The following is a 288358-nucleotide window of genomic DNA, read 5'->3' on the forward strand; positions in this document are numbered from 1 at the left end:
TCTATGCATTTGGACTCCCCCACCACTTACCATCATGTAGAGTCATTGCATACCCGAAACAAAAAAAAACTATCTGTTAAAAAAAATCATATTAAACAATAATTTTAAAGTCCTCAGGGACATACAAGACATACATATATATGCATACCATTTAAAAGTCAAGACCTAATCCTCTAGAATATGCCTATAATACCCTTCAAAGTACCTAGACCTACTTACATTAAAAGTTATGTTAATCCGAACAACTCCATAATATATGCCGTACACCACAAAATGGCCGATAAATATTGTAAAAGACAAGCTCGCTAATTGCCTACTACATAAATGTTTCAAAATAAAGCGTAAGGGCGCTTACACACGAGCTGACGAAAAGTCTGCCGACACACAAATGCGAATACATTTGCCACTTGATTCATTATTGAATTGGTGAAAAATTTGGTCACCATTATCTACATATGTATATAAAAAATGTAACCCATATAGTACAAGAATGCGCCACCAATCATGATAATTAATGTTATCCTTTGAGCTTATAGTTACACTAGCTCACTTACTTAGTGGTAAGACTCATGCAAACTTGGTTATGTACCACCCACTTACCATTTATTTTTCGACCAAGCAGCAACACTTCGTTCGTCAAAAGATACTATCATGTGACCCATTGGCTCATACACCACCACACAACCTATACCAAAAAAAAAAACTTACCATACAGACTGAATCAGAATAATACGTAGTGTTGCTCTATCACGGTAGATTGTGTCATAAGTATACTCACTGTATTACACACCCAGACAGGCTTACACGGAGCCCTAAACCACTAAGTGCTTAACCAATTCGATTAAATAGTACTAAACATATTGCTATCTCATTTGCGGTAATACGTTAAAAAGAGAAGCATATATTCTATTTCTGTTAAATGAGTTTTATTTATAGTATTACATATTTAAATTCATAATTCAATTAAACTGTTTCTTATAATTAGTTGTTAAATTACTTAAAAGTTATTTATTTTGAAATGATATTTATCAGTATCTTTAAGTTTTATTGACATCATTAAAACGCAGATTCAAATTTGTTACAAATAAGCGTTGAATAAATTATTGTAGATAAAATTATTATTTGAAAAGTCTATTTAAGTACTTATACCTTCTACCTTTTTGCCGGTATTTCTCAAGTCAGCATGTTCTTTTCCGAAGTTGAGTTAGTGTAACATCTATGTTGATTAGAAGATTTCGAAGTGATTATATATTTTACAAAATACTTACTGGGTAACTTCTTACTGTCAACTCCAAGTAGATTTCTAACAATTACATCGGTCAATTGTATATTTCATATTCGGATTTAATAGTGAGGTATGAATCTACATACATTAATTTGAGGATATATTTATAAATTGAGAAATCGTATCAGAAAGATCGAATAACTAATAACTAATGAGACACAAAGCTTATTCGATAAAGGTACACTTGGTGGTAGGGCTTTGTGCAAACCCGTCTGGGTAGGTACCACCCTCTCACCAGTTATTCTACCGCCAAATAACAGTACTCAGTATTGTTGTGTTCCGGTTTGAGGAGTGAGTGAGCCAGTGTAACTACAGACACAAGGGATCTAACATCTTAGTTCCCAAGGTTGGTGGCACATTGACGATGTAAGGAATAGTTAATATTTCTTACAGAGGTGCCCACTTACCATCAGGTGGCCTATACGATCGTCCGCCAACCTATACCATAAAAAAGGTATTATGTAAGAAAAAAAGAATGACTATAATAGTTATAAAATTAACGCGTAATAAAATGGCGTAACACTTTAATTCAATGATGAATTAAAAAAAAACGTTCGAAACTCAAAAAACTCTCCTAACCAAATAAGCTATAGGCAATTAATATATTGATGATATAATTCAGTCTACAATCTTGTCACTAAGTATGTAAGGAGCCTTAAGTATCTCTTTGAAGCCAATACATTTGAGTCAACGCAAATCATTCGAATAAACTACTGAATATTGTTATTTAACACCTGTAGTTATAGTTCAAAAGAGTTTGCAAATGATAACAAATTTTACACTCTATCACAAGGGTATAGATATCAAAATTGAACGTTACATTTATAACAAGGAGCTATTTTAAATTTAAATCACGTGAATGTAAAATATGAAAAGGATTCTTTTGTAAACTAGTCTGAAGTTTTGAAATCGACGATTATGCTTTGTGTTGCTTTTTAATAATACTTTAACTTTCTTTCGTAAGGTAAAGGAATTTTAAATAATATGCTTTTACTAACAATTCTGAGTCGTAATGGCTCGTTAGAATACTTTACCGAAGAATACAGGTTCAAAAATGTACTGCTGTGTTTTCATGGGTTTCATTTGTTTTTTTTGTTAAATTGTTGTTCGATGATGAAGAAAACATTTGTGAAAGTATTTGCAAGTTTTAGACGAAATTTTGCCACACTTATTCACCCCCATGGGACCCACTTTTCAACTAGTTGAGCTAGTAACCGTTATTAAGTGGCAGTTGAATCAATTTTATATTTTGGAAAGATATTAGTACTGTACGGATAAGCTATTAATTTATTAATCATATAGCCAAAGCATTGATAGCCATGAGATCTAAGTTGCTGATGCCTGTAACATGTAATTGACGTCAGTATATTGATTTTTAGTGGTAGAACAGGAGGCAGTCAACCTCACAGGAACTCGCCTGAAACCGTATCAGTAATGTTTAATCACAATCTACATCACGATTTTCTATGGCAATAATATCGATCTGCAGCTTTTGCATCAAGTTCCTACAATTCCAGTACCAGAATATATTATAATGGAGACGAATTCAAGTACCTGATATATGTGTGTGATAAGGAGTCGTGATGAGTTATGTGATATTGATCTCAATCGATGATTCTGAGTTCAAATCAAGTTGCAAATATCCAAGGGCGGTGGTAATCACTTTCCATCAGGTGAGCCTTCTGCTCGTTTGCCCGCATAACATAAAAAATGTCCCTTGTGTCTATAGTTACACTGGCTCACTCACCCTTCAAACTGGAACACAACAGTTCTGAGTACTACTGTTCTGCTGCAGACGAGCTAGCACAAAGCTGGACCATTAAGTAAATATAACTCTATTTTTTTTTTTAAATCTTATGAACATTACATAAATACCATTTCCCTTCGATTTTGTTCTAAGGGAAATCGTAAAATGTGTCATATTATCGATACGCACATCACTATCACACTTAAATTATCGTTGAACGGCAACAATTAGATAATTCCGTACCCTCAATTCACAGACAATTGACACAATTTCGTGGATGACAGGCAATCATTCTGTCAAACGATTTATAAATTGAAGTGCCTCTTTCGTGACTACCTATATGTACATGCTTTTATATTTATACGATCTGATTATCACGATTTCGCCCACCTGTGTATATTTGCGAGGCCCCATGTCTCTATATACTGACAATATGTATGAAAATTCATCAGTTTCGTTGTTAAAATGTGACAACACACAACACAAACAACACAACTCATTACGCGTTTATGATATTTATTATAATTAGGTATAATATTATAAGGCGGTCATTTAGGTAATCTTCGGAATTTATGATGATCAAGTATTCTCACTGGTACAGTAAACGCCAAACACAATATACACAACGCAGTACAAAATATATTTATTATATACTATAAATAAAATTTTACTTGTGCAAAACCAGGAAGAGCTGAGATGGACCAGTGGTTAGAACGCGTGTATCTTAACCGATGATTGCGGGTTCAAAACCCAAACAAGCACCACTATATATATACATATATGCTTAATTTGTATTTATAATTCATCTCGTGCTCGGCGATGTAGGAAAACATCGTGAGGAAACCTGTACACGTCTAATTTCATGGAAATTCTGCCACATGTGCATTCCACTAATCCGCTTCGGAACAGCGTGGTTGAATATGTTCCAAACCCTCTCCTTAATGGAAGAGGAGGCCTTATCCCAGCAGTGGGAAATCTACAGGCTGTTACTTTACTTTACTTTACAAAACCAGGATCACCGGTAACATATAAAGTATAACAAACATTGTTATTAAAAACTAAATATCTTAACATTGATTACTTAAATAAGTATACATTAAAAGGGATTACAATAGATACTGTACAAATCAAAGAACGCGTGGAATGGTGGCAAGAATGCTAGCAGCATTTTCCCGTTCAATCGCAATTTCGATTCTTTAGACTAAAAATGAAACAGCCAATGGAGGTAACACGGCGTTATTTTAAGTTTATGAATTTAACGGATTATTGTTTATCTATATTATACTGATATTATAAATGTGAAAGTACCACCGTCTGTCTGTGTGTCTGACGCTCTTTCACGACCAAACCGCTGAACCGAATTTGATTAAATTTGGTATGAAGCAAATTTGAACTCGAAGAAAGGACATAGGCTTCTAGGACATATTTTTTGCCTAAAACTTGATAACTAGCCCCTAAAATGTGAGCGAATCCGCGAACAACAACTAGTTTAGTACATATGCAAACAATAGGTTTGTGACATGACATTTTTTGTCAATCTATTTCCGCCCAGTGGTGGTCGAAAGCCTGCCACATAGAACACCAACCATCATATCAAGCCCAAATCAATATCACTACTGTTTTTGAAATCGTCAAATACCATAACATGATTATTAAAAAAAGGCTTAAAACTTGTCATGATAACGTTCATTTTCACTAGGAAACCATCGTGAAATTTATTATATTTCATGAAATCAATAATGTAATTTTATATATATTTTTCATAACGTCAATTGTAAAGGCTTGAAACCGGATATTTTATTCTAATTGGAATCTGATATTAATTTCATAAGCGATTTAATAAAGTCATTAATACAGCATGTCGATTGACTAGGAATAAAAATATACCGTGTAATTCCTTAGACGTTTCATAAACAAATGCACTCTTAATCTGTAACCTGTGCAGACAAAACCCTTATCCTGGCTGCAGCCGTCTCCCACCCTACCTGCGCAACCATCTCATTTCCCCGTAAGCCATACATCATCCGTCTCATTCGCACCTCAAAATTACATTCGGCCATTTTCGCTTATGCTCGAATGCAATAGCCGGTGTGTCCCGCAACTAAACATAATTTTCAGTCAGTCGCTACCCGGCCGTCAGAGGGACCGTGTCGCTGCCGGCCGCCTCTCCCGCGCTCGAAACATCGTAACTGCATCCGCCTGTTTATATAGGGATGTTTGTTCCTAGATAGTGCGCCCTAAAAACCCTGACTCGACGGATTGCTATCAGTGTTGTGAGATAACTCGAGTGCATTGAACTTAGGTATAAAGTCATCACCTCGGTTTGATGGTCTTCGGTGATGAAACAAGTGGTTTCGATAAAAACGGATGTGGTCGAAATTTGTTTGATTCTATCAAAGGTAAATACTGACATACATTAGGCGAATGGTTATATTGGAGCGTTGCCGACTTTGTAGATGTCTGACAACGTTTAATGGAGGGAACTTGGGTGTAACGTTAGAACGGAAACATGAAATGATTTAATTTCAACCTAGTATTATGGCTTTCTGAAACGAGGGAAGTTAGTGAAATCGGAATACGATATTCTCTGGAATATTGCGAACGACTTACGTGTATTCGTGTTTGAAAATAGACATCACGATAAATATTATATAGAAATAAAACGTCAAATAAAATTTGAAATGTGGGAAGAACAAAAGATTAATGAATAAAATAGTTCGAGCTTTTAATAAAACGAACGACAATGGGGCATTGTTTGTAATAGAGGTATATATTTCTATAGTTAACGAATTATGTACGTTGTTAAAAACAATAAGCTTACCAGAAATCAATTAATGACAAAACGTAGAACAATTACGATTGAAATTTCGACACGGTTATTGTTTAATGACCCGTTGCGGTCAATTCATTAGTTTCTTGACTTATCATCAATTTAAAAAAAATACCCACAGGGAGTCAGATTACAGCAACAATTCGATGTATCTCATTAAGCCCACGCCAGACCATCGAACCGGCGGCAATGAAATTTTAATCTCACTTTCAACAGTTACAACATATACAAAAATTAAATGGACTCGTTGATACGAGAAATATTGTAAACTGTGATTAAGATTATGTGGAAAGTGATTAAGATCTGAACGCAAGAGAGAAACGTTTGAGATTATTAATACGCAAAGTAAGTTTTGGAGTTTTTTCACTTATTTCCGTTTATGTTAATTTCCGCTGTTTTGAAGATTGTTGAAAAGAAATTCGAAAAAGGAGGAATTGTCACGTTTTTTTTTTCCTTAAATTACTTCCTCAAATATTTCATTATTATATCTGCATTTTAATGATGCTATTAGCTTTTCTGTGTTTACTATCATGGTTGATTTATTGATATTCAAAGTAATATTTTTATAATTTATCGTTATGTAAAGATTTACAAGCTGAATTTATCGTGTTAGGAAATTAATTTTCATTTAGAACGCGACATTATTTTCCAATCGGATGTTGGGTGGAATTTGGAATACTTGTTACAATCCAGTTGGATTTATTGTACTAGATTTATTCAAGTAAAATAAATCCAAATGGTAGGCAGTCTGACAATAATGAGTTACCAATTTGTAAGTTTTTGAATACTTTTAATTAGACTATAATATGTATTGCAGTATCCAGACACTGTTTAAAATATTGGTGGAAATTCTTTGTTGACATAGACTTCAGATTTTCTCGTGGCTTTGCTCGCATTTAATTGTGGTGGTTGGCATGTGTCATACAAAAAGGTAGCGTATGGCCTTTCTTGGACTTCAAATTTGCTTCATACCAAATTTCATCAAATACGATTCAGCGGTTTGGTCGTGAAAGAGCCTTAGACAGACAGACAGGACCTTTACATTAATAAGATGAATGTACATAACAGTTTTCTTTGAATGATATAATTATAATCACACTATAAGTAAAACTATCACAGGTCATCGATGTCTTTACATTATAGATGTATACATTTAGTCATTATTATACCTCCGAAATAAAAAGAAGTACTCACCAAATGTTAGAGTACTAATAATTTTAGCTCCTATATTCGGTCGTATTACCTACGGTATTAATCTAACATTGCATTTTCAAACCAGTGGTAGTCAAGTGTTATCAAATTAATAATTAATTGAATAGCTTATTTCGAAACAAAATTGGAACTTCAATTGCAAATGTAATCAACAACAACAACAGCCTGTAAATATCCCACTGCTGGGCTAAGGCCTCCACATATTCCAACACGCTGTTCCAATGCTTGTTGGTGGAATACACATGTGGCAGTATTTCTATGGAATTAGACACACATGCAGGTTTCATCACGACGTTTTGCTTCATCGCCGAGCTCGTGATAAACACTAACTAAGCACATGAATATTATTAGTATTCAGTGGTACTTGCCTGGGCTTGAACCCGCAATCATCGGTTAAGATTCACGCGTTCTAACCACTGAGCAAATGTCATAAATTCGTATAATAAAAGAAATACACTGCTTCCTAAGTTACTAATTAGGTAACTTAACATACTTGATAAACATTTTTACCATACATGAAACCATATATCGTAATACGTTTTTTAGATAAAATTAATATAAGGCGTTGTTATAAAGGTTTCATCATTATAAACGCAACTTCTCCAAGAGCTTGCTAATGTTATATGGTCAACTATGTATATAAACTATAATAAATGCGAAAGTTGTCTTTCTGTATGTATGTTTATTGCTCTTTCAAACCAAAACACTGAAGCAAATTTGATGAAACTTGAACCCAATTTATAAGCTAGTTATGAGTAAAGTCATACCAACCTTAAACAAGCGAGAGAACTAGTATTATATATGAATAAATATCTATACAGTATCCACAATTCCTAATCAACGTTTAAATTGTTAACAACTACAATAATGCTAGGAAATATACGTGCATTAAAAATATAAATCCCGGAGTAGTCAATATTTTCCCGTATATAACATTAGCTTAACTTACAGCTTTGGTAACCTGTATATATATCATCCCTTATTTCCAAAATTACTCCCTGTAATGGTAAAAGAAGTATTGTTTGCTAGTCCTTGGGGGTAATGCTTTCTCATATCATACCAAACAATTTACTTGTTTGAAAGCGTAATAAATATATAATTAATATATAGTTAGCGTAATAATATATAGTTTTGCACTTATAATATTAATAAAGATTTCTAATACAAAAATGTAATGCGCCTAATTGTTGTTATTATTCGTGCAGTACGTATAGATTGTCCAATATTTGATTTTGAAAAATTGATTTGTTTTTTCAATATTCTAATTTAAATAACATATTCTGAATTGTTAATCAAAATATCTGATGGCTCTCATTTATCATTTAAACGCTATTTTTAGTAATAAAAAGCGCTAATTAAATCTGGGGAAATCACATTATTAAACGGTTTTATTTTTCGATACTAGCTTTAAGTACTAACTATTCCGCTTAGTGTTTGAAGAAATAATTTAATTCAGAGTCGGAAAATGCTATCGAGGAAATATTGAAGAATCTTAGCTAGATATAATTATAATTAAGTCTGTTAAATAAAAGAAAAAGTTTATTAGAAATAACACACATAACTGGCCAGATACACAGCTATTTAAAAAAAAATCCGAAGAATTTATTGAAAAAAAAAAAATGTTTTTAACCAGTCAGCTGTATATAATGAGACAGCTCTCTTAAAATGAAACATCACAAAGAAGATTTGAGCGGGAAAAAATGTGGCTGTATCGGCTTCTTTTCATTAAAGAACATTAGAGTTCGGAAGATGAAAAATGAAAAATAAATAAAAGCCTACACTGTAGGCTTCTGAGGGAACTTCGAGGGCAATGGTTTTTATTTTAGAAAATTTTTATGTGGACTTATTTCGAGCCTCTGTCAGGGTTGTGGCATGATTAATTTCGTTTGCGAGCTATGAATAAATTTTTAAAATTCAAAATAAAAATGCGACAAAAGAGTTTTTAAGCTTTTATTTTATAAATAGAAAATAATACTGCAGTTTATTTTTTTTAAATAATCACCTAGTTAGCTATTGTGTCTCGAGAGTTTGTTTGATAGTGATTAGTTGTATATATCACGGTACGATGAATGATAAAAGTAATTAAATATTTCTGGGTAATCAAATAATTTTTTTTCAAGTAAACTTTACAATTAAGCGTTTTTGAATCGTCGACAATTAAATACTACCACCGTTTCGGAAAGCAGCCTTTAGCGAGAAGAAACGGCAAGAAACTCGCATAGTTGCTGTTTTCATATAAACAAATTTACAATTCTGTTATTTACAGTAATAAGTGTCTTATCATGGAACCCGAGCCTGACTCCAGGGGTTTCTTTCCAAAAAGTACTCTTTTAATGAATAATACGATTTATGTGTTAATTTAGTCTTAATAATCTTATTTAAATTTAAAAAATGGTAAATTGATTATATTTCCCAGTATCTTATTATATATACGTATAGCATTGCCCAAGAAAGTTCTCTTCACCGTATGCAAACGGAAAGAAAAGAATGTTAATAAAATTTAAATTAAAGATTAAAATACCGTAAAAGGACTGAATGCTTTGCTTCCAAAACGTATACACAAACAATAACATTTATCTAGAAAGTTACTTTCTTAAGAGTAGATACAGTTATATTTTTATTTAAATTATAATATTTATATAGATAGTGTCGCAGAACAAAAGAACTAACACAAACGCCAACTATATTATCTCGGTATGGGTGACAGCTAGACTGGAAACGCACCAATCGTCTTATTACTTTTCTAGTGTGCGTATACTGTGGCCAGCTGTTTTTGTTAGTAATCAAAGTTTTGATTATTAAATAAAACAAATAAAATAAAATTTTACTAACCAAATAGATTAACTTATACACTCTTTTAGTGTAACTGATTCCAATAATAACTGATTAGGTATAATATATGTATTATATATTTCTTTTATTGTCTGTCATTTTGCAATCCTTAAGAACTTTCAAATTAAAAAATAAAAGGCAGATGGATTAATTTAGCACTAACAGTAATTTGTATAACCTTTAGATTTTGTTTTGCGACTAGCTGTGCCCGAGACGCATTTGAATTTAACAAAACATATATATATATATATATATATATATATATATATATATATATATTGTAGCCTAAGTTACTCCTTGTTATAACAGTTATCTGCCAGTAAAAGTCCTGTCAAAATCAGTTGAGCCGTTCCTGAGATTAGTCGCAACAAACAAACAGACAGACTAGAATTGTAAGAAATGTTATTTTAATATATGTACCGTGTATACATAAATATGCATTGAGTAAAAAAGGGCTATTTTCATATTACAAACAGACACTCCAATTTTATTATATGTATAGATGGTTCCTTCTCTTTAATGTAGCGCTTAATAGACGCTTCGACTTGTTAACATATCAATAATTAATAAAATTAAAGTGAAAGACGCGTTCTCTCGCACTAACAGGGAACTATTACTAGGTGTATTCTCTTTTGATTTTGTATTCGCTTTTGTTGCGTCAAATTAATGTTCCCACCGCTCCATCTGCCTTTTGTAAATCAAAAAGACATTGAAAAAGTAATTGTCCAGTCGTAAAAACACGTGAAGCTAAAACCTGTGATTGCAAGAATGTAAATCGAGCAGACTATTATTGATTCTACGTATATGAAGCTTTTATCGTATATATCTAATTTTAATTTAAAAAAACTCTTTATCGGTCCGATCTGATGTTTAATCCTAGAACCTTAGGCCTTTTATCAAGACAGTATACCAACGAGTCAATAATAATATAAATAAAATAAAAGTAAAATCTTAATTACATTTTGTCACATGAGGTTTCATCAATGAAAGCTTAGATTCCCATAAATTTATAAGCAAGCTTTTACTGTGAGACATTTACAGAAAATTCAATTTTTTTTATGTCCTTAAACATACTAACTTAATTACATTAATTAGTGTTAAAAGCTCTGATAAAATCAAGTCCTACAAAGCTCACCAAACAAGGATGCTTACTGTATAAAGCCTTCGCGATCACTGGCCAATAATAACTCACTTTCCCAATCTGATTTGGAATCCCTCTCTCTTCGAAGTAATCAGAATAATCTGACCAAGTTCGAAATAAGCGAGTTAAAGTTATTCAAATCGTGTCACCACATTTATGCTAAGTGAAAAATCAAGCACGACTTCGGAAACTAACTTAATATAAATAAAACTTGGAAATGGATAGAAGTTTTAACGTGTTAAATGCTAGTTTGCGAACAATATTTGTCCTTAATTTTTTCCATAAGTACGTTATCATGTCATTTATTAGTTTTGGACGTTTTATTACTAGGACATTTTAATCAAAATCAAAATAAATTTTTTTCAAGTGGGCTTTTACAAGCACTTTTGAATCGTCATTTAACAATTAAGTGAAGCCACCACCGGTTCGGAAAGTAGTTTCCGAGAAGAACCGGCAAGAAACTCAGTAGTTACTCTTTTTCGACATTTAAAAAATACATTCATATTAGTTAAATACAATATATGTATGTAATGTATCCTGATTGGAAGTCAACCGTTTAAATGTATGAGGACGGATAATAATATAGGTATTAAAATAAAAATCAAAATATACTTTATTCAAATAGGCTTTTACAGGCATTTTTGAATCGTCATTTAACAACATTTTTTTTATATTAAATAACGCAACCACTGGTTCGTATAGTAAGTTTTACCGACAAGAACCGGCAATTAACTTAGTAGTTACTCTCAGTTTATGTTGGTTTAATTGTTATCAGTTCATTGACCCTATATGGCATTTTCGAGTACAGGGTTGACTGTACCTTTCATATGCTTAAATAGTTCATTGTATTTTTATGCTGACGGTACATATTCGTTACGATATTACAAACGATTTTATGTCACCATTAACAGTATTTAAGTTACATTTTAATTTTTACGAATATAAATCAGTCTTAAGAAAATGGAGTCAAATTTAATTTTAATAACATGTAATAATATCCATTTTTATTTTAAAACAAATGCAATAATTTACAATAAATTTTACATATTTTAACCCCTAATTATCTCATCCTACAATTATTCCTTGAATGTATTGTTTAACTTGAGCTGACCACACATCGATTTATATTTCACAGCCCATTATCATCCCTATTTTTATAGTTTTAAGGACGTTATTTCATTGTATTTAAATTCTTATTTACTTGATAGAGGCGACATTTGCCATCGCCTGTTTGAATACATAATGCCTTGTCCGGAGATAATGATGCTAAGACGGTCAAGAACTATTCCCCTCATTAGGGAGATCTAACATAAATGGTTTTTCGAAAGAGTATCATACATTAAGTAGATTTCCTTGACACGGTATTTAAATTTAACTTTGTTACAGCAAAATTGACAAATATTGGTGACTATAAGAAACGCCAAACAATTATTAATTTTAAATCGTTATTAATTAAGGCATATTGTACGTAATATTATATAGATGACAAAGCTTGAAGTTATATAAGTTATATATGTATCGTTAATTTGATGGGTGTTAGTTAATATAAGTTTGGGAACTAATTGCTGGAGAATAGTAACTTCTTCTTTTTTGCTAGTTCTTCTCTTTAGAATCTGTGCATCGAAGCAGTGCTTATTTTAATATTAATGAATTTTTATCTGCTTTGCTTTCGTTTTAGGGTTCCATTGTCAAGATTTACGTATAAAACATAAAATTTTGTTCTGTATTATGACAGTAAAAGCCTAACAGACAGAATTACTTTTGCTTTTATTATTATTATATTAGTATTTACACTAATTAGTTTATATTTAAATTGATATCTTTACTATATGAGAAATATATGAATGCTGACTTTCTTAATGTTGTTGAAAATTGTTTAACATTATGCTTTGCAAATAAGTAGATAGTATGTAGGTACCTACCTAAGATTTGTTCGTCTGATGTATTTTTTTAAATTATTATCTTAAATATATATGTAGGCGTATTTTTAAAAATATGTAAAAGTTCGGTCTCAATTATTAAGAAAATACTCTTTTCGATATAAAGTGCCCAATTAAACAAATTATTTTGATATCATAATATAACGAAGAAAGATAAAATAAGTCTATCTCTCTGTTACGCTTTAACGCCCAAATCACTGGATCTAATTTGATGAAATTTTGGTATGCAGCACAGTTGAACCCGACATGTATTTTTTATACCAAAAATCTGACGATATACCAATGTGTTTAGCGAGCGAGCGTTAGCTTTTTTATATGATATCATTGTTATGTTTCTGTAATCAGTTATCATTTTAAACGTCAGTCATAAAGTCAAGTCAGTAATGTAATCAAAAATCAAAATAAACTCTATTCAAGTAGGCTTTTACAATCACTTTTCAATCGTCATTTTACAATTAAGTGAAGCTACCACCGGTTCGGAAAGTAGATTCTACCGAGACGAACCAGCAAGAAACTTAGTAGTTACTCTTTTTTAACATTTAAAAAAACAAAGTCATGTTAGTTAAATACTATTATTTAAATTAATTGGCATTATTGGAAGTCAACAGGTATTAATTCCACTCTTTTATCATCTATAAAATCTTGTATCGAATAATATGCTTTTTTTAGTAATGTATTTTTTTAAAAAGGTTTTGACTTTACGAAACGGCAAAGTTAAAAATGTCTCATCAATTTCATATGTTCCTATACCCTTCCTTTTAAGCTTATTACTTGTGTTAGGAGTGAATACGACAGTAGCCCAAGAGTTCAGGATTGATCCTTACTCATTACGACTCGTTACATTACTAGAGGGTCCGTAAACCATAGCGCGAATGACGCTTCAATATTTAATCCCGAGTTAATCAAATCGTTATATTTAATATTCATCTCTTCCTCCATAATCGGCGTATAGTTTGATCTCGATCGTATATCACAACACACATTTATAGTTCCTGCAATAAAAATCACTTTATTCACATTTTGTACAATACACCAAAAATCGATTATTACTTGAAAGTTTATTCTAAAATCGTTTGTAATGCTATTAATATAAAGTCGCTTATTGCTTGCATAGTTTTCGGTTTCACGTCTCCGTTGCTCGTTGTAGTGGTTCGTACTAATGTTTAGATGCTGGTTCAATTACTAAAACGTTTATTATGATCCGATGTTTAAGGTAAACTTGGGCTATTTTAAATTCTTTGATCTCTCCGTACGTTAACATAAAGGGTCATTGTCGGGAATATGGTGTATAATGTTTCCCTTTGATAGTCAATTTGAGTAATATTAATAGTAGAGTCAAGGCGACTCAGTGTTAGAGCATCTTTATAAAAGACTACTCGCCGCCCGCGTCTTCCCTCGCGTTTATGTGTCAGGCAAAAAATAGCCTATGTCCTTAATTGGAGTTCAAGTTACCTTCCAAATTTCATCAAATTCGGTTCATCGGTTTCGTTCTGAAGGACAGACCGACAGACACATTTTGCTTTCAAATTTATAATATTAGTATAGATTACCAGATCAAATCATGATGGTAAGAACACAACCAGTATCATGTATCACCTCAAATCATTCTTGACAAAAAGGTCGAAGAATGGTATAAATTGATTTTTGATATTTTTTACCCATACTTGATTATAAGGCTTTGTGCAAGCCTGCCAGTGGTTAGAACGCGTTCATCTTAACCGATGATTGCGGGTTTAAACCCAGGCGAGCACCGCTGATTTATGTGCTTAATTTGTCTTTATAATTCATCTCGTGCTCAGCGGTGAAGGAAAACATCGTGAGGAAACCTGCATGTGACAAATTTCATAGAAATTCCACCAACCCGCATTGAAACAGCGTGTGGAATATGTTCCAAACCTTCTCCTCAAAGGGAGAGGAGGCTTTTAGCCCAGCTGAAGATAGAAAATTTGAAGTTCATTGGTTTCGTCGTGAACGAGCGACAGACAGCTCAAATCATTCTTGACAAAAAGGTCGAAGAAAGATATAAATTGATTTTTAATACTTTTAACCCATACTTGATGACAACGCTTTGTGCAAGCCTGCCAAACAATACTTAGTATAGTTGTATTCCAGTTCGAAGAGTGAGTGAGCCAATGTACCTAAAGTCAGAAACTTCAGATCTTACCACGGTTGGTTGGTTGGCCAGTATAATTTGAGCTTAGCGTTTGTAATAAAAACAAACCATTAGTTAGTTATCGTTGATAAAGCCATTATTTTTCTACGTATAAACATTACAATACATTTCTACTTTTTAATATAATTTAATAGCGACTTTAAAGTCATGTCATTTAAGATCGTAATTACTGGCGGTCTCATCAAAATCCTGCTCGAAACTTCTTTACGGCGGTCATAATTTAATCTGAATTGTAATATAATACGAGTAAATTAAAATAGACGTAACGTATAATAAAATATGCTTTACGACAAATAACATTTTAAATTTGCATCATAAATAACGCATGAACTGGTAAGGAAAACAGAAGTTTATACAATAATGCAGACGTTTTATGTACGAATGGATTTGAATAACTTTGTTGATAACTCTTAAAGTATTGTTAAGTGACACTTCCAAAACTGAAATGGTGCTTGGCAAATAATAAGTTGATGTTATTGGCCATCACACAAGAATATCTCTCGATATTGAAGATGAGATTAGGTTACATAAGTTTATTTTCGAGATTTATTTTACATGCAGCTTATTTTATCTAATAGGCAGGCAGATGAGCCAAATGTGGTGCCTGGTACCAGTTGATACTGTTCATAGACACTGGCTCTGTGAAAAAATTTGCCAGCAACCTTTTATGTAGATGTTATATTCCTTGTATATGTTACACTGGCTCACTCACCTACTGAAATGGTCCAGTAGTTACGTGTGCATCTTAACCAGTTACTGTGGGTTCAAGCAGGACCTTTGATTTATCATGAGTTTAATTTATATTAATTTCATATTCGATGGTGAAGAATGTTTCCTTCATCGTGAGGAATCTGCATGTATCTAATTTCAATGAAGTTTGACCCCATGAGTAGCCACTAACCTTCATTAGAGCAGCGTTATGAAATTAGCTTCTCTTCCAAGGGTCTAAAACTCCCTCAGATTCCAGAGCAGCAGAACAAGATTGTGACGTAATTATCCTTCAAAAGTAATTAAGAGTATGTTATGTTTGGGTGGTATCAAACCAGACAGGTGCACAACAACCGACCAAATGCCAGTCCATCATACAATTTCTCATACATTCAAACAAACATAATGGTTCAATTTAGTATTTATGACGTTAATTAAAATACAATTCCCTCTTTTATTTATTCATTTACAAAATATAATATAATTTTAAATTGTTACAGATAACATCAGTAAATTAACAATTAGTTCAATGTAATAAATGTACCTAAGAAGTCAGTCTTCGGCATCATAATAAACTCAAATTATGTATCAAACTTCGGAGCCGTAAAAAATTCTTGGTGTCATTACGAAGAGTTCCTAAGAATTTAAGAATTGAATAGAACTGATATTTCTTCAATGCAAACGTAATTTAATTACTATGAAAAGTCACGCTTGACCAAATGTATTTGTGCTGGTGATCTAAGGATATAAACCTCGTTAAGTAAGTTATATTATATTATATTATAAGTAAGTTATATATATATATATATAACTTACGAACCTTCAAGGAGCCAACTCATTTCATAAAAGTCGATGACGAACTAGCTCGGAAATGACCACGGGTAGTAGTAGTTACTTTTTATCAGGTGATCTACCCTTTTGCCAAAAATTATATATTTAATTTTTAATTAAAAAAAATTCCAATCCACGATGATTGTTTACCGAAGGTTACATTTACTTGATGGTAGGATTTTGTGCAAGCCCACCTGGGTAGGTACCACCCACTCATCAGATATTCTACCGCTAAATAACAGTACGCAATTTCTTACAGCGTCACTGTCTATGGGTGATGGTGACCACTTACCATCAGGTGACCCATATGCTTGTCCATCAACCTAATCCATAAAAAAAGCCCTGGGAAAGCATCACTACATTTTCACGGGCTTAATTGTCTTTATAATTAATGTCAATGTCTTAGCGGTAAACGGAAATATCACAGGAAGTTCTGAATGTGTCGGATGAAAATCTGACCCATTAAACCTGTATTGAATAAGTATATTATATCTTTCTCCTTTAGAAAAAAGGCCAGAAGCTCAGCAGTACATTTTTTATTCATTAACACTATAGCACTTCTGAGCGAAGGTTTTTTCTTAGTCCATCGTATCTCGAGTACATATTTTATTAAAAAAGTTCAAAAATTTCGTCACCACAGCTAAAAGTTTCGCTAATGTCAGTATATATTAAATATTTTCGTAATTAAATTCTTAAAGTCGTTTCGTTTTAATAATAAAAAAGTCAAATTAATTTATTTACACGTAAATATAAATACTATATTTTGAACTTGTATATTATAGTATATTAATATTTTTTTTTTATTTCAAAGAAGAAGCATGTATTAGTTTGTAGTCACTTACAACCTCAATTGAAAACTATTTCATCAGGACCATGCCCGCTTGGAAGAAAAGAGAAAGGTGCAAATATTGGAGATAAAAGTAATCTTCAGCCGTTCTGATGTGATTACTCAAAGGTACTTACATCCAAATTTTCACATCATTACATTGTACAAAACAAAATCGCTTACGGCGGTCTGTTCTTATGTATGCTTAGATCTTTCAAATTACGTAACGTATTTTGATGCGGTTTTTTTAACTATATAGAACGATTCAAGAAGAAGGTTTTTGTATATAATACATGGACAATACAGTAAAGAAAAAAATAGCTGTAGTTTTGTTATTGCACCCGTGTGAATCCAGGGCGGGGTTTAGTTTATAACATTAGTAAGGGCTATTGTTATGTATGTTGTTGGACTTCGATCACGACTTAAGTGTGTACAGTTGGTATATAGCTATTCTCTTAATCTCAAAATCCGATGGGTCGACAGGATCAAAGGCTTAACGCACTTTCTCAGGCTCGGGAGTGTTAATACTATCAATTCCCAAACTTCAGGTTGCAATTGAGTCTGAATTACTCTTATCAGTTCCTGACCTGGAGTTTGAAACCAGGTTGGAGTGATCAGAATTTTAAGGTAGCAATAATAAAAAAAAATCAAAATAAAAATAAACTTTATTCAAGTAGGCTTTTACAAGCACTTTTGAATCGTCATTTTACAATTAAGTGAAACTAACACCGGTTCGGAAAGTAGATTCTACCGAGAAGAACCGGCAAGAAACTCAGTAGTAACTCTTTTTCAACATTTAAAAATGTTGTAATGTTATTAATACTAATGTTCTGCTGACTAAAAGTTTCAAGATATCTGAATGATTAATTATTACACAAGAATGGTTGAGTCAAAAGTATACGCAAAAGCCAGTGTATTCTTAACACAGATTAAACACAGGAACAACAGCAGTACATATTTTCTTAAACCAACTACTATTAATATCCGAAAGGGACTATCGACCAGGACTTTAAGTTCTATCTCATAAGATAACCACAAAACAAATAATGAATATTATTAGAAGCATCTTAATATTAAAGACATGTTGAATATAAGTTATAAATTCGATGTAAGAATTTGGGACAGAACCACTGTCTATGGGCGTTTGTGACCACTTAGTATCGGGTACTTTTGATGTATTATATTATTTTAATCAAGGTACACTTTGTTGAAGAACCAAAGAAAATAAATAACCTATAAAATAACCTTAAACACATTCATCGCCTGGAGTTGAATTTTAAAGAGTTTATCGCGAATACAGACACACACACACAGAATACAGACAAACGCAGCCGGGGAACTTTTTTGTAATATGTAGTGATTTAAATTTTTTATTAATATTATAAATGTGAAATTAACTCAGTCTGTCTGTGAAACCGCTGAACCGAATTTGGTACGAAGCAAATTTGAACTCTTAGATAGGACGTAGGCTACTTTTTTGCTTGACACATGACAATCAACACTTTAAAACTTGAACGAAGCCGCAGGCGACTACTAGTTATCTATAAATATTTACATGATAAGATTTATAGGTAAGCTTGGATAGTTTAATGGTTGAGCACAAATCTCGGGTACGAACAGTTCGATTTGAATAATTCTTTTTGCGTTAGATCGGCCGTTTATTGAGGAAGGTTATTGGCTATATAATTTTACGCCACGACCCTAAGGAGCAGTAACCATAAACGTCAACCATTACGGCTAACAGTTTGAAGCAGGTACGTACGATCCAAATTTAAGGCGGATATAACCACGGGGCAGAGCTTGTTATTTATCAACTATGGTTCATATGTTGCCCATTAACAGCCGAGATGGCCCAGTGGTTAGAACGCATGCATCTTAACAGATGATTGCGCGTTCAAACACATTTCTGTTTATAATTCATCTCGTGCTCGGTGGTCCAGGAATACATCGCGAAGAAACCTGCAAGTGTCTAATATCATAGAATTTTGCCACATGTGTATTCCACCAACTCGCATTGGAGGGGGTTGGTGGAATATGCTCCAATCCTTCTCCTCATCTGGAAAATCTACAAGCTGGTGATGTCATCTGTTTGCCTGTTATATTATTGCGAATAAATTACTGAACGCATGGTATTAGAATTTCAAGAAGTCTAGAACCTAAAGGTAAAATAGATATGTTAATTAATATGATGAAGTCATGAAGATCAACTGTTTCATTCATACTCATATTATAAATGCAAAATTAAGTCATTCTGTCCATTACGTTTTCGCTGTTAAGACAAACGTTCAACACAGATTAAGCTGTAACTGTAAAAAAGTTGAATTATTAGATAATTCACTCCTTAAGGGAGTAAAAATATAGGATGCAGATATGAGGAAAATTTTTGCAAATTAAAAGTTGTAATTCAATAAAAGAGTCAGTTTAGGCAAAATACATACGAGTGAAGTTACGACATCAGCAAGTATTTAATTTAAAAAAAAAAAAAAAAAACATATTATTCATTTGGCGGAAGAGCTTTATACAAGCCTATGGTAGGTGCCATGCACTCCTCACTGAAATACCAAGAATCCGTAAGAACAATCTCAGTGGCGTGCAATTGGAGAGGCCTATGTCCAGCAGTGGACGGAAATGAGCTGATGGATTGGATCCGTCTGTCTACTTTAAAATAAGAAAGCTCAAAATCAGGCCACGATAATCATTGAGCGTGATGCAACAGAATAAATTGCAAGCGAAACGGTCTGACCATAAAATCCAGGTGACATAAAAACAATAAACAATTGAACAACGAAACGACAAAGCAAATCGAACAAGAACTGGGCCGAGCACTTTATCCCAAGTACCGTGTTTCATTTCGCTATTGTCTGATAGAAATGTTAATATCACTTAGCACTTCCATTCACGCGAAACAGTTTTAGGGGAAACGTGTCTCTGTTAATATACGAGATGGGCCAGTGATCAGAAGGGCTAAATTTTAACTGATGATTGCGGGTTCAAACCCAGGCAAGCACCGCTGAATATTCATGTGCTTAATTTGTGTTTATAATTCATTTCGTTCTCGGCGGTGTAGGAAAACATCGTGAGGAAACCGGCATGTGTCGAATTTCATAAAAATTCTGCCAGATGTGTATTGGAACAGCGTGGTGGAATATGTTGCAAACCTTCTCCTCAAAGGGAGAGTTTAGTCCAGCAGTGGGAAATTAACAGGCTGTTGTTTGTTTTGTTTTATTTGTGTCTCTGTTTCGTCCATTCCATTCATAAGTTTATGAGTTTCGTACAATCTCGCTAATGAGGACGTGTTAATAATAACTTCCTTGATACAAATTTGAAGTTCAAACTTCATGTTATTCAATTTGTTTACACGATTTTTAGATACGCTGTACTAATTTAATTGTTTTGAACCGTTGTTAACAAAACAATGGGCGCACAGGAAGTTTGTAAACATAATTCGACGACCTCCTTGGTCGAGTAGTGTACCGGTACGTCACGCTACTCCGAGCTCCCGGGTTCTATACCTGGAGGAGTCGATGTAGAAAAAGATCATTAGTTTTCTATATAGTCTTGGGCCTGGGTGTTTGTGGTACCGTCGTTACTTCTGTTTTTCAATAACAAACTGGCAAAACTTGGGTGATTGTCTTGATTTATTAAAATAATGATACCTAACAGTCATCATCGTCATGATCAGCCTGTATCACTGCTAGACGTAGGCCTCCAACAAGGTGCGCCAATGAGCCCGAGCTAGCCCCCACCTTCCATACATCTTTGTAACCCCATAGTAAGTCTAAGTAACCTGAATAACTCATGAATTTATTTTGTGTAATGACAATATTACAATTAACATCTTATAATTTAACTAAAGCTGGAATAAGACTAAGAACTACTATTTGTTTTATGTTTTAAGGCATAATTTATATTTTTAAAGGCTATCCTATTCAGTAATTAAGATATTTATTAATAAAGGCAATTAAATCAACTTCGCCAACGCAACTGCCTCGTATTTTAATTATGGAAGTATATTCAACCGTAGCAAAATGTTTTGCCGCGAGCTGACATGGCCCAATGTTTAACCTGGATTTTAAGCGAATATTGTAGGTTCAAATTCGTCCATGCGTCTTAATATTCCCGTGTTAGTGTTAAGAATTCATTTCATGATCGGCGTCGGCGATCGGCGATTTGTTACTTGACTAGGTGGTAGGGTTTTGTGCAACCCCTCTGGGTAGGTACCACCCACTCATCAGTTATTCTACCGAGAAATAACAGTACTCAGTATTGTTGTGTTCCGGTTTGAAGGGAGAGTGAACCAGTGTAACTACAGGCACAAGGGACTTGACATCTCAGTTCCCAAGGTTGGTAGCACATTGACGATGTAAGAGGAATTGTAATATTTCTTACAGCGTCATTGTCTATGGGTGATGGTGACCACTTACCATTATGCTCGTCCGCCAAACTATAATATAAAAAATATACATATCCACCAACTGGCATGACTAAGACTGAGACTGAGACTTAGAGGCTGTTTTATTTTTCTTTTTTCAATTACTTTACATTTATTTGATTTCTTTGTATAAAATAGTATCATCGCGAATAAGGCTCTTAATTATAAGATCTTAAAGTCGCATTTAAATGCAGTAATAGCTATCAAATCGAATTGTCCGCTTTTAAATTCAAAGAATTTATTACAAATAATTTTGAAATATAGCCAATCAGATGTAAATTCGTTTTATGTGTCAATAAAACCCTTGGAAATGCTATTTATCGTTAAAAATTTACGAACGGTATTTTTCATTTGAAATTTGTGACGCTTGAGTTTTTGAGTTAATTAGTTTCCTGGACGATCTTGTCAAACGTTAAATTATTATCAAAATAAGTTTAACAGTATAATGTAATAGGCTATTTAAAATCTAAAACGTAACTACCGTCTAATGAAGAAGGAAACAAATAAAAGTAGTAATCATTTAAATTTGAGCAAAATTCGTCACCAAAAGCAAATTTGTTAGTTTGTTAGTTATTAATTCTTATTCATAAAGTTTTATTTAAACTTATTTTTGTCGTTGTCTTTGAATAATTTTATTTTCATCTTTTTACTATTCTCAAATTTCTGTTCTGTTTTATTTGTTCTGTTAATTTATTTTATTGTGTCTGCCATTAAATACATATAATATCAGCAAAACCGTTTCAACTGGTTGTTCCGCTCTTTTTTAAAATATATTTTGTTATTCAAAAATTCAAACTTACATAATACCGAAATTCATCAAATTCGAATTAATTAATTACCATGAAATAGAAATAAGTAGATCGACAAGCGACTGAGTGAGTTACATTAACAATTATAATATAAGAATAGATGAGGCATATTTTTTCTATATATTCAAACGGTAAAAATAAACTAAATAATTCTAAAAGTCCTTTCAAATATACAACATACATACAGTTAGTTAGATAGTATATGTACAACGAGCTAAATACAAGACCTTAAGAGTTATTAATGCGTATGGAAATTATCGATATCATTGTATTAATCGAGTCGTCAGCTTATTGCGAATAAAATCGATACTTCAATAACTCGATTACATAACTTATGCAGTGAGAATTAAAATTAGGAATCGAATGATACATTGGCAATACTTGGGCTCTTATGCAAATCGGTACTAGTCAATGCTATTTATCTTGAGAACTTGTTCATTACACCAGATAGGGCTTCATGAGATATCGAGTCGGTTATTTATTATCGATTAGGTTGGTTGGTTGAATTAGTTCTGTGGTAAAAAAATTCCCTACCTGTTTTAAATCGTAAGTAAAAAATATCGTAAGTAAAGAACTTTCATTTTACATGGGTAATTTTAATATTGTAAATAACTTTAATTTCATAAAATGAAGATTTTAAAATGAAGAATTGCGACCACCGTTACATCCTCTAAATTTCCCAACTTCTGGGCCAAGGCTTCTCTCTATGATGATAAGATTTGAGCTTATTCCACCACTAATCCAGCTTCTGAAAGATCCTTAAAAAAGTATATTTTAAACCAAAATTAATTAATATAACCCAGCCAGACGTGCACAAAGCACCACCTAGAATATTTTTCTTCATAACCCTTACTTTTTAATTCTTCTTATTAGAATCTTGTATCCCGGCTAATAAACTAGCAATTATCGTCAGCTTCATCTGCATTAACCGACTTCAGCTTCCACAGAAACTTCTCTATGAATTGTTAAGAACTCGTTAATGTTTTTATAAGTGTTTTATTAACATTTTAATTAAACGTGTACCTTTCGACATGAAGAGCTGAGATGGCTCAGAAGAGCTGAGATGGCACGAGTTAGAACGCGTGCATCTTATCCGATGATTGCAGGTTCAAGTCCAGGCAAGCACCACTATATATATGGAACAGCGTGGTGGAATACGTTCCAAATCCGCTCCTTAATGGAAGAGGAGGTCTTATCCTAGCAGTGAAAATTTACAGGCTGTTACTTTACTTTCGGCATTATATGGTTTTTCATGCAGAAAATGTGTTGTCATAATGACTATTACCAAAATTTGTGGCTCTAGGAAATATTCCCCATTTTTTATGCAATCTATCAACCTTGAAAAATAAGTTGCCACTTGCTTTCAGTTACTTTAAATAAGTACCAACCCAAGACAGGCAAAGCTCTTCTTCCACCATATACATCAATTTTATTAAACCAACTGTGCTTTAGATTTTTAATTTGAAGCGAAATTAATGAAGGTAAAAATCTAAATAATTTTGTATATAGAAATTATTAACTTAATATTCTGAAACAAATTATAACCTGACCCGTGAAATAGGGCATGAAATATTAAATAAAACCTTACAATTAGTACAAAATTAGATTACACAAGTATTTTACGGTTATAATGAAAAAGTATTTCATTAAACATGCTTATATTATTTCATTAACTATTATTGATATACTTTGGTGTAGTGATTTCACAAATTATTCATAGATATTTTTACTCCAATAGAGAGTAAATATAGATACAAACTTTAAAATCAACTTAATATTTCAAGCATCCAACAGCTACCTTATTGAAAATCTATGTAGAACAAGCAAGCAAGCAACAAGTGAAGTAATCGGAAATAGGGCTAACTAGCAAGTAATATTTTCAAAATTATTAATGAAATGTAATTATTTAGATATAAAATGGAATTATAATTTTCGTTATCCCACTAAAACGCCAGCAACGATCTTATCATTTCTTGGTACCATTTAATTTCATCAAATTCTGTTTAGTGCTGTAGTCGCTAAAACGTATTAGATAAATGGACAAGCAGACATCGGAACGGGTACTTTATTGGTTTCTGTGTTATTTGATGAAGAAGTTCTTAGTTTATTTATTCAAGATATGCTGAACTCATAAGATCATAACGCTCGCAAATAACATATATATATAAAAATTTTCTAAAATTTAAAATGCTGGCAAAAAATTTGTACTGCTTCTATTAAATAGTTACTTAAGCCCTAAGACGTCACTACTGGGGCAAATTAAAACCACTCATTACCACATCAATACGTTGAAAAACATGGGAATTAAGTGGAGAAATTAAAAAAATGACGAGGTTTTTCCCAAACGCTTTGGCTTTTAAGGACTATCGCTATTACAATCTGCGACCAGCTGTACAAAAAGAGACGTAATTTTCTCATTTACATATATATTCGTAGGTAGGTTTCGAATAAACTCTCACAGCGATTCCTTTATAAGATTATTTACTTTGGAAATTCACCTAGAATTTATTATACGCTGAGTTCGTAACAGATAACGTAATTGTATAAGGCCCTGTTCATATTGGAACGTAATAAGAAATTATGGTACGTACATGATTTTATTATTTGAAAGTATATGAAAAATTTTAAGTGCATTACAATCAACGATAGATGGCGCTTATTAATAAATACCCATTTCTGAATCGCACTGACCAAATTTTCTCTATTGAGTATATATTGTTCAGTTCGAATATTTAAAATTTGTGAATGGTTTAAAACTCTTCTACGGTTTCATGAATAAGTAGCAATATATTTTATTAATTGTTCGACGTGCTGATACTATTTTATGATTATTGAAATTCGAATTCGAATACGAATATATCATGCCATTACATAATCGATATTTAGAATCGAGTCGTACATCGAATACTGAAACGGGAATCGTTACCATTAAACGTCGTATTGAAAATTCATAACCTATCTAGTAAACCATTGGGGGAATACGTACAATAGATAAGGATGCGTGCAATTTACTTTATATCTACTCTAAAGGAAATTCCGATAGGGCTGAGGAAACAGAAACGATTCCAACAAAGGTTTATCGATGTAATATCGATACGTTTAGCTTCGTTTACTTTTTCACAACATTATGAATTTGATTTCTTCTTTTCTTATACGAATTAGGGTCGAAAATCGATTCGATACTTTTTTATCGACAATTCTGACATCGAAATTAAAACTTCAAAAAGGGGTCGTTAATTTTTTAATAATAAATGAATATTGGACAACATCACATACATTACTCTTATACCAATGTAAAGCACTTCAGCAGTTTGTTATGAAAATCAGAAGTAACGACGGTACCACATACACCCAGACCCAAGAAAACAGAAAATTAATGAACTTTTTTTCATCGACTCGACTGGGAATCGAACCTCGGAGTACTATACCCATGAAAACCGATGTACACACTACTCGACCACGGAGGTCGTCACTATTTATTATGAGCCTTATATGCATCCCATTTCCTTATCCCATATATTTCCTAATTCATTCTTCTTGTAACTTGATATTCACATCTCATTACTCTCTTGATAATAATCGTCAAGTTTTGGTTTTTCAACATTAACCAATTAAAAACATCCAAACAAATCTTAACATAAAAAATTTAAACCATAAATAAAACACGATTTTGTTGAATTTTAATAATTCTCAACTATCGAGTTTCAATTAATGTTGGGAAGATTATACCGATAAACGTATCTCGTTACCATTTTAGGATGATCCGAGTTTAGTCTTTTACGTGTTTAAGTGGTTGAGTTAACTTTTGGAGTTCGGTGAACTAGGATAGTTCAAGAATAATTGGTCGGTCGTTTATAACTCAACGTTTCTAAGTTAATAAGAATACAGTTTTTCTATAATTGTGTCAGTTTGAAAATATAGTTATTTCAATGTGTTCTTTTAACACTTTAATTATATTTCAAGAATTTGATGAATAATAAAAGAGTGCCTGTGTGTGATAATATATTATTTTATTCGCAGTTTGGTCCGTAATGTTGTGTAAGTATTTGTTACTCTTCCTGTACTGAGCAGCAAAGCTAATGTGCTTTATATCTACTATATAACACACACACACACACACACACACACACACACACACACACACACACACACGCGCAAAGAAAAAAGAGAAAAGACAAGCAAGTCTAAGTTTGATAGGTAAAATTGCAAACAATTTGACCTTGAAATTTAACGCGCTTCTGTTTGTATGCTTGAATGTGTATGTGTGTGTGACTGTTATATACAAATAAATATAAACCGATCGAATGTAAATGTTCTATATATTATGCAAAGCATATTAATTTTAAAACAGTTACATTATCAGTTTGCAAATTGTCTTTTTTATTGGTTTTCGTGATATTACACTGTAGTCGTAGTTGCTTTATACAGGAGTTCAGAAAGTAATAAAGTGGGTCATTAATCTGAACCGTTGGTTATTGCGACTCTCATAGCTTTATGAATGTCTTGATGAGACATCCTGTATTTTATTTTCCGTTTTATATAAGTAATATTTATATATATGAAATATGTAGGGAATATATTACTATGTGTATCGGACTAGCCCGTCCTGGCTTCACACGGATGGACAAAATGTTTTTTTATATTTTTAATTATAATATCTATTTCGTTTGTTGTATGTGTAACAATTGTCGTTCTATCAACTTATTGACATAAAAACCTTAATTCTTTCTCATTCATCTCTCTGTCTATTAGTGACAACCGTATGAAAATCCGTTCAGTAGTTTTGGAGTTTAACGTACAGATTATCAGTCAGACAGATTATATTTTGGTAAGCCGATTGACCTATCTTCGGCATTTGAAGATATTAACTTATAGCAATTAATGAAAAAAAAAACAAACACCGTGATATATTTTTATCCGACACAGAGCCTTTTTCATATTAGATTAAAAATACAAATTAAGAAAATAAAACTACAATGCTTGCTTGGCTTTGAATCCGCATCCTCCTCTTACAATTCACACGTTCCAACCACTGGAACATCTCGGTCTGACGTACTAAACATGTCACATCCAGTCGAGGCTATGTGAGTGGCGAATGTCACCACGACACATGCCAGCGTCATTTCTGACAGGGTTTATGAAATAATTCACGTCGCTAGACCGTGTATGCGTCGTGAACGAACTTTAGATACGCTGTAACAATTTTGATGTGATTTCCAATTGAATGTCACCGATGTTAGTTTTAGATGTTCTAGAGTATAAAATTACTAGTAGTTGCCTGCGGTTTCGCTCGCATTTTTAGGGAGGTTGTCATGTGTCAGGCAAAAAAGCCTATGTCCTTTCTTGGAGTTTCATACCAAATTGTATCAAATTCGGTTCAGCGGTTTGGTCGTGAAAGAGCGACAGACAGACAGAGTTACTTTCACATTTATAATATTACTATAGATTTTCATTAATATTATATCTTCCTACACAAACGTCCACATTTAATTAAGATTGAATTATTTCCTTGATTCACTATATTTGCTGCGAATTAAATAACTTCAAACATAATCTATATTCAATGATTATATATTATTTTCATTGGAATCGTTTTAGTAATTCGATTTATTGATGTAACTGCATATTCCGATTTCCTAGAATCAATATCGGTACGAAACGCTATTGTCATTTTGTGTCAATTCCGAAGAATAACTACAGATATTATGTTATATGTGTATATGAAATCTTTCATTAATATATCATCAAAATAAATAAATAAATTTCAGGCGACAAGTCCGTATAATCCACTTGTATAACTAAACATCGGCATTATTCTGGTTTAAATAAATTATGCTTTAGTTATCTAAATGTTTCTAAGATGCTCGTTTAGAAATCTTGTTTTTTTACTCTGTGGCACATAACATCAGGTGAATTATTCTTTGACGACAATTTGGGTGTTTCAATTTTAAAATAAAAAATAATTAACAGTTTATGTAATATAAATATCATATAGCGTAGTGTATTGTGTTTTATTTTTGGTGTTGTTGTGTTATGTTTTGTTGTAATATATTGTTGTGAAACTGAAGAAATGAACTTTTCTTGCATAAATAACTGTCTTTGGATAAATACCATATTATGAATAGTCTTTTTGTCGACCTCCTTGGTCGAATAGTATGTACGCCGGGTTAGTTTCCCTAGTTAAGTTAATGTAGAAAAAAGTTCATTATTTTTCTATATTGTCTTGCGTCTGTGTTGTGGTACTGTTACTTTTGATTTACCATAACACAAGTGCTTTAGCTACTCACATTGAAATCAGAGTAATGTATGTGATATTGTACAATATTTATTTATTTATTATTATTAAATAGTGATAGCACAAAAACTGTAGATAAAAGCTCAAAAAGCTCTTTACGAAACAATATGAAACGACTCCCACACCACCTGTTTTTGTTAAAGATAATACATTTAGATACTTAACCAAGTGTCAACAACAACTACAGAGTTTTAAATCAAAGAGAATTCCAGAGGCGATTTAAAAAACATTAATTATATTTTTTAATTTAATACATTAAAGGCAAGGTCTGGATAGTAAGTGGAATAACCCTGACATTAGAACTATAAAAAATAAAAACATCTTGAATTAAGCTTTAAGCAATCTGTCTAAATGTATATTAATATTATAAACGTGAAAGTAACTCTGTCTGTTGCTGTTTCACAACCGCTGAAGCGAATTTGATGATATTTGGTGTGAAGCTAAATTTAACTTCAAGAGACATAGGCTACTATTTTTGTCTAAGATATGACAACCAATCTAAAACGCGAGCGAATCCTCGGGCGACTATTTTTTTTTATGGTATAGGTTGGCGGACGAGCATATGGGCCACCTGATGGTAAGTGGTCACCATCACCCATAGACAATGACTCTGTAAGAAATATTAACTATAATATACCTTACATCGTCAATGCGCCACCAACCGTGGGAACTAAGATGTTATGTTCCTAGTGCCTATAGTTACATTGGCTCACTCACCCTTCAAACCGGAACACAACAATACTGCGTACTGTTATTTGGTGGTAGAATATCTGATGAGTGGGTGGTACCTACCCAGGCGGGCCCGCGCAAAGCCCTACCACCAAGTACTACTAGTGTTGGATATAATTAAATGGTTTTTGATTTGGTATTTAGTGTTCGAACCCAGGTGATCACCGCTGAATTTTGAAATATAGCCAAAAATCTGCCAAGCAAAATTTGATAACCCATCAATCAGAATAAGAGCGCTTTGAACAAACTTCAAACCAGCTGATGAAGAGCAGTAGAATGTCTGATGAGTGGGTAACAAGGCAGGCTTGCTTACTTCCTTTAATTGATGGTAAGTATTTAAGACTTACCACCAATTTCCTTAAAAGGCTGTTTACAAGCTTCACAAATATTTTTAACAGTTTTATTTATACACGATTATTTTCGGTATAATTCTTAAAAATAGTTTCTTACAATAGTAATTCCGTAGCATTTCTAGGAGTTCAAGCATGTACGTGCCACTGGCTAATGAAAAATCCGTTGCTATTTATTTCCATTCTTTCACTCGCTTTATGTAAAGCGAGTTGTGTATTTATTTTTTCGCAAATTATACAAAAACATAAACGTATACAGCCGAAGTACGCCAATATCTAGAACACGTGAATCTTAAATTAACATTGCAGGTTCAAACCCGGGAAAGCTAGTGTTGTAATTAAGATATATACGCGATATGTGAATCTACCTAAGGTAAGCTAAGGTAGTATTTATTATTGATGATTAAAATTAAATAAATATATATGAGACAACATCACATACATTACTCTGATCCCAATGTAAGTAGTTAAAGCACTTGTGTATTGGAAAATCAAAAGTAAATACGGTACCACGAACAACCAGACCCAAGACAACATAGATAACTAATAATAATCTACATTGACTTGGCCGGGAATCGAACCCAGGACCTCGGAGTGACGTACCCATGAAAACCGGTGTACACACTGCTCGAATACGGAGGTCGTCAAATAACACTTCATTGTGAAGTTTACTTGAATAAAATTGATTTGATTTGATTGCCAAAATCAGATTGGAGAAGCGTGATGGAGTGAGCAATATGCCTTTTTAAATAAGGATGCCTTATGCCCATCGGTGGGACTTTGCTTTATTGGACTATTTAAGAGCCCTATTCCAGTTAATTCATATCAAACGTGAATTAATCAGTAAAGTGAGTTTTATGAGCGATGAAAATGAATAGTATATTTTTCTTGGTAAAATGCCAAGTCATACAAATTTATATACTGTAGCCATTTGCATATGTATTTTTTTTATTTTTGGAGCAAACTGTTACAATAGATATATATGGTAATAACAGTTGATGGAATCGGTTGAATGGTTGAGCGCTTGATGTAACAGAATCTAGTATCTACTATCGATTTATAACATATTGAATAGGATAACAATATTTTTAGTCAAGTTTCTTTTTATTAAACAATACGTATTCTTCTTGCCAGAAGTTTGAATTTCCAAAGAAATCTAATTGCCAAACACTGTAAAATCATTTATAAACAAATACAGCTCTATTCCACTATATGCTTTTTAAGCGTTGTTACATATCATTGTGTATTTATATTTAAAACAGCAGACTAGACGCAAATTTATATAGTATTATTATTTACATAATACTTTCTAGATCTATTCGAAAAAGAGGCGTGATTCATGCATTAGTATGAGTGACGCTCGTTCCAAAACGTGTTAGTGTGAGTGAGATGACTAATGCAAGAATAGAGACAGCAAAAAAAATACAAATTAGGTTATACTTGTAAAGAACATATTCCCCCTGCTAACAATTAACATGGATTTACGTGCTTTAGTTAGTTAACAGGTTTATACTATATACCAAGAAACTTTATACAAAGTCACTTGTATATATATGTAAACAAGTATATGCCTAGTACAATGATTGTTTTGTCTATAGAAGTTCTTATTGGTAAGTAAGTCAATTCCCAGTATTGCAACAAAATCAAGAACAAAATAAATTATATTTTATAAAACGGATCCATTAACTTTTTAATTTCATACAAAAAAATGCTTAATATTGGTACAATGAGACCGATTGATTTTTTAAACTCAAAATTTTCATTACTAGAATTTCTCACGTAACGTAGCTCGGGCCGTCCGATTCGTTTCCCGAATACTAATAAGTTAATCTTTTATATCACGTTCTCGTGAAACAAAGAGATGAGGCCAAGTATAAGATAAAACGACCAGTCTAACAAGAACCCTTTGTTACATACACGCCATCACATATGCCATACATAATTGTGTACACAATGACGTCAGAGAGTTCATCCTAAAAACTTTTCGAATCGGCGGTCGTGTATGAGCCTGTATTAAGTAGTGGAATTATGAAAGGATATGTTCTTTGAATACTAAACGACCATTTTCTGTAGCCCGTTGTAACGTTACGCGGCGCTTTCAAAGCTAGGACTTTTTTCATAGCACAGATTATTCATGTGATAACCGAAGTGTTAATATTGTCTTTAGCTAGACGTGAGAGGCAGGGATTATTACTCTAGGGGTAAAAAAAAACTGAGATGCATTCGAGTTTTTGCAAAATTATTTGAACATTTTTTTTTTTTTCAAACTTTCAAGCGTGTTGCTTACGTATTATAAAACATAGTTCTCTGTGTTTGTTTGTGTGTTTAAACGCGACAAACTCAAAAACGAACAAATTAGTTTTCATACATTTATCACCAATGTACTGAGTGATTTACGAGGGAGATCTAAGCGTATAATTATTACAGAAATCGTTTAAATTGCCTAAAAAAGACGACACAAGTGAAGACGGAAAAAAATCATATCAAATTATTTTAATATATTCTTCTACGCACGCGAACCAGATCGGACTAGTTTAAACATAAAGTAATTAATAAACGCTAAATTAATTTTTTGCTGATTTTCACCTAATTCGTATGCACTACGTCTTATTTTAAGCGTCTGTTCTGTTTTGAATAAATCTTCGTCTTAATAGTAACTTAATATAAACGTTTTACATAACAATAAAACGATTATTATGTGCCGAAAGAAAACACAGCATCGCATTATGAAGAAGCAGTGCCTACTCACCTTTATATTTTACTTACGCTTGTGTGTTTTAAGCCGAATAATATTCGTCCTTTGCCTTATTTGTTTGCTCTGTCACCGCAAGGCGGGAACCGGTCTGTCAAAGTCATTGGAGTATTCACCAGGAAGAACCTTCCTGCGATGCTGTGTTTTCTTTCGGCACATAATAATCGTTTTATTGTTATGTAAAACGTTTATATTATGTGCCTTGTGGAAAACACAGCATCGCATTATGAAGACGACGTGTTTGATATCTGCTGGTGACAAACAAACACACGCAATGTTGAATTAGACCTAGAATAATAAATGCCTTAAAGGTTATATGTTTCGAACATAAGAGCAAAAAATAACTAATGAAACCTTAAATCAGTCTTAGTATTTTTATTACTTAAGAAAATTAACTCTTACAAATTAGCATTTGCTATCCTCATGCAAATAATTTAACTTATTCAACTTTAATACCTTCTGCATACATCATTAGGAACAAAAAACCAAATTCAGTCAATTTCTATTAACCTGCATCTGCAAGATTACTTAAAACAAACAAATAGAATTAGAATAGTCTAATATTAATAAATTATATAAATCAATTAAAAATAAGAAACAAACAATAAAATTTGACATACTGGCCCCTGGGGCAGAGTTCAACTATATATATTATAGCACAAGGCTTAATAAACCTACTTGAGATCATATTAATCACAATAGAGTCATCACACTAAATAGCTTTAAAATTATCAAATAAATTATAATCACGCTCGCGTCCCTGTGTATCAATCTCTCGGCAATAATGATTTCTTAGAGTATTCATAGATTTCCAGTTACCTCTTTCTAGAATTTCTTCTACAGGTCTATTCTCTAGCCAAGCCAAAGAGGCTACTGCTGATCGACATGAACCAGGTGCGGCATCAATTCCTGCATCCTTTAATACAGACCGCACCCATCCTCCTATTAAAGTCTTAGAAGCTGGCTTTGGTGTACCTCTGATTGTTATGAAAAGATGCTTTATATCTTCTGTCCGCCTACTTTCAGACACTTGGATCAAAAGACGAATCCATCGAACTGGACATACATTACTGTCTTCATTTGGTAGAAGCCTCCAACCAGGTTGGCGCCTAGATCCGTTATCAGTCTTAGATCCAAATACTGGCCAAAAACAAATGTCTTGACCGTCATCAGCAAAATGTTCTTTTGATATTCTTAATAAGGTTAAATCGTGTAGCCTACGTCCTGATGTTAAAAGTAAAATTGTTGCAGTCCTTCTTGCTATTTCGAATAACGAGCTATCCTTGGGGTTTTCTCTTAGCCACTCTATTACTCGTCTAGCATCCCAAATCGGTGGTTTAAATGATGGTGGTTTAGAATTGTTGATAGCTCTTAAAACCTGCTTTACCATAAAATTAGAGGATATCTCACTATTTTGTCCACAGAATGTGGCCACTGCCGATTTATGAACCAACATCGTGCCATAAGATAAGCCTTCTTTTAGGAAAGTGTCAGCAAGAAATTGAGCTACCTCTTCTGGCCTGGGCGATTTCGGATCTGACCCTCTAACGCTACACCAAGTTATCCATCGCTTAATGGCTGGTTCATATGTCTCAAGAGTGGAACGTCGCCAACTCTTCTTGAGAAGGTCTTTTTCGGCCTGCGACCATGTGGCTATCTTGTCCGACCACCCCCAATTTTCCAAACCTTTAGAGTTAGCTGGTCTATCTGCGGAGGTGGACGTCCTGTTGTCAGGTCCACTAGCACTCTGTGCAAGTTGGGCACTATCATGGGCTCGTCCAGGGCTCGAAGCTGGAGATCTGCTTTCCAAAAGGGTTGACTCCAATCTGGAGCCACGAGTAGGTATGTGCCTCTCGCCCTGTTCAGATGACAAAGAACTCTTGGTATTAGATTTGGTGGAGGAAATATCCACCCCAACCGGTAATTCCAGTCTCTTGAAAACGCGTCTACGAATATTGCGGAACAGTCTCGTGAATCGAGGGTTACGTAGTCTGGTACAACTGCCGATCTTCTTGATGCAAAAATGTCTATGTCTGGCCTGCCCCAACGCCTGAAGATCTCCTGGGTAGCTAGAGGTAGTAGGTGCCACTCGGGTACTGGGCGTTTCCTTGACAGCCTGTCTGCTATGCTGTTGTACCTGCCTGGGAGATACTGTGCCGACAGAATAATGTTCCATTTGTCTAGAAGTGTCAAGAGCTGAAATGTCAGAGACAGTAGTCCTATCGAGTGAGTGCCTCCCTCTTTGCGAATGTACGCAATTATTGTTCTGTTGTCCGTCTGTAGCAACACGTGAGAGTTTCTGAGACTCCTCGTCTGAGCTCTTACTGCAGACAATACTGCGAACATCTCTTTTTTGTTGCAATGCCATAATTTCTGCTGAGGTGCCCAAGATCCTGACATTGTTATCTTGTCCAACACTGCACCCCAACCGATGTCTGAAGCGTCGGTGGTCAGAAAATGAGATACTCCTATCGGGTGGATAGGGGTTGTTAGGCTCACGGCTCCGTGCCACCAGCGTAGATCTAACAATACCCTCCGCGGGATGATCATCTTTACTTTTGGCAGATTGCGAGGAAACTGTCGTAAGAAAATCTGGAGGTACCGACAGTGGAGTCGGCCTCTTGGTATCACGAAACATGCAAAATTCAACTGCCCTAGGAGGCACTGTAGTTCTCGAAGATTGCAACATTGCTTGGTTAACATACTTGTTATGGCAGTAGAAATTGACATCTTTTTCTTGGCTGGAAGTGACATGATATTTTGTTCTGTATCCCAATTGATCCCTAGAAAGTCTAGCGACCTCACTGGAGTTAGAGCTGATTTTGAGTAATTGATTTTCCATCCTAGGGACTCCAAAAGCTCCACAGCCTCCGCGGCCTGTGATGCCAATTTGGAGGGATTCTGGTGTACCACGAGAAAATCGTCGAGGTAAACCAGAATCCGCATCCCTCTCTTGCGTAGAGTCTCCGCGACCCAGCAAGTGACTGCTGAAAAAAGCCTTGGAGCTGATGAGAGACCGAAAGGCAGCGAGGTCATCTGAAGGATTTCCTGCTTGTAAAATAGGCGCAGAAATGGTCTGTGGGAGGCAGTTATAGGTAGATGGAAGTAAGCCTGGGATATGTCTGCTTTTATCAACCAGTCGCCTGGTTGAAGAAATTCTGGTACGGTTGCGTGGCTGATAAGTTGAAAATGTTTTGTTTTCACAAACTTGTTCAGCTCGCGAAGGTCGAAAATGGGTCTGAAGCCACCATCGCTCTTCTTTACTAGAAATATCCGGGAGAAGAAACCGGGAGTCAAAGAAGCTGGTTTTTCTAATATTCCCAGGCTCTTCAACTCCTCGATTTGCAAGGTCATCTGCGCAGATGGTCTTGTAGCATAATTCCTTGCTACTGCTGGTGAGGGGAACAACAGTGGGGGTCTTTGAACAAAGGGTATCCGAGACCCTGATATAACTTTCAGGATAAAAGGTGTTGCTCCGAGCTCCTCCCACCTTTCCCTGAAATTTTTTAACTGGCCCCCTCTGAACCCCTGTTTGGCGTCACTGTCTTGACTGGTCAAAGGTACGAAAGGAAGATTTTTTACCTCTCCCTTTACCCTTGCCTCTGGCTTTAAAGTCACTACCTTGAAAATTTGAGTTCCTCCGAGGAGCCTCATATTTGGGTTTCTTTGGGGCTGAGCTAGGAAATGTGTTTGGGGCTGAGTTAGAAGGAAATTTCCTTTTATATGTGGTTACTGAATTTTTTTCTGTTAATGTAAGTGAACTTAACCAATGCTGTGGACCACCAAAATTTTGAATTAAAGTATTTAATTTAATTTGATCAAATAAATAGGATTCTGAAGGGGGAATATTTCTAAGTGCCAACTGTATGCACTTGTTAGGAATTTCCTTAATTAATCTCTCCCTTCTAGTCTCAATAGACTCAGCCCGCTTACCACAAACAACTTGTAAAATGTTTTCTGAATTCTTAAAAAATGAGGTGCCTTGACCTACTGCTGAGGTAATCTTTTCAAGGAGGGTTGACGCTTTTAACTCCTCCGGAGAGCTAAAAGCCCAGTCAACTACAGACTGTAAACCACTCCGAAGTAACTCATTACTTTCAAAAATCGCATTTGACAATGCAGCCATAACATTCTCCGTACCGGCTAGGTAGTCTTTTGATTTACTGAGGTGGCACAACTCGTCGTTTATTGCTAGGTCAGTGAAGCCCGGAGTGGCAGCAAATGATTGCAACGTTTTAGAGTACCTAACGTTACGCCAGGTAGGTAAACCAAAATGTTGGAGCGACTTTATTTTAACAACCCTCTCCGGAAGAGCTGGCTTTACTAATTTAGATGCATCTATATCAACTGCAATCTGGCCTAAATTAAGGAGTGTCTCCTTCTCTTGAGGAAGAACTAAAAAGGGATCGTTTACAATCTGATTATCTAAACTCTTTGAAATAACAGGTTGATTATTTTGCGAGCCGCCGAGACTTTGCATATAAATATTGGATAAGAATCCTACCTGGTTAATGAGAGCCTCTAAGCGAGGGTCTTCTTTTGCACTTCTCCTTTTAAATGACGGTCTTTCACTCTCCGTTACAGAAGATTCTGATGATGAATCAGAGTCAGAAGCGTCTTCGTTAGATATTAATACGTCCGGATTGTTTTCCTTATCGTTTGGAACGAAATTCTCGTTAGTATTCATTTTAATTCTTATTAAAACTATTATAATTAAAAAACACAAACAATTAGGCGGCGAGTAACACACGCAATGACTTTGACAGACCGGTTCCCGCCTTGCGGTGACAGAGCAAACAAATAAGGCAAAGGACGAATATTATTCGGCTTAAAACACACAAGCGTAAGTAAAATATAAAGGTGAGTAGGCACTGCTTCTTCATAATGCGATGCTGTGTTTTCCACAAGGCACATAATAAGAGTACCTCGTTTGACTTATGCAAAGATAACTTTTATTGAAAATAAAACCTTTTTGCTACAACCTTTTTTTTTAGCTGATATGTTTCCTGTTGGCCAATGCCAACTTTTATGGCACTACTGTAAATATTAACAATCCTTTTTCAGTGTAGTCCCAACAATGTACCACCAATCTTGCGAACTATATCCCATGAGCCTGTAGTTCGACTGGCTTACTCACTCTTTAAAGTGAAATACATTTGTACTTACTACCGCTGTTTGGTGGTACAATAAACAATGGGAGTGGTACCTAAAAATACGAGCAACTACGACCCTACTATCAAGTAAACTTATATTTAAATATGTAATACAATATTTATTAATAATATTTAAATAAATAGCATGGAAGTTTTTACAGTCGATTTTTGAAAAATAAGAACATTTTAATACAATATAATAAAACAATAGTGTACTATAAAAAACCTAACATAACCTACCCAAATAGACTTTCACAAAGTCCAACCAAGTAGTAATCTTAAGAATTAATAACATTAAATGCAATAATTAATTGCTAATAAAATGCTGCTAGCATTTTTGCCACCATTCCAGGAGTCAAGATTTCTACAGTAACCAGTTTTAGTTCATATTTGTATATAGTTATAATCTTAGATACATATTTGATCTGGCAATATAACTGTAGTTAGCAATAACAACACAGAGCAAATCTTTTAAATTGATTGATCCTATTGTTCGTCAGTTTCGAAGAAAAATGTCGACCAAATGACAGCGAGGTTGATCCAATTAAGAAGCGTTAGTCAGTTAAGGCTACATTTTGTCAGCCATATTTATACCATACTAAGAAAACCTGATACGTATTTTCTCTTTAAATCGGAAATTCTATTTTTCAGTAACAACTAGTGTCACAGATAGCTTTTAAAATATCAATTTCAGCGGTGAGTCAAACTGGTTTGCATTAAAATCTTCTCCATGAAAAAGTATTGTATACGAGTGTTAAGAGGTAATATTTACGAGCTTGTATGGAGAGGTAATCTCCGTAACTAATGTAAGTTAAACCCCAAAAAAGAAAAAAAAATTCGAACATCAATTATTTAAAAATAATCAACGTGCAACAAATAAAGTCAGTGATTATTTATCGAAGCAAATTTGATCGTCGATCGTATGATTGATCAATCTTTCAATCTTTGATCGCACAATATACCTGAATTCTTATCCAATTTCTATACAATTTGGTGGTAAAATTCGTGATTGATTTGAAATTCACTTAGTTCTGAGTCACTAAAGCATAACGTAATATGTCAAAGCGAAATAGTGGTAAATTCGCACATTACCGCCATTGTGGACGGAGCTAAAAAAATACCACACACATTAGTAAAACCACAGACGTAATCATTATCATTACAAGACAATGTAACCGCTGAATCATTGAATACAATTACAACTAATGAATTGCCTAATTTCTAGAATTGTGACCTCAGTGGATGCTGTTGTGTTATTATTCTTATTTAACGAAACAGTAAATTTACCACTACCGGGATAAGGGCTACTATCCGTTTATGGAGGATTTCATCTAACTCGATTATACCAATAAAATTCTTATAGTCTTTAGAAATTTATATAATGTGTTTTGTCCATGTTAAATATTTCTTTGAAAACGTTATTGGTGTGATATGCGATTTGTGTAACTTTTTGTTGTACAGTTAAATAAACTACTTATAGCGTAGATCTTACCGCCCTTTCCAGTTTTGAACTCTGAGGGACAATAGTTGTTTGCTTTATTATTAAGTAGAGTATGCCAAGCATACTTTCAAATGATATATTATTTTCTTATATGCTATTCCCTCTTTCCATATTATGCCTTGATGATAGTGGGACAGAAATTCCCACGCTAGTTCCATCAGTCGTCGTCATCCAATAAGATCAACGTAAACACTACATCAATAAGAACAAAAAATAATATTCATTTCATGACTGGATTTTCGTCTTCCAAATACTTCTTGGAATTAACTCTTAGGTTTTCAAATACAATTATGTCAATCAACGCCCTAAAATGCAAGCGATGCCACGGGCGACTACTAGTAATATTATAATTCACATGTTTTAAATAACATCTCAATTTACTGAACTTTGTAATGTTACTAAATTAGTCAAGTGTTATGAAATTCCGTAAGGCTATGTAACATAGATATATGTCAATAAAATATTTTACAAGTGTACAATTAAGGTCGGTTATAGGCCAATATATTGTTAAATTATTGACGTTGTAAAATTTATTTTACTTCCAAGAAATTGCGTAAATAAATAGCATACAATTTCTAGTAGGTATATCATAAGCATATTATTCGTAATTACAGCTCGGTGTAATGAAGACGTAGCTGTCTCGGGTAATAATGATTTACTTGCGTGCCAGCTGTTTGCAAATTAACGTTTTTTTTTTATTGTGAGATAAGCATAGGCTGCTTGCTTTTTGTATAATATATGCTTCGAACACATTAATTATAAACGTACTAAATTTATGATGCTTTAAACTTATAAACTAGTATAATTTTTTTGGGTTACCTTGGTAAAGATGTTGTTCTATAATCCATCAAACTGATCTATTGTGTTGGCATGTATCCATAGATTGTATTCTTTCAACACATGTAGGTTACCTCACAATGTTGGTTCTGCCAAATTGAGATGAATTGCTAACACAATTTCAGCACTTAGAGAACATTGCTTACCGGATTGTAAACCCTGACCTTCGTTTAACATCACATACTCGGTGTTAGAGCTTTCAGTATTATTGTGATAATCCACCAGCCAGTATAACAATACGTTCAGGTTGGTGGCGCGTTGGCCGTGTTTGCTAATTCGATTTATTACAAACCCAACTTCTGTGAACGTTGGTGAAGACTTATATTTAAAAAAATGTATATGTACAATCAAAATGATATGATCGACACAAGAAAGGATATCTATGTATTGAACAAGATATAAAACAAAAATCGACACTTGCTTAATTATTGGTATAAGGTGGATACCACTTACCATCGTGTAACAATATGCATATGTTTATTTGTTGATTAACCAAAATAAACTGTAAACTGAATATATACAATGTTACTTTATAACAATAGAATGTAACAAGATTGTAACGATGTATTAGTGAAATTTGTGTCAGTAATTTCATTAGGGTTCCCTATCCATACAGAACCCTATTGCAAAGTCTAGCCGTCAGTCTGTCTGTCATCCATTCATTCTATCTTTAGAAGCGGAATTGTTAGCCTATGTGTAACAATGGTGTTACAATATATATAACTATTTACATATAACACAGGTTTATATCTATACATATAATAAAATTGGAATGTATTTTTGTACTATTATTATAACCGCTTTTTGTACAAAATGTACATATACCGACATTACATTATTTACAATTTCCATCTGTCTGTTTGTTTCGGTTAATCTTTGAAACATTTGGACGGTTTTTGAAGGGAGTTTCACTAGCAGATAGCTAACAAAGATAGCTAATTTCATAAAGAGTAACTTAGGCGACTTTTATTCTTTAATTATATTTTATATATAAAATATAAATAAAGTCAAGCTACAATGTCCAAATAAATTGAAACGCGTAGTAAGTCCCGGGCAGAGATAGTTACTTATGATATTTAATTTATCATTAGATACAACCGAAGTTACATTACAATTCCACAATATAAAGAAAATAAGATATTTTTTAAATAACAATAATAGTAGCTTTAATTAATATTAAGCGAAAGAATCATTTAAAATCTTTTCTTTTAAAGCTTTCAGTATAGGTCCCTTTAAGAGTTTTAGTTTAATCATTTCCTTTTAGTCCTCATTTAAATTATGATAACTTGGCACTAGGGTTGCGTGCAAACCCTGCACCTTTGCTGTGTTCGGGTTTGCAAGGTGATTGAGCTGAACTATAGGTACAAGGGACATAGCTTGTCAGTGCTTACAGTTGATAGCTTATTTATGGTATAAGAACGTTGAATATTTCGTACATGGTTAATGGGTATAAATTGTAGTGACCACTACCGGTCAAATTAAATAAAAGTCGCCCCAGCTTCGCACGGATGCAATGTTGATACTAAATATTATACAACAGATTTTTTTCATATTTCTTTACTATATTGTTCATGTATTATATACAAAAACCCTTCTCTCGAATAACATTATATATTAAAAAAAATCATAATCCGTTGCGTAATTTAGAAGATCTAAGCATACATCACAGTCAGTGGTACGCGACTTTGTTTTATACTATGTAATGCTAATGATGTACGCCATATCACATAAATAATATTATAAAGGCATTAAATACATCTAGATGATTTACACGAGTAAAATACGAAGCGTACTAGACGGATTTTCCAAAAAGTTCGAAATTTTCGTAACCCACGCATGATATCGTAAATTTATCACTTTCGGGTCCTATTCGACTGGATACCACATCCCTACCCGCTTATTAGAATTCGTAACAAAGTTTAAGGTCTATAGGTTGTGATTCGTATCAGTATGTATCGGGTACGTGCTGAGAAAATCTGATATACCTGAGCCAATCCCAAAACCAAGGATATCTTGCTCTGATATGGGTATTACAGTCGAAATGTTTGATATGCTATTAGTTATTGTTGAAATATTGATATCTATACTTAGATATGTAGCAAGTAGTGTTTGAATGTGAGTTATTTTGGTATAAACTTTATTGGAGTTATTTGATTATCAAAATTTTCTTTTTGATGTATATATTGCAAGTAATCAAGATTCGGATATTAGTGTAATTATAGATTAAAGTTTTTTCAATAAATTTTGAAATTGAAATATTTAAAAGATCTTAAAGAAATACAATTTAGAAAGTTTTGAATACGCACTGGAAATATAAATAAAAGAAATATTGGTTTGGGTTTTGAAATATAAAAAAAAGACATGTCTTCGTAAATTGGAATAAAAATAAAAAGATGTGGCATTTTATACTAAACCCTCGAACGTGAACAAGAAATAAATATCAACTTGAAACGTCGTGTGTTCAAAAACTATGTCATATGAGACAAAAGAATAATCAAAGACTGACTGACAAGGGGGTTTTATGTGGGCACTCGAAAACTTTTCTGCGTAACAATAATGAACTAAGAGCACTACTTTCAAATCGATTCATAGAATAATACGCCTTATTGCAAAACAATACTGTACTAATAAACGTCAAAGTACGATGAACATATAAGAGTTAGAAGACTCTTTATGGACACAGTACTACATACCAAATTAACAGACAACGATGACAAGTTACAAGTGTACTTGACAAAGATAACTTCACAGGTGATTATTTTTATTTATGCTTTTGTTGTCTTTATTACTAAAGAATAGAGTATAGAATCGCATGGCAAGTTAAGTTTCGAATGAAAATAAGTTGTGTAAGGCTTGTAGGGCCATTGAGGCTTTTGTGAACGTTGTTTCGAAGACAATACGAAGACAAAGCGGTCTCAGCGAGCGGTCAACATTTCAACTTGTGTAGTGTGCCGTATTTACACCGTTAGTCTATAAACGTTTTAAAGGGCGCTGTTACACCGTAATGTCTAACATTTTATTATTATTTTTAATTGGTAACTTTTAGAAAAATACTTTGCAAGCTGTCATTAGTTAAAGAACCTTGAAATACAAAATTAAAAGGACAAAATATTATGAGTATTTGTGAGGTTTTAGTACGTTTTTATTAATTTGTTGGTTAGTACAATTTCTTAATAAAGAAAATGATATAATATAAATAAAATATATGTCATGTAGCACTCTGACATAATGTAGAATTCTATCTACCAGTGATTTTTAGATACAATTTACGAAGATATATACTTTTTTAAATAATATATTTAAATCTAAACCTAAGATTTCATTAATTTATATAACAAGTGCATACTCAGAAATGTTTAAAATTAGTCAATTTTATGGACTAATTACATAAGTATTCCAATCTTGACAACTTGTATTAAATTTATAAATTATTTCAAACAACAAAATTATACATTTTAAAACATTATTATAAATACATTTTATAACAGAGATTTAAGATATTTTAAATATAAACACTATATTTAACTAACAATTGATAGTTTTCCAATTGGAAAATTATTATATTACGAAGACATCTTGTTTTTATATAAGAATTTGAATGCAGGGCCACAGCGGAGTAGAATCACTCTATGAATCTATGGGAAAGAGCTATTCATATTATACACTGTCAAAAATCTCACTTGAAACTTTTTTCTTGGTGGCAGGGCTTTGAGCGAGGTAGTCTGGGTAGGTACCATCACTCAGGTCTACCGCCAAACTACGACAACTACTGTCGTGATGTCGTAAGTAAAAAATTTAAGCGACTATTATCTGCTGATTATAGCATTAGTAAGAGTATGTAAATTTCTATTTTTTTGGTTCTAAAGCGTTTGGATTATGACGACCTCCGTGGTCGAGTGGTGTGTACACCGGTTTTCATGGGTACGCCACTCCGAGGTCCTGGGTTCGATTCCCGGCTAAGTCGATGTAGATTACCATTAGCTTTCTATGTTGGCTTGGGTCTAGTTGTTTTTGGTACCGTCGTTACTTCTGATATTCCATAACACAAGTGCGTTAGGTACTTACATTGGGATCAGAGTAATGTATGTGATGTTGTCCAATATTTATTTGGATTTGGATTTTGAGTGGAATCTAATGCGAAATCGAGGATACATATGCAAGAGATCATGCACACCACCAGAAAAAGTATAAACACGAACGAACCAAATCTAAATTCAGTGATGCTCATCTGAATTTAGACCAGCAATTTTAAGTTATTATTCACTTTTTCTAGCTACTGACAATCGCGTCTCAAGAACATAAAAAATTAATGACGTATTTCTTTAGGGAGTATATAAGAAATATTGTTACGTATTAGAATTTAAGAGCCAATGAAAAGATTTAAAAAAATAGCCAACGTGAAAAATAGATCGGAGCATCAGTTAAGCCGTTAGTCTCTCGCATCCACTATACGAATCTGCTAAAACATAACAAACGATTTACCCCCTTGGCATAGTCCAGGCACTGATTGAGATAAATCGTGCCATATTTGCACCATTAATAAATATTAACTCACTATTTGAACTGATTTATATTGGATATCTTGTTAATAAATAACAATCGTGACTTCAGCTATACGTCTGTGAGGGTGGAATCGTGATGCGATGGATTTTGTTCAGCACGACGGGATCATGTTACATGACAGATGTACCTCTCTTTTGGTTGCTATGATTTAGAAAGGGATGTTCGATCTGATGGCTTCTATTGATTCATTGATCATCGTAGTGTAATTAATCGTAAGCTCTTTTACTACGGATCATATTATATCGTGAATAAGTAACTCGCAACTCAATAACAGCTACATTCATTATTTACATATTTATTTCGATAAATTTGAAAATCGAATTCCATTTCGAAATTTCGAAAATTTTTTACTCATAGTATATGAACGGATTGCCCGGTAGAAAAGGTGAAAACACATATGTCAGGTTGTCTTCTAAAAGATATTTGTTAGGATACCCAATAGAAGAATTCGAGTTATTACGTGCAGGATATGAAATCGAACATGTAGGTTTTCTTACGATTTCTTCCATTATCGCCATAAACATGTCTCCAGTAGTGATCATTTGATCTCGTAATATTTTCCCTAAGACCGTATTTGATTGAGCTTACGGCTATGGCTGACTAAAATAATTTAACAAATCGTATGATATAATAATAATATGATAATATAATAATATGATAAAAATAAAAGAGTTGTTTTATTTGTTTGGTTGAACTTGATAATCTCAGGAACTACTGGTCCGATTTTAAAAATCCTTTCAATGGTAGATAGCTCATTAATCGAGAAAGGCTATATGTTTTATACAATCACGATATATCTAATAGAAGCGGATTATCAATTGACTATGTAGCAAGAAATCATGTACCTATGACATATGTACTACTAAAAGTCGACAAAAAAAAATCCAATTTCAAAAAATCTTGTGCTTAATTTGAGGCATAAAAAAACATTAACTTTGAATACGATAGTCTGATGTCCTTTCAACCAAACCATTTAAAATACAGAACTACATAAAAAAAGTTAAAAAAAGCGTTGAATCGCGAACCAATTTAGCGTAAAAGTACATTACCCCTTAAAGGGTATGTCGAGTGTAAAATACCTAAGACGGGTATTATGCAATAATGATGAACATTAAAAAATACACACAGTTCGCTTATTCTACATTGAAGGTTCCGTATAGAAAATGTTTCTGCTATTCGACAAAATGCTTTTTAAATTAATTTCAATTAAACTTTTCAAATAATATCTTAAAATATAATAAATGCATAATAGTAATATGTTAAATAATAACCCTTGAGGGCGTAAACTGGGAATGACGGCTTTTATTTATGAAGTTCGTGTGGGTAAAGCTGTACTTTTAGTTAGTTGTTTATAAATTACAAAATACTAGTTGTCGCCTGCGACTTCACTCGCGTTTTAAGGGGTTGCCAAGTAAAATAAGAAGCCTATGTCTTTCTTTGGAGTTCAAGCTGGCTTCACAACAATAACAACAATTTCATCAATTTGATTCATTGGTTTGGTGAAAGAGCAACACAGACAGACAGTATAGAAGTGTAGATGACTTTCATCAAATAATTCTGATAACCTCCAATTCTTTATTCAATAAGTTAATAACGTCACAAAATGAATCGAAATGAAATGAATGGTAGTTTTAAGGGTTATTCTGCGGCCGGCTCTTGGCTTAGGTCGTTATTGGGAGGGTGACTGGATCGAGTGCGCCATCACACTTGTCTAGGTGTGTGTAATGAATTCTGGGCCCCGTCTCCATTGGGACGGTGTCTGTTATAGTGATCGAGTATTACCTAACAAGGGTAAGTTGTCAGTAATTTTGTCGTCAAAATCGTTAAGATCAAGGGGAACCTACATATCCTTTATGTGTATGTACGTACCTCTATTGTATTGGAAATTAATTGGTAATGCTTAGAGATTCAGAGGTACTAGAGGACTATTTGAACATGAGTGTATTGATTTGATAAGATTAAACATAGTAAGTCGTAAACACGTCAAAAAATCCATTTTCAATATGTTTATTTTGGTCAAATAAAACACGAACGCCATCTATCGGCGCCAAATTATAATTTACATACTTTAAGTTTGAGGATTTTGAAGTAACAACGAACTTTTGACTTTATAATAATTTATTAAGACCATTATTTAATTTTACTAATACAAGACGGCCATGCGATTTTAAAAAATACACGTAAAACAGATAATTGATTCGAAATTCAAATGAGACATGAAATAAAGTTATACATACTTTAAAATGAAAGTCAAAAGAATTTAAAAAAAGAACTTAACATTTTAATAAATAATTAAAGTATTAAAATAAAAGTTTAATAAACATTTACGATTATACATTGCGTAGGGAACCCTAAAAATAAACAAAAAAAAAGTTCCTTTTTAACACTGATGTTTCTATTTTAGTAACTTGATGCGTTTTATTCGTTGAACGTATTCAAGTATATCGGATTGTGAAAGATTAATTTTTTTTTACGGATTAGGTTTTTTATAACGTCACGTTCAGTGAAATGTGAAGGAATTATCGTTTTAATTCGTATTATTATTAAATGCAGCTGTTGCTGTGTTATGATATTATTCATATGCAGCACTAGAAATATTTACACAGTTTTATAAAAATACTTTCAGTCGGTTTTGCATATTATATGTAACGTAGGCAAATAGCTCGTGGATTTCTGACCATGCCTGTCATAGCATACATCGTGAGCTTGCTGATTTTTATTTCAAATTAAATAGGCAAGCAGGCAGGTGAATAGTTTGCCAATAGACATATGTAAATACTTAAACAAATATAAATCATTCCTTGCCGAAGCTTAGATCAAAGATGATATCTTTATCCCTTATGTCTGCTATATATACTGATTCACTGGTTTAGTGAGCCAGTGTAATACAAACCGGAACTCAACCATTTACTAAGTATTGACGATAGAATATTGGATCGTGGGTGGTACCACACGAGCCGGCTATTCTACAACGTCAACTACATTAGCTATTAGTAGTTGCGCGTGGCTTCGCTCGTTGGAGTGTTTGTTGTCATGTTTTAGGCAAAAAAAGTAGCCTTTGTCTATTTTTTAGAGATCAAGTTTCCTTCATACCAAATTCCATCAAATTCGTTTCAGCGGTCTGATCGTGAAAGAGCTAGAAACAGACAGACAGATTTTACATTTATAATATTAATAAAGATATATGTAATATATAAAACAAATACTACATCAGCTACTTGTATACAAAACAAACGAGATAATACAAGATAAAACCACTCATAAAGTACACGCGAAATTATCCAAAGCCGTAGAGGACAGCTTTGTTTACAAATATTCTCTTTATTTAACAAAAATATGAAAGCGAATAAACGGCACTTTCTCCTTCTGTGAATATTTAAAAATGTGTACAACCCACGCAGAGATTATCGTGTTAGGCCCTCGCATGAGTAAACGCTGCTTTACAAAGATGTTTACTGAAAAAAAATACCTGATATTATAGGCTTATAAGAATAAAAGATTTATAGCAATTACTTTTACTTTTAAAATTTGGACTGTAAATTTGTTTTAAGGCTCAGGACAAAATGACAAAAAAATTTATTACTAAGGCATGTCATTCACAGAAGATCATATAAAATTTAAAAAAAGTGTGAACTTTGTACCTTTTGATTTACGTACAATAAATTTGTGTGATTGGAATCATGGAAAAGAGTAACTACTGAGTTTATTATCGTTTCTCTTAACTAGTCTTTCCGAACCTATGGTAGCTTTGAGTTAATTCAATACTGTTTTGAGACGAATCAAAAGTGCTTTTATGAGCCTACTTGAATAAAATATTTTTTGATTTGATTTGATTTGAATAATAAACTCACATTACAAGGCTAAAAGATATTTTTATATATGAGCTTGCCTTTGTATCACGATTTTTGTGTATGTATTTGTAAGAAGATTATCGCTACGTGGCTCTTTTTATATTATATAAATTATGTAACAAAGAGCTTATATTTTTAGAATCAATAGTTTTATTTGAATATCCATTTTTATGTTAGGTAAAATCTTTAATGAAGAAAGTAAGGAAGTATTGCAGGACCATCTTAGCCCAGGACACAAAAAGGACTGGGGCTTCACTGATGATGATAAATAATAATAAATAAATAAATAAATATGAGACAACATCACATACATTACTCTGATCCCAATGTAAGTAGCACTTGTGTTATGGAAAATCAGAAGTAACGACGGTACCACAAATACTCAGACCCAAAACAATATAGAAAACTAATGATAATCTAGATTGACTCGGCCGGGAATCGAACCCGGGACCTCGGAGTGGCGTACCCATGAAAACCGGTGTACACACCACTCGACCATGGAGGTCGTCAAATGATCTTATTTTCATTACATTGAAGTCCATACAATATTACTTCTTAAAGATATGGGCCGTATTCAGAAATCGGGAGACTTAAGCAGACTCTCTATAAAGACCGGTATCCCGATTAGTATAGAACTCCCTCAAACTTGATGGTCACGTTCTTTGAGTTGTGATCAGCAAAACTGCTATCCTATTCGTGTGCTTAAAAAAAGAGTATTTAAGAAAATATTTTATTTTTTATTTTATGGTATAGGTTGGCAGACGAGCGTATGGGCCACGTGATGGTAAGTGGTCACCATAACCCATAGACAATGACGCTGTAAGAAATATTAACTATTCCTTACATCGTCAATGTGCCACCAACCTTGGGAACTAAGATGTTATGTCCCTTGTGCCTGTAGTTACACTGGCTCACTCACCCTTCAAACCGGAACACAACAATACTAAGTACTGTTATTTGGCGGTAGAATAACTGATGAGTGGGTGGTACATACCCAGACGGGCTTGCACAAAGCCCTACCACCAAACTTTATAATATTACCCTAAAATGTAGAATGACGCCATTGAACGTCAACCAATACGGCATTTCGTGAAAAGTCAAGTGTATTCCCAATAAGGTGTCAGTGAAGATTTGAGACAAAGCTGCCATCAAAACATGCTCTTATTCATTTGAAAAGAAAGTTGATATCAAAGACTTAATATTATATTCATAAATAAACGCATACAAATGAATATGAATATAACTCAGACGCCATTAACTCACTAAAATAAATATATAAAACGATGTCACTGACAAACATTGAAATGCAAAGCATTTTGCATTATGAATAGCTCAAAGAAAACTATCATGCGACAAAAATAAAAATATTCCATTCATATCGTATACAGAGATTCTCAAAAGAATTCTTATGTCATATCCTCGATATTTTTTAGTCGCCACCGGTTCTGAGACCATTGTGAGACTATAAAGGGTATTGAAGATGTAAATAAATACACATGGGGGTACAACAGTCGACACATGTAACATGAGTCCACGATCACGTTTATTTACTATCAGGGTAACGCTATCTATTGTATTCGTTACTATATTATCAGCAGATTCTCAAATGCAAATTACTGTACGTATTCTGTAGGGCAAAACCTTTGGGACTTTATAAATTATGGCGGAATATGTGTTTTCATTGCTGTCGCGGATGAGATGAATTATAAACACAAATTTAACACTTGAAATGTTGGAACTTGAACTCAATCTTCGACTTACTTTAAATCACTATTTTCATCACAATGTTTTATCTCAAATTTACAATCTTGAGATTCGTATTTAAGTGCTACTAAATATAGTAATGACAAATTTTCATTACAAAACATTCAAAGTTACGACGTTGTTGATCTCAAAGCTATATCAAATAGATTTATAAATATTTGAAAATTTACTCGAATAATAATTATTTGTTAAGAAATATGAGTCTACGATGTTTTTGCGATCTCTGCGAACCCTCGCTTAAATATGATACCCTCGGAGTGGATTGCTAACAAAAGGCCATTCTGATTTTGTTTTGACTAAAATTGAACTGAAAGAGATCTTGTTTCAGTAAACTCGTTTGTTATGATACACAATATTTTTTATTGACCTCCTTAATTCTCTTCGGTGAAGATTTTTGCACTTCGATTAAAACCTTTTTGTTAACCGAGCCTGAATAAACATACATTTGTTAGTCGTTTATGCGCCCTACACTACTTACTACTACGAATACTAACAATTATAAATATTAAGTTACCAAAAATTATATGTATGTATTTCAATGATTTTAAATTCTATATTTATCAACACTAAGACTGCCTACATTATTAATAAATTTGCAGTGGATATGAAAAATGAAAAAAAAAATATTCTAAATTCAAATTGTGTAAATTTAGTAATAAAGTACGGTCCACAAAAAAATTGAAATAATTGCAACAAAAAGAGTGATACAACGGACGGAACTAAGCCGGTGCATCTCTGTCACAGATGAAATATATCGAACAAGCCTAAGTTCTGTTTGTGGTTTGCTTTACATACTATGCCCCAGTATATCTATTGTTATCTCATAATACTCCGGAAGTCCGAGTTCCTTTGGATGGTTCGCATAAAAATATAAATGACAGCAAATAGGCTTTGTGTCCCCGAACATTTTATTGACAATCCGACAATGAAAAAAAAAACTACACTAGAATTGAGTTCCGAACGAAATGTTACTGATTCTATTCTTTTGTGAGTTATAGATTTGAAAAGAATATTTCCTTTACTATCTCACATTGTTAGATGAGTTACATAATATCGTCCCAAGTTTGTTTGATAGATTAATGTCAGGATATACGGTGTTTTTATGGGTTCTCTGTGTTAGATGTTTAATTTCTTACAATAGTTTTCTTTAGGTATGTCGCTAAAATACAACCTGAATTGCGTTCTACTCTTGCATATGAACCCATTACTTACCATTAGGTAACTTTAGGTATTATTTAGTATTTTGGTCTGGTACAAAATTCAGTAAGATATTGGACTTTGTACCGTCGTTTTATGAGGAAAGTTTAACTCTGTATCACAATCAGTTCGAAATATAGATACTTATGAAAATGAACGACAAGGAAACTTGGTAGTTGCTCTTTTTTTATCGATCATAAACAATTCACTTTCACATTCTATGGATACAAAAACTTAAATACCATTTCCAAATTTTTTATCATCTACGAGTTCAATAACGTACATGATAACATTTCTATACGAATCATTTTTGTCTTTCGTACTTCTTGTGTTTATCGTTATAATATAATTGTTTTTTATTTTGTTATTTGTAATACAAAACAAACTTCATAACCATACCAAAATTATGATGAAATTAATACTGGAAAAAAATCTTGAGACAATTTTAGGTGTCTTGTATTTAAAAAACTGATTACTTATTAATAATTAATTATAACAAGACCAGCTGAGTAATAAATAAATAAAGATATCCCAGCACCTGCAGCACTTGAGACAGCTAGTACCTTTTTAAGCATGATTTATTGGTCCACATTACTTTATATTTCAAGTGCTTGTTCAAATATCTTTAATGGCCTCTCAAATAGACCCTCTGAAACATGGGAAGTAACAGTGTTATGCCTATTTCCAATATTGATTCAATCACGACAAATCCAATGTTGGTTTCTAAATTAAGTTTGACGTATTTAATAACAATGACACCCTCAGTGGAACTTGTAAAGAGCTCGTGAATCTCATCTGAATGAAGGAAAGGATTCAGACGCGGTTATCCGTCAAGCACGGCGGAATTTTTATATCCTTTTGTTAAATACTCTGCAAATTGTGATACGTGAAAATCTTCCAGGAGCGACGTTGTGGATCTCTTATTTGCTTAAATAAAATACATTTGGTAAAGATCGTGTAGTTATTGTTCATAAAGTTTCATGTAGGATTAAGAGTAATGTAATTATCATTTCTGTATTTATTGCCTTTATGACATAGGTAGGTGGACGAACAAATGTTCCACCTTCCTTGGGAATCGAGATCAATGACTCCCTCCAGATACAGCAATACTAATTATTGATGCCTATTGCTAGGCTAAATGATAAGTTGGTGATACTTAGCTACACCAAGTAAGGCAGTGATGAGAAAGGGTAACTACTGAGTGTCTTGTTAAGTCTTTAAATCGTGTGTAATTAAATCTATATCTGGTAATTTTGGTGGCTTTACATTCGATTAATATTTTAAAACGACGTTATAAAATAACTTAGTTATTTTAATTTTAATTGGATTTAGTACGAAAAATAATCTTTAATTATCTTCATTTCAAGTTTTGTAACGTATTATCAATCATTTGTACGCATCAAATTCCTTTAATATTGTGTTGACTTCAAGCAAATGTCGGAAATTTATTATGCCCGATCGATTATCTTTGTCAGCCGTAACGCAGAGCAAATTGTCAAGGCGACTTTGGTTTGTAATTTTTTTTTTCTATCCCAACTCACTGTTGACATTTTGACATGATCTATTTTGAGTAACGAACAGTGAGCTAAAATCACATCCAAACATTTTAACCCGTAACGCCGTATAAATAAAGTTCAAAATAAAACGAGATGAATACATATATTATTTTGATCAGCTAGAAATTTGTGGTATAGAGTTTGTTCTGTAATAGGTTTTAGTGTACCAAATTTTCATTAATTCTCTAGTAATAAAAATATAGTAATATTGTTTTCATTTTGCAAAAATCAGATACAACTAAAAATATTTATCTAAGGAATATTTCTAACGGTGCCAATGGCGGCGGCGACCATATTCCATACGGTGGCTTATTTGCTAGTTAGACTACCTATGTGATATAATTAGTAAATACCACAGAGTCAAAACATAAATTCAATAAAAAACACCAATAATTTCATTAATTACTTTTCAATAGTCATACAAAATTAAATGTATGAATCATGTATGAATATCGTCGAGTATTACATATATTTTATGATAGATAGCGTAAATACGCTGACGTCATATTACAACATGTAATATATTTGGCAGAAAAAGCGTTCCATATCCTTAACATTATCATGAATAGAGGAACGGTCGGAATCGAATAAATAAATGCTAAATATAAGTCAATCCAAGGGGATATATAGGTAAATTAAATTCAACGTTACACGACGAAGATATTGAAACAAAATGTCTCCTCCATAAAACAAGGGCCAGAATGCTTTTAAGAGCTACGTGAGCAATTTTCAAGTAATTTTCAATACTAAAAGCGCTTGGCTTTCTTCTAGCATTCGTTTTATATTTCATAACCTTATTGTCACGTTCAAATGCATTTGTCTACTTCGAAACGATTTAATTTTATTTAATGATATATCTATGAGTACAATGATTTATTGGTAATTGTTAAATTGTACGGTAGTACCGTATGGTCATCTACCATGGTCGTTGGTATCTGTTGCCACATTCCTTCATCTTTCTGGTTGACAACCAGCAATAATTTGAATGGCTGTTTTTGTGAGTGAAAATATTAAGAGCCTAGGTGTTATAGCCTGCTGGAATAAAGCCTCCTCTTTCTCTTTGAGGAGAAGGTTACGAGTTTATTCCAACAGGCTGCTCTGATGAAGGTTGATGGATTCACATATGGTAGTATTTCGTTGGAATGAGACTCCACAATCATCGGTTAAGATGTACGCGTTCTAACCAGTAGGCCATCACGGCTTTTGGCTTAGCTCATGGACGGTCCACTGATATAAGGAGTGCCTTACAATATCATTGGCTATGGGGAAATGTTGCCAATAAATATAATTCATATTTCAAATTAAACTTAGCAGTTTATTTGTTGTGGACACTATTTTTCGAACCCTTTAATGCGATCACTGAAAATCCTCGTTGAACTCTGGGGTCATCGTTAGCGCCCCCAAGTTTCAACATAAGCTAAGCAATCTTCTCATTTACATAGTATCTTATTATTATGATATAGTGTTTGTTTCTTTCTGAGGTAGTGTGTATCACGAATAAAAAATATTTAATTTAAAATTCGAACGTGCCATTTGCCCCTTTGCCCCTCTTCATAAAATTAATTTTAAAAGCTACAACTAATGCTTAAAAGAAAATTTATACAATTATTTTAAGATGGAATAATTTTAAATATTAAACGCAATATTTTGAGATAATCCGAGATCTTTTCGTCCATAACCATAGCGTCTATAATGCTAATGTAACGGTATTTTCAACCCACGGCCATTTACGCGTTCTTTCACAAATAACTTTTCTTCTAATTACTTACCAGACGCCCTTAGGATTCTATTAATATAAAATTATTGCTAGAAACGAAAATCTATTTTATATTGTAAAAGTGTTTTTTTCTTTCACAGTAAATTAATGGTAACTAATATATTTAGTATTGCTTTGTGTACTTGATATATAATAATGCTAGTAATGGATGATATTTGAAGCTTGGTGGTAGGGCTTTATGCAAGCCCGTCTAGGTAGGTATCACATACATATTACCGCTAAGAAACTTTTGTCTTTTGTGTTGTGGTGACAGTGGTAGTAGTCGGTGGCGACCACTTACCATCACTTACTGTCCATTTTGCTCGTCTATCAATTTTTTTATGTTTTTTTAGTTATCTAAATTATATTTATCTTAACAATAATTTTCTAAATTAGTATTAACTTTTTGCATACTGTTTTCGCATTTTTTTATATCTGATACTATACTAAAGTGTTCATAAAATAAAAAAATGGGAGAAATGCTCGAATAATTAGAACGGCCTTAGGAGATCCAAATGTGCCTCAATTATGGGGATCTTCTGCGCCAACGATATAAATATGTCAAGTCTTTACACTTAATTTATTAAGAAAGACGGTTAAAGCATCAGAAAGCAAAAACGAACCAACTTTATTATATAATTTCAACTAACGATATACCAGGGCTCCATGCCAAGTTAGGAGGTACTATTAAAAACCCTTCTCATAAAACTACGTGACATAAAAAAGTCCATTCGATCCAACATCTATGTGATAAAATAATAAAGACAAAAAACACACAATCGTTAAGAAATATAGCCTTAAAGGAAGTCAAAGAGAGACCTTTTATAAATTACAAGAATGAGAATGGAGTACAAACAATGAAAAAGTACATTAACCGTAAATTCAATAGCAATTGACTTTATACGATGTGGACCATTATTTACGTCATAGACGCATTTTTTTTTATTCAACAACAGGATCGTGTATATGACGTTCTAATAAAGTTGTTAAGTACAAAATGGGGTTTATTTTTAATAATAATCTGTCAACAGTAATTATGTAAAAAGTCCTATACCAAATTTATGTATGTTTGCATTTTATAGTGATGTATGAAATATGGTACCCACAATAGGGCAAAATAATGTAAAAAATTATCGATTTTATAGTTTTAACTTGTTCGGGCCGTGGTTTCGCCTTTGCCTGAGTTAGCGACAGGTGTTTATTAACCTGTGTTCTTTATAGGACCTTTGAATCTCGTCGTCTCTTTAAAAAATAATTATATTCAATTGAGCGGCTAAGACGTGTAATATTTGCATTTATAATATTACATTAACAGCCAATAAATTACCCACTGCTAGGTTTAGGCATTCTCTACCTTGGAGGAGAAGATTAGGTGCATATCTACTACAGTGTTCCAATGTGGGTTGGATACACATGTGGCAGAATTTCGTTGAATTAGTCACATTCAGGTTAGGTTAGGACAATATACATTGCGCTTAATTTTTATAACAACGTATGATACGAAAGAAGTATTTCCTTTCCAGCAATTAATTAATTTTATAATATAATTTCATAATTATGTTTTTACAAATTCTGATGAGATTGCCGAAGATTTGGCAACTGCAAAATTTCCCATTACTGACAGTCCTAACAGCGTCAAAAATATAACCAAAACTGATTACTATATTTTCAGTTCCATCGATATATTTGCGAGCACTAAATCAGGATAATTAATTCCTTTTATCTTCGTTCGGCGCCAATTCTGTAGTCTCGTTTTCTAGTTATTTTGGACTCTAAAATTTCTAGACCACAATTAACGGTACAATCCGATAGCCGTTAAATAACACCAATGACAATTTAATTTGTAATTACATTTCGGTATATTCTCGTTGAATTTCTATTTGTTAACTAAGTACAATTGCGAAGTACAATCAATAATAATTGTATTTTGTTTTTATTGGTTGCCTGTAATTGTTTGTGTTTGGAATTTGTTTTAAGATGTTTCTGAATTATTTGGACGTTATATTGGAATTAATGTAAGTTTGTTAGAAAAATATAAATATTTTTCTGTTTATTTTTTGTGATGTATGAGTATGAGCATGAATGAGCTAATGGGGCAGTTGATGGTAGGTGGTCATCGCCACTCGTATAAATGACGCTGTAAGAAATATGGCCATTCCTTATCAACAATGCGGAATCGATCTTAGGAACTAAGATTTTATGAATATGAGTCAATGTAACTACAGGCACTAACCCTAATCCTTCAAGCCGGAACACAATAATTACTGCTGTGTAGCGGTATTATATAAATAAAATAATATTTATTTATATTCATGATTCTTTATATTTATCTATACTCATATTAAAAATTCGGAAGTTAATTTGTTTATCGAATAAGTTTTAATCAATGATAAAATTTACTATGAACAGTCTTGAATATTAAAGAATATAAGCTAGTTCTGTATCTAATACCTGATGACAATCCCCTAAAATGCAAGCGAAGTCGCGAGCGACAGCTAGTTCGCAATATTGGTAAAAATTTGATCGTTATCTCAACCAGCTTTCAATCATCGAAACGTTATTAGTGACACGTATAACATTGTTCTGCAGTAAAAAATAACAGTACAGAAATCAAATATTTGCACCCAAAAAAATCTGCAGCCGTGGAAAATTATCGTCACCGCTCCAGTTCTTGATATCAATGTAATGAATTGACTAAGTGGCCCTTAAAATAACTTTAGCTGTAATTATTGCAAGGAACGAGTATTTCTAGATTCATGCGACTGAATGAAGATACCTAGCTCCCAGCCACTTAATTACTTAAAACGAAATATATATCTTCGTACGGACGACGCTTTTGATATATCTCTGTTAATCGTTTAAGCGATTCTGCATCTAATGTTTTGTTAGTTTCGGTTTAATTTTCTATATTTGTATTTGAATTTTGAACTTCACTTCGTGTTGTTAGTTGTTGCTACTTACCAGTAATTATCGCTGCGCTGCCATTAAATTCTCACTAAAGACAGGTTCATGGGTTTGTCTATTAGATTAAATTGTCATTTGAATTTATATAGCCTCCGGTATAGATTGCGTGCGATTGACTTCGAACTATTTCTTTGGTCATGTCTCCTTCTTGGGTAATTAGTTTTATAATCGTTACTAATATTTCTGTGTTCGCTTCTATTTTGTTTCTATGTAGTATTTTCATTTTATTTCAATACTGTTCTGTTATTATTGCTCTATTATTAAGTTTGTTATTTATGGCTTTGATCGAAGCCGTAATGCTTAAGTTGCCAATCTATAAAATTTATTATATCAACGCTCGAAGCTATAAATTAGTTTAAAATGTAAATATACTGTGTTGACTTAAACTAATGACTATGGAACAGGTTCAGTTATATGATCTCATGTTTTATTCAATTCGTCTCTGTGATTAAGAAAATCAATTTGACAAAATTATTGTTAAACTAAATTTATTTAAAAAATAAGAAAGTTTGATTTATTTAAAAAAAAAATGTTTGTATGCATCAAAATAATATGACGTTAAGCGATGTTCCCATGTAAGTTTCTGGTATAACAACATTGAGAATACCCTGATCAACGTATCAGTAATACGATAAAAGTTATCCATACATACATCTCTTTCTATCTCATTTAATTGCATATACAGGAGCGAGACAAATGTATCCTTGTCAAACATGCCCTCTTATCATGGATGTGTCACCGCGGTAGCTGTTACCTGGTTTATCATATATTTATCAATTTGTAAATAACGTTCGACGGATGGATTTTATTAACTGGAAAGTTGTAATGGATTAGGATACACTTGGACACGTGGGTTCTGATAAGGTATGATCGATCGTCACTTTATCAATTCTTGGTCTGTTGGGGAAAAGGGATGTACGCACTGTTTTGACGCCCGTAACTTTATGTGTGTTAACAGACGCTTCTCCGATAAAAAAATAGTTTTTTATAATCACTCTATTTGTCAAACTCGAACGTAATGGAATGTTACTTCAATACAAACATTTTTCTATGATAGTATGTCATATGTGTGGCCTCTGCTTTAAGATTTTCTCTTAAGAAATGTGACACGAGTAGAAATAAATTTAGTGTACAACAGATAAATAATATAAGGAGATGAAGTTACAATATCGCGTTGATACGACATTTGATAAGAATAAAACAAAAGCTATATATTTCCACGATATCTTATAGTCTCTCCGGGAGATAGTGAAAGCAGAGCCACAGGAGTTCAGCGGGTAGGTAGACACTGTAATACCTAAATCATTTGGAAATCTAAAATCTTCAAATGATAGTAGATGTAAATTTAAAAATAAACATGACACAAAAGAAGTCGATCCGAGATGGGACAGTGGTTAGAACACGCGCATCTTAACCGATGATTGCGGGTTCAAACCCAGAGAAGCACCATTGAATATTCATATACTTAATTTCTGTTTATATTTCATCTCGAGCTCGGCATTGACGGAACACAAGGTGCGGAATCCTGCATGTGTCTAATTCCATATTAATTCTGCCATATGTGTATTCCACCAACCCGCATTGTAACACAGTGGAATATGATCCAAACGATCTCCTCAAAGGAAGAGGAGGCCTTAGCCCAGCTTTGGGAAATTTACAGGCTGTTGTTGCTGTTGTTCTAAAATAAGTCGTATTAATAAACAAAGAGAAAGGAAGTGTTGATGAAGAAACGGAAAAAATGATTTTAATTAATGACACATAAAGCGTAACAGGAAATTTTAAGGTGTAAACGAATGTTCAAAATATTCAAACGAAATGACAAAACAAAATGTATAATGGTCGAGGGTTTACAATTTCCTTTTTAATATCGTGAGTTGTTGAGATTAAAATTTGAATAATGCCATCGGAAAGCTGTGAATGAAATAAAGGACCCGTGAATGAATCTTGGATATTTTCTATTCTTGCAACACTATGTAAATTCATTTGAAAAGATCATAAAAAAAATGTTAAGTATTTTACACACTAATTAAGCTATCAAATAATTGTTTTTATCTATCAAAACTTAAATATGTAATAGCGAGTTTATTTTATAATTGATGAACAGAGTAATTGTCAATATATCTGATGGTTTATTTATTTTTGAGAGGGGGTCACCCGAATGGACTTGTGAGTGTCATGGCAACGCGAACCGTTATTATGTGACAAGCGCCTCGAATGCGATGGTGATGCAAACCCATTATGCTCACATAGTCTTCCAAATGTCAGATCAACCACTAAAACCCACCTGTTCGGAATCCTTCTCGACATTATACATACATATATACATTATAATTAGGTATGTAGGTATTGATATATTTCAAAATGACGATAAATGAACAATAAACTTAGTAACCCTGTTTTAAATTCATATCTAAGAATATTCAATGGCATTATAATTAAGTTAATATTAGGAATAATGATGGACTGTAACTCCGAGCTCTGTCTAATGTTGTTTTTAATTCGTCAGTATTTTTTAACAATAAGGAAGAACATATTTGTAATACATATTATATAATATTTTTAAATATATAACTACACCTCATCAAATTCAAATTAAGACACACTTTTAAGGAATCAACATAACACTTTTTTCCAATATTAAGGATTTATTTTAAATTCAAGTGAATTAAAATAAGTCAGAAATAATAAACATTCTGAAGTACCTAGTTTTAAAAGAACGTTGGTGCTTTTAATTACTTTTAATAAATACTTGATGTTCCGATGAGCTAAGTCAAGATATTTCAAATATCAATTACAGATTCCCCGGAATCACTCTAAGTTACAGGTAAGTTACTTCAGCATTAGCCGGATTGCTTCCCCCAAGCAGCTTAAATCCTGAAAGCTTTAAATCATGAGCAATCTATCTGAACACCGCGTACTATAAAAATAATAATTCATCTTAGTCAAGTATTTTGTTTATTACATAAACGACCAGCGTTTAACTTACAACTCAATCTTAAATTATTTTCTATGGTTAAATAAAAATCATAATCATTATAATCAGAATCTTTTAATGTCACATTTTTATTTAGAATTTTCTTGTTTTATAAATATATTTGGAATTGCAATAAGGACGTTTTTAATTTCTGCGTTCTTATTATCATTACATAGTACAAAACAAAGTTGCTTTCTCTGTCCCTATATCCCTTTGTATGCTTAAATCTTTAAAACTACGCAACGGATTTTGATGCGTTTTTTTTAATAGATATAGTGATTCGAGAAAAAGGTTTTTACATATAATACGTGGACAAATTCGTAAAAAACACTCATCATTTTAGAAGTTTCTACTTATGGTATGTCATACCATTTCACCCAGGCGAAACCGGGCCCGGTCGGTAGTATTTCACTAAAATTGCATAGTTTATTAATACTTACATAAGATAGAATATATATGAAGCACAATATAATATATACAGTATTTACTAAACTGCTCCCAAATGAACATAATTTTGATCTTTAAAGATAGAAAACTTTAAATAAAACGAAACGCAATCTCCTTTCCCTTGGGACGCGGCGTAAAACGCGTTCGTGATCCTTGGACTAACCGGGTGGCGTGCCCTAATATCCCTCAAAGAGCCCCGCTTGGTTTTCATAAAACAGAATTTTATACAGAGTAGCTATATCGGTAGAATGAGCGTCTAAGTGGAATTTATCCTTTCTTGTTGTTAATGTTAATCTTATTCTTGCTAAAACAATACTCAGTGAACCTTAAATAGAAAAATTAAATATAGATAACAATTAAAAAACAAATAAACATATAAAGGTACACCAAGACACAAACGAGACTTAGACTAATAATAAAAAAGATTAACAACTATATCAAATACTATGTTTAAATATGCTATGTATATATATGAAAAACTTAACTTACCTACACTTATAATAAAATTGGAGTGTCTGTTTGTAATATTAAAATAGTCCCATTTTTTCTCAATGCATATGTACAACACGGTACATATACCAAAATAACATTTTTTACAATTTTTATTTGTCTTTGTTCCAACTAATCTCTGGAACGGCTGGACCGATTTTGACGCGACTTTCACTGGCAGATAACTGATATAATAAGGAGTAACTTAGGCTACATTTTTTTTTTATTAAATTCAAACGTCGTTACGTATTGATGATATTGCACATTAAAAATTTAATACTATTATTTTAAATCAAAAAATCATACTTATCTAAAAGTAAAAATAACTTGTTATCAGTTAGTAATACACTTTAAGAATCATGCGAAGTTCCATCAAAAACAATCGTTGTAATTTCAAAGCGCCCGCTGACCTCAGAAGAGGCAACCGGTTCTTGACGAGCTGCGATTAAGTGATCTCGCCGTTGTTACACCGATTTCGAGTTAATTTCTTCATTTTGTTGCGCCTCAGCCTCACATTCTTTTTACTTTTTCTCGAACATCTCTGAGCATTCCCTCGAAAACTTGAACAGCAATTTTTCTAATGGACTTTCCGAAAGCTACCTTGTGTCGCAATCAAAATGCTTTCTTAGTAATGATGGTCGCCTTTAAGACCACTTGGACGTTTTGAGAATTCCCAGCGAATGCCATAAGTCTGTGTGTTCTCATCCTGGAAGTGGTTGTTGCCTCATTGGATTTTTTGTAACGAATTCTCAATTTGTCCCCCATTTTCGGTGATACCTATTTCAATCTAAAATTTCAATCATAACGACATATTATAATATAAGTAGATGATAAAAAAGCGTGGAGTTAATACCTGTTGACTTCCAAGCAACATTACATACATATATAATTGTATTTAACTAACATGACTATATTTTACTTGGTGGTAGGGCTTTGTGCAAGCCCGTCTGGGTAGGTACCACCCACTCATCAGTTATTCTACCGCCAAACAACAGTACTCGGTATTGTTGTGTTCCGGTTTGAAGGGTGAGTGAGCCAGTGTAACTACAGGCACAAGGGACATAATATCTTAGTTCCCAAGGTTGGTGGCGCATTGACGATTTAAGGAATTCTTAATATTTCTTACAGCGTCATTGTCTATGGGTAATGGTGACCACTTACCATCAGGTGGCCCATATGCTCGTCCGTCAACCTATACCATAAAAAAAAATATATATATTTTTTAAATGTTGAAAAAGTTCTACTCAATTTCTTGCCGGTTCTTCTCGGGAGAATCTACTTTCCGAACAGCTTGATTTAATTGTTAAATGACGATTCAAAAGTGCTTGTAAAAGCCTATTGGAATAAATTTTATTTTTATTTTTGATATTATTTTTGTAACAAAGAAATATAATTTAAAGTTGATCCGCTTAAAAAGGTGTCAAGAGTTAATTTACCAGATGTCGTCCGCGGGCTTCAGATTGAAGGGAATATAATTGAATACTTTGGTGTGTGAACGAAAATCCGGTATTATATCAAATAATATATATGTAACATATAAGAAAATGAGGTTAGAAAAGCTATTTCGAAACTATTACCCAACTCGGAATCAGAAAATAGTTTCCCATTGAGTAATATTTACGAGAAAAATGTATCACTGGTAAATTAAATATCAGGTATAATTACGGGAAATGTAACATTACAAACTATTAATTAATGATAAAATAGGAACTCATGATTTGACGACCATTATGGTCGAGAGTGTACACCGGTTTTCATGGGTACTCTGAGGTCCCAGGTTCAATTCCCGGCTTAGTCGATGTAGAAAAAGTTCCTTAGTTTTCTGTTGTCTTGGGTCTGGATGTTCGTGGTACCATCGTTACTTCTGATTTCCCATAACATAAGTGCTTTTGCTACTTTTTTTGGGATCAGAGTAATGTATGTGCTGTTGTCCAGTATTAAATGTAATGATTTTTTTTATTTATCAAAATATTTTCGAAAATATGATAATAAAATTTAACTTTGGATGAAATCGTTTTGATTTCATCCAAAGTTAAATTTCTGAAAACGTTGTGTCAATTTGCAAAAATCCTTTTCAAATAAAGGGATACCAAGAGTAATACGACTATATTTAATTGAAGGTTTCTATTTACTTCCCAAAAAGACGTATTTTGTGCATATCTCTTTGTAAAATCACAATGTATTCATCCTGACATCGACCTTGTCAGTATGGGTTCATCTTCGTCATGACATCACGGAATCCGAGTCGTGTTCTAGTCGTGATCGAGATGTCAATTTGACGTTTTTATCTACCTCTAAGTCTTTTTATTTTTGATAGCTCGTTTATTTGCTTGGTTCTTTTAAAATGTTATTTGAAAGTAAGATTTTTGGAACCATTTTTAATAAATCATTTCATTACATAAAGATCATCATTAACAGCCTGTAAATTTCCCATTGCTGGACTAAAGGGCCTTCTCTCCCTTTGAGGATAAGGTTTGGAACATATTCCACCACGCTATTTTAATGCGGGTTGGTGGAATACACATGTGGCAGAATTGCTATGAAATTAGACACATGCAGGATTCCTCACGATGTTTTCCTTCACCACCGAGCACGAGATGAATTATAAACACTCAACACTCAGTGGTGCTTGCCCGGGTTCGAGCCCGTAATCATTTGTTAATATACACGCGTTCTAACCACTGGGCCATCTCGACTTGACATAATATTATATAATTATTTTTAATGAGATACAGTTAAAAATGAGTCAAGATCAGTCTTAAATTATAGTGCAATTAACGGTAACGTTAACGTAAGAAATGTTTTCCTTTTGATATAAAATAACAGAAGTAAGAACAAAATATTAAATATACTAAATCCAGAAACATCGTTGAGGCCACGGAGTCAGATTTCACATTACGATGATTCTTGACATTTCAAAATATCATATTTAAAATGTAAACATTATTGAAATTAGAGTCTTAAAAATATTGTACTGAACGTTTAAAATCCCTTGAAACGTCATCAATTTTCTATGTTTAATGTATGAAACATCGAATCGTAGGTTCAACTTTTAACGAACACTATGCATGCTGACTATTCATTTAAAATATCTTTAACAACCATAGAATGAATTCTATTGAAACGTAATCCTATGAATAATATAACATTGTAATTAGTCACTGTTTGAACGTATCATTACCTTTCTTATGTAAAATTATAATCAATACTTTTATGGTGGTTTATTTGTATGACAATTACATTGAGCTGAGATGGCCCAGTGGTTAGATCGCGTGCATCTTAATCGATGATTTCGGGTTCAAATTCAGGCAAGCGCCACTATATATATGTGCTTAATTTGTAGTTATAACTCATCTCATGTGCTTACTTTGTATTTATAATTCATTCAGCTGAAGGAAAACTTCATCGAAATTCTGCCTCATGTGCATTCCACCAAACCGCATTGGAACAGCATGGTGGAGTATGTTCCAAACCATCTCCTTGATGGGAGAGGAGGCCTTAGCCCAGCAGTGGGAAATTTACAGACTGTTACTTTACAATGACATTATAGATAAATCTGATTCAACAACAATTCTTCTTAAAATCAATAAATGCAGTCATACATATAATGTATAGGATATACAGCATAAAAGGGAATATATTTACGATCGACCAGTCTTTACTTGGTTGGAATATAAACTCGAATCGATTCCAGCAATATAAATCATAATAAATTAATTCTATACCCTTTATATCTTATCGAAATTTATTTACACAAAATATAAACGAGATCACCATTGGAATTTGTTATAAAACGTTAAATTTAAGATTAACGTACTCATAAATTATATTATAAAAACATAAACGCTTAAGTCATTCGTACAATTGTTCGGATTGAAATATTTGACGTCGTAAATAAATCTAAATCGTGCTATAAGTCGATAACGAAAGAACATTTTAATGATATGCCCCAATACGTTTTATATTGGCCCGAATCGTAAACGTTACGAACAATAATGTCGAGTGCGGTTCGATTTGTTAATACAGTACCCTTACTTTTGTTTCGTCTCGACACACTACGTAATAAACGAGGTGGCAGATCGTAAAAGTCGGCTTTATCGGCATTTGTCCGGCTTTGTTTATAGCTTACAGGATTACCGACGGTGATTGATTCAACTTCCTCCAAATAAATTTCGTTCGAAAACTTTTTTTTTTTTCAGTTCGTTTGTTTTACACCGATCTATTAAAATTTCGAAAATTCATCCAGATATTTATGGTGTGATTACAGATAAAGGAGTTGGACTTATTATAAATAAAATTTTTAACTAAAAGAACCGACTTCAAACAAAATACTAGTTTAAAACTAATAAATATGCACTAAAAGTAATAAAACATTCAACATATTTTTTAGAGTCCTCCTAAGTAAAATGAAATGAAAAATATTAGACTACTTAAAAGTCGATTTACGATTATACAACGTAGTTATAGTTATTGTTATATTTGGAGCCGTTCCAGGAGTATCATATTTCTACCTAAAAAATAAAATCATCAAAATCGGTTCATAAATGGCGAAGTAATCGGCGAACAAACATAAAAAATGGAAGAGATCGCTGTTTTAGCGATAAGGCCGCCTATTGTACATTTTTCTTTTCTTTGTTTTTGTTTTACTCCTATTATTTTTGGTGTGCAATAAAGAGTATATAAATAAATAAAATAAATAAATAAATAAAAAATATATACGGTCGAATTGAGAACACTCCTCCTTTTTTGAAGTCGGTCAAAAACGAAATTTACTCAGCTCTCCATTCCGAGGATTTAAGGGCGACATTAAATTAGTCTGAAGAGGCACGGTTAGAGGTCGGTTACTTTTTCCTTCACACATCACGTTGGTTTATTAAAAAATGTTTCCCTCGGAATCAGCACACAGCTAATGGATATTGGTTGCCGACAAAACATATGTAAAGAATCCGCTACCAATGAACCAAACGATGTATCGTTAATAACTCCATCTATCTTTGCTATTAGCATAATTGCATTAAATTTATAACTTTAAATATATGTGTATAGAGTTGCTTTTGAATTGAAAACGAAATGCACGTTTCGATTAAAAGTATCAGCTCGGGGTCTCATAGTAAAAGTCGCCTCTCGCTTGGTTAATTAAGACATGGATTATCAAACGTTTTGGAGCAGTAAATAAAATTGTAATCTTTCAACGTTGGAGTATAGGCGTCTCCATAACACGCTCTTATCTCTACATGGTAAACCGTAACGCATAATGTTTCTTTGATCCCCACCTACACGCATTTACAGTATAATATCCTTCCTATGATACTAATGCACTGTCAATTTTTAATGTTTTTTTAAGATAAGGAACAAGAAAGACTAAATATCTAGCATTAAGTGATTCTCTAAATGTAGATGTCTGATGGAACTATGACACTGATACCTTTTGTAATTGTTACAGGTATAACCGTGATTTGGATCTCGTGTGTCTGTTTGCTGTAAGTGATTTGTTTTCTATTAGCATCTTAATTTATTTACATAACAGGAAATATACCTGGTGATGGTTTTCTAATAATAACAAAATTAAATTTTTTTCTCAAATTAAAATTATTAGTACAGTACGACACAAGTTAACATCGGCAATATTCGTAAAACCGATCACATCCGAATTAATAACGCTACCCAATTATAAATATTCTTAAGTGAATATGATCTTTGCATAAACGTAATATCATATGACCTACTATATTCGTTAATTTGACACGTCGAGTTAAACTTTCTTGAGAATCTATAGCGACGAATAGCGTCGAAAGGCGCGATAGACAGCTTTTTCTATTGGTTGTGTAAATCGGCAGTAATAGGTTATATTGAATTTGCCGATGCTATATCAAAGTTGTATCGTACTATACGTACCCAGTAAAACCTAACTCTGTTTGATATTCGAAAAATATTAACAAACTCCAATTTAGATTAGAGTTCTCATCAGACGTAAATCACTCGCAAGCAAATTTACAAAGTTAGACAAGATTTTTTCTGGATCACCCCAACACAATAATTTGTTTTCCTCGTAACTAAACACTCTTTGCGCTTCTAATTTAACCCAAAGTCCAAGATATAAGTCACGTCAAAACTTTTTGCTATACAAAGCAAGGAACAGAACTCTAGGACAGACTGATTAAATGCTTTAATCTTTATTTACTGAGACATCTGTAGGTACGATTTCGTTTTAGGATTTATCGTGCAACTTTAAATGAGCGAAATGAAGTTGGGGAAGTGTAATTAGTGTCGTTTATTTATGACTATTAGATGAGTCAGGATTATGTCCTGATGCTGTGTGTATTTGCTTGTAATTAATATTTAGTTTTGATGTTAATCAGCGTAGTTGTTGGGATTTAAGTGTATTGTGATGAATTTATACGTCAGTTTAGATGACGTTTAGTAGCAGCTAGTAACTAGTATTTATAGTATATTACCCAATGTTTTCGGTCTATATAAGTAACAAGTAACAAATTTAAATTGTTTTTTTTTTTGATTATTTTGTCCATTTGTCTATTTTTGTTTGAATTATACAGCAACTTATGTATTAAAATATAATATAATTAAATTGTAAATAATTTATGTGTATAATTTCACCCTCTTAGGTGATACGATTTAAAAAATGCCGTGAAGTTCTTTTGCTGATAACCTTAACATTGATTTCCCTAAAAACTATTATTAACAGAAGTGACGTATTTTCATCACTCAGAGGAAGAATATGGACAAATTCTTTCTTAGTGCTCATCTAGCCTACCTTCTCAAAAATGACAAAAGAAGACGAATTTTAGACTTACAAGATGTAATTATGTGATTTAAAATTGTGTCAACTTTTTTTGAAAAAATTGATAATTTTATAAGATTATTAAATTTCATTGGAAATGTTCAAAATTCCAATTCAAGGAAGACTTAAAAAAAAATAGTCAAAAGCCTTAAGCTCGTGACTACAGATGTACAAGTAAGTTTAAGAGATATTTACAACAAAAACACAGTCCTACCTCTGCAGCCTTTAACGTTGGTTTTACGTAAAGCGAAGTCACTTCAGTGTCGTCGATGCGTTTCCAAATATTGACCGCTTCGACCATTATCTAAGGAAGCGGCGTATCTTTGATAACGATGTACGTCGCCACCCTAAAATGTCTGCTTTTAATACTTTTAGGGCAACTATCGACTGAGAGCGTTAATCGAGCTATAATGTTTTCATAACTTCTCATTTACTCCATCCTTTATCTAATTGTAAATTGAGAAATATTTAATCTTCTCACTATTTTAGGAAAAAGTCATGATTTAGATAAATTGGTACAATTTAATATTTATTATTTAAGTTTGTGATTGAGAATATTGAAATTACAAAAAACAATATCTTTATTGAAAATATTGTTTGAATTAAGTCAATCAGAAAAAATATGTTTTAATAAATATATAAAAGAAGCCTTTTACCTAACTCGACAACTTCTTCCATTTCACTCTAAAATATGCTTAAAAGTACTTCTTTCCAAAAATTTGGACAGTCTTGTGTGTTATTAATTCTTCTCATCGGTTGTATCTGTTTTATTAATTATTTACACGTGAGCTTAAGAATAAATCTAAGAGTATTTTAGACTGAGTTATCATTTCTTAAGTATCAGATATAAACTTAACATAAATTATAGCCCATACGTAGTTCTATATCAAGGGCCAGCCTGACATCTGTTTGTTTTGTTCCTATTAATGTTAGCGGGTGTTTTGAGGCGCGGTTCTCTTTGTAATTAAGGAACGGGGATAATATTTCTGGTCAGTTCCGACTTTTACGAAGAGTCAATATTTGCGGGTGACCAGTAGAGCTGCAATATTTGCTACTCAATTTATTAAATGGTTGTTTACATTTGGGGTAATAAATGTTTAACTTTTGGAAGTCGTTATGACAGTATTACAAATAACAATATGGGATAACTTTTTTTTATTCTGAACTAAGACTAAAAAATTAATAACATTAAATGCTTAAATATAAACAAATATGAACTAAAACTAGTTACTGTATAAATGTTGACCGCGTGAAATGGTGGCAAGAATGCTAGCAGCATTTCCCCGTTGAATCGCAATTCTGATCCTCTGAGCAAAAAATGAATACATAAACTTTAACAATTGTTCCAAAATGGTAACTGAGACAATATAAGCCAAAAAATAATTTGGAAATATTAGATCGAAGAAAACACATTAAATTATTTACATACTCCACATGTTTTTGGATTTAAAAATATTGATTGCTTGGTGTATTGTCGTATTCTCTCATAATTCAAATTTAATGTGAATGAAATTTGAATGAAAATTTCATAAAAAAATTCACCGTGCTTTAATAAAGGTTGGTATTAATACTCCAAATGTTACCATCACATAATTAACTTATTTAACCTTATTAATGTATACGTTAAAATAGCAAAGCAAGTAAATCCACTGACATTGTCACAATCGTTAAATTTATTAAGTTTAGACAATTTTAGTTATATATACGATCAAAATTTATAAAAAAAAAAAGAAAAAACCCGCTGAGTTTCTTTCGCCGGTTCTTCTCAGGTCAGGGTATTTACTTTCCCGGTGGTACTGTTTCAATTGACCATTAATGAGAAAGTGTAATACTTCTATATCGAATAAAGCAATTTGAGTTTGAGTTTGTGTTTGAATAGTACCAAAATAGTAGCTCAGGATATTATTAAACGTTACCAATATGCAAAGAATAACTAAAAAATATAAGAGCATTGAAAATACATGAAAATATTTCACTCCACCCTTTCGTGAAAATAAGTACGTGTTCATAAAAATTTTAAAATCATATTTAAAATTTCATCTCCACCAGTATTCAAACTTACACCTTTCGTATTACAAATTTCGCTAGTTTCCGTTCAAGTAACTCGGTTAATTAGCAGTGCATCTTGAATGTGTCTGGTTGTAGATTTATGACCAATTTTAACGGATATGATTTCGTAATTCTTTTTTCAAAAATAACTACCAATCCATATGGAATAGTCATTTTAAAATCTTATTTTGCAATTTGGAAATGTATGAGGATTATTCCGAAATAATTCTTTAAAAATGGTTTAAAATTGATACGAAATTAAATAATCGATTTTCATAATCATCATCGATTATAAATGTGACAGTAACTCTGTTTGTCTGTCTTTCTATCGCTCTTTCACGATCAAACCGCTGAACAAAATTGGATGAAAGTGGGTATTAATCAAAATTGAAACCGTGCCTGACACATGACAACACCTTAAAATACGAGCGAATCCACGGGCGATTACTAGTAATAAATACATTCAAAGTCTATTTCATAATTCGCCGAATTATTAATATTTATATAATTCAATTAATTATCGATATCATCATTCCGTAACCATAAAATATGATACCAAAACATTTAACAATATATTAAATTAAGAAATAAACAATAATAACGCAATAAATCTGTAACCCGAAGCGCACATGTGTTGAGTGAGGGCGTTCTGGAGTTATTAATTACGATACAGACAGACATCCGACCCAAGGAAATATTCTCAGTGAGTATTTCAACGCTATAATTGGTAACAAATGTGGTAATATTCGTTTGAAATTTTATGATTGATTTTTTTTTTTGTTTTGACAAGAAGTATTCCTTGTTGGTGTCTGAGTTTAAATTAACTTTGAAATCTATACGGGATTGTACTTAAGGCGATAGTCGTTCCATCTAGTGATGTGAACATCTCATTATCGATATCGATCACTTGGACTATTATTGTATTCAATACTAATCTGATATCAATGGACTATTTGTCGTATCCACTGCTAATACATCACTAACGCTTTTTGGTGCTTTTAATGGAAATCGGTGGTAAAACATCTAAGTTTACCATCATATTATTCACTCACTGATAAGTTTTTAACCCATTTAATAAATATTGAAGTTGTAAAATATTTTAGGTCTACTGACAACGTCCCAAATAGATAGCAAAGTAAAGCCTGTGAATTTCGCACTGCTGAGATAAGACCTCCTCTTCCATTGAGGAGAGAGTTTGGAACCTTCACCGCCGAGCACGAGATGAATTATAAACACAAATTAAGCACATATACATAGTGGTGCTTGCCTGAGCTTGAACCGGAAATCATCGGTTAAGTGAAAAATGATTATACAGTTTAGCCAATTTTAGTTATTCGCAATCAAAATGACAATCATAACAATTTTATTTCATCAAATTAGTTGGTTGAATTTTTAACCGAAAATGTCGTCTTAAAAAGGCGTAATCTTTTCATAATTATTAAATTCATTGCCTTATTCGAGTAAATAAATTCGTCGGTTCTCATAACAGAAATTGCAGTAAGAATTACGGGACGGCTTTTTGCTTCGACCGGTCTCGTTTCTAAAACAACTACGCCGTCAGATTCAACTTCTACCGTTGGAAAACTTCGTCTAACTTCTAGCGTTTGCAAGTAATGGATTTCATGACGTTAATATTCAAAATTGGAATGTCATTCAACTTTGAAAAACGAACTAAAAAAATAAATAAATGTCTATTGACATCTTCAATTTGATTTTTTTTTATTTAAAACGTGTCAAAGGTATTCATTTATAAGGCATGCTTATTCCTATACATTTATTAGGTCTGTACATAATATGTATATATTAGCAAATATAGCGTAATCAGCTAAATTTAATTTCATAACATTTTTATTCAATTAGACGGTTATAAGAACTTTTGACCTGATAAGCGCTTTCAGCGATTTGAGATTTGAGAGAATATTCTAAACTCATAATTACAAGTAAAATTTAAGCAACGCTGCCAGATCGTATAATTCGATACATAAATTGTATAATTTAGTGATCTTGTTAGATAATCATTCGTATTTAGTTTGTCTTGTATAATTGGATCCAAAAATAAACTCAAATATAAACTTTGTGGGAATTAAAACAAAAGATATCCTGAGTTGCTAACAGTGGAAACCTTAAAAAAATATTTTGTATAACACTATTTGACTCCGTATCATAAATTATATAAAGATAGTTGTTGCCCTCGGCTTCGCTTGCGTTTTAGAGTGTTTGGTGTCATTTTGACGACCTCCGTGGTCGAGTGGTGTGTACACCGGTTTTCATGGGTACGCTCCGAGGTCCCGGGTTCGATTCTCGGCCGAGTCAATGTAGATTATCATTAGTTTTCTATGTTGTCTTGGGTCTGGGTGTTTGTAGTACCGTCGTTACTTCTGATGAAATGGGGTCAGAGTAATGTATTTGATGTTGTCTCATATTTATTTATTATTTATTATGTCTTAGTAGCCTATGTCCTTTCTTCGAGTTGAAGTTTGCGTCATACCAAATTTCATCAAAATCAAAATAAACTTTCTTCAAGTGAGCTATTACAAGCACTTTTGAATCGTCATATAACAATTAAGTGAAGCTACCACCGGTTCGGAAAGTAGATTCTACCGAGAAGCACCGGCAAGTAAATCAGTAAGCCTGAAAGTCAACAGGTACTAATTCTTAAGCTTTTTTATCATCTACAAAATATTGTATTGAATGATATACCTTTTTCCCAATTTATTTATTTTTTATAAACGATTTGAATTAACGAAACGGCAAAGTTAAAAATGTTTGCGGAATTTTATTATAGAAACGGATACCTTGCCCCAAGAAAGATTTATTGACTTTGCGGAGTCGGAAACTTGGCGTTATAAGCTTATCCTTACTTGTAGTGCATATACAATCATTATCACTGATTTTATCAAAGTGATCAATGTTACATACACGCTAGTGCTTATGAATATACATAAGCACTAGCGCGTACTGGTAACTTTTGTCACGGTGACTTTTTCGTCACTCTTGTCAAATCCGTGAATATGTACAGATGCAGACACAAATGTCACCCAATTGTCACGTCGTAAAGTGCGCGCACCTCCATACATATTCATGACAAGAGTGACGAAAAAGTCACCGTGACAAAAGTTACCATTGCGCGCTAGTTCTAATATTGTTGTAAATATATTGCGACGCAACAGTGAGTATTCCTACTCTGTAAAATTCGATTGTGCGGTTTGGTGGTGAAAGAGCGTCAGACGGACAGGGCTACTTTCACATTTATTATATTAATATAGATTACTCAGCTGTATTTGGAGTCCTGATAACAATGATGACTTAATTAAAATCTATGCAAGACAAATTTAAATGACAATTGTTGTTTAATTGTTTTTGAAGCTGATTAACATATAACGGCTATTGCAATTGTTAACAAGTAGCAACAACTGGTTCGGAAACAATCGTCTTTGGCACCAAGCCTTGTAATTTCCTCTTGTAATGCGACTGAAATAATGATAAGGCTGACATTTTGTTTTAAGCTATATACTTAGGATATATACACTAACATTGATTGCTTTTATAAATTTATTTTTTATGTTTTACTAGCCATTTACTTTTTGGATGGACATAGAGGTAGAGGACGACCAAGGAAACGATGGATGGATTGTGTGAAAGACGATATGGATAGTAAGAATGTTACTTGTGAGATGACGCCTGACAGAGAGGTATGGAAGGAGAAGACATGCTGCATGGGTGCAATACTGATATACTAAATATACTTCAGAATTTGTTCATGTATGTCATCACATTAGAAATTAATAAAATTATCAGTATTTCTTTACTATAGTGTCTATGTATTATATCCAAAAATCTTCCTCACAAATAACTCTAACTATTTAAAAAAAACCCCATCCAAATCCATTGCGTAATTTTATAGATAAAAACATACATAGGGTTTGTCCTTTGTTTTATACTATGTAATGATAATCTAGTCCAGTCAATTTAGACATTCGAAGTTACATAAATTCCCAACAAGCTGAAAATCGGTAAAATTGTTTAAAATGTCATTAAAAACAAAATTTGAAAGTTCCCCATCTTTCCCCTGTAAGGAAAAAAATTTATTCAAGGTCAAAGGTCAAAAAAATGAGTTTTTACCGATTCTCAGCTTGTTGGGAATTTATGTAACTTTACTCTTATTTTTTGGTCTAATTTGACCGGACTAATGATGATGTAACTTATTTAAATTTGTCTGCAAACTATTATCTTATACAACTTTCGACTAAAATACTAAACTTGCTGAAATGGATACTAAAACTCGTGGTAATCTATCAAACTTTATTTTAAATGTCGAAAAGAACAACTAATGTTACTCTTTCTGTAGTTTACTGACGGTTCTTCTCGAGTAGAATCTGAATTCGGAACCAGTGAAAGATTTACGTTTTAATGAAATTTTGTAAAATAACGATTCAAAAGTGATTGTAAAATAAATAAAGTATATCTTGTATTTCATTATTTCACTTGGTGGTAGGGCCCTGTGTAAGCCCGTCTGGGTAGTTACCGTCCACTAATCATTTATTCTACCGCCAAACAACGGTGCTCAGTATTGTTGTGTTGCGGTTTGAAGGGTTAGAGAGCCAGTGTGACTACAGGCACAAGGGACATAACATCTTAGTTCCCAAGGTCGATGGATTGACGATGTAAGGAATAGTTAATATTTCTTACAGCGTCATTGTCTATGGGTAATGGTGACCACGTACCATCATGTGGCCCATATGCTTGTCCGCCAACATATACCATAAAAAAACAATCATGATATGTTATTATTAAATAAAACCCTTTCGTTATATTGAGTCTGAAGTATTTCAACTTCGTTCATTAAATAATTTCTGAGAACACAAGTTAGATTAAGTTTATCCCTCGCTTTAATTTATATAATTATAAATAAGCTTACAACGTATTGGATCATAATGATGTAGGTAATTGTAAAACTTAAGTGATTTACACGAAAAAGTCGTTGATTGCAATTTTTTTGTTGAGTAATTATATTTAATTTATTGCATTAATGATCTTGTTAAGTTTGCATTGAATTGTCTTACAAGATTACCGTTTAATTCCATTGAATTAATAGTAATGTCTACAGCAGCTTCCATACTTATATGACATTAATTTTTTTGAAAATTCGGCGTCCAAAATAATCATCCCATGTCACCTAGGCTTGAAATATCAAATGTAAAATATTCTTTACTAGCTGTGCCCGCGAACTTGTTCGCGTTTGAATTTAACAAAAAAAATATTATTGTAGCCTAAGTTACTCCTTATTATATCTGTTATATGCTAGTGAAAGTCTCGTCAATATTTGTCTACCCGTTCCAGAGATTATCCGGAACAAAGAGAAAGACAAATAGACAAAAATTAAAAAAAATAATATTATTATGGTGTATCTACCGTGTATTAATTATATATTAATTTTAAAAATATAAATAAAATATTAATTTTATTCTACGTACAGATTTAAGTAGTTTCCTGAAATTTGAAAATATCCAAATAATACCAGTTCGGAATAAAGATTCTACCGAGAAGATCCAGAAAATAAGTAGCTACACTTGTTTACCAATTTACACGTGTATGTTAATTAAATACAGTTCAAGTATTATTTATCCTGCTTGAGTATTGAATAATATTGTTTTAAAACGCTTTGTTAGGCTGCTGTATTGCCATAACTTTTTGTTTGGTGGTCGATATGAAGCGTTATAAAACCTGTTGTAGACGTCTGTGCGTTTTTATGCATCGACGAAATGTATTATTACGTGCCATTTCGTTTTTTGTTATTTCTGTTATTTAAACCTGGCCATTGTTTATATTTTTTTTTTTTTATAGAATAGGTTGGCGGACGAGCATATGGGCCACCTGATGGTAAGTGGTCACCAATACCCATAGACAATGACGCTGTAAGAAATATTAACTATTCCTTAAATCGTCAATGCGCCACTAATGTTGGGAACTAAGATATTATGTCCCTTATACCTGTAGTTACACTGGCTCACTCACCCTTCATACCGGAACACATCAATACTGAGTACTGTTGTTTGGCGGTAGAATAACTGATGAGTGGGTGGTACCTACCCAGACGGGCTTACACAAAGCCCTACCACCAGTATGATCGATAATTTGTTCAGAAGATAACGCAAAGTAAGATTTGAAATAATTCACTGAATTGATCGTATATAATATTTTAAAGAGGAAATACTTTGTTTCTTTGTTTGTAATGAATAGACTCGAAAACTACTGGACCGATTTTAAAAATTCTTTCACCATACGAAAGCTACATTATCTACGAGTAACATAGGCTATATTTATTGCCAGAAAAGATATGGAATCCTTACTAAAACTTAAGTAACTTAACCCAAGGTTTTAAAAAAAACGTACGTCCGTGCGAAGCTGGGACAGGCCGCTAGTGTGTTAATAAGGAATCAGTTGGATGGCTAGTAAGCTTATCTAGCCATTTAATCGATACGATTTTCATTTGACAATTGCCTGGGTAGTGGATAAAGATCTATGTTTTTATCCAGTGACTAGTCTATCGCATATTATCAACATGAGTTAACCAATCCTAATTAAACTTAAAAATGGCAAGTTTGGACCATAATGAGAACATAAATATGTATACAGGATTCAAATCAAATCAAATTTTATTCAAGTAGGCTTTTACAAGCACTTTTGAATCGTCATTTTACAATTAAGTGAAGTTACCACCGGTTCGGAAAGTATATTCTACCGAGAAGAACCGGCAAGAAACTCAGTAGTTACTCTTTTTTAACATTTAAAAGATACAAAGTCATGTTGGTTAAATACAATTATTTAAATTAATATTAATATATTAACGGGATCTCCACAAAAAATAAGAATTAGATGACTCCCTAAGAATATAAAGTAATTATTTAAATGTGTAATCACATAAAATTTATCTAATATTTGACAATACTTTGTAATATTTAACTTGTTCATAAAATAACAAGTTCGTAAAATCCGAACATAAATTCATTCGTGGAACATTTATAGGATCATTAAAATAATAATTTACTAACTCCATTTAATATTTAATGTAAAACCCATTAAATAAGAACGAAACATTAATTAAATATTGATTTTGTATTTACCTTTTAAATTAATTATTGAATTTTATCAAATAAAAAGTGTTCATCATAATTATTATATGTATGTATTAATATTAAACATATTATATATAAACAAAGTCGCCTTCTCTGTTCCTATATCCCTATGTATGCTTAAATCTAGATTTTGATATCATTTTTTTAGATAGAGTGATTCGAGAGGAAGGTTTTTGTATATAATACATGGACAATATAGTAAAGAAATACTCATAATTTTAGAAGTTTCTAATGTTGTAAATAAACAAATTCTAGTAGCAGTAGTATATTTAGTATACGCGAAGCTGGATCGCTAGTTTGTTATAAACCAAATGCTGATTTTTTTTATTATTTATATTGAAAAATAAAGTTAATTGCAAAAAGCGCTGCATAAGACAATCAAGCGCTTTTACTCGTACCAATCTCACATTTAATACCAAAACAAAGCCTCCTGATTCTCATCAGCGCGTCCGTCTACAGCATTCTTAAGTATTGAACCGTCGAGAACAGGTTTTGAGCAAAAACATAGCATTCATATCAGTTTTTGTCACCTGCCGGCCGGTATCATAAACCGACCTATGTCATCGCATGCCTTTAATTCTTCATTTCAGTTCACAGAGACGACGGCGATATTTTTTTCGTCTTGAATGAGCGATATCTCATTCATATAATTAGAAAAGCTGTACCATTAGATGGTACCGTTATGATTTTTTCTCACGTTTCCCAGTATGGTTGAAAGTTATCGCAAATTTTTCCAACTACTAGTTTTGTAACGCGCTGATCGTTCAAAGATAAATCGTATCTACAGTTGAGAATGAAATTCAGTTGAAAGTTTTTACAATGTCTTGGGTATACCTTGGGAATGTATTGCATCTTTCTTACTTTGGCACGTGAATATATTATACAGTATTGTGTGTAAGAACTATTTCGATGTAGAGATTATGTTTTGACCCAGGCAAGCACCACTATATGTATATGTGCTTAATTTGTGTTTATTATTCATCTCGTACTCGGCGGTGAAGGGAAACATCGAAACCTGCATGTGACTAATTTCATCGAAATTCTGCCACAAGTGCATTCCACCAACCCGCATTGGAACAGCGTGGTGGAATATGTTCCAAACCCTATTCTTAATGGAAGAGGAGGCCTTAGCTCAGCAGTGGGTAATTTACAGGCTGTTACTTTACTTTACTTTTTTGTGAAAATGTTTGCATCTCTAAAGCAAAAATTCATTCAATGGTTCTTGCGTTTATTAATATTATTTCACGTATTAATATTATTTCACATATTAATATTATTTCACATATTAATAATATTTCACATATTAATATTATTTCACATAATTTAATATTTTTAACATTCAAATGGCCGTTATTTTATTAAAGCTACATATTGAAAACCACTATAAAAAAATAACTTCACCAAACACACGAAATGTAACAGTCACTCATAAACCATAAGAAGTTCAATAAACCGTATCTGAAAATGGAATCAACAATAAGTCAAATATTCCAAATCCTGAATTCGAAATCAACGTTTCCAACTTCAGAACCGCGCAGATTCGATTCCGATTAATCTTACATCTTCACCGCTATTCCGTATGCATTCAAGTTAGGCACTAGTTTTGGCATGCATTAGCGTCAGGAACTTGGTGTGATTTTGCATAAAATAATTACTGTACATTTAGAACCTCATATTACTCCACAGATGGCTGGAAGAAATCTCTTATATGAGTTAAGATTTCATAATTAACATAATATGAATGACAAATTGTTCTTAACAAAATTGATGGCGCATCTATTCAGATAATAAAATTGGAGGGTATGTTTGTAATATTAAAATAGCATTTTTTACAATTTTTGTCTGTCTGTCTGTTTGTTCCGGCTAATCTTTGGAACGGCTGGATCGATTTTGACGGGACTTTCACTGGCAGATAACTGATATAATAAGGAGTAACTTAGGTCACAATATTTTTTTTGTTAAATTCCAAAGGTCGCGGGCACAGTATATAATCAAATAAAATGGCATTGTCAAGAAAAAGATTATTATAAGATAATATGTACATAAGCACAACGTAATATGTCACTATTGGGTAAGGCTCTTTATTGTTAGGAAATTAGCGTTAAAAGAAAAATCTGCGATACTTTACGACTTTTTGGATTTACAATGGTATGTAAGAAATTATTTAAATACACAAATAAGAATCCAAAAAAAAAAACAAATAAATGTAATATCTCTATACATTATTGGCAATCGTTTGACTGTAGTAAAATAATTTATTAAAAAAATATACTTTTAAATAAAATAATAATTTAACAAATACGTTGCATCTATAAATCAAATTACTAATAGTCCTTACGAAGCTACAAAAAATCTCCGACAGATCGTAAAGATTTAACTAAAGGCTTAATTCCTTGACCTTTGCTCTAAAACGTCGTGCCTTTAATTATTTTTCACAACATCATAATCTTCCAATCGTGAATAATCACCGTGCGTTGGTATTAATTCTTGACGACCAGCGTAACTAAATACTCCAGAAACTCAACTGAATCATCGGATAATCAACGTAACATAGCTTTTATGCCCCAGTTCGAGCACACTAAGTGTCTTGTTAACGTGGTCGAACACAGTCTGATTATAACGTTAGTCCGCAAGATACTAGTTTACTTATTTGAGCCACCCGCTGAGCTTGATGTGAGGCGTCCGTACAACGAACCACCTGAGGATCATAATCAATTCTAAATATAACAGCACTATCGACCTTGTTGCCTCATGATAAGTATTTGTTTTAATTGTGTCATCGGCAACTTGTGTTGTTAATTGTACACCACAAGCTGTTCCATTACAATCCTTACATCGTTTATCATACTTTACATTGCCATAATTTATTCATAAATGTTCTCTTATTTTATTTCCACCGAGATTTCTTTACACGTTGTTCTCAGATTTCTCAGGACGTGACGCGATTCGTGTATAAAGTCGTCGCGGAGTCTTATTGTATTCTTATTATCGATAACAATATTTTACACGTCGCCAAGTGTGTCCGTGAAATGAAACGCAAGCTTTATTTATACTAGCTATTATAGGATTAAGGATCTTGTTTTTAACATGGTATTCATTTCGTCCATGTCCCAGCACTAAATTATTCACTTTGATATATTCATTTCTTAACCTTATTTCATATTGGAATTTAAAAATTATAGCATCTTTATTTCAAACTAGTAGCCCGGCTTCGCCCGAATGGACATAAGTTTTGGACTTGGATCTTTTATTTAAAAAAAAATGTGTTTTTTTTTCCGACATATTCAACAATTGACATTCTTATTCAACTTATTTACGCACAAACCATAATAAATTACATATCTAAACCTTTCTTATGAGTCTCTCTATTTATTAATGAAAACTGCGTTAAAATCCGTTCAGCAGTTTTGGAGTTTATGGCGAACATACAGACAGACTGACGCGGCCACACGACGGCGGACTCGTCTTTGTTTTATAATATGTAGTGATATAGCAGTTATTATATATATTTAATAAAATCATAACATATTCAATTTATAACGTGTTAAAATGATAAATTATAAGGTTTTAGTAAGATTAATTGGAAACTGCAATGTTCGGAAAAAATGTTTCAAAAGGAATTGCTATTCAACTATCTTTCTATCTGACGTATATACATTCGACGCGGACGAGATCGCAATCACAAAATCGTTAATGAATATCCAGTAAATATATCCTTTTGGGTTTTTCCGGTGAGCTGATATGGCCCAGTGGTTAGAACGCGTGCATCGTAATCGATGATTTCGGGTTCATAACCAAGCTCCACTATATGTGCTTAATTTCTGTTTATAATTCATCTCGTGTTCGGCTGCGAAGGAAAACAATTAATTTCATCAAAATTCTGTCACATGTGCATTCCACCAACCCGTATTGGAACAGCGTATAATATGTTTCAAATCTTCTCCTTAACTGAAGAGGAGGCCTTAGCCCAGCAGTGGGAAATTAACAGGCTGTTACTGCTCTGTTACAGACGAAATTTAATCAATGAACATAGAAAGTCAGTTTGTTTAATAAAGAGAAACAGTGAACCGCTAGCTATTCATATAAATTAGGTATTAAATGAAATGGAAAATGTAATCATCTTAATATAATCCCTGTCACACCTGAATTAACGGATCTTATGAATAATTGGTATTAATGTCGGCAGATCATAAGTTCTACCTAAGCATTAATGTCTTGTTGTATTATATTCAACATTAATATATAATAATGAAGCTGATGCGTTTCCTCGATTGCATGATTAAGTACGCAAATTATATACCTAATACTTGCAATACTTAGTATAGAAAAATATACTAAAATTGAATTTCATATATGGACGTGATAACTAACAAACTGTATGTACATTGACTTTTTTTGTTTAACGTGGAGGTAAATGCGTTTACGCATGCCGCCCGGTTGGGGGACGGGGACGGGTATGTGGGACTCAACCGGAGCCATAAGGGCCCCGTGCCAGGGCTGAAGGCCTGTCCTACCTACAAAAATCATCCTCGGGTTTCAACCATACCGCCGAGTGGTGAGGCAACGGAATCGTCCAGGGTAAGCAACCGCGACCCCACCACCGCCTGAATGACAAACGTGGAAAGCGCGCCTAGTGCGTGCCTTCCTTTTCATTCTCCATGTGCTCATGTGACGAACTCCCCCGAGACTGGAGGCTGGACGTCAACGAAGCTGACGCCCTGCGGCGGAATAGATGGTAGGCTCCGCCGCTGACCGCCGGTGTAAAACACCTGAGAGACTTGAGTAGTGAGCCCCCCCACTACGTTGGCCTCCTAACCAACGAGGCCACTCACATGGTCCGCCCTGACGCCAAGGAACGTACCAGGTGCAGCCCCACGGCGTACCTCTAGCCAGTCTTAGCCGTGGCCGACGAGCAAGCTCAAGCCGGCACCACGAGGAGGTGACTGACATGCACCCCGTATATACATTGAATGAGTGAAATTTGCCGAACTAAAGCGTTTTAATAAAATTTGAATTTAAATGACAATTTTTTTTTAATCGGGCAGGCATATGACTTCACTCCACCCCACTCCACTTGTTAATCGGAATTGGAATCGACCAGAAGACGACCAGTACAGTCAGTAAGGATGTGCTGCACTAGTCGCCCTCTCAATGACGGCCCGCAAGATGCACTTCACGCCTCATTTGATCCCCAGGCTGGTCGACATGTGTTCATTCGACATATTCAAGTTTAGTTCAGAAAAAAAATATTAGAAAAGTCAAAATTAGAAATGAAACTCTTGAAAACAACAGCAGTTCTCTGAAATCAACCCACAATCTTTGAGATAATATAATAACTGGTCCATCGCTGTTCTCTTAATATTATGTTATTCTGAGTAGCTTTAACACACGAGTGAATAGGCTTGACCAAAAAATTCATCTAAATTTTTGATCATTTTTTATGGTGATCAAGTCAGGATGAGTCAGTCAGTCTTAAGATCTAGTTTTTATTATTAACAATTATTAATAATAATGACGATGAGCCTTGTCATTGATAAAGATTTTAGTTTATTAGCATGAACAAAAAGTGGAATATCACTTATAATAAACGCTGTAGTAATAAAGATTGATCCAAATCGGATTTCACTTGAATGATACTGTTCTAATGTTTCCTACATTAGAAATATCAAGTGAATAAACTAAAGACCAAAAAAACACGAACGAGATTACCGTAATTCATGCGCAAACACGTTCATCCAATGAAATTAAAATCACAATTCAAAATAAGGGATTGGCCGAACGGAATATTTTGTAAGGCACTTCGGAACAGTATTTTGTTTCTCGTCATGTGTATATATCATTTATTTTAATACAAAAACGGGTCAGTTTATGGTTCGAATAAAATGTAAATGAACCGTGATATGTCCCAATTCTCTTTGGTCATAAGAATTTTAACGAAACCTACTGACGTAGAAAATTGTATCTTGTACTTTATTTTACCAAAATATTACACGTCCAAGGGTAAAGTATATTTAGTAATAATATACATATTCTAGGCTTACAGTGAATTGGATAACTCCATGTCTATGCATGAAATATTTTTTGTCATAATAAGTATAGCCGATAATGGATAGGCTATTGTATGTATAAAACAGATTCAAACTTAAGTGAGATTCTTAGGTGACTAATAAAACAATACCCATTTGTTTGTTTTCTGTGTTTTCAAATAAAGAATTACCATTAAAAAAGTCGGCATCTTGAAATCTAAGCCAATCAGATGCGCGCAAATAATACTTCTAAATTCAAACTTATCTATGTAGACTTTTTAGGTAGACTAGCATATGACTTCTGGATTATTAATGGTAATTTTGTCTAGATATTGACAATGTATTGTGAAATTTAAACCAGTTTTTATATGAAAAATATACTCAAAAGCACGGGTTCTAAGGTTCTATGTACTTCAAGATTGTAATTACACTGGCTCACTAATTTATTAAGTTCGATATCAGCGATACTCTGTTTTATCTCACACTAAAATAACTTTTAGCTTAATGGCTATTTTTAGAAGTATCTCCCGACATAAGTAGAAAAAATCGTAGTTGATTTTCGTAACATTAATCAAATGTTTTTATAACGGTGCTAAGTCTACATCTTAATTACCAATATATAACATATGTATATCATTAAGCAAGCTTATTAAGACATAAATCTTTTATATTTGTTGGCGCATTTTCATAAAATCACCATTAAATAATATATAATGTTCCACTAATAACGCCACGGATTTCTAAAGAGCCGAGTCGATTACTAAAACTAATTTCGTCTGTCACTTGTATCGATTTTCACCTTGATATATAGGACTTAATCGATATTATCTTCATATATATCGAGTTGGATCGTTTTATTATTTATTAGACTTTCATATTTGGATAAAATAATAAAGTCATTTTTATTTGAATTTATTATAGTGCAGTGTCAAATTGATACATTATTTGATCATTTTCGTTGTTTGGATTTCTGATTTCTCCAAGTAGATATATGTTCTAAGGCTTACTTTCATAACTTAGTATGTCTGTCTGAATATTACTCTTAATGGATCTAGTTAATAGCTAACTTATCGCAAGTAAAGCATGGCAGGGGTAAGACATTGCTCTTTACGAGTCTGGGTATTTTTTCGAACCGGTGTTTGTGTTAAATTTGACAATCAATAAGTAAGGATAGTGCTTGTGTATTGAATAAAATAATTTGAGTCTTTATATATATTATGTTGTGGACTCTAAACGTGTTGAGCTAGAATGTAATTTTTTTTGTAATTTCTTTATTACTTCATGCCTCAGCAATTTTGGGCCTGCACTCTTTCCATTCATATATAATAAGTAAAATGAGGGATTATAGAGTGCATTTCTATCTGCCCACATACATGTGCACTATGATGTCCCTTGAAAACAGCCGCCGTGGTTAAAGTCTGCTAGGCGTGAAGTTTTAAGTTGAGCTGACTCACCTTTGGTCTGAGGTATTAATTAATTTATTTATAAAAACAAGGCTGAAATTGGACCAAGATCTATAATATGATCTTACACGCATTTTAATCCTATCATTATTTGTGTTTTCACAAAGCTCCGAAAGAAATCCTTTAGGTATATTTTAAGTCAAGTTGGCAAGATTGAACTCAGAAGAATCTAATGCGTAGTTACTATTACCATTTGAAATAGATAATTCAATACAGTTACCAGTCAAAATTCATTTAGTGTGTCTACCCACATAAGCTTATGATAAGGGAGCAATCATACGAGTCCGATTTAATGCATTTTCTAATATCATAAACATAAATTAACCCTTGTCAAAGTGTCGCATTTAATACGGAATACATTTCTAAAGCATAAATTAGTGTTGCATTCAAACGAGTTTATTTTTTCTAATGCCTTACGATGTTTCAATTAATAAATTTATCAAAACCAGTGCGATGAATATTTTTTCTTAATGTTTATTTATGGCTTTATTAACATTTTTAAAAATGAATTCATTTGTTGTAAAAAGGTCGTATGTGTAAAATGTGACCATTTTTAAACTGCATTGTTTTTTGATATAACAGTTTTATTTTTGATTTTCAAGCTTTAAAGGTTTTAATTCGTAGTTAATAAAAAAAATACAAAAAATATATGCAGGTATGATATCACAAAAATACCTTTTAATTGTGGTATATATTTTTTTTTTTTTTATTTATTTATTTTTTTATTTCTTTTTATAATAAAACATACACATTAATATATTTTACAAGCCATTAAACCATTTTCTGGTTTGTATTGGCTAAGAAAAGAATTCGCATATACTATTTATTAAAACTAAACAATACAGGCTGTTCCCAAGTGTCTCATTTAATTATATATTTTTTTTTATTTATATACATACCATATACACATACACACATATACATATATATACACATATTTATACATATATATACATACATAGTATATTATAATTTTTGATATAATACTATCAGAGGCGACTTCGTTCGCTCTCTTTATTTCTATAAAAAAAAATTGGAGTAAATATATAGTTTTTCTTTTTTATTAATAATATACACGCAGTAAACATACCTTTAATATATTTAATAAAAACAGAGGAGAAAAAATAATTAAATAATATAAATATTACATTCAAAATAATATTCCTTTTTTCTACGATTATAATACAAACTTTAGCAATAATTAAATCGAGAAGAAGAACAACATTCAATTTGTTATTCTATATTAAGTTAAAAAGAAAAAATCTTTGAGGTTTAAAATTACCCATTTTTAGAATATCACTCATTTATTAGACGACGTATATTTTAAAATGTTGGTGGTCCTGCATAATCTCAGGGCAGGGTCAACGAACAAAATCATTACGGTCGGCGAATAAATCCGACAACAAAAAGCAGCGCTGACACTCAAATATCTCGTAATACTTGTGTGAAGTCGTTGTTCCTGCCTCCGAATTTTCATCGGTCATGTTAAATTTCAAGGTAACATGCACGTAGGTATTTGGTATATATCTCACTTCGCCTGCGTTGATGCTAGTCTTTGCGGTAAGCCGCATTAGCCAAAATTCGGTCTAGAGGACTTTACATTTCACTTTAGTATTGCATTAAATCCAGAAATTTTTACTACCGATATATGTATTTATTTTTTTCATAAAAGTCATAAAACATCCTGCAAAGACAACAACAACAACAGGCTGTAAATTTCCCACTGCTGGACTAAATCCTCTCCCTTTGAGAAGAAGGTTTGGAACATATTCCACCACGCTGTTCCAATGGGGGTTGGTGGAATGCACATGTGGTACAATTTATATGAAATTTGACACATAATAATAAAATAAATAAATAAATATGAGACAACATCACATACATTACTCTGATCCCAATGTAAGTAGCTAAAGCACTTGTGTTATGGAAAATCAGAAGTAACAACGGTACCACAAACACCCAGACCAAAGACAAGGTAGAAAAGTAATGATAATCTACATTGGGCGTACCCATGAAAACCGGTGTACACACCACTCGATCACGGATATCGTCAAACACATGCAGGTTTCCTTCACAGTCGAGCACGAAATAAATTATAAACACAAATTAAATACACACATATATATAGTAGTGCTTGCCTGGGTTTGAACCCGAAATCATCGGTTAAGATGCACATGCTAACATATCTCGCCATTTACAGCATCGAAGGAACATTCTATTAACTTACTCGAATGGTTACAGATTAATCCGTCACAACCCATCCCAACTCAAAACTATCCCATAACAAAAACCGCCAAAGTCCGAACTCTGACCACGTCCGATTGAAATGGAAACTAAAAATAGTCTTCGGACAAAGCCGACCGATGTCTTAATTCCACGAACCAAACGAATGGCTAACAATTTGTCGGTCCCGTTCGCTTGATATCTAAATTAGTATGGAGACGGGCCTATTCGTTGTTTTTTCACCCTCTTCCTTTGCAAACTCGACGTCTCAATTAATGGCGTGTAATTTGAAAGATCTGAATCGTTAACGCCTCATATACCAGCGAAATGGAGTCCACCTGACGGATTTAGATTTGCCTTTATTAATATTGTCGGTAGCTCATTTTTTCAATTCCTTTTGAGCAATTTGCTAAATCGTGTATAATTCGTTTTTTTTTTTATAATGTGTTTGAAATACCTATATCTTTATTAAGCCATTGTGCTGCGATATAAAGTCAAGGACGAATTATTCTCACGCGTGCTGACTTTTTGGAGCGTTTGATCTTTAAAGTATACCAATGGCTCCTAAATGTTTTACTACGGAACATAGGGATCCTATTATCGTACAGGGAAAATGTACTAATTTCGCCACTAATCTGTTACAATTAAAAGTTTGGAATACAAAATCATTAACTGATTTTGATTTGAATAACTGACTTGACTGCACTATAGACACTTTATTACACTACTACTTACAGATTATTCTGTGTAAACAATGTAATAAAAATTATGATTACATGGTATAAAACAAAGTCGCTCACCGCTGTCTGTCCCTATGTATGCTTAGATCTTTAAAATTGCGCGACGGATCTTGATGCGGTTTTTTAATTGATAGAATAATTCGAGAGAAAGGTTTTTGTATATAATACGTGGACAATATAGTAAAGAAACATTGAATACTGAAATACACGAGAGAAGTTCGGACATTCTCTATTATATTTATCGTTGCACTCGTGCGAAGCCAGATGGGGTTGCTAGTTAATAATAAAATGGTTCTAAGGTTTGGTCGACCGCGCACCAGCCTACCAAATGCTAATCATCTTACCGCACGCCCCACACCTTTTTTTCTGATGTTTTTTTTTAAACTTTTTTCGTTAACTCCAAAAAACTGGTTCAAATAACGAACTATGATATTTATTAAACTAGAAACGATTAAAATACTGCATAGAGTTATAACATTATAATTGGTATATACATCACTCCAGTGTACAAAACGCTTTTAGCAGTTGTAAAGATATTATACTTTTTAATAGAATTTAATGAAAGTGGTAGCAGCACTTTCACAGTCTGGGTAGATATCACCCAAGGAATAGATATTAGACAATAACATAAAACATTGGTCCCCAAGGTTGGTGGCACATTGGAACCAATGGCTATGGATAATAGAAACAACTTCCTATAAGCTGGCCCATTTGCCTGTCCATCTATTATAATATAAAAAACAAAATTGAATCAAGAAAATACATTTTCATATTTTTGATATTAGTAAGGCCAGTGTTAGGAGTTCGCTTTAGCGTTTATTCAAATTCAACAGTCGATATAAAACGTTAGTGCCAATTTCCAAGTAAAGCCTTTACTCAAGAGGACTTTGTCAAAAATAAATGCAAAATAATACAATTTCGTTAAGAGCTCCAGTCAGGGCGAATGTTTTGAACCCCTCTCTTAGCCATTAGGGCCGAATTTATTTATTTTAGTACCTAATTTAAATAAAATGAAACTAAGTTCTTTTGAGTCATTGTTAGTAGTATAAAAATTAGCTTTAACGCAAGACGAATTCACGGATGACATTCTGATATTTTCGAAGGCAACTAAAAGTATCTCTCTCGTTAGGAGGAAATCTTTTTCAAAAGCGGAGATTCAAGAGTGTATAGAAATTATTATGGTCCTAATGATGTAACTACGGTAAAGAGTCGTTCGTCTCCGGTAATTTAAGTTGATAATCCCTTGAAGCGTTTATTAAATGTACCCTCAAAAATGTAACAATTCATCATAATAGTGCCAAGCAATTACCGTTGGAAGCGTTAATGACTGGCGTCCATTATTAATCTATGGAGAACTTGTTTTGAACTTACAAGACTTATAGCGTTTTCGATAATAATCTTGTTTTAATAATTACCGGGCTATTTCTCTTCCCACAATCTTGATTAACTGTATTTATATGTTATTTTTCTCTCAACACGGCTTAATTTGGTGGCTTGACAAGTCTAAGGAATTCTCAATTTGTACATTTTTTTTTTTTTCTTTTTTCTAATCCTTATCTAAGGTACAGACCGATGTTCATTCTGAGAACTTGTATAACGTTTATTTTTTATTTCAATTTAATCTTTTGTATCTATAAATAATATTTCATTTGATTTTGTTTATTGGTAAATAAAACTAATATCAAATCTTTGTTCTATTTTCAGAATTACAATTCTTTAATTAAAATCATTAATGTTGCTAACCTTGAGAACTATTTCTTCATCAGCTTCGATAGAATTATTATCATCCTCATCTCGATCTACGAGATAAGATTCATACTTGATTACATTGTAATACCCATTGCTAGTGATAATGCAATTAAATACAACCAGTCTCTTTATAATACCTGTTATTTCATTCATAAGCTTGAGAAATTGTCTAAATAATTTCGTTTAAAAAATTAACATCCACCGGCGCTGTTACGCAAGTTCCTTTCGGCTACCGTTCTCAGTCAAGTAATAAATATTAATCACTTACTAAGTCATATTTAAATGTTACTCGCTACTGTTAGAAAATTACTAATGCCCAAACGAATTTTATTCATAAGATCTCATTATCATATAACAGGGCTGTCGCGTGTGGGTCGAAGACTCTCCTGTTACGATGAATGTATTGTTAACAAAATTATCTTGTGTTGGATTCAATTTTGCTTGTGTTTCGGATACTAGCTTATGTAATTACAGTCATAAAGAATGTTTAATTTCATTTGTTTGATTTTAAATATTATCATCATTACATAGTGTAAAACAAAGTCGCATACTGCTATCTGTCCTTATGTATGCTTAGATATTTTAAATTATGCAACGGATTTTGATGCAATTTTTTTTTATAGATAAAGTGATTCGAGGAGAAGGTTTTTGTATATAATGCATGGACTATATAGTAAAGAAACACTGATAATATTAGATATTTCTAATGTTATGTCGTAAATAAACAATTCTATAGTATATTTAGTGGCATTGTACCCGTGCGAATCCGGGGCGGATCACTATTTATTTTATAAAAATTAAAATCTCAGCCTGCTGAAGTGAGTTCGTTGTTTTTCGATTCGTTGCTTGTAAACAACTTCAAAACATATACGCTATTTGGTAACTTAGTTTTAAAACTATATGTAATTTAAACATGAATGATTATTTGTTGTTAGTACTATCTATTGTTTTGTATTTAATTATGTAAACTTCCTTCTCCACTGACCCTCATTCCCATACAATTCTGAAATACGACGTTTTAATTAAACGTATATCATTATTTTGTTTTAAATCAGATAGTTACGTTTCCATGATCACGTCAGCGAGTTAAGATTAAAAAAAACCATTATATCCACGGTTTGTATTAAGCTATCAAACTTACATGCACCTCGATGTATAAATAATATTAGCCGCCATTTTGTTAAAGCTCGTTACAGCTCGAAGCACGTCAGTGGCCCTCGTAATTATGATGTTAGGAGCTCAGCGTGTGTGCTATGCGAATAAAATCATCTCTGCGTGTGTGTGAGTCGGATGCATATAATAAAGTGGAGCTTGTGAGTGTGTCGGCTTTTTTGATTTCTCGCGTTTGTCTAACAGTAATTACTATATACCTTGCACCCGTAGGCAGCGTATCCGCCCCCCTTCCATCTGTTGCGTTGTTTTTTTTTTATCGGATATCTTAATCATAAAGTTGGATAGACGCGTTCGGCGCGCAGCCAGAAATTGTTTTCGGTCTGTTTAATGGTTAATCACGATTGTTATCGCTTTTCGATTATGCGCAGCGTGTATCTAACACTACATATCGGTCGGGGCCACGGGCGCGTGCATGTAATGTTTGCGTTGATATTAAATTACTTTGTAATTTTGCTAGCTTATAATCAGGTTATCGATGAAGATGATGATGAGAAATGATAATATTTAAGCGTTTCAGAGATAAAAATAAAATGTTAAATGTTTACAATTTGAATTCAACGAAAATAAAATAACAAAGGAACGCGCCCGTATCTTATACCAAACAAAACAAGCTAATGATCCTACAGATCATGAAAACCACAAAAGTTAACGACTTAATTCATGTTCCTTTGTAAATCCAATTCTTGAAGCTCAGAATGAGAGAAACGGACATTAAAATTCTTTATAACATCTACCAAAAGGTCATAAGTAACATTACGATTAGTGACTATTAGTAGTTAACTTTAGATCCCAATATATTATGTAAGTATATAAATGTAACTATTTATGTCGTTTTAGAAATAAATTTGAGCAAATTTTGACGAAAAAAATACAAATATCGAATCGAATTTAGTTTCAAGGATACTTTAAAACGTGTTTATTGAAACAGATCTTAGTTTTATCTTAATCAAAATAAACATTTCCTTTTGTGTCAACTCATATACTGAATAATTGTAGCTAATGATTATCATATTAGTAGTGGAGCATATATAAAGAAGTTTAAATATTGTCAGTTTCATTTGTAAAATTATAATATCTACTAATAAATACATGCTTACCAGAAATACAGCAAAGTCGCCGCAATATTGTCTTCGTACAATACTGATACTTTTTTCAAATTTCAACCAATTGAAAACAACATTTTTTTTAAGATGCTAAAATCGTGTCATTTAATATCTTGCCTACTTATCTTGTTACTAATAACTGGCACTATTAAAGAATTTAATTATCAAATTAGAATAGTAAAATAAACACATTTATATTAATAGTAATAGCACGAACTAAAAGCAAAACCAGTTTCTTTTAAATGAGACATTTTCTGATGACGCAATCACAACAGTGGAGAATAAAACTATTTTAAAACAAAATAAAAGAAGTACCAGATATACGCCAGATAAGGAGCGAAGTTGAAGACTCTGTTACAAGTGAAGTAACAGAGTAAAGTAAATGCACAGTAACGAAGGCAAACAATGAAATTGTTAAGCAACAAAAGATAAATACAAAGGGCATTTAGTTGGACGGTTCCTAAGAAGAGCCCCCACGACGTCACGACTTCTTCAATTCGAAAGTGTAGCTCCCTCACTTTTGATTTTAAGTTTGGAATTATTTGAATAGAGTATAATCATGGATGCAATATTACAAAACAATATTTATTTACTTTTTCCTTTTTAAATAAAGCATATTTCGCATAAATTGTCAAAGATTTAAAGTGTCTAGAAGATCGATTGCTCATGCAAATTACATTACAGGCGATGTCTAGACATTGATTTCATTAAGTCATATACCCAAAAACCTGTCAATACTTAGATTTATAGTTATTCTATTACTCATTGATAAACAGACAAAACTCAAAAAAGTTGATAAGCATTATACTAAATCCAAACAAACCGACCGAATCGAACCAGAATTCTAGTTGAATTTAAATTTCACAAAACGGTTCGACATTTTACGTAAATAAAAAAGCCGACCGTCGATCAGCTATTTGAATTAATTTTTTTTTTTCGGCGTGATAGTCATTGTCGTTTAGTAGCACGAGATGTCACGACGAAACCCGAACTACAATGTCGTATTTTATTTACCCTGTTTTTCATATTGTCGTTTTTTGTATTTGTTGGTTTATGGAGAATGTAAAGATATTGACGTCTCCATCGCGATTTGTCACGCTTTGCCGATGGGATGACGCTGCGATTTTCTCGAAGACGATAAATTTATTTTGACAGAGGAAATTCAGCCATTTGTATAGATCATAAGGTCTATTTTTTATTACGCTGATACTGCTGTCGTGAAGTTAAATATAGGCAACATAGACCCCGTGTAGAGCTAGTGATGACTTAATTTCGGTCATTTGCTATGGATATTGGTTTACATATCAGTGGCTTGCGTTTGTGAACCTTTTATAATGGCACTTGCTGTAATATTACTGTAGGCACTTGTTGCTTTTTATAACTCCGATGTTCATTAAAATGATATAGGTTACTTCGCTAGCTTGCAAAAAATACTTTAATTTTATCCGTCACTCATATTAAAGAGACCTCTTTTCGCAGTAATGACTTTCTGAGTATGCGATCGCAATTTAATAAGCGATATTAAAATAATATTTTAGTAACAAAAACGATACATTGTCTGGATACATATATTTTGAGTTGACATTCATAGTATGGGTTATTGTTTAATGAAATCGAGCAAATAATTGTAATCATTATCATGATCAACCAATCACTATCCATTGCTAAACCACTCCCAAAGAGGGTGAAAGCTCCTGGTTTTCTGGGTTTAGCACCCAGTCCTGTTGTCTTCAGATCTCCACTATATAGAACTCGTCTGCTCCAAGGTCTACTGCTTTTTAGATATTTTACCAGCCTACAGTCATTTTGGACTGCTAATCATGATAGCTATCTCGGTTCTGGTTCTTCTTTAGATAACCTCATGACATCGTTCAGAGCATAGGACAATCCTTAGCAAGTTCAACGACCTAAAATTTGTAGATTTACCCTGTAGTGAGTGTCTACGTTTTGGCGTTAGTCATATCAGGTAAGACGCATTAGTTGAAGGAATAATAAATAATAATTATTACTGAGTAATGATAATTTATTGTTGCTCTCTAGAATGAAACCGAGCTACATATGCTATGTCTGTGTGCCTTATTTGTAAAATCTTCAATAATTCGACGTGAAGTTTGAAATTTCATTTAAATTCGTAAAATAATGATTCAGTTCTTAAATAAATTGTATTTAAGTTTGATATTTAATGTTCAATTAAAAACATTTATAAACGATTATTGATAAAATTTTATTTATTAAATTAATATAAAAATGTATTATTCAACGTATCTGTTTTGACGACGGTACCAACAGTACAATAAATACAGGGAACAAGCCAAGAAACAACTGAAACATATCCTCAGGAGATATCCACAACAACGTGTAAAGGAACCCACTGTATCCCATGGAGATATAGGTTTATTCTCTGCTCGACGATTTACTTTACGAATATTAAACATGTATGCGGATTCTGAATGTTTAAATTTCTAACGTTTTACATTTTGGTAATAAATAAGATTAGAAAGTGTTTAAACACATTTATCTTTAGAATTATTGTGATTTTGTATGTGCTTAATCTGTTATACCCGTGTCTTGCTCAGTGATAAAAAAAACATTGTAAGGAAACACGCATATCGCATGAAAATTTGCTTCATGTGTCTATCATGGAATTTTTAGTTCAGCAGCAATTTGTTCGGATAATTTTGGATCAACTAGCTTCTCTGCTCCTATACCGTGGTTCTTAGTTTGGTGCTATACTATTTACAATAGATATCCAGTATTCCGCATTTATAGTGAACTTATCACACAATTTTCTGGTACCATGTCAATTTAAAATTGCTCAAAAAAAGTTTATTTGAAAATAGAATATTGAGATTTTAAAACGATTTTCTTAGAGCACGTTAATCTCAAGCCACTTGGCAAATGACAGCTAGGTCGTATATAAGTGTGTCACTTAGACCTTCATGATAAATTCACCATAAAAATAATCTGATTGCTTAATATTAAAATTAATAAGTATCATGCATTTACTATTAATTTATTCATTTTCGTTTAATTACTTTTGAGTTTATTTATCGCTGCCTGCTATATAACACAAAACATCAAACGTAGCGAAATTGACTATGTCATAAACTATGTGCTTGGTACATTATGTTAAAGTAAAAGTAGTAACAGCCTGTAAATTTCCCACTGCTGGGATAAGGCCTCCTCTTCCATTAAGAAGAGGGCTTGGAACGTATTCCACCACGCTGTTCCAATGCGTGTTGGTGAAATCCACTTGTGGCGGAATTTCGATGAAATTAGACACATGCAGGTTTCCTCACGATGTTTTCCTTCACCGCCGAGCACGAGATGATTTATAAACACAAATTAAGGTTTGAACCCGCAATCATCGGTTAAGATGCACGCGTTCTAACCACTGGGCCATCTCTGCTCACGCGTACATTATGTTACTCGCTTAAATTTTCTTATTATAAATATTGAATATAGCAAACATGTCGAGTGGGGAATATACCTCAACAAGACTATACTGTAAGATTACATCGAGTTTACGCACATAAATTACAAAGCATTGTGTTACGTTGTTTTGCAACTATTGTATTGTTAATTCTACGATGTATATTGATTATAGCCAATAGACAAAGTGGGAATAGCCGATGGGGACATTATTTATAATTTTGATTGTTATTGGAAATTGCAATTTAGATAAGTAATAAAGGTGCTATTGGTAATGATTTGCATATTTGAACGGATTGAATGGATGTTAGAAATGTTGGCGGAGGCTGAAAATTTAATCTGTTCTGCTATATAGCTGAAAGGTTTGTTTGATTAGATTTGGTTTGGTTTGATTTTGTTTGGTGGTAGCGCTTTGTGGTACTAGCTAGTCATCAGACATTCTACCACCGAACAGAAATTACTGTATTTGTAGGTAATAGGGACCTTAATATCTTAGTTCCAAGATTGGTACATCGGTGAAATAAATATGGTCAAGATTTCTCACAATACCAATCTTTATGAGCAGGTTACCACTTACCATCAAGTGATGAATTTGTTAGCCCGCCTGTCAATAAAACTTTAAAAAAGGCAACGGTTGATAAATGGACAATGCAAATTTATAGAATGACTTATATCTCTATAATTCTATCGACAGATGTTACTATTTATTATAAGGTTGTATGTACTCGTTTATCTTCGTAATACACATAAAAAAATAGATATACCGTTTTTTAAAGTCTGTAAATAGAAGTACATATATTTGTGGCGAGGTACATTTAATATGTTAAGTAAAATATACGCAACTATATATGTATTATTATTATTAAGAGCATACACGTCATCAAATAGTTCATCTACAAATCCACATTCGAATTTCGGTTGAACAAATATTATCGCGTTCCGCCATTAATTTGCATACAATTTCAGCTAAAAACATGTACTTTGCCGTAATTATAAAATCACTTGCAACAATTCGTATAGCTTTATAAACATAGCTCGTTCAGATATTATACAGCTCGGTTTTATTTGTTAAGCGATATATTGTTTAAAACTGTTTTACCTTAACACTTTAATTATTCAGAGATTACAACATACATTTTACGATAAACTTCAATAATATATTTACGATTACCAGATATTAATTTGTTTGCTTGTACACTTTGATCGTTAAATTTTAAATGTGCAATGTTAATTATAATAGTGTTGTGTATTTCATCTCTTTTAATGTTGTTTAATTAAAAATATTGTACGTGTTTTTATGCCTTAATTATAGATGTAAATTGTGTGTTTTTAAGTTTAAATTTATGTGTATTATTGATTATTTATTATTAGGCACCATTATTGTTTCTGTAACTGTGTAATAAGTAACAGGTTGTATATGTGCTTAGGCGTCCTTTTCTTTTCCAAGTTAAGATTCCACGAGCTGGTTATATGTGGGAGACTTTCATCCGCCTCATACTAGTTCCATCACTGAACATGACATGGATAATTACGAACACAAATTAAGCATTTGAAAATTCAGTGGTGCTCATTCGGACTTGAAATGCGTAAAATTAAATTTGATTTTAATAGCTAAAATTCATAATGAATAAATAAATAAATATGAGACAACATCACATACATTACTCTGATCCCAATGTAAGTAGCTGAAGCACTTGTGTTATGGAAATCAGAAGTAACGACGGTACCACAAACACCCAGACCCAAGGCAACATAGAAAACTAATGGTAATCTATATCGACTCGGCCGGGAATCGAACCCGGGACCTCAGAGTGGCGTACCCATGAAAACCGGTGTACTCACCACTCGACCATGGAGGTCGTCAAAAAAAAAAATGAATTGATTTATTTATACTGAACCAACATCATCGATCTATCCCATCCCTAATTTTCTAAATTAATATTTAAAACCGTAATTTAAAAAAACACCTATCAACAATAATTTTCGAAATTGGAATTTTATTACATACGACCTTTTCACAGTAGCAACTTCAGTCAGATTAATATACAAGCCAGCGTTATGACATATACTAATATATAATATGCTGTTATATCATGTGTAAATTATTGATGACGCCTATTGCACGCGCAATAATCCGTTATTATGACAATTTACATTCTAAACGTTGCTTTGGAGCTTCAATTTGTAATAATATGCTCAACTACGTTTCAACGTTTCTGAACCATAGAGAATATCATGGCTGAGTTACTGAACGAATAACTTCTTCAGCGAGACTGTGAATTAAGTAGTACACTATTACTAATACGAATTTATATGCTAAAAGGTTTTTATTTTTTAAATGTCGACTGTAACAGATTCGATTATCTTAATTTAAATAGAAGTTTACTTCAGGTTTTGTGTAAGCCTGGGTAGCTATAAATATGAGACGACATCACATACATTACTCTGATCCCAATGTAGTAAGCTAAAGCACTTGTGTTATGGTAAATCAGAGGAAATGGCGGTACCACAAAGACCCATACCCAAGACGACATAAAAAACTAATGGTAATCTCTCGACTCGGCCGGGGATTGAACCCGGGACGTGACGTATCCATGAAAACCGGTGAACACACCACTCGACTACGGAGGTCGTCGTAAGCCACGGAGGTAGCTATCAACCAGTCATCAGATAATCTGCAAAACAACAGTGATCTGTGTTGTTGTATCCTGGCCACATGGGACTAATAACATCTTAGTTCCTAAGGTTGATGCATTGACAATGTAAGAAATGCTTAATATTTTTTACAGAGCCATTTTGTCCACTAACCAGATTGGTATATCATAAAAAAAGGTTTTACTTTTTTAACACGTACTTTTTTAAAGTACACACAATTTAATGTTCTGTTTATTATAATAATAAAATTCCAATTATAAAATGTATTCAAAGAAGCGCGCCTTTTCAAACTATACCATTGTTATCAAAATTATCATAACATTATATATTTTACGATGCTTAAATATATGCGCCATTACATACCATGATAATAAATAACAATTAACTCTATGGTGTGACTTAATTTAATTAACACGAAGCAATGATATTAACATAACTGACACGCAGCCACGCACTTAGAACTTAATGCCGATATTATATCCATAACGCCATCTTGTAAATTTCACTGAATATAATTAGCGTCAGCAAAACAATTACATAATTATTTTTTATGTTTTTTGTTTTTATTGTAAGCATTGTTACAAAAAATCATTTAAAATGGAATATAAAACATGTCTCCCGAACTACTGAAGTATAATTAAAAAGTTCATGATACACCGCACGATATACACATATGTAGCAGATAAAAATTTGGTGGTAAGGTCTTGTCCAAGCCCGTCAGGGTACCACTCACTCATCATATATTCTACCGGTAAATCCTGTTTGAGTGACCCAGTGTTACTAGCGAATTTTATTTGATGTTTCTAGTCCGTACTGGTTCACATAATGTTGTCTTAAATTTTCACGGGTCTACCCGTGACCACGAACGCGGTAAAGTGCTCGAAACGTCGGGATGTCCAAAATAATTAATATACGCGATTGAAATCCGTAATAACTAGTTTTATTTAAATGTGTAATTATCGCGAAAATTTAAGACAAAATTATGTGAACCAGTACGGACTGGAAACATCAAATAAAATTCGCCAGTGTTACTGCTTTTACTTTCAGGTGTATTTATATTTGTTTTTCAATTGTAAGCTATTTGTGTCTTAAATAAACTTATATTTATTTTTAATGACTGATTTATTGACTGATTTGGCATATAATACTACGATCAGCCTAGAGAATAATACCACAAAGTAGTAGTCTAGGCTAAGTAGTCCTAAACCAGGTCCTCCATTTTAATTTGGAGATTTTGAGATCTTCGAACGCCAAAAACAACAATATATGTATTAATAGAAGCTCCTTAAGGTCTCTGAATACAGTTAACGAATAGTCTACTACAAAAATCTCTGAATAGCAGACATCGTTAAAGTCATTATAATTGAAAAGAATAACGTAACGCGGCAAAACTGCTCTCGCATATCAAATACCTTAACTGGGTCGCTGACTGAATCTATTTATAATTTATGTTACTTAAATATTAATCCTGTTCTATTAGCGACATGATTTCAAATCTACATATTCTACATTAGAAGTCTATTGGGAAGTCTTATTACAAAGGTGAACTACCTTTAGGAGCCATAGTATGGATGTACTTAAACTTCATAGTTACAAAGTAGTACTTTACTACAAAATAATTCATAACTTATATGCACGTAAAACAAAGGAGATAAGAATATAGTGTTGGAGGAATGCTGATTTAACAAATGACCAACCTGATGATAAGTGGTCACCAACGCCCTTAGACATTGGCGCCGTGACAAATATTAACCGTTCTTCACATCGCCAATACGCTACCAACGTTGGAAGCTAAAATTTGGTGTGTTTGTTACATTGGCATACTCACCATAACCCTTCAAAGTATTCCTAAATGTAGTGTAGAGTAAATGGTAACTGCCCATAAAATACTATATTGATTTTTTTTTAAATAATCAAAAATAATCATTTCATAAATTCGTTCAGATATTTAATATATACTAACAGACAAAATATACCTAATATATCAAATTAACTGCTAATATTTTCTGTAGTACAGTATTTCTATTTTAGTTATAATTCGCAATATTCTAATCTTGGATTGTATCTGATTATTCATAGATCACCGCATTAACTATTTAGATACTAACTTCACTTAGATACATAGAATGGAACCAATAAAGCAGTTACTAATACACCTTGCTCAGAATTTGCATCTCAAACGATTCCCCGCAGGATCGGTGTAGCAAATGCACAGAGAAATCTGAGGATTAAACCACTTTCAGTGCTAATAGAAGCTTCGTTTAAAATTGTATAGTTATTGAATATTTTGATTTTGCTCGTGCTAGAATTTTTTAATGAATAAAAATTTGAGTGATATACATTTACATATGACGATTTCTATGGTCACGTGTTTATGCCAGTTTTCATGAGCTCGCCACTCCGAGTTCCCGGGTTCGTTTTGCGACCGAGTCGATGTAGAAACAGCGCATTACCTTTCTATGTTGTCTTGGGTCTGGGTGTGTGTGGTACCGTCGTTACTTCTCATTTTCCATAACACAAGTGCACAAGTGCAACTACTTAAATTGGGATCAGAGTAATGTATGTGATGTTGTCCTATATTTATATTTATTGTACATTTTGTGCATTAATTACAGCAAGCGACTTTGTATTTAAATGATCGTTGATACGATGTTGACTGTTTTTGCAGTTATTGTAAGCATATATCACAAGCTCAAAGGTTTCAAGCTCAGAGGAAATGAGATGTTTATTAATCAATCAATAATAATGCAGGTTGAACTGTAAACTTTGATAATTTAATCACCATTTCTTGGTGGTAGGGCTTTGTGTAAGCCCGTCTGGGTAGGTACCACCCGCTCATCAGTTATTCTACCGCCAAATAAAAGTACTCAGTATTGTTGTGTTCCGGTTTGAAGGGTGAGTGAGCCAATGTAACTGGAGGCATGAAGGACATAACCGCTTAGTTCCCAAGGTTGGTGGCGCATTGGCGATGTAAGGAATAGTTAATATTTGTGCTATTGTCAAAAGGCGGTGGTGACTTACCATCAGGCTGCCCATATGCTCGCACGCTAAACTGTAGATTATAAAAATAGGTCACCAAGGTCAAAGGTTAGTGACCTTTCGTTAAAAACATTTTTACGCTAACGACCTTAATAACTCACTCAAACGAAAGATAATAATTTATGTAAATGTTTTTAAATGAGTTGTTTGCTTTGAAAAGTAATAAAAAAAAATACCTACGTAATAATTGATTACTTTAAAGCCTTCAAATTAGTCCAAATACACGACGCCATAGTGACTACGGTGTTCCAAGAACAGTATCGGATTGTTACAGAATTTTTGATTTGACTTCAAGTAGACCTTAAAATCGAAATATTTAATTGATTGCTTGATAATTCTGACTTTATTCCATAACGCGACTTAAAGAAAATTAAGTCTGCTGTAGCAATTTCGTTCATTTTACACGAAAATGATAACAATAAAGCATGTAAATTCTGACACTGGAATACAATTCCAATAGTAAAATATTGTTGAATATTGAAAATGACTAGCGTATAACGATTATGGAGCTCGAGTGCTGAATTAGAATTAGAATTCGATTGTATTTATTGTGACATATTTAGTACACTACTTTATCCACTCGATTTGGTGTAAATTAAAATATAATATATCATCTTTCTGATAAAGTTAATTTTAAAACCTTTTTTTTTTTGCTACTTTGGTGCAAACATAAAAAAACGTATGTACCCCGGTGGGCTTGCACAAAATCCCTACCACCAAGCAACAGTGCCATCAATCCAAAAGAACTTACACTTCATATATAGTCAATATTGAAAGATCATATACATTTCAATCGAGTCGTTTTAGGTTTAATCGATTCAGTAACGATTATGAACATAATTAATCATGGCGCGATAAGAATGTGTTTTGACAACACCGGATTGTGTTACAGAGATAACGTTACTGAGTTAACGTTACAAGTGACTTACTAAGTGAACTCATTAATATATTGTTACCAACCCAGACATGTATATTTCTATATGACTAGAACATTTATATATATTATATTAGCTGTGGCCGGCGACTTTGCTGGCGTAGATAATATGAATAATATTTACAAATTAAATTAAAATATTACGTTGATTCTTTGCATACGACGCTTTTCCAATTTAAAAGTAGCCTGTATCCTTGCTCAAGCTCTAGACTATTTTTTTACCAAATTTTATTAAAATCGGTCCAGTAGGTTTGGTGTGAAAGCGAGACCGATAGACAATTAAATATTAGTTTGGATTAGAACTCCTATGTATTATAAAGCTTCAATATTTTTTTGTTTTGAAATTTTCTTACAGGAAAAAAATATCCATACGATTGATTCAACCAAAGCAGCCGAAATGTTACGTCCCTCGTGTTCTAATTACACTGGCTCACTCACACTTTGAAACAAAACACAGTCAGAGTTTTACTATTTGCCGGCAGAATAAATGATGAAAGCGTTCTAACCAAAAGAGGCTTAAGTTCTGGCCTTTTTTGGGATTAATAATTCTATCAAACATCATTATTGTTTTATATAATATATGTTACATACATATAAGTAAACTGGTTTATACTAATTAAGCAGTTTTCTGTTAAATTAATTGAAGATTTAATTGACGCGTACAGTATTTTTAAATAAAATTAAAAAATACCGGTGTTTTTTCTCTGTTGTATAATAATTATAATTAAAATCACCAACTGACCGTTAACTCTTCAAACGAAAGCTTTCACAGAAAAACAATGTTCATTAAAACCTTTTTGAATCGGCCCTATTAACAATTACGCGCCGGAAACCTGGCTGGTTGGAAAGGCGATAATAATCTATGCTTTTTAATTATACCAATAGGCCCCGCCCGGTGTTGTAATTTATATGAAAACGTCCAATCATATTAACGTTCGCTGATATGGAGTGTCATTCCAGCACGAAGAATATTAATCACATCGTCGTTATGGTTTTAAAATTAGAATCCAACGGACACTGTTTCGTTTTTTTTTTGAACATTTAAATTTTCAAATATGATTCGATTTGACGTTCAATTGAACCGGTTCGAAATTATTACTATTTTTCGGATCGATGTTTTAATCGATTTTGTTTTCGAATAGATATAATCGAAATCGATACATTTCGAATATTCTTTCACTTGTATCGATGTTTGAGTTTACAAGAATACTCGAATGATATAATATTTGTGTTCTTATTTCATGTCTGTGATAAAAAGTCGTCGCAATTATTGCATTTAAAATTACAGCGGTTTTTAATATTTGCAGTTGAAAAAAAAGGTTTGATCTAAAATTAAATTCAAACCAAAAATGATAGATCAATAAACATTTTATTGCCATAGATATCCATTAGCTGAAGATTAGCGATAGTCGACTATTATTATACATTCGATTAGAAAACATTTACAAATGTAATAAATATATCTTAATGCATCCATAATGTTGTAACGCTTAAGAATTCCCCATACCAATATAATGCGATAGTTTTGTTTGTTTGATCGCTCTTATCTCAAAAACTATTAGGACGATTAAAAATATACCTTTTTGAAATAGCCCCTCTTATCAAAGTTCTTCACGCTACAAACTTAAAAGCGTTACAAAAACATAACCAAATTGGTAAACTATAGTTATACTTGGCTATGTGTATTTAAATGGCATATATCCATCATAAACGAAAGTAACTCAGTCTTCCTGGAACTCATTCAAAAACTTGACTTGAACCTTTAGACTTTACTTTTTATCCCTAATACCTAACGACTAAACCCTAAAATGCAAAAACAACGCATCAGGCCCATTTTTCCTACTATTTGTCAAATAATTTCCAACAATGTTTCCACTATGCAGACACTAGCAATAAAAAGACGTGAAACCACAGAATAAAACTAGTCTATACATAAAACGTAATTTACAACTGTTGAAGCGGATGCCTTCACACAAATTACAATTCAAAATAACATATTCTCTTACCGACACGACTGGCTATTGGGAGATACGAAATTAACTATAATTGCTTAATTCAGAGACCATGTTTGCTCAGTCCGTAAGGCTGTACGAGAGGGATGGCAATATAAATATCATAAAACACGATAGAGAGGGAACGTCTTAAGAAATTCGTGCGTCTGTCTTCCAGGTATAAGAAGTAACGTGTGAAGGGATTAAAATTGGAGTCATTATAGAACGAGGTTTAGATAGTAATGATGTTCTTGTAGAAAAAATGAATCCGTTGGATGGGCACTATACGTTTGGGAGGATAGTCATCTATGGGAAATTACATATGGGACTAAATCACTGCTAGTTACTAAGCTCTCAAAAGAATACCTTTTAAATAAATATTCCAGAGCTAGGCTCAGGTCTCGTATAGTTTTTGGCGAAGATTTAGAGGTTTCCATGCTGACTGGAAATTGTTTAGTACATGCACAAGCTGCAAAATTTCTCGACGACGATGACACATGGTTTCCTTGTGATATTTTTTGTCATAGCTGTCTACGATATTCAAGTGATAAGATATGGAAGGATTCCACGCTACTTAAATATTAAGCAGCGTGGAAGGATAACCTTCAAACCGATAAATACCAAAATGGGTGTCTATAACTAAAATATTTACAGGCGATAATTCACATTGATTAGTTCAAACAATTGTCTAAAGATTATTGAAGATTATGATATCATTAAAAATTTGACTGTACGTCAGGATTACATGATTATTGATGAAATTTTGTAGTCATTAGCAAAAATGTATTAAAAGAAATGTGTACGTAATGACGACATTTGTCTTGAATACTTTGTGATGTCTTTCAAGATGTTGGAACATTTTGCGATTTGAAATATTATGTTTGATATGAAATTGTAAAAAACAATCACAATCACAATGATGATTGAATTAAAAACAATCATACTTGTCAGATACACAAAGCAATGAACTTGACATAAATATTTTTATCTATAGTTCTTTTGTAACTGGTTCTAGCTAAAAGTTTGGACATGATTTGTCTATTTTTATGTCCTTAGATTGACCTGGTTGAAGGTATAGTACGACACAACTTAAATGTAGCATCGGCAAAATTCGTGAAACCGATCAAATCCGAATTAAGTACGCTATCTCAAATGATCAATATTTATTTCTTACGTGAATATGATCTTTACACAAACGTGATAACTTGTATATAATATCATATGATCTAATATATTCGTCAATGTAACACGTCGACATATAGCGACGAATAGCGTCGAATGGCGCGATAGGGAGCTGATTCTATGGGTTGTGTGAATCGGCAGTAATCGGTTTCATTGCATTTTCCGATGCTACATCTAAGTTGTGTCGTACTATACGGCAATCGAGTTCCTGGATTTATTTTACTCTCTTCTTTAGATGAACAGTTCTTCTCATATATGAGTGTATTTCTTGTTTAATATTTCAATTTACTGACCATCATTTGTTTTTTGCAGATATTGTTCAGACCCGTATGCAGACATTAAAGAGGTGAGTTACGAAATCACATTTACAGATTAACTTATATTGGCCATAAAGTTCCTCGCCACGTATACCTTTATAAATGTTTGTACAGTAGTGATATATCGAATCATGTACCAATTATGATTATTTAAAAGAAATGTATGCTACCACTTACTTGGTGGTAGGGCTTTATGCAAGCCCATCTGGGTAGGTACCACCCACTCATCAGTTATTCTACCGCCAAATAACAGTACTCAGTATTGTTTAGTTCCGGTTTTAAGGGTGAGTGAGCCAGTGTAGCTACAGGCACAAGGGACATAACATCTTAGTTCCGAAGGTTGGTGGCACATTGACGATGTAAGGAATAGTTAATATTTCTTACAGCTTCATTGTCTATGGGTGATGGTGACCACTTACCATCAGGTGGCCCATATGCTCGTCCGCCAACCTATACCATAAAAAAAATAATTCATTGCTCATTGTTTTTTTATTAAGTTGCGGTCAAAATTGTTGATACCTCACCTGCTATTTGATGTTAATAGTTCCATATATAACATCTCTCTTTCTATCATAACTTACTTGATATAAGAAAGAAAGAGAAAGAGCAACATTATCTAAAGGAATTTCACCTTTGGCTTCGCCCTCGTTTTAGGGTGTTGGTCATTTATTAGGCAAAAAACTGTCCTAACAAAATGTCCTTCCTTGGAGTTCGAGTTTGCGTCATACCAAATTTTATCAAAATCGGTTCAGCGGTTAGGTCGTGAATGAGCGACAGGCAGACAAACAGTTACTGTCAAATTTATATATTAATATAGATAATGCATTGTTGAAATATATTCGAAATTTTATGATGAAATAAAGAATTCGAAATCGTAAAAACACGACTTAATGTACTTTACTTGAGCGTGGCTCTATAAATTTTTAAAGTTATTGATGATATATCTGCAGAATTTATTGTGAAATTATTGATAGTAAAATTGACATAAACAGTCGAAGGGAAATAAACTGTTAATAGCTGTATATTTTTTAGTATTAAAAAGTTTGTTATAACATTTTTGATGTTACTTAAAAGTACTGATCTGATTTTAATGGAACTTTTCTGTTATAGTTTTGGAACTGACATAGTTTGAAACACCACAGACCAACAATATTTGATATTTTGCTTAATTCTTATTTATAATTCATTTCACTCGTGATGTATGATATCTTCATGAGGATATACACGAATTTTGGAAAGTGAGCAATGGTATAATATAGCCTTAGATAATCTTTATACATCTGCCTGAGAAAGTCCTATCAAAATCGGCCCAGCCGCTGCAGAGATTAAACGAAACAAACAGAAAAACAAACGAAAATTGAAAATAGAGGTACTTTTGGTATAAACGTGTATACTTACATATGCATTTAGTATAAAGTGGTTATATGAATATTACAAACATACAGTCCAATTTTATTATATGTATAGATCGTGCAATTATATGTGAGATTCGAAGTCGCATTACGATTATTTTCTCCGGACAGCTGAATGAGCGGAAGAAGTACAAAACGTTCTACTTCTTAATCAATGAGGTGTATCCGTTTCATAATATATTCTCATATGATTCTATAAACAAAGCCTATATTGACTTTGTATTTAAATTAAATCACTAACGAGAATCGAGATGGCCCAGTGGTTAGAACGCATCTTGACGTTGATTGCGGGTTCAAACCCAGGCAAGCACCGCTGATTCATGTGCTTAATTTGTCTTTATAATTCATCTCGTGCTCAACGGTGAAGGAAAATATCGTGAGGAAACCTGCATGTGACAAATTTCATAGAAATTCTGCCACATGTGTATTCCACCAACCCGCATTGGAACAGCGTGGTGGAATATGTTCCAAACCTTCTCCTCAAAGGGAGAGGAGGTCTTTAGCCCAGCAGTGGGAATTTACAGGCTGTTGTTGAAAGCACTAAATATACTTCTGATTTATTAATTTATTCGTAATGTATCATTAAGTGTTTATATTTTATTGATAAAATAATAATCGGACTATAAATATGGATGTGATTTTTTGTGGATGGATGCTTTTTACTCAACGCTGGAACGGTTCTACCGATCTACTTCTGGCTAGTCTAGAATGTCACAATTGTGCATTTTTATATAATATCTCTCCAATACTAGAATTCACATAAAGTTAAGAAAATAAAGAAGCGATAAATCGTATATTGATTATCATACAGGTATATATTTTGTAAATCTCAAAGTAAATTTGTTAATTGTCTGTCTGTTGTATTTACACGATTAAACTGCTGAACCGATTTTGATAAAGTTTTGTATAAAGCAAAGAAAAAAATTATTTTATACGCCTAATACAATACGACCAGAAACTAATAATATAAATGAGAAAGTAAATATTTCTATCTGTTATTTCAGAACTAAGTTATGACTTATGGTATTAAGCAAGCTTGAACCAAGCACGAATATAAGCCACTTTATTATACCTAAATTCTGATCAATCCCTAATACGCAAGCAAGGCCACGGATGACAGCTAGTTCAAATTAAAATAGACCAGTACTCATATTTATGGGTAAATTAAAAATTACAAATTGTTATGTGAAATATTAGATCGCAAACAAATATATGAATGAGTTAATATTAAATCTGTTATAATGTGATTTTATTACACGAATAAATAGTAAAATAATTATTCGTTTTCTTTTATAAACTGTTATAGTATTTTTTATTTCAATTCACGGCTTCGATCGCGTTTAAGTCATTGTCATGTGTAATTCAAAAAACGTAGCCTACGTCCTTTTTTGGAGTTGAAGTTTTGCTTCAAAACAAATTTCACCAAATTCATCATCATTCCAGTTCATCGGTTTAGTGAAAGAGCGTCAGACATACGGAGTTACTATCGCATTTAAAATATTAATATACATTTTTATTTTCACACACGATTATTTTAATAAATAGTAAAATACATATTTAAAAAATAGTGGAATTAACTGTTTTAAGGAATAACTAATTATCATATTCAGTAAATAATATTAAAATAATAATTAAAATATAATCAATATATTTAATGAAACACCATAATTATGTTATGCTTACTGAAAGTGTACTAAGTAGATTGATGAAAAGTCGTTTCTAAATCGTTTTTAATACAGTAAAACAAAAATAGAGTAATATTTAAGAATCAAAATTCAGTCTGAAACATTATGGCGTAAAGTGAACGCAATAATATTAATATTTCGAAACCGTGCGCGAAAACTAGTACTAAAGATACTGCTCTTACAAATTCTTATAAACTCTGTTACATTACAATGTAACTACACAGTAACTAATTAATGTTCTAGTTTAACTTTTTACGTTCAAAATGTTGTTACGGCCAATAAATATAAGAAATTCAGAGTCATCGCGAAACACGTTAATGAGTGTTGTAAACAAGGAAGAGTGATGAACGCCGGACCATCAATCTGGAGAAACGTTCATTCAATTACAGCCTTTATTATCATAGCGATAAGGACTCGAGTGGAAAGATGAAAGAGCGTTTGTTCAACGCAAACAAAGTTTCTTCTTTCTCTGATGTACAATCAAAGTTGTACAGCATATTTCTCTCAGTATTTCGGGCCAAAAGGAAATTGCTAGCCTCAGGCGACGACCATTATATTCTTTTATATTAACGTAATCTTGCTCGCTTAGATTTTTTAAATCGAGCCGCTCCTTATTGTGCTTGCATAGACAGCGTTGCAAAATTTTTTTTAAGTAGCAATCCTATTATTACGCCCGCTGAAATCTGCTCGAAAATATTACCTCAGAAAATATAGACGCTCCTAAAAAAAACATTAAAAGTAAAACAGGTTATAAAATGAAATTTAATCAGACATCTCGAATAAATCAAGACAATTAAGGTTAAACTTTTTGCATCGCATCCACTGATAATTTAAATCCCTCATAAATCCGACCGACGCTTGTCAACGCGAAATCTCTTTCCTCGAAAACAGTTCTAAATTCAAGTTTGTATATGGAACGTTTATTAACTGCCAGTCCGACATGTTAAAACAGATGTTCCGTCTTCGCTTGACGGATGGGTCAGGCGAGGTCGGCCGCCATCTTGCGAGATTCCCGCCAATCGGTGCGTCCCCGGGGTGCCTGTCAACGGGCAGGCGAAACAATTACCGGGATCGTGACTTTATGAAACAGAGTAACTTGTAATTAGAGATGGTTTTTAAAGCTTCCGTGTAATGTTATACTCACTAGCTCGTTCGAAATTAAAAAAAAAAAAACAACATTCGTTGAAAGTATTGGTTTTTACTTTCAGAACAAACAATTCGATTTAAAAAAAATCATCTTTAAAATGTTACAATTATAAAAAATTGTATTCAATTTCTTTGAAATAATAAAATAATTGGTTTATTTAAAAAACAATACATACTTATTAGGTTATTAATAAAATAATATTACGGTGTTCATTTAACTAGCGGTTTATTAACTGGCAACCTCCAATCAAAATGCACCTGTGCGGAGCGGCCTCACTCATTTTAATGAAGACATTTCGGTTCCTTCGCAGGTGTCCGTGATTCTCGTTCCCAAATCGACATCTCATTATGTTGTTTATTTCATTATGATCTTTGTTTTCTTCATCCGTTTTTTGTCCGCGAATAACTTTATTGTCTCCACAATAATTTATTATCGTACCTTACATTATAAATCGTGTCAGCCCACTTTAACATATGTACGTAATTAAATTGTTAAGTTTTTCAAAACGTTTACCAACGAAGGGAAGGTTGATTCGATATATGGCCGTTGTAAAGGTTTACGTACATACGAAAAAATTCATTTAATTTGCTCTAAACAATAGAAGCAAATGAGACAGGACGCGGTACGGTTTTTATATAAAAACGAAATCAACTACGCACGTAACAGAGTCGCATCGAGTCGATAAATCGTCTTTTTTTCATGCGGCAACTTTTTGAACAGCGATGCCATCGACAATTTGAGCAACATCGTTTTGCGTTTCGAATCTCGATTACGAACACTCATTGACGTTTCGAACATGCCTTACGGGTCTTACGGAAATAAGAATGTCTTTGAATAATATAACACTACCCTCGAAATTGAACTTTAATACAATCGAGATTGAGTTGCTATTCGCTTATCGCATACGTTCTACACATGACGTGCTAGAAATAGACGATGAAAAATCCTTTAAGATAAAACAAGAGATTCAACGAAGCCTACCAATCATGCCAATGTAATGTAATCCCTATTCTCATTGTCTCAGGGTTGATATCCGGTGAAATTAATCCTCTGAGAGGCTTTAAATAAAAGTTATTGAATGATCTCTGATTAGATGATTATCGAAGGAGTTGCTTTGGATCGTGGCTCAGTACATTTTATATGGTAATTGAAATGTAACATAGGCGAGGCGTTCATTATCGGGGTTTTATGTCGATATTGGTAACGTGAGTGAAGAGGATTCATTTAACGTCGTATCGATATTCGTATAATTATCGACATCTCGGTATCGATTACAACGATTTTAATGAGCAAATACGATACCCAAGGTCATTCTAAATAAATTATACAGCGTGTATACAAACCTGCATCTTTATAGCTACAGGCGTAAAAAAATCACAAAGGAACAGCAGATGCAACCGATGTCTGAACAATTAATTTTATATAAAAATAACGTCTCTATCCAGAGGAAACCATTTCTCTGAAGATTTGACGTGTTATAAATTTCCGTGAATGTTTTTTTTTTATCGTTTCGGTCGCCATATGCTGGAGATGTTTTATTCAACCGCCAGGTTTGTTTGTGCACTAGTTTTTATGGGTATTTGTTAGTGGCTAGTTCTATCGGATTGTCTGTTTAAATATTATATTATTATTAATAATATATTTGTTTTGATTATAATATGATTGGGTACCTGATGGCAAATGATTAACAACAACAACAGCCTATAAATTTCCCACTTCTGGGCTAAGGCTTCTCCCTTTGAGGAAAAGGTGTGGAACATATTCCTCCACGCTGTTCCAATGCGGGTTAGTGGAATATAGATGTGGCAGAATTTCTATAAAATTATACACATGCAGGTTTCCTCAAGATGTTTTCCTTCACAGCCGAGCACAAGATCAATTATAAACGCACATTAAGCACTTAATTGTACATTGTTGTTAAGATACTAAAATGGTTGAGTACGCTATGAATGATCCAATTCCAAAAAAGTTTTAACTGGTAGATACCAGCATTCTTTCAGAGTGTTATAGGGTACGATCGCGCAGTGTAAATTGTACCCGTGCGAAGACCGGCGTCTCACTATAGTACGAAAGTAGAAGTTGTCAGTTTCTTAACTGCTGAACTAATTGTGATAAGTTTTGTCATTGATTTAGTCTTGGATCAAGTTAAAAACCTAGCCATATAAAGTAACGCACAGCTGAAATGGCGTGTAATTTGTAGTTCAAGCAAAAATAATATATTATTTGATTAAAGTATGAAAATAATACCGTTGTTTTGACAACACGCTTTAAACAAATAACGATATTACATGCGTGGGTTGTTCATATTAATAATTATAATTTATACTATGTCTATTTATCGAGATTATTACTCTCGATAATACTGCAAGATACTATTAAGTTTCTTGACGGTTCTCGGTAAAATTGAGATCTGGAACCGGTTGTGGCTTGTTTGTGTAGTTCTTTTATGATTATCTTAAATGCACATTGAATGCCATTTAAGAGGAAATTTTTTGGTGATTTAGAAACAGAAAACAATATTATTGTCAACTATATTTCCAAAGCATTTTTAGGGTACTAGTATTCAGGTTGTAGGTTCGTCCCCACCTGAGAGGGTCAGCTTTAGAGCTACCCTTATGGTATGAAGATACCAAACAACAAACATACAAATTCGACGTATTAATTAATATACCTAGTACCATTACTTCTGATTTTCCATAACACAAGTGCTTTAGTTACTTACATTGGGATCAGATTAACGTATGTGATGTTGTCCAATATTTATTTATGTATTATTTATCTTAGCGAATCTTATCGCGACTAATTTTTATGCACATATCCTTTGTAATATATTAGTATATCTCTATAGGCTGCGCGATCTCGCGGTCCTGGGTTTAATGCTCAATACAGATTAAAGGTTGGAAACATTAAATGCATATGCCAATAATATAATAATAATAGTATTTATTCACACACATTAAATATATAATTAATAATAAAATTAATTGCACATATATAACTTAGTATTAGGTTTCAAAGTAACTACTAAGTTTCTTGTCGGTTCTTTGTGGAATATGCAATTTCAGACCGGTGAAAGTTTAACATTCAATTAAATCTAGTAACATGACTAATTCAAGAGTGCTTATACGTACTCGAATAAGTAATATTATAATATTTCGAAGTTTATTTCTTAAACGCAAACAAATTTCTGAGGAGTCAAATGTAATATACTTACAGTCGCTTAAAATGGATGTATATCATCATCAGCTCTCGCTGGAAGATTTCTATAGTTAAAGAAATTCCCATAAGGATATCCCTCATCTAGTAGCTTCCCGTGATCATTAGATCGCCAGCTATATTCGTGTATAAGATTAAGTTTAAATAATCACTATGGTATTTGCGAAATATATATTTTTAAACTAGCTGTGCCCAATGTTATTGTTGTAGCCTATGTGACTTCTTATCACGTCAGCTATCTGAAGAAATCTGCCAGTGAAAGTCTCATCAAAATCGGTCTACAATTCCAGAGATTAGCCGAAACAAAGAGATCAACAGACAGATATACAAGAATTGAAAAAAAATGTGTATTTCTTCGGTATTCGTACTGTGTATACATAAATATGCATATTTTAATAAATAGCGCTTATTTTATTCACACTCCCATTATATTATATGTACCAATACATTATGTTTTCCATCAATATTATTATTCTTTTGTTGTGTATTGAAGAGTGAGTCAGTGTATCTACAGACATAACATAAAGGATCATAACATCTCATTTCCTAAGGTTTGGTAGTGCATTATTTATGAAATAAACTGCTGAATACGTGTTATCAGGTGATAAATGCCGGTCCACTTACTGATACCATAAAAAATGGTAAAAGTAATACAATAATTGTTTTCTGTCACCACCGAGAATGAAATAAATTAAAAAATTAAACTAGCGAAAATTAAAAGGTTGGACGATTTTGATCCCGCAATTATCAGCTAAAATTCACGTGCTTATCATCACTGGTCTGTTACGGCTCTACATATTATGTCACCTGTTCTAAGTAGCACGCGCTCTTTTCACGACATCACAAAACAATAAATTTTAGTATTGTCGAATAATACGAGTTCCAACAATTTTATCGTGAAAAGAGTTTTTATTCGAAATAATTTCGAATAAAGGCTTTTATTTTGATTGTAATATACAAAATTGCGGTCGGTATCTAACACAATGTTCACATTTGTTTTTGGAACGACGACGTTTTTTTTTCCAACTTTTCGAACCTGCATCTAAAAATTTATATGCAAAAATTTATTTAGCCAAAACATGAAAATGCCATCAATATACAAATGGATTCAGACGAGGCCCCCAGGCGACAGATGGTCAGACCTACCCTACGTTCATATTTCGATTATTTCAATAGCATTTTTTTTTGTTACGAGCTATTCACAACATTAAATCAACAAATGGTCTCTTGACAAAGGCAGCCGACGGCGAATTCGCCACAATAAACTATTTATTTGAATTTCGTAACTAAAACCCGAAGTGACCCATGAGCCCATGAGAACTTAATCACAACGTCAGATATTATTACTTAAAACTCATACATTTTGTGTAATACACAACTGTTTATGCAATAAAATAATTTTACAGTACCTAAAACTTTATTTTGAAGGTAAGTTTGTTTTTATTTTATAAATATATTTAACGTATTCAATCGATTTATTTTCCTGGATTTCTCTGGATTTTTTATTTTGTCAAACTAAATATATATATATTTTTCAATTATGAGACAACATCATATACATACATTACTCTGATCCCAATGTAAGTACATAAAGCACTTGTGTTATGGAAAATCAGAAGTAACGACGGTACCACAAACACCCAGACCCAAGACGACATAGAAAACTACTGATAATCTACATTGACTCGGCCGGGAATCGAACCCAGGACCTCGGAGTGGCGTACCCATGAAAACCGGTATACACACCACTCGACCGCGGAGGTCGTCAAAAACAATGTTTCAATGTCTATCATACATTAAATATATTTTTTTCTCTTACTCTTTTATTGAATTGCTAATTATATTATTGTTAGAAAAAACTTAGAAAGAAATGGATATGTATAATACGCTCCGCTGAGTTAAAAAAATGAATTTTTTTGATGAATTAAATAATTACGTACTATCTATAAAAAAAATACATTTTATTACAGTAATTGTTTAGACAAAAATAATAAAGAGTCGTGTTAAGGATATTTATATAAAAAAATGTGTTCGGATGAATCCGCAAGTCGTAAAGTCCATATGGATGTTAGGAGTTTGTGGCGCTTAAAATTAGTTGTTTTAACTGGCGCCAAACACATGGTGTTAAGAACTCTGCGTTCAAACTACAATAAAGTTTACGATTATAAAAAAAGGAGTTAGTTTTTTCTCTAAGGCATCGTAAACTTTTGTTTACCACAGCACTTGTGAAGATGAGTCTGATTAATACGTGCATCGCTTCCGATTGTACGCCTTTGTATTTCGGCCGGGTTATATTTTCGAGGGTCCTGTTCTTTCTATTCTCAAGTGCCATTATATTTAGAGTGCTATTATCAATTTAGAATTTTAATTTCCAATCATTGTTATTTTTTCGTTATTGACGGAAGCCAGCGTTAGTTTTTTACGTATTATTTGTTGAAAGATTTAGATCGACAGTGGCTCTCGTGAGACATTTATAAGGAAATAATAAAATATTTGGACGTCTGATTCTCTTGTAGTTCTGGTAGCTAGATTAGGTAGAGACAAATTTTTCGAAACGAAATCTATAAAAATAATATTCAGTACCTACCATTGAAGTCAGCTTTGGGTTTTTGAAATCCAACTTCGAAGCATAATTATATACCTATTTGGGACATAACTTCTGTCATTGTGTAGTGAATCTATTTTTTTAAATATCTCTATTGTTTTTATGTATATTTTTGTCTTTATAGTTTTTAAAATTGCGGCGTGTGCTAAGAAAATATTTCTTCCTTTCTTCCTTTTTTTTTCTTATCTTTCCTTTCTTTACAGTTTGGAGTCTGGAAGTGCAAAGGTACACTTGAAGTACACCCCCCTTCGCCTACAATCTTTCCAGTGGTGTTGGGTTTGACATTCCATCAGATCATGAAAGTGAGAGCATAGAGAATGCCCATGAGGGGTATTCACACACACTTTTGTACTTATAATAATATGTATATACTAATATGTCCTTCGCCATTGACTGGTCTCCCCTAAAACTGGCGTCCGTGACCTAAATCGAATAGATACTAGAATCATCAATGATTGTAAAGTAAATATTTAATTTAAATCTTATGCACCATTATGTATATGTTTATAATTCATCTCGTGTTCGACGGTGAAGGAAAACATCGTGAGGAAACCTGTATGTGTCTAATTTCATCGAAATTCTGCCACATGTGCATTCCACCAACCCGCATTGGAACACCGTGGTGGAATATGTTACAATCCCTCTCCTTAATGGAAGAGGTGGCCTTATCCCAGCGGTGGGAAATTTATAGGCTGTTACTTAATACTACATTCTATAAAGTAGGGCATTGTCTTGAAGAAACCTGGAAGCATCCAAAATTGCAAATTGAGAGAAGGCTTTAGTGTAGTGGAATGTTTACAGGTTGTTACTTTTTACCAAAAGATTTATTTAGAGAGGCTATAAAAAATAAAATACAGCGTTTGCAAAACTTAGAAAAATATGAATATTAAAATCGGTCGTAAAATTTTACAGCGCAGCAAGCTTATAATATTTTAATTTAATATCAGTGCTTAGTATATAAAGGCTCGAAACAAAGTGTGCTTAAAAATAAGTTCCTCCATGTTCTTGGTTATGTTTGTCGTAAAATTTAACTATCGCTGTTAAATATTTAACTTAGGTACACATGACACGGTGCATTTTGACTATCAATTCCTAATAGTGCATAAAACTTTCAAGAACATATAGATAATAAATATACAACAAGAAGTTTCTCAAGTAAAATATTTATACGCCTGTATTTCATTATTTAAAATATTCTATTCTAGTAGGCTCTTAGAAGTACTTGACTCACTTATAATATTTGAATAAATGGATGCTGCTGGTTTCAGTTGTTTATGAACTAGGTACATAATTATTATATAAGAATTTAAATTAACATGGTTATTTTTTATGATTTTATTCACGAGTCTCGTGAACAAGACATACTTAGATAATGTCGAAATATCGAGCTCCACCGAACAAAAATAACAAACATGATAAATATCCCGAAATCAATAACATTAAAACGTAATTATTTGATAATAATGATAAATCATTACATATTCCAAAATAAAAACATTAAATACTATACGATTTTTGTACCAATTAAAACGCCTTATTTATTTAATTATTATATTCAAGTTAATCACGTATTTATTATATTGCAACATTTAAAAATAAATTGCCCTATCTTATCCATAAATACAATCAACTTTACTTCTATTCACATTAAAGCTTAAATTACTAACATATATATTAAGACACAAGAGTCATATTAAACAAAGATACGAACAAACAGATTAACACTCAAATTACGAAACTAGGTAAGCGAGCTACAGCCTACAGACATGTTAAGTACATTACAACTGTCAATTGGAATTTCACCCATTTTGCAAACAATACGTTTTGTAACAAGATATATCGAAGTACACAAGTATAGCTAATGTTACTATTTTCCTTTTAATACTCGATACATTTTCACCCTTAGTTTTTAGGGACCGACTTTTAAAAGATCTTAGGTAAGTAGATAGTAATCTAAATTCATTAAAAATCAATCAACTATTTTTTAAGTTCGAAATTAGAACAGGATTACTGTTCGAATTTCAAAATGTTTCTTAGTGTGTTTGAAAATGTCAAAAAATCAAAACATTCGCATTTATTTAGAAGAAATAATGTCGTTTAAGTGATAACGCATCTGTGGCAAGTCGTAACACTTTATCGGGCGCAGATTCCACGAGGATAGGACAATGTCGAGACGTACAAAAACTAACAAATACAAACAGTGGAATATTTACCCACTGTGAAGGATTTCGTCACCTATATCTTAAGAATTATTTGTTTTAATAATTAAATTTTGTGTGGTTTTACAACAGGATAAAAATTCAATTTCTGTGAAATTCATAATATTGTGATTTTCTAAATTATGTTACATTCGTATAATCTATACAATATAATAAAATTGGAGTGTCTATTTTTAATATTAAAATAGCACTTTTATACTCAATGCATATTTATGTATACACGGTATATATTATACCAAAATAACATGTTTTACAATTTTCTGTCTGTCTGTCTGTTTGTTCCGGCTAATCTCTGGAACGGCTGGACCGATTTTGACGGGACCTTCACTGGCAGATAACTGATATAATAAGGAGTAACTTAGACAACATTTTTTTTTAATTTCAAACGTGTCACGTCACGGGCACAGCTTATTCGACATATTACCTATTGGATTAGATTGCATCTCAATGATATACAATAAATTTGTTCAAATGAAATGACATTCCGGCTTTCTCGAATATGACTATTAATATTTATGTTAGCACGAAACCTTAAGAGATACAGTTTATACAACACTGGCTTAAAGATTATTAACACCTTTAAAACCTCTTTCTAAAAAAATCATCGAAGCGTTTATTATACAATAATTTAATAGTTCATCAATCATTTCTCAAAGAAAAGCAATTTACAAGGCCTTATGCCGACACCTTCGAATCTTTACCTGCTCGAAAGAAAAAAACAATAAAAAAAAATCGACAATAACTGACGCGTCGTACGCTGACCAGATATCTCAATTTATTGAGTCAACCTCAGAAATCGCTATTTGAAAATCTCCAAGAATCAATTTGTTCGTGGAAACGATCACAAATTCGTGCGACAAAGAGATCAATCTATAAAATTAATGTCTTCATTCGGTTTTTTTATTTACATTTTTACTAGCGACCCGCCCCGACTTCTCACGGAAGCTCTCATATGACATCACAGTAGATACTTCTAAAATTATCAGTGTTTCTTTTCTAAACTGTCCATATGTTATATATAAAAATCTTCTCCTAAATAAACCGCATCAAAATCCGTTGCGTAGTTTTAAAGATTTAAGCATACATAAGGATATAGGGACGAAGAAAGCGACTTTGTTTTACACTATGTAGTTTTTATTATACCTGATATTCTTATTACTGGCATGAACTATTTTTGAATTTAGAAACAGTAAATTATTCAGTTCATTAATTCCCGTTTAAGTACGCGTCATTTGCGTCCAGTCTGCCGTGTCCTGCCAAAATTCCTGGATTTAAATAAATATTCGGTTCGATGCTATCTACGTTGACTATAAAACTGCGACGTATTTGACATCTCATTTTTAACGGAACCGAGGAAGTGTGAACAGTTAATATATTTAAATATAGAGACAAAATATTTTTATGGACTTAGGTCCCCTAAGGGTTGCTGCTTCTGAGAAATCATTGATAATATCTACTCGTTCGCTTTGAGCCACGACACCGCTAACGAAGTTTGGTTTTGAGTACCTGACTTTTTTTAAAGTATACTCAACGTCAGTGGTCGACTATGTCACGATGAGTGAACGAGATAGCCATAATAGATGGCTACCGAGGGCTGACAGCTTAAATTCTGGTATGCTGACAAGTTTCAACTTACGATACATTATAAGTGATACATCTCTCAATAACGTTCGACTAATACTTCCAGTTAAAATAAAAAAAGGTACGTATATCTTCATTCGACAAGGTTGCACGAATGCGTTTGTGCCCTTTTTTTTAATTGTGACGTCACAGATTAATTGATAAGAATAAAGTCTACTGTTTAAAAATATCGCCCCAGTCCACATGTCGCAGAAGTTAACGCTATTTTGTATGCCGTATCAAAATTAAGATAATGGATAATGTCCGTCCAAATTTCTACTTTTTTTATTAGCTTCGGTGATACCAGCTGTCGTGTTTTGTTTTTTTCCACCGAGTGGCCAGTGTGCGGCCGTTAGATCGGTACGGGTCTAAAATTGAACAGGTAATGGGCTTTGAAATTGGTAATTATCGCATTTCACTAGCAACGAACGTTCTATATTCGAATTCAAAACCGTGATTACATAGTCCTGACAGCGTCGCTAAAAGTACAATCGAATTGATCAAATTCGTTTTCAACTCTATCGTTATTCCAATTTCAAAATAACTCGTGTTCCCAATCAGCTTAACTTTTGACATAGAAAAACAAACTGTTACAGCTGTATAGTTTATATTATCTATTGTCAAAGTGTCCGCAGCGACAGATGTCATAACAGGCGCGTTCGTTACCGCGCTATATTTGTTTTCTTTCGTTGTGCGTTTCGGAACAATTTATCGTAAATACATTCGCAAGTGTACCACATAGAAATTCATTTGTTTAATTGAACACCCAAATATTTGTCCCGATTCTGTCGATGTCGTTAGTTCTATTCCGGTTCTGTCAATACGTCGACTAATAAAGGACAACATGACAATCCGTTGTCAGCGCGTGTCGAGCGAAATTGACACGTATATCGTCGCTATAGGATATAGTTTAGCTTTGATTACGTAGGGCGGAATTGTTACATCAACTGCAATTGGCAAGTTCTAATCAGTGTTGCCAGAGTTCGACGCTTATTATGTGTTATGTAACACTTTTATATCACAATAACTTGTATTGTTATTTCGGTTCCAAATTAGTAGCGAATTATTCTTAAACATTACGCTCAATTTTCAACTCATTGTTAGTAGACTACAATTCTGGTCATTACAATTAGAGATAGAAATACAGTTTTGATCAGCTTTTTAGTGTTATAGTGTAGTAAACGAATTATCATAGTTAAGGCTTTTAATATGAAAATTTTAAGTATTCCAAAGACGAATGACAAGACAATTATATCGGCCCTATAAGTAATTTTTGATAGTGATGTATTTCATTATTGATTTGATATGTGTAAGATGACAAAGCACACGACCTTCTCAAAAATATTTAAATATGTACTATATATATGTACCACCCACTCATCAGTTATTCTACCGCCAAATAACAGTACTCAGTATTTTTGTGTTGTGTTACGGTTTGAAGGGTGAGTGTAGAGGTAACTACAGGCACAAGGGACATAATATCTTAGTTACCAAGGTTGGCGGCACGCTGAAGATGTAAGGAATAGTTAATATTTCTTACAGCTTCATTGTCTATGGGGATCGTGACTACTTACCATGGTGGCCTATATGCTCGTCCGTCAACCTATAACATAAAAAACGTATTATTATTTGTATTATTTTTAATGAGACTCCGTTTATAGATCTCTTCAAGTTTGTAAGTACGAAGGCGCTTCCCTCTACGTTATTTTTATCGACTTGTAATCATTAGGATGTGCGACTGACGTGTGCTTATAAGACGTATGTGTGTGTGAGATGACTCAGAGTAACGATAGCAAAAAAAAAGTATTTGTTAATTACGTTATTTAAAAAAAAAAAACACTTTTATGCAGAATAAAGATTCCTTTAAAGCAGTTTTGCAAAATAAAAGTTGTTTCTTAATCATAATAAACATTCCTTACTGTAACCGACTAACACTCGTCTAAATAAGGAATTCTTTAAGCGGTTTCGTTGAAGCATACTGTAAAAAGTTTTATTACTAAACATAATACCGACGGTAAACCTAGTTTAGTGTTCACTTATATTCCAGTACTAATACTGTACTGTAAAAATATTTGTAGCCATGTATTAGTATTAGCAGGATCTCCTGATTGAAAGTGACCAATACAACATAAGATTAGTGTATGGTAATATCTATGGGCAGTGGCGACCACTTACCTTACAGTTGGTCCATTTGCCATGTTGTGATTAGGTTACCATTTTTGCTATTAAATTCTGTCATTTGTATATTCACCACAAACCTTCGCTTTAAGAGAAGAACCCTTTTACCAAGCAGGGAACATTAACAGGCCTCCTATGGCTATAAAAACTTTATGATCAATACACATTTCGCTACACTGTGTATAGATTGTAATAATAATCTTATTTTATTCTAAATTTTGATCTGTCATCGTCTTCCTGTCCAATTCCAATAATTCAAGTAGAATTATTAGTATAAATTAAATAAACAAATCAAATGGAGCGTTTACAACGATTCTCGGAGTCACCGCGAAAATTATTTATAGAAAACGCCATGTTTTCGAACTGAGACACATTTAATTGGACACGTGTGACGTTTATCTAATATATCAATTACTATATTAATATTAATTTAATAATTGTATTTAACTAACATGACTTTGTATTTTTTAAACGTTAAAGAGTAACTACTGAGTTTCTTGCCGGTTTTTTTCGGTAGAATCTACTTTCCGAACCGGTGGTAGCTCACTTAATGGTCACTTAATTGTAAAATGACGATTCAAAAGTGCTTGTAAATGCCTACTTGAATAAAGTTTATTTTGATTTGATTTGATTTGATATACTTCACAGTGCCAGTCATGTTTTATAAACAATCTTTTTTCCAAAAATCGAATTAGAAATTCGTTTAACTGCATGCGACTTTATTTTGCTTATGTGATATGTTTTATGTTTCTCTAACGTCAAAAAATCTTTAGAGGCGTGTTTTTTGCATACCTGGATATTTTTATTTCCAACCATTATCACAAATGATTCAGGATTAAAATTTTAATTGTCTTCTTCAATATTATCTGAGTTTTTTTCACCGTTTCACTTTCACCGTTTTTTCAGACATATTTGCGAAATTATGGTCCTCAAAGTAATCTTGAACTATCAATGATTATTACAAATATTAGTTATTCTTATATCAATAAACTTGTCAGTTATCAGAAGTAACAAAGTTATCAGTCCATTGTACCCGTTTTATTATGTTCCAAGTGAAGTAATTCCTAAACCACCATAAGTTCCCTTTGATTATCGCGGCAATAAAACTATTGGATGCTGTATTTGAGTGGGTGTTTAATCTTTGTCTGATTCCAGCGCGTTTGTACGGCCATGAATGCGATAAACAGTGTGATTTTATGATATGGTGATAACAAAAACATTGTTCATCTTGGGTGGTCAAACAATAAGATGTGTGTTGATTTAATGGACTACCCTAACGCCTGTCGGTATGGTGTGTTTATTTTCGTACCATAACCACGGAAATCATTGCAGCGGATTTAGAAGATCACGTTTTCTCTTCTTGAATATACATTTAATTTATTTGACGGCTTTGTGCAAGCCAGTGACCCAGTCTTGGTATGTAACGCCTGTTCATCAGATCTACCACCAATACTTATTACAAGCACTGTTTTAAGGTTGGCATATTGGCGATACAATTAATAATTACGAATATATATGGCCGGTGTTGACCCCTTATCATCAAGTAACCGAGTTGACCGTCAACAATAACAGGCTGTAAATTTCCCACTGCTGGGCTAAGGCTCTCCCTTTGAGGTTAGAACATATGCCACCACCCTATACCAATGCGGGTTGGGTACTCATGTGGCAGAATTTCGTTGAAATTAATCACAATATGCAGGTTTCTACACGATGATTTCTTTCAACGCCGAGCATGAGATGAATTATAAACACAAATTAAGCACTTGAATATTCAGACGCTTATTTGGGCTGGAACTCGCAATCATCGATTAAGAAGCACGCGTTCTAACCACTGGGCCATATCAGTTCTAGATGACCCTGTACTTATACTCATTAATAAAAATCTTACCCATAAGACTTAGACGATATATTTTAGAATTCATAGTGATAGTTTGAAGAATATTCGAAATTCAGTTCCTATTTGATTTTCTTTGCAGAAATTTGAACTTTACCATTGTAAATATGGATCAGCCTTACGTTGTTGTTTTAACCTGAATTTCTTTAATAAATACGGAGAATTCCAGTCCGAATAAGCAATGCTGCGTTTTTAATTGGCTTTTTCTGTTTGAAAAATTCATATCGAGCTTAGTTAAACAACGGCTAGAACACGAGTGTATATACAGTAAGTAGTTCTAGAGTTTAGAATGTATTTCGGCTAATTGGGATAAAATTGTTTTCGAGTGGAACATGTGTGGTCTGTCATTTCAAGATAATATTTTGTTAACAATTCCTATCACAGTTCTTATAATTGTCTTGATTGACAATCGTAAGACCAAAATTCTCTTCAAAACTGACATTTGGAAAATTGTTTTATTACTTTTCTATAGTTGCTAAGTTCTACTCTAGGAGCTTATGGAAGAGTAATTATGTATGAATTTTACTGGGATGTAGTCGGGATGTTCCTTAAAATATATCTTTGTTTGTTACAATTATATATTAATTGAATATAATGAGTTCTTTTTTTGACTTTTTATAATAAAAAGCTTCAAACTATTTTTATTATGTGACATCAATAATTATAACAATTAATTCGAACATAACTTATACATATGTATCATCGGCAATATTCAATATTACGAGTGAGTTACGAAGTGAATTCTCATAGAATAGCACAGCTGTAGAGTAAGACAAAAACGAAAAGCATAAGCAGCTAATTTTTCGTCATCCAAGCTGGTAATTGAACTCATCAACTGAGCTACTAAGCTGTGAACGATTGTGAGTATGAAAGGAAATGTTTATTACGGTTACTTCGCGAGAACATTATACCGCAATTGCACTGCATTAACACAATGCTATACACAAGTCTGGAGCTTGCATAACAGTCGAAAATAAATTAAAATGACCCCAACAACAACACAGCCTGTAAATTTCCCGCTGCTGGGTTAAGGAATACTCTTCCTTTGAGGAGAAGTTTTGGAACATATTCCACCATGTGTATGCGGGTTAGTGGAATAGGTACTCATGTAGTAGAATTTGTATGAAATTAGACACACAATATGAATTACAAACACAAATCAAGCACAGGAATATTCAGTGATGCTTACCTTGATTTGAATCCCGCAACTTACTTAACATTACCCCAAATCACTTAAATACTTTTTAATAATTTCATTAAAAACCGTTATAGCATTTTTATCGGTTATTAAAAAAATCGACGGTGTTCGAATACCACCTCCAGTAACAGCGGACGTACGGCCATTTTTATTGATGTATAATTTATAATTTTTCTTCGAAACTTCGTACAGGGCTGTGCGACTGCATTCCCGTGATATTTCTCCTTACTGACATCTGCCGGTTCGATCAGATCAGTTTCGTCGTTGACATTTGTATTAATTTCCTTATTGGTTCCGATTGCTTTATTTTAAAGATTTATTTTTTAAGAACCATTAGCAGTCACTAAATTTGCACATGATATACATAAAAACATATTTATGCTTAATATAAAGTGCGAATCTTTTAGACGGCCACAACATGCATTTTTAGATACAATACACTCGTATATTTTTTTATTAAAATACTAGAGACTAACTGTTCATTTCAAAAATATTAGGATATTTTATTACATTTCATAATCAGTTATGATAACAATCAATTTAAAGTGACATTATTTTTATATTCGAACGAATTTTGATGCTTTGATGCGAGCAAAGATGGCCCAGTGGTTAGAACGCGTGCATCTTAACCGATGATTGCGGGTTCAAACCCAGGCAAACACCACTGATTCATGCGCTAAATTTGTCATTATAATTCATCTCGTGCTCAGCGGCGAAGGAAAACATCGTGAGGAAACCTGCATGTGACAAATTTCAGAGTTTCACGCGTTCTAACCACTGGGCCATCTCGACTCTTGTATATAACACATGAATAGTTAACAAACACTAATCATTTTAGAAGTATTTAATGTGAGATCGTAAATAAACAAATTCTGTATCATATTTAGTATCAGTTACATCCGTGCGAAGCCGGGGCGAATCAGTAAAATTTATCCACTAACCAGCTATTCTAGCTAATGAAAATTTGTACAAATAAAAATGTTCAAAGTTGTCACTTCACAAACGATCAAGTCTGTCCCCTGCATTCGTGTTAATTTCCCTTAGCTCTGGTTTATGGACGACGATTGGATTATTTCCGAGGCGACTTTCCTCTTCAATCTAAAATAAGCTTCGTTTATTTAAATCCTGTTAGTTTTAATACATTTTGTCCGTCTTAGTTTTTTTCCCATCCAGGATTGCTAATAAAATATTTATCGAACGCTTCGGTGTTCTACGTTTGAATTTCATGTTTATTCATAAGATAAAACGAACGCTATAAAAACCTCTTTGGTCGCTAATTCACGTATATTTCTCAATTATAAATATATTTCTACATTGAGTAATACTTGGAAACTAGATAATTTTTTTTTTTATAAAATGGTTTATCTCAGAAAATTGTCCACCTGATGGTAAGTGTTCACCACCGCCCATAGACAATAGTGGTGTTAGAAACATTAACCATTCCTTTCATCGCCAATGCGGCACCAACCTTGGGAAATGATATGTTATGTCTCTTTTACATGTACACTGGCCCACTCATTGGTACGGTAAAAGTATATGACCAATCACATCGCCAATGAGCCACCAACCTTGGAAACTAAGATGTTAAATCCCATATCCTGTAACTACACAAGCTAATTTATCTTTTAAGCCGGAACACAACATACGAAGTGTTCCTACTTAGCGGTCATTTTATTACATAAATCTTTTTGTATTCTATATATCGTCTTTAGTCTATGTTCGCATTCTTATTATTCGTTTTAAAATAACCTTGTAAATTTTATGTAATATTAGAACACCTGTAAAAAAGTAGGCCATTACCAATTTACTTATTATGACTTTTGGTTTACTGTGTATTTTGTTGTACTACTTGTTGGTGTTGTCAAATAAATAAATAAATAATTTATTGCGTTGCGAACGTGATTGATTTTTGGTGTTTACAACAACAGCCTGTAAATTCCCACTGCTTGGCCAATGGCCTCCTCTCCCTTTAAGGAGAAGGTTTGGAACATATTCCACCACGTTGTTCCAATGCGGGTTGGTGGAATGCAGAGGTGGAATGGCAGAATTTCTATGAAATTTGTCACATGCAGGTTTCCTCACGATGTTTTCCTTCACCGCTGAGCACGAGATGAATTATAAAGACAAATTAAGCACATGAAACAGCGGTGCTTGCCTGGGTTTGAACCCGCAATCATCGGTTAAGATGCACGCGTTCTAACCACTGGGCCATTTCGACTTTTTGGTGTTTAAATGAATACAAAAAGGAGGGAATGATACCGAATCATTCTTATTAATCATATTAGTTATCAACACCGACCTCGTGCGTTTAGAATTATTGTATAACATAATGACGGTTCGATGTGAAAAAATATATAAAAAAGTATGTTATATATTTTTTAATTAGACGACTACTTTCGGAAATCACCTAAATTAACAAAATTTCTTTATCATTATATTGCGAATCTAATTGTGACATCTCCATTGTCCATCTAATTGTGACATTTGTGGTAAAGATGAGGATATCCAACATTTTTTGGACAAATGTGTTCGGAATAGTGAAAAAAGACAAGAACTAGTGAGAAAGATTAATTTAAATGTAAGTGATGTTGGAATTTTTCAAAGCATTCTGGCTTCTCCTACGTCTGAAGCAGCCAGGATACTTTATAGTTTTAAATTGAAATGAGATGCAATAATATTATTAATACTATAGTTACTGAACTCAGATTAGGGCACGATGGGACTGACATTTTCACCTCTGAAAAAAGTCCCTAAATAAAACTAGAAACAAAAAAATGCGAATAAACTATTTACGCAATATTAGGTATTTACTTTATATTAGGTAATATAAAGGTTAGGTATTATTAGGGATAAGATCTATATGTAATACTGTGGTTAATAAATGAGGAATATTAAGCAGTATACGATCGTATCTGTGTCGATATATCCAATTATCCATACCTATACTGGCGGTGACAGAAATTAATGAAAAGATAGCTCTGTAATGGTTCATCAACGAAATAGGTCAGGAGGTCATAATCATATTCTATAAGAGAAATACGAGCAAGTAAATCAAATATAATAAAACAAAGGATGAATACCTAACAGCATTCTGTACGAAATCACTTCGTATTTCACTCGTGAAGTTTTCACAATCGTTTTACGGTGATAATCAATTTTGATACATTTTTATTCAATGTTGCATTACTGTTTTATTATAGTTTACTTGTTGGTAGGGCTTTGTGCAAGACCGCCTGGGTAGGTACCACCCACTCATCAAATATTCTACCGCTAAACAACAAGTATTGTTGTGTTCCGGTTTGAAGGGTGAGTGAGCCATTGTAACTACAAGCACAAGGGACATATGTAGCATCTTAGTTCCCAAGGTTTGTGGCGCATTGACGATGTAAGGAATAGTTAATATTTCTACCAGCGTCATTGTCTATGGGTGATGGTGACCACTTACTATCAGGTATTCCATAAAAAAAATTGAACACGAAAGCGAACGGAAACAAAAGTAACGAACAGTACGACGAAAGTTTTTACAAAAAACTAGGAAACAATTAAGCCCTCAGCGCGAAAGTTCTCCAACTCTTCAACTAAATACGACGAAACACACTTAAGTGCCTAAGATAAATATTATAACTTTTTACGTTGACGCCTCCGACTGGGTGTCAAATGCCGAATAAATAAAAATACACTAGAAAAAACAATACACGATAAATATTGTCCTTTCTAATTTAGCACAGATTATATAAATAAGTTCGAATTATGTCAACAATGATGAGTTATATGATAATACAAATATGCGGAACCACACAATAAATATATAATGATTATTTATTTTTTTACTTACACTGGAATGAAAAGGTAGATAGGAGAACATACTAAGTAATACTTTTGTTACGGGTCTTCCAGCCTAATAGTGCATGTTAATGATAGAATAGAGTAGAATATAATGTAAAAAGGGGAGAAACCCCCTTTTTATACTTATTGATAATTAATTAATAACAAATAGTTTACTAAATAATATTCCAAAAATTCCAACGATAAAATCGTAGATTTAAAATTTAATAGATTTTAATCAAGATATACGTAATATATAAATTAAGTATTTGATTGGCATAATTCTGTATTTCAAATGTTGGAAAACAGTATTATTGGGTCACTTGAATTTTTTTTTAATAATATTGTTGCGAGCTAGTTAATTTTACATTTATTGTCTATCCTTAATTAAACATTTCGATGTGATTTGATTTAATTATAATATTGAAAGATGCCACTTCTATCAGTTGTTAGGTCTTTATACAATTGAAGTTCAGACGTTTTTGTCGTCAGTGATTCTTGCAGCAAAAACTATGGTTCGGATGCCGACCGTTTTTGCCGGCTGACAAGTTACTTCAATCCATCTTGAATAATTACCTCATTATACTTCCCGCGATTTATTTTATAAGTAATTACTATCAACGCCTCCGAAAGTCTTTTAACGTTTCTTGTGATCGAAAATCAAACAGTTTTTTAATTATATTTTGCAGTAGCGTTAAATATTTTACGATGAGGCGTTGATTTAGTTGATTGATTCGTGCTTAAATGGAGCTTGGCCAAACAAAAAAGGCTAATATTAGTGCAGTTTTAGATTCTAATCTGGGATATTTAATGAAGTTTTTGCATGTTGGCAAAAATGTTATTTTAACAGTAAAGTAGCTAGTCGATTAAAAGAGAAATATCTTATGCTATTAGACTGAGAGCCAGTGATTGGCAGAATTCGACTTGGGAATAGTGATAACACTAACAGCATGTGAAGTAGTATACCTTCGAGCTTGCTACTATAATGTAAGTCTGCTGATCACTGGCTTGGCTCTTGGACTATATGTGCAAGTTTAATCTGAGTGTGTGATGAACCCGTTATTGTTTACTGCTGGGCCAAAAGCTCTCCTGCGAAAATCCATCAATATCCTTCGAGGATCCACTATCAACGTATTACTGAATATTTAAATTGATTCACATTAAAAAATTACAACAACAATCTAGCTTGGATTTGAACCCGTGATCATCAGTTAACATTGACGAGTTCCGTGTATATTAAACTATGTAGATTTCACAATAAAAGCATTTGTATTTTATTGCACATTTCCTCTGTGAAAGACAGAGATAGTTGTGACAAAAAGAGAGAGATATTTCAATCTATTAGCTAAGTTGTTTGTTTCTGGATTATGCAATAAATTTGTGAAATTACATTAAACATACTATATTTAAATGAGAAAAAAGCATGGCTGTAATTGGCTGCGATCCAAATTAGACGGGGAAACAACTTAGGGTGTAATATCTGTTCATAAACTTAACGAAATAATTTTGGGGAGAACAAAAAGGAATGAACTGTCAACTAAGACGTCCAAATTTAATTACGATAGGGCTGATTTCGGGACAAAAGTCCTAGGAAAACAAAAATTATGGTCTCTCATTTGAATGTAATAATTTAAAGGTAATATCGGAAAAGTTAATTCGTTTCTTACCTCTATTATTTTAATTTTGATTATACTGAGTAGATTAGACGTGTTTGTTATATTATTGTTCATATTTCAAAAAAGATTTAAATAATGAAGTAGGTTATATACATATATGTGTTTTTATGTATTACCATGTCAAAATAAATAAAGTTGTGTGACGTTTGGCGTGTGTTAAGCGTAACTGTCACTTACACTGAGATTATAATCTTAGCCGTTTATAAAGTCAGTTAGTAACAGTTGCTGTAACTTTCCCACTGCTGGACAAAGGCCTCCTTCCACATATCACGCTGCTGAATTGGTGGATATAGATGTGACAGAATTTCGTCGAAATTAGACACATGGAGGTTTCCTCACGATGTTATCCTTCACCGTCGATGAAGTTTAAACACAAATTAAGCACATAAAAAATTCAGTGGTGCGTAGCCTTATCGGCTTTTTGGCAAGTGAGTTAATTGTTTCTTAATAATTAAAAAAAAATCTTTGTCAATAAAAATTAACGGTATATATATGTTGAAAAACGATGAAATATTATATCGCATAAACTATTAAAGAGACTCCGTGGGAAACGCGATAACGAACGAATGCAAGCAAAAAGTCATCGTAGATGGGTTCATTAAAACAAGTTATTAAGTTACAATCAAAATATTGCACAAAAAAAAATCCATTACAAACGTAGTAATGCTAAATTATTCGAAAAGTTTTTCCGTGAGATCGGATGTAGTTTGTTCTGCAATTCTGTATAGCAGTTCATGGCTATCCAAAAGCCTATAAATTATTGTATGGAATTTGGTGTCAAATGTAGTGTTCCTTTATGTCAAATAAAAAGTAGATTCTACCGATTAGAACCGTCAAGAAACTCAGTAGTTACTTTTTTTCAACGTTAAACGTGTATGCAATATATCCTATATGGAAGTCAAAAGATATTAATTCCACGCTTTTTTATCGTCTGTATAATCTTGTATTGAATAAATAAATAAATATTGGACAACATCACATACAAACTCTGATTCCAATGTAAGTAGCTAAAGCACTTGTCATGGAAAATCAGAAGTAACAACAGCACCACAAACACAAAGACCCAAGACAACATAGGAAACTAATGAATTTTCTACATCGACTCGGCTGGGTCGAACCCGTGACCTCGTAGTTGCGTCTCCATGAAAACCGATGTACACACCCAACCACAGAGGTCGTCGAATAATATACCTTCTTTACCAATTTATTTTTTACAAATGACAAAACGAAAAATTTCAATGAAAAAATATTATTATTACAGCTAATTGAAGCTCGGTCTACGATGAATTAACAACGAACCAGCCACTGAGTCATCTCAGCTGAGTTAACAAATAAGTATTAACTACAACTTCCCACACTCGTATAATGATACAATCGTTATACAAAACAAAATAAATATATTATTTGCTTTAATGCACATTAAATATAAATCTCAATTAAATCTGCTTCAATCACTCTCCTCAATATCATTATCTCGAAATGAATGAAAGCATACAATTAATAACACACTCAGTATTAAACACTGGCTAAAAGATAAAAAAAAAAAAAACGTTTCGAAGCTAATCAATCAATCAATCCTAAGCCGTAGTGATTGAGAAAATCAAGCTCAGAATTGAACGGTGACGAATGATACGGTAATTGTCATGAAAGGGAAGAACAAAGATGTATTTTTTAAGAAGAAATTCGTATCTCAAATAAGATGTACGATTGATGAGCTGTTGAGGGATCGGAAAACGAATGTCAGAGCTATCCGTGATCATTGTAGAGTAGTTACATACAGAGGTAATAAAATAACAAAATATTTTTATTTATTTTTATATACTTGAATGTATATTATACTTTAACTGCCTGATTAAAAATACAAATTTGGATCTTTATAGAAAATTGATAGAAGATGATATCTTCTGAAGAAGGATCTGGATGGAAGAATTAACAGTTAATCCTAAATGGTACAATTTTATTGCTTTTAGGGTTACCCGCTTGCAGTATTAATAGCTTTAAATTAAGCCTATTGACATGACAAGCATACTTTCTCTCTCTTTCTCATCATAATAAATAAACACAGTATAAGTTAAACAGAGCATTAGAAAAGTTTATTTAAAAGTGATACATATAGAAAGACTATCCATAACATCGATACTTTATTCTCTACAAAAGAAATCAACTTATATTTTACAATTTCTCTGTTATTTCGTTAGTCTATTTGAAAAACATTTCGACTTCTATTCCCAGCCTTCTTCAATCTGTGTCGGCCTCGGCGGTGAAAAACAGAGATTTATGACCTCGATACTACGCGGATACGATTTTTACTTAATGTTTTTTACTTATCGCCTCTCCTTGAAGGATTTAACTTATATAAACACTTTGTATTTTACAGGCGAACATAAATTTATATATTATATCAATTTCAGTTGGTACTTTATTCTTTTATATTGGCGATTTTCTTTTGCTTACTTTTAATGTTATATCGATTCAGTAATCAAATACAAAACTTTTTTTCAAATTGGACTGGTTGAGTCTTAATATATGTCATACTAGATGTCACCCGCGGCTCTGCTTGCTTTTTAGGGTGGTAGTTTTCATGTGTCAGGCAAAAAGGTAGCCTTTCTTGGAGTTCAAGTTTGCTTCATACCATATTTTGTCAAATTCGGTTCAGCGGTTTGGTCGTGACAGCGACAGACAGACAGAGTTACTTTCACATTTATAATATTAATATAGATTCGAGCTGAGATGGCCCAGTGGTTAGAACGCGTGCATCATAACCGATGATTGCGGGTTCAAACCCAGGGAAGCACCGCTATATATATGTGCTTAATTTGTGTTTATAATTCATCTCGTGCTCGGCGGTGAAGGAAAACATCGTATGTGTCTAATTTCATCGAAATTCTGCCACATATGCATTGGTACAGCGTGATGGAATATGTTCCAAATCCCCTCTCCTTAATGGAAGAGGAGGCCTTATCTCAGCAGTGGCAAATGTACAGGCTGTTACTTTACTTTACTTTTACTTTATATAGATTCACTCAAAAAAGAACAAAAGATTCTTTCTCTAATGTTTATAAATATGGTTCTAAATAAACCATAAGTAAGGCGAGATAAAATCAACGGACTTTCATCCGCTTCATAAATTCGGTTTTGAGTTAAACGTAAAAAACGTAACCGCCCTCAAAATTTACGATCCATTCCAACGTTACGTGTTTTTGCTAAATAAACCCGACGATTTAAATTTTGCAATGTATCATATGTATAAATAAATAATAAATAAATAAATAAATATAAGACAACATCACATACATTACTCTGATCCCAATGTAAGTAGCTGAAGCACTTGTGTTATGGAAAATCAGAAGTAACGACGGTACCACAAACACCCAGACCCAAGACAACATAGAAAACTAATGGTAAACTACATCGACTCGGCCGGGAATCGAACCCGGGACCTCAGAGTGGCGTACCCATGAAAACCGGTGTACACACCACTCGACCACGGAGGTCGTCAAATGTATGTGTTATATGTGACTAGTTTTCATCAACGGCTTCACTAGTTTTTAAAGAGAGGCTTTAAAAAGCCTATGTTTCTTTGGATTAAAACCTACGAAATAAATTTCATCATATTCGGTTCCGTAGTTTGGTTCTTCTCGGTGGAACCTACTTTCCAAAGAGGTAGCTTCACTTAAAATAGTTGTTAAACGACGATTCAAAAGTGCTTGTAAGAAAGCCCACTTGATTAAAGTTTGTTTTGATATTGGTCGTGAAACCGCAGCAGACAGATAGACAGACTGATCTGTCTCTCTATCTGTTGCTTTCACACAACATTAGTACAGATTTATATAAACAATTTTGCTAGTCAAAAATTTACAAATATTTTAATATGAATCCAAAAATAAACACTCAAGCTTTTTTTAGCGTAAAATTTTAGCAAAACAATATTTTTATTTAGTCAGTTCATACAGGGACTTTATTTAAACACGTTATTTAGTAAAAACAAATTTATCCAAAATAAAACAAATATACTTTATTTATTTCGGCTTTTAAATATAAAGCTACCATCAATATATTTATAGAAAAATAACAATATATTATGTAACGACCTCCGTGGTTGAGTAGTTTGTATCGGTTCTCAAGGGTACGCCAGTCCGAGGTCCCGGATTCGATTACTGCCGAGTCGGTGTAGAAAAATTTCATTAGTTTTGTATGATGTCATGGTCTGGGTGTTTGTGGTACCATCGTTACTTCTGATTTTCCATAAAACAAGTGCTTATAGCTACTTACATTGGGATCAGAGTAATGAATGTGATGTTGTCCAAAAGTTATGTTACATTATACAATATATGAAAATTATAAACTATTGATCTCATGTGTAAAATAATGTACTCGTTTACAGACACACGTATAACTTACGTATGTCTGTAAACGAGTACATTAAGATTTACCTTAAGCGCTGAGCACTAAATCAATAATAGACACAAAAAAAAAAAATTCAGTCCTGCTTGCTTTTTTTTTGAACCCGTAGTTATTAGATAAGATGTACGCGTTATAACACCCTTATTAATAAAACCAAAACATTATTTATTCGAGTGGGCACACTATGAATCGTATCTACCGAGAAGTAAGCAGGAAACTCAGTAGCTACTCTTTTCCACCTATTTGGATAGACAAACACTGTAGTCTGGTTACACTGTATCACGCAAAAATATAACAAAATATAGTAAATAAAAACTATTCTCAGTAAAAAACAATATAGACTGTAATAATTGATTTTTGCTGGAAAAGATTATTTCAGTACTAAAACTAAAGACATTTGTGATCATTTAATTTTATAAACTAAATATTATTTATGCTATAATTTCGTTTCAAATAGTAAATGTATTACTGAATGTTAGGGCAGAATTATTGAGATATTATTACAAATCAAATCAAAATTATTTATTGTTAGTTATTATTATTACATAAAATAATTCACGATACATATAAGCTTAAAAAACAGACAAGTAATTAATGATTGACTGAATTATACTATATTGTACACCATAAACAAAAATATAGAAAGACACAGAAAAAGAAGAAAGTAAAACGAAAATTATAAAAATACAAAATCGAAAAATAAATAATATTATTTTAATAAACTACATCAAGTAACCTAAATCGAAGCTTAAATTCACGTCCCATCCGATGAAACTTGGCCCGTATTTTTTGTTTCAAATCACGATTTTATCAACATCCACTACAAGTACGTGCGTGAAAACTCTGAACAGGATGAACTCGTCCCAAATATACCGAAATCGATTGTTGTTCCACCCACTTCCGCGTTTTAGAGACAAAAAAACGTTGACTGATTATCTGTTTACATTCATCGCTTGGAAACGAATTACTTAAACTGTTTTGAATTAAGCTTTATAAATAAACTTTATAGAATCGTTATTCTCTTTCTTTTATCGGTTAGATAGCGTCCCGCATTGGCTTCGGATTCTATACTGATACTAAATATACTACAGACTTTGTTTATTTACGACATCACATTACAAACAAAAATGATAAATGTTCCTTTTAATATATTTTCCATGTATTATATACAGAAATCTTCCTCTAGAATCCCTCTATCTATTAAAAAAAACCGCATCAAAATCAGTTGCGTCGTTTTAAAGATTTAAGCATACATAGGGATGTAGGGGCAGAAAAAGCGAGTTTGTTTTATACTATGTAGTGATTTATATTCGGAAGAAGAAGATTGCATTGTGCAAGCAATGCAGAACTTTCATTAATAAGTCATAAATATTACAATGCTTAAAAAAATGACATACATGTTTATCCAGGGCTATTGGTAATTTGACGTACATCCGTTAGGAGGTGATAGGGGTGACTATTTGCAATAATTTTAACCCCCATATGCATAGTGTCCAAGATCCAAAGCTGATTTATAAAAACGAATAAACACTGGATATTTGTGAATATTTAAACAATCATTATCAGCCCAAATTAAAAAATGGGAGACGGAAAACGATATTATTTCAATGCTATTTTAATTTTTTTAAAAATTAATTAAAATTATTCAACCCTATCAACTCCTAAAAATGTGCGTCGAATTACCAATAACCCTGTATATATATAAAGTTAGGACATTATCGAAATGTAGAACACCTTATTGATATTGAACAGTAATATATCATAATTAAGCCGATAGATTCAAAAAATATAGTTCAAAAGTAATTCAAATACTTTTCTAGGGAGTTTATTCAATTAAGTCTATATTGAAACTAAGGAGTGATATTGTAAATAGCTAAGCTATCTCTTCAACGATTACATTGCAAAAATCTTAACAGTAATTTTAACAGTTTGGAATTTTTTCAATGATTTCTCTGCAGATGGCGCAAAGAATGCTTCGCATGGAATAAGTGCATAGCGTTAAGAATTGTTTAACTAGAAAAGCATTTTTGTTTTCACGCATTGCAAAGAAACATAATAATATTATGCAAATTGTACATTTTTTTCTTCTTAAGTCCTCAAGTATACACAAATATGAAATAAAATACATAGTTACTTTACAAATCTTGACTGCGTGGAATGGTGGCAAGAATGCTAGCAGCATTTCCCCGTTGAATCGCAATTCCGATCCTCTGGATAAATGACGAACCAGCCTGTCACCAGTGGAGGCAATAAGGCGATGTGTTATGATTTTCATGAAGCTTTTTGCACTACTACTCCAAGGTCCAAGTGTTTTATAAACACAAACAACTAATACACGAATATTTTGTTTTTTTTTGCTGATTTCTTCGCAATGGTATCGGCTCTTAACATTGTTTCTCGGTAATGAGACGGAACCATTGTGTTAACGTATGCAGCATCCTACACTAGAGCCCGTTGTCATTGCTATATTCTAGTAATGTGACTTTTTACGTACATATAAAATAATTTTTGTTTCTAAATTTCCTCAGTATAGGTAAATAGTAAACAGCATTACCCATTCAAGAAGCGATTTAGAAGCCAGGCTAGACTTAATTAATCTCACCATCTCAAGTATTAATTACTTAATTTAAAAAAAAACCTTAAAATTTATTCGCATTACGAAAACGTGATACGCTGAAGACGTGACTCCTAAGACGTGATATGTCTCATTATATAATGAAAATTACTGAAATTTAAGCCAAGATATTATAAGTGCGCGTGTCACATTCGTGTTTGAGCGCGGCATTAATTAAAATACGGTATATATTTAATTAAGTTAAGATCCTTTTGATTAAATCGCGCAGATGTTTTGTTGATATATTTGCGAGATTATGTTGCGATCTTTGCGCGGTAATTACTGAATATTATTAACAATAACTATTGTTTGTTGGGTAATTATGCTTTTATTTTAACGTAATGAAAAGGTGAAACGGATTTTATTTCCATCAAGCCTGGATGTTTACGTAACAAAATTTTATAAGTACTGACTTACATACAACGTAAAAATGTATAGCCGAGTACGAGATGCCTGAATTTGAACCTGCAATTTAAGCTGCACGTTCTAACCACTGGGCTAATGTAACTCATTTATGTTGTTACTGAATTTTAATACATTTTTCTAGTAAAAATTAGTACGTAATTTAAAGAAATAAATAACAGTGCGTAAACCCACTCCGTTGAGAGTAAAGGCCTTCAGATTGTTAATTAAGTGCATAAAAATTTAATGTTCCAAGTTATTTCGGCTCTGTTTTGGCAAAGAGATCAGTAAAAAAATGAGTAATCACTAAAAAAATATATTTAACTAAAAAAATAACTATTTTAAATATTGGATAACATCACATACATCTGATCCCAATGAAAGTACCTAAAGCACTTGTGTTATGGAAAATCAGATGTAACGACGGTACCACAAAAACGCAGACCCAAGACAACATGGAAAACTAATGAACTTTTTCTAAATCGACTTGGCCGGGAATCGAACCCGAACCGGAGTGGCGTAACCATGAAAACCGTTGTACACACGACCACGGAGGTAGTCAATAACGTATAACAGAAAACATTCTTCAGTACAATTTACAGAAAACGCGTTTGTTTGATATTGACAACGATAAATTAATCAAAAGTTTCACGCAAATGCTTTTAAATCTTTGATATATACGAGCACTGTCCTCTTTTCAACCGACTTCCAAAAGGAGGAGGTTATCAATTCGTCTGTATTTTTTTTTTTTTTTTTTTTTTTTTTATGTTTGTTACCTCATAACTTTTCACTGGGTGGACCGATTTTGATAATTTTTTTTTTGTTTGAAAGGTAGTGCTTCCCGTGGGGTCCCATTTTTTTTATTTTTTTTTCCGATGATGGTATCCATGTGAAAACGACATAAGTCTTAAATTTGCATTACGTGTATGCGCGACAAATAGGTGAATAACTGAAAATCACGTTAACCAATTTTGATAATTCTTTTTTTATTATAAAATATATACTTCAAGGGTAATTTGGTGAAAGTTTGGTAAGGTTCTGAGCACAGGATCCATGACAAAGTAACGGAACGGAAGGGAACGGAACAATTCTGAGGAGCACGTTAGCGATACTCGGTCGAATCTTTTATTTATAGGTTATTTGGATATTTGAGTCACCTTCCGTAATGTGGTTATGTTTATGTAATTATCATAGTCGAATATTATAATCAACTACCTACCCACCCCGGCTTCGCACGGGTGCAATACTGATACTAAATATACTACAGAATTTGTTTATTTACGACATCACATCGCAAACTTCTAAAATTATCAGTGTTTCTTTACTATATTGTTCATGTATTATATACACAAACCTTCCCCTTGAATCACACTATCTTTTAAAAAAAACCGCATCAAAATCCGTTGCGTAGATTTAAAGATATAGGGACAGAGAAAGCGACTTTGTTTTATACTATGTAGTGATGGAACTCCTATACGGCTCGCAGTTAGGGTGCGATATGGGACAGAATTTCTTACTATCTTTAATCAAATTTTGTGTATGTGATGTGATGTCATATGATGTACGAAATATAGTTGGTCTTTTTCAAAGTCGAGGGATCCTTGTAGTTTACGCCGCGTGACGTATTAAATCCGCATTTTCGAAAGTCTATTTTTGCTTTATTCGCAAGTTTCCTTTGAAATTGTCCTCGAAGTAGTTTCTGACTCATATAAACGGAACGCTTAATCTATCCGTATTAAAAAAAATAGTTAGTCAACATCAGCTTCACTTAAAATCAAAAAATAAATAAAATTTTAACAAAAAGAAAAACCGACTTCAAACAAAACACTATTTTAAAACAAATGAATATGCACGAAAAAGTAATAAAAATAATTGCGTATTCAACATATTTTTTAGAGTCTTCCTAAGTTAAATGAAATGAAAAATATTAGACTACTTAAAAGTCGATTAACGATTATATCATGTAGTTATAATTATTGTTATATTTGGAATCGGTGTCAGCCAATAAAACCCTACAGTATATCTATCAAAAAACAATACGAGAATACTTTAACAAATATGTTTTTTACAAATTACCTTTTACACAATAATATACTGGATCAATCAAGGGGCTCGCATCGCTTCTTTCTTTTGATTGTTGGGGCAAGGGCACCGTGGCTGACACCGGCTCCAAATATACCAATAACTATAACTACATGATATAATCGTTAATCGACTTTTAAGTAGTCTAATATTTTTCATTTCATTTAACTTAGGAAGACTCTAAAAAATATGTTGAATACGCAATTATTTTTATTACTTTTTCGTGCATATTCATTTGTTTTAAAATAGTGTTTTGTTTGAAGTCGGTTTTTCTTTTTGTTAAAATTTTATTGTCAGCTTGTCTCTTTTATACAGACACCAGCTACTACAAAGGCATTTGTCATGCTTTTGTCATTCATGTCCAGATATCAAAGCATTATTTGTTTTATTATTTTCAACTGTTTTACGGTGAAATGCAAGTGTTTTGTGTCCTGAGTGGCAATTAGTTTTGTTAGTACAATAATTATCTATGACACTTTTAGTATTTAGATGATATTTTGAACAGATAAACAGCCACAATTTATTTGTGTTATGGTTGGAGTTAGTGAGTGAGTTGAAAAAGAGTAACTATTGGAGTTCTTGCCGGTTCTTCTGGATGCTACTTTCCGAACCGATAGTAGCTTCACTTAATTGTAAAATGACGATTCAAAAGTCCTTCTAAAAGCCTATTGAAATATAGTTTATATTGATTTTATTTGATTTGAGCTGGTGTAATTAAAAACACAAATTAAATAAGATTGTTCTCAAGGTTGATAACGCATCATCCATGTAAGTCATTGATAAGATTTCTTGCGGCGCCAACATCTATAGACTTTATCCTTTTAGCAAAATGTCCAAGGATATTACTGTCGTAGAGCACTATTGATTTTCGATATATGTAAATTCAGGCTGATCAATATACATTGATCTGTATGCTTTATGACTATTAAAGCCGTCCTCTAAAATATTAGACCATATATTTCAATTCCCCGCAGTACTAACTTAATAATAGCCACTCCATATAGACACTATTCAAAATAACTATCAGTCAGACAATTTGTAGGTCCATTCGTCCAACGGCAATTAGGTGAATTAAATGTTGCAGGCAATTTGGTTACATCGTATGAAGCTTGCAATAAATTAGAGACGCTTCAATATACCTGGAGGCATAATTTCCTTTTATAAATATTGATGATTTAAATCTTGTTTCGACTTGCTAACTTGTTAGTATTATCAAGAAAGGTAGGAGATTATTATTGTGAAGAATTGTGGGAATGGAATTTTTATCAATTTCAAATATCGATTACAATATTGGAGGAAGAACAGCAAAGATAATAGCTTGCCTGAAGAAGCCTGTCCGGGAGTTTGAAGAGTGAATGGGCCAGCCCAAGGGACATATCATCTCAATTCCCAAGGTTACTGGCGAGTCGGTTATGCAAGAAATGATAAAAAAAATTGTATAGCTCTAATGTTGGTAAGTGATCAAAGTTGCCGAAATGACCACTGCACCACAGGGCTATTTGTTATCCGCTCGCCTATAAAAACCTTTAAATACCACAGACAAAATACGCAAATAAATGCTCATTTTTAAAATTAGAACATAAATTTCTCATTGATTTTTTATATTATAAATAAAAATGTATACATAATTTAACGTAATATATATTCTATTAATCACAAGTTAAATTGTGATAAATATAACACTATAGGTGGCTAGCTCAGGTTCGTTAGCGAAAACAGTATGCTAATCGTACTTGTTAAACTGGATGAAGCCATCAAATGGGCCAGAAAAAACCGACTGAGACTATTTTCATTCATGTTTATGTCGAGAGACTCCCCGTGCGACGCTGAGTTTTATTGACAACATAAATACGGTCAGTGCCGCATGTGGGTTACAAACGTGCAGAGCTTTCGAAATTTTAATGTTAACTTTATTGTTTTTATCTTGTCCACCTCGCTTGTCGTCTCGCTATTGGATTTCAGCAGCTTTATGAGGAACGAAATCGGATTTTTTTAAACGTATCGTTTTTCTTATCTTGGTGATACTTTGTTTTACTTTATACGTATTCATAATATTTTTAAATTCAATTATTTTTTCTTATTTATATCTACTGGAATTTCATTTATTATTCCATATACAATTATTATTCTTTAAATAGCAAAGATTAACGTCTTAAAATTTTACATTTGTATGTAAATTTTTTGGTGATAGCTTCACTTAATATTATTTGTTAAATGACGACTCAATAATGCTTGTAAAAGCCTACTTACATGAAGTATATTTTGATTGTGATAGATATTTTTCGTGGAGAATCACCAAGAAACTGTATAGACACTCTTTCTAAATTTATAATTTTGATAAATAGATATATTTCTAGAATTACATTTAGATCAAAAAATGTATTCGCTCAAGTTAAAGAAATTCGACTAACATCAATTCTTGAAGTTATAGTCTCCGAAAACTCGTTATGCAAAATCAGTACCCAGAATTCCAGTTCCAAAACTCATGTTACAGAGACGTGTTCTAATTTTAATCACAATGATATGCATTCACGTAGCGAAATCAGATTCTGAATCCGAATCGAACCACGTGCGCGCAATTATAACTCCTGTATAGAACTCCAAAGTAATATCTAAAGAGAACGATTCGTTTGTACCATCACTAATACCTGCATTACTGTTATTACATACATGCGAACTCTAAATATTATCTTTATAAATATGGTACCATTGAATTAGTACCACCTAGTACTACATTCTACTACCGAACAACAGTAACCTGTATTGTTGTGTTTACCACACCAAGATTGTCCGCACACTTTGTCTATGGATAATGGTGCTTGCTTACCAATGCTTACCATCAGGTTGGTATCTTGGTGGTACCTTGTCTCCTATATTATAAAGTAAAATAGTACATCAACTGTCGGAGTATATCCCAAAATAGCTATAATCTTCAAATTTTCTAATTATAATTATAATTTATGAATAGTGTACATGTTAATACGAATTTATTTATACTGGTTTAATTGAAACAGTTACACTTTAGTTTTCTATGTAAATTACACGTGGATTAGCATGGAGACTTCTAATAGCTTCTTAAGTCTGTAGTCACGTACGGGATTTCTTGTAAATTGGCGTCGTTAGAGATCTTAATTAAGTCTCTTCAGTTTTTAGAGACATCGTAGTCCGCGGTTAGTCGTGAGCCCTCCCGACTCGGGATGACTCGCTTCAAATAACAGTTTCGAATGTATATTTTTGTCGAATAAATGTAAGAGAATGGAAGTTTTCCTACCTCTTGATTTTAATTTATTTTATTTGCATTGTAAATTGCAAAAATATTTGTTTGAAAGGTTTTTAACGGATTTGTTATTCGTTTGATCGTTTAATACGTGACTCTGTTTCATAATTATGTCTTCTTTTTATTTATTCTTATTAAAAAAAAGTACATTTGTCACAATCAGATCAGGACTTTATGGGAAAACGTTACAAAATCACATTTGTTTGGAAAAATCTTTTTACATTTTATTGTACCAGTTTACCTTGATTTGTTTAAAACTTACTGAGCATTATTTTGTCATCTAAAATTAGTTTTATAATATGTGAGAAAGGCTTTCGAAGATTACATTTTGGGGAAATTAAGACTTATTTAGTACAGATGTGCAAAGGATTGGTTTTTAGGAGACGGTTTGACGAATAATATTGACATGCAGTGTTCCTCACAATACGATAAATAAAAGATAAATTATAATCAGAAAATAAGTGCTTGATTCTAGACCCTTAGGGCGACTAAACCCTATGGGGTCAGTATCGAACATATGACGTTTTTGAATTGCCATTTTAACATTTGACGAATTTGAATCGATTAGTTTCAGCCACTAAACCATTGGTATTCCGTTAGTTATATTTAGATGTCAAAAATAAATTAGACAGGAGTAATAACAATAAAATTGTATAAAACATTGTAGAAATGTTTATTTAACGGTTCGGATTAGTTTGTCTAAAGCTCTCACGAATTCCAAGCCCGGCTTGTATTGAGGGCAAACATTTATACAGTACTAGTTTCCGCTCACGGCTCTACTCGTCTGTATGGAAGGGGGGGGGGAGGGTATGTTAGGTAATATGACGTAAAATTTCATGAATAATCTATACTAATATTATAAAGAGGTAAAATTTGTAAGTTTGTAAATTTGTATGAAGGGGATAATCTCTGGAACTCCTGATCCAACTCTATTTTTTTTAACTGGCAGAAAGCTTCATTATACCTGAGTGCTATAGGCTATAAATTGTTTCTATAACATTTATATTAACCGAGCTATCACAACTTTTGTCTATCAAGTCGGAAAAAAATATCTCATAAAACAAAATGATTTGCGTGCGCTGGCTAAACAGTTGCTTAAAATTAAAAAAAATGTACGGCTACCTGATTCGTCTTAATTATTTCTACAAAAAAGTCCGCGATACGATATATCTATCTTTTATATACAAATACGCGAGCGAAGACGCGGGCGGCCGCTAGTTTAGGTATAAATGTGTAACAAATAATAAGTATTACAACAGTTTTAACATTAGTGGTTCCTAAGTGGACTCTAGAAAATTCACGATCACTTTATTTAATATAATATATTATAATCTACTATTCATAAAAATACTATTAACAAACAAACACAATTATATTTAATAAAAATAACAACAACATAAAACAATACTTTAAACATGCAACTGAAATCAATCTTTTTATCCTCTCTGTCTCGACTAATATGGCCGTCGCCTGCCCGGCTGTCAGATATCTTCCGTAACGTTTCATCGTATGTCCGGTGACGTCACTTCATTTTCATTCAACACGGCCTCTCCTGACATGAGAACGTCCTCGTTCTCTTTTCTTGAATTAGGCTTTACTTCTCTGCTAGGCCCCGCTCCTGGCGAAGTACTAGGTTGAACACCTTCAGTTCCAGCAACTTGATCTCGAGTGGTCTCATCATCTGATGAAACTGCACCTAGAGAAAAAAATATAAAACATCTTAGAAAATAAATTACGCTGTGAATCTATTCCTATTAACAAGTGAGATAGAGGCACAACGTTAAGCGTATCTCACAAACTAAACATAAGGAAGGAAGCACTACGTGAGGCTGTCCCAGGCGTACGAGACAGAGGCACGACGTGAAGCATATCTCAAAAACAAAACATAAGGGAGGAAGCACGACGTGAGGCTATCCCAAATGTACGAGACAGAGGCACGACGTGAAGCATATCTCAAAAACAAAACATATGGGAGGAAGCACGACGTGAGGCTATCCCAAATGTACGAGACAGAGGCACGACGTGAAGCATATCTCAAAAACAAAACATAAGGGAGGAAGCACGACGTGAGGCTATCCCAAATGTACGAGACAGAGGCACGACGTGAAGCATATCTCAAAAACAAAACATAAGGGAGGAAGCACGACGTGAGGCTATCCCAAATGTACGAGATAGAGGCACGACGTGAAGCATATCTCAGGTACATAAGACAGAGGCACAAAGTGAAGCATGTCTTTTACTTACTCTCAAAATATGCAGCACAGGTGTCAGGAGTCCACTCGCCTCACCAAGGAACCATAAACTCAGCAGCCGCTCGAGAAGACTTCCCATAAGAGCCGGCCAACAGCTCGAGTTCATACCACCCCTTTTGTTGACGTACTTAAGTATACTATTGCTCTCTTATTATCTGCAGGATGTTATTGTAAAAGCACCGCACCATACCCAATTGCACTCGCATTAGTGTGGACTTCAATTGGTAACTTCGGATCATAGATCGCGAGAGTTGGTTCATTAGTGAAATATTCAATAATTTCCGCGTTCTTGGTCATCTCCCCAGATAAAGAGAACACCTGGCAAGTATGTTGTGACTGAACGCTCGGCTGTACCTGACCCTGAATAATTGTGTAGGAAAGGAACACTTTCGTAAATTAATAGAAACTGTTACAGTATGCAGTACGTTACATAAAATAATAAATCTCTCCTTAATTGTGTTATTCAAAATCAAAATATCATCGATATAGACTAAGTCTAAGACCAGATTCGATGTGATGATGAGGAGTGTTAAAAATTATCCGCTGATATACAATCGCAGTAATCGTTAAACCAACACAGGACTCACATAGCTAGATACTGATTTCCTTATAATCCTTTGTCAAGTAAGTGCATGACATGCCCGCACGCGCAAAAACAACGCCTAAGAAAGACTGTAAGGTCGATAATTTACTGGCTCCTAACTTTTATGGTGAATGGACATAGTACCTGTTTTGACAGTTGAAGTTTCAGTTTCCGTTATAAAATAACCCAAGAACTTACAATTCACTTCCTGTAAATGTTTTAAATTCTCATCAATCAGACTCAATCGTAAACACATCAGTCACCTCATTGGAAATATTTTTTAAAAGTTGACGATCAAACGTACGACCATATTTAACTCCTTGAAGGTTAAGTACAACAGTGCCTATAATTACAGAACTGTTCATAAATTCTGATGAACTACGAATAATTCAACCTCTAAAGTACTTTCATCAAACTCAATCGGTAAAGTGACATATTGAATAGTTTCTATTTCTTGTCCTCCTTTACCTCTTAAAACACGAAAACATGGTTTCCGAACATAATCAATATGTTTCAGTAAAGACAAGGATATCAAAGAAATAGTATGTCAATTAGAATGTCAACTGGCACGCCACATATAACTGCTACTACCACATCACTATCGCGTGTATCTCTTTTTTCCTTACAGAAGTTAAAATTGTCCCTATTTCGTGTTTTTGACTTCAATTTAACAAAGCAGGTGTCAACGCGATGACCAGACGTCTTGCAAAAGCTTGTTGACCTGACCGACCCACTTTGGCTTTCTTTTTACGAAAAATATGTCTATGTCCTGCATGGTCACAAGTAAAACATCTACCATCAACAAATTGACGTTTCCTATTACTAGTGTTATCATTATTAATTTTAGCAAAATCGTTTCTATTATGCGACCCGGAAGCTACCACATTGCGTGTAGAGAAATCGGGTTTCACATATATAGAGAAGAATTCTACCAGATCATTAAGCATTAATATAGCGTTAGTCGCGGCAGTGCGTATCTGTGGATCTCTGATACCACGAATTATTATTGCAGAAACATTTGCAACATCGGGTTTATTAGGACATAGTGACTTAAATTCTCTCTTAAAATTACTCAACTACGATCTGTTCTAACCCACTCATTAAGCCATAATCTAGCATCACCTTTAAGACAATTTCTTATACGAGGGAGGCATTCATTATCATTCCATTTATTAATTGCTATCGCGCGATCTACTTCACCGCACTAAACATCGATGTCATGAACACTGGGATCAAAATTTGAAATATAAAATGAATGATTTACCAAAGTATTTATAGAGCGAAATGCATCTACAATGCGCACAGTGGTAGTCGTTTCTGCATCAGTGATAGCACTCACAGATTGCGTTCTCGATGAAGACCCAGCATCTGCCTCTTCCACATCCTTTGTCATCCGAGGTGTTTGTATGCTGTGTAGGTCCGAGAGTACCTGTGGAGTCACGGCTTCCGACGTTGGCGACGGTTGCACATTATTACCTTCTAATACATTTAGACGTTCAAGAATTAAATCCATTTGACGTCTAAAATTGCTGGATGACTTGTCACGATGTCGGCCATGTCGACTTCGTCTTTTTTCTCGACTATGTCTTTCACGTTTTCGGTCTGACATTACAAATAAATTACCTCTACTAGCAACAGTAATACAACATAAAATCTGAAATCATAAATTCAAAGTAATCATCGGGTCTTTAAAGAAAATAAATCTCAAAACATTTAAATCTAAAAAAATGTTTGCACAATCATATCCATTAAAAAATAGAAGAAAACGTCAGAAGACGAGTCGGATAGGACATCAGCCCTATCCCACTTCTGATATAATCTACTATTCATAAAAATACTATTAACAAACAAACACAATTATATTTAATAAAAATAACAGCAACATATAATAATACTTTAAACATGCAACTGAAATCAATCTTTTTATCCTCTCTGTCTCGACTAATATGGCCGTCGCCTGCCCGGCTGTCAGATATCTTCCGTAACGTTTCATCGTATGTCCGGTGACGTCACTTCATTTTCATTCAACAATATAATTTCATAATGTCAACGTAATGAAAGCATGAGCGTTACGGTTTTCGCTGAATCTTCCACTATAATTACTAAAAACCGTCACAATAATATACACAACTTAATGCCTCTTAACTTGACCTCGTTTTAAGAAAATATGAAATAATTAAATAAAATAACTTGAAAGTTATTTAATTAAGCAAATTAAAAGCAACAACATGATTTTATTGAACATAATATACCCGGAAATATACTCCAGACCTATCTATACTATTATTATAAATGTCAAAGTAACTCTGTTTGTCTGTCTATCTGTAGCTCTTTCACTACTAAACCAACGAGCTGAATTTGATGAAAGCAAAACAGCGGGCGAGAACTAGCCATAGTATAAAAGTAACAGCCTGTAAATTTCCCACTGCTGGGATAAGGCCTCCTCTTCCATTAAGGAGAGGGTTTGGGACATATTCTACTACGCTGTTCTAATGCGGGTTGGTCTAATGCACATGTGGCAGAATTTTGATGAAATTAGACACATGCAGGTTTCCTCACGATGTTTTCCTTCACCTTCCTATGAGGAAGGTTTATATATAATACATGGACAAAACAGTAAATATCCACTGATAATTTTAGATGTTTCTAATATGATGTCATAAATAAACAAATCCTGTGGAATATTTTGTATCAGTCAGTGCGAAGCCGGGGCGGGTAGCTAGTAGTTAATAAAACAGTCTGCATCTATGTAGCGTGTTAACAAACTGGTTCTTTACGCTAAACGGCGTGTATTAATGAGACGAATAAAATCCCTTGCGACTGGAGTTGAGTTACTAGCACCATTCAAACTTCGTGTGAGAGTATATACAACCCGGATTCCTCTTATATTTTACGGTATAATATGTTAAAATTATTTTTTATTATGTGCAGTTAAATAAGGGTCGTAAATGGAAGCTGGTTGATGCACGTGGAACGTTTGGGGGGGTCTCAGGGTGTAATCAAAGTGGTATGACCACTGAATCTTGGTCATAAGTCTTCTCATCTGTCATATGAAAAATTTAATTTTCTCCCATTTCTTGTGTCATTATAAAGTCGAGTTTCGCATGCAGACTTTAAAGTGATGGGTATGTTTCATTAAAGGTGATATGTGTTTTTTGATGAAATGCCAAAATGAACCATATAATAACCTTATCCACGATTTATATTTCAATAAATCAAACGTCCCAAAACTATCTATAGTTTAAACGAAATTCAGTAAAGACTGGAGAAGGAATAAATTTAGCCTTATCTCGCCTCTCGAACAAACTCAATATGTTTCCGCAGCTCTTGCCAAGACCTATCCCCCCTTACAAGGGGACACTATGTTGGGCCATCGGTAACGAATACCGTCTTGGCATCGCACTTGGCAAACGCCTGCCAGTACACATCAGTCCGAATGTAGAGCGCCTCCCAACCTACATTTATTCTTCCATAAACTGGGTTATACAGTTTTCTTCCGTAGAAAGTCGTCCGTGAAGTATTTTCGCTTTTTATTTTTTCGTTATATTGGCATGTTTAATGGAGGCAATTGGGCCTGAATATAAGCAAGTATTTTATTCTATTATTCTAAATTCAAATGACAATTTAATTTTTTTAAATGTTTTTTTTTTTTAACAAAACTTGAATACAAACTTGCATTCCACTTTTAAACTCTTTGATTAACTTTGTGCACGTCTGGGCACCGTTGTCGCCCTTGAATGCGCTCGTGTTTTAGGGGTTTCGATGTTTTTATTCCTATGTCACACAGAGTTACTGTCACATTTATAATATTAGTATAGATGTACAGGTATAGGATAGTATTAATATATTTTAAGTTCAATTTTCCCTCCTTATGCAAAGATTGCTGTCAAGTGCGGAAAAAAAACCGTACCAGCCAACACGCATTGGAATACGCCGCACAACTTACTATCCTTACTGCGTCACCCTGTAGTTAATTAAAGATAAATATTAATATGACTAAGATGCGTTGGTGGTCGTTTAAAAAAAAGGTAATATATCCACAGCGTAACCCGCTGGAGTGTTGTATTAACGTTTAGCACAAGTGATAAACCATTCGAATACCTAATAGGGCCCTCTCGCACTGCGCAAAAACGCAACGACATTACTCGTTCAAGTAAGACTAGAACATTAATTGTGTATAAAAAATTGTATCATTACTTTGATTAAAACTACATAAATTAAATTGTGAAATGGAATTTGTTTTAATATTTGACTGTATAACTCAATAATAAAAAATCGTAAGTATAAAAAAGATATATTTCCTTACTAACAGTTTGCCTTAGTTGTTTGAGAGTGTAGTCATGTGTTAGACAAAATGTAGTTCCTTTCTTAGAGTTCAAGTTTGCTTCATACCAAATTTCATCAAATTCGCTTCAGCGATTTCGTCGCGAAAGATAGACAGATAGACTGATTTACTTTCACATTTATAATTTTAATTAATTTTCATATAAAACTTATCACGATAAATCGCTGTGTTAATCTGCAGTGAACAACACGCCTCAGTTTAGCTACTAGGTAAAGAACACGCCGCCGCCATTAGCCGGGCCGAGGCTAACACCAGAACAAACAAGAAAACACATCTTACCCTCTTAGTTAAAACGTTTGACCGGAACGAAGAGTAATGTAAAAACAGAGATTTATTAACGAAAATGTAATTGTGTGTGTACTATTTACGACCCGAGTTCACTTTGCTTGATTGAAAATATTTCTCTGAATTAATTTACACAATATGCATAATTGCATACATTTATATTTATTTGTTTTGAATGTAGTTTTTTTAATTTCAATAGCCTGCGAATTTGCTTGCGTTACGTCCTTCTTTACATAAAGAACATTAGATAGACAGCTTATCTTTACATTTATAATATTATTATAGATTTCATTTAATTTTTTTTGTGTAATAAAAAAACTGTTTAAACTATAAAACGTGGGCGTAATATAAGGCATTATACATAAATATAAGATATAATGTAAACCTTGCCTAATATAACACATACATACATTAACAGCCCATGTAGTTCCCACTGTTGAGTTAAAGCCTCCTCTCCCCATAAAGATTTGGAGCATATTCCACCACGCTGCTACAGAGCGGATCGGTGGATAAACATGTGGCATAATTCGTTTGTTTACCTTCATCACTGAAAACGAGATGATTTATAAAAATATATTAAGCACACGAAAATATCAATATTGCTTGACTGAGTTTAATATTACGTAATGGAATTAAATGGATATTGGAACGAAATCTACCATTGGTAGAGCCAAATCCAGCACTGAGAGGAACCGTTTAAAAACGCTTAAAAACGTATAAACAATAACATACTAATCTTAGGTAAAATATCAAAGGCAAATGTCACATTACATTTTTTTTTAAGTTTACCAACAGAAACAGCTTGTTCGTACTCTGGGGTTTTTTGTTAAGTCGCACACACTGCTTTACAAAAGGAAAATGACTACACATTCGAGTAAGCGATATAAGTCTGTGTAACATTAACGCTGTAAGGATAACAGATTCTCGTAATTTCTTTAATATCGTCACGAGCTTGAGGGTAATCAAGTGCGGTTGGTGAAAGTAAGAAGCGATTTACTTAGACAAAGTACCAAATTGCTATATCGTGCACAGAGGTCCTTGAATACCGAGGTTGATCTTTCCGAAATTAAACGTTAATTATTTGGGTGATTCTTCCTACTTTTTTAAAGGGAATGTTCCGAGGAATTAGTAAAAGTCCCGGCTTCTGAATTTCAAAATTCGAATTTTCACCCCCACCGATGTCCGTAAATCCGCAACAGTGATTTTCTATCCGCACAACCACTCTGTGGAACCAGCGTTCGTTGGGGGTTTTTCGAACCAATACGACAAAGGAACCTTCAAGAAAAGACCGTATACAAGACAGTGCAAGTCCCCCGGTGTTAAAAATGTCCTTGGGCGGACTAAGGTGAACCTCCTGCTCGTTACCTCCCCTCCCCCCACCTATAGGATAAAAAACCAGTATTCTACATCATTCTCGATTGATAGAACACATTTAAACTATTTAAAATGTTTGTGCGCAGCAACGCTAAAATATTTAGTGATATGTATGTGTATTTTGTAAAGGCCTTTTCATGCACAAATAGGATGTTGCTTATTCCCTTGGCATTACATAATATTAAGAAGCGATAATAGCCTCTACACTGCATTGCTAGGAAACAAAATGCCATAAGAAGTCATAGTTTATAAGTTGTAAGGTTTATACTAAGCGAATTATTTTTGCTAACGCTTCAAAGATTTCCTTCCCTGCTCTCGTTTATATACATTACTCTTTGGAATACAATTCCAGAAAATTCAAATAATTCTATTACAACTATCAATTAACATTTGAAATCACAAATAATATATGAAATATGAGATAAAAAGTATCTGGTTATTAACTACTCTGTGTCAAATCGATTGCTATGTCCGAAATCATCGTTTTAACACTTCTCTATGGAAGCTAAGTAGCTTTATTTATATAATATATAAACGAGTTATGTTTTGTACGTTTCTCCTTTCGTACAAGTATCCATAACAACAACAGCAGAAGCCTGTAAATTTCCCACTGCTGGGCTAACTTCTCCTCTCGCCTTGAAGAGAAGATTTTCAATATATTCCCCCACACTGTTCCAATGCGGGTTGGTTGCATTGCACGTATGGCAGAATTTATATGAAATTAGAGACATGCAGGTTTTCTCTTAATTTTTTCCTGCACCCAGCACGAGATGATTCATAAACACAAATTAAGCACGTGAATATTCAGCGGTGTTTGCCGGGAATTGAACTCATCAAAACAATCACCGGTTAACATGCATGCGTTCTAACCACTGGGCCATCTCGGCTCACGTATCCACGAAGTTCTCTAATATAAAAATTCTTAACATAAATAAATTTTAATAATAACTTTTATATTGATACTGTTCTATTCCATTGTTATCCGAAAGCGATCTGTTTCACTGACCTTTTAAAAGTTACACGAAGATATATTGTTTTTAATCAGTCAATTCACAAAAAAGTTTTTAATGTATTTGAAAACTATTTAGGTTCTATCAAAACTTTAGTCGAAGAAGAATAAAGATTGATTTAAGAAAGTTTGTACTTCACGTCCCTCATAATTTCATCTAATTCAACACGATTCCGTGCCTTAATGTTTATTAAAGTAAAAGTAAAGTAACAGCCTATACATTTCCCACTGTTGAGCTTCTCTTTCATTGAGGAGAGGGTTTGGAAAATATTCCACCAAGCTGTTCCAATGTGGGTTGGTGGAGTGCACATGTGGCAGAATTTCGATGAAATAAGACACATGCAGGTTTCCTCACGATGTTTGTCTTCACCGCCGAGCACGAGATGAATTATAAATACAAATTAAGCACATATATATAGTGGTGCTTGCCTGGGTTTGAACCCGCGATCATCGGTTAAGATGCACGCGTTCTAACCACTGGGCCATCTCAGCTTAATGCCTTAATGTTTATTAAATATTATATAAGTGACCCGCTCCGGCTTCGTACGGGTGCAATGATATGACATCACAGTGGAAACTTCTAAAATTATTAGTGTTTCTTTACGAATTTGTCCATGTATTTTATATAAAAAACCTTCTTCTCGAATAACTCTATCAATTTCAAAAAGCGCATCAAAATCCATTGCGTCGTTTTAAAGATTTAATCTTACATAGGGATATACGGACAGAAAAAGCGACTTTGATTTATACTATGTAATGATAATATAATGATAATGATCAAGTCAGATCAAATAGAACACGAAACAATTACCGATTTAAAAAATAATACATACAAATCAAATCAAATCTAAATATAATTTATTCAAATAGGCTTTTATAGCACTTTGGAATCGTCACCTGACAACAACCACCGGTTCGGAAAGTAAAAGAAGGCTCACAAGAAACTCAGTAGTTACTCTTCAGCATTTACAAAAACAAAGTCATGTTAGTTAAATACAATTATATTTGTATATATCCTGCCTGGAAGTCAGCAAGTATCAGCTCCACGCTTTTAATCCTGTTTTTACAAATGATTGTTGGTTGTTAATTACATAAGGGGATAAGTGCCGAACCAAATCGGAACTAATATCCTATATAACTGGCATTTTTCTATTCATTAATGCCATTATATTTCCATTATTGTTCACGTCACTTACATTAAAACTATAATTAAACACTGTGTATCCTAACAGCAGAAAATAAATGCGACAACATATTACGAATCTGCGAAAACAAACTAATTAACTCGTGAACACGTATTAATGTGATTAGATCTCAGACGTGTAGGTTATATGTGGTAGTCGACCACAAACACGTAATTAGGATTGACATTGCACTCAGGGTTGCCACACGTAAAAATATTATAATATAAAATAACATCACATATTACTCTGATCCCAATGTAAGTAGCTTTACTTGTGTTATGGAAAATCAGAAGTAACGACGGCACTACAAACACCCAGACTCGAAATAACATAGAAAACTAATGATTTTTTTTCTACATTGATAGGGCCGGGAATCGAACCCGAAACCTCGGGCTCGCCCATGAAAACAGGTGTACACACTGCTCGACCACAGAGGATGACAATATGATAAGAAATCAAAATTAAAACAGAGTTTAGCATCAAGGTATTCAGTGCGGTTTGAAAACGACTGCCAAGTAGCTTCACGTATAAATGGAGTTCTTGAATGACTCCGTCATACAATAGCTCATCAATATGATAAAATAAAACCGAAATCACAATATTTCGTTCAATAAAATTGACGATTCATAAATCCAGATTAGATAGGCTGATAGATGGCCCAGTGGTTAGAACGATCATCCTAACCGATGATTGCCGGTTCAAACCCAGGCAAGCGCCACTATGTATATGTGCTTAATTTGTCTTTATAATTCATCTCGTGCTCGGCCGTGAAGCAAAACATCGTGAGGAAACCTGCATGTGTCTAATTATATCGAAATTTTGCCACATGTGCATTCCACCAACCCGCACTGGAACATCGTGGTTGAATATGTTCCAAACTCTCTTCTTAATGGAAAAGGAGGCCTTATCCCAGCAGTGGGAAATTTACAGGCTGTTACTATACTTTTTACTTTTTTTAAATCTAGATCGAACACCTACCTTGACAGTGTATTGGCAAAAATAATAATGCAAAACTAATAAATAACTTACGAAATTTATAGGTAATAGTAGTTTAAGAAACGGTTTAAATTACGTACAAAACGCTCTTGTTATCTAACTTGATATCATTTTAAGTATTGATGACGTATAAATTACTAATTAATTTAAATTAAAAACGTAAATATATTTTCGTTCTTAATTTAAATTTTATTGACACTGTTTTGTATATCGATTAGTGATTAATTTAAATTAAGAACGTACTATTTTTTCGTTCTTTAATTTTATTATAAGCAAATAGTTACGTTTCACATAACACACACAGATATAAACAAAGCACAGTCTGAAAATTTCCCACTACTCGGTTTTGGAACATATTCCACCACGCTGTTCCAATGCTGGTTGGTGGAATACACATGTGGCAGAATTTCCATGAAATTTGGAACATGCAGGTTTCATTACTATGTTTTCCTTCACCGCCGAGCACGTTATGAATTATAAGCACAAAATAAGCACATTAATATTCAGTAGTGCTTACCTGAATGTGAACCCGCAATCATCTGTTTAGATGCACGCGTTCTAACCACTGGGCGATCTCGGCTACACACACACAGCTACCTAAAATACTTTAGCTTTTATATTCGACTCTAATACAAGATTATCTAAGTCAACATAATATCTCATAATTGTATGAGTCTTTCTATTAAAATCTCTTTAGAAAAATAAGAAACAGCCATTAAAGTATATCATTATAATTAAACAAAGCATTTATATTATTGTAAAGCATAATATAATTGCATTTTTAATATTATGTATTTAAGTATATCTCAAATTGACTTGAAAAGCATTTTGTTAGGAATTAAATATGTTATCTGATGTTAAGTCATCTTTGTCTTTATTATGAGTGTAATTACACTAGTCCATTCAAAACAAGAAAAAGTATAATTTCGAAAAGCTCCGCAAAATAAGACATTAACTTAGACAGGCAAAAAACTTGAATTTTATCAAGTTCAAGTAAAGCATCTTTATAATTAAAAGGAAGATTTTGAAGAGCTTTTATTTAACGTTTAAAGAGAAAAGTTGAGAGCGTAAGATTTGCACCTTGCGTTTGCTCAATTAGAGTTTACTTGGTTTTCTATTTGTAATTTACTTCCATTCATTCATTCATTCATTTAAACGTGTTTAACTTTGAAATTTACATTCAGCACAACCGAGTCTTAGAAAAATTCGAAATTTAAACTTATATTTTTTTTATATCAAAACCAATGTTTATTTTTAGTAAATCTTAATCGTCAGAATCATAAATATCAAGTCTCTAGTCAAGTTGACAAGAAAGTAGCGTCGAAACAAATTTAATACAAAAAAAACACTACCTGAGTAGGTGCAGCCAATCATAGACCGGCGGAGCTGACAAGCACCGAAGTTATAAATAGGGTGCGTTTCGTAAAATTTCATTTAGTTCAAAACGGTCGGGCGCGTGAGACGCATTCTCGTTTTATACATAATTACGCGCGGTTGTGTGTGAACTGTGAAGTGATGAATTGTGAGTGATACAAGTGTGGTATTCGATATGAAACTTTTCAATTGGATTAGTCTTGTGAATTTTATGACAGGTTAGTTTTAGTGTTGTATTTTATTATTGTTATAAATACTTTTTGGTGGCAGATATTTTTGAAAAAGAATGCGTTCCATTGTTAAAATTAATATCGTCGATACAAAACAGTTTCGAATGAAAGTTGAATTGAGAAATGAGTGAATTACTCTGCCAACAGAGGATGTTCCGTTCAGAACTAGTTTATGAACAAAGTTGGTAATTCCAGCTAATCTAATTATTAATCTAGATGTGAAGTTCTTATTGTTTGAATATATTCTACTTAGGATTTTATTTATAAACACCATGATTTTGTGCAATATTTGTGTGCTTTGTAAAGCTTAGTGACATTGTAGAAATGTTTTAGGAAAACTATAGAGTTATTATAAAAAGTATTTTTTTTAGTATATTACGTTTACGTCGTAGTAAGTTGACATTAGTTTAATGATTAATTAAATATATAATGACTTGTAATGCTACTTCTTTTTCAAAATATTATATAAGAAATAAAATAAATTAGTGTTAAAAGTATATAATGATTAAATTTTTTTTCTGTAACGGTTTTATTGTTACGATTACTATCCGTATATATAATATGTTTCCCTTTTGTTATTTATTGCAAATATATCGATATATTTCGAGAAGACTACGAAAATCATAATTATGGAGTGGACGCGTTGAAGTCAGAGCGTCGACTGAACCAAACCGTAGACCGTCTCCCGATAAATGTCGTTGTCTTGATTTCCTCGATAAATACTACATGTGGTTTCGCGTACATGTAGTATTTATCGAGAAAACATCGACACATATAAAATACGTATATTTTATTTAAATATAATCATAAATTTATACTATGAGTTCTTAGGTTACACAGATAAGATGAAAGTTTATCTCAATTTCTCATTTACAATTTAATAAAGGTAACAAATGAAATGAAAATCATACTTTTTTTTTGTTTGAAATAAATATAATAATATGTAACCAAAATATATATATTTCACTTATTTTATTTTATTCTATATACATTAAATTATTAAACAATAAATTTAGCCTAAAGCTTTATTAACTACTTACTTGTAGTAATTTAGAAGGGCTATTTAGTAACGTGTTACAACACTAACATAAATTTGAATATAAGTTCTAACTGGTCAAACACTAACAAACACACTAATATAGAAGTTTTAAAAATAATTAACGCTCTTAACATTACTGGAAAGATTATAATGAACTGTCTCGTGAACAAGACATTCGTAGATAATGTCGAAATATCGAGCTCCAACGTATAAAAATAAAAAACATGGTAAATATCCCGCAATTAATAACTTTAGTAATAAAAATAACCATGTTAATTTAAAATCTTAGATTATAATGAAATTTGTTATTGATTAAGTAAATATCTTTCCTCTGAAACAATCGATACTAGTACATGAAAATGTTTTATTACTTTAATATATTTTACTAACGACCCGACCCGGTTTCATGGTTGCAGTGCTAATACTAACTTCAATAGGAATTGTCTAAATTATCAGTATTTATTTACCATATTGTCCATGTATTATATACCAAAACCTTTCTCTCGAATCAATCTATCTATTAAATAAACACCATCAAATATTGCGTTATTTTAAATATCTAAACAAACCTAGGGACAGACATCATAAGCGTCTATGTTTTATACTATTTATTATTATTATTATTAAGTAATAATCTTCCCTTGGAATCTGTCTATAATAAATGTTTTATGAATCTAATAAAAACATTTATTTACGTTAAGGCAAATATAATTATTTAATTGATATTTATAACAGTCACATACGACCTTTCGAAATTACAAAAATTTGCGAAAATAAACAAAATGATATCTTCTTATTATATCTCTCTTGCATAATATCATACATACACATTAAAGAAGTAATCTAGACAGCCAGATTGTCCCGCCTTCCTACTTAAACTCATTTTATAGGCCATAAAGGCGTGTTCACACACAACGATCTCAATGCATTGAACGGTTTATCGCTGGAATGCTGAATTAAAGGAGGTCCATTTGGAAGCTATCCATGTAGACTTTGCCTACATAGTACTTTTTTTATTAGTAAAACGAATTTACTTCAACGCCGCTTAGATTTATAAAGAAATTTGTATCGATTTTTTTTATCCTTATAAATTTCAAGATTACTAAGTTACTATACTTCCATTTTGTAATTTAAATTTCTAGAACCGATAAGAAACTTATTAGTGAGTATTGGACATATGATATATGAATACACACATAGATATATTTAGTTTATATCATAGTAGGTAATTGTCGCAATAATATCGTATTATATAAAATTTAGCTTTCAATTCAACTTCAATAGTTAATACTATAATTTATTTGTTTTCAAAAAACACAGGCTCGAAAAAATTGCTCAAGTGTCAGTTTAAATTATAAAAAATACTGTGTTGCCATTATGGATAAAATTGGCATGCGAAAGACATAATAATATGAAACTATAAATAAACTAACTACTAATCCATTATAACTACTAATTCTGCTTCAATCCTCTTTTATAGTAAGTAACCTATATCAATGATTTTTAATGATTCAATACATAATAATTAAGACGTAAAGAATCGTTCCATTAAATTTACTTATTTTCAATCTTCTACTCAACGTTTATACAAAAAATAAATGGTTTAAATAAACAATAATAAAAGCATATACGGTTTGTACATGAAGTTTTTTTTTAATTATTACTTAAGTATAAACACCACCGCATCGGTTTGAACGCCTTTAGATTATTTATTAATCTTTTGGTTTTTGTCACTGTTGACATTAGTCATTATAATATATTAGAACTCACAATTTTATTTGGAACCTTTTACAATTTATTACAGTTTTTTTTTTTTAATTTAGCGGTATCTAGGTATAAGTTTGAAAGCTTTACTACGAATATTCGAACAAAAAAAAACAATATGATGTACAAAAATGCCATTTAACATTATCATTATTCCAATATTTACATATTGCAAACGCATCGAGAAAACTCGAACCGGCAACCCTGTTCAACTAGTAATAATTCACGTGAGAAAACCAACAGAATAGGTTCGTTAAGAGGCTTGAGGGCCCTCGACTTGGCATTGTGCTGATGTCAGACACTCGCCAAAATGTTAATGAGACTCAACCCATATGGATGGCCATTGATCGGGTTAGTCGATGATGATACAATCGCAATAATTATGATGTGTTCGCTTTCGTAACGTTACAAAATCACCTGGCAATTTTTAGTGACCCAGTGTAACATTAACGGCCTGTAAATTTCCCACTGATGGGCTAAGGCCTCTCCCATTAAAGAAAGGCTTTGGAACATATTCCACCACGCTGTTCCAATGCGGGTTGGTGAAATGCACATGTGGCAGAATTTAGACGATCTTAAATACATATATGCAGGTTTCTTCACGATGTTTTCCTTTACCGCCGAGCAATAGATGAATTATAAATACAAATTAAACATATGTAGTGATGTTTGCCTGGATTTGAACCCAATATCATTGGTTAAGATGCACGCGTTCTAACCACTGGGTCATCTCAGCTCGACTCAATTACATGTCATATTGAATTAACTAATTTGTAACCAAAGTAATTAATATATTCGAAAAACGATTCGTTTCACTTATAGTTATTTTAATTGGCGTTTACATATAACAATGTGGTTTAATTACTGTTAAATGTAAGGTTTGATCGATCACAAATGAGCGTATCGAAATCACATGCCAAATTCAGACAAATAAAATGATTGCGCATGCGCAGTCTAATGGAATCCATTGAATACATTTGTCAATGTTATTGTGTGTAGTAATTATGAACTTATGTAATCCTCTGTTCGTATTTCACGTCTTTGTGAGTGCCATGATAAATTATCACCATGTATATCCAATTGTATGGTTGTACTTATTACATTTCTATTACTATTCAACGAAGGTATGTTGGTAACTATGGTCGCTCGGGTTTTAGTCTTGGTTGGGTTAGGTCATGTGTTAGGCAAAAATAGCCTGTGTCCTTTCTTGCTGTTTAAGTTTAGTAGTAGTAACAGCCTGTGAATAACCCACTGCTGGGACAAGGCCTCCTCTTTCATTAAGGATAGTGCTTGGAACATATTTCACCACGCTGTTCCAACGCAGGTTGGTGGAATGCACAAATATCATCAAATTAGTTTCAGCGGTTTGGTCGTCACAGACAGGCGTACTTTCACATTTATATTATTAATATAGATTAAACAAATATAATAGAAGGCTTTGCTTTCATTTAAAATTTTGCGTATTTTTCCCCAGTTCAGTCAAATATTTTGTAAGGGATATCTGGATGAATATTTAGAACTAAACCTGTCAACTGGTCATATGCTTGCTTTCAACCAACTTTTTAAATTTCTTGAGGCAGTGCAGCGTATTTGATTTAATTAGATTAAGATTTAAACAGGAAGTTGAAATAATGACATTTGGGTCGATTTGACGTGTACCTCGAAACTTGGGTTACTTATCCTTCAAACCGGATATCAACTATACTAAGTGATGGAATATCTGATGAGTTGGTGATATATATGTAATGTACATATATATATGTATTTTCAATTAATATACTCCAAAATTACTCGAGCAAGCGCTATGAAATTATACAGAAAGTGTTTTTCCAAGGAGATGTGACGTTTTTTTTTCTTAATTAATTACGAATTTAAATCGAGTTAATAATATAAGTTTCTCTTATTTAATTAAATTCTTATTTTTTTTTATTCACTAATTCCGATTGCTTCTATTTATATGTATTACATAAAATACATATACGATTGTATGAAATTATAAGCTTGATGTTGGTTAATTGAAAATCCCAATCAAACAATACAATATGTTTTGATATATCTAAAAGCCTTACTAAGATTGTGACATATCAATAACAATATCTTAAACCCAATTATACTAATAGGCGTATGATTATATTCTCAAATACTCATATACATACATTATAATGCGTCTTCACACGTATATTGCTGTTTAATATTTTGAATAGTTATATTAATATAGTTGTTTGATCTACATTCCGAAGCGGCGGTTTATTTCAACTTGTGAAATCGGTTGCAAAACGACTTCTGAGAGCCTATTTTAATCACTACATATAATATAATAAAGTAGACGTGTGTCTCTGTCTGAACATAATAAAGTCTATAACTATCGAACGGGTTGACTCAGTGGTTAAAGCGCGTAAATCTTAACCGATGATTGCGGTTTCAAAACAAGGCAAGCACCACTGAATTTTCATGTGATTAATTTGTGTCTGTAATTCATCTCGAGCTTTGGAGCATGGCATTGGAACAGCGTGGTGGAATATACCAACCTTCTCCTCAAAAGGAGAGGAGGCCTTAGCCCAGCAGTGGGAAATTTACAGGCTGTTAATTATTTACCAATGGTCTGTTGTTTCGTGACAAAGATTTAGGCGTGTGTGAATGAGCTGTAATTTGAAGAGACAGCTATGATGGAAATGCCTCGCGCCGTATATGGTTTATTAACTTAGCCAAGCAAAAACCTTAAAGCTCGTATCCAAACAACATTGACAGATAAGGCATATTACTCAATACAGGATTAATATACTCTTTTATATCTAAAAAAGCGGAGACTTTGTTGTTATTGACTTCTAGGCAGGACATATAAAAACGTAATTATACTTAACTGCCATATTCTATAATTAAAATAGAGAAAAATGGTAATTACTGAATTTCTTGTCGGTTCTGGGAAGAATCTACATTCCGAATCGGTAGCTTTGCATTTAATTCAACGCCGTAAAACAACGATTCAAATGCTTTCATATTTGAATATATATTTTTTTGTTTTTCATTTTTAGGAGAATGATATCTTTTAGCAGTGTAAAAATCTCAGGAGCGTTTTCCCATCAAATATTTAAGCGTATAATAGAATCTATTGTCAATTATTTAACCAATCAATCATACACTTATATAAATGTACCGTATAAGAATTTTGATGTATGAAATCGACAGAGGTTCTATGCTAAACATCCGTTTGATTATTGAGTGACTCGAGCTGTCTTGACCCTCTGACCCCGCAATCTCACGCCGGGTTCTCGGAACTATCTTCGTTTAACTATTGTGTATTAGAGCTGTGTCAATTGTGGACATTAGTGAATATTCAAGCGTCGTTTCAAATGAGACGTCGTTCTTTGTAATCTTAATGACTCAAAATATTTTACGTACAAAAGAACAGATACTGATGTGATAAAAAAAATATATAATAATGCGTTAATTGGTTATATGTATTTCGGAAGTAAATAATGTATTACATATTGACGACCTCCGTCGAGTGTTGTGTGCACCGGTTTTCATGGATATAACACTCCGAGGTCCCTGGGTTCGATTCCCAGCCGAATCGATGTAGATTACCATAAGTTTTCTATATTTCCTTGGGTCTGGGTGTTTGTGGTACTGTCGTTACTTCTGATTTTCCATAACACAAGTGCTTTTTGCTTTAGCTTACATTTGGATCAGAGTAATGCATGTCATGTTGACATATTTGAATTCAGGTATTATTTTATTCAACAAAAGTTTGACTCTTGATAGAAGTTACGAAAATCATTTTGGAGTATTCATCTTTAATTTTACCCAAAATGTACACGTAATTATAAAAAGTCATTAACTTGTAATAACTCGGCTACATTAACCAAAACCATTTATGCAGTCTGTATAAAAATACTATTAATAAATAATAAAATACAAATATAATTGACTATAATCAATAATTTACTATGTTATTTAGATTATAATCATTCTAAGCGTAACAGTTAAATAAGTAACGTTAGATATTATGAAACGTTGATCTTACTTTCGAGGCTGACTGACACCATCTCGATACGTGCATACCTAGAAACCCATCCGGTTAAACTGATGCGATAAAAAACAAATTAAAGTAACCAACGTACCCTGATGATATCGATACCAAGGCAGCCATTGTGCTCTTAGATGTAGTAGTCATTAATTGCGGTCTCTTTGTTAAACAAAATGAGGTGTTAACTCTTCTATTAAATAATAAGTGGCTCGATGTTAATATGGAATTGATTCACTCGACGTCTGATACGAAATTGGATGAAGCAGCGATTCTTGTAAGAGATAAGTTTTATTTAAACGATGTTTGTTTGTTACAGATAATATAGAAGAAAACCGCGTATGGACGAGAGATACGATACGAGTCCAAGCAAAGCGTCGCCGTACGCTTTATGGACAATCAAGAATGTTATTTACAATAATCTCAGTGGAATATATTCGCAAAAGCCTGACTTAAACGATAAATCGGTGAATACATACAGTGAAAATGCTTTCCGTGATAAGAACAGAGAAAGCAGTGAAGTTAACGAATCGAATAGTGAGATCGATCGTGTTATAGCGTCCGAAAGCGATACAAAGAGTTCCAGTGACTCTGATGATAATGAAGAGGTTAGAAAGGATGTGTGGAGTGATATCGATGACGAACTATACATAGCCAATTTAATTAAATTAAGAACTACAAATGAAGTAAACCTCGTTAAACGTGATACTAGATATTCTAGTGTTAGTGATTACAGCGACAAGGTTGTGAATAGTGTTAAGTTAGATAAGTACGAGATGTGGGATTTAGAGCCCACGGACATTACGGAGTGTGATTGTCTTGGACCACCTCCGGAGTTCCTGCTTCCACCACCACCGCGGCCACCATTCCTGCAGGCGGACTACTATTGTGGTGACGACCCGATATCGGATTTGGAAACTTGCGATACGGAACCAGTAAGTTTTTTTTTTTTTTTAATTTACATTAACATCCTGTAAATTTCCAACTGCTTGGTTAAAGCCTCCTTTCCCTTTGAGAAAGTTAGAAGCATATTACACCACGCTGCTCCCATACGGGTTGTTGGCTATTTAATTTAGGTTATTTTTATATCTCAAGGTGTAGATTTGTTTATGTGAAAATAAAGTCTTGACATAGATTTACTTGGTGTTAGGGCTTTTTACAAGCCCGTCAGGGTAGGTATTACCCACTCATCAGTTATTCTACCACCAAATAACAGTACTCAGTAGTGTTGTATTCCGGGTTGAAAGGTGAGTGAGCCAGTGTAACTACAGGCACAAGGGACATAATATCTTAGTTCCCAAGGTCAATGGCGCATTGACGATGTAAGGAATAATTAATATTTCTTACAGCGTCATTGTCTATGGGTCACCACTTACAGGTGGCCTAAAAAAATGAAAAATACTTTATTCAAGCATATGTGGTTCGCAGTAAAGGAAAATAAAATTAGGTTTTCATTAAAATAGAAACACAGGAATAACTTAAATGTGTTGGAAATTTTAATGCAAATTCTAATTAGAATGCCACTTCATTTCCGCAACAGTCCACTTGGAAAGCTTACATAAACTGAAATGGTATTTTAGAAATTAAAATTTGCATCGCAATTCATATTTTATTTATTACATAAAGGAATGTCAATAATAATAATTAATTTTGACTAATCAATAAGAACTAAAATTTCTCAAAGTCCTTTTTTATTTTCGCAACTATATACTATAGATCACTTTAAATCTTCCAGCAGTGACTATACATATATAAGAAAATTGGAGTGTCTGTTTGTAATATTAAAATAGCCTTTTTTAGCTCATGTGTTCGTATGTATACACGGTACACATACCAAAACAACATTTTTACAATTTTTGTCTGTCTGTCTGTCTGTTTGTTTCGGCTGTTCTCTGGAACACCCGTTTCGATTTTGACGGGACTTTAACTGGCAGATAACTGATATAAAAAGAAGTAACTTAGTCTACAATAATTTTTATTTTCTTTAAAATTCAAACGTATAAAAGGTCGCAAGCACAGCAAGTTTTAAATAAAATTGAATAAATGTCAGAAAAAAACGTTAACAATATTTCCCGTTTCATTTACAAAACATTTAAAACGTGACGTATCGCGAACGTTCTTATCTAAAATATAACATTCCCGAAAAATAATGAATAAGTTGGTCTTATCGTTCTTAGTAAATATTTGACATATGCGGGTCTTTAATGAACGCGTTGCAACAATACATTTTATCTTTAAATCTCCAAGTTTTTACGATCTTCGACTTATAAAACGTAAGTCTTGCTTACTTTGGTTCATCGTCTGTTGACTCAGTATTATGAAACTCGAGAGTAACGGTTTATAGCCTGGATTTCGTAAGTACTTGTAATGCTAACACTGATACGAGCTTTCTATTTACTTACCTCATTACTTCATTATTGCTAAAGAATGTCGGTTCGTGAAATGTTTGTTAGAAACTATGGATCTTGGATTATGGCGTCCATTAGATACCACTTCTTAAATAAATACTCTTTAAATATGTATTTACTTCGGATATGTTTATCTGTGCAAAGTAATAGCATGTAAATATCGCACTGGTGCGCTAAGATCTCCTTCGCGAAGGCTAGAGTTCATTACACGAATTATATTACGCACAAATTAAGCGCATGAAAATTCAATGATCCTTGCTTGGTTTTAAACCCGCAATATTCGATTGCGACTCATCCATTTTAACGACTGGCCCATTTCGTCTCGTCGGATCGCTTGTGTAATTAATCACTTTTAAATAGCTTTCTTTGATTTCATTGCTATAAAATCTCACAACTACACGCTAAAAGAAGTCGCCTCAGATTTTTATCTGTTCCGAAAACTTTCTTATCATCCTCGTTATAAACTTTGATCACAAACCATTAAACTTTATCTCAACTATAAAAAATATTAGACGATTATTATACCTATAATCACTTCAATAAATTAAGCGTGAAACGGATAACTAATTTTCAACGCATTTTTATCTCGATTTTATAAGCCGCGTTAAATTCCTGCGGTTTACGCATCGCAATCTTGTTTGATTAAGACATCAGGCACAGGGCGGCACTTTGTGTAACTAACAACGCTAAAGGAAAAAAATCCTGGTAATTCGTTAAGATTTCTTCATTATACTATTATATCGTCCAGATTCTGAATGGGGTTTTAATATTTTAAGGATATTTGCAGTTCCGTTTGATGTTATTGGGAGTTAAATTGTATTTAAATATTAGACTCTTAACAAAAATATAATATTGAAATTTTAAAGTGATAATATCATTTTATTTCTAATTAAAATGATAAAATTATTACACCAGTTATAAATATATTTGTATATGTATTTTAAAATGATCTTCCATCACGTAAAGACACAAATCCCAAATCAGAGAAGTTTTCAAATAAGAGTAACATCGTTGTCAAAATTCTTAACAACTTGCCAGAAGTATGTCATTTAATTTTTAGATGTTTTTTAGTCGTTTGATATAAGCAAAATGCAGTAAACATTAATCAAAGTTAATGTACCATAAAATCGAAGATATAAAAAGCAAATTATTGCCATCAGAGATTATTTTCAAAAGTTACCTACACAGCTTTATTGAAAAAATATTTAAGATACAAGACAAGTCGTTTTTGTCCAATTGGAGACCAATGGGTTGAAATAAACAAGAGCTACCGATTACGCATAATTCGTCGGTGTAGTTTTAACAGCATGATTTCTGTAACAATATGTTTCTTCCCATTTTCCTGCAATCTGTGAAGTGATTTCGTGAAAAGGGACGTATGCGATGTAACGGGAAGCTGGGGAAGCGAGCGCCATTTAATTTGACCAATGAGTACGCGCTGCTAGTGTTAGCCGTCAGATAGTATCAACATTTTCCTAGAGGATATAACTTTTATTTTGCTAAGTACCAACTTGATTACTACTAACATGGTTCGCTTAAACCAATTGCTTAAGACAGCATTGGAGGCTGGAAGAAGTCCTAATATTGAAATTAGAAGGACAGGCAATCAATAATGATGATTTAATGACATTTATTATATTAGAATTAAACAAACAATTCTGAATCATCAATTTGGGCCATAGTAAAAACCAGAAGTCATGTTAACTTTCAATCTGAATGAGTAAGTAATCAACATAAATCGTCAAGAATATTTCTCGTAAAGCCCTTTTCTCGTGCTCTTTATACGTAGTTCTTACGAGGAAAAGGTGTTAATACTTATTTGCTATGAGTCATCGTTAGCGGAATGATTGGGTGGTCTAAAAGAGGTTTAACTCGAGTATCTTGGTCACCTCTTAGAGGATAATTTACTGATGACGTGTGAACATAAATTGGACATCATTAACTTGTTAAATTTTATATGTTTTGCTTTATTAGCAAATAAAAAATCTCATTTAAAATTATTTGCAAATTATTCATAAAGCTAACGATGTGTCGCTTAACGATCTTCTTGTTTATTTTTTGAGACTATTCAATTTTCTTTTTAATTCGAAATTTGAATTTCTAAACTATAGATGAGTTAATATAATTTAAAGATCTATGAAGTTTCTCTTCGATGTGAAGGATTTGATTAAAAAAAAAAAACAATACATATTATAATCATTGTTTTTATATCAGTACGTGTTCTGTTATCGTAGAAAGGGAAAGAATAGTTTCCCCAAAAATTCTGATACTCGTGTATATTGCTTAAGAAATTTAGTCATAAACATAGGTGTTTATCAAACTGTATTATAAGTTCATTTGAATTATTTCTTTTATGAAATTATATGATGTTTAATTCTTAGCAAATATATATGAGATTGTATCGGGCTCGTCAAAGATGTGCACGACGCTATTTTGGAATAGAATTTGTACATTTTCCCATCTCATTAGAATTACCTATTGGCTTTCTAATTACTTGGTGGTAGGGCTTTGTTAGGTGACACCCACTCATCAGATATTTAACCGTGAAATAGTTCTAATTAGTAATTCTGTGTTTTGCGAGGTGAAGGATGAGTAAGCCAGTGTCACAACAATTGTTACTTCACAAGAGACGTAGAGCATTGGTGCAATATTAAGGATATAAAATAGGTTATTTGAAATTCATTGATTTTTAATATTTTTTTGACCCTATGTGGTATTATTAAAGTTATTAATTTCGGGATATTTACCATGTTTTTTATTTTTGTTCGGTGGAGCTCGATATTTCGACATTGTCTACGAATGTCTTGTTCACGAGAGTCTCGTGAACAAGACATTCGTAGACAATGGTAAATATCCCGAAATTAATAACTTTAATAATAAAAATAACCATGTTAATTTAAAATCCTATGTGGTGTGTTGTGTATTTTAATATTTATTATACCTGCACGTTATTTTAAAGCTGCATCATAGTCTAAATTTATAGTTTGCCGAGTGGTACAAAAGAGTGTACAAGTATAGCTAACTTTAAAGATAAACTAAAAATATTTATAAGCAAAAATATATATGAATAAAATTAGTAAATATTATTTTATATATTATTAAATTTAATTTAACCATTTACTACATCATTTTGTCATTATTTTTTATTTATCTTTTTGGATCAATGTGGATATGTACTTCCGCAGATAATACAAAAAAAAAGATAATTTGTAAATAAGATATATGTATTGATCATTGTAAAGTGAACTATAAGGTTCTTTATAAGTAATAAAGTTCTTTAAGATGAAATTTCAAGATTTTTGATATATTCTTATTGGATATGAATGCCTACAATAATACTGTTCCAGTATTAGAAGACAAGTAAACATCTGTCTTAAAGGTACACAGTTTAAAAATATTCAAATTCTTGAAATAAGATAAAAAAAAGTTAAACGACCGACTTCAGTCAGACCTTTGGATGTTTGTATTTGTTCCTTTAATTGTTTAAGATGAGGATGCATGTTTTGTTATGCGCATAATATTTAAAAGTGCCATTCAAGGATTACATTTTCGTTTCTCTTGTTATATGTAGATATAATCGTGACTCAGGGATTTGGTAGCATTCTCTTTTTGTTTCAAATGTCTCATTTATAATTAATGTTATTTTAATATTCATAGACTATTTGAGTTATGTGTTTCTTAAGTGTTTATTCAAGTGATTGAAATGACGTTAGGTCGAAAATTTTCGAATGAAAAAATAAAATTTAAATGATTAAATATTGTTTCAAGAACAAAACGTTTTTTTCAAAGAAGAAGCATTAATAAATATCAGAATGTGTTGTTGACACAGAAAAGTGTTAGACTTGAGAAGAACCTGAAAAAGAAACTCAGATAGATTTATTTTTCAAAAGGGCTAAAGAAGAATATGATATTGAAATCTTCACGCATTTGTAAGAATCACAGGTACGAAGACCTAAAATACGTGCAGTTAATCTACCTTAACTTAATAATGATTAAAACAAAGTAGTCTTTCTGTTAGGCTCTTTTCGAATTGCATGGTTTGGAATTCTATAAATTTTTGCTAATTTTTTAGATCTTATTGTATCACCTCAACCAAGGAAGTATCAGCTCTGTTCTATCGGTATCCAAAAACACGGTACCTATTCAGGTTTTTCATTAAAAAGTTATTTCTCAAAACATAAACTATTTCGATATTAGACATTCTACCGTATCAACTACATTTACCGTCGTGAATTTTTTATCGAGAAAGTTTATCCATCAAGTGAATGTGGACCATAAATAGTTGCTCTTAGAGTTCCAATTTTATTGCTCACAGTTTATTTTAACGTCAGATGCAACGGATCAATCACGTTTAAAGTTTAAACGTTGGAACTTTGTAACTGAACTTGTTAGCGATGTCGGAAATTGACTTTTGTGATTTTCTAATCTCGTACTTTCGTAAATTTATTAAAATTTTACTAAAATTTTTTGGGTCGTAAGTTTATGCGGTTTTAAGTGAACCGGCAAATATCATCACATAAAGCGGGTTACTTCTTTTAGGTGATCATCCTCATTCTGTCCCTTTCTTCTGGTCACAAACATCACCAACTCTTCACGTTAGCTGGTACCTATACAGGTGATCTTGCGCAAAGCCCACCAAGTGAATACATGTATACGGAAGATCAGTATTAAATTAACCCCTTTTTACTAAACATATGTCTGTTACATATGTGCTATTCACGTACATACATATACCAAAATAACATTGCTTTCAATATTTGTCTGTCTCTCTGTCTGATTTTTCCGGCTAGCTTGATTGACTTTCAATAGCAGATACAATAACTTTTTGTTAAATCGAAAAGTGCACACATTGTCTATAATACGATTTTATAAATTCACTGAACTTAAAAATATCACTAACCCAATATACATAAAAATTATACCATTGGTAAAGCTGTGCAACATCTGCCGACAATTTTACTTGTACGATATAATTACATTTAGTGTTATTTAGCTTACGATAATTATTTTGCGTCATTGTAATTGCAGCTGCTTCAAAATGCCGCATCCAGAATCTTGATACGCCAGTTCATAATATCACGATGGCCGTGTTGGTGACCAATGTCAGATATTATCAGTTATTCCATCAAACAGTACAGGTATTGCAGAGTTAAGGCTTGATTGGTTTAGTGTAATTATAGATACAACAAAAATCAATTCTGCACTTCAGTGTACATTTGACAGTTAAGGAAAATTCAGAACATGAGTGTCGTAAATTTGTTTCTATCATCGGTAGTAGATTACACGTAAAATGCTAAGATGGGAACTCTCTGTTGAGGGGGTCTACTTAACATAACCTCATAAATCGACATCAAAAATGGAGATTATCTATTCGATTGTAGTTTTTATGTATGTTACCTTAGAGCCCGTAATTTATAAATCGCTTTGAGTTATTTTGTTGATCAGGTAAATTTGCCGTTTGGATATAGGTTTGAAGAACAAAAACCTTTTTATGGAAAAAAATTCGGATGGATTTTTTTACGAGCTTGAATTTTATTTATAAATCATTCTCTCAAAGTATTATTTGAAGTAGCTGCTATTGTTATAATTGTATACTATTTATTATATCAACTCGTATATCTGTATTAATATTATAAATGTGGAAGTTTACGCTGTCTGTGTGTCATCCTTTCACAACCTAACAGCAGAACAGAATTTGATAAAATTTGGTATGAAGCAAACTTGAACTCTAAAAACTCCATAGCTACGCGAGCTAAGATGCGTGTGGCTACTAGTTAAAAATATAAGTTAAGTATCAGCCTGTATATTTTAGCAGAAACAAACGTCTTTGCAAGAGAGAACTTGGAGATTTTCCTATTACAAACACATCTGGCATTTTCATACAACATACACAATTTTTCCTCAAGATTTTTTTACCATCAACCATAGTAAACCCAATTGATCTCGCACTGTTTCGAATCTCCAATATTAATTTAAGATTCTTGAGAATCCTTTCAAAATCTGCTCGACTGTTTTGGCATACTTAAAATATAATATTTGTATCATTCTTTGTCAAATATCAAGACCAAGTAATTAAAAATAATGTAATATCTACTAAAATAAACAACACCTTCCTTTCATTTAAAAAACCTGTACGTATTAAACTAAATAACAGGCTGTTCTGATAAGTTATAATTTGCAAGACGCTGATGTCTCAATCTTCCCTCGTTTCATGCAACTATAATTTTACCACACACGACTAGGCCCGCATATATTTATAGTAAAACTTGTCTGCGCGTTACAAGTTAACTTAATAAGCCCTTATTAAGATAACTCGCTCCGATATTTATATTGTGTCATTATTCAATTTACATTTGAAAGTTTTTTTTATATGGTATAGGTTGGCGGACGAGCATATGGGCCAACTGATTGTAATTGGTCACCATCACCCATAGACAATGACGCTGTAAGAAATATTAACTATTCCTTACATCGTCAATGCGCCACCAACCTTGGGAACTAAAATGTTATTAAAACAGTTCGAACTTTGAAAAACAAACATGTCAGATAAATAGATGGAAAAGTAAAGATTATCCCGACACATTGGCGAGGTAAGATATTTTAACCAATACTTGCATGACCAATGTACTTCCAAAATAAGGAGCTAAGTTTTTGTGTGCCTTAAGCCCGTCGTTGCTTTGGCTCACCCTTCGAAATACAACAATAACAAGAATGGTTTTTGGCGTTAATGTATATATAAAGAGGATATAGCTACCCAGATGGCCTTGAACATACCCCACCCCATCTAGTACATTTTAAATATCGAATAAAAATTTATTCGTAATTTTTATCAGTCAATCTAGTACAGCATATGGGCTTCCTGAATATTTTTCAAATATTTAAATATATCCAGCACATATAAAGGTATCTGCAGTATTTTATCATAGCATACCTTGTCGTGTATTCGTTTTAATTACGCCCACCAGTACAGCCTCACTAAACACCGCTTGATGACTATTAGCGAATTCTGATGTGGCAATCAACCATTCCGTATTGATTGAATTTTTTTATTAATTCGCCGATCCCTATTTCCGTGATCCTTAAAATTTCGAATTCCCTTTACGGAGTCGTTTTAATTTCGATAAACTTCGAAGGAAGTTTTGAGGGCGATGATAATAATTTAGAAAGAAATTTCTAGAAACCGGCACCAAATTAATTAAGCCTTTTTTCTTCAATTCTTTTTAGCCTTTCAATAATTAATGCCCCTAGCATTGACAAATGGCTACCGCGTTGCGATCGATGGACAGATAAATAGGACCACCATCATATTTAAGAGACAAGGACAAACGATATCCACCATTGTTTAAAATATGTATTACTAATATTTCAGTATTATTTAAATTAAGTTAAAAGATAAAGGAATAAATTGAATAATATACAATTAACAAAACAATTTGTAACTTGTCAATTTCAACCCATTGCTTGCCCTAAAATTCTATTTCAAGATTTACCCCCTCAAATACAAACAGTTAATTAAAAACTTATATAACGGGGTTCGTTTACAGTTTAGGTATTATATTACATGTTACTAACGTATACTAATGTATTGCATAATATAACAATACATTTGGTGATCTTATTAATCATGATAAATACTGTGATTTCAATTAAATTTTGATTCAAACTTTTGACTGCTGAGCCTAAAATCTATCTGCTGTTGGATTTGCAGTCTTATCAGATTATTTATTAGGAAAAATCACGTAGATACTATTGGTACATGGCCACGTGTTGGTAGCCACTTTTGCCTATAGACATTAACCACCTATGAAATTGTGACCATATCTTACACAAGCAATTAGCGTAGGCATGGCACCTATAGTTACACTGGCAGTTCTTCAAACTGGAACTCAAATATACTTACTTTTTTCTGTTTGGAAATGGGATAGGTAAACTACCACAAAGTAACTATTCATTTGAAAATAGAATGTTCCCTTTAACCCATCCATTGATATGATTGCTTACCGTAATCCAAATGCAATCAAAAAAATCGCTACAACCTCCCAAAGATCACCCCGATATTGTTCGTTCGAGATCGAAGCAGATATAGCCGATGTATCGTCCTCGCCCTGATGACGGATTTCTCAGCAGATAGTTGGACATTTTGACAAATCGACGTTCCGTTTTTCAAGTTTAATTCTCTCGAGGCCATGTTACGATATTTATCTATGTTTTATGGTAGTCCCATACAATGACCGTCTTGGGAATGGATGAATTGTCTTTGGTTATGAAATATTTTTTGTAATCTGTTAAAAGTCGATCGTAATCGTTTATGTTATCTGTATTTATATCTCATTGAGAATAATCCTTTTGGATGCTATCATTGGATTTGTAAATAATCGCTACGTAACTTTCTTGTATTGAATTACCTATACTGTTTTTTTTAAATATATTGTCTTCGTGTAATATATTCTGCGTCTGGATTACGGCCTCATTTCCAGGGAAGGTTTGAAACTAACATAAAAAATAATGACGTGTATATTAAATAAAAAAAAATATGTTTTTATTTTTAATTTTAATGGTATTATGTGATCTATCACAAAATTTAAAAAAAAAATCGTTTATGGACTTCCAGCCAGGATATATTACAAACTTATAATATTGCATTATTGATGAAGAAGAGTGACTACTGATTTTCTAGCTGATTCTTCTCGGTAGAATATATTTTCGGAACCAATGGTAAATTCACTTTTGACAGACAAATCAGACACACCAATTGTTAAATGATTCGAAAATGCCTGTAAAAGCCTACACACATTAAGTATATTTTCATTTTGAAAGTGATCGTATTCCAGTTGCAATTTACAAAAAAATAAAACGTATAATTACGATAATATATGCAACCATATGTTCACTTATACGTGTCTTTATTTAATGACTATGTTTGAATACGTTTTATAGATACTCTGAGTAATATAGGGACATTATAGTCACATTTATTACATGCTCGGACATCGTAATATATCCCTGAGTAACTATTGAGTAAGCGTCTACATGTATTCTGTCTAGTAAGTTGGATACAGTCCGAAGATATATACTCGATTGATCTTACATTGTTTAACGTGTACTCGGGGCATTGAGAGTTACAAAGTACATGTATTTAAATCTTAAAACATTTTGAACTCTGCATCTATGATTTTAAGAGTTAGTTTACTTTGTACGATCAATAGAATTCCTTAAGAGTATGCTCAGCTTAACCTAGCATTATGCAGTGTCTCATCTTTAGCAATAAAGTTTCGAAAGGTAATGATGCTTGTATCGCAAATTTTAAACCATATAAAAAGTGTTGACTCTAAAAATATCTCCATTTCCAATAAAACCTCATTGCACGAAAGCTAGGTACGATAAACTTAAAAGGGTGGGTACTATAATCATAACCTCTTAAACCTTAGCTTAGACTTTATATAGTGTTAGTACAGATAACGAGAATGGTATAAGCCTAAGACTTAGTAGTCTATATACTAGATACTGTAGTATTAATGCAAAAGGATCTTCAGCTGTCTGTTGATCACAGTCAAATGAGTTAAACGAATTTTATTATTCTTTAATTGCCTACCAACATAAATATCGTTGGGCAAGAATTAGAAAAATACGGTTACTGTTTTTTAATGGTATAGGTTTGCGGACGAGCATATGGGCCACCTGATGGTAAGTGGTCACCATCACCCATAGACAATGAAGCTGTAAGAAATATTAACTATTATTTACATCGTCAATGTGCCACCAACCTTGGGAATTTAGATGTTATGTCTCTTGTGCCTTTAGTTACACTGGCTCACTCACCCATCAAACCGGAACACAATAATACTGAGTACTCTTAGTTGGCGGAAGAATAACTACTGGGTACTGTTAATAATATTAAACTAAATTTATTTTCCATCAAACAATTTGTACCTTTAGAAAGTTTTTTATCTGAGTAATGTACATGATGCACTTTCACTAGTGGTGGTCACGTTTAGGTACCACCCACTCACTACTACTTCTACCGCCAGACAGTAATACTAGAACTATATTCAGTTTTGAATAGTAAGTCAACCAGTGTTTATTATGGAGTGTAACATGTTGTATTTCCTAGTCTGTGATACAGTTACTATATGTATTTCCTTCCAAACAACAACAATAGCCTGTAAATTCCCACTGCTGGGCTAAAGGCCTCCTCTCCCTTTGAGGAGAAGGTTTGGAACATATTCCACCACGCTGTTCCAATGCGAGTTGGTGGAATACACATGTGGCAGAATTTCTATGAAATTTGTCACATGCATGCAGGTTTCCTCACGATGTTTTCCTTCATCGCTGAGCACGAGATGAATTATAAAGACAAATTAAGCACATGAATCAGCGGTGCTTGCCTGGGTTTGAACCCGCAATCATCGGTTAAGATGCACGCGTTCTAACCACTAGGCCATCTCGACTCAATACTGTAGTTATTATTATTATCGTTCGAAAGAAGCATAATAGCTTACAAAAGAAACACATGTTGGAATTCGTGTTAATATATAAACATATCAGAATAAAACAGACACCCCTAGCCCTAAAAGATAATATCGAATCCTCGTATATAATAATATTGTTTCCGTCAGACCCTAATTGCGTTGAATGTGCGTTTTTATTGCCAAAACCATTAACCAACCCCAAAAATTTCACACAATATGCACATATTGATTAGCATTGCTGTTCTGTAGGCGACGAATTTGAATTATATTTCAATTACTTTCCGCCCGCGGTTCCACATTACAATTGGGGAGGTGGGTGAATTGTTATGATATTAATAATAATTTAAGTAGCTAAAGCACTTGAGTTAAGGAAAATCAGAAGAAACGACGGTACCACAAACACCCAGACCCAAGACAACATAGAAAACTAATGATCGATGATACATCGACCGGGAATCGAATCCGAGACCTCGGAGTGGCGTACCCATGAAAACCGGTGTGGACACTACTCGACCACGGAGGTCCTCAGCAGGTCCTAAGCAACTGTATAAGATTGTTGATTGAAATAATTGATACGCGATTCTGAGTCAAAAGAATCGTAGCTGTTTTGGATGGAAGAGTCATTTTGGCGTGTCATATGAATCGTTTTTGTGACATTTCAATTTATAGTCCAGTGTAACCAGTTCCATTACTTAGTTTTGTAACCTCGACGGTTTTGTGGGGGATTACTTTCTTCCGAGAATGGGGAGCCTACATGTTGAGAATAGACCTTCGTTCTATACACGTAGCTCTTTAGACTTATGTCATCCACGGCGCTATAAAGGGGGTTGAATGTATGACGGCTATTATCATTTCCTAAGCTAGCCAGTACAGTTGTTAATACAGAAAACCTGTCTTTGATTCTATTTTCAAAACTGTATAATTAAAACATAACTAAAAGGTCTTATGTTACAGCTATTAACAAACATATTGCGACATTGTTTGTTTATAACTGGTTTATTGTTGATAGCTGTGACATTTAAAACGCACCATCGCGTGAACATTGAAGTCACTCGTTAATTCAAATACGTCATGAGCTAATTAAAATAATTAAATAATTTGAAAAATCAGTACACATTATTTTGCAAAACTAAAATTTAAAAAGGCGATAATTTAAATACGTTAAGAACAAATAAATTTAAGGAAAGCACACATCATCTAGTACATAGGCATACATTTGTTTTAATATAACAGTTGTATGTTGCTTACGGGTAGAACTGTTTAAGGAGTAGTTCAAACATAACTCAACAAATTAAGAGGAACATTTTGATTTTGTTATGATATGTATACATATATGACGTACCATCAAGTGTCAACGATACTTGATGGTATTGATAATTATAAAAGTTTGCTAATATATTATAACTTCACTAAATTATTAAATACAAGTAATCGCCCGCGGCTTCGCTTGAGCTAGACAAAAAAAAGTAGCCTGTGTTAAATTTGGCGTTTAAGTTTGATTCATACCCAAATTTCATTAAATTCGGTTCAGCGGTTTGGTCGTGATCTCAAGTTCTGCGGTACAAGTAAACGTCAAAGAAAGACGTGAGGATACCTGCGTCATCTGCGATGTGTCGCATTCTGCCACAGATACACCGACCACTTTTCGGCAGCTTGTGGAATAAATATCAAACCTTTCACAAGTAGATATGTCAAGCTACCGAAAATTCTTGGAGAATGAATGGATTTGATTTCTGCTGTTCTTATCTGAGATCATATATTACATGTTTACCTATTAGGATATTAACTGTTTAATGTGTTATTATGTTTTATAACTAAGCTAAGATTTTGTTAGATTAAATACATGTATATATGTTCCAAATGCAAGTACACAAAAGCGAAGTAAATAAAATTTGAAATCAAATTCACGTGATTTGAGAAAAAATACCGCTCATGTCGGATCTTTAGTGGAAAAATTCAAGTGCATATAACTAATAAAGTGGAATAGTGTTTTGTTTTGAATAATGGTATATTGATCAAGAATATGCACAATACAGCTATTCTTAGCAACTCACATACAGTACATAAATTGATGTTTTGTTTATCTTAGTTCCTTCTACGATTGGATCAGATAATATTACTATAGTTACTACTCCAATGTACATTTCAAAACCATATTTTTCACATTTGCTTCTTATAGTATTATCATTTCATTTTATATTATGAAGTTCAATGAATAAATTCTTGAATACATTTTGTCATATAATATCGCCCAGTCAAAGGTTGACAGAAAAGATTGCTTAGTAATAAGTGCTTTTTATACTATTTTCTGCGATACCCTATTAGGAATACAGAAATAAAATATTTCCTTTTGTTTCACATTATTTAGTTACCTTTGCATAGTTTAGTTAAGTAGATAACGAACATAATACCGATAGTCCATTGATACTGGAATTACCGATTTACCGTTAAAATAGGATATGATATCAAACAATATTGAGCTTTAATGACAGTCAATTAAACTTTAAAATTGCATAAAATTAAAAATGATAAAGTTATGATTGCAAATCGTAGATTCTATAATTTTCTGGATCATTAGTTTTGTCAATCGTCTGGAATTCCCTTCATATCCCGATATCACCTTTGTGTCTAATAAAGCAATTTAAAACACGAACCAACCATTTTTTTCAATAACGACCCCTTTTTCTAGAGACAAAAAACCAGCTAAAACTCCCAAGGGTGAAAAAATACATGGGGCTTATAATGACCGTTTCTCCCCTTGTAATATGCGTGACGCCAGCTATGAAGATATTAATACTGTATACACCTATTCTTACAGTTTTTATATAAAAACTTGCGGTATCCATAATTACAAAATGGCGGGCATCCAACATGGCGGACTAAAGAAACGAAATATAGAACCTGTTTTTACACTTTTGTTGGAACTAAATTGTTTTCGATTAAATTTCGAAGCTAGCAAAACGTTCGAAATTCAAATTGAAAGTGAGAATTAAAATTGTTGTTTGAAAACATGAAGTGGATTTAATTACAACTTAAAGAGTCATTAGTGCTTACAATAATATGAGATTGAATAAACTTGATGTTACAATCGCTAGTAAAACTTGAAATATCTTTGACCTAAATAAAAAATAAAATGCCAACAATAAAATGATACGATCTTTTAAATTGTATTATCATAATATACGATTCTGAATAATTGAAATTGTATATTACGTATGCTTTGGCAGACGTAAGCAATGATCGCCAAAATTCACAAGCGCCGAGCGAAAAGTAAGCACATTTGGCAAGGATCGACGATTCTTTACTTACAAGACAAATTAGCTGCACGCTGTCCAAAACTCATTATGGCACTTGCGATATATATTCACGCTATTATCATCTTTCAACGGTTGCATGAATGCCTATATTGCTGTGCGTGTTATGATAAATTGCAAACACAATTGTGTTGTACGTATCACGTTCTGTCGATTCGTTGGATCGCATCCAAGGATTTACGAATTGAATTATACTCGTCCATTGATACACTATTTTGCTTTGATTAATTTTCATTTGTTTTGTCAACGTTGAGCTGAGATGGCTCAGTGGTTCGAACGCTCTCATCTTAACCGATGATCAGGTTCAAATCAAGGCAAGCACCACCATACATATGTGCTTAATTTGTGTTTATAATTCATCTCATGCAGGAAAACATAGTGGGGAAACCTGCATGTGTCTAATTCCATCGAAATTCTGCTAGATGTGCATTCCACCAACCCGCATCCAATCCTCTTCTTAGTCCAGCAGTGGGAAATTTACAGGCTGTTACTTTAATTTACTTACTTTGTCAACGTTAACTATTGGAATGAATGCGACGAGTTCAAATTCATTAACAAGTGTAATGTTTATCTAGTACGCTTTTGGATCCATACCAAATGCCGATTCGATGTTTCTAGATCACGAAAGAATACAATGAAATGTTTGAACCTTTAATTTTATTTATTTGTTTAAACAACTTTTTGGCCGTTTACCAAACTATTAGATTTTCTGTTGTGTAATGTTTGCAAAACCTTTTTTTATTTCGGTTCAATCTTTAGTAATATTTTTGATGTTATAACATCTGCTATGTTGAATATACCAAGTCGTAAATCAATAAGACTCTTAGTGCTAATTGAGACATATCACAATGTCAAAGGGAAAAAGAGACAGATATATTTCTGTTAGTGCGAAAATTCGAGCAAATTGTATACTTTAAATTTTAATCCATTATTTTTTCTTTACAGAAGATAGACGCATACAATCATAGCGGACCATCGCTTCAAACGTCAGCGGTGATCGCTCTCTGCTCAGTCGTGCTCGTCGTGGGTGTGCTTATAGGCGCCATACTCGTTTGGAAGTAAGTGGGCTAAGAACTTGATTCAAAATAACAGCTATTACCTTAAGGCGAATGACGATGGAGGGGAACATGTTAGGAGAAAATTATTACTTGATTTTAGTTTAAGATGTCTCATGAAAAATTTATCTGCAAATGCAGATGTTAATTGAAATTGAAATAATAGTGGAAAGTAAGCTGTACTACAATCACTACATCGCGAACATTTCATGTCTGGCGGGGTTAAGATAACAGCTTCAAATGTGTTATCATATGCTTATTGAATTTAATTTTGAAAGTGTTTTTTTTAAACGTCAAATTTATTTCGTTTTAGAATACATCTGCGCAATTTAAACAGTGAGATTAAAAACTAAATGTTAGTGTTAATAACTCGTATATTTCTCTTTTTAAAAATGGAACACAAATAGGACATAAGTGGTACCACCATTATTTGACAATTGTACTCAAAAGATACTAACGTAAACTACGATAGTATACCCCTTGTGTCTACACTTACACTGGCTCACTCACCGTAACTCAACAACACTAATTACAGGCGTTCGATAATAGAATATTTGATGTGTGGCTGATATAATCAACTGGATTTAGATAAAGCCCTACCATTAATTAAATCTCAATACAAATGCCAATTAAATACTTTAACTAGACATTTTATAATTTAAGAACAAAAGTTAGACAATTTTAACGTAATGACAATCAAAACTTCAACATATAATTGTCACTTGTCAAGAAATCTTCCGAGAAAAGGAGCAGCGCGATGTTTTCACGAATTAGCGCCTTCGAATCCCGCGAAGACGGGCGTGGATGTGACAGTTTAATCGTCGTTAAAGCCGTCATCACATATGTCTGAAGCAATGGCCCGAAAGTTGATTAGAATTTCTGTCACCTAGTCGAGATTTAATCCCGACCTTAGACGGATGACAGTACAAGTAACAAGATGTCTCAGATTTAATTGTTCGTGAAGTTAATGTACCGTTTCTCTGATGTTTGAACGTTTGAAAATTTGTATTATTCATACAGTTACGTGGAATTTAGACTGGATGTACAGTAGGTAGGATCTGTGATGTTTCAGTAATTTTAATACGAGGAATATCAAGTGTATTTTTCCGTATTTATTTGGAGCAAATTTCGGTTACACTTTTTTTTATAAGTAAATGAAATATTTTCTTACCAAAACAACTTGTGGCTACATAATTATTTTTAAGTGCGGGATTTTTTGGTCTCAATATTAGCACTTATTAGTCAACTATTATCTATAATTCGATACTAACATCATAATGTAACTCCGTATCTGCTCTTTATGGCTAAACCACTGAACTGAATTTGATTTGGTTAAACACCAAGGAAGAACAGTCATGGCCAGTTGAAATCATAATCATAGAAAAGAAAGAATATTGCTTTTCTTAATCATGACAAAGATAATGAATATATTTTTAACTTTACTACACTATCTCTTTATGGTGCTCTTATCTTGTAACTTAAACCCAATATAAACACAATACGTATTTATAATGTCGATGTACGGACAGATAGACATCGTCGGATTTATAACGTCACTCCCTAACGAGGTCTAAATTATAATACGGTATTGCCATACTAAAATTTTAATTAGATAAGACTTGATCCGCGCGTATAATACATTAGTGTCATAATTAAACTGTACACTATGATCATTAATAGGAAAACCGCCGAAAGAAAGAAAGAACCGAGATTGCCCAGTGTTTGGCACGTGTACATCTTAATCGAAGATTATGAGTTTAAACCCAGGCAAGCACCACAAAATTTTCATGTGCTTAATTTGTGTTTATAATTCATTACGAGCTTGGCGAATAATTTCAACGAAATTCTGCCACATGTAAATCCACCAACCGTATTGGAGCAGCGTAGTGGAATATGCTCCAGAACCTTTTCCTCTAAGGGAGAGTATGCCTTAACCCAGCAGTGAGACATGCTGTTTTTATTTTTGTTATTGCTGTAATAAGAAAACCCAAGTGAAGGATTCTTAAGATAATAAATATCTTGGTATAGTCTAAACAAATAAAATTGCTATTATTTTGTGAGAATAATGACTTAAAGTACAATATTCTTTACAAGTGAAAAAGTCTGTTCGATATTTAAAGTAGATTCCTCGGTTGGCAGCGTTCTGGCAATGTCAGTTGCCAATTGCATGTAGATCTATCGCATTAGCATAAAATAATATTTCGAATGTAAACATTTCGACTTGCATGCAAAATCGAGGGCCCGGGAAATAGAAAATTTTGAATCTTCATTACCCGGAAATAGAATTGAAGAGATCGCTCTATCATAACGTGTTCTAAAATTGTTCGTTATACATAATATTCAGGACTTCATTTAATAACAACAGTTCGAAACAAAAGACTTTAGTTAACGTAATTAATATAAACAATTGAGATACACAAGCAACTTTTCCATGCATAATGCATCCAAATATATTTATATTAGTGTTTATATTTTGTTATGAAGAGCTCTATTATTCCATTTATTTTAATAGTCAAAAATAATATATTTGTTATTCGAGTTATAACACTTTCGTAATTTTAAAGGATTATATTAGTCGCCAGCGTGTCATCAGGTATTAGGTATTTAAAAATAGCCTATTGTGTAATATTGGGGTTCAAACTTGATTCATACCAAATTGGATTAAATAAGCTGAAAACAAAACTGATAGAGCATCTTTTGCATTTATAATATTAATAAGACTACCGTCGGTTTGGAATATAAATTCTACCGGAAAGAACCCACTTATCAGTGTTGTTGTGTTCCTTTAAGGTTCATTGTCTATGGGCAGTGGTGGCCACTTACTGTCAGTTGCTTTTCCACCTGTCTGATAAAAAAGATAAAATGTGGCAGATAATCATATTTATTTATTGTTCCACCATCGACTTATCACTAAACATTTAAAAATATATTTAATATAGGTAATATTCAAGGTGATACATCGTTATAGGTGTAAACAGCATTGCTCTTAATAGTCAAATACATTTAAGTACGTTATTAACGATCTTTTCGTAACACATTTTGTACGTGTAATACCATACACGAATACCTTAATAGTCACTAAACGTAAACAACAAAAATAAATTTTGTACAACATCCCTTAGGCTGCCCACAAAATTAAGACAAAATTATTTGTCAATAAAATTAACGTAAAACTATAACTAATCATGTTTTTTAATTTAATTGTGTATCATTAATAATAATTTATATATTATCGAGTGGCTTATTTAATTTTATTACTTTTTTTATTAATCAAAATTAAAATAAACTTTATTCAAGTGGGCTTTTACAAGCAACAATTAAGTGAAGCTACCACCGGTTCGGAAAGTAGATTCCACCGAGAAGAACCGGCAAGAAACTAAGTAGTTACTCTTGTACAAAATTTTAAAAATACAATCATATTAGTTAAATACAATTATATATGTATGTAATGTAAGCTATTGTAATATTAATATTGACATTAAAAATGTATTCTACCACTATACCAATGCGAAAATAACTCTGTGTGTTACTCTTTCACAACTTGCACAACTGAATTTAATACAATTTGATTTATAATCAAGATTGAACTCCAAAAGAAAACTAGGGCTACTTTTTATGCCCTTACAAATAACTTCTATAACGCGAGCGAAACTACGGCGGAAACTAATACTTTATAATGCCCTACCGTATTGTATTGATATAATATATAGGACGAAGAGTGAGAGCGCTGTGTAGTAATTACACAGTTACTAATAAGTATACATATGTATATATACTAAATAATTAAAAACATAACATAACCACGGACTATATTATATTTTATTCTTTTTTATCACGGCCAGGTTTAAAAGAAACCGTATAAATAGGCCTACATTAAAAACACTTGATGACGTATAATGTACTCCCTTTAATCAATTTGATTACAATTTAAATAGAGAACAAAATAAGAATATTTAAATTTCGAACGATTACAATAACGGTTATACAAAATTAAAATTGTATAAACAACTTAACGGTGTGGACAGCCTTAGAATAATAAACTATTTTAAAACAATATGGCTACATACCGCACGGGTTTATTATTCATAAATCATCGAAATATCAATATGTGTATAACAAGGATATATCTGGATGGCTTCCTGTGAGCTTTATTTATTATAGAAGATACATCCATCTAAAAATATACGGTTGTTTATCTAACTTTTCAACTTAATATTATAAATTCGTTACTGACTTTGTATTGCTTGCACATCTTTATTACATTATTATGAAATTGTTAAATTACTTATAGGAAAATACGTAGAACATCTGACATCTAACCCCTCTTATAAGTGGATGAAACCGCGGGTGGAATTAACTGATAACATCTAACGCCTTTAAATTTATGTAAAATAATTTGTCGATGTTTATAACTAAAAAAGTTGAGTAAGGATCGAGTGGTTTATGTTTCGTCTTCTTCTTTCAAACTACACATCGATAATGACCGAAAGAGACAAATAAATGTTTAACTATACATCCGCTAAACGAAATAATATACAATTAAAGCAATTATCGTTCGAATGTATCAAAATGTAACATAACACATGTTAACAAATTCACAACTTCCTCCAAGGAATGTTCCCAGCGTTAAAATTGATCCGTGACGAATTATGCCGAAATTATACCGCGCGATTCCTCATTCGCGATTGGATGTTACCGTGACCGTCGACCAATAAACGCGGAGGGCGTGCCACTCTTGCGCATACTAGCTTTGCAACGAATATTCAACGTGCCATTATTTGAGTTGTGTTAATATTGCCTACGTTATAGGAAGATTGGATTTATTTCCTTCCTATAACTCTTACCTAAGCAATAATTCTTTCCTACCTTATCTAAAAATCGTTTTGTTAAAGTACGTATTGAAAAGTAATGCCAGTTTTTGATATTTATTAGTGCAATTAAATCAACCCTTTTTAAATATTTCAATTTTAAGCATTAAATCATGAAATTAATAACATACCCTTCAAATCGTATAGCGGCTTTCATTGCTACTATTCCGAACTTCACATTTATCAAAGATCTAACAACCGAACCCCTCGACGGTATAACTCTCGACTATTCTCAGAAAACCCGCACAAACTCGAGTCCCCTCAACACCGGGGGCCCAAACAATAGACTATTTACAGGGTCGCTTTGTCTTAACTTTGAGAGGCTGAGCACTCTAAATAACCCAACCGAGAAAGACTGCAGTAAAACCATTTTCTACTTTTGTATTTTTTTTTTTTAATTTTTTTGCAAAGGAGACTTTTAAACTGCCAGAAATTGAGGTTTATAAATTTAATCTTCCGATTCAGTCAGATTTTCTTTTCAATTTCGGTAACGCTAATAGCGTATTGAATGAATGCTTTATGCGAGTCTGGAAAAGGAATAAGCCTTCAGTGGTAACCATATAAATGTTGAATCATTAATTTTATTTCATTATTATATCTAATTTTAAATAATATTACAAAAAAAAAAAAACACAGAATATATTTTTTTTTTTAAATAAACTTAACGTTCTAAATTCGAAATTTACAACAATAAACGATTTTGTTCGTTAGTAATTCTATTCAAAGATATAAGTAGCTGGCTCCATATAAAGAAACTAATAAAAATCTGTATTTTATCTCATTGATTCAACGCTATCTATAAGATCACGTACACATGGGATAACGTCTTTATTAAGTTCCATTGTTTCTTCTCATTATGGCAAACCAATTGTGTAAGCTCAACTATCCGTAAAATATTTGCTACTAATTTAATCTTTATGTCTATCAGCTTAAGAACTGCAATTCCGTGTGTAATTCTGTGTATCTATATCTAGATGTTCGTATAGTACATCATTCATTGTAAAATTGTTATTGAATTTTAATTCTTGTTTCATTTATTTAAAGTCGTATTTCGAATGTATTTATATTTATATAAAGGGAATCGTTGCTTTCCGAACGCAACGGCTTATTATCGGCAATCTGCATACAATCACATATTTGCATGATATCTCAATTCGTTCTTGTGGTCTGATTTGAATAGCTATGGTAAATTTTACGCATGGTGAGTTCAGGACACATTTCTACATATTATAATGAAAACCATTGTTTTGGACATAACGCTTATTATATATGGTTGTACTGATATTGCTTTTGGAAAATTTAGATCATTATAGAATACCGAAGACTTCAAAATTCTCATATATACTGAAACTCATCATTGATTAAAGAAATATCGATGACTATTATATAGCACTCTTGAAAGAGCCTCTTGGTGGTAGGGCTTTGTGCAAGCCCACCGGGTAGATACCACCCACTCATCAGTTATTCTACCGCCAAATAATAGTACTCAGTATTGTTGTGTTCCGGTTTGAAGGGTGAGTGAGCCAGTGTAACCACAGGCACAGGGGACATAACATCTTAGTTCCCAAGGTTGGTGGCGCATTGACAATGTGAGTCATTCATTATCTATCACAGGCGTCATTGTCTATGGGTGATGGTGACCACTTACCATCAGGTGGCCCATATGCTCGTCCGCCAACCTATACCATAAAAAAAGTATACATAAATTAGGTATTATATCAACAATAATGTCATGCTAATTATTTATTATAATTAGTAACCTGAAAAATCATAATACAAACCATACTAATTAAATTGTAACGTGAGTTTTAATTACTAGCCCATCAGAGATTAATTAACCCAAATAACTTGCTTATATTTATGTGTGACCACTGTTTCAATAACGAAATTAATATTTTTAGCTTCATCAATTCATGGAGCTAATTAATATGATGGTCATATTATATTTGTTTTTTCCATGAATGAAAGTGCTGGTGACTGAAAATCATCACAGAAATTTATGATATTTTGTAATGAATTATCAATCATCACGTGATTGGTGAAGAAAAACATGTGCTAAAATTTTTGGATGAAAATCTCGCAAATGTATCGAGTAACCCGTACATAATTACATAAATTTACAGGTTGCAACTTTATTTTATTTCAAATATAAAGAAGATAATTATAGTTTACTCATTATTTAGAATAGTTTTTTTTTTATTTTGATAGGCATCCTGAGCTTAAAAAATGATAAACGATATCCGACTGAAAACACAAGGGTAGATTACATAAAAACATAACATCCTAAATGCTTGAAAGTATGTTACTCGACTGCATAGAGTCAGTAACTCTTTTGTGGGGCAATGTATACGCTTCTACAACAGGATCGCAGAAAGCGTTCAAAATGCTTCTGTTGCCAAATTTAAAAAAAAAATTAAGGAACGCTTGTGTGCAAAAGGTTACTATACAATTAGCGAGTTTATGTTTGATAGCACACCTTTGGAATGAAATTATCGCCTCCTGGCTACTTCTAATCATATACTTACTATGTATCTTATTAATTTGACAAAAAAAATAACAAAAAAAAGACCCGCTGAGTTTCTTTCGCCGGTTCTACTCAGGTCAGGGTGTTCCTTTTTCCGAACCGGTGGTAGTGTTTATTTGACAATCAATAAGTAAGTGTAATGCTTCTATATTGAATAAAAGAATTTGAGTTTGAGTTTAAGATTTACCTTAAGTGAGAACCTATACCAATTTTTAATTTTCTCTTCACTGATTGACCAAAGTAGAACAACTACCAAAACATCACAGAAGATTATTCGTATATTAGGAGTAGGATTATCACAGAATTTTGACTATTTTTAATTTCAATAACAGAAGTTGATGTTTGTAATTAACAAAACTCCATCTAGACTATGTTAAACAATACAGAACTGAATTAACTCACATTTCCAGGTACCAGACTCCAAAATTTTAGTCATAATTATTGTTACAAAGCATTCCGTTAAAAGCCTTTCGCAAACTTCATGATTAAGTGTGACATCCTCGTGCCATAAATTACAAGATATAACCCACTTATCTACGCGTCTATTCAGAATATTATGTAATGACATAACACTATTCGGTCCTAAATTTAATCTGTCATCAGATAAGATGTGACAGTGTTCAAGATTGTTCCATTGTTCGCGATGAGACATTAGGTTTTGGTGGGATTTCGACCGTTTTGACTTCCATAAAGCTGATTGCAATTTTGGAATTGGAATTACAAAATTACATATAATTCAGCAGAAATAAAATCCGTTGTTTAAGACTTAATTTGTATAATAAGACAGTTTCAGATGAGGCTGTTAATAATCTAGATGTAGCTATGACATAGCTATCGTTTATGTAACAAAATTCCGCAGGCATTTTTAACTTTACCGTTACGTAAATTCAAAACGTTAATAAAAATTACATTGTTAAAAAAGACATATTATTCGATACAAGATTTTGTTGATGATAAAAAAGCTTGGAATTAATACCTTAGGCAGGATACATTACATACATATGTAATTGTATTTAACTAATATGATTGTATTTTTTACATGTTGAAAAAGAGTAACTACTGAGGTTCTTGCCGGATCTTCTCAGTAGAATAAACTTTCCGATCCAGTAGTAGCTTTACTTAATTGTTAAATGACGATTCAAAAGTGCTTGTAAAAGCTCACTCGAATAAAGTTTACTTTAATTTGATTTGATTTGATTTGATTTGATACATACAGAAGCCAAAATCTAACTGGTATACTGACTATTGAACAATAGTCAAGTTATCTTCCCTCCCTTCCAGTTATTATCTCTTATCACGTAGGTAATCCAATAATTTCTATAGAATGGGCACTGTTGTTGTATACTCTAAGAGTTGTTGGACTAATACAGATTTTGTAGCCGATACGCTAAAATGAATGCCATGACTGTCAATATAAATACTAGAACAAAACAACGTACAAACATTCGCAGGCAATTTTCACAAGTATAAGTTGGCAACTTCTATTAACTTCGATATGCCAACTCGGTACGAACTTTTCAGACTGAAACTTCTGTATAATGGACCCGTCGATGTTCACACTATCCATTGCGTTCGAGTTTCCAAGTTTAAAAATATGCAACTCGTGAAGTTTTCGATAAAATCGACCAACTTTCATTCGATTAAGGTTGAAAAATTGGACGTAAATGTGCCCAAAAGTTGGACTATTTCGTGCATTAGCGAATTAAAAAATCGACAAAAAAAATGCATTATTTTTGTCAACAGTTCACGAGGACGACGACATTTTGGAAGCATTGGATTAAAATAAAGACAGAATTCAACATTACATTGTTCATATGCTTTAAATATGTTTCAATAATAGTATATACACTAATGAGAGCTTAGTAATGAGCGTTTGCTATTTCCAGTGTCAATAGCACGTTATCCTAGTATACATATAACAAAAACACTGCAAGTAAATTTCGTAGAATTGTTATCTTTGTATTGTAAATGGGATATAAACTACGCGATGACACGAGACACGTCACTTAGTGTTAGCCTAACCTAGATTCTAGGTTGTAAACTGCCATGTGCAGAAAATGCACGAAAGCATTGTTATCGTGATATATTTGCTTAACGTATCTTGTATTCACTTATCTATGAGTATCATGTTTCAGAATTCGTTGTCGATTTGTTATCCTCAGATTATTTTATTATTTACTAGCCGACCTAACTTCGAACAGATGCAATACTGATACTAAATATACTTACTACAGAATTTGTTTTTGTCATCTACAGATTATTTTATTATTTACTAGCCGACCTAACTTCGAACGGGTGCAATACTAAATTTGCTTATTTACATCATATTAGAAACTTCTAAAATTATCGAGTATTTCTTTACCATATTCTCCATGTATAATACAAAAACCTTTCTCTCGAATTACTCTATCTAGTAAAAGAAACGCATCAAAATCCGTTGCGTAATTTTCAAGATCTAAGCATATATAGGGATGGACAGTGATAAGCGACTTTGTTTTTATACTGTGTAATGATATAAGAGATAGATAGACTGATAATCTGGCTAAACTCGTGCTTAGTGGTAAAGTCCTCAAGACGACAGCTGTTGGTTGAAATTCTGACAAGTCTGTAATCGAATGGACAAACTCCAAACCTTAGACCAGTGAAATATGCTGTTCCTTATCATTTGCGATTATCCATATTATCTTAAACAGGTTCATTTTTATATATGTTCAATTTAGCGTTAAAGTTTTCCTTAACTTATCGTCAGAGGGAAATTTTAATAATCTCGAATGGAGCAATCTTCAATACCGTCTATTGAAATGCAGGTAACAGACTGACTGAATTAAATCCTGAATAGTTTTCTGATAAAGTTGTTCCTTTATACGAATTCTTTTTCTTCTTTTAAGTTATTTTTATGTCTTATAAAAATTCGTTTGTGTCTAGATTCGTATATAACATGTTATTAGAGAATTAGCTCTCCGCCTTTTTACACGTGCAGAATTGGGGTCAACATAAAATGTCTATATTTAAGAACAATAATAAAAATCTTTTCAATTTGTACCTGATATTTTTTATAGCTAAAGAATTTAGGTACGCTTACAAAATAAACTTATAAATCTTATTCATGTGTTAAGGCCGTCGTTGACATGACGTCGCAGTCAACTTGTCAACTCATATGAGACTAAAATAGCTCAATCTGAGCGCATATTTTATGTTGGCCTTTTCGGTATTTACTTAATAACGTAAGCAAGTAAAACTGATTCCTAAAATTTTCAATTTAAATGTGACCATGTCAATTTCTGTGACATTTAAATGTGACCATTGTATTACTAAAGTCATAAAAAATAAATCTGATAAATTTCATAGAGTTTTGCTAATATTTGTGGTCGTACAAAATGTCTTCCATCATGTTATAAATGATTTCGTTTAGAAACTTTTATATAAAACGATAAGAAACCCAGTAAATACTTTATGTTTCAGCATTGAAACTACCATTCAAAAGATTTTAAAGAAGAGAAAGAATAACTCAAATAGATAACGTTTTAGAATTATAATACATGTATTCATTCATACAAACTACAATTATACAAATAAATATTATACATGCAAGTAGCAAGTAGCAACCTGTAAATTTCCCACTGCTGGGATAAGGCCTCCTCTTCCATTAAGGAGAGAGTTTGGAACATATTTCACCACGCTCCAGCATTAAAATTATCTTTAAAAAAAATTTAAAGAAGAGAAAAAAATAACTCAAATAGATAACGTTTATGAATTATAATACAAACTACAATCATACAAATAAATACTATACATGTTTCTCTGTTTGTTAGATAGCAATGGTATCAAATTGAATTTAATAAGACCTGCGTAGTACCGCTGAACCGTATTTATCTTATAAAGTTTGATCAATTTATATTACTTCCTGAAACATAACAGCCCAAACAATCCCAATAAGCCTTTGATCTCGCCTGAATCCCCTTGATTCTAATACAATTACATTAAACGGATATGAATTTTAATTGAAAGAGGATATTACATCCCAAGGAAAGGTCAAGATTGTATGAACTACTTTAACAATCTTTTCAGATGTTACTTTGTCTAAATAATTTTATATGTGGCAAAAATATTTCGATCGTAGATCAGAGGTAAAATATGGACCAATCTCAAGACTATATCTTCACACTCTTAAATTTCTTGATTAACTTTTCTTGGCAATAAGTGAGGAAACTGTTTAAATACTATAGTATAATAATACATTGTAACTTTACACAATTCAATTAAATCAATTTGTAAATTCATTTATTTAAAAAAATATATTTGACTATATAAAATATGCGGGCAGAAACCAAATAAAAGATATTTTATAACATTAATTAACAAAAAAGGTTTTTATAAGTTATTCAGAAAAATTAAAACGTATTACTTATGTATTTAATAAATAAAATCGTCAATGTTTTTTTTTTAATCTGTACAATTTAGGCGTAAAATGATTTGAATTAGAAATTAGAAATTTTATAAATTAAATTAAGAAAAAGTTTAATCCCCTATAAATTGAAACGTAATAAGGCCACGAAGGATATCGAAATAACGATTTGCTTAAACGCATAAATACCGCGAAACCACAGGATCTTGCAATTCATCCATAAATAAAACGAACGTTCAGCGATCGAAGCGTTAATGCATAAATTTAGTTAGACAATACCAGCATCACGAAAGAGTAATATAATCCGACTTCTACCTCGTCTCGTGGTCGCCCCGACTCGTTATAGAAATGTGACAGCTATGGTTTTATTACGTATGTCAATAACAATTGCTATCACAATGACATGTGTCATTGACATGCACTATTTTTATTCGATTCATAAAAACAAATGTAATAAAAAGTATGATTTGTTATTTCGACTAAAGTAATCAAATTTCTTTTTTTGCAAATAGATAAGTGGTCAAATGTACCACCCGATGGTAAGGTCGCCGTTGATATCTGGCGCCAGGACGTGGAGTACCGCGAAACTAAGGTTTCAATTGTTGCTGTTTCTCTGATTACTATGTACCACCTACCACCAATTAAAGTACTTTAATCTATACTAATATTATAAATGTGGACGTAACTCTGACTGTCTGTCTGTCGCCCTTTAACTGCCAAACCAATGAATCGAATTTATCAAAATTTGGAATGGAGCAAACTTGAACTCAAGGGAAGGACATGGGTTACTTTTTAAACCTAAAATCACCTCTGACAGGCGAAGCCGCGGGCGAAAGCTAGTGAAGAATAATGCAAAAATGTTTAAAGTTGAAAATTTCAGCTTAACTTCGAAACACATATTAAAAACGCAAATTCAATTCTTTAGTTGAATCGTTAGCGCTTCGTTAATAAATTTTATACGGAACGCGTGAATAAATTATTTCAAAACATTTTTACAATTTAAAAGAGTTTTTATATTTAATTTGAAACATATTTTGTAAATTATTTTTTTAAATACAATAAACGGGGTTTCTTTTGTGGTTCATTGATTAATATCATCATCAGATTTAAAATCAGATACATTTAATATATCACCTCGTCGCACTATATTTTTAGTAGACAAACCTTCATCACATTCATAAAAAAAATAAAAAAATAAAAACCAACTTCAAATAAAAGACTATTTCAAAATATATTAATATGCACTAAAATAATTATAACTAAAATATTTTTGAGAGTTCTCCTAAGTAAAATGTACTTAATGAAAACATTAGACTACTTAAAAGTCGATTTACGATTATATAATGCAGTTACAATTATTGTTATATTTGGAGCCGGACTCATCAGCAGATATGCTTATAAATTGTAAAAGTAACAGCCTGTAGATTTCCCACTGTCCATTATCCACCACGCTGTTCCAATACGGGTTGGTGCAATGCACATGTGGCAGAATTTCCACCACCGAGCACGAGATTATAATATATAATTATAAACACAAATTAAACGCGTGAATATTCAGTGGTGCTTGCCTGGATTTGAACCAGCAATGAATGGATGACATACTTACTCTTTATAACATTTCTAGCCAAATCGCTGATTGTATACTTCTACGGAAAGCTTTTGTAAAGCGCGTTTACACCTCAGAAGTACCACCAACCGCGAATCATTCATCTGTAAAGGATAACTCGATAAGACCACCGCGTATGTTACTAATAAGTTATCGCTATTTAAATGCCATGCCAATGCCATCCCACGTGCAAAAAAGCATAAGCACAGCTAGTAATGCCACACATACTGGTTACTTCGCGCAATTTTCTTATTTTTGAGCACTAAATGAATTGTAAACACAAATTAATGACACCTACAGTTATTTGAGTTCAATCCGAATTGACTATCTTCGGTTAAGAAGACGTGTTCGATACACGCTATATTAGCTCTTATAAGAACCTTATGAGATATGTAACACGTTTAATTGGTCAATTTTTTGAGAGAGATTTTTTTTTTTGACTTACACACATTTTAAACATTTCTATGAGAAGTTTATTTTTAATAATGTTTATTTATTTTTCTGTATTTATTGCTAAGCTTTCTTTATTTTTGTTTGTGCTTTACAATAACGACGATTTTGACGACCTCTGCGGTCGAGTGGTGTGTACACCGGTTTTCATGGGTACGCCTTTGAGGTCCCGGGTTCGATTCCCGGCCGAGTCGATGTAAAAGGTTTATTAGTTTTCTATGTCGTCTTGGGTCTGGGTGTTTGTGGTACCTTCGTTACTTCTGATATTCCATAACACAAGTGCTTTAGCTACTTACATTGGGATCAGAGTAATGTATGTGATGTTGTCATGTGAATATTTATATTTATTTATACAATAAAGTATATTTAATTTATATTATAAATCAAAGTCCCTCGGCCGCGTCTGCCTGGCGGTATGAGCGATAAACTCTAAAACTACTGAACGAATTTTCCTGCAATTTTCAATAATAGGTAGATTGATTAAAGAGGAAAGTTTATGTATACCATTTATGAAGATTATTGTGTAAATAAGTTGAAATAGAACGACAATTGTTAAACATGTCGGAAAAATTACCGCCAAGGAGTTTTCATCTCAATAATAAAGTTATTGCAATATATTTAATAAAATAACAAAAATATATTTGTTGTAACAAATATTTTTCCAATGGTCGCTATAGAACTTTTACGAACACATTTTTAATTCCATTTTTTCATAATCCGTCCGTTTCAACCACTGAGCCTAGATAGTGATGCACTAGACATCTTACCATTTATACATTTAAAGATCGATATCAGACTGTTATCAAACAGTATTATCCATCAACGTTTCGTTTGTTTTCAGTAAACAAACGTTACCGACTCGAAACACGTGTTAAAATATATTTTAGTTCGAATACGACATTGCATACGAAACATCAAGTTAAAATATCGATAAATATGCATCGATATACGTGATCTGAATATAAACAGAACATCCCATCCCGTTACAAACTCAGCGAAATGTAAATTTAATTATAAGTAAACATTTAAGACGAGACTCGCGCCAAATCGACGTCGACACCGCATTTTGTCGATATCCATTGAGAACCGGTATCGTATTACTCGATAGTCTATAATTAGTGGTCCGTCACTAATCGCACAGACATGTTATAAGATTGATTGGCGTATAGCTATATAGCTAGTGACGGGCAACGAGATAATGAGTTGTGACGTAGGACGTGTCGATGATAAATCACGTCTAGTGTTGTTTTAACACTTTTTTAAGCGGAATATTAGTTTACTAAACGCAGTATCGTATTACATCGCAGGTAGACTACCTATTTCGAAATTTTAACGGTATATCAATTTTGTACGCGTATTATATTTGTCGTATTTCCACGATTTGAGAACATTCCGATAGCCGCTACAGGTAGTATCGGAATACTTGGCGTTGATATTTCGAGCCTCGTTCAGTTCCGCGGTCAATTGGAAGGCAAAGCCAAATTGGCTTCAAAAAAGCTGGGCGTGCTCAGCAAGGCGAGACAGTATTTCACGTCGGCCCATCGCCTAAAACTTTACAAGGCGCAAATTCGGCCTCACATGGAGTACTGCTCTCACCTCTGGGCGGGTGCTCCCCAGTACCAGCTCCTTCCATTTGACCGCATCCAACGTAGAGCGGCTCGAATTATCGACGATAAAGCCCTTTCCGATCTCCTTGATCCTTTGGCTTTGCGTAGAGATGTCGGATCACTCTGCATCTTCTACCGAATTTTTCACGGGGAATGTTCCGAGGAATTGTTCGGATTAATCCCGGCTGCTGAATTTCACCTTCGGACATCTCGTCAAAATTTTAAGTTTCACCCGCACCATCTTGATGTCCGAAAATCCACAACAGCGCGATTTCTTAGACATTTTCTGCCTCGCACAACCACTTTGTGGAACCAGCTTTCGGCGGCGGTTTTTCCGAACCGATACGACATGGGAACCTTCAAGAAAAGAGCCTACTCCTTTCTCAAAGGCCGGCAACGCACCTGCAAGCCTCCTGGTGTTGCAGATGTCCATGGGCGGTGGTAGTCACTTTCCATCAGGTGAGCCTCCTGCTCGTTTGCCACCTAAGCCATAAAAAAAAAATATAATTGAGTGTAGTTCTATTTTAAAAGTAACTCCTTACTTAATAATAATAATAATCAAATGCCTTTATATAAGGTAATATAATATGTTCTTAATGCAATTTTTCATTGTTGGAATGTTTCTGGGTAAAACACACTCATTAGATATTCTACCGCCAAATAGCAATACTTAGTATGATTGTGTTCCGATTTGAAAGCTGAGTGACCCAATGTAATTACAGGTGACAGGGACATATAATCATAGCTCTTAAGGTTAGCTTAATTGAAAGTTTAATATTTCTTCCAAAGCTAAGGTCTATGAGACGTGACCCCTTATCATCAGATAGCTGATATGAAAAAGTACTACTGTTTTTGAATTCCTTGACAAAAAAATTCAATATAATTTTAATCACCAATCCCGAGCTTTGAACGTTAGACTACCTGATGAAGCCTTATACATAACATACATAGTGTAACTTCATTGAATTAATCTATTTTAATATTTTGTTTTTGTCTTTTTTTGTTTAGTCCATATAATTTAATTTTATTATGTTCTTGATATACCTACTATTGTTATTGTTTAGTACTAATACATAGTTATACTCTGTATTGGAATTTGTTAACTGTAATAATTGGCAATCTCGTCATGCTGTGAATGCACCGTTAGGGTTTTAATCTATTCGATACTATTAATGTTTAAGAAATATTCTCTATGTGATTGTTACCTGTTGTGTTTGCCTCAATAAATAAATAAATAGCCAACGCAGTAGAATAAACTTTTTTATTAATTTACATATACACGTTAAGAGCTAATTAATCTTATTTATACAAACAAATCTCTCCAGCCGTATCAAATAAAATCTCAGTTCCATCAATTAAAAGATACCAGCCCGATTAGAGATAAAGATAATTAAACGCATTAATTACAATACAATTTCGTTGGGACCCATATCGATAAAACGAAATATTTGAAGAAACATAAATCATGACTATTTACATACAAAACAAGGCACCGTGGTCTTGATTTATCTTATAGTTTTATCGACAAACTATGAACGTCACTATGTCTAAAGAGTCGTATGAATGTAGAAACCGTCAATATAATGTATTCTATTTTTATCGCGATAGAGTTTAAAATTCATTGTCACATGTTCGTTTTTGGAAATTTGTATAAATGTATTCTTATCTATGAATTTTGATTCTAGATAAACGATTTATTTAAAGGCTATGGTTTAATTGATTCTTGAATCAATTCAATCTTATGACAGAAATAATTTTAAAATATTGTCATTTCGATAACGATCTCGTCTCATTCGTTGTCATGGTAACCTACAACAACATAAATGTAAACAAACAATATATTATGTCTGACGTTGTGTAACATTTTAAAACAAATTTCATTCATTTTCCAATCAATCCGGTCACTAACAAACGGCTGTCTTTAAAAGAATCACTTGATTCTAAATATAAATTATGTCTGACAAATAGATATATATTGTAACTATGTTTTTCAAATTTAGAATAAATTATTTTGAATGTACACCGCTACACACGCAAACACACACACACATACACAATATACTAGAGTGTATGGCACGTAATCAGGCGGTATGCACAATATTCTACACGCTTAAAAATATAAATTATTCATTCATAGAATTACGTACCAATTGCTATGAATATATCCAAATATTAAATATTCAGAATTTAGTGTACACAGATCTTTAATAATATATTAATGAATATTAAATTTATATTTTTTATATATATATATTATCTGTGAAGTGACAGATCGCAAAAGCGCGGGAAAATATGTATAAAAATGGGCGCGCGGTGAAGGTAGTATGTGCACAGTGAGCTGATATTTAATTATATTATCTATATAATCTAATTAGTAAATCGACCTTACCTGTATATATAATAATACCCTATGATGCTATTTAAATATAAAATTTTTCTCCTTACTGGCTGTGTAAAAAAGGTTTGGAAGTTTAACAATAAAAAATATTTTGAGTAACCCTAAAAAGAATAATGACAGAAGTCTGTGCTGATTCTTTTTTTTTTAATTTTAATTCCCAAGCAAAGGCAACAATTTCTTCGTATTATTTTTGACAGCATTCAGTCTTATATTCGAATTTTTTAAAATTTCTTCGAAAAATTAAAAGAGTTTTCTTGGAAAAGAGTTTGTTATATCACTCAATCCCCGACGAGCTGTTAACTGCCTTTTTATAGGAGTGTCCATTTCACGATATCATGAGGACGGTCGTGACCGTGGGTGGTCTATTTTATGTCGCGGAAGTATTTTTTATTTATACATTTTTCTATAACAACAAAGAAATCTACTTTCATCTTTTATAAATACATCTAAGGATTATTTTATATCTCTCCTTCGCAAGAATTATGATGAAATAAATCTTATATATAGAATGTAATTCCAAATTCAAAAATACGAAAATAAAATTTAACTCTAAATAATGTACCTATATATATAAGTACAATGATACATACCAACACTCTTCCAATTAATTGCACTTATTTTGAATTCGAATGCAATGATTGTATGACACTAAATATTATAAATTTAACTGTGAATCTTTAGAATTGAATATGTAAAAGTTGTCTACGAGTATATTGTTATTTATGTAATATATCACATTCCAGTGACATAAAACTGCATTGTTCAAACTAGGTATATATTTTATAAATGTGAATCAAGTACATTTATCTAACTATGTACAAAAGAGATAGATAAAACTCTTATGTAAAAGTTCGCATCAAAACAAATAACATATTTATATAGCAATAAAAATAATCTTATCTACAAATATTTAATCAAAAGATATTTTAGCAAGAATAGCAATTGTTCAAATAATAGAACAATTTACAACCAATATTGATAAAAACAATACAAATACATTAACAAAAGTTATAACAATACTCCTAATCAAATATAAGTTGATTACTGTTCGTAATGTAAATTCTACTTAAAAGACCCGACAAGAAAATCAGTAGTTTCAAAATTAAATTTTTATAATATATCCTAAAATTCATGTATAAAAGCTCCAAGCCTTTTATCATCTATAGATACAATTTCTTTTTAAATCATATCCCTGACTAGCTGTGCCCGCGACCTTGTACGCGTTTAAATTTAACAAAAAAATATATTGTAGCCTAAGTTACTCGTTATTATATTATCAGTTATCTGTCAGTGAAAGTCCCGTCAAAATCGGTCCAGCCGTTCCAGAGATTAGCCGGAACAAACAGACAGACAGATAAAAATTGTAAAAATTTTTTTGGTATACGTATGTATCGTGTATACATGCATATGCATTGAGTAATAAATGGCTATTTTAATATTACAAACAGACATTATAATTTTATTATATGTAGTGATTTATTTATTGTTGCGACAAACGATTTAAATATATGAATCGGCTAAGTTAATGTTAAGTAAATAATATAATTATGGTAAACTAAACATTTATCAATAGAAATATCTTAATTTTTTTTTCAAAGTTAACGCCGCGTAATTATAACCCCCACTTTACCATAATTGAGTTTATTGAATCATTTTTAATTTGCCTTTGTTACGATAACAATTTATAAACATACGTATATAGGTACACATCTTTATTGGAACCCCCATCTACCTGGTATTAGGGTTCCGTGGAAATTATATAACTCCAGAAACATTCAATCTTTATAGACTTAGTATTTTTGTATTCCCGTGATCGGTGAGTGAGCCAGTGTAACCACAGGCACGAGGGATTAATCTTCAAAGTTGGCCGTGCATTGGTGACGCAAGGAATGGTCAGTCTGTCTTTTGAAGTGGTCACCCTCAATATCTATGATCCAGTTAAAACTAGTCTTGTTTTTAAACGATTGTGAGGTTTTTATTTATTATTATAGATTATATATTAATTGGAATCGTTAAATGACTATTTATAACTATAAAATAAGTGGAAATTATTATTTACATTAATTATTATTATTAAGTTATTAAGCTTATTTACATTTATACAGTTTCATTACAGTAAAGGTTTCATAGTTTCTGAATTAAAAACTATTAATTCACGGAACCTTTCTATTTAAAAAAATATCACCCTATATAAAATGTTCCATGAACCATGTTCAATAACCGTATCTAATTTACTTATAATAACCCAATGTAATTGCATTTCAATTGAATGGCATTTTAATTTGCACATCCGAGTGGGTATTTGTAAACAAATTATGATATCTTTTTAATTTCAATGCACATTTTTACTATTATTACTGGGAGCTGAGATGGCCCAGTGGATCGCGCGCGCGTTGACACGTGCATTTTAACCGATGATTTCGGGTTCAAACCCAGGCAAGCACCATTATAGGTATGTGTTTAATTTGTGTTTACAAAACATCTCGTGCTCGGCGATGAAGGAAAACCTCGTGGAAAAGCCTGCTGTCTCATTTCATCGAAATTCTGCCACGTGTGCATTCTACCAACCGGCATTGGAACAGCCTGGTGGAATATGTTTGGAAAACCTGTCCTTAATGGGAGAGGAGGTCTTAGCCCAGCAGTTGGAAATTTACAGGCTGTTACTGTACTATTATTATTATTTATGGAAGACCTGCCAGACCTTAGTCATTATTAAGTTTATGAACTAAATATGCGATCAGGAACAGAAAAAAAAACAAAAGAGCATCGAAAAAGAAAAGAAATGCCTTAATATTTTTTTTTAACTGTAAATCATAATTGTAAATATTCTGACAATTATATTAAAAATATATTTATTTAAAAATATATATGATGCATTTCACTTCACTTCACTTGGTGGTAGGGTTTGTGCAAGCCCGTCTGGGGTACCACACATTTATCATATATTCTACCGCCAAACAACAGTACTTGGTATTATTGTTTTCCACGGGACACATGGGACATAACATCTTCGTTCCCAAGCTTGGTGGCGCATTGGCGATGAAAAGAATGGTTATATATATAGCATAAAAATGTCTATTTAAAAATGATCCTAGCCATACTGATTTCATGCAAAATAAGATTTTTATGATTCATATATCTCGGTACTATTAAGGCAACGTGCGTAAAGAATGTTTTCCTTCGACCATTATTTGGTAAATCTACATGGAAAATTGGTCCCAACGAAAATTCCTTTTTAACTGAATAATATATACATACATAGCCTATGTCCATCCCGTAGGATTATATTTGGAATATTAGTGATGTTCGACCTCTATCTCAACACTTACGAATATACAAAATTTACCTATTTGTAAATAGATTCAAACGAGAGACAATTCAAAAGTTTTGACCTTACTCGAATTAAGAATATTTTTAAAACGAAATCGCTTACCGCTGTCTGTCCATATTATGTTTGCTTAGATCTTTAAAACTACGCAACGTACTTTGATGCGGCACTTTTCAATAGATAGAGTTATTCGAGAGGAAAGTTTTTGTATATAATACATGGACAATATAGAAAAGAAACACTGATAATTTCAGAAGTTTCTAATGTGATATCGTAAATAAACAAATTCTGTACTATATTAGTATTAGTATTGCACCCGTGTAAAGTCGGGTCGAGTGTATTTATTTCGGTAGAAAATATAATTTAACGGCTCAACCTTTACCGGTAAACACATATAATACAAAAGAGATCTAAAAAATCAAACAAACAATAGTTTGTAGAAATAAATTAAAAAAAAAAGCAATATTAAATCTAGACGAGATTGCACAATATATTACAACCAGAAAAACCTGCATCCACTTATCAAATCTTATAACAATGAAACCGATAAGGTATCTGTCATTTTTAATATCTCATAATGCTCAGAAAAAAATGTCAAGTGGCATTCTGCAAGTTACAATAGATTCGAGATACAATACCGCTCCGACAAATATTAATAGAGATGCTGTGATAAGTGTATTTGTACGTAACTGGTAGTTAGTGGTAATAGTCGTATCGTTTGGTAAATTTTTCAACAATAAATAACAACACGCACACTTAAACGCGCATGGGTTATGTATAATTAAATTAATAGTTCGATAAAGCAGCTTCCGTTTGCTCTTCTTTGTTAAGATGAGTGGGATTTAAATAACGGTTAGGTCTGATACAAAATACAAATGTATATGATCTCATAATCTCCTAAACGATTTTATTCAACAATGTTTTTTATGAATCAGAATAATTGAGATTGAGATGATTGCGATACATCTGTCTTTCTCTTTCTTACCTCACCATGAAAATTCTATTGAAGTAATCTTAACTGTTTTCTAGATTTGGAAAAACCATTTGGATTTCGATAAATATGAGATCTTCGTTGGCTATTGGAGAATAGTTAGATTGAAATAGTACATCTTATTGTAATGTTTGTAATAACTAAGTTCCTATTTGGTAATGTTTAGATTTAAGATCGTATTCTTGAGTATATATAATTAATACACTTCTGTAAGAACTTGGTTCTTTAATTTAATTTAAAAGTCTTTGTTAGAAAGCATTTTGATTTTATGCAAATATTAAAGTGATACTTTCTTCATCAGGCATAAACGGAAAGTGACAAACCTGCTACCATCGAAGTCTTCAGCTACCAACCAGAGCACAGGATCGCAGAGGCGAGCACCACCACCAGCACCGCTATACGAGGACCTGCAAGATCTGCCACGCCGACCACCACTGCCACACAGGCCCGAAATGGAACCACAACTTGAGGTGAATATTTATGAACAGTACTATAATTATTAACTTTAATACAGAAGGGAAAAATATATAATTAACTAATGTACTAAGATTAGTTTGACAAAGATCTATATTTACAAACGATCTGTTCACTTTTATTTATGGCTTTGAGACAATTAGAACTCTCATTATGAGAGAAATAAGGGTACGTTGACGCAAAATAGTCTACCCTATAAATCAATCATATAATTGTTATTAAATGGACATAAATATAGTAACTGTTATAACATATTTTTCCTTTTTTTTGCAGATGGTGGAAGCAAAGAGACCCAATTGCCAAGAACGGGTATTCGTTTGCGGCACGGGTGGGTCATGGAGAGGTGGTAACTCTTGTGGTGGAGACGCGTGTGGTGCTCCTCTGTACGAAGAGTTGCCACATCGCTCAGATGACTCCATTCACAGTGACGACCATTTCGCTGAGGACGAGCTAAGTCTCGTCGGCGAAGCGGTACCGTGTCGGACGTGTTCGAGGCCACCCGCGCCACATTCTTTGCCTCATAGACCAAGGCCGCAAAGACTAGATCGACGGCCCAAGTCACTTGAAAGAAGACGGGCTCAGCATAGAGTTCCTAGACATATGCATCCTCCAGATCCATCAGAATTCCACGAAGGTGTGCTTCTTGATGCATTGTTACGATTATATCCTCAAGTCGGCACAGTCGGTGCTCGGCCCCCTGGACCTATGCCAATGGGACCGGGAGGAGCCTGGCCTGGTGGTGAATTACCTGGCATCAATTGCTGGAGAGGTCCACGAGCGTCTCCCAAACCTCCTAGTGGAGACTCCTCGTTTGGTTCCGATTCAGGATACAGCAATAATACTTGTGGAACGTGTGGTACAAGGGCTTCCTCAAGACATCGCTTGTCAGCTGAAATACCATTGTCATGAACGAGAAGATATTTCGGACTCGATGATGGGCGTGCCATAATGGTTCCATTTTGAGTGATATAAGTTTTTTAATGTAATTCCAAGCATTTACTAGGTTTACTTCTTACGGCCTACTTTCACTGATATTCAGTATGGCCCTCTGCCTTCTTCGAATAGTGTTTGTGAGTGAATTGTTATGACTATGGAACTTAGTGATACCGAGTAGTGATAATATTTCTACAGTCTGTACAAAAGAGTTTCTAATTAGCTGATGTATTTCCAAATAGGAATAACCGTAATTTAATTTTGTCATAGCTTTTTGGAATCACTTTTTTCAATTCGAATCAATTGTGTAGGTATTTTGTACGATTACGTGAACATAGATAAGTTGTAGGGGTTTCGTCATAGTAAGTTATATCGAACTAGTCCTAAATTAATTGCAGTTATCAAGTTATAATACACATATTTGTTTTAATGTAAAAATATAAATTGTAAATTTTGGAATTCACTGAATTTGTAGATATTGTATAAATAGTTGATAAATATTAAGTTAGTTTAGTGACTTGGATTTTATTATCATATCACAATGAAATTATCTACATTGCATTTATAGAATAAAATCATTGATGTCCTTTCGATTATGTTTTTAAAGCTTTATTTATTTATATATTTCTGGTGCTAAAGAATTTTTAACTATTGTATTGCCATCGTCTTTATATTCCTGATGTTTAAAATTCATTTCTTTATATACTCCATGTAAAACATTTATGTTTAATCAATTCTGTAATATGAAACATTTCTAAATTATATTTGGAATCATATTTTCATATGGAATGAAGACGTTTTCGAATTTTAAATCAACATTTTAAGAACAGCGCTATGTTAATATTACTTTGAGCATCTTTTGAAGTTCATGTATATTATAATTTATTTTAATAACAGCTTACTTGAAAATCTTATTGTTTTTTTTCATCTGTACGATGCTAAAGTAATTACAATGAAATTTTTCATTACTGAGAAAACAATCATTATGTCAGTATCTACAAACTATGTATATTGAAGATTATATTCGATCATCTATTGTTCTTGTTTTTTGTTTTTAATATATTATTTAAGTGATATTTATTATTCCTGTATCGTTTCGCATGTTTTAAAACATCACTATTACGATAAAGTTTACGGACAAATGTGTCTATTTATAAATATGAGGAGCACAATAAAATAAAAAATAAATACATTTCTAAATAATATTTTCTTTAATTTCATTTCCACTACAACTTTGCACTTTAAAGAAATAAATATCTTGTAATAAAAAAAAAATAATAATCTGATATATGATAACTTCTGCTTACTATGACATACACGACGGATGCCAAAGTCCTCTTCATACTAAGTAAGTGAGACGAAGGTGCAAAATTTGAGGACTCCCTATAATTCCTTAGGATGGCTATCTGTACTCGTCGAAGAGGTTGGAATAAGCAGTCAACGTCTACACTTTATATACTATGATTTATTTCGACCGTACCTAAGACTAAAGTGGGTTGAAACCCATGTAAGATCTAGTCTTAGTAGCTAAAAATAAATCTGATCGAATAGACCAATAAAGAATCGAAGTCCAAACATAAAACTAGCCGAAAATATTTACATAACTTAATCAAATACAAATACACAACAACATAATAGTAACAAAATATACATCATTCAAAGGAGTCAGTCATACACATTTCTTTTTGTTATCATATCTTAATTTTTTTGTTCAAAAATTTTCAACTCGTTGTCATCAAGTTCCACGAATCATTTCCACTGAGCTCTCTGTACCAATCGTCTTGCGTCTGACTTTCCCACACTGATCCTCATTATCAAAACAATATTCGAGTTTAAAATACAATCAAAATGCTAATTTAAAATCAGAAGCTCCGTTTAAATTATTCCCCTTTGTAATGCCATTCCGTATCTAGATACTAGATTGTTAAGTTATTTCCTAGGGAGCCTCTTAAATTTTATCTTTATTGTGCGTAAACAAAAGGGTTGGAATTCGTATGCAATTTACGAAGTAATTATTTGGAGATAAAACGGCGAGTAAACGATTTTCATGCTTTATGTAATTAATATTAGACACGATGAACTGATGGTGTATTAAGTCCAACAGTTTTAAACAGATACTTGGATACAATATAGAGTACCAAGATGTCTGAAAATCCACATCAACGTGATTTTTAAGACAATTTTTGCCTCGTACCATCAGATGTCTATGGCGGTGATAACCACTTCACATAAGGTGAGCCTTCTAATCATTTGCAACGTATAAAAAAAATTGGATGGTCAGCCGTCGCCACATTTCAGAGACATTGGCCCTTACATCACCAATGCGTCGCCAAACTTGGGAAAAAAGATCAGAAATAATTTTTCTCCTGCCCTTATCCCAATTATATTTGGGGTCGGCACAGCATGTCTTCGCCTTCCATACCTCTCTGTCAGACGTCATCTCACAAGTAACATTATTTCTAACCATATCGTCTTTCACACAATCCATCCATCGTTTCCTTGGTCGTCCTCTACCTTTATATCCATCCACATCCATGCTCAAGGCCTTCCTCACAATATGTTCCTCATTCCTCTAAATTACATGCCCATACCATGATAGCCGCCTTCCACATAACTTCTCGGCTATCGGTGTCACTTTCAAACTTCCTCTTATGTACTCATTTCTTACTCTATCCATTCGCGAAACACCACACTTTTATTACAGTTGTGGTGTGGTTTAAAGACCGAGAGAAGTACCTAGTATAACTACAGAGACGAAGTTTACTATAAAGCGACCAATTTGCTCGTCTTCTATGTCTAGGGACCTATGTCGTAAAAAAGGTGGAATTATCCATATACCATCTGATGCTAACTGGTCTCCATAACTTAGATATTGACGGTGTTTGATATATTCGGTAATAATTAAAGTGAACGATCCAATGAAACTATGTACATGAGACATAATCTCTTAATTACCAATATTGGTGACACATTGGCGCCGTAAGTACATTACATACACATATAATTGTATTTAACTAATATGATTGTATTTTTTAAATGTTGAAAAAGAATAACTACTGAGGTCCTTGCCGGTTATTCTCGGTAGAATCTACTTTCCGAATCGGTGGTAGCTTCACTTAATTGTTAAATGACGATTCAATAGTGCTTGTAAAAGGCCACTTGAATAAAGTTTATTTTGATTTTAATTTTAAGGAACAGTTCAAGTCACTAACGGTTGCAATCTCGTTAGAAGGACCTACCATCAAGTGACCACCTATTTCATAAAAAAAATACTTAATACAGTCAATGTATACGGTTACATATATATGTTATAAAGCATAAGGAAAGTTTCATTCTGTAATCATAATGTAGGTCTATTGAAAGTAACTGTGCAAATACTAGTGTAGCTCTTTCTCCGTAGTGGACTGAACAACTGCGTCGGAGATAGCATCTCCCTTGTATATTCATTACAGAATTACATTAACTAGATGCGTCATTAAAACTTATGTAACATTTTATTAGCTTCTTTAGATTATTATCAGTTACTACATCTTGTAACTTTTCTTTACATGCCTAGAAGATAATTTAAATAATAACGTCATTATTACATTTATAGTTGGGATGGCTAATTATCCTCCTCGTGGTAAGAGCTCATTACCACCCATAGACATGTCTTATTATATGTTGAAAAAGAGTAACTACTGAGTTTCTTGCCGGTTCTTCTCGGTAGAATCTACTTTCCGAACCGGTGGTAGCTTCACTTAATTGTTAAATGACGATTCAAAAGTGCTTGTAAAAGCCCACTTGAATAAAGTTTATTTTGAATTTGATTTAGATAACCAAACACCAATGATTCTTCTCCACTAACGGGGAGAGAAGATCTTAGTCTAATATTGAGATGTTTAAAGGCTGTTAATTAGCAGTGATTCATTACACAATACAAGACATTTGTTTTTACCGTCATTTAGGATTTTAGTCTGATTGAGACATTGGAATTATTTGTCATGTTATAAAATATGTAAGGAATTGTTAAATTAGCTTACAGTACTAATAAAACGACCACCGATATGTCACCACTGATTATCGTTACTGGATGTTTTGTCGTCTGATTCCTAATTAAATATAACATAAAAAACAAACAACTAATAAAGCAAGAATAATTAAATTAAAACAATATAATAGTACTGTCTATTCCAGACACTCTAGATCAACACATACGGGAAATATTAATAAGCCGCCTAAGGCAGTGTTGATTTATGTGTTTAGACGGGCTTGCGCAAATGAATACATTTTAACAACACACACAGGGATATGGACTGTCGCAGTCTAACTAAATGAGGTTATTATTTATTAGGATGACAGGAAAATAAAAGATGGCGGTGACGTTGATAATCGGGGAGCTAAACATTGGATTTGTTGGAGTGACTACTGCAGAGTTAATTTTAGGGGTGAGGATACAAAGGATATACGTGATTTAATAAAAGAGCAAATGACGCGAATATTAATGGAAGTGAAATTGATCTGAATGAAATAATAATTCGCTTCTAGAGTATTTGTTTACAAACTATTTCATTCGATAGAGTTCTTTGTAGATGGGGGAGGGGGTATTAAGACTACTTGAACACATGTATCATTACTATTAGAATAGCCTTCGAAGCTTGTAATTAATTTTAGTCTTAGGTATTGCTGGTTAAATTAAGTAGGACTTTTTGATTGAACGCGTATTTTGTTTTGTTGACGGTACAATTACTAATCTGCACATTTGTTTAAATGTTTAAGTAAATGTAAATCTGTCCTACTAATATTATAAATGCGAAAGTTTGTGAGTATATTTGTTACTCTTTCAGGCACAATCTACTGCCCGGATTTGGATGAAACTCCACAGTAATATTGGATATGCATCAGAATATCCATTTGATTTGTATGTACACATATATCAAGTACCTATGTCGATGGTAAATGATATTTTTGCTATCAGACCAATGTCAATAAAACATTATTAAATTAAATTATCAAAGAGCTATTTATATTGAATACACAAATACATTATACTCAATCGAAAGATAAGTTAAAGGACAAATCATGACGCGGAATGTTAGCAAGAATATTTGCAGAAAAATCCAGGAATTTCGATTCCCTTGATTTACTAAAGGAAATAAGACGAATTGATATTTGTTTAGTACGAGTTTTATACCATAATTTATATTTATTGAAGGCATTTTGTGTGAAATATATTAAACTGACAGCATAAAGGTGTATGGTATGTCACAACTAAGATGTAGCATCGGCAAAATACGTAAAACCGATCACATCCGAATTAAGTACGCTATCCCAAATTATTAATATTTATTTCTTACGAGAATATGATCTTTATACAAACGTTATAACTTCTTTATTTTTATTTATTTGTATTATCATATGACGTAATATATTCGTCAATTTGACACGTCGATTTCACGAGAATCTAGCGATGAATAGCGTCGAATGGCGCAATAGGGAGCTATTTCTATTGGTTGTATAAATCAGCGGTATTGAATTTGCCGATGCTACATCTAAGTTGTGTCGTACTATAAGTATTAATTCTAAGTCTAATGAGTGAAACAAAGGGCGTCAATAGTCTGATCTCAATAGCGGCAACTAGCGCTGCAGGCGTTTCTGGAGCTGATGGCAAATATCCTCAAAGGAAAGCGGAACGGTTTAACAGATCACGATTAAAACTCTACAGATGCAATCTAAGATTAATGATACGCGTATAATGGAGTATCTTACTGTCAGTAATGGTCTTAATAATATTCTTATTATATTTAAATGAACTGTAGTACATGACGATCTCCGTGGTTAAGTAACACTTGATTACAATATAGCGAAAATCAGTTCACAATAAATAAATAATAATAATAAATAAATAATAAATATGAGACAACATCACATACATTACTCTGATCCCAATGTAAGTAGCTGAAGCACTTGTGTTATGGAAATCAGAAGTAACGACGGTACTACAAACAGCCAGACCCAAGACAATATAGAAAACTAATTGTAATCTACATCGACTTGGCCGGGAATCGAACCCGGGACCTCAGAGTGGCGTATCCATGAAAACCGGTATACACACCACTCGACCATGGAGGTCGTCAATATTGCGACGGATTGTAATCTAACGAATTTTGTAATCTTACGGTAACACCTTGAGTCCAGGGTCGATTTTCAACCAAGTCAATGTAGAAAAAGTTCATTAGTTTTCTATGTAGACTGGATGTTTGTACTACCGTCGTTATTTTTAATTTTCTATGACATAAGTATTATGCGTTTTTTCAAAATTAAACTATTTATACTATATTATATTTATATTATTTCTAGTAACCCGCCCCGTTAACGTATCCGTGCGAAGAGAGTACATATAATACAGAATTTGTTTATTTACGACAACAAATTAGAAATTTCTAAAATTATCAGTGTTTCATTACCATATTGTCCACCCACATATACAAAAAAGATCCTCTCAAATCACTCTATTTATTAAAAAAAAAAAAAAACACATAATAATACGTTGTGTAATTTTAAATATCGAAGCATACATAGGGACAGACAGCGGTAAGCGACTTTGTTTTATATTTATTTCTTCGCAAGGGCTAATAAATAAAATCAAAATATTTGTATACTCAAGTGTCACTGAAACACACAGAAGCGTTAAACGCCAAAACTGTTTAACAACAAATAAAATAACGATGACCGAAATACTCCACTTTGAAGTACAACCTGACTTTACAATAATTTAAAAATCATTTCTGACATTATGTGAAGCAGAGCAAACAGATTAAAAAATCCGTGGCGCCTAACGTCCAGCTCAAAAGAACCATTAAAAATATCTCCTTGCTTTTGCAATGCAACAAGTTCGTAACAAGACAGGTCAATTTATACTGGTTTATTGTTGCTCGAATTCATCAAATAAGACGCGAGGCAATAATTCTAAAAGGACGGACTCGACCACGAGGAATGCGATTTATAAAAGGCAAGTTTGCCTCAAAATTCACTGAACACTCGTTCGTGACGATCTTTAGACGATATACGATATAAATACACAAACGGCTATTCTGATGTGTCATGATTTTTTAAAATATATCTCTCGTGGCGCGGTGAGCTGGTACCGCCTGGCACGAGAAAAATAAAAGACGGTGGATTTTGAACGGGGAGTGGAGAAGAAAACTAGATTCGGAAATGAGCGGATACTTAATACATGTATCGATTGGTAAATTAATATAGTGACGTAAATTGATGTTACGTGAGTAGTTTTATTACAGATGTCGTACGATATATTTATGATACTATTTTGACACTGATTTGCTAGTAATAATACGTGCGATAATTAATATATGCAGAAAGCAATTTGATAATCAAAGGCACATTTTTTATCGCATACACAAAGATTTTAGTATTACAATGAATCGTGTTAGTGTTGAGCGTAGAGAAGGGGAAGTAGATGATATAGGAAGATATGGATGGAGTGTGTGTGAGATACATGAGAAAGATGGATGGAATGGAATGCATGAGAATGGAAGAAAACAGATGTTGCGCCAACCTCAAGCACCTTCGGAAATGGGCAGATAAAGATGTCAAAGTAAGGCTAGATGAACTTGGACGAATGAAAAAAAAACTTGGAATTTCGGAAACTTGGCATACTTAACAGTAATGAAACTAAACGTTGCCTCAAATATAAAATGAATATCAATCGAAATATATCGTACGATCTTAAGAATACACGCCCGCAGCTCTTGATTGAAGATTTCAAGATTTAATTTTAGTTCTAAGCATTTACGATCTTTGTCACCTCCTTTGTGTATCAAGACACGGTACATTGTCGGTCCCTTCGTTTATTTTTAACTAATTTCCATGACACAAACATAGCCAGGTGTCGTGTATTAAATCGGACATTTATTACACGCTGTATACGTACAATTGTTTTGACTTTTTGACTTTTATTGGGTTCAATTATAGTTTTTAATTTGAAATTTGAACAAAGTAACTGACTAGTAGTTAACACTTATAGTACGACACAACTTAGATGTAGCATCGACAAAATTCGTAATACCGATCGGTACTTTTATTTTAGAATTATCAACTATTTCATTTTTTGGATTAACATTGGTTCCCTGGGAACGAGGTCGGGCCCTTGTGTGGGACGCTACATGCGTTGACACGTTGGCCCCATCTCATATCCGAGAAACAATGTTAAGAGCCGGTGCCGCTGCGAAAAAGGTGATGCAAAAACAAACTAAATATTCATGTATTATATCTAATTACTTTTTTGTTCCATTTGTTGTCGAAACGCTTGGCCCTTGGAGTAGTGGTGCAAAAAGCTTCATTAAAAGTATAACACCTCGCCCCTTTGCCTCCACTGATGATAGGAGGGCTGGTTCGTTTTTTGCCCAGAGGATCTGAATTGCGATTCAACGGGGAAATGCTGCTAGCATTCTTGCCACCATTCCACGCGGTCAAGATTTATACAGTAACTAGTTTTAGTTCATATTTGTATATATTTAAGCATTTAATATTACTATTTCAGACTATATTACATCTAGTGTGTACATATAATTTATGCGGGTAGCGATACGTATAAACACAGTAATTGATAGAGACACGAAAATGTTCAATTACAAATGGCCATACTAGACCACATGCTCCCTTTACGAAATTATATAAAGATGTGAAACGTCGTTTTTAAATTGGGATTTTTATCATGACAGCTGCGCCCATATCACGAACTATAATGGAAGTAATGGCGCTAAAATTATACACCCACGTGTCAACCAATGGGAATATAGGAAATAATTTGTATAATTGAAGGGTTATTTAGGGGCGTTACGTTAAAATAGAACGAATTTTTGTTGTTTTACCATTTTTAATTGCTACGTGTATTTGTTTCATCCTGGGAAAATGTAAATATATTTTAATTTTAGAAATTCTGGGATGTAAGGTAGGTTTATTTACATACATGAGTAACTTAATTGGTAGAAAATAATAACTACTGGGTTTCGTTGGTTCTTTTAAGATTTCAGATTCTTTGGAGATTTTTAATTTAAAATAATGCTAAGCGGTGATTGGGTGAGAATATGATGACCAAACATCAAGTAAAACAAGTTGAAAAGATAATAAAAGATAAGATAGAATCCTTTATCTAGGGAGGCATAGAAAAGTAACAGCCTGTAAATTTTCCACTGCTGGGCTAAGGCTCTCCCATTAAGAAGCGGGTTTGGGACATATTCTACCACGCTGTTCCAATGCTAGTTGGTAAAATAGAATAGGCATAGAATATCTAGATGATTATGATACTAAATCAAAAAACACAAAAACTGACAATCAAATGGGCTACCTGATCAACGCCCACGGAAAGTAAGAAACAACTACATGCCTCCTGTCTTACAGTTTATGTCTCTTCCGCACGCAATAGAGCTATCTCAATCGCACTTTAAATAACTAAAGAAAAAAAAAAAAGAATAACTAATACGTACATCAATGTTAACTTTGCCATTATTTTACAAAAAAATACATAGTAAGATACAAACAGACAGAATGTCTTACATCGTTCAACAACAACAACAACAACCTGTAAATTTCCCACAGCTGGGCGAAGGCCTCCTCTTCCTTTGAGGAGAAGGTTTGAAACATATTCCACCACGCTGTTCCAATACACATATGGCAGAATTTCTTTGAAATTAGACGCATGCAGGGTTTCTCACAATGTTTTCCGCCGCCGAACACGAGATGAATCATAACTTCAAATTAAGCACATGAATATTCGACGGTGCTTACTTGGGTTTGAACCCGGAATCCTCGGCTAAGATGCGTTCCAACAGCTAGGCCATCTCGCCAAAAAGTGCCTTGATTTGTTCATGTTGATTACACTCTAGCAGATGTTCGCTTACATTTTAAAACAATTCAATTAGACAATTTCACTTGGAAATCGAAATGTCGCGGTCGAAACATCACGTAAACTATAATTACATACAAATTGATAATTGGCTGGTGTCGGCGACTCATTTTAATTGTTATCCAATATTGTGACAGTCACCTCCGTTCCATGAGAATATTTTAAACGTGAATTCGTGTAAAACGATTAACGTAATTAAAATCGTATTAACAGATCCAGAACGCTTGTTTCCAATATTACACCTTACTTTTGCATGTTAAATGAACCGATCGTACGTTATTAATCGCGTTATTTCCAATCACTTTTGTGATTGTCAATTATTCATTTATGTTAAATCATATCGATTTTGTGAAGATATGTTTTGTTTGTTCGTTGATGGTAACTTATATGGTTTTAATCATTATTTTACAGAAGCTTCTAATTTCATATATGAAGATATTCAAGAGAATGATAAATACACTAATACAGAGAAATCACTCGATAGGATAGAAAAAGAATAAGTTACAGACAAGTATTGAAAATAAATAAATAAATTATATGAAAAAGTAAAGTAAAGTAACAGCCTGTAATTTTCCCACTGCTGGGATAAGACCTCCTCTTCCATTAAGGAGAGGGTTTGTAACAAATTCCACCACGCTGTTCCAATGCGGGTTGGTGGAATGCACATGTGGTAGAATTTCGATGAAATTAGACACATGCAGGTTTCCTCACGACGTTTTCCTTCACCTCCAAGCACGAGATGGATTATAAACAAAAATTAAGCACATGTATATAGTGGTAATCAATAATCGATTTTAAAGATAAAATAGCCATTTGTAATGCTTGAATTTGTCGCCAGGGAGATACTAATTTAGCATAGTGACCAAGGAATCTATTGAGCTTAAATATACTGCAGTCAGGTGCTTTTCAATTCCGGCTTACAAGACTTTTACGTGTATTCAACGCAATGCTTCTAACGGATACTTAGATAGATTGTATTGAGTATGTACAAATTTGTATATATATAACATTCCGGTGTGTATGTTCGTAGTACCTTCTCTCAACCAATTTAGATTATATTTATAGCAACGTTTTTAAATTTTCTGTTTTTTTTTTTTAATTCCCGCCAAAGGAGTTCGTATGATTATTATTTTTACCTTATTTATTCATTGGTAGTATATCTCGAAGTATATCTTGGAATACAACCTTATCATTATCCTTATTTGGTGGTAGAGCTTTGTGCAAGCAGCCTGGGTAGGAACCACTCAATCATCAGATATTCTACCGCCAAACAACAGAACTCAGTATGTGTTGTGTTTCAGTTTGAATGGTGAGTGACCAAGGGCAATTACAGGCACAAGGGACATAACATTTTAATTTCCAAGGTTGGTGGCGCAATGGCGATATCATAACCACTTACCATCAGGTAGCCCATATGCTCGTGCGCCAACCTATACCATAAAAAATACTAATTCAACAGCTATTATATTCTCCAATAAGCAACAATTCTTCTTAATCGTGGTTTTAAATTTCAATTTGTCGTATCACAATAATCTTATAATTGCGAAAGTTTTTTTCTCGCTGCTCACTTAATCACGAACGAACAGCCGGACAAATTAAAATAAACACACCAGCCAATCATGCCGCGGAATATAGGGCATAGGGGACTTTTACTTATTTAATTAAAGCTGAATGTGCCGGATGTACAACAATTAGTATGACTGATCAAAAATTAATAGGACCTACAATAATAGGATTAGTAAGTGTCGCATATCATTACCTAAAAAAAATACTGTAATATTTACTTACTTAGATATATCTATATTACTTACATAAAATAAACTTTATTCAAGTGGACTTTTACAGGCATTTTTGAATCGTCATTTAACAATTAAGTGAAGCTACCACCGGTTCGGAAAGTAGATTCTACCGAGAAGAACCGGCAAGAAACTCGGTAGTTACTCTTTTTTAACATTTAAAAAATGCAATCATGTTAGTTTAATACAATTATATATGTATGTAATGTATCCTGCCTGGAAGTCAACAGGTTTTAATTCCAAATTTTGTTATCATTTGCAACATACTTAGTATTGTTTTGTTCCATATAATACTAATAGTGCGTGAGCCGATGTAACTGCAGACACAAAGGATATAAGATCTTACTTCCAAAATTTTAAGGTACATTGGTCAGAGTTAATATTTCTTAGAATGTCAGTGCCTGTAGATGAAGCCGACATTTAGTCTATCTTTTTGGCTGTCTAATTGACAGGCTGTCTACTTTCTTGCAAAAGAAAAATCACAGAAATTTAATTTCGCTAGGAGTACAAGTAGCAGTATCGGACGTGCTTAGACAGAGTATCCAGTTAAAATGATATTGGAAAATATTACGAAATAACAATTGATGACTTACGAATCCCCACCCTAAAAATCCCCCAGAAACTCTCTAAAATTGCGAAGATGCCAATTAGGCTGGTCCAATTAGTGTGGTGAAACTTCAGATGAGCTAATTATATTCACTCTTGAGGGTCGATCGTGCCTTTTGTAGAGCCTTCATCTATTTTTAATAATCAAATGCATTGAATGAATTCATTGTTTATAACGAATTCCTTAAGAAATTTAAATGATAGATAACAGGTGTCAGAACGAGAAGGTAATAATAATCACGTGTCCTTATTTTCTCGCTTTCAAAATTCGATCGGACAGCCGAAAATATTTCCTGTGCAAGATCAAGATTTCGATTGACACTGACAATTTATCGATAGATAAATTATAAATATAGGATCTAAGGATTTTATACCTTTCCTAACTAATAGCCCATTGATACATTTAATAACATGTATTGAATTGTGAAATAATACTTGCAATTTTAATATCGTGTCAAATTACGTTTCATGACGGTGTAGTTTGTTTACCTAAATTATATTGGCCTATCTACATTTATCTTTTATATTCTATAACTATTTACTTATGAACCGTATATCTTTTTAAAAAGAAACCAACAAAAGACCATATGTAAAGGATTAATATCTCAAAACGATTTATACAGTTTTTGAAATTGTCACTAGTTAATTATTTTATCTATATAGAAGAAGACAGATGAATTAGAATATTGATAACGACATAACATCAATCAATCTTTTGAGATTCTAATGCACTACGCTGATTCTTATCAGAAGTTAAAGTCATCAATAGTTTTCGAAGTCTTTCTTGACCTAGCTATTCTCAGAGCAGAGCAAGAATCGGCAAAAAAGTGTTACTTTTATCGAAATCGCCTCATAACTTCGCAAAACTATCATACGTGTGGATACTCCTTTAAATGCTACACATTGTAAGTAATGTATAAATTATATATTCTTATCCTTCCTTCACGTAAAATTATCGCAAATCCCTATTCCTGTAGCGTTTTACACGACTAATAAAATACAAGAAATATTATCGAATTATATGTACATTTCGGACCGCTATTTGAATAATACTCGAACTGGACCCATTTGTATTCTCATAATATGTCTAATTTAGTATCACGATACGTTGATTTAATGATTCGAATAAATATAAAAGATTTAATTGAGTTATGATTATAACGATTTTATAATCTCCAGTTCAGTGATGTACTGCTGTTCGATAGGGATGCTGGTTGTCGATAGTTTTATTCTTAGTTAAAATATAAATAGCATTTATAAACGAATTTATTTTTGTTTTTGTAACAATCTCTAGTTTAAAAAAATTAATTATATGATAAGGGAATTTAATTTTTTTGTAAAGGTTTAATTATTGAGACGAAATAGCAGACGTATTTATACATTTATCGATATTGCAACTTAACTGGAAAATGGTAAGCTTAATGCGTTTTAATGTCATAACTTTAGCGCATGGTTTAAAACACCTTACTTAATTTACTTTGTACTTTATTATACACCACACAGAAAAAAAATACAACATGGATCTAGCCTAAACACAAGAGTCATACAATTTTGGGTCCTAATACATAGCGATCTCTTCCAGACAACCAACGGTAACTAACACCTACAAAGTATTATAGTAAGTTTATTTATATCATCATATATTATTTAAATTTAAAAATTTCTCACTTCGACCTAATTCGATATTCGAATTCGTACATCGTCCAACCCTATATAAATATTTCCGTCGCTTCACAGCTGCTACAATCTATCTAACTGACATTCTCACTAACGCGTGTTGCGCGAACTGCGTGTTTGTTAACAACCTTGTTTTGACGTTCTGACTGTTTTCAGAATAGGGACATGTCTTTTTTCGCTTGATTTACAAGCGGAATTAGTTTTAAGACCTATTTTATTAGCGATGTGTTTCACAAGCTTTGTAGCGATCATTTTAGGGTATGACTACTTCAGTATTTTATTTGTATTGTTGACAAATGTTAAGATAGAGTAACTTTTATAGAGTTTAGTGATCGAACCGATTTATAAGTCAAAATTATTGGCAGTTTTAAAGTTTGTGGTTTGGTGTGTTTTTGGTGTGTTTGTTTGTGTATATTGCAAATACCAAGCCAGGCAAGCACCACTGATCATTCATGTGCTTAATTTGTGTTTACAAATTCATTTCGTGTTTGGCGGTGAAAAAAACATCGTGAGGAAACCTATATGTTTCATAGAAATTCTGCCACATGTGTATTCCACCAACTCAAATACGAACAGCGTGGTGGAATATGTTCCAAACCTTCTCTTCAAAGAGAGAGGAAGCCTTAGCCCAGCAGTGGGAAATTTACAGGCAGTTGTTGTTGTTATGTATGTCAATTTATCAATTCGTAGATGGGCTTTCAGCAAGTCCATCTGTATATATTCCAATCATTAGTTCTTGTTTGAACAGCGAATGAGCCGGTGTAACTACAGAAGTACACTCACAAGGGACATAACATTTTGACTGTCGAAATTGGTATCTCATTAGTGCATTTGGGTCATTTGCATGGCTGCCACAAAATTATAATAATTAAAAAAAACCTCATTGTCTTCAATTTGATAATCAATTTAATAGTCTCATATTGCCAAATTGATTCCGTTAATCAAGTAAATAAGTTAATTTACAAGATATTGAGACTTAATAAATGAAAAAGACTAGATGTCTTTTATTTCACTGTAGTCATTCTGATTTAATTAATCGACGAATGTAGACAAGAAATTAGATATAGTTGTCTAAAGTGTCCCAAATTAAAAACAATACATAACTCGGTTTAAATTTGTTTCCAATCTCTCATCAATAAGGCTTTTATTTATATAAAGTTTTTCAACTCAACCAACATAACACGTTCATAATAGTAATATATCGCTCCAATGACAAGTTTTACCAATAAACTTATTTGATATTTCTAATCAAAGTATGTTAGCAATCTGTAAATTTCCCATCATTGGGTTAAGGCAAGCAAGGTTTACGCAAATTAGTAACATGAAAATACAGTATTAGGACATAAGAATTCAGTGTTGTTCACTGACCCCCAGGATAAATCGGCTCTTTTTCACAAAATGCATCCCAAAATCAGAAGATTCAATACTTTCTTATTTTTTTGAAGCTTTCACAATATTTTCTATGATTTTTTCTTTTCACACTTAATTCTCGATTAATGATCCCTATATACGAGTTTACTTCTTTAATGCCTTATGAAGTTCCATCAATTTAACATAAAAACCAAATCCAAAACAATAGACGATTTAGACAAAAATGTCGGATAATATTTAATGTATCAAACCAATCCGTAAATGGGATTCACAATGGTAAAGCTGACGTAGGTGGCAAAATTGTCAGGATCCGAATTCCGTGAAGACTGGGATAAAAAAAATCTCCATTGTGTTGTACGTGCGTTGAATACCTGCGAATGGCTGCGTCAGAAATTATTATTTCTCGGCTTCTGGACTTTTTATTTACATTGCTTTAAAATTGATCTGATCGACTGGATGTGACGAAGGTTCTCTAAATGACACAAGACTAAAACTCTTCCTCTAAAAGCTACAAGGATTTAAAATTTTTAAGTTTTTATTTAAACGTAGTACAGGACGTCGGGCAGTGTGGAGTGATGATTTGCTCAAGACGAGGCTGGAGCTAGATGCGAGTAGCCGAAGAAAGAACACAGTGGCGTGCATTTGCAGAGGCCTACGTCCAGCAGTGGATGAATATGAGCTACTGATAATGAGGACGATGAAGGGCTTATCACTATTCCAGCCGAATTTGTGACTCCGAAAAATAATATATCATTCTTTTTGGGCTTAATCGATAAATTATATTAATGAACAGAATTTTCATGACATACGAGATTAAATTAGAAATGTTAAAAAGTATAAATTAATAAATATAAGACACCATCACATACATTACTCTGATCCCAATGAAAGTAGCTAAAGCACTTGTGTCATGGAAAATCAGAAGTAACGACGATACCACAAACACCCAGACCCAAGACAACATAGAAAACTAAATGATAATCTACACCGACTTTGTCGGGAATCGAACCCGGGACCTCAGAGTGGCGTACGCATGAAAACCGATGTATACACTACTCGACCACTTACGTGTGCAGGTATTTTTAAGTAATGATAATGAAAAGGTAATTTAATTTATTTTGGCATGACTGATGATTACGAAGTAATTAATTAATTATTTTTGTCGGTTCACCTCGGAACAATCTACATACGAAACTGGTGATACATTTTATTTCTCATGGTTTATTTTTTATTTTTAACCGATTAAATACAGCTGTCTTTTAAATAAGAACTTTTATTACTATTATTTAATGCAATATGAATAAATAATCAGTCAGAAAATAATATATCCATAGATGTTTAAATCCTAGACCTAGAAGTGATTTTAATTCTTTATTCTGTTAATTCATCATTGTTATATCTAGGTAATGTAATTCTTATATCCTTGTGATCTCATAAACTCCTTATCGATTCTTATTGTGGCGGTTTTTAGGATACTTTATTAAGGGATTATTCAGCTCTGGTCTTGTTAGGGGCGTGTAGAATATAATGAGCTAATTTAATAAATTCACGTGCCTACGAACCGTTTGATTACAAGCTTAGCTTCGCGTGGGGATTTTAACATATTGAATATCGGTTGGGCGAATTCAGGTGTAAAGTTGAATGTTTACGCGTTCCCGCCTTTTTGGTGAAGATCCTTGGATTGGCATCCTCATGGGGCCTTATATGTTACCTGATAATTTAATTATGTTTTATTTTATTTCTGTATAAAAAAAATTGTAACATATTAAGACAAAATAAGTTTGAAATTTAACATACAAAGCATATATACTCTTACTTTTATTACGCTTCTTACTTTTCTCTGAAAACAATACAATACCCAAGTCTCTTGTGGTAATTCTTTTTTATCTCTGTCTCAATTGGCACTTATATTTTTATTGATTTACGACGTAGTGTAACTCTGGACCCATACGAGACGGCCGAATCATTAAATGATGATAACTGATGGTTTCAAACTCAAACAAACACCACTGAATCTTCATGTGCCTAATTTGTGTTTATATTTCATCTCGAGCTCGTCGATGAAGAAATACACTGTGAGGAAACTTGCATATGTCTAATTCCTATCCGGAATATGTTCCTAACATTCTCCTCAAAGGAAGAGAAGGCCATGGCCCAGCAGTGGGAAATTTACAGGCTTGTTACTAGTAAAAAATTTCAACGGATTTTATGTTTTAAAATTCGATTTTCGAATTGTTCATTTTATTTTGTTTTAAGCGAAAAAATTAAGAAAAGATTAATTGAAACCGTTACAGATTAGTGCAATATGATTAACTGCCTTCCTTAGGTATACCTATATAGAAAGGCAGACTAAAAATTTATCTAACTTGCAGGGTTTAAAAGCTTTGAAATGTCGTTTCAAAAGTCTTATAGCCTAGCATTGTTAATGCGTTGTCAACCACGTGACTTGTGTTATAAGCTTTCGTTTATTGTCTTTAAAGTTTTCACAAGAAAAAGAGCAGTATTGGGTAGTATTGTGACTGTGTTTACCCTTATTTGTAAGTAAGTCTTATTAACCTTGTCGTCTGATAATTTTGTATTTGTCATATATTCCACTTGAGTTGATAATTTCAACCAATTATAGAAGCGTAGTTGATAAAAATTGAAATCTAATATTTCAGAAGAGAAAACGTCTTACCTGGCGTTGGAAAAAACCCCATAGGTATAATAGTCAGGTTACCCCTTCGTAATTTTACATAGCAATTTCTCTTATTATCGTAATAAGTATTTGTATTTTTATTATTATAGTATACTCGTAAAACAAAGTCGCTTACCGCTGTCTGTCCCTATATACACTTAGATCTTTAAAATTAGCAACAGATTTGGATGCGTTTTTTTAATAGAAAGAGTAATTGGTGAGGAAAGAAACACTGGTAATTTTAGAATTCTTTAGTAGGTATATTTAGGTAGTATCTGTATTGCACCAGTACAAAGCTGGGGCGAGTCGCTATTATTCAATAAATAAAAGTAGTAATACTCATCACTTCTATATCTGTTTTTAATAATAGGACGATTACTGAGCACATTAATTTATATTTTTATTCACCAATCAACGATCATGGATTTATTTGCAGACTACGTAATTCTGTTATTCCATTGGCTAAAATAAAAACAGCATTACTTAGCTGTACAATAACTGCGTGTGGGTTGGATCTAACCACACATACAATTCCAGCTAACAATTACATTTGTTTTAACAGCGTTTTGTAAGAAAATAATGCAAATACCAAAGCGAATTCACATGCTAATAGTCTTACAGTCTCGTGGACTTAAACAAGTGTGTTTGGACTTAAATGTCCTGATTGCAGCGATACTATGTGAAAAAGCGAGATTAGATTTTTGCTTCCAACAGTCATAGAAAAATAAACTTAGAAAGAAAAGTTTTTTTTTAATTAGGCCGAGATAGCCCAGTGGTTAGAACGCGTGAATCTTAACCGATGATTCCGGGATCAAACCCAGACAAGCACCGTTGAGTTTTCATGTGCTTAATTTGTATCTGTAATACATCTCGTGCTTGGCGGTTAAGGAAAACATCGTGAGGAAACCTGCATGTGTCTAATTTAATAGAAATTCTGCCACATTATTAGGAACAGCGTGATGCAATACGCTCTAATCCTTCTCCTGAAACGGAGAGGAGGCCTGAGCCTAGAAGAGGGAAGTTTACAGGCTATTGATAATGATAATGATCAATTGTATTGTACTCGCTAAATAAAGTTTAATACACTTACGTGATGAAATTTTAAAAAGAGTTACAGCTGACAGATAGCTGGACTACTTTTGATGAGTGGGGTTTGAAGTTAATTTTACACTGCTCTGATGCGGTTTGTTGAACTATGCAGATTTTTATCCGACACATGCAATTTATATTCATCACTTAAAAAGCTAAGAGTTTCCGCAAATTTCATTAAATACTTCAATTAGTAGAAATATCTTCTATAATTGATAATGAAAAGGAAATACAAAAACAACATTTCAATTCACTTAGTAGACTTACGCTAACACTGTTTTTGAAATATTTAATGAGCTGACAAAAATTACTAACTTTTAGAAATAATTTGGAGTTTAGTTTAGTCTACTAACGCTATTATCAAATTTAGATACCTTTACATATACTAAATAACTTCTATTCAATGCTATAGCCTTTATCTAGGTAAATATTCATCACAAATAAAATTAGTCAAACCTCACTTTGCTTCTGTTTATAATCTAGTTACCACTGAAATATTTTTTTCAATTTATAGTTGAATTTTTGTAGACTTCAATAGTTCTCATCTGTTCGTAGGCGTATCAAACATTTTGTCTATTTGTTTAATGGTGCTATTCAATCAATATTTAACTTCACAAATCATTATTATAATTAAACCCAAAAAATAAGATCAAATTACAGGCATTTAGTAAATTTAATAAAAATCTGCTAAATCTGCCGAGCGCGGCTTAAAATCAGGGCAAGCTATAATGAGGTTTGATTTAATATGCGGAGAGAAAGACCGTAGGGAATAATTCAGATGCCGGATGAAATTCTGCCACACGTTTTACATTATTTACACACTAAAACATTGATGGAATGAGTGCATTCCAAAAAGTACTCCTCACTTTTGCTAGGCATTACGAGCTTTATAAGACGATTTTTAAAAGAACCAGAACGTTGTGAATAGTATATAACTTATTAAGACCTTTCTTTCTACAGGTCAATGTTTTTTGGACATGTTATGGATTTATAGTTATCACTGATCATTGACTTAAGCGGTTGATGCTTAACCTATAGCTCCATTATGAAGAAACCCACTTGACTTGAAGTTTGGATAATGCCTTGTGAGGTTTGTCCAAAAATGGCAGTGCACTGTCACCCAAAGTCAAAAACGTAAAAAGTTACGGAGTATCATCACAGTCAACTACAAATATATTTTTGTTAACAATTCTGTCAATATTATAATTAGGTTAATTTAATTAATTGAAGTTGTTGTTAAAATTTCATAGGCTTGATTGCAGTACAATCTGAAAAAAATAATAACATTTATAATTGAAACGTGTAACAAAGAAAAACCCCAATGAATGTATATCGATTCATTAATTATAAGATTCAGCACAGCAGGTGAAAAAAACGTGTTAACGATTAGTATATCTGTCTAATAATAATACGAATGTGCAGAAAATTACAGGATTTCGGAGGCAGGTGATTTTGTACGTGGTACATTTCATACGCGAAAAAAATTTACTACAATTTTATAGTGGCATCCACTTAAGATAAACTCAAGAAAATTGTATTTGACATAAATCCTGTCGAAGTAATTTGATACATATATGACACAAATATAAACAATATTGTTTAATTAGTTACATTATATAAAAATAACAAATGATAAGTTATCGAAACCGTTTTCTAAATATTCAAAGATTTTTTTTATAAAGACATAGAGAGCACACATTATATACTGAAGGAGTGAAATAACAAGATGGAACTCATAAAAATAACATCGAACCAAAACTAATTATTTACCCAATAGATCCTTGTCTATCGCCAATGAACTAACAAAAAGGATATATGTGAGTTTATAACTTGTACTACACGGTAACATTGCCTGCCACGTTATGGGGGTGCGTGTTCAGAATTTTATGAGCGCCCAAATGAACCTAAAACTGTTATTTTTTCCCGAACATCTGTTTAATTATGCTGAAAGATCTCCAGAATGAGTTTTCGTTAAACAGATAACGAACTCGCATTATTCTCTCAGTGCAAATGAGTATCTAATTAATTATATTACATTATTTATATATGTAATAGAAGACTATAATTTTCTTCAAGCATATAACTCTGCAAAAGATTATCCTTTAAGTGTATCATTTAATATACGGCATTTCTGAGTAATTCACATTGCTGTTTTGATTTGAAGGGTTAGAAATACAGTCAAATTTTAGGCGCAATGGATGTTACAAGGGTAATCCCATGGTTGGCGGAACATTAACGTTGTAATGAATGGTTTAAATGTTTTAAAGTCCCAAAGTCTATAGGCGGAAGGAGTCCATTAAAATAAACTCCTTTCTAACCCGTAATTACAATGTGAGATAGAATGGCGTATCGGTGGCAATTTACCAGACAGAACTTTACTATTTATAAATATACTAGTAATCGTCCTCGACTTTGCTCTCGTTTTAGGGTGTCGGTTGTCATGTGCTTGGCAAAAAATCCTATGTTCTTTCTTGGAGTTCAAAATTGTTTTAAGCCAAATTTCATCAAATTCGGTTCAGCGTTCTGTTCGTGAAAGAGCAACAGAGAGACAGACCGAGTTACTTTAACATTTAAAATATTTATATAGATATCAGCTTAAATGCTACCTACACCAGATGTTAATTTTAAGTGTATAGTATATAAGTCGATGGTGTAACTTTTAAAATAAATAAAAAAAAGTAAAGCCTGTAAATTTCCCATTGCTGGGATAAGGCCTCCTCTTCCATTAAGGAGAGGGTTTGGAACATATTACACCACGCTGTACCAATGCGGGTTGGTGGAATGCACATGTGGCAGAATTTCGATGAAATTAGACACATGCAGGTTTCCTCGAAATGTTTTCCTTCACCGCCTAGCACGAGATGAATTATAAACACAAACTAAGCACATATATATGGTGGTGCTTGCCTGAATTTGAACCCGCAATCATCGGTTAAGATTCACGCGTTCTAACCACTGGGCCGTCTCAGGTCTAAAATAAATAAAACCAAAATATTCTTAATTCGAATAGACTCTTTCCCTAAGTAAAAGGGTTCTGTGAAAGCCTAACTGGAAACGTACCTACAACCTCACAGCAAGTTGATTGAAACAACAAGCACAAGGGATATTAATTTAACATCTTAGCACTCAAGATTGTTAGTTCATTGGTGCTTTAAGAATTGGTCTTAATTTCTCATGACACCAATGTTTGTAGGCAGTAACGACCACTTATCCAGATCCAGTCTATTTCATAAAAAACTCACTATTTCTCAATTAATAGTGGACTAAAGCTGCTACCGATTTGTAATATAGCTTTTACTGATATAAACCAAAAGGAAGATGATTGTTTTCCACTTTTTTCAATTAAAATGAGATTCAGTTCTTAAAAAAGTAATTAATGAAAATTGAAAGCTTTTAGGCGAGACAGAAATAGCTTAAACAGTTCATTGAGACATAAAATTATATTTTCTAAAAAGAACGATCCAAAAAGTTTTTTATTGACTGTAATTAGTCGGCATCGTAGCAATTTTGCTCATTAAGACCAACAACTGGGGCTCTTAGATTAGTAGAAATTCTAAATTCTGTCGATTCAACAGTCAGATGCAAGCTTCAGTGTTTTTGAAAGAAGTGCCATTGTTGGGGCCTTTTTACAATTCACGACATGGCATTTGCTCAAATTATGTTTTTATTAATAAGTTGAATTAACCAAAATGTTTAGAAGATTTGGTAAAACAGAAAACTATTGCAGCAATGTTTAAACATGCTCTTCAATATTAATTGAAAATACCATTAATAATTTAATGGTATTATATTTTTTAACCTGTGGTGTTCTGCATAATTGGTAGGTCTTTTAGACCTACAAGTGTACTGGTGTACTGTTATAATCCGTTGTCATGACAATCTAATGAGACAAGTGCGAAATCATTCAAGTACCTTCCGTAGGTACAAGAATGCAACACCAAAAATCTACCAAAAAGTCTTGAAAGAAATAAGTACTTAGTATTAAAATGATATTATTATCATCCGCTATGCAATCTCATTTAACTAAACACAAATCGATACAACGACATATCGTTCGAACAAAAATGCATTAAAACTGACTGAAGTCTGCAATTTTCGTTACAAACGCGAAGCCAGACATAATAAAAACCATTTTGCAAATAAAACAACGCCAAGACAGCTCCGGGCATAATGAAGAACTAATTAAAAGTAAGTCTTGTAGTATTCTGTTCGTCTAAGTCTTGTTGGGTTAATTTGCACATATTAAAAGCTTCCACTTAAAATATTTTGACGCGATTATTGTATTACTTTTGTATTATCTGTCTGCGTTACTATGTTGGAGGATTTATAAACATGACGAGTGTACTGGAAATGATATGCTTATTAATTATTTCGACAATAATTTAGAAATTCTTTTATATTTACGATTTCAAAGTCCTAGGACCATTGAATCTATATTTGTATCGTGATCGGTGGTGTAGGAAAATGTCTTAAGAAAATATTCATGGTTAATATTCTTCCACCCAGCCAGAGCTGAGATGGCCCAAGAGCTGAGATGGCCCAGTGGTTAGAACGCGTGCATCTTAACCGATGATTGCGGGTTCAAACCCAGGCAAGCACCACTATATATATATGTGCTTAATTTGTGTATATAATTCATCTCATGCTCGACGGTGAAGGAAAACATCGTGAGGAAACCTGCATGTGTCTAATTTCATCGAAATTCTGCCACATGTGCATTCCACCAACCCGCATTGGAACAGCGTGGTAGAATATGTTCCAAACCCTCTCCTTAATGGAAGAGGAGGCCTTATCTCAGCAGTGGGAAATTTACAGGCTGTTACTTTACTTTACTTTACTTTACTATTCTTCCATCGGTATATCCACCCACCCTCATTAAAACTGTTGACCTGTTGTTGTATTGAGTTTGGATGTTAATAATTTTTTTTTTGTGATAGGTGGTAAACGAGATGGCTCACCTGATGGAAAGTGACTACCACCGCCCATGAACATCAATCATTTCTTCGATGTTTCCCCGAGAAATATTAGCACGGCCAGGGTATATGGTGTCTGCATAGCAGTGATTGTTCCTGATTTGCAACAAATCATTGATATGCAAAATATTTCTTACACATACATAATATTTAACTAAGACTATAATAAAACATAAAACAAAACACATACGAAAACGAAGATCCCTTATAACCTTCCTGAATGAAAAATTACAGCAATTAAAATTCGTATCCCAAAAAAGGAAGCGTCCTCCCACATTAGAATATTAAGTTGCACAATTTAGCACTGTTTGTGGTACAAATTACCCGCAATTGTTGGTCGTAACCGCCTAATGGTACCGTGTAAAGTACAAACGCGTGTGGTTAATCCGTATTAAATAATTGGTTATGCTGTAAATTACAATAGCACGGTACGAATTAGAATTTCAATGGTAAAACAATTTTATATAAATTTGTTAGGTTAAACACAATATCGATTAGTAGCGATAGATTTAAGCAGCAATTCGGTTTGTCTGTAGCTAATTGGAAGATTCCAATAATTGATTTTCCAATAAATAAATCACCTAAAACTTCATCTGAAACGCCTGACAATTTAATTTAGCAATATTACATTCTGAAGTATTCTAAGATTCGAGCACCTATTTATTAATCGTGGCAATATTTAATTAATCCATCTTGCTATTTTAATTTATCAGGAGTTTTAAAGGGGAAAGATCTAAATATTAAAAAACAAAATTCTTGAAATCGTATTAAAACTTCACGTTCCAACTGTAATCCGATTTAAAGTTCGCTCGACTTCGAGAAAAAGTTTTTTCTATAAATATAGTATGTGAAGAATTTTTAAGGATAAGTTTTATAAGTACCTACATTCCAATTGCCGACATTTGTTTGAAATTGGAATTTATAATGGATTGTTGCTGTTATAACAGTTAAAACTTAAAAGTATTTAACGATATAATAAAGACTCAAATTAACTTAAGTGAGGGTATTTCAAGGTGATTTTTAATACATGTTTAACGTTTTAAAAAGTAGTGTACTGCAATTCGGAGATTCAAGATTTACAAAGCAGTCATCAGGAGAATTTGGGGCAAAAGGCTATTTGACAATGCCATTCAAAACCCCATAAATAAAAGTTAATTTTTTCAAATGTTTGTCACGTGACACAAAGCGCTCCTTGATGAAGTCACTTTCTTGTTAACCTTGCTTTTCTACTATATGTACCACAGATTAAAATACAGGAAGTGACGTCACCGACCCCATTGCAGCGCCAGGAGCGTTTTTGCACGCTATTTAAACATGGAATTTTTAATATGATATTTTTCGGCAAACATGTACTAGAAATAAAAAAAATCAACTTTACTGGGTTCCTTAAGTTCTACTAAATAATATAAAATGGATTTTAAAAACCAGTCAAATAGCCTATTTAGAGATGATGATATTACATATGATCTGATGGACGATGATATTTTAACTATGAGATTCATAAAAAATGAGTTAATTGTGAATTTTTCAAGTGGGCATACTTACCCTTGAACCAAGTTACTAAATTATTTTCTCTAATAATATATTGTAATATATTAAACATATAGAATACCCTGTATGGAAATCGTTGAGTATAGAGTTCAAGCTTATATTTTTCCCATACGTCTTTGGCCCCTCGTAGAGTTTTCACTGCTCTAAAGCCTGTTACTTTATTAATTATTTATTAACTATTAACTGGTCCGAACTTTGATCTATACAGTCTTATTACGCAGACGCACATATACGTAATTTAAAATTCGAACTATATATAAATAATTATTTTGATCTTATATGAGTATTTACAATTCGACAAAATAAAGAGAACGTTATTTACAACAATGATTTCGAAACATTTTAACATCTCGAATTCTTATAAATATTCTCGTTCCATAGCTTAGCATACAAATTTAAGGGGTACCCTTTATTAAAACCGCTACGTTCTGTATACCTAACGAAAAAACACATCACAACACAAAGTAATATAGATCTTATTATTTCACAGACAAATGCAATAATGGCTTGTGTATTATAAGCGTGTAACAAGATTTGTTTACTGTACAAAATCGCGGTAATATTTGAGAGTATCTCGCAAATACGCGTCTCACGCGTAAATTCTATAAATATTTGAGTTTTGTTCGTCGCTCGGTTTCAGGATCGGAAGATAAAGTTCATGTGACGGTGAAATAAAATTATAATTATTTTAGATAAGTAAAATTTTATGTAAGGGAGGGAATATTTCTTCCAGTGGCTACTTAAGCCATGAGACCTTTTTTATAAATATAGTAGGTGGATGGATGATTAAATACCTGATGGTAAGTGGTCACCACAGCCTTTAGACAATGTCGCGGTATTAGGATAGTAGAACTTATAAGATTAATGATTGAATCAATGCCATTATAGCCAAATTTATGATTATGATTGGTAGAACTAGTAGTGAGTATACCGTTTTAGACAAACATTTTTGTTACAGAGTAATAGAGCATTTCTTTTTTCTTCTAAATATTGCGTGATTATTTCCAAAAATTCCTAAACATTTTAACTATATTGAAGAAAGCTGTATAGATATAAATAAAAACCCATTTATTTGACGCCATAAATATTCACTTTCTGATTGGAAATTCCATCACTAATTCGCTGGAATTAGTCAAAATAACTCAAACCATAGAACAGATAATTATCAAACACTATTAGCGAAATCCGCTAATTATTTGATTAGCACAACGCGTTAATGTAAATTTACTTGCCGCTGTTCATATGTAAAGTGTATATAGCAATAAAGTATGTTTATATAATGAACATCAACATAGAACCACATGAGCAAAATTGTGAAATATCCTTTAAATTCGAGCAAAGTCCATCCAGCCATATTTGACGTATAGTGACCCATAATGTGTGGTTTACCGACGAGTTATGGAATTAATTATAGCTAATGTATGCGAGTCTAGCCTGTCTTAGTCATTAGTCTATTAACGTGTGTTCGCGTTGTAATGTTTGATCCGTCATATTATACATAGACCGTGATTTAATGATGGCGATTGTAGCTTGCAGAGTTCCAAGTTTGATTACTGAGTCGGGCTAGTTAATTATTTTCATTCACGGCACAGAGCTAAGAAGTAGCTTTACTTCTTAAAGTAACTTAACTTCTTAACTCTTTGATGTTATACTTATAACATCCCATAAGTCAGGGATGTTATACTTACAGCATCCCCCGGATACAAAAGGGTATTCTAATGTGTTTGATAAAGTTTTTTCGTTTCCCGCTAACTCGCTGTCAGTCATTTTGGTGACAACAACAACATCAGCTTATATATTTTCCCTCTACTAGGCTTAGGCCTCCTCTCCCTGTGTGGTAAACGTTTGGAATAATATTGGTGACGTCACATTGATAAAAACAGCAGTTGTCTATGTACGACTGCCTCTCATTATCAACGTTAACAGCTACTAATATTTGGTGTTTTTTGGAAAAACAATGAATTAGAATCACTGTCGCTAGTGTGTAATGTAGAAATACTAGCATTAAAACTCCAGAAAAGTTGTTTATTAAAGTGTTAGATGATATTGAAATTACAGTTTTTGCCTATATGACGTCACACCATGGCGGCTCCCGTTTTAGGTCATGTGTTATACACACTGTAAATTACGACTTTTAATTTGAGTTCATTAAATCTATAATGTGTTTTAATGACTCAATATCAAAACTATTTAAGTACACTACATATGTTTTAATTTTTATCAAATTTCATAATTTATTTTTCACTACCAAACGTTACAATTCAGGCAGAAGCCTATTGGATGCCCGTTCTATGGATCTATCATAATGGTAAACTAAAGCAAGTGACTGCTATATGTCTATTATCTACCCTTTGTAGAGACAGGCTATCAAAATCGTTCGATATCATTACCATCAGTAAAACAACAGCCTATAAATTTCCCAAGCCTAGGTCTCCTCTCTCTTGGAGGAAAAGGTTTGAAACATTTTCCACCACACTGTTCCAACGCACATGTGGCAAAATTTCTATGAAATTAGACACGTGCAACCTGCTCGTGTTTTGTACGAACACAAGATGAATTATAAAAACAAATTAAGCACGTGAATATTCAGTTTGCCTGGGTTTAAAGCTGCAATCATCGGTTAAGATGTATGCGTTCTAATAACTGGGCCATCTCCACTCAATGAGCGATCGCTACATTCAATAGGTTTCCAAATTTTAAGGCTCACCCACAAAAGATTATCTTAGTTGAAAAACAATGTAACCACTCATGACGCGTGCGATATTCCGGTACGTGATAGTGAAACGATTACCTCTATTATCTAATCTAGGATCTTCATGGTATTTCTAATGAGCTCCGAGTAATGAAAGCAGCACATATCAATACCTATATCTCATATTGATTAAACAACAATTTCGAGGAATATTTAATGCTATTATATGTTTCCATGAAAAGCCACACTGAGGATTTAGGGATTTCAAATTCCTTTCTTCTCTCTAAAATTAATGAACCTACTTATTCGTGGTCAAAGTACAAAAATAGGTTATTAAAAGGAAATACTAATAATAACTATAATAACTTGGTGGTAGGGCTTTGTGCAAGCCCGTCTGGGTAGGTACCACCCACTCATCAGTTATTCTACCGCCAAACAACAGTACTCAGTATTGTTGTGTTCCGGTCTGAAGGGTGAGTGAGCCAGTGTAACTACAGGCACAAGGGACATAACATCTTAGTTCCCAAGGTTGGTGGCACATTGACGATGTAAGGAATAGTTAATAATTCTTACAGCGTTAATGTCTATGGGCGATGGTGACCTCTTACCATCAGGTGGCCCATATGCTCGTCCGCCAACCAAAAAAAAAAAAATCTTAACACAACTAGCTAAAAACTCAGTATAAATTTTTTGGTAGTATCATCATCGCAATCGTTTACGATTTTCAATATAATAGAGAATTTGAAACAAAAATAGAAACACCAAAACTGATATCCATAAAACATTTCTCTTTGCTGAACATATTATGTACACAATTAATTACATTGAGCCCAATAATCTTAGGTATGAAAATGAATATATAACTATTATGTTTAACAAAAAAGTTATTGTCGTAGCCTTAGATACTGCTTATTATATCAGCTATCTGCCAGTGAAAGTCCCATCAAAATCAGACCAGCTGTTCCAGAGATTCGCGATAAATAGGAACAAAGATGTATTTGCTACAGAGAATTAGACATAAAAAATTAAAAAACTGTACCGTGTATACTTACATATGCATGTAATAAAAAGCGGTTTTTTTTTAATATTTCAATCAGACATCCAAATTTTATTGTATGTATAGATTTGTAATGACCATTTACCATTAGGTTGCCCATTTGGCAGTTTATCTAATTATGCAAATTATTATTATTCTTTTTATTTATTTTCACTCACATAACGTTACATTTTTAAATATAAAATACAAACATATAAAATATATTTAAAAATATAAAATACAGAGGCCAACCAGTGGCGGGAACAGGGTCCAAGCCACCGGTGGTCAGGGCTCCAGAGAGAGGAACTTCCTCACAATACGAGCCGTGCCGAGGAGTACTGCCTTCTGCATCAGGCCCTTGACCCAGCTACCTAACGAGAGCCTCTTAAGGTGTTGGTCGAGGCTCTTGGCCATTAGGCCATTCACTGAAACAACTATCGGCACAATAACTGCTGTATCCACATCCCACATGTCGACAACCTCGTGAGCTAAGTCAAGATATTTTATTTGTTTATCTTTCTCAGCCTTCACGAGATTCTCGTCATGAGGGATGGTGATTTCAACAATGATCGTGCGGCGCTCTGACCGATCTATCACCACTATATCAGGCTTGTTGGCAACAACAGTCCTGTCAGTGATTATAGATCGGTCCCAGTACAGTGTGATATGACCATTCTCGAGAACTGGGTCGGGCACATACCTGTAGTATGGTACCTCTGATACCACAAGACCGTATCGAAGTGCAAGTTGTTGATGGATAATCTTGGCCACTTGATTATGTCTGTGCAAATACTCTCCGTTAGCAAGACGAGAACAACCGGAAATAATATGTCTAAGGGATTCGCCCGGAGTGTGACACGCCCGACATATGTCCACCGTGCCATCCCTCACAATATACTTCCGATAATTGTTCGTCATGATAACTTCGTCCATAATCGCACAGACAAAACCTTCGGTTTCACCAAATAGGTTACCGAACCGTAGCCAAGATACGGACGCCATAAAGTCCACATCGGGTCCATGAAGGGCCCGATAGAAGCGTCCGTGTAACTCCTTGCTCTTCCATCCCTCCTTGCGGTTCTCAGTACTTAGTACTACAGGCTTGCGCCAGTTCTCTTTGCCTAAGAAGAGCGGAGTTAGCCCCTTGTCCATTATAACTACATCTCGGTGCATATCCAAGTCAGTGTGGAGGAAATACTCCCTGAGTTTGTATACCTCACGGTTATGTAAGGTCTTGGCATTTAAAAAGCCACGGCCACCACATCTCCGTGGGATGTACAATCTCATCACCGAAGACCGAGGATGATGCATTCGATATGCAGTCAGCAGGACACGGACTCTCCTATCCAAGGCGTCTAGTTCTTTTTGAGTCCACTTGAGTATGCCGAAAGAGTATACATCAAGACCGGCATGACCCAACCATTGAAGGCGCGAACCTTATTGCCACCTGATAAAAGACTATTGAGTACCTTTTTCAGGCGACCAAAGAAACGCTCCTGCAATGATTGTTTCATGTCGGTCACATTGATGCCTAACGCTTCCGACATACCCAAGTATTTGTATGATTCGTTTGCGGCCAGTGATTTAAAGTTTATGGAATCTGAAAGTTGTAATCCGTCAGATTCCATAATCTCTCCTCGCTTTACATGCATAACCGCGCATTTGTCAACTCCAAATTCCATTCTAATAGAATTACTAAAAGTTTCTGTTACCTTTAGTAACTCCACTAGTTGTGAATCTGAAGGTGCAAAGAGCTTTAAGTCATCCATGTAAAGTAGGTGGGATATTACTTTACCTCCTCTCCGCAAACGATAGCCCAGCCTTGACCTCTCCAACAGAGTACTTAGAGGGTTCAAGGCTAAACAAAACCACAATGGACTCAAACTATCGCCCTGGAATATTCCCCGCTCAATCCTTATCGGTTCGTCATTACTATGAATCGTTCGGCATCCTGGATAGCGAAGGACTGTCCGCCATTGCCCCATACATGATCTCAAGAAACTGCATAGAGTTGTATCTAATTTATACAACTCCAGCACCCTCAAGAGCCATGTATGCGGCACGGAATCATAGGCCTTCTTGTAATCTATCCAGCATGTCGACAGACTCTTTCGAGAACGACGAACCTGTTGGCTAATGGTCATATCAATGAGGAGTAGCTCCTTAGTGCCTCGTGATCCACCCTTACATCCATTCTGAGAGACGGACAAAATACTATTATTCTCTATGTGACTATTAATCTTATCTCTCAGAATGGAGGTAAGGAGCTAATAGACCGTCGGTAAACAAGTAATCGGTCTATAGTTTTTAGGATCTGTTGCACTACCTGACTTATGGAGCAGGTGGGTGACTCCGGTGGTAAGGAACTGTGGTAGCGACCCAGACTCTAGAGATGACTGAAACTGAGATGCCAAGCATTCATGCGAGCTGCGCAGCCATTTTAGCCAAAAGCTATGAAGCCCGTCCGGTCCTGGAGACTTCCAGTTTGGAACGGACCGAACTGCAGCGGCTACATCTTCAGAAGCGATGGAAATTTCTCCCATCGCTTCCAAAGGCTCGCACGCTTGCCTGACTTCCCGCATCCAGTCACCTTCTATGTGGTCGACGGGTACCGACCAGATGTTGCGCCAAAATGTATTCGTGGCATCATCATCTGGGCGACACCCATCGCTCACACCCTGGTTGAGTCGCTCCCATGTTCTGTACACCCACCTTTGATCGCTCTGGAACATGCGATTCAAGTAATAACGGTCCACTCGCCACCTGTACCGACGGATGCGGCTCGCCCATGCATAAACTTTTGTTTTAGGAAGTCAATGCGCTCCACGACATGGGACGGATATTCTTGCGGACTGATACCAGTCCCCAAGAACGCCCGACCCACGAAACGCATTACACGTGGACGCGTATTCCCTTCCTTAAAACAACATAGTTTTCCAATGAGCACTCTAGTCTCATTAATACGCTTCTCAATCCTGCTCTGCCAGGCCGGTGCAGCAGCCTTTGGTCGTGTAGCTCGTTCGGTGTCTTCAAATGTAACACCAGCTATACGACATGCTGCAACAGCCGCACAAAACAGAATTGAGTGCGTATCCTCGAGATTTTCACTGCTCTCAAAATAATCTGCGAGCAGTGAATCCAGAGTGCACACTAGGTCCCTATTCCGTTTAGTCATGGGTAAACGTGGCAACCGTGGCCTAAGCTCAGCGGGAGTGTTACGACACTCCCGAATCGCATCCTCCAGTGCGCTCCTCAGTTGATCACTGTACTTACTTGTTGTAATAGCCATATCACCCTCGCCCTCATCTTCATGATCTGGGCCCTGTGGTGTTGCAGGAAGTGGTCCCTGTACCACGGGCTGTGACGGAGCGGAAGTGACACCGCCATTACACATTTCTGAGCGAATCCGATCAAGCACGGTGTCACTCAGCCTGTTGTTACGCAGAATGACCCACACCTGATCCGACAGTCGTTGAGCCGAGACGTTGATAGCTGGTTCAAGCGCCTGAAACAGAGAGAGCATCCTAACACGGTACGCCGTGAGGTTAGTTCCCCCCTCTGTAGCCCCATAGTATGCGCGCATGACATTTTCATTAATGGATTGTGTCCATCGCATGCGCTGCACACCACCACCGGAAGCGGGGACCCCGTCCGAGACCGGTTGGCCTCTGGCTCCCAAGCCAAGGAATTCAATATATTATGATGGCGAAACAGAATATATGTTATTTATCTTATTTCTCAAAATATTTTCCAAATGACAAATTTCAGCTATTACTAGAATATTGGACTCGACACCCCTGGGATAAAGTCCGACTTCAGTAAACTTTTGATATGATTTTCAAGTTGACAGATAATCTTTCCTTAAGTTTGGATTACCACTAAATTATGAAGTGGCAAAGGAGAACTGTTAGTGAGTTAGGAACTTTATTTCGGACAGATATATTGAATCAAGAAGCTACTCTAATAAAAAATTGTTAACCCAAATACTTTTCTTTATCGATTAATTTTAATCGATTGTTAATCATTCTCTCGTACAAACTCATGATTTTGTTGTAGTAAATTTGTAATATTAAGAAGAATTATGCTGTCGTAATCAGTTTCTTCTGCTACTCATATAAATTTTGTAGCTTGATTCAAAATGAGCTGAGATGGCTCCAGTGGTTAGAAAGCTTATATCTTAACCGATTATTACGTGTTCAAACCCAGGCAAGCACCACGGAATTTTTATGTGCTTGATTTGTGTTTATAATTCATTTCATGCGGTGACGGAAAATATCGTGAGGAAATTTCCATGTCTTATTTCAACGAACTTCTGTCACATGTGATATTGGTTCGGCGGAATTGGTTCGAAGCTTACTCCTCAAAGAGAGAAGAGGCCTTAGATCAGCAGTAAGAAACTAACACCCTGTACATATTGTTGTTAATTCAAAAAGGTAAATTTACATTGATTTAATTACTAATTATTTTGACATCAACTTGATTGCATATTGCTGATAGTATATTTACTATTTATAGGTTATTAATGCAACTTCACTTTGATTAATAATTTAAACATAGGTGAAATACGAATTGCTTAATTTTCCAATGTTATTCGTAGTTGAAGCTGCGTCTATTGATTTAGTTACGTCATTTTCACTATTAATCACTTGCTGTGTATATTACATATGCGATTTATATATAACTTCGTCATCATCATAATTATCATCAGCCTGTATCAATCATTGTTCACCTCCACCAAGGCATGTCACTGAACCCGATCTTCCTTTCTCATCTACATAACATAACATAATATACATATTTATGATCAACTGCACCAGTCATACCCTGGTTTTATCAACCTTATTTCGTTCATCAGATTTTGAAACTATCAACTTCGAAGTTATCCGAGTATATTTCACAAACGCAATATTTTCCGGCAATAGCTATCCACAAATGACGTTACTGAATCTTTTATCTTATTACCGAAGACGTTATGAAATAACAAAACTCGATTTTCATGAGAATCGGAACGAAGGAAATGTTCTCATTTGAAGGGACAGTTTGAGTGATGGGTGACCCTATTAAGGAGCCGGGTCAACTAGTCCACGCATTCGAACGTAATGTGAGAACCAGATTAGCAAAACCCTCCTGTTCTGGATATACGAAGGAAATCTTTACGCGAAACTGAAATCTTAGGGTCGTAATAGGTCAACGTCAGTGGGCAGCGCGTATTACGCGGTTGAGAAAACAGACTTAATATGATAGACAGGCCTATCTCGATTTATCTTTGTCATATAAATATTGACTTCTGGAAAGCGTAAGGAAGATGTCCATGAAAAGGATATCTTTCTCAATTTTTACATTTCATCGAACCAATTTCGATATGTTTGATGTTTCGTGTATGGCTAATATTTGAGTACCACTTTTAAGTCGGGGAAATACATTAGGGTTAAGGAGAAACCCATTGAGTTTCTAGAGTATTTTTCCGGTACAGCAATTGAAATATAAATGTTTTATAAAGTTTTAATATCTGGTTGACTGCGTTCAATGAAATTATTAAGATTATAACGTTGTTTAATTAAAGAAATATTATTATTATTTTGTCATCAATCGATATTCCAAATAAATAAAATTTTAACAAAAAGAAAAACCGACTTCAAACAAAACACTATTTTAAAACAAATGAATATGCACGAAAAAGTAATAAAAATAATTGCGTATTCAACATATTTTTTAGAGTCTTCCTAAGTTAAATGAAATGAAAAATATTAGACTACTTAAAAGTCGATTAACGATTATATCATGTAGTTATAATTATTGTTATATTTGGAGCCGGTGTCAGCCACGGTGCCCTTGCCCCAACAATCAAAAGAAAAAAGCGATACGAGCCCCTTGATTGATCCAGTATATTATTGTGTAAAAGGTAATTTGTAAAAAACATATTTGTTAAAGTATTCTCGTATTGTTTTTTGATAGATATACTGTAGGGTTTTATTGGCTGACACCGACTCCAAATATAACAATAATTATAAGTACATGATATAATCGTTAATCGACTTTTAAGTAGTCTAATATTTTTCATTTCATTTAACTTAGGAAGACTCTAAAAAATATGTTGAATACGCAATTATTTTTATTACTTTTTCGTGCATATTCATTTGTTTTAAAATAGTGTTTTGCTTGAAGTCGGTTTTTCTTTTTGTTAAAATTTTATTTATTTTTTGATTTTAAGTGAAGCTGATGTTGACTAACTAATTTTTTTTAATATGGATAGATTAAGCGTTCCGTTTATATGAGTCAGAAACTACTTCGAGGACAATTTCAAAGGAAACTTGCGAATAAAGCAAAAATAGACTTTCGAAAATGCGGATTTAATACGTCACGCGGCGTAAACTACAAGGATCCCTCGAAAGAGCTGTAATCGAACTCAGCAAAAAAACTTTGAAAAAGACCAACTATATTTCGTACATCATATGACATCACATCACATACACAAAATTTGATTAAAGATAGTAAGAAATTCTGCCCCATATCGCACCCTAACTGCGAGCCGTATAGGAGTTCCATCACTACATAGTATAAAACAAAGTCGCTTTCTCTGTCCCTATATCTTTAAATCTACGCAACGGATTTTGATGCGGGTTTTTTTAAAAGATAGTGTGATTCAAGGGGAAGGTTTGTGTGTATAATACATGAACAATATAGTAAAGAAACACTGATAATTTTAGAAGTTTGCGATGTGATGTCGTATATAAACAAATGCTGTAGTATATTTAGTATCAGTATTGCGCCCGTGCGAAGCCGGGGTGGGTAGCTAGTTGATTATAATATTCGACTATGATAATTACATAAACATAACCACATTACGGAAGGTGACTCAAATATTCAAATAACCTATAAATAAAAGATTCGACCGAGTATCGCTAACGTGCTCCTCAGAATTGTTCCGTTCCCTTCCGTTCCGTTACTTTGTCATGGATCCTGTGCTCAGAACCTTACCAAACTTTCACCAAATTACCCTTGAAGTATAAATTTTATAATAAAAAAAGAATTATCAAAATTGGTTAACGTGATTTTCAGTTATTCACCTATTTGTCGCGCATATACATAATGCAAATTTAAGACTTATGTCGTTTTCACATGGATACCATCATCGGAAAAAAAAATAAAAAAATGGGACCCCACGGGAAGCACTACCTTTCAAACAAAAAAAAAATTATCAAAATCGGTCCACCCAGTAAAAAGTTATGAGGTAACAAACATAAAAAAAAAAAAAAAATACAGACGAATTGATAACCTCCTCCTTTTGGAAGTCGGTTGAAAAGATACAGAATCTTTTATATAGTCACTGCAAGCAACATTTTTGTGTGGAAATATTTATTATTTATGTTATTTTTAGTATGAATAACTCTACCATTCAGGTTATAATAAAATGAAAATCTGTATTGCTCATCAATAATCTTTGGTGTTGATAAAAAAAAATTATGAGTCAAAAGGCTGCCATTCTATTTTGACTTCAAATTGGTTTTTGTCATCAATTTGCAACACCAAATTTTTATTATGGTGTTGTATGGCACCATATAAACATATAATATTAAACAAGACACAACAATATATAGGATATATTATGTAAGCTAAAATAATAAAAATATATATTAGTATCCGATGTCTGTAATGATCGCCGAGACAGACGATAAGGAACAAATACATGTACATAATGTTAATATTTGCTCCTGTGTTTGTTCAATACAACTAGCTCAGCGGAAATCGATATTGATGTCATTGAGTCGACTTGAAGACTTATTTTATATATGTTATATATTATGTACATATAGTAAAATTGGAGTGTCTGTTTGTAGTATCTTAATCACCGCTTTTAACTAAATGCACATGTATGTATGTATATCTATCTGTCTGTCTTCCGCTGTTGTCTGTCTTTTCAATGTTGTTTACACCTATAAAGATGTATCACTTCGAATGTTACCTATATTAAATAAATATTTTTAAGCGTTTAGTGATATGTCGATGGTGTAACATTTTACAATAAATAAATAAATCTGTCTGTGTATTCCGGCTTATCCCTGGAACGGCTGAACGGGTTTTAATGCGACTTTGCCAAGTTGATGTAATAAGGACTAACTTAGACTAGAATTTTTTTTTATGGTATAGGTTGGCGGACGAGCATATGGGCCACCTGATGGTAAGTGGTCACCATCGCCCATAGACAATGACGCTGTAAGAAATATTAACTATTCCTTACATCGTCAATGTGCCACCAACCTTGGGAAATAAGATGATATGTCCCTTGCGCCTGTAGTTACACTGGTTTACTCACCCTTCCGACCGGAACACAACAATACTATACAAATAACAGTATTTGGCGGTAGAATAACTGATGAGTGGGTGGTACCTACCCAGACGGGCTTGCACAAAGCCCTACCACCAAGTATAACTTAATAACTTTTTTTGTTAAATTCAATCGTACACGACGTCTTAGACACAGGCCACGTTTCGATCGCGGTAGACTACCTCATGGATACTATATAACTAAACAGGGTATATGCAGATATATGTATGGGCTCAAATATAGCTGAAATTCCGTAATTATCGTAATCCGAATTTCCCACTGCTGGGTTAAGGCCTCCTCTCTCGTTTGAGGAGAGGATTTGGAGCATAATTATTCCACCACGCTCTAAAGGGTTGGTTTCATTGAAATTAGACATGTGCAGGTTTCCTCACCGAATTATAAACATAAATCAAGTATTTACCATCGGTTATCTATACGTGTGCCACTGGGCCATCTATGCTCCTCTAATGGCAACTGAATACTTAAAAACATGCATTAATGCAATCACATCTGGCTTTTAAAACGAAAATCAGGCTCATCTCTTGATATCGTGTATACGCATACACGTAAAACATTTTCATAAAGCCGCCTAATCCTAAATGGATGCAAACTATGGGGTTTGCGGTGAACGGAAGGCAATTTGATTTCACGGTCTGCCCATAACGTCGTACCATCATGAGCTAAACCATCGGATCAATCCGGAAGGTTTTTAGTTCGAACGGCTGTTTTATTTTTATCGTATTTTTATTTGTGCCCCGTTTTATATTATGTACGTTTAAGTGGGAAGCTTTTACGGTACTTTTTTTATTTCTCTTGTTGTATTTGTATTTGTATGTGTGTGGGTGTATTGTATGTGAAGTGGTAATAAAAAAAAGTTTCGTTAATATTAAATGGTATTCGCATGAAATATTTTATTTCATTTCGATTTCCTCTCGTACGAAATATCTATTGCTGATTCGTATTCTACGTAATTTATTTCCATTGAAATTAAACAATATTATTGCATGACACAAAACCTTTATAAACTATTCTGTACATTCTTTACATTGAATTGAGCTCAGAAATATAAATAAATAAATATAAATTTTGGACACCATCACACACATTACTCTAATCCCAATGTAGTTAATGCACTTGTGTTATGAAATATTACAAGCAACGACGGTATCACAAATACCCAAACTCAAGATAACATCTAACAACTATTTCTCCATCGACTCGTGACTCGGAGTGGCGTATTCATAAAATCCGGTATAATCACTACTCGATCAAGGATGTCGTTAAATATAATAATATATGTACAACGTGAGAGCTGATTTATTTTGGTGCAGCCTGAGTGAGCTCAAAAGAACGCCATCTGGCCTAAATTCTGTATAACTATGTTACTTATTTGAAATATTGTAATTATACGTCCTATATTTTCGAATTAAAACAACAATGTCTTCTGAGATGTGTACGGTTTTGATAAATAAATAAATAATTTCAAAAGTATAAAAAAACAAGGTAAATGAGCCATAGCAAGCCAACCTAATTTGAAATGGTCATAAAGAAACAAACACATTGATCGTGTAAGAACCTACTACTACTACTACCCATTTTATTCATCGTCTATACCCAACATCGGAAACTACGATGTTATGTGCCTTTTACACTGGCTCACTCACCTTGAATACAACAATATTAAGCATTGATTGACAGTAGACTTTGTTATGAGTACCACTAATAAAAAGTAATACTAGGTAATGTACAAAGCACATTCGTGCTCATCGATGAAGGCTCTTCTCGAAAACAACGCAAGAACGTGTTTAATATATGTGAAATTCTGTCACATATATATCCATTAAATTGTATTGGCGGAACGTGGTAAAAAAGGTCCAAAACTTCTCGTCAAAGGTAGAAGAGGCCTCACCACAGCGATATTTACAGACGTTTTGTTTTGAGTTCTTCGTGCTTAACTTTCTGGGAGGCCTTAACGCAGTAATAAGGTATTATTGGCTTTTAATTTCTTTATGTTTTCCATATTTACTGTATTATTATTTGAAATCTTTAACAATTTATCTGTAAAGCAAGTGTCAGATGTACGTTTAAAAAGATATTGTAAGAAGCAAGTATTGTCCAGCAATATCGAAATTTCTCCAGGGATATCGCTTAGTACAAAAGTGGTAGCATTTCTTACACTCAAATATTAATAGAAAAACCTCACGCAATTGTATTTCCACACCAACATCTGGCGACATATTAGCAATTTAATAAATAAGGGTGACTCAATTATTTATTGCACAAAACAAAAATAGGTATGCTATATATGTTACGAATATCTTGAAATGATTCTCAAGAGTGAGGTATAAATAATTTTCGTGATAGTGTATAACAGAGAAAAAAAAAAACAATTGAAACATACAAATACACGCAAAACAGGCTTAAAGATCTATTTCTGTATAAAAGGCACTATGTCACATTCTTGGAAATAAATATAATGTAATAAATCTAAGTTTTGTAAGTCTAAGTAGTATTTTTACAAAAAAATGTAGAATATTTATTCATGATTTGAGTTACCAATGATGTGTTCCATCTTAGTAATAGGCGCGAGTACCAGTAATTTGAGCTTGAAAGACAAATTCGTACTGATTTTTATATACCTAAAGTATTATTAGTCACACTGGCCTTTACAGCGTCACCGGTTGTTGGAGCGAGTATTAGCCTCAGCCTTGAATTTACACCCTTCTGGGCTCAAGAGTGACGTTGGTTCCTGAGGATGTCTTCTATGAGATCGCGCCTCAGCTCAGAACGTACTCGGTGGTATAAATTTCGTACTGAAAATATTGTGACCTTATATTAAATTTTCTGAACCAAACATAAGCGTGATTCAGAAAACGTTATCGCCTATAAAAATATTGGAGCGTGTATTGTTACACATTGACATCTGGAAACCCTTTAATTTCCATTGATCATATATCGAGTCGATGTTCAATTAAATCCGTCGAATCGTTTCGCTTGTTATACGAACCAATAAATAGACAGAACAATACTTTGAAAATGGAATTTTACTCTTACTAATTGTACTCAATGTTATAATATATATATTAACATATTTAAGTTAATGCGTAAATTGAATCATTATCTTTTGACCCTAGTATGGCTTTGACGTATGACATACTCGTACTTCCCTTCTCGTGTGGTCCGCGGACGTGTTTCATTAAAGCACCATTTTATAATTAGCTAGTGTAACGAACGATCACCATTCTCCACCTTAGAAATAATATCACCCATTCCTTGGCTCATATTTCTCAAGTGTTTGGATATTTTTAAACTGGTAACATAGCCATTGTTAAAATAAAGCAAAGTAAAGTAACAGCCAGTAAAAATTTCCCACTGGTGAGCTTAGGCCTCCTCTCCCATTGGGAAGAGGGTTTGGAACATATTCCACCACGCTGTTCCAATGCAAATGTGGCAGAATTTTAGTGAAATTAGACACATGCAGGTTTCACCACGACGTTTTCCTTCACCGCCGAGCACGAAATGAATTATAAACACAAATTAAGTACATATATGTATGTGGTGCTTGCCTGGGTTTGACCCCGAAATCATTGGTTAAGATGCACGCGTTCTAACCAATGGGCAATCTGGACTCATTGATATGTGTCTATAATTAACTGTCAATATTTCACTGACTTATTTCAGCCGGGATCGACCATGACAATGAAATTCTGCCACATACTTACCACGCGTGATGGCATGGTGGTCCTTCTCTTTAAAGAATAAGGAGGCCTGAGCCCAGAGGTGGTATATTTGCAGGCTATTGCTTTCCTTTATATCTATCAAAAAGAACCTCATCAAAATCCATTGCATAATTTTTATGATCTAAGCATACATAAGGACAGACAGCGGTAAGCGACTTTGTTTTATATGTGCATGGATTTATGTTTAAAAACACTATAAAAGATATCCAAAAACTGCTTCATATAATAATTTAAGAGCCAATTATTTTAGTCGTCACAGTACATAAAAAATGTTCAGTAAGGGTTTTAATTAATTACATCGATAATATCCTTACATCCTTATCCGGCTGATTTATTCGTTTATCCCGGGCGATCCCACAGACGGTAGAGACAGTAAATTTTTATTCGACGGATATAAAAATGTATCATCCCAAGTTCGGTAAGGCTCCGACTATCTATCCTTTTAACTTCTACAAACTTTTGTAATAACGTTAAGTCCTTCGCTTTTAGTGTGAATCAAATTAACAAATAAAATGTGTTTGTTCCGTCAATTGCGTGCTGTTTATTTAAACGGTAGTTACCACCCACTCATCAGTTATTCTACCGCCAAATAACAGTACTCAGTATTGTTGTGTTCTGGAAGGGTGAGCGAGCCAGTGTATCTACAGGCAAAAGGGACATAACATCTTAGTTCCCAAGGTTGATGGCGCATTGACGATGTAAGCAATAGTTAATGTTTCTTACGCGTCATTGTTTATGGATGATGGTGACCACTTATGATCTGGTGACCCATATGCACGTTCACCAACCTATTCCACAAAAAAAAAACGTGATAAAATTGATTCATATCTCTTGATTTTGAATTTCGAATTATTTCGAATTCTATGCGATCTCCTTTTGTCGTCTTTAAATAAAGAAAAATAGCCTTAATCCTATTTCATACACATACATATCTTCTTATATATTAATAGGGTAAGCTGATTTTTGTCCTTATGATTATGATGATGACATCTGCACGTAGACGATTGTTACAATTCAACAAATAAACAATTTTACAGAGCGAAACAAAGCTACTGGCTGGGAAGAGAGCGACACTATGGCTGTATAAAAAAAAGTGACAAACACTCGTCATTAACTTAAAATGAAATTTAATAACAATCATAGTAGTAATTGTAGTAGTCATAGATTTGACTTATTTAAAATTCCTAAAACTTTTACAAATAAATTTATGTTATGTTCTATTAATTGTGCACGCAACCTTCTACGCGTTTGAATTTAACAAAAACAAATATTATTGTAGCCTAAGTTACTTCTTATTATATCAGTTATCTGCCAGTAAAAGTTCCGTCAAAATCGGTCCAGCCGTTCCAGAGATTAGCCGGAACATACAGACAGACATACAAATTGTAAAAAATATTTTTTTGGTATATGTACCGTGTATACATACATATGCGTTGAGTAAAAAAGGCTATTTTAATATTACAAACAGACACTCCAATTTTATTATATGTATAGATTTACTGTATTTACAACGATGTAACAAAAATCCTATTGGATTTATTCGTATATCGATATTCGTTGTCAACACTGATATAAAATAGATGTATTGTGGGATATCGTGTATCCCCATTGGTACGAAGTTGCTTTCGCTGTTTCATATATTAAATAACATACAAAAAGCGTGGAATGAATACTTTTTGACATCTAAACTGAATATAATACATTCATATATATAATTATAATTAACTAACATGACTGTAATTTTAAATGTTGAAAAAGAAAGACTAAGTTTCTTGCCGGTTCTTCTCAAAGAATCTACTTTCCAAACCTGTCGTAGCTTTACTTAATGTGTTTGTAAGATAGTTGTCAGTAACACAGAATAAGATTAAATAATAATTTTAAATTTATATGTTACAAAAGATACAAGTAGAAAAAGAAAGAGAAGCAGTATGTTTCTTCTCTTTCTATTTACCGTTTGTAAAATCAACAATTTGATAATAAATTAACAAAGCTAAAAAAAAAAGTAATTAACACTCCAGTGTTATTGTCTCCACGAAACGCGGCTGTTTCATTTTTCATCTAGATTATCAAAATTGCTGTTCAACCGGCCAATTCTGTTATATAATATACTAGATGTGACCTGCATGTTTACTTGCATGTATTTGTATTTTCCATGGAATAAAAAAAATCTAATTTTTTTTTTTCGCTGAAAACATGCTCTACCGCTTTTCCCCCACATGAAGAGGGGGGAGGTCTCTAGTAAGAATTCAAGAATTTCAAGAAATAAGAAGTCTCTAATAAGAATGCCTGGTACTCACCAGCTCACCGCTATACCCAATCCGTATCTTCGGGTTTACATCACGGGATCGTTCACATAAGCTACCGAGGCGACCTAGAATGAAAAAAATACCAAAAAATACCCTACAACCTAACAATAGCAAAAACCTTAAAAATAAGCAAACGCCCAGCAAAATCTATTCATGACTCATCAAAGGGGTTTCGTGTGATAGACAGACAGACGGCCTGACAGGTCATCATAGTTTTCATCTATATATAATAATAACTATTACAAAAATATTTTATTATTTGAAATTATATTTAACGTGTAATATTATTTCAATGCATATTTTAAGTATTAATTATATTTACATATATATTTTATGGGTTTCATCTGTGATACACATATATTTATATTAAAAAATGATAAAACTTGTCTGTTTGTATGTGCGTCTTCGAAATACTGATCCAATTGTAAAGCTAACACTATTCCAGAGTCCGATACTCTAGTTATTTTACCCCTAAAAATTATTAATGTAACTTCTTGCCTTTATTTCATCCACTGCGTGTATGATGTGTTTTAAGTGTAGATAGAATTTAATTATCAAGGGTAATATGCGACACATAAATATTTTAGATAATTAAATATCTACCAATCAGGAGACATACCGATCATAAAGAATCCTCATCCGGTCCAAAATACGAACGTCGCAATAAAGAACGTAAATTGGGCGAATTCTAATTTTGAATTCTATCCCGGCGCGCCATAAAGACGTGTACAGACGGCACGGCAGTACTAAGTATTAAGCGTTTTATGAATTTTGCCTAGTACACGGTTATTTCAACAGATGGCACCACGGTCGCGGGCTTATTAAATTTTAGGCGCTCGTTAAGTTCGTGTGTTGTATTAAATGGGATATGGTTTCGAGATTTTATTTGCCTTTTGAATATAGTTCCGTTATTAGATTTAACAGTAACGTATTACAGTTTTATTTGTAATTATTTAGATTTTTGATGGAGCATTTGGCATCTGTTATCGAATTTTTCACGAATGTTCCGAAGAATTGTTCGGATTAATCCGGCTGCTGAATTTCACCTTCGGATATCTCGTCAAAATTCGAAGTTTCATTCGCACCATTTGCATGTCCAAAAATCAACAACAGCAACAATTTTAAGACACTCAGATTTCCACAACCACTTTTTCCGAACCGATACAATTTAGGAACTTTCAAGGAAAGAAAGTAATCAGCCTTTGAAGGCTGGCAACGCACCTGCTAGTATCCCAGTGTTGCAGATATCCATGAGCGTTGGTACCTACTTTCCATCAGATGAGCCTCCTGCTCGTTTGCCAGCTATACCATTTAAAAAAATCATTGTTTTAGATAAAATAATCCTCTCAAAAATCACTAAATGTTATAGTAAAGTCGAACTGATTTTCCTAAGTTTTTTAAAATAATTATACTTTAATGATTATAATTTAAAATAATTATACGTGCTTAAACATTTCAATTGACTAAACGTTAGATGATAATTGAATTGAGCTTCTGGGCCTGGGCCACTTGTATTTTCATAATATAGAAAGGCGGACCAGTAAATTGACCACCTAATAAGAAGCAGTCTCAATTTAAAGAAATTTCCGCTTTAAGAAATAATCAAGATGCTATGTCCTTTGTGTCTGTAGGTACACTGACTTCACCCTTACAGCATAACTGTACATAATTATGCTGTTAGATATAATACCTGATGAAAGAGTGGTATCTACTCAAAGGGGCTTGCACAAAGGCCTACCACAAACAGAGTAAGTAATAAAATACATATGGACCGCCAGCCCCGTTAAAAAATAAATCTCAAAGTATAAGATGACTATAATATTTATAATGGATTTAAACCGACTATATTCCATTCAGAATCACTTACAACAACAAAAAACAAAAACAGCCCGTAAATTTCCCACTGATTGGCTAAGGCCTCCTCTCCCTTTAAAGAGAAGGTTTGGAACATATTCCACAATGCTGGTCCAATGCGGGTTGGTAGAATGCACATGTGGCAGAATTTTGATGAAATTAGACACATGCAGGTTTCCTCGCGATGTTTTCCTTCACCGAGCACGAGATGAATTATAAACACAAATAAAGCACATATGTGTGCTTGTCTGTGTTTGAAGCCGAAATCATCGGTTAAGATGCACGTGTTCTAACCACTGAGCCATCTCGGCTCATCGGGATCGTATACTTACTTCGCTTGAAAGGTGCAATTGAGAATATGTATTATGTCAAGTCATAACAAGATTAATTCGCTGGCTAAAAAAAACAAAAATTATATTAACTGTATATAATAGAAAGAGATAGAAATAAATGGAAAGAGAGAGAACAGTTGCCTGAAGGGGACTCAACGCTTTTGTCATTCGGTGTTAATTTTCCCAGTTTTATCGCGTAAAAGAAGTTCATTTCAATAATAATTTAGAAAAAAAATCCTTATTCAATATAAGGCTGCCCTCCCCGGTTGTTTACGGCCGAAACGGTAACATATTGGGTTAGAATAATTTAATATATTATGGTAACGCGTTATATGACTTCGCTCATGGGCACAACATTCCACATATTTCGACAAACCTAAAACTTTTCCATTTCCTTGTATTTGACATAGAAGTTACACAGTTAGGTTATATTTCATACAATTTTCTGCAATAATTAATGTCGAGAAACACAAATAAACATTTTTTATAATAAAATCATACATTTCACCATACAAACATTTAATTGGTATTAGGGCTTTATGCAAACCCTTCAAAGGGTGAGTTAGCCCGTATAACTACATGTACGGGGAACATAACATTGCACATTTCGTAAAACGTACTAGTCTGATTGATAGAACTTTAACATACTACTAATGTTACCTCTTCAAGACCTTAAATCTAAAACAACTGAACCTATTTAGATGAAATACCAATGGAGTTAGTTTGAGTTCCAAAGAAGAACATAGACTACTTTTAATCATTCACCCCTTGAGGGGTTAAAATGGGTGTTGGTCGGGTAAAGATTAATGTTCAGCTAGTATTAAAGCAATTAACATAACACCAAATCAATTTCAAGACAAAGATGGTGTGCCGAATATTACTTCAGTAGTTTGGCAAAAATAAGAGATATTTAGGGACGTGCGTGAAAGAATACTCTGTTAACTAATGTTTATATCGCTCTGATAATAAATAGCACGGGATAAAACCTTTACCCGGACGCCAACCAGTCACTGATAAAAATGTCGTATAAACTCTTTGCGGTTTGAACATATTTACTAAATTATTGGGTATCACTTTACTCTCCTATTGCGTTAATACGGATATAACTATATTCCTGCATTATAGTGATGTGTACAACCTGCTATAATCTTTATTTTATTTTATAGATAGATAGACTGACTGGCAAGTGGATCTAATGGTAAGTCTTCACCACTGCAAGAAATATAAACCTATTATACCTGTAATTCATAATAGGTATAGTCACTCTTCTATCCTGAACATGGTAATACTGAGAATTTGGTTGTAGAATATATCATAATCGGTTGGTAAATATACAGAAGAGCTTATATAGAGACCTTATCATCAATTGAACATAAGATGTAGCTATATATTATTATTATATTTTATTATTATTATATTTTGTGCTATAACATAAAAAAAATCGAAGTATTATTAACGCTAGTTCTAAAACAAACGAGGCAGTCACCGAAGCTAATCAATAAACAGCTACTCTTCCCCGACCTATTTAGAGGCAATGGATTTTGGTTTGGTTATAGCAAAAGGCATGGCATTTATCAATCCTGCTATTCCGCTATCTATACTTTAATCACCAAATTCTGACGAATCACTATCATCACAAGAAGTAGTAGTAGTAACGGCCTGTAAACCACTGCTGGGCCAAGCCCCACTCTGCTCCAATGTGGGTTGGTGGATTTACTTGTGGCAGAATTTCTTTTAAATTAGACACTAAATCTTTCCTCACAATGCTTGCCTTCACTGCCGACCTCTAGATGAATTATAATTACAGATTCAGCACATATTAATTTTAATTATAATTCAGTGGTAATTGCCTGGGTTTGAACCCGCAATCATCAGTTAAGCACGCGTTCTAACCATCTCAGCTCATCATCACAAATCAATTTATTTTCTAAAACTCCATTCATTGCTTATCCTAATTAGAACATGTGACTTCCTTTCATATCCAAAAGTAGATAAAAGTATCTAATGCACAGTAAGCTACTTATAAAGTATGTATAATAATATATTTAAGTAATACCCTCTGTTACATCCTAATCGAGTAAAAATATGACCAAAAAATATTCTTTGTATAAAAAATCAGGTTCTTATTTACGGTGTACCGAGTTTTACGGCGTTATTATTAAAGGATCGTGCGTAAACTTGGATTTTTATGACAAAGTGCTTTTCTTTTACTTCCAGGCCTCTTTCAGCTTTACTTTCCATTAGATTTTCAGGCTGAGACAAGAAATGTACCAATAATCGAATGCTTTTGTCGATTTCTGACGCTGTGTTTGAAATGTTATTTGAAAATGGAATTTCTTTCTAATATCAGATTACGGATGTAATATTATATATAAATGTGCAGGAAATTAAAGATTCTTGATTGCTAAATTGTTAAAAATTAAATTTAGAGAGCGGAAAAAATTCACTGGCCAATTACAGAGCAGTGATACGACTGATGATTCAAGAAAAAAGAAAACATTCAAAAAAGGAAAGTAGATGAGTGACTTGCAGTTTACGACGAAATTAAATCAAAACGAACCCTATAGGTTTCGCAATCCCCAAAAAATTTTTTTGAATAAATACATAGTCTCCCGGGCGAGCCACTAGTTATGTTTTAAGGAAAATTTTCGAAAATTTTTGTGAAAGATTTATAGTATTACAGATCTATTACAAGCGATGGTCCAAAAGTTCAATACTTGCTATTCTCTGAGAGATGGTCGCATCTCTCTCGTGAAATGTTGAAAATCGACTTACGCTGATCCGCTATTTTCATACGAATATCTTTTAATTTTTTTTTTATTATAGACGAACTTACTGATATTTCAGGATTGTATTTTGTGGTGATTTTTGATTTCTCACAGTTTTTTTTACATTCATACATTCAGCCGGTCATTCTTTGAGAAAGTTTAGAAAAAAATCCACCATGCTGTTCCAATTGGTGGTGGTGCCAGTTGGTGGAATACACGTGTGGCAGAATTTCAATAAAATAAGACACATGCAGGTCCCCTCACGTTATTTTTCTTCACCGCCGAGCACGAGATGAATTATAAACACAAATTAAGCACAAGAATATTCAGTGGTACTTGTCTGGGATTGAACCCGCAAACATCGGTTAAGATTTCACGTTCTAACTGGGCCATATCGGCTCTCACAGAATATTTCTAAGATAATTGATAATCATCAGATCGAAGGCTGAATAATATACATTATCAATATAATTATAATTATGTGACCAGGATTTTTGTCTTCGAATTTGAAAATTAATAACTACGCAACATCCATACCAAGTAAGAAAGAAAACGCGTCTGACAAAACATAGCGTCTTTATCGTGAAATCTCACGTACTCGATATATCCAATCGATCTCCACTCGAAAGGTTTCAAGCAGGTTTTATTTGTTGAATTCCACTCCTTGCAGTCAAGAGTCGAAATTGTGTCGCATTCGACACTAAAAGAACCTAATGGAATAGTGTGATAGGACGTCGCCATCGCAAACACGGATTAATCCAGATGTTTTTGGAACGATTCGTAAAATGGCTCCTTGAAAATACGATTCGCGAGAAAGTGTTTGAAGCGTTAGTTCTTTACGTCTGATATACGAATTTTATTTTATTTTATATCGAATTTCAGATTAAACCAAATGATTCTAGGAATTATCAAGATATTAGCCGTAGTAGTTGGTTTTTGATAGTAAGTATGTTTTTATAATTACTTTTGAATTTTACAGGATTTTATTAAATTTAAAGCCACCAAAAGTTAATAATTTGTATGTAAATTATTATTTTTTTGTTTAATATCGATACAGTTAAAATTGTCACAGATTAAAAATGATTGTAATTATTTCATGACGCTTTTAAATATATTTAGCTTTTATGAATAAAAATATTTACATAGTACACTGAATCGATTAAATTAAAATCGTATGTATCAGCTCATTACGGTATTTCTCGGATTAAATTCGTTTAATTTTCCTTAGCTATAGCATTTTAAGATACGTAAATAATACCACCCACACAAATGGATGGCACCTTTAAATATAAAGAAGATGGTTTGTTAGCTATACTTAATCATTTTTCATAGTTTTACTCCCAAAATTGGTTTATGTTAGAAGTAGTTTTTTGGACATAATAACACTACAATTTTAAGGCTAAAGAATGCCATATTTCTATATGAACTCGTAACTACTTTTTCTAACTCAAATGCTAACGTCTACAACGTGTGTTCTGAATTATTCATTTGAATAAAAACAAGATTTTTAGTAATATTGTCGATAGATAAAACAGTGACTAGAGAAGGCATTGTGAAATGTAAGAATAGACCTAATGGAGAAAGTTCCAGCAATAACATTTTTTGAAACTATAGAAAATAATGCCGCTTCATTTTGTGCCTCCATCGATATGTCAAATTGAGATGACTGAGGATTCAGCATCAAGTCTACGTGACTCTCATTAATGTAGGTATATTAGAACTTGAACGCTTTTCAATAAAAAAAACACTGTTGCATATATTTTTTCAAATTATATTCTTTTTGTATTCCAAACGAAGACACACATTAGCCAGGGCATAAAACAAAGAGTTTTATTGAGAATTTAAGTTACTCCAATCATAGGTCATTTGTCTTAAGCAAAATTATGGTCTGATTCTTCAAAATAAACCATTTTATCTATTTTAACTGCATTTTTAAGTCTTCCTCTCGCGAACGTTCAGGGTCAAATCATTAAACATCAACGCGATTACCCCTCAGGCCCTACGTTCCCATTTCTGTCGCATTTCGCTTCGTTGCCCCCCCCCCCCCCATACTTTTTTTTCGGATAAAACTAATTTCGTGCTTTGTTGACTTCCCTTGTGTTATATTTTTATTTCGTTTTTCAGCCTGCGGTTTGTCGATAAGACGTAAGTGTGATTTAATAACTATCATTTCTTCTATATCATCAAGGTCAAATTAAGATAGTTAAGGTCATTTAAAAATAGAACGATATTAGGCCTATTTTATATCATTATTGTCGAACGAGAATAATATAAACTACGCTTTATGATTACACAATGTTTAGAATAAAGTAAATTTGAATGTATGGAGTGATTTATTTATTGAATGTTAATATAATTTAAAGATTCTTTCTTTATGTGTTTTTAGGTAGACCTCACAATTGTGGCTTCGGCTGATAAGTGGCTACTACGATCAGTATTAGATCAATACAGTAAGACATATTATCAGTCGTTATACCGCCATTGCGCCACCAGTTGGAAACTATGAAAGCATAACACTTTAAATGAGCTGTACGCCTCCAGTAATATGCTTTTCCATCATGTTTTTTTAAATTATACTGTAATTCCCATTAATACGCATATCCCTGTGCAACTTTTGGCTCGACTAGGAATCTGAACCCAGAACCTCCTGATGTACAGCCTGATTCTAGCCACTTAAACAACGAGGCTAATGGATACAAAACAAAAAGGTTCTAAATTCAAGTCATAACGGACATTTTAACGTAATCACGAGATTCAATGATAAAGAATAATTCTTCGCATACGTAATGTTGGGTCGTTTAGGTGGTTCCGTACGTGGTAGGAATAAATTGTTTAAAACAACCCTTTACAAATTCTACTTAATAAAACTCGCCCTCGAAATTGGATTGATCTTGCCTCCCTAATTGTTTCAACCGACCTACCATTTGTTTTAAATGGATTTATCTAATTTGTTAAGGAACTCTGCGATTGAGGTTCTTTGTAAAAATTAACTTGTATTTAAGCTCAATCAATCAAGTTTGGCTAATGAGTTTTCATTCTTCATTTACCAAAGTATTTTAATTATAATATTATCTTTCACAGTAATTTAATTCGTCGCACGATAACCAAAAGCGAAGTCACAAGCGATCATATATTATGTAACTGACACAATCGAATCAATTTAAGTTAGTAAAGTTGCCCAGTGGTTAGAACGCGTGCATCTTAACCGATGATTGCGGGTTCGAACCCAGGCAAGCACCACTATATATATGTGCTAAATTTGTTTTTATAATTCATCTCGTGCTCAGCGGTGGAGGAAAAAATCGTGAGGAAACCTGCATGTGACAAATTTCATAGAAATTCTGCCACATTTGTATTCCATCAACCCGCATTGGAACAGCGTGGTGGAATATGTTCCAAACCTTCTCCTCAATGGAAGGAGAACCTATGGCCCAGCAGTAGGAAATTTACAGGCTGTTACTATGTATTATGTAACTGACACAATTTAATAAATTTAAGTTCGATAAAGTGTAAAAAAAATGTGATGTTTTAATGAGTAAATTTAAAATTAAAGAATCCAATAACTTAATTACACAATTACACAGCGTTCATATAATTTTCAACATAAACAATCCAAGTATTATTACTTATTCAGTGTATCACTTTTCACTCAGAAAACTTAATTTATCCTTACAATACAGTACAGTAACAAACTGTAAATTTCCCACTTCTCGGTTAAAGCTTCGTCTTTTTTTGATGATAAGGTATTGAATATATACCACGCTGCTCCAATGCGGCTTGGTGGATATTTGCCTTCACCGAGCACGAGATGAATTATAAACACAAATTAAGTACATAAAAATTCAGTGGTCCTTGCACGGGTATGCATCCGTAATCGTCGGTTAATACGCACGCTTTCTAATCACTTTGCCATCGGTTGTGCAATAATTTATCCACCAATCGCCAATGGACCAGCAAGGTGGACTAAACTTCGTCTTTAAAGGAGAGGAAGTTATTTGAAGGAAATACATTCATCCTGTCAGGATGTCCTTTTTTACTAAATCAAGAATGTAAATTGAGTTGAAGATATGGAAAGAAATTTTAGCAAGCATTAAGGAACATCCTAAAATAAATTAATTCCAAAAACCCCTTTTTGAAATGAAACAATAATACATTGCCAAATAAGGAAATAATCCCTGAACAAAACAATTTATCAAACAAAATTCGCACCAAAAAAAGGTCGCAGGCCGTGCTGATAAGTAAAATAACAAAAAACAGAATTGAAAAGCTTAATCTATACGGAGCTGAAATAGTAAATTAGAAACACATACACCCAAAAAAACCGCAACGAAATCGCTGTAAAGCTATAAAGTAAACAAACGTTACACGCCTTTAAGGGGTAAAAAATGATGTCAGCTTGAATTCGGAGGTATGTCGTAATGTGGGTACAAAATAAATGTCTTTTTCGTTAACGTTACTAAAACGTATTTGGACCCTAACGCCCTAAAAGATAATGCTAATTACAACCATTTGCCCCCTCGATGTGATTCTCACGCGTTCGTAGTTATGTTAAACGTAAAATTTAATAGTTGACACTAAACTGTAGCAGTTATCCTTTCCCTAAGGGGGCTTATAATACTTTAAGTTCCTTCTGTTATATTTGTTCTTATTGAAGCAAATTAAAACTACAGTTCCTAATTTTAATGCTTTAAGTCCAATGATATTCTAATAAACAGATATGTTATATCCATACTAAACAAAAGAAAAAAGTGTGCCGCGCCGGGGACCGTTTATTTTAGTTTATTTTTACATTTCGTTAAAAGTAAAAAGAATAGCTTGATAAAAACAATAAGTAAAAGGGATAACTAGATGTTTTAATTACGCAAAACGTATTACTACCTAATTATGATATATTATAACGTATTACTACGGAAAACGACTGAAGGAAAACGTCCCAATTAGGACGATTTCTAGTCTTCACTTTTTGAGCGTTAATAACATATCTGTTTACTAAAACATCATTGTTTAAGTCTAAATTGATTTTTAAAACTATTCCCGGTCCGGTTTGAATGAAAATAATACTTATGTCGTTTTCATATGGATAACATGAACACTAGCTTTCAAACAAAAAAAAAATCAAATTCGGTCCAAACAATTCAAAGTTATGAGGTAACAAATAAAAAAAATACAGACGAATTGATAACTTCCTTTTTGAAGTCGGTTGAAAAGAGTTATTGTTCTGTGCGCAAATAGAATAACTTATTAATTCTGTATTAGGCAGTTTTTTTATATATTAAGTGTTTAGTAGGAGAACCCCAACGTGACAGCGTGACTGGATAGCATATGGACATTGCGGCGAGACTATAATTATTTTATACATAATTCTATAATAAAAAATATATAAACTTCTTATTAAAGTAGCTGTCTGTTTGTAAAGTCCCGGCAAAATCGATTCAGCTGTTACAGGCATTAGCCAGAACAAACAGACAGACGAAAATAGTAAAAAATGTTATCTAAATAAATATCTATGAAAGTTATTTTTTATATTTCCAAATTAAATATAGTAATCGGTGAAAAAGCGTCGTGAAAACCCCGTCTGTGTTCCACGATAATATTATGTTCCAATAATGGTTTCCGGTTTGAATGGTAAGGAAGGACATAACATTTTAGTTTCAAAATTTGTGTCGCATTGCCCATGTCAGGAATGATTTTTTGAGGCCAAAGTCTACAGCAGTTGTGACCATCAGGCGGTCAATTGGTCTGTCCCACTTATATAGCAAAACATACTTTTTTTAATAGGTTACAGTTTTTAAACAATAAAAATGATATCTATATTCTATATAAAAAGAGAGATATTTTATTTTGCAGACTTTTGTAGGCCTACGAATACTTCAAATTTTTACAAATCTGTTTTAGTTTTGGCATCGTTCACCTCGAAAACTGGCTGAACCAACAAATTTGTCTCCGCCGATGTCAGTATATTAAATTGTAGTTGAAAAATGTACAACAACCAATATATTATATAAAACTTATATTTAAAGATAAATCATATAAAAGAGGTTTTACTGTATAAAATTACTCTAGCTAACAAACTTAGCAGTTCAATTACCAGTTACAAAGTAAGGGCAAAAAATGTGTTCATTTACGACAGCACCTTAAAAATCCCTAAAATTAAAAATTATCAATATCTCGCTACTATATTATGTATGTAAACCTTTCTAATGAATCACTCTATCTATTTAAAAACCGGCATCGAAATTTGTTGCGTAATTTTAAAGACCCAAGCATACATAGGGACAGACAGCGGTAAGCGACTTTGTTTTATATTATGTAATAAATAATAATAATAATAAAGAATAAACTGGCAACCAACGAATACGTCAACATGCAAAAAATTGGGCTGTCACAAAATTATTCAAAGAAATTTATTTAAAATAGTGTAAATCTGATTTTTAAACCTAAAAAAGTAAAATACAGACCTTTAAAGACCAACATAAAACAATAAAATATGCATACATACCAATATGAACAAATATACAACAACAATCTGCAGAAAATGAAAGTGACAGTGTCAAAACACAATAAATAATGTAAAAATTCTAAGAATATGTTGACAAGAGCCAGACAACGAGCGCACAACTATCCATCCCCGGACCCGCCGCTCAGCTCCGCCTCGCAGACACAGGACCCCGCACAAGGAAGTAGTCTGGTGTCTGCAGCTGCGTCGAGCTCGAGCGGCGAGTACTTCTCCCCGCCGACGTCGCCAACACCTGTACGTCGAGCGGGGAGACGCCGGCCACCGACGGGCTTGGGAGCCAGAGGCCAACCGGTCTCGAACAGGGTCCCCGCTTCCGGTGGTGGTGTGCAGCGCATGCGATGGACACAACCCATTAATGAAAATGTCATGCGCGCATACTATGGGGCTACAAAGGGGGGAACTAACCTCACTGCGTACCGTGTTAGGATGCTCTCTCTGTTTCAGGCGCTTGAACCAGCTGTCAACGTCTCGGCTCAACGACTATCGGATCAGGTGCGAGTCATTCTGCGTAACAAGAGGCTGAGTGACACCGTACTTGATCGGATTCGCTCGGAAACATGTAATAGCGATGTCACTTCTGGCTCGTCAACGCCCGTGGTTGAGGAACCACTTCCTGCAATACCACAGGGCTCAGAACATGATGATGAGGGTGGTGGTGACATGGCTATTACAAAAAGTAAGTACAGTGATCATTTGAGGAGCGCACTGGGGGATGCGATTCGGGAGTATCGGAACACTCCCGCTGAGCTTAGGCCACGTTTGCCACGTTTACCCATGACTAAACGGAATAGGGACCTAGTGTGCACTCTGGATTCACTGCTCGCAGATTATTTTGAGAGCAGTGAAAATCTCGAGGATACGCACTCAATTCTGTTTTGTGCGGCTGTTGCAGCATGTCGTGTAGCTGGTGTTACATTTGAAGACACCGAACGTGCTACACGACCAAAGGCTGTTGCACCGGCCTGGCAGAGCAGGATTGAGAAACGTATTAATGAGACCAGAGTGCTCATTGGAAAACTATATTGTTTTAAGGAAGGGAATACGCGTCCACGTGTAATGCGTTTCGTGGGGCGGGCGTTCTTGGGAACTGGTATAGGTCCGCAAGAATATCCATCTCATGTCGTGGAGCGTATTGACTTCCTAAAACAAAAAGTTTATGCATGGGCAAGCCGCATCCGTCGGTACAGGCGGCGAGTGGACCGTTATCACTTGAATCGCAAATTCCAGAGCGATCAAAGGTGGGTGTACAGAACGTGGGAGCGACTCGACCAGGATGTGAGCGATGGGTGCCGCCCAGATGATGATGCCACGAATACATTTTGGCGCAACATCTGGTCGGAGCCCGTCGATCACATTGAAGGTGATTGGATGCTGGAGGTCAGGCAAGCGTGCGAGCCTTTGGAAGTGATGGGAAAAATTTCCACTGCTTCTGAAGATGTAGCTGCTGCAGTTCGATCCGTTGCCAACTGGAAGTCTCCGGGACCGGACGGGCTGCATAACTTCTGGCTAAAATGGCTGCGCAGCTCGCATGAATGCTTGGCATCCCAGTTCCAGTCAGCTCTAGAGTCTGGGTCGCTACCACAGTTCCTTACCACCGGAGTCACCCACCTGCTCCATAAGTCAGGTAGTGCAACGGATCCTAAAAATTATAGACCGATTACTTGTTTACCGACGGTCTATAAGCTCCTTACCGCCATTCTGAGAGATAAGATTAATAGTCACATACAGAATAATAGTATTTTGTCTGTCTCTCAGAATGGATGTAGGGGTGGATCACGAGGCACTAAGGAGCTACTCCTCATTGATATGACCATTAGCCAACTAGTTCGTCGTTCTCGAAAGAGTCTACTCTAACAACTTGCACTTCGATACGGTCTTGTGGTATCAGAGGTACCATACTACAGGTATGTGCCCGACCTAGTTCTCGAGAATGGTCATATCACACTGTACTGGGACCGATCTATAATCACTGACAGGACTGTTGTTGCCGACAAGCCTGATATAGTGGTGATAGATCGGTCAGAGCGCCGCACGATAATTGTTGACATCACCATCCCTCATGACGGGAATCTCGTGAAAGCTGAGAAGGATAAACAAATAAAATATCTTGACTTAGCTCACGAGGTTGTCGACATGTGGGATGTGGATACAGCAGTTATTGTGCCGATAGTTGTTTCAGCGAATGGCCTAATGGCCAAGAGCCTCGACCAACATCTTAAGAGACTCTCGTTAGGCAGCTGGGTCAAGGGGCTGATGCAGAAGGCAGTACTCCTCGGCACGGCGCGTATTGTGAGGAAGTTCCTCTCTTTGGAGCCCTGACCACTGGTGGCTTAGACCCTGTTCCCGTCACTGGTTGGCCTCTGTATTTTATATTTTTAAATATATTTTATACATATGTTTGTATTTTATATTTAAAAATGTAATATAATATGAGTAAAAATAAATAAATAATGATAATAATAATAATGATTAGTATTGCACCCGTGCGCCCGTCTTCACATAGGTGTAATACTGATACGGGTCACAAGTCACTAATATATTAAGACGTTTTGGTAATGCTGAACTACATTATTTTAAGACAAGTATTACGATGTCAAAATAAAAAGTTTATTATATTATTTTGCTATATGAGTAAGCGTGCTTTTAGTTTCACCTGTGTTAAATTAAGACGAAACGTAGTCAGTGAGAACTTCAATTCTTGCATGCATTATAATTGGTAAAAAGAGTTACGTCATATTATAAAACTAGCTGTGCCCGACCTTCTACGCGTTTGAATTGAATAAAAACAAAATATTATTGTAGCCTAAGTTACTCCTTATTATAGCAGTTATATGCCAGTGAAAGTCCTGTCAAAATCGGTCCAACCGTTCCAGAGATTAGCCGGAACAAACAGAGAGACAGACAAAAATTGCAAAAAATGCTAATTTGGTACGCAGTAGAGTACGTAGAGCGTGTCGGACACATGAAAATTAAAAAATAATTATTTTTCGATAATTTTAAAAACCAATATTTGGATTATCCGTATAAATCTCTCCACCAATTTTGGCACCGTGGCAATCGGTACAGAACGAGCCAGGATAGACAGACGGACAGACATGACGAAACTATAAGGGTTCCTAGTAGACCACGGAACCCTAAAAAGGGTTATTTTAATATTACAAACAGACACTCCAATTTTATTATATGTATAGATAATTGTATATCTGACAGATCGAGTAACAGAACACTCGAATCAGATCGAAACAGAATATACCTACAACTCAAGTATGTGAAGGTTCCATTGAGAAGAACCAACAAGAAACTCACTACTCACTATAAAAACAGTTTTCACTTTGAAAATAAAACATATTATTCGTATTTTTCTTCGTTAAAATAAGTCTTCGTGAAACAAAAAGTATTTCAAATAAATAAAGCGTAACGCTGTACAGCTAATACATCAAAACTTTTTCCATTTAGACCAACGCTACAAAACATTAAATTTCATTTGACCAACCGTGGCTGTTTATTGAATTTTAAACTCTATATTGTTGTAATTAGAATCAATTTGTTTCAAATAAATTAGGCGACAGGGTCTAATAATGCTAAATGAGTATGTATGTATTTTTATTTAATGCTAAAAGTTTTGACGTGGAACTTACAGTTCGTACGTTGTGTATGTGCGATATTAGTGAACATAAATACATTTTATTATATGCAATGATTAATATAAATTGTTCAACTCTTTGGTTTGGTGTCAAGCTTATAAAGGCAGATCACAGAACGCAGATCTGGTTTATTTAGGTTGGGTAATTAAAAATCTGCACTGTACAAAACAAATATGATTATAACAACAGAGTCATACTATATGGATGATTTTACAAATTACAATTATACACTTACGAATTTTTAGCAAAATATCAGCAATAAAAATTGCTTTTGACATACAAATTACCAACACAATGATAAGCGCTGTTTGGTGCGTGGTATAGGATTTGTATGATTGATTAAAACTTGCCAACGCGTTGCATTATACTGTACACCCACAGTGGTGTATCCTTTAAATAGAACAGACTTGTTTTTTTTTTATAATAAAATACATATCTCACTTCAAATCTAAAATCTATCTATTCACGCACAAGGACACGCCCCTCCACGGTTAAATACTATATTATAAAAAAATGAGAATATATTAACATAATGAAGTGAACTGAAGTAACTAATTGTTTTATTAAAATAAAAAATAAAATAGTTGAAATAAATTATATAAAAAAAAGTTGAAAGAAAAAGACCGTCTGGAGGGGGCAATACGCTTACTTAACCTGAAGATTTCAGCCAGTTCATTCTACTGTAAGCCTTGAAAAATAATTTTGTTACAAAAATATAATAAACTTAACAAATATAATTTAATTTGTATTTTTTATTGTTACTCTTAGCCATCTCACTCACACTAAGACATCTTGTAAGGATATATGTCACTCATACGCTGATAATAATTTTACGTGAAGTGGTATATGTGTGAGAATTTACTCACACATACACCACTCTGAAATATAAAAAGACAGAATGAAGTTGTTTATTGTACCTGTAACATTGTTATTATAATCAATTTCAGATATCACTGTTGGACCTCTTGTAATCAGGCTCTACTATGATTTTCAGGGTTGATCATACAAAATATTTATAAAGGTACAATTTAATAATTCATATAAATATAATAATAATTAACTGCTTTCAAAATTTTTGACTGCATGCTTACCTAAACAAAAAGTTCTATGTAATTGTTTATAAAGAGTCGAGATGGCCCAGTGGTTTGAACGCGCGCATCTTAACCGATGATTGCGGGTTCAAACCCAGGCTAGCACCGCTGTTTCATGTGCTTAATATGTCTTTATAATTCATCTCGTGCTCAGCGGTGAAGGAAAACATCGTGAGGAAACCTGCATGTGACATGTTTCATAGAAATTCTGCCACATGTGTATTCCTCTAACCTGCATTGGAACAGCGTGGTGGAATATGTTCCAAATCTTCTCCTCAAAGGGAGACCTTTAGACCAGCAGGGGGAATTTACAGGCTGTTGTTGTTGTTGTTTGTTGTTTAGTATTGGCATTGGCATTAATAAGTAAGTATTAATAAGCAAGATAAAAAGAAAATGCCTTTGCTTTAGGTAACATCCCCAGATGTATAAATCCTTTATATCCCTTTCAATTATATCCTACTGTTTTTATCGCATGTTCGATGTTTCGTATGTTCAATTCTTATGTAGAATTTTATATTTATGAAGATGTTTTTCCATTCCAACACTGATATTAGTTCCAAATAATTCCATTTTGAAAATACAAGTTACGAAAGGTAAAAGTAAAAACGTTAATCGAAGTTGTTTTCATAAAGTATTCCATAACACATTCCTTGGGAACGCTGTAAGTTGCATTTCGGGCAGGTAACTTAAAAGTTACCGAAAACAGACGGACGACACCGAGAAATTTATTACAATGAACCAATTTATGGTGAACTATTTAATATGGAAATTGTTTAAGTCGAGAAAAGCTAACGTTATTTTTTATTAATATGATAATGTAAGGAAAGGTCAATTATTAATAAAATATTTAATTGATTATATGTAAAATATAATGACAATTCTTGAATATAAGATTTTAAACGAATATGTTTTTTTTATGGTATAGGTTGGTGGACGAGCATATGGGCCACGTGATGGTAAGTGGTCACCATTACCCATAGACAATGACGCTGTAAGAAATATTAACTATTCCTTAAATCGTCGATGCACCACTAACATTGGGAACTAAAATATCACTCACACTTCAAACCGGAACACAACAATACTAAGTACTTTTGTTTGGCGGTAGAATAACTGATGAGTGGGTGGTACCTACCGAGACGGGCACAAAGCCCTACCATCAAGTTGTTGTTATTTGTATGTTTCCCGTATTTGTAAATACTTGTAGTAATAAAAAAAATATTACTACAAGTATTTACAAATACGGGATATTAAGCATGTGTTTTTTATTTTTATTTGGTGGGGCTGTATTTCGATATATTTGTCTGTTGTCTTGTGAACAAGACATTTGTACAATGTAAAAATGCCATTCCTGAACATGTACAGTCAGAGTAAGAAAACCTTCGTCAGTTTTCAAATTCATACCTATTCACTAAAAGTAATGTAATCAAACTACGTTTAGTAACGTAATGTTTACAGTAAATAATTACGTTGACACGTATATTGGTAAATAAATAATAAAATAAAATGTTCACTAAGACAAAAATGTATTACAATGTGAATGTACCCTTAAACCGTACTTCAATTATCGAGATCTACTTTATATCTCTTAAATTTTCGTTTTGTTTATAGGATACGAACTTACTACGTGGGATGGCCGTCGATAAAAATGTCGAGAACTTCGTTCTAGTAAGTTCCGGAGAATTTTACGATCGAACATTTTATTTATTAGATTTTATTTCAGAGGATACCGGACTACTTATATGTTTTTAAAAAATATATTTCGATTGACTTTCGATCAATAAAATACGGCCCGACGAAGTCTCATAAATAACTGGAAGGTTCCAAGAGCAACATTTTACAACTAACTTTTTTTCCTTACATGATTCCTGAATCGCACTAACGTTGGGTTCACCAAAAAAGGATATAAAGGTGTCATAGATTTTATGACATCGGAAACTAAATTATGTAAGTATAGCTGCATCATTGTATACTGGTAAGTTGTAGATTTAAACTACTTTGTAATGCTGCATTCTGATTATAAAGGGTGAGTTAGCTAGTAATTCTATAGGTGAGACATTATAAGTTGGAATTGATTTTTCGGTAGGAAGCGTGGTTGGCAAATGAACAACAGGATGATATGTTGTCACCACTGCCAGTAAATATCGACGCTGTAAGAAACATTAGCCGTTCCTTACGTCGCCAATGTGTAACTAATTTGTGAGCTAAGAATGCCTTCTTCAAATCGGAACCCAACAGTGCTTCATATAACTATTTGTCGGTAGAATATCTGATGAGTGGTACCTACCCAGGGCTCGTACAAAGAAGAACTACCAAAATTACTGACAAATAATAAGTTTTAACCACTAGGCCATCTCAGCTATTATTATTATATTATTATCTTAATATTATTGATATAAAATATATATAATCATTCTTAGTTAGCGTCTACGTCACGAAAGGAGAAACTAAGTTAAAATTTCAAGTCAATCGGAACTCCAGTTCTCGTTCAGAGACTTCAATATATATAAATATTTAAATAGATTCACGAAGGCGCGTCCCTTTACCTTAATTATTCGTATTGAGTGACGCTCGTGCTAAGATGTCTAAGAGTGCAAAACGATTAACATAAGTGTAAAACAGCTCTAATTATATTATGTAACTGTCTTTATTTCAAGATTTAGATACGTGTATAACAATAATATCCAAAATAACGTGACCCTTGGAGTAGTGCAAAAAGCTTCATCAAAAGTATAACCCTCCACTGGTGAAAGGAGGGATGTTTCGTTTTTAGCCCAGAGGATCGGCATTGCGATTCAACGGGGAAATGCAGCTAGCATTCTTGCCACTATTCCACGCGGTCAAGATTTATTTATTTTTTTATTTAAAATACTTTATTGCACAACAAATTATACGACAGTTAATGGGTAATAAAGAAACAAAAAAAAAATCAACAAATGGTGCGCAAAGGCGGTCTTATCGCTTATAGAGATCTCTCACAGACAACCTTTGGTGAAAGGAGCTTGAGACGAGAACAGGTAAGTGCAGATAGAAAGAGGAGATAATGACTATAATTTAAGTATACTAATATTACAGTATAATAATAAACTACCCACAACTACATCCAAATAATACACATATAATATATATATATATATATATATATATATATATATCTCAAAATATATACATAATTATAAACTACATATTATTTAATACCTACATACATTCTTGGCTTATGGACAGATAATAGTTTTTCAAGCGATGTTTAAAAATAGTTACTATATGAGCAATCGAATCCTTGCCAGATAGGCAAGGATTTCGATTGCTCATTCGATCGATCGATTGGATCATTGGGTATTTATATAGGTAGTAACTATTTTTAATTCATATTTATATGTATATTTAAACATTTAATGTGATTATATTTTATGTTAATAGATTGTTTTCTAATTAACGCAGAGAGCGCATCTCCTTGTGTGAATAGAAAATTCTAATATATTAGAATTATTTATTCAATTCATTCCCAGGAAGTGACATCAGAATGAAGAATAATACGGAAATTCTAATTGCTCCATGTTCGTTGACGTCTGTAACGCCCTTTGCGCATACTACCTTATGGAGAACAGCCCACACACACATTGGTGAGGTGATAGCGGACTAAGAAATAATTTATTATTAAATAGCGATCGTATATTCAGAACTAATTTAGTGACAATTTAAAATTTATCAAAAATTTGAATGATTATATAGTATAAAACAAAGTCGCTTACCGCTGTCTGTACCTATATATGCTTAGATATTTAAAATTACGCAACTTAATAAATAGAGTGATTCGAGAGGAAGGCTATTGTATATAATATATAGTTAGGAAAATATAGTTAAGAAACACTGATCATTTTAGAAGGTCGTAAATAAACAAATACGGGGCGTCACTTGTTTCCTACTATAATACGATACAATAAATCTTAATTATTAATAACAATAAAAAATACTGGTCACTACATACTTATTAGATACCTTGCTAACTTTTTAACGTATGTTTATACCGGCTAGCAGGTAGGATGCCTGATTGAAAATGGTCACTAACGCTCATAGACATTAAAGAAATTTATGAAATTTTAAACCGTTCTTACAGCTGCCATACGTCACTAACCTTGGAACTGAAAATCAATACAAAGTAATATTTTGATAGTAAAATAAAAAGTAAAGTAACAGCCTGGTTAATTTCCCACTGCTGGGCTTAGGCCTCCTCTCCCATTCAGGAGAGGGTTTGGATCATATTCCACCACGCTGTTCTAATGCAGATTAGTAAAATACATATGTGGCTGAATTTCGACGAAATTAGACACATTTAGGTTTCCTCACGATGTTTTCCTCCACAGCCAAGCACGAGATGAATTATAAACGCTAATTAAGCACATGTATATAGTTGTGCTTATCTCGGTTTGAACGCGAAATCATCGGTTAAGATGCACGCGTTCTAACCACCGGGCCATCACAGCTATTTTGATTAAGTTTTAACAATTATATAAATAAATTACGAAAACGCTCTCCCTCGTACTGAATTTGCCGAAAATCTGTGACAATACTTAATTAACTGAACTCTGCTCAAGCACGAAGGAGGTATTTAATTATTTTAACAATAAACATTTCCGTACACAGGTTTTCTTTATACCGATTTTCTAAAGGAATGTATGTATTTTTAAGATAAAAATAAGTTAATTTATTATTTTCTTTAAAAAAAATATAAACGACCTTTTTTTCACTACACCTCTATTCCTCTTCAGTAGGAAATTTGAAGCATATTCAATAGTCGTACAATGCCATTTGTTACCTATATCATGGACTTCGGTAGATATTTCTTGAATATCATGCACGATGTTAATTTAGAAACAAATTGAAATCCTTTAAGCCTACTGGTACATTTTGGTTGACATTTATTGTTCCTTTTTTAAATTATGGAATGGGTTGGCAGACGAGCATATGGGCCACCTGATGATAAGTAGTCACCATCACCTATAGACAATGACGCTGTAAGAAATATTAACTATGCCTTAAATCGTCAATCCGCCACCAACCTTCTGAACTAAGATGCTATGTCCCTTGCCTGTACACTGGCTCACTCACCCTTCAAACCGGAACACAACAATACTGCGTACTGTTGTTTAGCGGCAGAATATCTGATGAATGGGTGGTATCTACCCAGATGGGCTTGCACAAAGCCCTACCACCAAGTAAATTGTTCTGATTCATATTAGGTCTTTGTATTTTTTTTAAATATAATATTTCTGTTCTAAATTTATCAATGATTTGAATATCTATAACTGTTCTGAGCTTGTTTTATAGTTTTATTGTATCTAGTTCACTAATGTGGCATTCTGTATCATCTTTATAGATGCTGTATCTCATGTGATTAACAAATTCATTCTGAACCGACTCTTGTCGGCAGATATACCTCTGGGCCGTCTTCTTCCGTTAAGGACGGCTTGGAGCCAATTCCATCACGCTGCTCCAGTACTGGTTAGTTAAGACACGTATAGCATAATATCACTGACAACAGACACATGCAGGTTTCCTCACAATGTTTTCCATCACCACCGCACGAGATGAATTTTAAACACAAATTAATAACTCGCAATCATCGTTCAAAATACACGCGTTCTAACCACTGGGATATCTCGGCGTAATAATTAAGCATGTAACCAATGAAGTAGATCAATTCTAATTAGCAATCCTAATTTACGTCTCCAAAGGGGATTGGAGTACACTTACCTCTTAACTTCTTTGTTATACAAGGTTCTAGAATAATACTCCAGTTTAAATACATTGATAAGATGTTATCCATTTTGAATGTATCTTAAGTACTTTGTCGAAATAAATCCAGAATCCCTAATGGGATGCTCCGTAATGGGAAATCACTGGATCACGCTTTGCAAGGGTACCATAAGCATAATCTCATTAGAGATTCGACGTGCGATAAGCCATAATGATTGTTTAGCATTCCATGTGCATAGACAGTAGAGTTACTGTCGTGTAATTACCCTCGTGTTACAACGCCTGTTGTGTTTTCCGGCGTCTTACCCTAATGGCTGCCACTCACACCGAACCCTTGACAATATGACTTTGTTTTATACGTGATTAATATATTATGTAATATTTTATACACACGCTGTGTTAACGATCTAGTATCACGATCACTATTTTTATTTTATAAAACAAAGTCCCCTGTCGCTTTTGTCCGTTTATATGTTCGCGATCAACTCCAAGGCTGACTACTGAACAAATTTTCATGAGGTTTTCACTAAAAGACAGAGTGATTTATGAGGAAGGTTTAGATGTATAATTTATTAAAGGTTTGGTGTATATAAATTAAAATAGAACGAAAATTGTTAAACATGTCGGAAAAAATCAAGCCGCCAGGGAGTTTTCATTTTAATAATAAATATATATTAATATATTTAATAAAACGATAAAAATATATGACGTTTAAAACTTAAAAAATAAATATGAAGCCGTAAACGGACCGCTAGTGATAAATAAAAAAAAAGGAATTTTTTTCTGACACCAATGAAGAATCACAATTTTTTTTGTAATTTATGCATGACATCATAAATCTTAATTCCTATATTTATGATTTATCATCAGATTATGAAACAGGGATAAGGAAGTGCAAGTACTTGGACATACAATTATATATCAAAACATCCCTAGCTTAGCTGATTGGACTAGTCTTAATTAAATCCCTGGAGAAAGGCTGGCGGGTAGGACATCGTCACCATTTCTTTAACATTATTTTTATATTTAACTTAACTTTTGCCAGGCAGGTTATGCTGATATTAGTTCAAAATAGAATATATACTTTTATGTATGTATTACTATGAATCGAGATATCGAATCAAGATAATCATGATGATAAATAATTCTCACTGACATCAGTTATAAATAATTTAATTACAAACAAAAGTATCAAAAATATGCGTGCATGCACGACCAGGTCATCGCTGTCCCATATACGATGCACAGTGTAGTGTGAAAAAACTTTAGCATATAATTATAAAGTTTTTTTTAATTATTGAATAATTATTAAGGTTACGGTGTGACGCGCCGCCTTGTAATGTCCGAAGCCATTGTTTTTAATGTAAGTAGCACTGTTTGGTTTGGCTCTACGACCATCCTAATTGGTTACGGCCATAGAATAACATATAAGAAGTGGCGTGTGCTACTTTGATGTTAATTAGCCAGTATTATTTTCCAAACAAAGTACAACTTAATAAATTACTATAAAATACTGTAAATATCTGATGATAAGTGATAATGAAGTCCAAACGGCTAGTACAGTCAGGGCGAATTAACAGCACTAACAAAGCTTTAGATAATATAACACAAAGTAGCGCTGTCTACCTCTATGTATGATTAGATCTTTAAAATTACGCAACGGATTATGATACGGTTTTATTAATAGATAGAGTGACTCGAGAGGAAGGTTTTTGTATATAATACATGGACAAGAGAAACAAGAAAAATTCTGTAGTATATTTATTTTAGTAGATCGCTACTAAATAAATAATTCAATTGTTAAATAAAAATGAAGCACCAAGAAGTTCGATTAAATACAGAAATAAGGTTTTGCATAAAAAGGTCTAATGAAAAGTCTCTTGTTAATTTTAGACTCACAACTCTTAGACACTTGAATGCCAAAGCATTTAAATCTATCTAAATAAAGCAATTTAAATAGATTTAAATGCTTAGATTAACCTGACAGAATTAAATTCATCTACTGCTATAACATTTCTACTGTTCACTTTACCTATTTTATTTGAAGTAGTTTTCCGAATGCCAGACATGGAGATATATACATAGGTGTTTATTAGATAATAGGACTTTGTGCAAGCCCATCTGAGCAGATATCACCAACACATCAGGTATGATATCGTCAAACAGTAGTGTGGTCTGGACAAGGGACATGACAGCTTTTTCCACTAAGAATAATTAATATTTCTTACAACGCCATTGTTGATAGGGCCGGTTGTGACCACTTATCTCTAGATAGTTCATTTACCCGTTCGCCTATTTAATTGTGTTAACCTAAGCATGTCTTACAAATTTTATATGACATTTTGTAATAGTACATCATTGATACTATTTCCAAATTTCCAAATTCTAAGGTAATGTCTACCTGGAGGTGATGCCAGTAGGTATATTACAGAAAACAACATTCTTAAGTCAAAGGGCATAAAGGTTATAATTGCACTGGAATCGTTGTTGTATATGTTACGGTTGAAACAGTTTACTATTATTAAAGTACGTTTATTTTGTGTTAATAAGTCCTGCTCGTGTAGTTAAAAAACAACTTTAATGCAAAAAAATTGCATGTATTTTGCTTTCACGCCAAAAATCTTATCAATGTTATTCTACCGTCAAAAATCAATTTTCTATATGATTATTGGTTTATGAAAATTTCTTAGAAAAAGCCATTTATTACAAAACAAGTATGAATAGATTGCATTACACATATTTTCTTTATGATACATGATCCTACTCAACTGTTACATATAATACGTGAAACGAGAAATGCATTTTTGGTGACCAGCAGTTTAATATTTTGGTTAAGCATTGCATAAAAATATAATATTTTATTTTATTTGATAGGTGTTAAACGAGCAGGAGGCTCACCTGATGGAAAGTGACTACCACCGCCCATGGACATCTGCAACACCGGGGGGCTTGCGCGCGCTGCCAGACTATATGTTAAATCGTCTTATTATTTGGTATTTATTATTAAATAAGAAAATTTAACTCCTAATTTAAATAACTATAGCTTTTCATGGCTTTCCAAAATATATTTGATGTCGATTTTTAATGCATGTATTTTACGCGTACATGTTAAAATATTTGATTACGGGTTCAAATTTTCATGTGTCAAACCAGCATGCGTCTAATGTCAAAAAAATCTGCCACATGTGAACCATCAATGGCATTGAAGCAGCGTGGTAGAATATACTCCAAACCTCAAAGGGAGAGGAGGATTTAATTCAGCAGTGAATATTTTTTGAACAGGTTGTACATATTTTCAAATTACCAGTTACGGTGAGCTACAGACTTAGATTACTGATTTTTGTTCGTCTTTCATTTTTTCTAAGACCAATTTTTCCAAATTAATATTTCCTCCCAAAAACAAACGAATCTATTTATAATTAAATAATACATAATCATCTTTTCGAAGTTCAACTTTAGCATTAATTGATCCTTAAAATTTTCCACATAACGATCCAAACTTTTACCATTTATAAATACACATGTTTCCTCAAAATGTTTAACCTTGAACGTTCTAAGCAACGAAATTAATTAGGGCTGATGAGTTTAACAGTTTTTCAGTGCCTCTCGACGAATTTTATCTTAAGGGTTGATGCAAACTTGTGGAACCTGATTATTTATTATTATAATTCACAGCAACAGCCTGTAAATTCATACTGCTGGGCCAAAGGCCTCCACTCCCTTTGAGGAGAAGGTTTGGAACATATTCCACCACACTATTCCAATGCGGGTTGGTGGAATACACATGTGGCAGAATTTTTATGAAATTTGTGTCATGCACGAGATTAATTATAAAGACAAATTAAGCACATGAATCATCGGTGCTTGCCTGGGTTTGAACCCGCAAACATCGGTAAAGATGCACGCGTTCTAACCACTGGGTCATCTTGACTCTATTATTATTATTACAATTCGTATTTCCTTAATTGAAAATCCTACTAGTATTATAAATGCGAAAGTTTATGAGAATGGAAAACTTTTACGAAAAACTACTGAACGAATTTAGCTGAAATTTTACAGTAATATATGTTACATATCAAAATATAACATATATAATTTAAGTTATAATATAACGACACATATCGAGTAAACGTGCGAAGTCGGTACGGGTCGCTAGTATAGTATAATACAGATTTGTTTGTTTTGAAAAGCCCATACCAATAAATGTATTGCCGAGTATATTTATTAGTAGTCCGATTATTTTACCCTGTAGTAGCTATATGTGTTGACGACCTTGCTGTTCTAGGCACTGTAGATCATGAAATCCTGGGTTCAAATCCCAGGTCGGGCTGATAAAAAGTATTTTGGTTTTTCTTTCGAAAAATTTTCAGTAACAACCTGGAAACTAGAAGATGTAGTTCAAATTTTCCGCCATGACCGTGATAAGGATCATATTATCACTAAGTGTTACTTGAGCCTATTTGACTAAAAATTTGACTAATCATTATGCACAAACAATTATTTGACAATATCTGTCCGAAACAACGCAATAAAATATATGTAAAAAAGGGGTGTAAAATGTTAGAACTTACCGTAGTAAAGTTTTTTTTTAAACGTTAAATTTGCATATAAAGCATAATAATAAAACGAAACAGTGGTCCTTTGCTGATAACATTTTTAAGTGTGTGGAGCCCTTAATTCTCCTTGAATTCATTATGGACCCTCGTTAGCGTGAATGGAAGAATGCTCGCATGTCGTCACACAATGCTGTGTCAAATGTTTCGACAACAATGAAGGTCTGTTTATCACATCGTTAGCCTACATAACTTTTGTCCTGTGAAATTTTACATACATTTTTGTTAAATAGTTAAACAGTTTAAGCTAATTTAAGTATAGTACGACATAACTTAGATGTAGCATCGGAAAAATTCGTAAAACGATCACATCTGAATTGAGTATGTTATTACTTGGTGAGATGTATTTACTTGGTGGTAGGGCTTTGTGCAAGCCCGTCTGGGTAGGTACCACCCACTCATCAGTTATTCTACCGCCAAACAACAGTACTCAGTATTGTTGTGTTCCGGTCTGAAGGGTGAATGAGCCAGTGTAACTACAGGCACAAAGGACATAACATCTTAGTTCCCAAGGTTGGTGGCGCATTGACGATGTAAAGAATAGTTAATATTTCTTACAGCATCATTATCTATGAGTGATGGTGACCACTTACCATCAGGTGGCCCATATGCTCGTCCGCCAACCTATACCATAAAAAAAAGAGTATGTTATCCCAAATTATCAATATTTATTTCTCATGCGAATATGATCTTTGCACAAATGTGTAATATCATATGACCTTATATATTCATCAATTTGACACGTCGATTTACATGCACTTGCTTTCTCTCTCGCGATTTTATTTTCATTTCTTTGCATTTTACGATGCTACGCCTAATTTGTGTCGTGTTAGTTTTTTATCATCAACGGTGATGGTGGCTGCTATTTCTGTTGTATTAAACATGTAAGGATGTGATGGTAAGTGGTCGACCCTTATCTCCACTTTACGTCCAATTTCGGGAACTAAGATGTTGTGACATCGAGTGTAACTTATTCTCCCTTTAAATCAGAACTAAATAATACTATGTATTCGCCTTCGACGGTAGAATTTGGTATGGATTGGTAGTATCTACCCTGATTAATATTTTACACCCATATAACAACACTCAGTATTGTTGTGTTCCGGTTTAGAGTGAGTGAGTGAACTACATGCAAAAGGGATATAACATCTTAGTTCCTAGAGTTAGTGGTGATTTAAGAAATGGTTCATATCGGAGCTGATGTGAGGTGGTTAGTGCATCGCGTGCATCTTAACCAATGATTGCAGGTTCAAACCCAGGCAAGCACCACTATACATGTGTTCATCTCGCGCTTGGCGGTGAAGGAGAACATCTTGGGAACCTGCATGTGTCTAATCGAAATTCATTGAAATTCTGCCACATGTGCATTGCCGCATTGAAAGCGCAGAAAAGCGCATTCGCAGCGTGGTGGAATATGTTTCAAACCCTCTCCTGATGGCAGAGGAGGCTTTAGCCCAGCAGTGGGAAATTTACAGGCTGTTACTTTACTTTTTTTTAATATTACTGACAGTCGTCTATGGGCGATGGTGACGACTTACCATCATATGAGATATGCTTATCCGCCAACGTATACTACTAAAAAGTTGAATTTAATTTCATTCGTTCAGTGATGTACACAAACAAGAATTAAATATAGATATATCCAACTTCAGACCCAGAAGAACAACTCGTTTCACGATTTTTAGTGCATTTTCGTTCAGCGTTGAACGTCCACGAGGAACACACAGCCACAGCTAATCCTTATATAAATTCACTATAGAAATTTTCAATATCAACATTTTGAACTCAAAGTAAATATCTATTTAAAATACGTTGTTCGAGCGGTTTCGTTTTGAACTTTGATTGATTAAGTTTAAAATGGTTTCGTTCTCATCTCAATATCGTTCATTCATTTTGTCTCCGCTCTTTGTGGAATAACTTCTTATCTGCTTTTATTTATACAGAACCCGGATTTGGTATTATGTTTATATTTTGATTTATGATTGCGGGTCTACGCAGTGTTTGCTATTTCAATTTCTTAGTTAATCTAGCAGCCAAGCCAAAGCTAAATATAAATATTGAACATCATATATATTACTCTGATCCCAATGTAAGTAGCTTAAGCACTTGTGTTATTGAAAATCAGAAGTCACGACGGCACCACAAACACCCAGATCCAAGACAACATAGAAAACTAATGAAAGTTGTCTTAATTGACTTGGCCGGGATTCGTACATGGGATCTAGGACGTACCCATGAAAACCGACGAACACACTACTCGATCACGAAGGTCGACACAAAGTTTAGAAAACTCTACACCCCGAGGCTTGAATACCTAAGAGACTATAAAAATGATTGTGTGTTTTGGCGAGACATTATCTGTAAAGGCCTGGATTATTCTTACCGAAGCTTGGCATATGATAACAAAGATGACACATCTTTTCCTCCTTTCGGATATGACGGTGTCTTAAGCTGAGGTCCGACCTAACAGAAGTCACTCTTAAGACACACATTCTATGAGTTTTTAAGTTGGTTCCTAAAATGTGGCTTGAGTAGTTTAACTCGCTTACCCACCCTTGATGCTATAGAGGCCATTAGAGCCAAAAACAATATGAAACAGAGAAATACATTACTTCTATAGCCTAATTTCAATTGACCCACACATACCTACACGCAGGCATACGCACGCAAACATACATGCAAAAACACACACACACACACACATACACAGAAATTATTTGTTTTTTCATTATTTGTTCTTTACTATTTACCTACAGACACTTTATATAAGATTTATTTTTTAACTACCTAGGTGATGTAATTTACATATCTCAACTTTCGGGGAGAGGACTGTTTATCCTAAACACAGGTTATTTAATTAGCCTAGCTGGGATAGCCAGTACTTGATCTGTGTTTCTTAATATGTAGTTCTAAACAAAATAACAAAGAAGATATTTGAAAGTGTCGTACTTTAATTCACTATTGATCTTTAGTTCGTTTTAAGAGAAATCATATTTTTTTAATATTTGCAATATGTTAAATTCAATAAACATTTTTCCAATAAAAACAAATATAGACCTACTGAATATTATTGTTTTATTATTATTCTGAATATACGTTTCATATTTATATTTGAATTTTACGAAATAACCGAATGTGCGATGAGATCGATTTCAGAAATACTTTCGTTTACAAAATATTTCTACCAAGAATTGACAACATCCTTCTATTGTAAATTCCATTGTAAAACAATTTTTACTTCAACGTTTTACTTTCATCGTAAAAGGTAACAAAAATAACTGCATTTTTAACACAAAATAGCGGAAGGAAAATGTACATCCTGATAGTAAATTACACGTAAGAATTTATACTTCTTCCTTACATCACCAAATGAGCCAACAGCTTTAGGAACTAAAATGACTTATGAACCTTATGACTTTGAATGACCCGTTCTTCAAATCGGGATACACCAGTACAGTATTTTTTTATGGTATAAGTTGGCGGACGAGCATATTGGCCACCTGATGGTAAGTGGTCACCATCACCCATAGACAATGACGCTGTAAGAAATATTAACTATTCTTTACATCGTTATTGTGCCACCAACCTAGAGAACTAAGATGTTATGTCCCTTGTGCCTGTAGTAGTGCCGGAACACAACAATACTGAGTACCGTTATTTGGCGGAAGAATAACTGATGAGTGGATGGTACCCAGACAGGCTAGAACAAAGCCCAACCATCAAAGATTTTGTCATATAGTATTCATTGATGTAGAAAAATCATTAGTTTTCTATTTTGTCCCGGATCTGGGTGTATGTGGTATCACACACAAGTGCTTTAGCTTATTTAACTTATATAAGAAGTTTAAATACACAACGCCCTTAACTTGAGTCGTAGTTGTGTTTAACTCATAAATACCGGGAACTGGTGGTCAATCTGATAGCCAGGAATGGCGCCATTGATTTCATTTACGATGGCTTTTTCTTTATCGCTTTTGATATATCGGCAGTATTAAACCAATATGGGGCATTAAATAATGATATTAGAAGCAAACAAAGGAAAATATAACGATATATGTTGAGGAGAATAGCTGTACTTTTTGACCAGACTCAAGGCTACATACTTTTGGTATGTAGCCTTAATACCTACCGTATTCTTGCAAGCAATTTTGGGTAGGTACCACATAAGGGACTTTTTACCTATATTAAAACTAAACTATAAAATAAGCCCTATGTTAAACAAAGCTTTATCTTTCTATAACGATGAAAGATACTCTAGTCACAATGTCACTATGAGTTATGAATAAACAACAAATATTAATACATCACAGCTCCTTTATCATTTTTCAACCGACTTCCAAAAGGAGGAGGTTATCAATTCGTCTGTATTTTTTTTTTTTTTTTTTTTTATGTTTGTTACCTCATAACTTTTTACTGGGTGGACCGATTTTGATAATTTTTTTTTTGTTTGAAAGGTAGTGCTTCCCGTGGGGTCCCATTTTTTTTATTTTTTTTTCCGATGATGGTATCCATGTGAAAACGACATAAGTCTTAAATTTGCCTTATGTATATGCGCGACAAATAGGTGAATAACTGAAAATCACGTTAACCAATTTTGAAAATTCTTTTTTTATTATAAAATATATACTTCTAGGGTAATTTGGTGAAAGTTTGGTAAGGTTCTGAGCACAGGATCCATGACAAAGTAACGGAACGGAAGGGAACGGAACAATTCTGAGGAGCACGTTAGCGATACTCGGTCGAATCTTTTATTTATAGGTTATTTGGATATTTGAGTCACCTTCCGTAATGTGGTTATGTTTATGTAATTATCATAGTCGAATATTATAATCAACTAGCTACCCACCCCGGCTTCGCACGGGTGCAATACTGATACTAAATATACTACAGAATTTGTTTATATACGACATCACATCGCAAACTTCTAAAATTATCAGTGTTTCTTTACTATATTGTTCATGTATTATATACACAAACCTTCCCCTTGAATCACACTATCTTTTAAAAAAAACCGCATCAAAATCCGTTGCGTAGATTTAAAGATATAGGGACAGAGAAAGCGACTTTGTTTTATACTATGTAGTGATGGAACTCCTATACGGCTCGCAGTTAGGGTGCGATATGGGGCAGAATTTCTTACTATCTTTAATCAAATTTTGTGTATGTGATGTGATGTCATATGATGTACGAAATATAGTTGGTCTTTTTCAAAGTTTTTTTGCTGAGTTCGATTACAGCTCTTTTGAGGGATCCTTGTAGTTTACGCCGCGTGACGTATTAAATGAGCATTTTCGAAAGTCTATTTTTGCTTTATTCGCAAGTTTCCTTTTAAATTGTCCTCGAAGTAGTTTCTGACTCATATAAACGGAACGCTTAATCTATCCATATTAAAAAAAATTAGTTAGTCAACATCAGCTTCACTTAAAATCAAAAAATAAATAAAATTTTAACAAAAAGAAAAACCGACTTCAAACAAAACACTATTTTAAAACAAATGAATATGCACGAAAAAGTAATAAAAATAATTGCGTATTCAACATATTTTTAGAGTCTTCCTAAGTTAAATGAAATGAAAAATATTAGACTACTTAAAAGTCGATTAACGATTATATCATGTAGTTATAATTATTGTTGTATTTGGAGTCGGTGTCAGTCAATAAAACCCTACAGTATATCTATCAAAAAAACAATATGAGAATACTTTAACAAATATGTTTTTTACAAATTACACAATAATATACTGGATCAATCAAGGGGCTCGTATCGCTTCTTTCTTTTGATTGTTGGGGCAAGGGCACCGTGGCTGACACCGGCTCCAAATATACCAATAACTATAACTACATGATATAATCGTTAATCGACTTTTAAGTAGTCTAATATTTTTCATTTCATTTAACTTAGGAAGACTCTAAAAATATGTTGAATACGCAATTATTTTTATTACTTTTTCGTGCATATTCATTTGTTTTAAAATAGTGTTTTGTTTGAAGTCGGTTTTTCTTTTTGTTAAAATTTTATTTATAAACCAAGCTTATAATAGGCTATTTAACAATGCGAAAATGAAGTGTCTATTATTATAGTCAGTATATAATATGAGCTTAAAAATGGATATTTACTAACCAAAGTTGAAAATAATACTTAATTTATTTAAAAATCCAAATATAAAAATGCATTTTTTTAAACGTTTGTAACGTGACACAAAACGCTCCTGATCGGCCGGGCTTATAATGAACTCACTTGCTTGTTGACCTTGCTTGCCTACTATACGTATGTACCACAGATTAAAATACAGACAAGTGACGTTACCGGCTCCATTGCAGCGCCATATTGTCTCAGTAGCGTTTTCGCGCGCTATTTGAATATAGAATTTTTAATATGATAAATTTTCGGCAATTACGTACTACAAATAAAAAAAATAACTTTTACTGGGTTCCTTAACCTTTACTAAATAATATAAAATGGCTGAAAAACCAGTCAAATAGCCTATTATCCTGAATTCGTGAATCTATTTAAGACTAAAAGATAAGTGTATTATTTTGTTTAAGTTGTAGGAGATGAAAAAGTGCCTAGTACTGTATTGCTATAAATAATCTTTAAAATAGGCATCATATAAATTTGTCTTGGTGGTAGGGCTTTGTGCAAGCCCGCCTGGGTAGGTACCACCCACTCACCGATTATTCTACCGCTAATTAACAGTACTCAGTATTGTTGTGTTCCGGTTTGAAGAGTGAGTGAGCCAGTGTAACTACAGGCACAAGGGACATAACATCTTAGTTCCCAAGGTTGGTGGCACAATGACGATGTAAGGAATAGTTAATATTTCTTACAGCGTCATTGTCTATGGGTGATGGTGACCAATTACCATCAGGTGGACCATATGCTCGCCCGCTAACCTATACCTTAAAAAAAATGTTCTTGGTAGGAAATAATTATTTTTGTATTTAAACACATTTTATACACTAAATAAACGTATTCTTATTTCAAATCGTTACAGCATCAACGTATTCGTTCCAGCGAACGAGTAATTTGGGTTAATAGGTAAACAACTAACTCTTGGAAAACATAAGTGGCTATGAACCTAACTCGCTACGGTCGGTTGAAAATGTTCCTGCATCCTTCCGGAGTTTTAAAGAGTCTTACTATCTAGTTTTATCGTCTGGACGAGTTTGTAAAAATACTATCTCGAATTTTAGATCTGTTAACATTTTTAAATAGAAACTTCTCTAGAATACTTCGTCTAATAGAATGTTTAAAAAACTGAATTTTACGTGTAAAATTTATTTATTTATTTATTATGCCACACTGTATAAATATCATTACAGGATTGTGTCCCAATTCGATATTACAGCACTTTAAAAAATAAAAATTTAAAATATTTATCTATCTATTATCCATATTATAATATAATACTAAAGTGTATATGATATATTCCAAGCAGCAATTATTGTGAGTTCAGTCAGGCTGCAACAAAACAAATCCACTCTGTCTGCTATCACATTGAGAGTACCTACGTAACGGGCGCGTCAGTGGTGCTTCCTTGAGCAACTTGGTTCGCCCGGTGGGCACCGCTAGCAACGACGGTCGATTTCATTTTGCTTATATTACCCGTGGTTAGGCTTTATGCAAGTTTGTTACACGTGAAGTTCTCGTCAACATGTTTACTGTATTCAGTTAGAGTAGCAGGTGAGCCAGTGTAATAACAGGCACTATAATTGGTGATGCATTGAGGATAGAAATGGTTACTAATGAATACAGTTAATATATACTAATATTTCGATAAACAACAACAGCCTGTAAATTTCCCACTGTTTGGAACATATTCCACCACGCTGTTCCAATGCGGGTTGATGGAATACACATGTGGCAGAATTTATATGAAATTTGGCACATGCAAGTTTCCCCACGAGTTTTTCCTACCGTTACGAAATACCACTACCTACCGAGCACGAAATGATTTATATGCACAAATTAAGCACATGAATATTCAGTGGTGCTTGCCTGGGTTTGAATCTGCAATCATCGAATTAGATGCACGCGTTCTAACCACTCCAATCTCGGCTCGATTGGATCGATATAACTACTTTGTAACTAGCTTATTAGGATAAAGACAGAAAAACTTAAATTATCCAAAATCCAACTGATTTTCAATAACTTGTGTTGTTTTAACCATAAGCCATATCATGCAACTTGATAGGGAATAATCTATACTAATTATATAAATATGAAACTAACTCTGTCTGTTGCTCTGTCACGACCAAACCGTTAAACTGAGTTTGGCAAAATTTGGTACGAAGCAAGTTTGAACTTCTAGGAAATGGGTTTTTTTTATCCTGACGACTATATCATATGCGAATGAAGCAATAGCGATAATTATAGTCACTGATTAAATAATGCTAAATAGTGAATATCCGAAATGCTACGTTTCAAAAATATCTAAAACTTACCGTACTAACTCTTGTAATCCTGGCATATTATGTCATAGTACCAGAATTTGAAAGTAAAACATAAAAATTGTTAAGTGTTGATGACTATTTGACACAAAAACACTGACGATAGAATACGAAAAACTATTTATTTGTTGCAAAATCAATTACGTAATCCTTAACAAACAGCGATAGAAGATTACAACAATCCTTTTGTGAGAACTATCCTTGTGAAAAAAAGCTCATTTGAGCTTAATCCGGCGTATAAGGAAAGTTTTCATTTGGCCGAAAATTCGCAGCGGTCGAGTCGTTCTCAACTTTTTCGGCTAAACACTCGTATTTATGGCGTCGGAATTTCGGGTCGTGTTAAGACCGGCTTTTTGCTATCCTGTTTGTCCATTTAATCTCTCTAACCCAGAAATATATGATTTAACACCTTTTAGCACTCCAAATATCGTTAATTACGATGTAGCTTTCGAGTGGTTTTTATTTGAACGTTTTTGTATTTTCGTACGTTATATAATGCCTTTATGAATAAGGTTTTATATATATAAAAATTACGTCACTAAGTATGTCTTTATGATTATACCCAGACATGCTTTGTGCAAGCCCGTCTGGGAAGGTACCACCCACTCATCAGTTATTCTACCGCCAAATAACAGTACTCAGTATTGTTGTGTTCCGGTCTGAAGGGTGAATGAGCCAGTGTAACTACAGGCACAAAGGACATAACATCTTAGTTCCCAAGGTTGGTGGCGCATTGACGATGTAAAGAATAGTTAATATTTCTTACAGCATCATTATCTATGAGTGATGGTGACCACTTACCATCATGTGGCCCATATGCTCGTCCGCCAACCTATACAATAAAAAAAAATAATGTTTTGCCGATTAATGTAAATTTTGGCACAAATACGTCACGTGAACTTGAATGGTATTCAAACGATCGTGATGAATATTGGCAGTTGGTATCGGAAAATAGTTTAAAAACAAATTTCAGGGACTATTTGCAAGACAAGTCGAGCATTAATTTGTGATGATGATGTTGATGACTCAGTACAAACTAAATATTATATACATAAAGGCTGCATGACTATTTAAAAGACAAAGTAATTTTTTTTTAATACCGTAAATACTGTTACTCAGATCAATCAATTGTCAATCTAATGTTACATAGATCTGTCACACAGTTAAAAGTCCCCAGTTCTACTTTCACATCTGATAGGGTGCCGCTATATATTTTTCAGGTCATGGATCCACTTGGCACTACCTACCGCGTTTATTGAACTATAGACTCCACTCTGTTACTCGTTTTGGGTAACTCCGATTATTCTCCGGGTAATCTAATTACAAATTTTATTCTATTAGAAAAAACTCCGATCATAGCTCGCTCCATAACACGCCGAGCGACTTTCAACTTATCGACTATTTTCAGTGGATGTCCACGTTTTAGTATGCTATGTTAGATAAGAAGATTTGGAATTGGAACTTTACACAAGTTCCAATTTCAAACTTATGGAGCAGGCAACTGATATAGAAAAATTAAGTCATTATTTTAATCTTCTCGTGTGCGAGGTAATTTATAAACGAAAGACTTTTTTTTAGTTTTTGATACTTATTAATAACCATCATGCTATCTCACTTTTCTGATAGAAAAATATTCGCAGTTCAGAGAACGTAAAAGTAAACGAACGTCAAGGCAACGATGGAATGATAAACACGAGGTATGACGTCACAAACGTTTCTGGCTTGTCAAAAGAGAAACGAATAAAGTCGGCGCGATATCAAAAAGAGTGTTCCATGAAAACTGCATTCACACCTTTGACCAAGATTGCGTTACGTTTACGTATACCAAAGTATGTCACTTTATCTAACGCCAGGCTCATATTGTATCAACTGTAGCTATGACAGTGCATTTTAATCAAACTAAGCTTAGCCGAGATGGCCCAGTGGTTAGAACGCGTGTATCTTAACCAATGATTTCGGTCTTAAACCCAGGCAATCGCCACTATATATATGTGCTTAATTTGTGTTTATAATTCATCTCGTACTCCGTGGTGAAGGAAAACATCGTGAGGAAACATGCATTTGTCTAATTTCATCAAAATTCTGCCATATGTGCATTCCACCAACCCGCATTGGAACAGAGTGGTGGAATACGTTCTAAACCCTCTTCTCAATGGGATTCCTTAACCCAGCAGTGGGAAATTACAGGGCTTACTTTACTTTAAGCTAAACATGGCGAAACGAGACGAAGAAACAAAAATGTTTTTAAGTCACGGCTTAGAGGGCAAATTTCAAGCTTAAGGGTTATTCGAAGTATGTATAATTGAAATAAGATTATTTCTTCTATAAGTGAAAGAAGCACTGAGCTGTCTTAAATTTTCGCGATTATAACACATTTAAATAAAACTAATTATAACGGATGAATCACGTATATTAATTATTTTTAAACATCCCGACGTTTCGAGCACTTTGCAGTGTTCGTGGTCACGGGTAGACTAAGATGACATTTGTCTATTTGATGAACATAATAATATACTATAATATACTATAATAATAACAAGAATAATATTTCCTTTGTTCTTCAAATAGACAAATGTCATCTTAGTCTACCCGTGACCACGAACACTGCAAAGTGCTCGAAACGTCGGGATGTTTAAAAATAATTAATATACGTGATTCATCCGTTATAATTAGTTTTATTTAAAAGCACTGAGCTACTGGACAAAGATGGCGCAATGGTTAGAGCGCGTGTATTTTAACCGAAGATTGCAGGTTCGAGGCAGGCTTTCCAGGCAAGCACCGCTGAATATTCATGTGCTTAATTTGTGTTTATAATTCATATCGTGGTCGGCGGTGAAGGAAAACACCGTGAGAAAATCTGCATGTGTCTAATTTCATTGAACCCTCAAAGGGAGAGGAAGCCTTAGTCCAGTAGTGGGAAATTTTCAGGCTGTTGATGTTGTTGTTGTTTCATCTAAAAGCTAGATATGAGATCGCAAATCCTGTTATCCTGAGTTCAAATTCCTGCTTATACATTTCTCGCTAGTAGCCCCGGGTCTTAAAATTACAATTATTCTCGACTATAGGAAAGTACGTACAACCATTGGTCTAGCACTCGAACTCTTTCCTCTCGCGTTGAATTTGCCGCCCACCTTTAGATGTTAATAGCAATACAGATTGCACCTGTGTTGGCACATAAATTGTACACTTTATGCCCTGCGTAATTAGACAGTCTCCCTTATAATCGCCACTGTCAGAACTACATTTAATAAATTCATTGATCATCATTGGATTTAAATAAATAATAACAATAATCTCAATTTATTTGTATTTTTTATAATTAAAACAGATACACGACAGAGAAGAGATAAGAGAGCATCATGCCATTTGCTCTTACCCCCCAATACCTTCTTAACACTTAAACTCGCAGATGTTAGTAACCATTTAACATAAAAATCTTTCTCCAAAAATTACTCCTGTCGTTTATTACGTCAAATAAGCGAAATTAAGGAATGTGAAAATTAAAACGAGACGTTGGATTTTATTTTTCTAGACACATAAATTTCGTGAAATTAAAGCGCCTCGAACAACGCTGACGCGGTACGATCGTTTGAGTATTGTGTGTTAGCATTTATTTAGAAATTGAAACATTAAGAGCTGAGAAGGTCTAGTGGTGAAAGCACGTACATCTTAACTGATAATTGCGGGTTCAAACCCAGGCAAGCGCCACAAAATTTTAATGTGTTTATTATGTCCTTATAATAGGCTATTTAACTGGTTTTTAAAATCAATTTTATACTATTTAGTAGATTAACATCTGCTTAATAGTATAAAAATTTTAACAAAAAGAAAAACCGACTTCAAACAAAACACTATTTTAAAACAAATGAATATGCACGAAAAAGTAATAAAAATAATTGCGTATTCAACATATTTTTTAGAGTCTTCCTAAGTTAAATGAAATGAAAAATATTAGACTACTTAAAAGTCGATTAACGATTATATCATGTAGTTATAGTTATTGGTATATTTGGAGCCGGTGTCAGCCACGGTGCCCTTGCCCCAACAATCAAAAGAAAGAAGCGATACGAGCCCCTTGATTGATCCAGTATATTATTGTGTAAAAGGTAATTTGTAAAAAAAATATTTGTTAAAGTATTCTCGTATTGTTTTTTTAAAAGATATACTGTAGGGTTTTATTGGAAGCACGGGAAGCACTACCTTTCAAACAAAAAAAAAATTATCAAAATCGGTCCACCCAGTGAAAAGTTATGAGGTAACAAACATAAAAAAAAAATACAGACGAATTGATAACCTCCTCCTTTTGGAAGTCGGTTGATAAAATAGATTCTACCCAGAAACCCATTAAAAGTTGTTTATTTTATTTCTAGAACATATTTGCCGAAAAATATCATATTAAAAATTCCATATTTAAATAGAGCGCAAAAAAGCTATTTGGAGAATATGGCGCTGCAATAGGGTCGGTCACTTTCTTGTATTTTAATATGTGGTACATATACATATAAAGCAAAGTTTACAAGAAACTGACTTTATCATAAGCCCGGCCAATCAGGAGCGTTTTGTGTCACGTGACCAATGTTTGAAATTTTGCATTTTCATTATTTTTATTTTTGAATAAATTAAGTATTATATTCAACTTTCGTTAGTAAATTACCATTTTAAACTCATAATATACACTGATTACAATAATTCACAATTTATTTTTCGTATCGTCAAATAGCCTATTCATCTCGAGCTCAGTGGTGAAAGAAAACATCGTGAAACCTGCATTGGAGCAACGTCGTGAATATTCTCCTTCTCCACAAAGGTAGAGGAGGCCTTAGCCCAGCTTTGGGAAATTTACAGGCTGTTACTATTTTTTATTACTTAGGACTCATTAAAAAAATC

The 288358-nt window shown here is 33.3% G+C and overlaps 2 protein-coding genes across 7 annotated transcripts; one reads left to right on the forward strand and one right to left on the reverse strand.

Annotated features, from left to right (window-relative positions):
- The first annotated feature begins 5167 nt into the window (after nt 1–5167).
- On the forward strand, nt 5168–205901 carry LOC124538580. 5 transcript variants are annotated; one of them, XM_047115680.1, is made up of 8 exons: nt 5168–5431; nt 5984–6207; nt 67388–67424; nt 105951–105984; nt 164188–164803; nt 181005–181117; nt 203593–203761; nt 204039–205901. In XM_047115680.1, exons 5-8 carry the CDS (start codon nt 164210–164212, stop codon nt 204672–204674), a joined length of 1512 nt encoding a protein of 503 aa, XP_046971636.1. In that variant the 5' UTR covers nt 5168–5431; nt 5984–6207; nt 67388–67424; nt 105951–105984; nt 164188–164209; the 3' UTR covers nt 204675–205901. The 5 variants fall into 5 exon arrangements, with proteins under 5 accessions (XP_046971636.1, XP_046971635.1, XP_046971637.1 ...); XM_047115679.1 differs by having other exon boundaries at nt 6079–6207; XM_047115681.1 differs by lacking the exon at nt 5984–6207.
- Nucleotides 144759–147911, reverse strand: LOC124538581. 2 transcript variants are annotated; one of them, XR_006966986.1, is made up of 2 exons: nt 145654–146168; nt 144759–145105 (listed from the first exon to the last, which is right to left on the reverse strand). XR_006966986.1 is itself a non-coding variant. In XM_047115683.1 (2 exons), exons 1-2 carry the CDS (start codon nt 147851–147853, stop codon nt 145004–145006), a joined length of 447 nt encoding a protein of 148 aa, XP_046971639.1. In that variant the 5' UTR covers nt 147854–147911; the 3' UTR covers nt 144759–145003. The 2 variants fall into 2 exon arrangements, 1 of the variants encoding a protein (XP_046971639.1); XM_047115683.1 differs by lacking the exon at nt 145654–146168 and adding an exon at nt 147509–147911.
- Nucleotides 205902–288358: the final 82457 nt, after the last annotated feature.

The sequence above is a fragment of the Vanessa cardui genome, chromosome 20 (genome assembly GCF_905220365.1).
Source record: "Vanessa cardui chromosome 20, ilVanCard2.1, whole genome shotgun sequence".
Lineage (NCBI taxonomy): Eukaryota > Metazoa > Arthropoda > Insecta > Lepidoptera > Nymphalidae > Vanessa > Vanessa cardui.

Excerpts from the sequence above, each read along its gene's own strand:
- LOC124538581 (XM_047115683.1), bottom strand. The coding sequence starts at position 147,853 with ATGTCAGACCGAAAACGTGAAAGACATAGTCGAGAAAAAAGACGAAGT. Across the intron at positions 145,106-147,508 it reads TTCGCTCTATAAATACTTTG|GTGCAGTTTCATCAGATGAT; the intron begins GTAAATCATTCA and ends TTTTTTCTCTAG.
- LOC124538580 (XM_047115680.1), top strand. The coding sequence starts at position 164,210 with ATGGACGAGAGATACGATACGAGTCCAAGCAAAGCGTCGCCGTACGCT. Across the intron at positions 164,804-181,004 it reads AAACTTGCGATACGGAACCA|AAGATAGACGCATACAATCA; the intron begins GTAAGTTTTTTT and ends TTTTCTTTACAG. Across the intron at positions 203,762-204,038 it reads AAATGGAACCACAACTTGAG|ATGGTGGAAGCAAAGAGACC; the intron begins GTGAATATTTAT and ends TTTTTTTTGCAG.